The 287,120-nt window shown below is 44.2% G+C and overlaps 5 protein-coding genes and 1 pseudogene across 26 annotated transcripts in view; 3 read left to right on the forward strand and 3 right to left on the reverse strand.

The window, feature by feature from the left end:
• The first annotated feature begins 1,609 nt into the window (after positions 1–1,609).
• GIGYF2 (GRB10 interacting GYF protein 2) lies at positions 1,610–149,567 on the forward strand. Of its 12 annotated transcripts, none has more exons than XR_003518987.2 (30): positions 1,644–1,728; positions 7,628–7,693; positions 30,404–30,487; positions 41,454–41,583; positions 42,497–42,592; positions 57,964–58,075; positions 62,856–62,967; positions 63,827–63,867; positions 89,265–89,444; positions 92,793–93,010; positions 93,103–93,265; positions 93,349–93,537; positions 96,006–96,202; positions 97,178–97,337; positions 104,210–104,376; positions 107,474–107,565; positions 109,024–109,131; positions 110,165–110,265; positions 112,107–112,207; positions 114,536–114,697; positions 116,381–116,539; positions 119,587–119,823; positions 133,277–133,399; positions 136,357–136,560; positions 136,682–136,887; positions 138,048–138,202; positions 139,768–139,970; positions 142,413–142,560; positions 147,030–147,276; positions 148,375–149,567. XR_003518987.2 is itself a non-coding variant. In XM_027588410.1 (30 exons), the coding sequence occupies exons 4-30, from the start codon at positions 30,447–30,449 to the stop codon at positions 144,019–144,021; spliced, it is 3,978 nt and encodes a 1,325-aa protein (XP_027444211.1). In that variant the 5' UTR covers positions 2,423–3,148; positions 5,772–5,841; positions 7,628–7,693; positions 30,404–30,446; the 3' UTR covers positions 144,022–144,036. The 12 variants fall into 12 exon arrangements, 9 of the variants coding, with proteins under 9 accessions (XP_027444212.1, XP_027444213.1, XP_027444215.1 ...); XM_027588410.1 differs by lacking the exons at positions 1,644–1,728; positions 147,030–147,276; positions 148,375–149,567 and adding exons at positions 2,423–3,148; positions 5,772–5,841; positions 143,849–144,036; XM_027588411.2 differs by lacking the exons at positions 147,030–147,276; positions 148,375–149,567 and adding an exon at positions 143,849–144,036 and having other exon boundaries at positions 1,643–1,728; positions 136,360–136,560.
• On the reverse strand, positions 69,555–78,273 carry KCNJ13 (potassium inwardly rectifying channel subfamily J member 13). 3 transcript variants are annotated; one of them, XM_027588419.1, is made up of 3 exons: positions 78,160–78,273; positions 72,153–72,628; positions 69,555–70,379 (listed from the first exon to the last, which is right to left on the reverse strand). In XM_027588419.1, exons 2-3 carry the CDS (start codon positions 72,610–72,612, stop codon positions 69,757–69,759), a joined length of 1,083 nt encoding a protein of 360 aa, XP_027444220.1. In that variant the 5' UTR covers positions 72,613–72,628; positions 78,160–78,273; the 3' UTR covers positions 69,555–69,756. The 3 variants fall into 3 exon arrangements, with proteins under 3 accessions (XP_027444220.1, XP_027444221.1, XP_035582436.1); XM_027588420.1 differs by lacking the exon at positions 78,160–78,273 and having other exon boundaries at positions 72,153–72,647; XM_035726543.1 differs by lacking the exon at positions 78,160–78,273 and having other exon boundaries at positions 70,192–70,379; positions 72,389–72,647.
• On the reverse strand, positions 125,298–126,427 carry LOC113919413 (annotated as a pseudogene).
• Positions 149,568–160,585: 11,018 nt separating the features above from the next.
• Positions 160,586–167,387, forward strand: SNORC (secondary ossification center associated regulator of chondrocyte maturation). The gene is made up of 3 exons (XM_027590665.1): positions 160,586–160,798; positions 166,966–167,148; positions 167,237–167,387. Exons 1-3 carry the CDS (start codon positions 160,726–160,728, stop codon positions 167,344–167,346), a joined length of 366 nt encoding a protein of 121 aa, XP_027446466.1. The 5' UTR covers positions 160,586–160,725; the 3' UTR covers positions 167,347–167,387.
• Positions 167,388–169,286: 1,899 nt separating this feature from the next.
• Positions 169,287–272,253, reverse strand: NGEF (neuronal guanine nucleotide exchange factor). Of its 9 annotated transcripts, XM_027591227.2 has the most exons (16): positions 272,040–272,253; positions 239,393–239,733; positions 235,905–236,019; positions 205,179–205,321; positions 199,257–199,420; positions 199,110–199,178; positions 180,866–181,026; positions 179,427–179,579; positions 178,083–178,212; positions 175,755–175,829; positions 174,043–174,132; positions 172,824–172,987; positions 172,456–172,611; positions 171,671–171,750; positions 170,822–170,926; positions 169,299–170,263 (listed from the first exon to the last, which is right to left on the reverse strand). In XM_027591227.2, exons 2-16 carry the CDS (start codon positions 239,658–239,660, stop codon positions 170,073–170,075), a joined length of 2,064 nt encoding a protein of 687 aa, XP_027447028.1. In that variant the 5' UTR covers positions 239,661–239,733; positions 272,040–272,253; the 3' UTR covers positions 169,299–170,072. The 9 variants fall into 9 exon arrangements, with proteins under 9 accessions (XP_027447027.1, XP_027447028.1, XP_027447026.1 ...); XM_027591225.2 differs by having other exon boundaries at positions 199,110–199,420; XM_027591226.1 differs by lacking the exon at positions 272,040–272,253 and having other exon boundaries at positions 169,287–170,263; positions 199,110–199,420; positions 239,393–239,660.
• The window catches only part of NEU2 (neuraminidase 2), a 17,231-nt gene continuing 1,309 nt past the window's right edge, over positions 271,199–287,120 (forward strand). Inside the window, exons 1-2 of the mRNA XM_027591235.1 lie at positions 271,199–271,302; positions 285,995–286,199. Of these exons, the coding sequence (XP_027447036.1) occupies positions 285,999–286,199 (201 nt within the window). The 5' untranslated portion in view covers positions 271,199–271,302; positions 285,995–285,998. The remainder of the gene's footprint in view (positions 271,303–285,994; positions 286,200–287,120) is intronic.

The following is a 287,120-nucleotide window of genomic DNA, read 5'->3' on the forward strand; positions in this document are numbered from 1 at the left end:
TATTATGTTATGTTAATCACCATACATTACCTCATTAGTTTTTTTTTTAAGATTTTATTTATTTGAGAGAGAGAGAATGAGAGATAGCACGAGAGGGAAGAGGGTTAGAGGGAGAAGCAGACTCCCTGCTGAGCAAGGAGCCCGATGTGGGACTCGATCCCGGGACTCCAGGATCATGACCTGAGCCGAAGGCAGTCGCTTAACCAACTGAGCCACCCAGGCGCCCTACCTCATTACTTTTTGTTGTAGTGTTCCATGATTCATTGTTTGTGTATAACACCCAGTGCTCCATGCAGAACTTGCCCTCCTTGGGGCGCCTGGGTGGCTCAGTCGTTAAGCGTCTGCCTTCTGCTCAGGTCATGATCCCAGGGTCCTGGGATCAGGCCCCGCATCGGGCTCCCTGCTCCGCGGGAGGCCTGCTTCTCCCTCTCCCACTCCCCCTGCTTGTGTTCCCTCTCTCGCTGTGTCTCTCTCTGTCAAATGAATTAATAAAATCTTAAAAAAAAAAAAAAGAACTTGCCCTCCTTAATACCCATCACCAGGCTAACCCATCCCCCCAACCCCCTTGAGTATTTTATTTTTTTACTTTTTAAAGTAAGCTCTATATCCAATATGGAGCTTGAATTCACAACCCTGAGATCACGAGTTGCATGCTCTACCTGTTGAGCCAGTCAGCTCAACTTTTGAGTATTTTAAAAAACTGTTGAGGTGCGCCTGGGTGGCTCAGTCGGTTAAGCGAGGGACTCCATCTTAGCTCAGGTTTTGATCTCAGGGTCATGAGTTCAAGCCCCTCCTTGGGCTCCACGTTGGGTACGAGCCTACTTTAAAAAAAAAAAAACTGTTGAGAAGGATCCTATAAAAAACGGAGAGGTTGGATACACAAAGAAGAATGGGATGATCTGAGAAGGGTTGAGTTGTCAGATATAGAGATAAAAATATAGGATGCCCAGTTAAATCCGAATTTCAGAAAAACGAGTAACTTTTCAGTGGAAATATGTCCCCAATATTTCTGGGTGTCCTGTATCTTATCTGCCAACCCCCAGAAGGGAGATTTTTAGGCAAAGGGGTTATAGCCCCTGGTACGGTACCAGGAGGGGGTCGGAGTTGTGTAGTCCTCAGCTGTCACATTTCAAGACTCTAGAATGAGTTTTCCAGTTCTACCAGAACCGTTAACAAGCAGAGTTTAACTGCTTTAAATTTCAGCTTTTGTCGTTTCACCATTTTCTCTAGGATGGCAAACGGGCAGGAAAATGCTGGGTGAAAAGCTGTGGAAAAGTTCTGCTGTTGAAAATCAGCTCGTAAATGATGAAGAGCTTTTTGAACTGCGAACGGGCTCGGGATTGGGTGCCTAGGACGGTGAGTCACAGGGTGTCTGGCCGGGATCCAACTCTGGACACCAACTCTACTCAACTCAAGGGCAGGCTGGGAGTCCCATCCCAGGAACCCGCAGGCGCCTGCGCCCTGCCCCAGCCCCGCCCCCTCCTAGCCCGGCATCCGGGGCTCAGGCAGGGGCGTGTCCGGGGAAGAGGGGTGGGGGGCAGCGGAAAGGAAGGATGTCGTGGGAGGCTGGATAAGCGGGTAGGGAGGTGAGGCGGGGCGGGGGCGGAGCAAGGGGCGTGACGGAACGAGCGCGCTGTCACGTGATGTGCGTGGCGACGTGTCGGCCATCTTGTGTTGTTGAGGCTGAGGACTGACTTGGGTTCTGAGACTCCCTGTCCCGGACCGCAGGTAACCAGCGACTCCGTCTCTCTCCCCTGCCCGGCTCCGCTTCGCGCCCCGACTCCGCCGTCTCCCGCCACCCTACACGGAGCCGCCGGGGCCTCCCGCCCGCCCTCGCGTCCTCGCCGCTCCGGCCCGACCCGGCCCAGCCGCATGGACACCCACAGGCCGCCCCGGCAGCGGCTGCGGCCGGCTCGGGCGTCAGGCGAGGGGACAGGTCAGGTGCGGGGCCGGAGGGAGCCTCCTCGCCGGCGGGGAGCACGCCGGGCCCGGGCGCGTCTCGGCCGCCGAGCCCGGGAGCCCCCTGCTCCAGGGCCCGTTGACATCGCGGGGGGAGTCGGGGAAGGGAAGAGGGTGGTGGGGTGGGCAGTGTCAGGCCGATTTGCTCGGGGCCAGAGGCTTTCCCTTCTGCTGCTACCTGCTCCCCGGGCCGGCCACCCGCCCAGCAAGGGGGTGCCGGGAATAACAGCTGCTTCGGCCAGACAGCTGCTCCTGCCGGTCTTCCTCCCCACACCTGGCCTCCGGGAGGTGCGCCTTCGCCTTCCTGACCGAGCATCTGCACTGGGGAGACTCCTTCCGTCGCGAAAGGACTGGGTCTGGACCAGGCCTTAGGCAAGGTGGAGCCATGATCTGAACCTGGGACGAGGTTGGGAAAGTCAAGCCCGAGGCAGCTTTGGGACCCGAACATTCACGTCAGGTTGAAATGGGCATTAGTCTTTACGTGTCAGCAGTTTCCCACGAAGCACTTTGAATACTTCAGTTTTGTGACTGAAACATAAATCAGATTTATGTTTTCGACCAGAGAAGGGTGTATGAAAGCAGCAGCTTGTATGATCGTGTTTGGGAAGCAATAACGTTGATTTGCATTTATGTAGCATTGTGTTTTGTGTTTTTTCCTTTTCCTGAAAGTTAAAGCACTTAAGCACACCTAGTTTCTCTGTAAGGAAGGTAAGTATTCCAGTTAAACTTACAAGAAACTGAGGATGGGGCCAGAAGCTGTGAACAGTTTCTTATCCAGTGTTATATATCTTGAATTATAGGCAGTTTGGATTCCCAGTGTTGTGTGCAGGGAAGATGTTCTCTCCTGTAGTATTTCCTTTTTAGAATCTAATGACTTCGTAGATTTCAAACAATTTCCTCTTGTCAGTCCTTTCTGTACATTAACTTTCATCCATCTAATATTTGCAGTTCTAGCCTTACAGAGTTTGTCCATTTTGGTTAGAGCACAAATGTGTTCCCTCATTCATTGATGATTTTATGTTTTCCCAGTTAGTGTACCAGATTTTGGAGTGCTCAAACTGGATGGAATATGTGCTTTTCTGTTACATCAGATGTTGACATCAGTAGAGGACACCAGGAAAAAAATTTAGAAGTTGCATGTATCTGGAAAAATGTCACACAGTTCTTTACATCACCATTGAGTACACTGGTAATGGTAATGATTTATTGGGCAAGGGCTTTACACCTTTTCTATACTTGACAGAGCATTTTAAGATTTTGAGACTGAGGAAGAGGAAGGGACTATGTACTTCCATTTATTCATTCATTCGTGCATTCATTTATTTGACAACTACACTGTTGAGTGTTGGGAGCAAAACAGACCAAAAATTCCTTTCTCAGTGGAGCTCATTTCTACACAGATAAATAAAAGCTCAGGTAAAATATATAGTGTTGTGGTGAATGACGTGGAAAAAAAAAATGAGACAGGGAAATAGCATGATAGGGATTTGGGGGTTAATTTGTTGGGGGGGGCTGTTAATTTTAAGTAGAGTGCCCTGGGAAGGCTGCATAGAGAAGCTTATGTTTGAGGAAGGACCTGGCACCGGTAAAGGAGCAATTCCTGTAGGTGTGTGGAGAAGGAATGCTCCAGGCTAGGGAAGCTAGGGCAAAGATAACTGAGGCAAAAACTGAAGTGGGAGCAGGTCATACGCTGGGAAAAATATGGAGGGTAGCTTAGCCAGAGAGGCACAAGCGAGAGGGAGGCCAATAGAACATGTGTACCTTACTCATTGGTACTAAGATGGGTTATTCAGTGACTTAGAAATTTTTTCCGTGCCTCTTGTGACTATTAGAAAGGGAGATCAGATTCTGGAGATTTGGGCCAGTATGCCCAAATCCCCTTCCCTCCATATGACACGCTACACCCCAGTTTGGAAAAATTCAGGCTGCTCATATAACATATCTCAGGAAATTGCCATGAAATATCTTTCCTAAACTTTTATTTTTTATTTTTATTTTTTAAGATTTTATTTATTCATGAGAGAGAGAGAGAGAGAAGTAGGCTCCCCAAGGAGCAGGGAACCCGATGCGGGACTTGATCCCAGGACCCCAGGATCATGACCTGAGCCGAAGGCAGACGCTTAACCATCTGAGCCACTCAGGCGCCCTGTTTCTTAAATGTTTTTAAATGAGATGGGTGATAAACTGCCTCAGAGATTTCTCAAAAGGAGTTGCTTTCAAAGAAGGGGATCTTTGGAATATTTCTGAATATTTGAAAATGTAGGGAAATTAATTTGCTCTGAAGTTTAGACACATCATTAAGAAATATAACTTGAAAGAATGATTGAATCAGCACATTAATTTATATTGTTCTTTTTATTTTTATATAAAAAATTTTTTTTAAAGATTTTATTTATTTATTAGAGAATGAGAGACAGCATGAGTGGGAAGAGGGTCAGAGGGAGAAGCAGACCCTCCGCTGAGCAGGGAGCCCGATGTGGGACTTGATCCCGGGACTCCAGGATCATGATCTGAGCCGAAGGCAGTCGCTCAACCAACTGAGCCACCCAGGCGCCCTACATTGTTCTTTTTAAAAGAATTTTTTTGAAAGATTTTATTTGACAGGGATACAGCGAGAAAGGGAACACAAGCAGGGGGAGTGGGAGAGGGAGAAGCAGGCTTCCCGCGGAGCAGGGAGCCTGATGCAGGGCTCGATCCCAGGACCCTGGGATCATGACCTGAGCCGAAGGCAGAGGCTTAACCGATGGAGCCACCCAGGCGTTCCTTAATTTACGTTCTTAATCTGATTAGTAAGAATTAAGAATTTCTCTTAATTCTGTTCTGTCCAGCCTAGTTTTAAATTTCTCAAGGTTTCTTCCACTAATTTGTATTTTATAAATTTTACATGTATAGAACTTTTTGTGCTGAGTTTTTTATTTCTCCACTTTTACTTTTCGGACTAGTTCTCCAATTCTTTGATACTTAGAAGCTTTTTTCTTTGGATTTTTTTAATTTATTTATTTATTTATTTATTTGACAGAGAGATAGAGTATAGGTAGGCAGAGAGGCAGGCAGAGGGAGAGGGAGAAGCAGGCTCTCCGCTGAGCAGGGAGCCCGATGTGGGGCTCGATCCCAGGACCCTGGGATCATGACCCGAGCCGAAGGCAGACGCCCAACCGACTGAGCCACCCAGGCGCCCCTCTTTGGAATTTTTTTTTCCTGATTCCCGTCCAGCTTATCTCCATATGCTTATTACTGAGCTTTCAAAAATGTTTTCTTTCATTTTAATTCACCTGAGGAATTTAGTATCTTGGTTTTGAAATGCTCTTGCTGGTGAGTCAAGTTGCATATATGAAAAATAATTTGTCATAGCTTGCTTGAAGCTCATGAGAAGAGAGGAATTACAACTTCAGGGTGTGAGCAGAGCTCCTTGTCTAAAAGGAGACATGGCAGTGATAGGGATGAAATGGTATTTTAACGAATTGCCTTTTTCCCTCTTGTTCCTTTGTTGAATTTTTGAAATGACATTTCCATATTCTGTCTTTGATGTCATATCAGCTCATTTGTTCTCATGACTCTGCATTTTAATACTCCGTATGTTTTTTTGGTGTGTGTGTGTGTGTGGACTTTCACACTGGAAGATGACACTACTGATAAGTGATTGTTGTCTGGGAGGACTTTTTGGGTGAAAAGATTATTCCTGTCCCTTTTACCCTTGCCATTCTAAAAGATGTTTGATTTGTGCCATTTTCAAAGACTGACTTCATTTGTAGTTCTCTATTATCCCCTGCTGATTGAATTTTCAGTACTTTGTTTTATTCTATTTCTTATAGATTGTAGTGGGACCAGTCTCATTAGGTTGAATCTACAGCCTATGTTGGTGTTAATCCGGGTATCTTAGAGGCAAGTTAAATGTCCATTTTCCTTCAGCAGTTTGAATTGCCTTAACATTATTTGGTCATCATTGTAAAACTCTTGAACCCAAACCTATTTTTCCCATTTTAACCCTCCTCTAGGATTTTATGGTGATAAAGTTCTAGGATTTCCATTCATTTTTAATGTCCTGAAAAGTCACATATTTTTAAATATATAAGTAGATTTTCACTCCATAGGCAAGCTTACTTATAGAGTCCTAATATTTTTTGACCTGATAGCATTTTTTCATTTTTTATGCTCTCAGGTGACTGAGAAATATAGTAGATTAATTAATTATACAAGAATGCAGAATGATACCTTTGTTGAGTTGCGTGTGTATATATAAATATATATATATATATATATATTTTTTTTTAAAGTAGGCTCTATGCCCAACTTGGGGCTTGAATTCACGACCCCAAGATCAAGAGTCGTGTGCTCTACTGACTGAGCCAGCCAGGCACCGTGAATTGCTCATAATTTTTTGTATGAGGTTGAGGGAGAAGATGGGGGAGGTTTGAAAAACAAAAGAATATTCCCTTAAGTGACCACAATTTAAGTTTATAAAAATATTTTCAACCTATTATATACCTACCTACTTCAAGTAACTAAAGTACACAATACTATATTTTCTTTATAGTTTTGGAGTTTCATTAATTACAAAGAACTTTAACTTAATTTATACTTGTAATAGGAGATACTCTAGAGCTTGTTCTCTTGAGTTAGGCCCAGAGAAGACTTTATTACCTTGTATTCCCCTCTTTTCCTTCTGCATGCCCTTATAAAAGTAGACTTAAGTGCATAAAGTTGATTGACCTTTAGGACATTATAATTACATGGCTACTTTTTTTGCAAAATTAAATCACAGGGCAGAAGTGGCTTACGTTGCTTTTTTGCTGTTAATAAAATTATCAACTTTAATTTGTAATTATTGTTTTTTGACTCATAGCATTCAAAGCATTATTTGATTTTAGCTGAGAAACCACTTGAAGTTACTGTGTTTCAGTCCACTTCTTCTTGTCATTTGAAATATCACCATCCTGTGGATTTTTTATTTTATTTTAAAGATTTTATTTATTTGACAGAGAGAGACCAGGTAGGCAGAGAGGCAGGCAGAGGGAGAAGCAGGCTCCTCACCGAGCAGGGAGCCCGATGCGGGGCTCAATCCCAGGACCCTGGGATCATGACCTGATCTGAAGGCAGCCACTTAACCACCTGAGCCACCCAGGCGCCCCATCCGGTGGATTTTTAAGATGCTGTCTCAGTAGATCCTTAAAAGAAGTTTGTGATTTTGCATCTGAAAGGACACCTGGAGCTTTGCTACTTGGGCATTTTGGCAGTGGTTATATTTCTTGGGGTCACTAATTTGCATAGGATATATCCTGTATTACTGTGTTGCTGGCTGTCATTTTCCTATGAGGTATGCTTAAAAATTAATACTAAATCCCCGTAATGTGGTTTTGAATGAAAACCCCAAGTAATCACTCTCCTAAACCTTATATTTCCTAAACCCTCATCTGTTAGCTTCATCCGAATCACTTAGAACTTTTGTTAAAAACATGTAGTTTTTAGTCGCACTCCAGAGCTACTGAGAGTGACTCTAAATGTTAGGAAAGTGGAAGTTGGTTTATAAGCACACAACGTGATTCTAATATTTTAACCAGGTTTGGAACCATTTCCTGTTAAAACTATTCATGATAAAAAATTATATTTTTAAAGTTTCCTAAGAGATTGATTATTGGGTCAATTATTTTAATACTTTTGTTATTTACAGTGTTAAAAGGACCTGAACAAAGTCTGCTCACACCTCCTGCTGTGAACCAGCAGAACTTTTGAACAGGTGAGTGTTGAAGGGAAGCACAGAGCTGAGGGCTTATGCAAACATAATTTTTGCATTTAAGGTTTCAGGGGTTTTTGTCCTGTTTTTTTCCTGAGGTTATAGATACTTTTTGGGTACTGCTCAGATTTCTTATGAACCATAAGAATAATCATGCCCTTTCTGCATTGATCCTGGTATGGAATTTGTGTCTTAAACTGTTGTAATGATTTTCTGATGGCGTGAAACAGGAAGAGGAATGCTTTGGGGGCAGGAGTAAGGAGGTATCTTAAAGAACCCAAGGGCTGTTGGTGTTCATGAAGGACGTGAACCAGAAACTGGGAAACATCGAAGAGCCAAGACAGTCCAGATAGCACTTACCTCCCTGCTGGCTAGTCAGTGTCCTCTCTTGTCTCTTTTTAGCGTGCTTTAATTGTCTTCATAAGCTGTCGTTTTTCTGCTTTAACACATGGGAAGAAAATCACCACTTTATTCCTGGAACCACATATGAACTCAAGCTCTAGTGCCACTAGCCAACTGGTTACTAACTCATTGTCCATGCAAATTCTTCGGAGGGAAAATTTGATGGGTTGAAGTTTGTCCAAATCTCTATCATTGGTCTAGTTAGTACGGCCATAGGGTTGGAGTCTAGAAGTACAAACATAATTGAAAGATCCCACTTCCAAGAGTGGATGCAGGTTGCAGAGAATGTGTAGTGTTGGCTCTTCTAGGCAGAAACCCACAGAACCTTCTGGATGTTTTTCCTTTCCTAGAAAAATTCCCTGTAGATAGGTTGGCAGTTTCAGTTTATACGTCCTGAAGAGTTAAAATATATGCATATTTTTTGGTCAGTGAGGCCCAGTAGGTCTCATAGAGCATCTTTGTTTGAACTTCTAGTGCAATGTTTTAACAAAAGTTCTTGATTTAGGGAGATTCAGAGGAGTGTTTGTGAAAAAGGTTTAGCAAATGAACATAAGCAAGTGAGAGGCTTAGTTTGTGGAAAAATTCATTGATTATTTATTTTTCATTGACTGCTTTTATAAATTTTAATTTCTGGGTACTTTTTATAGTATTAAGCACCCTTGAGTATTAGGAAGCCATGGAGAATTTGAAGGGTGGGACTTGCTATATGTGAACATATACTCACATTATTTGAATGGTAGCAGGGATTTTTCACTGTTGAGAAAGAATCAGTGAGATAGAGTATAAACTTTTGTATTGAAATGTTTTTGTATTTTAGAATTATTAGGTAGTACTGAAGCAAGCTTTTTTTTTTAATGGAGCGTTTTGAAGCCCTGTTTATTTTTGTTTATAGCCTGTATATACTTGGTGACATCTAATTAGTTCATTTTTTTATGACTTAAATCTTGTTGGTATATTAGTATATTGAGATTTTTGATGCAAAGCCTAGGGATTACTAATAAAAGTTATGTATTGTAGAGTGATGTATCCAATGACAGGCCACAGATGAGAGTTCCTATACTTTTTTTTAGCCAGGGTTTCTTCAGCAGATTGCAGCTGAATTCATTTTTAAGGTAGAATAGCCTTCTCTTTATGTATGTTTTCTTTAATCTGGATTTTGAGGTAAGGTATATTCAGGCTTATTGAGTTAAGGCTTTGTGAGGTTTAAAAAGATTTCCATGTTATCTATATAAAACTTCCACAGGCTTTGGGGATCCCTCTCAGGAAAACATTGGCTTGTGATGAGATTATCAATGACATGGTAATGTTTATGGCATTGTAATTTTTCCTAGAATAGGTTACTGGTTGCTAATTTTGTTCTTTAACCAAAAGGGAGAAAACTAGAAATGTTTACATATTGTTCAGAAGCTGTGGGGAGAATGACAGTTACAGCCTTTCTTCTTATAGTGATATTGTGGCCAATATGTTCTTTGAGAACAAAGCTCCTCTTCAAGTTTTCCTGGGCCTGGAGGAAGTCTTGGGAACTCTGGTCTCTTCCGTATTGGTTTTTTGGTTGCAGTTACTGATAAGAATTGGCAGAGGTACTGTCCCGGTACCTTCTAATTGGTAAATCATGGCTCAGGCCTTGAAAGCATGGTCATATGCAGGGGCTCTCATGGTTAGCTCCTTGAGGACTGAGGTGATATCGCCCACACCATGGTTAATTGAGGGACTGCATATGAAACCATCCTGTAAGATCAGTGGGTCAGAGAGCCTTAGTTTATCTTTTGCAGCCTGACACTCTTCTTTAGTCTTTTTAAACTATTTCTCTGTTTTTTTTGTTTTTAAGATTTTATTTATTTATTTGGCAGAGAGAGGAGAGAGCCCGCACAAGCAGGGGGAGTGGCAGGCAGAAGGGAAGCTGGCTCCCTGCTGAGCAGGAAGCCTGATGCGGGACTCAATCCCAAGACTCTGGTGGGATCATGACTTGAAGGCGGACACTTAACCACTGAGCCACCCAGGTGTCCCTCCGCTATTGTTAATGAAGTGTCTGATAGTGTGTTGGGAGAATCTATTCTCTTCCCTACCCAGAGAGCTTACTATATTGCTTAATTTAGTGATGCAGAGGGGTAGATACAGTTGAAGGATAGTGGAACAGAGTGGGAGATTGGGAAAAGGAGAAAAAGTGACTTCCACGAAATGAATTCCTCTGAAAATTGCAAGGAAGTGGAGAAAAAAAGGTAATCAAGCAGTATTGAGCACTGTATCATTATGTAGTGATAAGTTTGTGGCTTTTTAAGGCAGTGAAATGGGGACGCCTGGGTGGCTCAGTCGGTTAAGCGTCTGCCTTCCGCTCAGGTCATGATCCCAGGGTCCTGGGATCGAGCCCTGTGTCGGGCTCCCTGTTTAGTGGGAAGCCAGCTTCTCCCTCTCCCACTCCCCCTGCTGTGTTCCCTCTCTTGCGGTCTCTTTCTGTCAAATAAATAAAATCTTAAAAAAAAAAAAGGCAGTGAAATGTAGGTTTAATTTTCTGTTAATTAATACTTGTAACTTTAGATAAATAAGTTAACCTCTTGTAGTCTTATTTCCTTTACCTGTAAAGTATATTCCATAGTGGTTGTGGGAATTAAAAATCTAAAATGCCCTGTGTAATGCCTGGCACCCAGTAAATGGGCTCTCAATAGATGGTAGCTTTTATTGTTATTGCTATGTAAATAGGTACATTTTAATTATAAAATTTCATCCTTATAATCTGAATAGAGACATCAGTGAGTTTTCTTTGTAAGTTTTTTTTGTTTTGTTCTCAAACCAACCAATATTTAAATAGCTGCTTTGTGATGAGTCCTGGGCTAGCCAGAGTGGTGAGCAAAAAACACAAGGACCTATCTTCATGGGGCTTATAGCCTAGTTACAGAGTCAATCAAAAAATCATATAAGTAAATTTCAAAATGTGAAAAGTCTCTCTGTCCTTGGAAAAGATACATTTTTAAGACCTAGATACTTTTTAAGTAAGTGTCGCATTTTGGATCTTGGTGTTCTTGTCAGTGATATTTTATGCCTCTTGATAATGCTTTTCAGGGTATGTATGTTCTAAGTTAATTTATATATTTCTTTTGTTTGTCATTTTTTTCTTTTTCTCTGAGATAGACATTCTCAACTTTTTGATCTTAGGACTCCTTTCTCCTTTTAAAAGTTAAGAGGACCCCAAAGAGCTTTTGATTTTAGTTCCACGTGTCTGTATTATTGAAAAATTTAAAACGATTTCTTCATTTAAAAATAATAGTAATCTCATTACATGTTAACATAAATATATATATGTTTTTGGGGCGCCTGGGTGGCTCAGTCGGTTAAGTGGCTGCCTTTGGCTCAGGTCATGATCCCAGGGTCCTGAGATCGAGCCCCATGTCTGGCTCCTTGCTCAGCAGAGAGCCTGCTTCTCCCTCTCCCTCTGCCTGCCACTCTGCCTACTTGTGCTCTCTATCTCTCTGTCAAATAAATAAATAAAATCTTTAAAAAAAATTTTATTTATTTATTTGACAGAGAGAGACACAGCGAGAGAGGGAACACAAGCAGAGGGAGTGGGAGAGGGAGAAGCAGGCTTGCCTGTGGAGCAGGGGGCCCGATGCGGGGCTCGATCCCAGGACTCTGGGATCATGACCTGAGCCGAAGGCAGACGCTTAACAACTGATCCACCCAGGCGCCCCAACATAAACATATTTTTAATGAAAAACACCATTTTCTAAAATATTTTTAAATTTGGTGAAAAGAGTGGCATTGTTTTACCGTTTCACAAATTGCTTTTATGTCTTACTTTATGGAAGGCAGCTGAATTCTCATATCTGCTTCTGCATTCAATCAGTTGCTGTTTATTACTTTAGTTAAGTATGGGAAGGACATTCATCCTGACAGAGATATTTATGTAGTTGGAAAAGGGAGGAATATTTTAAGATCTTTTCCAAATAATTGCAGTTATTTTTGTACACCAAAATTTGACAAATAGGTTTTAAAGGTTAGTTGTAATGTGAAATTTGAATTATATCAATGCACCTTTTTATATTTTGTTACATTAAAATCCATTGGTCTATCTCCCACCTTAAATGAATATTTTATATAACACAGTATCAAAAAATTGCATTCATATAAATCATTACCCATCAGGAAAGCCTTTAATTATTGGGAAAGTCTTAAGTACTGGAAAACCGATCAAACCCATGATGGTGAAGAGTTTTCCAAAATTCTGTTTTTTTTTTTTTTTTTAAAGATTTTATTTGACAATGAGAGACACAGCGAGAGCAGGAACACAAGCAGGGGGAGTGGGAGAGGGAGAAGCGGGCTCCCTGCTCAGGGAGCCCGATGCTGGGCTCGATCCCAGGACCTTGGGATCATGACCTGAGCTGAAGGCAGACGCTTAATGACTGAGCCACCCAGGCATCCCATAGTTTTCCAAAATTCTAATTTTGCTTGAAAGCTCAGATTTTATTTTTGGCAACAAGTACTGACAATTGCTTTTGTTTTGTGTTTTGTTTTTGAACAAGTGACAGTGTCAATTCATTCATTTTTGAAAAAATGTCTGCTAAATACCCAGGTCTTTTTGTCAGTTACTCTTTCACTGCTTTGCATGATCAGTGCAGTGCCAACACTGAAAAGTGCAAATAATATCTTAGTATTGTTATAGTAGTAGTTTTGACATCATGGATACCTTGAAAGAGTTTCAGAAGACATTACTTTGAATTGCTCTTCTGGGGAGTGGAACAGTTTTCAATGTTCTATTTACGTATGATACATAGGTGTTTTGTTTTTGTTCTTTATTTTAATTATTTTTTTAAAGATTTTATTTATTTGAGAGAGAGAGAGAAAGAAACAGCATGAGAGGGGAGAGGGTCAGAGGGAGAAGCAGACTCCCCGCTGAGCTGGGAGGTCGATGTAGGACTTGATCCCAGGACTCCGGGATCATGACCTGAGCCGAAAGCAGTCGCTTAACCAACTGAGCCACCCAGGCGCCCTGTTTTTTAAAAGCATTAAAAAAATAAGTAATGGTTTGAAATAGAAACTGGAATAAACATTGAGTTTTTTTAGATTTCAGTGAGGGTTTTTAGTGCTTGGATAGATATGTATTTGTTCGTAAGTTGTGATTAGTTATAAAATAGTCTCTAATAGTCCTATAAAATCAGTCTTCTACATCAGCGCTAACAACTTTCTGCTATGATGGCAATGTTCTATAAATCTGTACCATCAAATACTTGTAGCCATTAGCTGCTTATGACTGTTGAGCACCTGAAATGTGGTTAGTGTGATTGAGGAACGAATTGCATTTAAGTCCAAAAAACTTCAAGTTAATACAACTCAAATTCCCTTATTTTTACAGTAGTCTTTTTTTTTAATAGTAGTCTTTATTTTTTAAGTATTTAGGGATGCTTGGGTAGCTCAGTTGGTTAAGCATTTGCCTTCGGCTCAGGTCATGATCCCCCAGGGTCCTGGGATCCAGTCCCTCATCGGACTCCCTGCTCAGCAGGGAGCCTGCTTCTCCTTCTCCCTCTCCCTGTGCCCTTCCCCCTTGCTTGTCTCCCACCCCTCTCTCTCTTTTCTGACAAAATCTTAAAAAAGAATTATTTTTTTTTTTTAAGAGAGGGAGAGAGTGTGAGGAAAGGCAGAGGGAGGAGAGAATCCCAAGCAGGCTCCACCCTGGGGAGGGCTCCACCCAACCCAGAGCTCGATCCCACAACACCAAGATCACCACCTGAGCTGAATCCAAGATTAGGACGCTCAACCAACTAAGCCACCCAGGTGCCCTAGTAGTCTTTATTTTTATTTTTTTATCTTTTTAAGATTTTATTTTATTTATTTGTCAGAGAGAGTGCGCGCATGTACAAACGGGGAGTAGCAGGTAGAGGGAGCAGGGAGCTCAATGTGGGACTCGATCCCAGGACTCTGGGATCATGCCCTGAGCTGAAGACAGACGCTTAACTGACTGAGCCACCCAGGTGTCCCATAGTCTTTATTTATTTATTATTTATTTTTTTAAAGATTTTTTATTTATTTGACAGAGACACAGCAAGAGAGGGAACACAAGCATAGGGAGTGGGAGAGGGAGAAGCAGGCTTCCTGCTGAGCAAGGAGCCCGATGTGGGGCTCGATCCCAGGACCCTGGGATCATGACCTGAGCCGAAGGCAGACGCTTAACAATTGAGCCACCCAGGCGCCCCCATAGTCTTTATTTTTAAGAACAGTTTAGATATACAAAGAAACTGAGTAGTACAGATATCTCCCAAGTATATCACACCCAGTTTCCTCTATTACTAACATCTCATATTACTGTGGTATATTTGTTACAGTTAATGAATCTGTATGCTATATCATTATTAGCTAAAGTCCATAGTTTATTCAGATTTCCTTAGTTTTACTTAGTGTGTTTTTCTGTTGCAGGATCCATTTAGGATACTGCATTACATTTAGTCATGGATCCATAGGGTCCTCTTGGCTGTGATTTCTCATACTTCCGTTTTTTATAGTCTTGACAGTTTTGAGGCTTTGCTGGTTAAGTGTGTTTGTAGAATGCCTCTGTTGGAATTTAGATGTTTTTCTCATAATTAGAGTGGGGTTAAGGGTTTTGGGGAAGAAGACCATAGAGGTAAAGTGCCAGAGCACATACTATCAGTGAGATTTTATCACTGTTAATGTTACCTTGATATATGGTTGACTTCGGTTCCTTGTCAGGTTTGTCCACTGTAAAGTCATTCTTTCCTCTCCCTTGAGGACCTGAATTAAATTTTATTTAATTTTACTTCATATAGCCACATGTGGCTAAAGGGTGCTGTATAAGATAGCACAGTTCTAGACAGTGTTCCTCAGTTTTAAATCTTATCCAAGAATTTGGATAAATTTTTTTTAAGATTTTGTTTGTAATTAATCTCTACACCCAGTGTGGGGCTTGAACTCACAACCCCGGAATCAAGAGTTGCATGCTCCACTGACTGAGCCAGCCAGGTGCCCCTAACATTTATTTTAATCAATTTATTTATTTGTTTATTTTTATTTTTTTAAAGATTTTATTTATTTGAGAGAGAGAGAGAGAGAGGGAGAGCAGGAACACAAGCAGGGGCAGTGGGAAAGGGAGAATCAGGCTTCCCACCAAGCAGGGAGCCCGACGCGGGGCTCGATCCCAGGACCCTTTGATCATGACCTGAGCTGAAGGCAGACGCTTAACAACTGAGCCACCCAGGTGCCCCTTTTTTTATTTTTAAAGATTTTATTTATTTATTTGACAGAGAAAGACACAACGAGAGAGGGAACACGAGCAGGAGGAGAAGGAGAGGGAGAAGCAGGCTTCCCTCTGAGCAGGGAGCCTGACACGGGGCTTGATCCCAGGACCCTGGGATCATGACCTGAGCCAAAGGCAGATGCTTAACGACTGAGCCACCCAGGCACCGCCCCTATTTTAATCAATTTAAAGAAAGATGATTTAACATAAAAGAAATATAAAATGTTAGTCTTGGAATGCATTACTCTCTGAGGGAGGCAGTCTATTTTTAGTAAGCTTAGTCTTTTTAAACCCACCTTTTTTTGAAGTATAATTTACATAGAATAAAATGTCTTTATTTTAAGTGCACTCATTTTTTTTTTAATATTTTATTTATTTGAGAGAGAGAATGAGATAGAGAGCATGAGAGGGGGGAGGGTCAGAGGTAGAAGCAGACTCCCCGCTGAGCAGGGAGGCGGATGTGGGACTCGATCCCGGGACTCCAGGATCATGACCTGAGCCACCCAGGCGCCCTTAAGTGCACTCATATTAAATGTACATTTTGATGAGTTTTGATAAATGTATATACCTGTATAACCGTCACCACAATTAAGATATGTAACATTTTCATCACCCGTAGAAGTTTCCTTCTACTTTTTGCAGTCATTTTCCCTTCCTAACTACTGAATCTATTTTCTTTGACTGTAGATTAATTTTGCTTCTTCTAGGATTTTACATAAATGGAATTATTCAGAATGTATTCTTTTTGGGTCTGGCTTCTTTTGCTCAGCATAATGTCTGATTCATTCATGTTGCTGCATGTATCAGTAATTAGTTTTTTATTGCTGAGAATATTGGGTATGACTGTACAGTATTTGTTTATCCATTCATCTGTGGATAAACATTTGGGTTGTTTTTGCTCTGGGGCTGTTAGGAGTAAAGCTGACCTTAGTTTCATGGCATGGGTAGTGATTCAAATTGTGCTGGATTGCAGTGATTATCAGAACACTGTAAATTAGGAATTTAAATTTCTTTTATGGTGAGGAGAAAAGCCAGCAGAGCATCTATAATTTTTTTTGAAGATGTGCCATAAAAAGGGTAATTACGAGAAATAAATAGTATTTTGCAAGGTTTCATATATAATGTATGGTCCAGATAGATATAGATAATTATTTTGAGTTTTGATGATTTTTCTGGGGAAAAAATTCTTTGTTCCTTTCCTAGGGTTAACTGTATAGTAATAAAATGAATAATTGAAGTCTAGCTTTGCTTCATGAAGTTTTGCCATCAGTAAATGTTTAACAGATCATATTTTCAAAATTATTCAAAAATGTTTGCATGTTGGGGCACCTGGGTGGCTCAGTTAAGCATTTGACCTCAGCTCAGGTTATGATCTTGGGGGCCTGGCATCAGGCCAGGCGTTGGGTCTGTGCTCATTTGGGAGTCTGCTTGTCCCTCTCCCTCTCCGCCTGCTTGTGCTGTCTTGCTCTTTCTCAAATAAATAAATAAAATCCTAAAAAAAAAAAAATGTTTACGTTAGGGCACCTGGCTGGCTCAGTCAGTAGAGCATTTGACTCTTGATCTCAGGTTTATGAGTTCAAACCCATATTGGGCATGGAGCCCACCTTAAAAAAAAAAAAAAAGTTTGCATGTTTAAAAAATGAAGATCAGATGGGTGCAAAAGGAAATAGTGTTTCCTGCTGTAATAGTTGGGAGAAGAGTTTCCTTTTATTTTTGTACCTTAAAAATTTTTTTTAAGTTTTTTTTTTTTAGTCTCAACACCCAGTGTGAGGCTTGAATTCACAGCCCTGAGATCAAGAGTTGCATACTTCACTGACTGAGCTAGTCAGGGACCCCCTTAAAATAGATTTTTAAACTGAGTTAATGTTCAAAAAAATATAACTTTTGGGGTGCCTAAGTGGCTCAGTCGGTTAAGCATCTGCCCTCGGCTCAGGTCATGATCCCAGGGTCCTGGGGTTGAGCCCCTTGTTGGGCTTTCTGCTCAGCGGGGAGCCTGCTTCTCCCTCTCTCCGCCCCCCCAAATGAATAAAATCTTAAAACGCTTTTTTTTAAAGTTTTCTTTTTTTTTTAGATTTTATTTATTTGAGAGAGAGAGCGTGCATGCATGAGCATGAACAGCGGGGAGGACACAGAGGGAGAGGGAGAGAGGAGGGCTCCATCCCAGGGGCCTGGGATCATGCATGACCTGAGCCGAAGGCAGACGCTTAACAACTGAGCCACCCAGGTGCCCTGCTATTAACTCCTCTGACATTTATGTTGGGGTTGTAAAAGTATTTCGTACAAACCAGGCAAATACTTTTTGTGAGAATTAAGATCTGCTTTGTCATAAAAGTAATCGAAGAATATTGTTGCAAATTATGAAAATAGGGGTAAAATCATTAATCTCACCTCACTAATATTTCTTCATTTCTATCTTTGTGTTTTAATGACATGCGGAATTAGACTCTTGTGTGCGTACCTCATTGTACTTGTATTCTGTTGAGTGAATGTGCTGCTTTTATAAGATTGCTTCCTGTCTTTATAAAGATGAGTGATGTGGTGTATGTGGTTCTCCTTCATGGTTCCTTTTCATTGTTTTACTTAGCTTTTTTTGAAGTTTGAAAAAAAAAATGCATTTTGAGACCTACATATTTTAGCCTAGTGACTGAATCTTGCTTTATTTTATTTTATTTATTAACTTTTTTTAAAGATTTTATTTATTCATGAGAGACAGAGAGAGAGAGAGAGAGAGAGGCAGAGGGAAAGCAGGCTCCCAAGGAGCAGGGAGCCCAATGCGGGACTCAATCCCAGGACTCTGGGATCATGACCTGAGCCGAAGGCAGACGCTTAACCATCTGAGCCACCCAGGCATCCTTATTTACTAATTTTTAAAGTAATCTCTACCCCCATTATAGGACTCGAATTTATGACCCCGAGATCAACAGTTGCATGATCCAGGCACCTTGGTAGCTGAGTTGGTTAAGTGTCTGACTCCTGATATTGGCTCAGATCTTGATCGCAGGGCTGTCAGTTCGGGCCCTGTGTCGGGCTCTGTGCTGGGCATGGAGCCTACTTAAAAAAAAAAAAAAAAAAAAAAATAGGGCCACCTAGGTGGGTCAGTTGGTTGGGCTGTCGACTCTTGATTTCGCCTTGGGTTTAATCTCAGGGTTGTGAGTTCAAGCCCCATGTTGGGTTCCATGGTGGGTATGGAGCCTACTTAAAAAAAAAAAAAATTACATGCTCTACTGAGTGAGCCAGCCGGGTGCCCCTAATTTTGACCTTTTTTTTAAATTGAGGTATAAAATATAGTAAATAGGTGCACAGATCTGAAGTATGTACTTGGAAAAGTTTTACATATGTATATACTTCTGTAATCACCAATTAGATCAAGATTAGTGAACATCTCCAGCACTCCAGAAGGTTCCTTCTTCTCCTTCTTAGTACTAGTTCTACTTCCCTGATGAGCGTATTTTTGACATGTGTCACCTTTGATTACTTTATCTATCGAACATGGTATCAAAGGAATCACACGATCTATGTTTTTTGGTAGCTGGCTTCTTTTGCCAAATGTGATGTCTGCGGAGATGCATGCAATATTGTTATCAGTAGTTCTTTTTTTTTATTGCTGAGTTTTTGTTTTATGAACAGTTTAACTTTTTATTTTGAAATAATTTGAAGTTTACAGAAAAGTTGCCAAAAATTACGAAGATTTTTTTGTGTGCTCTTCATGTAGTTCAGTCAATGGTTTTTACCATTTTCTATATTTACTTTATCATTTATTTCTTTCTCTGTATGTGCATATATGTATGTATGTAATTCTTAACATAATTTATAATATATAACATTTTATATAAGTTTTTTCTTTTTCATTTGAGAGTATGATATAGACCTCATGCTTCTTTTCCCTTAAAACATTTCAGTGGATGGGGCGCCTGGGTGGCTCAGTCGTTAAGCGTCTGCCTTCGGCTCAGGTCATGATCCCAGAGTCCTGGGATCGAGCCCCGCATCGGGCTCCCTGCTCAGTGGGGAGCCTGCCTCTCCCTCTCCCCCTCCCCCTGCTTGTGTTCCCTCTCTCGCTGTGTCTCTCTCTGTCAAATAAATAAAATCTTTAAAAAAAAAAAAAGATTTCAGTGGTGTTGGTTTTGTTTTTTAATTATTTTTTTGGGGGGGAGGGTTGGAGAGGGGGAGAGAGAGGGAGCCTGATATGGTACTTGATCCCACGACCCTGAGATCGTGACCTGAGCTGAAATCAAGAGTCAGATGCTTAACTGACTGAGCCATCCAGGCGCCCCTATTACAATTTTTTAAGTAAGCTCTGTGCCCAGTGTTGGGCTTGAATTCATGACCCTGACATCAAGAGTTCCATGCTCTACCAACTGAGCCAGCCAGGCACCCCTTCGATGTTATTTTCTGTTTTTCTTTTTAAGATTTTATTTATTTATTTGAGAGAGAGAGAGCCCGTGTGCAGGTGCACACCCAAGTGGTGGGGAGGGGTAGAGGGAGTGAGAGAAGCGGACTCCCCACTGAGCAGGGAGCCCGACATGGTGCTTGATCCCGGGACCCTGCGATTGCCACCTGAGCCGAAGGTAGACACTTAACCAACTGAGCCACCCAGGTGCTCCTTCAATGTTATTTTCTAGGAATAAGAACATTTTCCTACATAATCACAGTAAAAATTTCAGAGTCATAATTAACATTGATACAATACTGTTACCTAACCCATAACTCCTATTCAAATTATTACAGTTGTCTCTTTAATGTTTCTTACAGTGTAATTTTTGTTGGTTCAAGATGAAATTAAGAATTGTACAGGCACCTGGTCTTTATATCTAAGTCTCCCTTAATCTGGGATGATTCTTCAGTTTTTGTTTGTTTTTTTGACTCTTATAACACTGATATTTTTGGAGAGTATGGTTGATTGATTTTGTGTCTATCAGTTCGGGTATATCTGATGTTTTTTCAAGATGATCTTCAGTTTCTGCATTATTGTCAGGAATGTAACAAATACTGCTGTATTCTTCTCAATGCATCACATCAGGAGGCATGTGGTGTCCATTTCTCTCAGTATTAATAATGTTACCTAACTTAGTAACAGCCAGATGGAAGCGATGCATAGGGCAAGGTATGTGGGAATGGGTACAGAGCTTCAGTGCCCTCTCTGGCATACCACCTATTCCTTGAAGCTCCACTACAGTTTGTTTATTCATTCTTCTGTTGATGATCATTTGCAGTGATGAACATAGTAGCCAAATGTCAGTTTTTGGTAATTATGAATAAAGCTACTATGACTATCCTATCTTTGTCGTTTGGTAAAAATTTCCCTTGAATATTTATCTAGCAGTGGATTATGGGATCATGGGGTAGATAAACATTTAGATTTGATAGATATTGCCAAACTACTTTCTCAAGTGGTTGAACTAATTTGCACTAATGGAGTTATTAATATTGTGTTATCTTAATCCAGATTTGGCTAAGGTAAAAATAGTTTGCTGCTGGAATGGGGACAGAACTCTTCATTTATTTGGGACTGTGTATGTGAGGAGTGCTAGAAGGGTAGCTCTTTTTTCTGTCCTTGGGAAAATGGAGGTAAGGAAGTGTGGGGGCAGATTCATGTTCCTAGGTGTTCATTCTGGTAGTCTTTGTCAGACTATGCATAGTACTGCCTGGACTTCATCCCAGATTTGCCATAGTTTTTTGGGGGCTAAGTTTTACATATCCAGGAGATGGAGATTTGCAGGAGTGGACAAGTTTTATAAGAAAGATTCAGGAGGTTTTAAGGGAGTACATGTTTTGAATTGTTGGTAGTGGTAGTTAATCAGTTTGTCATGAGTTCTAGAAGCGGTATCAGGGAACACTTTCAGGGTCGAACTGTTAGCTGCTGTGCTGGATTCTGATTCCGCTTTGGCTTCTCCTTGCTGTGTTTCTCCAGTTAGGACTTAAACTACATATATCTGCAGCTCCTTCATGTTAATAGTGATTGTGTGTGCCCAGAAGTTGTCTGGCTTCTTGACACTGCCAGGTTGTGAGAAAATGGTAGACTTAAGAGCTGAGAGGCCAAGGTCTCCCTTTTCTTTGTTGCAAACCCAACAATAAAGAGCTGGATTAATTTCTTCTCTCTCCTCTCTTAAACATGCACTCACACGCACACAGTGATAGATGAGGTCCCAAAGAGGAGCTGAGGAACCCAGGAAAACTAGAAAAATACACAGAGAAAAAGGAAGATAATTATACTAGTAATTAGAGATAAAATAATTGCTAGTAGGGGCTAATGTAACCCAGAATTGTTAAGATGTTGACAAAAAGTCCAGGTTATATCACATTCATGGTTAAGTACAGGATGCAGTTTATCAAAGAAGACCAATTTCCTGGTGTTAATCACAGAGGGAATATATTAGTTGAATTCTCTTATAAAGAATTTTGAATAATGGACAGGTCTGAAAGAGTGGTTATTTGGGAATATTTTGTCAGCTGTTTTTAAGTCAACTCTCAGAAATTTGAGGGTAGACCTATGTCTGAGGTCCTTATCCCAGAAATGGAGTAGCCAAAGGAGAGAAAAGGTCAGAGGAGGGAGGTGAGAACCTTACCTTCTGTTCTGTCATAGTTGGTTTTGGCATGAGAAAGATATGCTAATAGGGTGGTCTCTGAACTAAAGAATATTTTGCATGCATTCTGTCAGGAGCACTTTATGCCATTATGTCCACTTTATGTCCTTTTCCGACTCCTTCCTCAAAGGTTTGGGTGCTTCTATATTTCAGAGATGCTAGGACCAGGACTTGTTCTCAGAATTCTTGAGACCTGCTAACGCCGCTATGTCATGTGTGAGGTCATGAGATGAATGGAAGTCCATTGGGTTTTTCATCCTTTTTGTTGTCTCATCTCCATAACCACTGAGTTTTTTTCTCCCATTGACCCAGTCTCACGGTTTCATTCCTTTCCAAGAATTTTTATTGAGGTTTCTGAAGTGTTAATTTTTTGTGTTAAACCTTTTCTTTTTTTTTTTTTTTAAAGATTTTATTTTATTTATTTGAGAGAGAGAGAGAATGAGAGATAGAGAGCACGAGAGGGAAGAGGGTCAGAGGGAGAAGCAGACTCCCTGCTGAGCAGGGAGCCCGATGCGGGACTCGATCCCGGGACTCCAGGATCATGACCTGAGCCGAAGGCAGTCGTTTAACCAACTGAGCCACCCAGGCACCCTTGTGTTAAACATTTTCATATGTTAAACTGTTCATAGGTTGTTTTTCAGCATTATTAAGGTAACTGAAGCCCATCCTGCCTTGATAATTTTGCCTTCTCTTTGGCGCTCTGAGGTTACCAGTACATTTCCCTGCATAGTGGTAGCTGTGTCAGTAGGCAGAATCAGGAACTTTATTCTCTTACATTCATGGCCTGTTCTTTCTTTTGCTAGGGTAACCATTTAGCCTGGTTTATTCCTGTTGTCTCTGTGTAATTATTAATACCCTGCTTGCACACACATTTTCTGGTGTATATATGTACATAAACTGTACCCCTAATGTGGGACTTGAAACTCACAACCCTGACATCAAGAGTCCCACGCTTAACCGACTGAGCCACCCAGGCGCCTCCCCTTACCACATTTCTATAATTACTCTTCAAGTCACCAATGACTTCATTGTGGAAGCCAATGAAGACTTTTCAGTCTTTCTCTTTTTTGATTTCAGTGTTTGAAACTTTTGAACTCTTCTATAGAAAAAAAATTGTGCCAGTACTATCTTTGTTGTATACACAAATTAGAAACTTACTAGGAAGAGAATTATCTATAATTCTACCATTCAGAAGTAAATATTAACATCTTGGGACATACTTATATATATCCACTAAGAATATATTTTAGAATGTGTTGAATGTTACCGTATTCTCTGTACTCTGTAACCTGCCTTGAACACTTAATATGTTGTTGGCATCTTTATATGTCAGCGAATGTAGTTATTATTTGTTATTACCACCTCTCTCTATATAGGTATGTAGGTCTGGCTTCCACAATATCTGCTGAATTTTTAACACCCCTCCTTTCCTTTTAGATCTTGCTAATTCATTCTCCTCCTGGCATCTTGAATGATCTTCCTAAAGTACCAATTTCATCCTAGACATTTTCTTGCCGTAATCTTTTTATAGCCTTTCATTGCCCTTGGGATAAAATATAAAGTCTTCTATGATATGGCCACTAATTTACCAATCTTCACTTTAGTTTTTAGCTTTATTGAACAAATGGATAATCTCCCCCAAGGATCCTGGCTCTTTCTCCTATCTGTTTTATAGATTCAGTGAGTGTGGAGAAAGTGAGAGTCCATGATAGGGTGAAAGGTTAGTGCTAAAGATCTTTCATTGTGTGGTCTTTTCTCTTCTTGCCAGTATACTCCTGCATTGTGATTGCTGGGCTTTGTTCTTGTCCCTTTAGCTTGTCCCTGCTTGACTTCTGCTTTGGGGTAGTTTCATTCAATTTTTGGTTATAGTTATGTAGATTTACTTCCAAATCTGTTTTCTCATCCCCATCCTGACTCTGTCGTGGAGTTCAAAGTCTATATTAATGGTCTTTTGGGGTGTTTCTCAGGTGTGCATTCATTTTGACCAAAACCATGAGTGTCTTTCCTCCCAAATTTTATTTTTCTATTTTCTCTTTACTTTCAAGCTTTATATACAGATTGAAAAAGCACTGCACCTCAGTATTGAATTCTGTAGGTTCCATTCCATTTCTGCATTCTCTGTTTAGATTTTCCTTTGCAGAGGGACCAGTGCTGCTGCTTCTGAGGAAATGGAGTAGATACTTGAATGGACCTTGGTTTTATGCATGCCATTGTAAGGGAGGGAGGGCAAGGAGGTCCTTTCGGGGCAAAGGAATGGCATGTACAGAAGCACAGACGAAGGAGAATGCAGTGGAGAGTAGAAAGTTCTCATTTGGCCTTGAGTTAGGAGGTGAAACAGTAGGAGATTCAGTTGAGGAGCTATGGTTTATCAGATTGGTAGGGACCTGAAATACCAGGAGTTTTGCTATACATGGTAGGTTTATTTATTTATAAATAAATATTTATGTTTATTTATTTATAAATAAATAAATTTAAAAAAATATTTATTGAGAGAGAGAGAGTGAGAAAGAGAACACGAGCAGGGTGGGAGAGGGAGAAGCAGGCTCCCCACTGAGCAGGGAGCTCAATGCAGGGCTCGTTCCCAGGATCTTGGGATCATGACCTGAGCTGAAGGCAGACGCTTAACTGACTGAGCCACCCAGGCGCCCCATACATGGTAGGTTTAGTTGACTATTCTACAGAGGGGTAGGCATGACCAAAGTGGTGCTTTAGGGAGATGATCTTGTTGGTTGTGAGTAGTTAAAGAGGGTGATTCAGGAAGCAAATTAGAAATTTTATTGTAATAATCCAAACATGAGTTAACAAAGGCTTAACTATAATGAAAGGAGAGTGCAAGAGGACTCTTGAAGGAGGAACTGACCAAATTTGAGACAAAATGACAGGGTATAAGAAAGCAGGGAGGAAGGAGTTGCAGATGATTCTGTGCTTTTGAGTCTGGCTGACTACTGAACTGTGAGAACAGTGGTACCTTGATCAGTTGTTGATGAGGTAGGTATCTAGGAGGATCAGGCGGTTGGAAATGCCATCTGGGTCATGGGAGAAAAAATCAAATCTGTAATTCACAGCGGCGGGGGGGCCTTTCCAGGGTCTGGAAATTTGTAGGAGAATTTTTCATTGCTCTTGTTAATAATGACACTCCAATCCCCATGTGTTCCTCGTTACCCTGTGATTTAGTAGGCAGAGTTCTACCCTAAGTACTGGTAGAGAATACCATCGTAGATTAAAAAAGGTTCAAGACAATATCTAAACAGTTTATAGTTAAGTAAACCATGAGTATGCTGAGGGAAGTCAGAAAAGAGAAACATTTGGGGAATGGCAACTAAATAGGAAGGAAATGAAGATAGAAAAACAATACCAGTACAATGTTGGTCACGGAGGGAAAAGGAGAGTTTCAAGAGAAGGCAATGTAGAAAGGCAGAAGAGCACAGCATCCAGAGTCTGGTTCAAGTCCTGCCTTGCTGTAACAATTCCGGGCTGTTTTCTGATGGTCACAAGTCTCCTGGGGCTTTGGGTTGACAACATTTAGCTCAAGGTGGAACCTATGCATTTCAGGATCTCCTTGCATCCTTTAGAAAGGACAATTGAGAAATAGGCCCTGTTTCCATTCTAATTTATAATTCAGAGGCATTGGGTAAGACAGTCTCTCTAGTACATATATAAACACATTAGAACTGGGGTTATTTATTTATTTATTTAAAAAAGATTTTATTTATTTATTTGACAGAGACACAGCGAGAGAGGGAACACAAGCAGGGGGAGTGGGGGAGGGAGAGGCAGGCTTCCTGCTGAGCAGGGATCCGGACACAAGGCGATCCCAGGACCCTGGGATCATGACCTGAGCTGAAGGCAGACGCTTAACACTGAACAACTGAGCCACCCATGCACTCCAACTGGGGTCATTTAAATGGATGTGGAAGGAGCAGTCTGAGGTGGGGAATTCAGAATTAGAGATTACAGTACTGTTAAGCATTTAAATGAGATTTCTTCAACAGTCATGACTCTTAGATTTCCTGTTTTAATTTATAAAAGAGAACAAGTGGAACACCATTCTGTGTAAGACAGGTCTTTTTAGTGGATAATTAAATCACAGATGATTATTCTTACAGGTTCTTAAGAGTTCTTCAGAAATTTTTATGTTAGGAAGTAATCTTATGGAAACTGTGTTATAAATGGTAGTTAGGTTTCCAACTCAGGGCATTAAAAAGATAGCTTTTAATGTTTGTGTAGTATGGTAGGTAGTTTGGCACTACCTGGAAGGTTTATAGGTGGAATGGTAAACAGGACGGGAACAGGATTTCCTTACTTGTTCCTTAGATACTGCCTAAGGCTTCTCCTGTAATTCAAGACTGCTCCCCGCAGTTGGGAAGGTTAGGCATTACACAACTCTAGGGACTCCATTTGCATCCTTTCTAGTAATAGTGCCCATGGAGTTTTGTGCTTCCAAGACCTTTGTCACTTTAATAATTTAAAAGGGGGAATTTTTTTTAATTGTAAGCGATTTTAATATTTTCACAACTACCAAATAATTCGGTTTTTATTTTTTATTATTTTTTAAAGATTTTATTTACTAGCGTGAGAGAGTGTGTGAGAGAGAGAGCACAAGCGTGAGAGAGAGGGGGAGCTGCAGAGGGAGAGAGAGAAGCAGGCTCCCTGCTGAGTAGGGAGCCGGATGCGGGGCTTGATCCCAGGACCCCGGGATCATGACCTGAGCTGAATGCAGACGCTTGAAAGCAGACGCTTAACCAACTGAGCCACCCAGGCGCCCCCAAATAATTCAGTTTTTAATGGAGAGTTATTTGCCTTGTAAATTCAATCTGGTTCAAATCTTGACTTGTTTTATAAATTCAGAGCTGTTTTCCAATGGTCAAGGTCCCACAGGGGTTTGAATATAAAACATTTGGCTGGGTGGGGTTTAAAATGGTAGTAAAAACACTCCTTCAAGATGTTTTGTGTTACAATAAAGTCTTATAGTTGATGTAGTCTCTGCAGGTCTTTGTTAGCCAAGTAGGTCCACATACTTTTTAAAACCACAATTAATTTATGCCAAATATGGTCACAGGGATGATGTATAAGCAGAATACCTTTATTGATTTACAGTGGGCACCTTCTTGGGCTCTGATCATCACTACCTTGGCAAGTTATTTCAGTTGGAATGTACCATAATTTAATTGAATCTAACATGCATCAGTTATGCGATTCTTTATGTATTACTAAAGAAGAAATCATACTGTGAAGTAAGCTCTGCCACAGAGTTTTTTAATTACTTAAAATTTTTTACATTTTTTTGTTCAGTCATCTGCAATGGCTCTCTTATTTTACATTTTTAGATTCAAAAGGCATTTTTTTGAATAATTTTTGAAATTATTTTTTAAGTAATCTCTACACCCAACATGGGGCTCAAAGTCATGGCCAAGATCAAGAGTTCTATGCTTTTTTTTTTTAAAGATTTTATATATGAGAGAGTTTGCGCGTGCACACACACATGCACGCATGCACATGGGTGCGCATGAGTGAACAAGCACAAGCTGGGGGAGAGGCAGAGGGAGAGGGAGAAGCAGACTTCCCACTGAACAGGGAGCCCGACTCAGGGCTGATCCCAGGACCCTGAGATCATGACTGGAACTGAAGTCAGACGCTTCAGGGAGTGAGCCACCCAGGTGCTCCAAGAGTTGCATGCTCTTCTAACTGAGCCAGCCTGGTTGGTGCCCATTATTTTACTTTTTTATTTGCTAGCGCAAGAGAGAGACAGTGAGAGAGGGAACACAAGCAGGGGGAGTGGGAGAGGGAGAAGCAGGCTTCCCGCTGAGCAGGGAGCCTGATGCAGGGCTCTGTCCCAGGACCCCGGGATCATGACCTGAGCTGAAGGCAGACACTTAACGACTGAGCCACCCAGGCGCCCCTATTTTACATTTTTAAAAAAGTTCTTTTAAACTTATTTAGCAAATAAGTGTAATAGATTTTTATTATATGGTATATATTTTGTGTATATGTTAAAGAGAGAATAGAAATGAAATAAATTGGTTAAGGTATTCCTCAAATTTCTACATATTATGTCTGATTCTTCTAAATAATGAAAAATTTAGGATTATGGAAGTTTCCTTCCTGCCCTCTCCCCACCAATGTAGTGTCATGTTATTAAGGGTATTAATAATGAAATGTTTCAGGGCGCCTGGGTGGCTCAGATGGTTGAGCGTCTGCCTTTGGCTCAGGTCATGATCCCAGGGTCCTGGGATCGAGTCCCGCATCAGGCTCCCTGCTCCTTGGGAGCCTGCTTCTCCCTCTGCCTCTCTCTCTCTCTCTCTCTCATGAATAAATAAATAAAATATTTAAAAAAAATAAATGTTTCTTGGGGGACTGCTCCATTGTTTTCTCATCAATTTGAAATTCAGTGATTTGGTGCTTCTGAAGTTCTTAAGTCTAAGTTGTTTAATTTTCCCCCTTTAAATACTTTGGGGCTGGTGCATGTGGCCACATGTGGGTTGTGCATTGTCCAGTCTCAGTAGCAAACTGTAACAAGCTTCATCTACATGTGGTTTTTTTGGTTCTTTTCCTCAGGTTCCGTAAGGCACTCACAATCATTTCTCTGATGACAAAGTTACTTCACTAATATCCCGTTGCTGTATTTGCTTTCTTTTCTATTATATACTACATTTCGTTTCAATTTAGAATCATTTTATAATCTTTTGGGAGACATTTTAAGCAACAGTTTAAAGTTGGGTACTAGCCACAATACAGTAAAAGGATGATAGTAAACAGCTATGACCGAGTTTACCTTGGGCCGACAGTGACAGCTGTGGCACAGCTTCCTTTGGGTGAGAGCAGTGGTAACAGGACACTAAGATGTATTCCAATTTCAGAGAGGTTAAAATGTGGAAAACCATGTATCTTACATTTTTTGTTTTGTTTTGTTTTGAATTACCAGTTGCTTAAGAGGTAGGGAGGGCACTGAGTTGATCTCAGCTTGAGTCTGGTGTGCAAGCTTGCGGGGCCAGGTAGCAGGGAATCAGAGTTAAGTTAGAGAATATGGGTGTCTCCCTGGAGCCCTCAGGGTGGAACTAGGGCTAGAAATACCTTCCAGAAGGAGGGCAGATAAATTACTTTTTACTTTTATTTTGTATTTTTCCCCACCCGCTAAGCTTTCCCCCCTTTTCTTTTTTTCCCAGAAGGCAGATAAATTAATAGCTGATTATGGATGTTAACATAGTTTTACTTTGCCTTTTCTGCATTTTTGACCAATTTCTAGTTAATATTTTTAAGCAATCTCTGTACCCAACGTGGGGCTTGAACCCACAACCCCGAGATCAAGAGTTGAATGCTCTACTGACTGAGCCAGCTAGGTGCCGCGAGGCATTTTTTTCTAGTCAATCATTTTTAGATCTTCTAAACAGAAATAAAAGGGTGATGTGAATTTATCTTGGAGATATTTACAGTATATTTATAGTATTTTCAGTATTTTCCATTATTAAGCAGTGATACTCGTTTTTCCCCTGTTTTATTGAGATATAGTTGACATATAGCATTGTATAAGTTTAAAGCATGTAGTGTATTGATTTGATACATTTCTATATTGCAAAATGATTACCACCATAGCATAAAGCTAACACCTCATTCCATCACATACTTATTTCTTTTTTGTGGTGAGAACATTTAAGATCTAATCTCTTACAAACTTTCAAGTATATAATATGGTATTATTAGCTGTAATCATCTTGCTGTACATTAGATCCCCAGAAGTGGAACTTTGTACACTTTGACCACATACCTCCCTCCTTTTCCCACCTCCCAGCCCCTGGTGACCACCACTGTACTCTGTGTTTCTCTGAGTTTGTGTTTTTTTTTTTTAGATTCAATATGTAAGTAATATCCTACAGTATTTGTCTTTTCTTGTCTGACTTCACTTTAAGCTCTGATATTTTAAAATGGTTTTTGAAAGTTCACTCATGAAATTTATTAGTGAATTATTTTAACTTGATGGTTCAAGATAGTTTTTTTAAAGAATCACTAGTGTATAAAATACTAAGCAGAAAGTGGGGAGAGTTGTAGTGGAAGCTGTGCTATAGGAAGGGGGATGCTTATTTTAAGAATCTTTAATATACCTCATGGTGATGGGAGAGCAAAGGAAGTAATATATATTAAAATGTAAATCTGTTACCCTTCATTCACTCCCTTTTGCTTGGTGGCTAATGAAGAAGGTCCTTAATTTGGTCCCTGTTGCCCTGCATGGTCTGCTCCTACCTATCTCATTGGCTTCATCTTATACCATGCCTACTTTCCCCAGATAAACTTAGGAAGATGGTGACTTGAAATGTAAGGTGGCTTATGAATTTCACTTTGCCTGCTATCCTGGTATAAACAGGGATTAAAAAATCTCATTCTGTTGGTTTTGGTTAAATGGAGCCAGGGAATAAGTAAAACACCCTAGATAGACTTTGTGGGCTGGAATTTTGCATTTACTTTTGATTAACTGTATGGAGATATTTTTCTCATTAACAGGTTTCTCCACATATAAAAATCTATTGTAAAAATACGGAAAATAATGGCAGCAGAAACTCAGACACTGAACTTTGGGCCTGAATGGTGAGTTTTCCAAAATCTCATCCTATTTGATATTGGATATACTACTAGTATAGTAGTAAGGTATTTGTACAGATGTTGGGTGGTTTATAAATGTACGTTTTTGAGACGTTGATTTTTGTGCCTAGTTGAAATCAGTGTAGCTTATCTAGGAATAAATTACTGTTTGGTTAATGACTGCCTTCTGTATTTAAAAAAACTTTCTTGGTCTGGTTTTGTAATGATAATGGAATTTTCTTGGTCTGGTTTTTTACTGATAATGGTTATGTAATGATAATCGACTCCCTGCAGTCCCACCACCCTAGCAAATTACTTGCTTTTTCATTTGAGCCCTTGTCTAGGTGTATATAAAATTTTACATATAATTATAACATTTTTATCTGTGTATGTTTTCTGCTACAATGCTGTTTTGTGAGTGCTATTCATAGACTTATTTGAAAATATAGTTCTTATTGAATTATTATTTGAATTTTATATTATTGATGGGCTAGGCAGGTGGTCCAGAATTATACTGGCTATTAACTGTAGCTCATCTAAGATTGGGATAGCATTTGCCATAATAACAATTAATTGACCTTTGAGTCTCTTACAGATGTGTTTGGACCCTGAATATGGAATTCTCATGGAATTTTGAGATCCATCACATTGTAGTGTGACTTTTCCCCCCTCTTCTTCTTTTCCCCCCAATGTTGGTGATTGAAGATCCTCTCGTCAGTGGCATGAATAGTTGTTTTTTCTATTCTATTGCAGAGGCAGTATATAAAGTAGATAGGTGTCTTAAACATTCCTGATTGTTTAGGTGAAAAATGATGCAGACTTCTGTAGTAACTCTCTGTTTGAAGACACTTATTAACTTATTTTATGCATTTCTTTTTATATGTAATTCCTAAATTTTCTTGGCCCTTATAGCTAGCATTTGGAGACTGAGGAGAAATCACTACTTGAAGTTCTAAGAACTGATGCAGCTTCTCTCCTTTGAGAATTTATTTTGAAAATGTTGACCTAAGTAATGCTGTACCTGTTTTAGTTCTTAGTTTGTATTTTAAAAATAATTTTATTACCATATTAGTATATGTTTTTAAAGAAATTAGAGATTACAAGTAAGCCAGAGGAAGATATAATCACCATAATTTTATCATCCATGATATAACCACTGTAAATAGGTTAGTTTATCTCTGCAGGTAGTTTTATGTATGCTTATTTGTGTATATGTACATTTATTTTCACAAAAATGGGATCATACTGTACATTCAGCTTTGTAACCTGCTTTAAAAAATAACCACTTCAAAAGTATCTTTTTTTATCAATAAATGTTTTCTGTTATCTTAAATGGTTGCATTGTATGATGTACCATCATTTATTTAGTCTTTTAGATGTAGCATATATAGGCTGTTTTCAGTTTTTCATTATTATAAAAATATTTTTGATAAACATTCTTGTAGCTAAATCTTTATTCACATCTTACTGACTTTCTTTATAAGGTGGGTTTAAATCCTATAGCTCACTTTGTAAAGCATTTTGTGTGTAACTCTTCTGCCTTTATCTAGAATTTGTAACTGCTTCTCTTTTGTATTTACACACTTTCTTTGTAAAAACATGATTAAACTTTTCGGCTAACTTAAGGAAGTTGCCTCCCCCCCCTTTAAGAAAAAGAGACAACTAGGAATTTAACCTAAACAAAAGGAAAAACTGTTCTAGAGTCAGTACACATTAAGCTTGCTGCCCTATACCATGGATTGACAAATTATGGCCTGTGGGACTATAAATAAAGTTTTTATGAGTAAATTTTATTGGAACATAGCCACACCCATTTGTTTCCGTATTATCTGGCTGCTTTCATACTATAGTGGCAAAGTTGAGTAGTTAAAGCAGAGGCCATCCATCTGGCTTTAAAAAGCTTACATATTTACTCTCTGGTTTTCTGCGGAGAAAAGTTTTTTGGCCCCTGCCCTAAACCATGGGCTCCCAAAGTCATTTCAGTGTGTCATTGACCCAGTCTATCAGTAGCACTATACACATTTTTTCACTGGTACTCTGAAGTTTAGTTTGATCAGCCCAGGTTTTATACAGAATTTGAAGTGAAGTAACTTTAGTAGAGGACAGTTACCAGTCCCATGCTTAAACAATAGCTTTACCTAATTGTTACCCTGCAGGCATTATGAGAACTTAGGGTCCTTCCCTTAGTCATCTGAAATGCTTTTAAACCGAGGAGTGGAGGTCTAAGTGGGCACACTGCCTTTGTCGTATCTATCAAATTTTTTTCTGGCAAAGGGAATATATGAGACCCTTAAGTAACTCTGGTAACCCTGAGCTAGAAGCTGCAATATGAATAGAAGCTGCTACTGTGTTTCTCTGCATGTAATATTACATTCATTGTGGAACTTGAGGTAAGGAGCTCTGTCCAGAATACCTGAGAATCAGAATTTAGAGTGATTGCATTCCATCAGTGTGTAACTCTGAACCATACAGAAACTAATTTAGTGATGCTTTATTCTATTTACTGAGATCATTTTTATGATGTAAAACATAAATGTTCAATAAGAGTTGGATGAAATGAACAGATTTACTGGTACTTGGGAATGTAGTGAAGGTGGAAGAATGTTGAAAATTGTGATAGAGGGGCGCCTGGGTGGCTCAGTCGTTAAGCGTCTGCCTTCGGCTCAGGTCATGATCCCAGGGTCCTGGGATCGAGCCCCACATCGGGCTCCCTGCTCGGCGGGAAGCCTGCTTCTCCCTCTCCCACTCCCCCTGCTTGTGTTCCTGCTCTCTCTCTCTCTCAAATAAATAAATAAAATCCTAAAAAAGAAAATTGTGATAGAGACAGACCATGAATGACCATATACATGGACTTTTTAAGGTAGGTCTGTGGAATCATTAGGTCTTAGCTTCTCTCTATATTTAGAATAAAGATACGTATTACATAATCACCGAAGCAATTTAAAAAGGTGTGATTTAACGGAGGAGTAAATAGTTTCTAGGAATAAAACAATAGTCTCTACTCAAATGTTACTGCCTTCTATATATAATACCTACCCCTTATTTCCTATTCTCCTTCTCTGCTTAATTTTTTCTCAATGGTCTATACCCAAATAGAATATGGCAACTATTTTACTCACTTACTCTTTATTATTTATATCCCATCCTCCAGCTCCCACTAGACTGTGAGCTCCACTGAGGGCAGGTACTTTGGTCTCAATTTTTGTACAGTTCACTGCTGTATCTCTAGTGCCTGCATTATAGTAGGTGCTCAATAAATATTCAGTGAGTGAATGAGTTGTTGGAAAGTAAAGCTCATTTTAATGTTTTGCTATTATAAATATGTGTATACATCCTTGAACAGTTTTGTTAGTATTGCTGAGTATTTATTTTGGAATAATTCCTTAGAAGTGGAATTATTAAATCAAAAATTGCAGTTTTAAGGCTTTGGATGATGTATGGATAGATTGACCACCAGAAGGGTTGTGTGAATTTAATTCGCATCCCCTGCCTGTTTACTTCACCCTTGACAAAACACTAAGTACTACCTTAAGAAAAAAATTTTTTTTTGTTTTAAATATGGTAGATTTAGGTTTTTTGGAGTTTTCTTTTTTTTGGAATTTTTTGTTTGCTTTTGGCAGCAAAGTAATTCATGCTTATTCTATTTTTTTTAAAGATTTTATTTAATTGACAGAGAGAGAGACAGGGAGAGAGGGGACACAAGTGAGGGGGTGGGGTGGGAGAGGGAGAAGCAGGCTTCCTGCGGAGCAAGGAGCCCAATGCGGGGCTTGATCCCAGGACCCTGGGATCATGACCTGAGCTGAAGGCGGTCACTTAACCAACTGAGCCACCCAGGTGCCCCAATTCATGCTTATTCTAGAAAACCTTGGTGAAAACCGTAGTACAAAAAGAAAAAATATATGTTATCCTTAATCCTACCATCCAGAGAACCATCGTGAACATTTTGGTTTGTATCCTCCTATTTTCTTTTTTCCTGTAAATATTTGTATGTATACTTAAAGACATTTAAAAAACAAAACAAAACAAATTCATTATTGTTTTTATTTGGGGATTTTTTTTTTTTTTTTGAGGATTGTAAATAGATAAATGTAGGTGATAAAGGAATTTATCATACAGGAAATAATTGCAGATAGTCACCTGGCTTTATGGGGAAGGAGCCGAGGAATCTCCTTTAGGTTTTCTTCTATCTCATCTTCATGGTCTTAAGGAGGTTTTCCCAGGTCTTTCCTTGCAAGAAAGTGAGGCACTTGTTTCCCCCAAAGCACTTTGTTTATACCAGTGTGAAAATAGTTACATCATTGTGTTGTGTCTCTGTGTTTACCTTACTCAGAAAAGAACATAAGAAGGGCACTGTATTTCTCAATGTTGGTAAGCCCATTGTTTACCCTAGCATACTGAACATAGGCTAACTTAGTAAATGTTGGACAAAGGCATTCAAGTCTCATGGGAATGGGGAGAAGTGAGGGCAAAGAAGGAAAACCTGACATTGCTGGGTTAGGTATCTTGGTGGGCTTGTGGGGAAAATGAGGGAAGTTTTGGAGAATGGGATGCATAAATCATCCCAGTTTTCAAAAAGAGTGAAAGACATCCGTGCAATCTGAAGGGATAAGTAATTTGGTATTATCCAGGGGTGTATTTTTTATTAATTTTTAAATATTTTATTAGAGAGTGAGAGAAAGAGCGAGCGCATGGGCATGAGAGCAGGGGCAGATGGAGAGGGAGAAGCAGACTCCCTTGCTGCAGGGAGCCCGACATAGGGCTTGATCCCAGGACCCTGGCATCATGACCTGAGCCGAAGGCAGATGCTTAACTTACTGAGCCACCCAGGCGCCCCCTTGGGGTGTGTCTTAGAAGAGAATATTAAGATTTGTTTAGAAAACATTTCTCACGTACCTCCTACGTTCTGTGTCTTGTGTTAGGTGCTGAGGCAACAAGGTTGGAAGGACATGGTACCTACTTTTGAATTATGTGGTGGGGAAGCTGGCAGTAAATGATTTCACTATAATGTCAACATGTAAAGGAAGTGTAGTGAAGTGTAGGATATTCAGCTGCTTATTTGATGCCTATAAACATCTTAGCCTTCATACTTTTCTTTTCTTTAAAAGATTTTATTTATTTGAGAGAGCAGGAATGAGAGAGAGAGCGCACATGAGAGGGGGGAGGGTCAGAGGGAGAAGCAGACTCCCTGCCGAGCAGGGAGCCCGATGCCGGACTCGATCCCGGGACTCCAGGACCATGACCTGAGCCGAAGGCAGTCGCTTAACCAACTGAGCCACCAGGCGCTCCCCTTCATACTTTTCTGAAACTGAGCTTGAGTTTTACTGTTTTAAATTTTTTCTTTTATTTAATCTTAAATACCACAGTGTGCCCATTTGCTCAATCCCAAAGTCTTGGAGTTATCCTGGTTATTTCTTTTACTTCTGTATCTCTACATCTAGTTGATCATAGTGCCTTGTCAGTTTCATCTCCAACATATCTCTTGAATCTGTTCATTTCTCTCCACCTGCATTGCTGTCACCCTAGTATAAGTCGCCACCATCTCTGACATAAACGATTGATTGCAAGAGTGGCCTGATGTTTTCTGACTTCCATTCTTCTCATTGTTCAGCAGCCAGAGCAATCTTAAGATACAAATTGGGTCAAGTTTTTCTCCAAAATCCTTCAATATCTGTATGTCTTTTTGTATGACTGTTTATTAGCTTTTTCTTCCACTAGCCAGTTAGTTCTGTGAGGGCTGAGCAGGTACTTGTGTCTAGCCAGGGTCTTGAAGATTTTGCTCTCTCTCCTTTTCTCCTTTGCATTCTCTTTTCAACTCCTCATTCTCTTCATTCTGACTCATCTATTCCTTCTCCTCCTTCCACTTAACCTCTCTGTTCCCCCAGTAGTCGTCCCCTCCCCGCAAGTGAAAATGGTTTGAAAAAATAAAATTTTCCTGATAGCAGGAAAGGCGTGTCTAAAGACAAGGGGGTGGGAAACAGCAAGTTTAAGAGAGGAATTCTGAGACATCTTTACTATACTGTGAAGTGTGGGAGAGATGAGCTTGGAGGCAGCCTTTCTATGTTAAGAAGCTCCGGATTTTATTTGATTGTTGTGTGCCAATGAGCAGTTATTAATCAGGGAACATTTTATTCAGGTTTGCATTTGAAATATATTTGTAGTAATGTGGAGGATGAACGATGACTAGTTGTATCACTTAGGATGCTGTTGTAGCAGTCCAGGTAGGAAAGAAAAGTGTGGATAATAATGGGTTAGTCGATCCACAGGATGGTTTGAGAGATTTAGGATCTAAAACTGGTAGGATGTGGTAATTGGGTATGGGAGATGGTAGAAGGTGAGGAGTAAAGGGTGATTCCTAGATTCTTAATCCAGTGGTTGAGTAGATGGTAGTGTCCTTACCTGCCTTAAGGTGATGAAGGGGGTTGGGATGAATAAACTGATGAGTAGGCTTTGGGGCATATTAAAGCTAAAGCTGAGAGGCTCTAAGTGATTGTATATAGAAGCCTTAAACTCTAGGGAAGAGGTTAGAGCTGGAATTGAGAATCAGGAGCTTACCCAGAAATGGTTTTTGACTCCTACAGCTTCACACATCTACATTGACACTCAAAATTGCTTTCATAAGCTGAAGTTTGGATTTGGGACAATAAGTGAAGATTTTGGGGTATCATGGGGTTTTAGAAGGTCCTCTAATCCTACCCGTCAGTTATTACTACTCATATTAGAACTGGGCCTCTTGTGTTAAACACATCTCAATATGACCAGAAAGAAGGTGACAAAGATAGGAAATTGTCCCTTGGATTTGTGTGAGGTTATTGATGAACTTTACTGGAGCAGTGGAGTTGTAGGGGAGAAACCAGATTTTGCCAGTGTGTTTTTTTGTTTCTTTTTTGCGCTGGGTTTTGAAGTGCCCGAAAGTATGGATGTGGAGATGTTGCCGAAATGAAGAGGAAAGATGAGGATGCTGCATTAAAGGGGTTTTAAATCACTGTTAGATATATTTAGAGACTAAGGGGAAAGCAGATAGGGAGGGATTAAATTTTTAGAAGAAAGGGTTGTATGGAGCAAGATCCAAGAGAGGTTAAAGATCACTGGTGGGTTTTTAGGGAGGGATATTACCTAGGTATGTTTTTAGCTTTTATGAATATCTGTAGGTGGAGAGGGACTTGGAACAGGATTTGCCAATTATTGAGTAATGCACAATTCTCCTTACTCAGGCTACTATCTTAGTTTGCCTTGGTTTGTCTGTTCTCTTCACAGTAGCTGGAGGAATCTCTTGAGAATGCACTTTAGTTATGTTATTAATAGGTCTGGTGCTTATAAGAAATACTCAGTCCTCAACATTGGACATTCAATCCTTGGGTGGTGGGAGTGGGTCCATTGGAAGCGAACCAGAGTGGTGAGTGGATTTGAAACCTTGTGAGGCGCAGATAAAGAAATTAGTAATGTTGAGCCAGGAGAAGGAAAGTCTCTCAAGAGACATCTTGACTATTTGCCAGTACTGGAATGATTTTCACTTCAAAGAGCAATCTAGATGTGCCCTCTAGTGGTAGGAACTATTGGCAAGCATATTGGTTTAGTATAAGAAAAATACTTTAACATAGTTTTTTTTTTAATATTTTATTTTATTTTATTTTTTAAAGATTTTATTTATTTATTTGACAGAGACAGAGATAGCGAGAGCAGGAACACAAGCAGCGGGAGTGGGAGAGGGAGAAGCAGTCTTCCCCCCGAGGAAGGAGCCCGATGTGGGACTTGATCCCAGGACCCCGGGATCGTGACCTGAGCCGAAGGCAGATGCTTCACCAACTGAGCCACTCAGGCATCTCAAACCTTGCCTATTTTAAATAAAATTTTGGGTTTTGATCTTTTTAGTCATGAAAACCTAGGTTTGAATCTTTGTTTTGCTGGCTGTGAGTGTGGGCAAGTTGTTTAACCCTCGTCTGTTACTAGGGTTGTTGTGAAGCTGGAATTAAATGAAATGAAGTAATTCATGTGTAAAATTCCCAGCCTCAGTTCTCAGTGGGTATTAATTCTACTTTTTCAGGAAAAAGCCCAACTTTACATGAATTTGATGGAAAGTAGTTTCCTGGAAGGTCCTTCAGCAGTGGTTGGATCACTTTTTCATGTGTATGTTGTTTTCTTACCTGGTTGGTCCAACCTGTCTTACAGGAGTTGGACTAAATGACCTCTAAGTCTAAGAATAATTGGAAAGAAAACAAAAGACCAGCCTAATAGCAATAAGCACTCCTAGCACCCAGATTGCGCTTTTAATATGTATTAAACAGAATCAGGCTCCCTGGAGAAATGGTTGATTCTAGGTCTGAGGCAAGAAATAATACAAGCTATGCCTGGAACATATTGACATACCAGATAGAAAAAAAGCTGTTAAAGACTGCTAGGGTTGTGTCAGAAAGATTTAGGAGCCAACCTGAAGAGTCTCCCACTGGTCAAAGAGACAATTTGAGGGGTACCTGGCTGACTCAGTCAGTGGAACGTGTGACTCTTGATCTCAGGGTTGTGAATTCAAGCCCCTCATTAGGTGTGCAGCCTACTTAAAAGGTGAGAATTTGAATATTGTTAAGAATAATTACGGTGAAATACCTTAATTAAAAATAATTTGTTGGGGCGCCTGGGTGGCTCAGTCATTAAGCATCTGCCTTCGGCTTGGGTCATGATCCCAGGGTCCTGGGATCGAGCCCCGCATCGGGCTCCCTGCTCAGCGGGAGGCCTGCTTTTCCCTCTCCCAGTCCTATTGCTTATGTTCCCTCTCTCACTGTGTCTCTCTCTGTCAAATAAATAAATAAAATCTTAAAAAAAATTTTGTTACCATTGGAAGATGCTACTGAATTAAGTCCCTAATTTGAAAACTAAAACAATCAAGACCTTTTTTTTCTTTCATATATGAACTATACTATTGGGTAACAATACCAAATAGTGTAAGAGAGAAGTTTCTCCTTGTAGAAATACTCCAGCTAATAAATAAAGAAGGAATGATAGAATAAAGTTACTTTGTAACCTTAGTGAATGAACTTAGGGACCTACGCATTGGTTGCATTGCTCGTCAGGGACTGCTAGACTCAAAAAACCAACCAGGCAGTATGTGCTTCCTGATGGCATAACACACCACTACATGGAAGAAGTCTTTTCAAAGCTGATCAGGTCTTTACATCCTGTCACCAATGTACATGAAATGCAGAGAACAGAGCAACGTGTTAAGCTATATCACAGAGATAAAATCAGCAAAGTCCAGACTAGAAAAAATTCTTTTGGAGAGAACATTCTGAAGTATTTACTGATGAAAAACTTCCCTTCAAAACTTTCCCGCAAAAATCGTGAAAACAATTTACTTCAAAACTTTGAAAGGATATGATTTACTTCAAAATAGTATCAGAGGAGGGTTAGATGGAGTGGTAGAAGGAGCAGGATTGGCCATGGCTTATTGATTTGGGGGCTGGGTGAGTATGGTATGTGGGAGTTTGTTATGTAATTGTTGATGCTCTTATATATGTTCAAAATTGTCCATAAATGTTTAAGTAGAAAGAGAAGATCGAAACATTGAAAAAATGCCCTAACAGTCTTGAGTTTATTAATACGTCCCCCTCCTTTATTTTTGGTATTACATTGTACATGTAAACACATTTTTATATTTATGCATATATAACTTTGAATAACATGCAAGAAATGTCTGCTTTCCTTCATATTTTTTTAAATGTGTAGATCATTCCCTTTTTTGCTTTTGTGAATAAAGCTTAGCAATTTGGGGAATATATTTTAATGCTTCTGTTGAATTTTCCTTTAGGCTAAGCTACTGAAGTAAAATACCTTGGTCCCCTTTACCCTTGATACTTAATTACTTTATAGAACTTCAGACAGTCCTCAGATAATGAGCTACTGCTGATAGTAGTTTTGCTACTTGCTGTTTGACACAGTGTTTCAGTGGGATCTTATTTTTGCAATTTTTTGCTGAGGTTCCTCCAACTTTTTTTTTTCCTAAATAAAAGAATCTTATAAATGCTCCTCTTTCCCCAGTTCCATTTCTCTTGGAGTATATTTTTATTTTTTCCTAGAAGTAAATACAGCTTAAAATTTTTTTCTTGTATTTTAACCCTTCACTGCATTTTCAAATTCAGTATACTGATCATTAATTACCTTCAGTAAAAATGAACCATGAAATACTATAGGCATAAAAGTATAAAATTGTAACAAACATTTCTATACAGCATGGTTGAGAAAATAAGTCATTGCAGGTATAATTAAAACAGCCTTTATACTCTCCTTCCTTTTGCAGATAGAACCTTATCTTGAATTTTGTGTTTGTCAATTCATGTTTGTTTTTATACTTTTGCTACATTTTATATGTGTTCTTAAACAGTATAAATTTATTTGCAGGTTTACATGTATATCTTTTTTATAAGCTTCTGTGTTTCGCTTTTTCTTTTATATAAGCATACTTTCTTATTTAACAAATATTACTATTAAACGTTAGCAGGTCATTCTTTGAAGTGGTGGTTCCATTGTAATCCCACAGATACTACTTGAAAGTTTCCATTGTTTTACATCCTTCCTAACAACTGGTATTCCAGATTTATTAATTGGTATTGTCAGATTTATTAATTCTTATTAATCTAATAGGTATAAGGTGATATTTCACCTTTGTTTTAATCATGTTCCTTTTATGATTTTGAAAAAGTGTCACCTCTTCACCCCCAGACTTCTCAGGGACATGCCATGATAACCTTTTAAGTAAGAAGTTGCCACATGGTCGTCTAGTTATTTCTCAATGAACTGCTCTCTTAATGTGCTGTGACAACAGGTTATGTTAAAGCTAAAATCTTAGATACCTTGAGAAAATGGGATTTCTTTCTGTTCTTTTAAAGAACTAAAATGAACACTTTCATAGTGTATAAAAATAAAAGTTCTTAGTGCCAGAATATTTGACACTTCCATTTTATAGTTTATGTCTCTTCTATTCTAGGCTCCGAGCTCTGTCCAGTGGTGGGAGTGTCACGTCCCCTCCTCTTTCTCCAGCTTTGCCGAAGTATAAATTAGCAGACTATCGTTATGGTCGAGAAGAAATGTTAGCACTTTTCCTTAAAGATAACAAGGTAAGAGAAAAGTAAACAGTTCAGAATTATGAATGTGATTTCAGGGTATGTACAATGATGTATTGATAGTTGAAGTACCCATGGTTTTTCTCTTTTTTCCTGCTTTGAAACCGGCAGTCATTGACAGAGCATCTTGTAAGTGTAAGGAGCTCTGTAGTTTTTAGAGAAGACCTAAGATTTTGTTACGGGAGTAGAAAGCTTTATGGAAACAGGAGAATATTCAGCACTTAATACTTTAATTTCCTCTTAATGCCTCCTTCATGTCTATTTCTATCCCAATTTGATGGCTGAGAATGGAAGACTCTTTGTTGCACCTCTTACTCTTCAGTTAGAAGTTAGAAGAGGAGCTTTCTCTTCTTCATTCCCTTTTTGTATTAAATATATACAATTTTTAGTTGAGAGAACATCTTAAAATATATATTTGTGTGATTTATAAATTATCAAAACCCAAACAGTGTAAAGTACACTTACTGTCTGACTAGTGAGAGGTATTTTGTATTTTTAAAATATACTTTGTTTTTACTTTTATTAATGGATTGGGGATCTCAAATTTTAATGATGGTTGCTAAGGACAGATAAAATTGTTCATAACTCTCTTTAGTACCTTGTGCCTTTAGTTAAACGTGAGGATTTTTAATCTTCCGCTCTGTACTCTGGAATACCAGAGTTAGTGCTGTATATCAAATCTGAAAGTGGTGGTCTGATGGGAGGAAGAGGAAGGTGCCTGGGGTTTTTAATATTTGACCCTCTTAGAGTATGTAAGTACTACTAAAGGTAATTGTCGTTGAATAAGCTTTACTCCATATTTATAATAATCACCAAGATATAGACTAAGGAGTGTTTTTTCTTGGATTTTAATTTTTGTAATTGGAGGGATAGCATTAATTTCATGGTCATGTATTTGGTCATACAGATACCTTCAGACCTACTGGATAAAGAATTTCTGCCTATCCTACAGGAGGAGCCCCTGCCTCCGTTGGCTCTTGTACCCTTTACAGAAGAAGAACAGGTTTGTGCCTATCTTTGAGCCTTAGGTCAAAACCTTGTTCCTTTCCACCGAGTCATGAAAATAGGAAGTTACTACTTAGGCCCTAAGGCCCTCCATTCCCACAGGTCTGCTTTCTTCTTTCTGTTTACTTGAAAGTGTGGATGCCTGTCTTAGTTGATGAGAATCTGCTTTAGTTCTGAAGCTTTTTGAGTATTATATAGAGGTAAGGAGATGTTTCTAGATCCTTAAGGACAATGGGAACCATCTCTTATAATTTATTTGAGTAGATAGGTATTTTTGGGAGGTAGGGCCTTTTCAGAAAAATTGTTTTTTCAGAAGTAATTGGTAACCTGAATTCTCACCAATGCATTTTTTTTTTTTTTTTAAGATTTTATTGATTTATTTGACAGAGAAAGAGCACAAGCAGTGGGGGAGCGGCAGGCAGAGGGAGAGGGAGAAGCAGGCTCCCTGTTCAGCAGGGAGCCCAATGTGGGCTTGATCCCAGGACCCTGGGATCATGACCTGAGCCAAAGGCAGTTGCTTAACCAACTAAGACACCCAGGTGCTCCCATTCTTTTTTTTTTTTTAATTTAAATTGAATTAACATATGATGTATTACTAGTTTCAGAGGTAGAGTTCAGTGATTCATTAGTCATATATAATACTCAGTGCTCATTACATCATGTGTCCTCCTTAATGTCCATCACCCAGTTACCCCATTCCCCCCACCCCTGAGCAATCCTCAGTTTGTTTCCTGTGATAAAGAGTCTCATGGTTTGTTTCCCTCCCTGATTTGGTCTTGTTTTATTTTTGCCTTTCTTCCCCTATGATCCTGTTTTGTTTCTTAAATTCCACATATGAGTGAGATCATACAATTGTCTTTCTCTGAATGACTTATTTTGGTTAGCACAATACACTCTAGTTCCCCATCCACGTCATTGCAAATGCAAGATTTCTTTTTTTTTCTTTTTGATGGCTGAGTAGTATTCCATTGTGTATGTGTGTGTGTATATATATATATATATATATATATATATGTATACATACACTACATCTTCTTTATCCATCCATCTATTGATGGACGTCTGGGCTCTTTCCATACTTTGTCTGTTGTGGACTTTGCTGCTATAAACATTGGGGTGCAGGTGCCCCTTCGGATCACTACATTTGTATCTTTGAAGTAAATACCCAGTAGTGCAATTGCTGGGTCATAGGGTAGCTCTATTTTTAACTTCTTGTGGAACCTCCATACTGTTTTCCAGAGTGGCTGCACCAGCTTGCATTCCCACCAACAGTGTAGGAGGGTTCCCCTTTCTCCGCATCCTCGCCAACATCTGTCGTTTTCTTGACTTGTTAATTTTAGCCATTCTGACTGGTGTGAGGTGGTATCTCATAGAGGTTTTGATTTGGATTTCCCTGGTGCCGAGTGATGTTGAGCACTTTTTCATGTGTCTGTTGGCCATTTGGATGTCGTCTTTGCAGAAATGTCTGTTCATGTCCTCTGCCCATTTCTTGACTGGATTATTTGTTCTTTGGGTGTTGATTGCCAAGTTCTTTACAGATTTTGGATACTAGCCCTTTATCTGATATGTCATTTGCAGATATCTTGTCCCATCCTGTCGGTTGTCTTTTGGTTTTGTCGACTGTTTCCTTTGCTCTGCAAAAGCTTTTTGTCTTGACGAAGTCCCAATAGTTCATTTTTGCGTTTGTTTCCCTTGCCTTTGGAGACCTGTCTAGCAAGAATTTGCTGTGGTCGAGGTCGAAGAGGTTGCTGCCTGTGTTCTCTAGGATTTTGATGGATTCCTGTCTCACATTTAGGTCTTTTATCCATTTTGAGTCTACTTTTGTGTATGGTGTAGGGAGGTGGTCCAGTTTCATTCTTCTGCGTGAGGCTGTCCAATTGTCTCAACACCATTTGTTGAAGAGACCGCCTTTTTTCTATTGGATATGCTTTTCCTGCTTTGTCGAAGATTAGTTTACCATAGATTTGAGGGTCCATTTCTTCTGTTCCATTGATCTATGTGTCTGTTTTTGTGCCAGTACCGTACTGTCTTGATGCTTACAGCTTTTTTTAAAAATAATTTTTTATTGTTATGTTAATCACCATACATTACATCATTAGTTTTTGATGTAGTGTTCTGTGATTCATTGTTTGTGCATAACACCCAGTGCTCCACGCAGAATGTGCCCTCTTTAATACCCATCACCAGGCTAACCCATCCCCCCACCCCACAGCTTTGTAGTAGAGATTGAAGTCCAAAATTGTGATGCTACCAGTTTTGGTTTTCTTTTTCAATATTCCTTTTGCTATTCTGGGTCTTTTCTCATCCATACATAATTTTAGGATTATTTGTTCCAGTTCTGTGAAAAAAGTTGGTGGTATTTTAATATGGTTTGCATTGAATGTGTAGATTACTCTAAGTAGCATAGACATTTTCACAATATTTGTTCTTCCGATCCGTGAGCATGGAACGTTTTTCCATTTGTTTGTGTCTTCCTCAGTTTCTTTCATGAGTATTCTATAGTTTTCTGAGTACAGATCCTTTACCTCTTTGGTTAGGTTTACGCCTAGGTATCTTAACGGTTTTCAGTGCAGTTGTAAATGGGGTCGACTCCTTAATTTCTCTTTCTTCTGTCTTGTTGTATAGAAATGCTACTGATTTCTGCACATTGATTTTATATCCTGCCACTTTGCTGAATTCCTGTACGAGTTCTAACAATTTTGGGGTGGAGTTTTCGAGTTTTCCACATAAGAGTTTCATGTCATCTGTGAAGACTGAGAGTTTGACGACTTCTTTGCCGATTCAGATGCTTTTTATTTCTTTTTGTTGTTTTGATTGCTGAGGCTAGGACTTCTATACTATTTTTTTTTTAAAGATTTTATTTATTTGGCAGAGAGAGAGAGACAGCTAGAGAGGGAACACAAGCAGGGGGAGTGGGAGAGGGAGAAGCAGGCTTCCCGCAGAGCAGGGAGCCCGATGTGGGGCCTGATCCCAGGACCGTGAGATCATGACCTTAGCTGAAGGCAGACGCTTAACGACTGAGCCACCCAGGCGCCCCACTTCTATATTATGTTGAACAGCAGTGGCGATAGTGGACATCCTTGCCATGTTCCTTACCTTAGAGGAAAAGCTCTCAGTTTTTCCCCATTGAGAATGATACTTGCTGTGGGCTTTTCATATATGGCTTTTATGATATGAGTTATGTTCCCTCTTTCCCTGCACTGTTTTCATCCAGAAAGGATGCTGTATTTTGTCAAATGCTTTTTCTGCCTTTATTGAGATGATCATATGGTTCTTGTCCTTCCTTTTAGTAATGTAGTTTATCACATTGATTTGCGGATATTGAACTACCCTTGCAGCCCAGGAATAAATCCCACTTGGTCGTGCTTACCAATGCGTTCTGCCACTAAGGGAAAAAATACAGATCTTCAGCTCAAAATATGCTTAAAAATGTGCTCTTCCGTCACCAATTTTTGTTAATCATATTGTGAGAAAGTTAGATTTTCAGCTGGAAGGTAGATTTTGTGTTGTTTTTATTTATGGTGTGCTCTTTCCAAAGATAAATAGGAGTTTCTGATTTCAAGGAACTTATGGTCATTGTAGTAAGATGGAAAAATAAGAACTTTGTTGGAATGTTGGAATGCCACTTTATTGATTCATTTAAAGATTTATTTATTTATTTTAAAGAGAGAGAGAGAGTGTATGTGCATGAGAGTGGGGAGGGGTAGAAGGAGAGGGAGAGAATCCCAAGCAGACTCTGTGCTGAGCATGGAGCCTGGTGTGGGGCTTGATCCTATGACCGTGAGATCATGACCTGAGCTGTAACCAAGAGTCCAATGCTCAACCAACTGAGCCACCAGGTGCCCGTGGAATGCCATTTTAAATGAAGAATCATCATTGCTTGTTCTTGTTTTTTAAAACGAGGCATAATTCGTGTCATAAAATTCACTCTTTTAAAGTATACCGTTTGGTGGGTTGTATAACCGTGAGTTGTATAACCGTCACAGCTGTCTAATTCTAGAACATTTCGTCATTACTTTTTGTGAAAACCTTCTTGCCATATTTTGCATGAGGAAATCACTCTATTGCTTATTAGAATATCTCTATTACAACTGTGTTAAGTTCTAAGAAAGTTGTGATATTAATCTCTTGTGATTTTCATCGCCATAGTGTCATAAACAGTTTTTGTTTTGTTTATGATTTCTTCTGAACCAGGCTAGTTCTGTCTTTATTCATGAAACTCAGTATCATCTAGGATCATCAGCAGATACTTTCATTGCCAGAGGTATTTATTGGTATAAAAAGCATACAAGAAAGAAAGGGTACTGCCTCCAGTGATGGCTGAAAAGTTCCTTTTCATAATTTGCCAATTTCCTTTTCAAATAGATTTGACGTATGGCAATATTTTGGTTTAAATTTTCTTAAAAATATTTTTACTATGAAGTCTTTCAAATAGGTATAGAGAATGTTATTACCAATCCCAGTATATTTATCATTGAGATATATAAATCTTAAAATTACTACGTATTTATGGGTTTTTTTGTTTGAAGAAATAAGATTTCTCATATTGTGGGTGTACCCTTCCCTTCTTTCCTTCCCAGAGATTACTTTGAATTATATTATTTTTCTCATTTGTGTTTAATATTTTCATTACATGTTTGTGTATCCATATGCCCTAAAAGTTTCATTTTATAGGGTTATCAATTTTTTAAAAGATTTTATTTTATCATTGTTATTTTTTAAAGATTTCATTTTTTTGAGTAATCTCTACGTCCAGTGTGGGACTCGAACCTACAACCCTGGGATCGAGTCACATGCTCTAATGGCTGAGCTAGCCACGTGCCCCTAAAGATTTTATTTTATTTATTTTTTAAAGATTTTATTTATTTGACAGACATAGCGAGAGAGGGAACACAAGCAGGGGGAGTGGGAGGGGAGAAGCAGGTTTCCTGCCGAGCAGGGAGCCTGATGTGGGGCTCGATCCCAGGACCCCAGGATTATGACCTGAGCCGAAGGCAGACGCCCAATGGCTGAGCCACCCAGGTGCCCCTAAAGATTTTATTTGTAACTCTACACCCAACGTGAGGCTTGAATCTACAACCCTGAGATGGAGAGTCACTTGCTGAGCCATACAAGTGCCCTTATAGGGTTATGAATTTTATATTGAAGATGACATAACTGTAGTTTTTATTCTGCAGCTTGCTTTTTTCTTTCAATACATGATTTTTATTTTATTTTTATTTTATTTTTTTTAAAGATTTATTTATTTGTCAGAGAGAATGAGAGAGCATGTGCGTGCACACGCAGGGGGAGCGGCAGGCCAAGGGAGAAGCAGGTTCCCTGCTGAGCAAGGAGCCCGATGTAGGACTCAATCCTAGGACCCTGGGATCATGACCTGAGCTGAAGGCAGAAGCTCAACCAAGTTAGCCACCCAGGCATCCCTCAATAGTGGTTTTTAGATTTATTATGTTGATACACATAGCTTTAGTTTGTTCATTCCTGCTGTATAGTAGTCCATATGTGAGAAAATCTACAGATTTTCCAGTCTCCTCTGGTTATATATTTAGGTTGTTTTGAAATTTTGCTGTTGCAAATTATGCTGCAGTAACCATTCTTAAACCTTTGTTTTAAAATTGGAATTGTTGGATTTCGTTCTTTGTATTTTTTTTTTTAAAGATTTTATTTATTTTAGAGAGAGAATGTGCAAGTGTGGGGAGGGATAGAAGGAGAGAGAGAGAATTTTGAGCAGACCCCATACTGAGCCTGATATGGGGCTTGATCCCAGGATGCTGAGATCACAACCTGAGCTGAAACCAAGAGACAGTGGCTCAACCAACTGAGCTACCCAGGCACCTGGTTCTTTGTGTTTTTTCAAAGGCACAGATATGGGTAATGTAATGTGGGTATTGCTACATTTGTTTCTATAGTGACTTAAGCCATTTTGCACTCTTACCAGCCACGTATGAGAGGTCTTATTTTTATGCAACCCTCCAGCTCTTGGTTTTTACAGTTTGGCCAAAACAGTGGTGGTGATAGTTTTTTTTTTTTTATTTCACTAGTCACTAGCAGCTTGAGCACCTTTTCATATCCTTATTGCCATTATGGTTTTTGATTTCCTTATGTCCTTTGTCCATTGTTTTATTGGATTGTTTGACTTTCATGTTGATTTTACAATTTCTCTATATTTTCCTTAACATCAATAAAATCTTACTATTATTTTTAATGAAAGGTACTCAGGGGCACCTGGGTAACACAGTTGTTTAACTGGCTGACTCTTGATTTTGGTTCAGGTTGTCATGATCTCACGGTCCTGGGATCAAGCTCTGCATTGGGCTCCACACTCAGTGTGGAGTCTGCTTGAGATTCTCTCTCCCTCTCCCTCTGCCCCTCCCACTTATGCTCTCTCTCTCTCAAATAAATTTTTTTAAAGACTATTTATCTGACAGAGAGATCACAAACAGGCAGAGCAGCAGGCAGAAGCACGCTCCCCACTGAGCAGAGAGCTGAACATGGGGCTTGATCCCAAGTTCCTGGGATTATGACCTGAGCGGAAGGCAGATGCTTAACCACCTGAGCCACCCAGGTGAACCTCAAATAAATAAATCTTTAAAATAAATAAAAGTACTTGTATTTATTGTAGGAAATACGGAAAGGTGTATAGGAGAGAATCTCACCCATAAACTCACCATGTAGAGATAATTACTTGTTAACGTTTAGTATGTTTTATTGCAGTCTGTTTCCTTTGTGTATCTCTAGTTGTGAAAATAGAGTAATACAAACTGAATCCAATAGCGTATTAAAAGGATTATACACCATGACCAACTGGGATTTATCCCCAGAATGCAAGGGTGGTGCAACATAAGAAAGTCATTGTAATAAACCACTAAATAGAATGAAGAAAAAACCACTTTAGCATCTCAGTTGACACAGAAAAAGTATTTGACAAAATTTGTCACCTTTCTTGATGAAACTCTCAGTGAACTGAGACCTCATGGACCTCAGTGAACTGAGAACTCAGGGACCTTCATCAATATGATTAAGGGCATTTATGAAAAACCCACAGCTAAGACTATTCTCAGTTGTGGAAGACTGAAAGCTTTTCCCCCTAAATTGGGAACAAGACAAGGTTACCTGCTTTTACTACTGATAATCCAATGTTGTGTTCGAAGTTCTAGCCAGAGCAGTTAGGCGAGAAAAAGACATAAAAGGCATCCAAATAGGAAGAGAAGTAAAATTATGTGTATTTTCAGGTGACATGATCCTACATGTAGAAAATCCTAAACATAAAATCCCACACACAAAAAATAATTAGCACTGGTAGATGAATTCAGCACAGTTGTAGGATACAGCATCAACACCCCAAAATCAATTGTATTTCTATATGCTAGCAATAACAATCTTCAAAGGGAATCAAGAAAACAGTTTCATTTACAATAGCATCAAAAATAATAAATTACATAGTAATAAATTTAACCTAGGAGATGTAAGACTTTTACATAAAAACTACAGAGTACTTTTGAAAGAAATTAAAGAAGATCTAAATAACTGAGAAGCCATCAGTGTTCATGCAGCCTTGGAAGACTTAACATGGCTAATCAATCTGTTGGTGCAGTCCCCATTGAAACTCCAGTGGTTTTTGGGGTAGAAATTGACAAGCTGGTCCTAAAATTCATACGGAATTGCAAGGCACCCCAAATAGTCAAAACAGTTATGAAAAAGAACAAAGCTGGAAAACTCATACTTCTTGATTGCAGAACTACATACAAAGCTACAGTGATCAAAACTGCAGTATATAAAACAATGAGTCATGGAACACTAAAAAAAAATTAAAAACCAAAACAACAACAAAAAACCTGCAGTATATAAAAAAGAAGCAAACAAAAACCAAAAAAACTGCAGCATAAGGATAGACATTATAGGTCAGTGGAATAGAAGTCCAGAAATAAAGCAGATTGTTCCATACACTAAATTGCTTTCAAGAAGTTTTGTATGAGGATATCTCTTGTTTCACTGATGGCATAACTGTAACATTTTACTATTAACTTTCACCATGTTCAGCATTTTTATTTTTCAGATTTACTTATTGTTTGAATAAGAAATAAATTAGGTGATTTGAAAATAGAAATTCACAGAACAGTATGTAATAGGAAATTGTTTTCCCATCCATTCCCTCAGCCACCAGCGTCCCTTTCCTAAAGGCAGCAAGTGTTAGAAGTTTATCATATATTTTTCCAAGAAATATTAAATATATCTTCCCCCTTTTAAACAGGTGATGGTGTACATTAAGCTTCGTTCTGCACTTCCAACATTGAATAATTTTACTGAAAAAATTCTCTGCAAATTTGGCAAAATGTTCTTCTATTGTTTTTTTTTTTTTTTTTTAAGATTTTATTTATTTATTTGACAGAGAGAGACACAGCGAGAGAGGGAACACAAGCAGGGGGAGTGGGAGAGGGAGAAGCAAGCCTCCTGCCGAGCAGGGAGCCCGATGCGGGGCTCGATCCCAGGACCCTGAGATCATGACCTGAGCTGAAGGCAGACACTTAACGACTGAACTACTGAGCCACCCAGGCGCCCCTCTTCTGTTGTTGTAGTTTGCATTTCTTTTCCCAGTGTAGTGAAAAGTTTTCAGAATGTTTGCATTTATATTTAATTTTTGTTCTTTGTTGATTTTTCTTTGGTTAGTAGTCTTTTTCTAGTTTATGTTTGGATTTATGTGAGCTAACCCTAATCCTAGCCTGTTTTCTAAATTTTTATTTTATTTTTATTTATTTTTATTAACATAAAATGTATTATTTGTGTCAGGGGTACAGGTCTGTGATTCATGACTCTTACACAATTCACAGCGCTCACTCTAGCACATACCCTCCCCAGTGTCTATCACCCAGCCACCCCATCCCTCCCACCCCCCTCCCCTCCAGCAACCCTCAGTTTGTTTCCTGAGATTAAGAGTCTCTTATTGTTTGTCTCCCTCCCTGGTTTCGTCTTGTTTCATTTTTCCCTTCTTTCCACTATGATCCTCTGTCTTATTTCTCAAATTCCTCATATCCATGAGATCATATGATAATTGTCTTTCTCTGATTGATTTATTTTGCTTAGCATAATATCCTCTAGTTCCATCCAGGTCGTTGCAGATGGCAAGATTTCATTTTTTTTGATGGCTGCATAATATTCCATTGAATGTATATATACACCACATCTTTATCCATTCATCTGTTGATGGACATATAGGCTCTTCCCATAGTTTGACTATTGTGGACATTGCTGCTATAAACATTGGGGTGCAGGTGCCCCTTCGGATCACTACATTTGTATCTTTGAAGTAAATACCCAGTAGTGCAATTGCTGGGTCATAGGGTAGCTCTATTTTTAACTTCTTGTGGAACCTCCATACTGTTTTCCAGAGTGGCTGCACCAGCTTGCATTCCCACCAACAGTGTAGGAGGGTTCCCCTTTCTCCGCATCCTCGCCAACATCTGTCGTTTTCTTGACTTGTTAATTTTAGCCATTCTGACTGGTGTGAGGTGGTATCTCATAGAGGTTTTGATTTGGATTTCCCTGGTGCCGAGTGATGTTGAGCACTTTTTCATGTGTCTGTTGGCCATTTGGATGTCGTCTTTGCAGAAATGTCTGTTCATGTCCTCTGCCCATTTCTTGACTGGATTATTTGTTCTTTGGGTGTTGATTGCCAAGTTCTTTACAGATTTTGGATACTAGCCCTTTATCTGATATGTCATTTGCAGATATCTTGTCCCATCCTGTCGGTTGTCTTTTGGTTTTGTCGACTGTTTCCTTTGCTCTGCAAAAGCTTTTTGTCTTGACGAAGTCCCAATAGTTCATTTTTGCGTTTGTTTCCCTTGCCTTTGGAGACCTGTCTAGCAAGAATTTGCTGTGGTCGAGGTCGAAGAGTTTGCTGCCTGTGTTCTCTAGGATTTTGATGGATTCCTGTCTCACATTTAGGTCTTTTATCCATTTTGAGTCTGCTTTTGTGTATGGTGTAGGGAGGTGGTCCAGTTTCATTCTTCTGCGTGTGGCTGTGCAATTGTCTCAACACCATTTGTTGAAGAGACCGCCTTTTTTCTACTGGATATGCTTTTCCTGCTTTGTCGAAGATTAGTTTACCATAGATTTTTTTTTTTTTTTTTTTAAAGATTTTATTTATTCATTCATGAGAGACAGAGAGAGAGAGAGAGAGAGAGGCAGAGGGAGAAGCAGGCTCCCAAGGAGCAGGGAGCCTGATGCGGGACTCGATCCCAGGACCCTGGGATCATGACCCGAGCCGAAGGCAGACGCTTAACCATCTGAGCCACCCAGGCGCCCAGTTTACCATAGATTTGAGGGTCCATTTCTGGGTTCTCTCTTCTGTTCCATTGATCTATGTGTCTGTTTTTGTGCCAGTACCGTACTGTCTTGATGCTTATAGCTTTGTAGTAGAGATTGAAGTCCGAAATTATGATGCCACCAGCTTTGCTTTTCTTTTTCACATTCCTCTGGCTATTCGGGGTCTTTTCTGGTTCCATACATAATTTTAGGATTGTTTGTTCCATTTCTTTGAAAAAAGTTGATGGTATTTTGATAGGGATTGCATTAAATGTGTAGATTGTTCTAGGTAGAATAGACATTTTCACAGTATTTATTCTTCCAATCCATGAGCATGGAACATTTTTCCATTTGTGTCTTCCTCAGTTTCTTTCATGAGTATTCTATAGTTTTCTGAGTACAGGTTCTTTGGCTCTTTGGTTAGATTTATTCCTAGGTATCTTATGGTTTTCGGTGCAATTGTAAATGGGATCGACTCCTTAATTTCTCTTTCTTCTGTCTTGTTGTATAGAAAGGCTACTGATTTCTGCACATTGATTTTCTATCCTGCCACTTTACTGAATTCCTGTATGGGTTCTCACAGTTTTAGGGTGGAGTGTTTTGGGTTTTCCACATAAAGTATCATATCATCTGCAAATAATGAGAGTTTTACTTCTTTGCTGATTCAGATGCCTTTTGTTCCTTTTTGTTGTCTGATTGCTGAGGCTAGGACTTCTCGTACTATGTTGAACAACGGTTGTGATAGTGGACATCCTGCCATGTTTCTGACCATTGCCTTGGTTTACCGGTTTTAATCTTTTGTGATTATCTTGTGATTTTTAAGATATTTATATACATTTTTAATAATTTCTTTTAATTTTTCTTTTAATTATTTCCTAGGTTTCTTAGAGATTAAATGGGCCAGAAAAGCTTTTTAATGTGTAGGGAGGAGGACTTGCTTCTAGTTACCAAAACATGATAGACATTTTAATCAACAGAATGAGTAATTGATTCATCCAGTAACATCCTGTAACACCTCTAAGAAATTAGTAAGTGCCAAATAAATTTTTTGAAAAAGCAAAGATTATTCATTAATAAGTGCTGTTGGGAACCTTTGGTTAACAATTTGGAAAAGAGTCAGGTTTGGACTATACCTACACAACGAAAGTAGTTGTGGAATGACTAAGGGGGTAAATCTTCATTCTGCTTTTATAATGGAAAGATTTGTTTTAAGGTGTTAATAAGATCTGGATAGATACTATGATTGTGGTAGTTACAGGAGATCATCAGGGTCTATTTTTGGACTCATTTAAAATGTATCATTTTGAATTTCCTGACACTTTTTTGGTATCTTTTTTTTTTTTTAAAGATTTTATTTATTTATTCATGAAAAACAGAGAGAGAGAGAGAGAGAGAGGCAGAGTGAGAAGCAGGCTCCCAAGGAGCAGGGAGCCTGATGCGGGACTTGATCCCAGGACCCTGGGATCATGACCTGAGCCGAAGGCAGACGCTTAACCATCTGAGCCACCCAGGCACCCTTTTTTCTTTTTTTTTTTTTTTTTTAAGATTTTGGTATCTTTTGTTTATAAAATATGCTGGAATAGGGTCACCTGGGTGGTTTAGTTGGTTAAACCTCAGACTCTGTGATGTTGGGTCAGGTTATGATCTCATGGGAGGTGAGATTGGCTCCGTGCTCAGCAGGAAGTCCTCCTGAGATTCTCTCCCTCTCCTTCTGCCCCTCCCCCCACTTGCACGCATGTACCTGCTCTTTCTCTCAAATAAATGTTAAAAAAAACATGCTAAAGTAGAGCAGTGCTTAAAGCTGGCAAAAGATTAATGAACATTTTGATGTTTGTCCTTTGGATGACCAGGCAACCCCTTTAGGGATTGTTTAGATATTTGAAGACTAGAATTTTGCATATTTTTCACCCCATGACCCTCATCGGGGCGGTGAATATTTCTACTAACTTAAAATAGCTTCTTGTTGCATATATTAAATTTCCTGAAGGGATATTTTATCTTTGAAATGCAAGCTAATTTTGTCCTCTTTGTATATATATATATGTGTGCTTGCATGTGTGTATAAAATAGAGCTAGGAAAAAAATACATTGTTTTTAAAAAAGTTTATTTAGGTAATCTCTACACCCACCGTGAGGCTTGAACTCAACAACCCTGAGATCAAGAGTCGTTTGCTCTTCTGACTGAACTAGCCAGCTGCCCTGGAAAAAAGTTTTCTTAAAACAAAGTTGATGCTTAAACATCCAGTCACTGTTTTGGTTTGGCATTTCCCTTGAACATATTTCTCAGTTTGAGAGCCATGACTCTTTACGTAGCTGCTACCTAATTTAGATTGTTGTGTTTTATTTATTTGACATCAAAGAAAATTACTGTATGTAATTTTTGAATAGGTAGTACATGTATATATATAAAAAATTCAAAAAGCACATAGAGTGAAAAGCAATTGTGTGAATCACCCTAATTCTGCCTACCTACTGTTCCTCAGGAGTAGCCAGTTTCCATTTTCTTGTGTTTTCTCTCAGGAGTAGTTAGTAAGTGTGCAACTACTTACATATTTATTCCTAAAAACACACATAGACATAAATGGCAGCATGCTGTGCATAACGTTCTACACTTCACTCTTTTCACCTAAACATCTATTGAGATGATAGCAAATACTTGTTTAGCTTTTAATGTGTCAGACACTGTTGTAAGCACTTGTCATGTCATGTGTTAAGTGCTGGCAGCGACCCATGAAGTAGATGTAAATATTGTTCCTATCCACTTTATCTGGATGAGGAAAATTAGCACAGAGAAGTGGAATAAAGGAACAAAAATTCAGTTTCAGGCAATCTGGCCTTTCTGTGCTCCTTACTACAGCTGTGCTTTATATCTTTATACATTTGGTTGACCATACGAAATTGCAGTTTTTGTGGATCAGAATTGGTTGAATATAAGCGAGTTCATATGGTTCAACCTAATAAATAGAGTTGCCTCATTTTTTTAAACAGCTCTGTAGAATTCCACATGTAGATGGCCATGTGCCTTTTTTTTTTTTTTTTTTAAGTCAGGTCTCTGCCCAATGTGGGGCTTGAACTCATGACCCCAAGACCAGGAGAAGCATGCTCTACGGACTGACCAGCCAAGCGCCCCATGATTTTTAAATGAGCTACCATTGGTTTATACTCAGGTGGTTCCCAATTTTGATTTTACAAACAGTTCTGCAGTTTAAGATCTTTCTGCTTTTGTGATTTTTCACATTTGTTAAAGGAGAATTGTGTCAAAGGGTGTAGACATTTAAATATACTTTGAGAAATTGTGTTCCAGAGGTGATAGAAGTTTGCACTTTCAACTGCATTGTGTGAGGGTATAGGAAAGCATATGCAAGTTTCCCTGCACCCTATTGATCGGTACATTTGAGTTTTATACATGTTCAGTAATGTATTCAACTGCATGGGATCCTGGCATACATAATGCATTTAGCCCTGAGCTCTGTTTTTCCAGTGTTAGAATATATGAATCTAGATTTTGGGACTTCATACTCTTACTTATGAACCTGAGATCATGATCTGAGCTGAAATCAAGAATTGGACGCTTAACCAACTGAGCCACCCAGTTGCCCCTCCATCCAACTCTTTTTTTTTTTTTTAAATATTTTATTTATTTATTTCACAGAAAGAGACACAGCGAGAGAGAGAGCACAAGCAGGGGGAGTGGGAAAGGGAGAAGCAGGCCTCCCGTTGAGCAGAGAGCCCGACACGGGGCTCGATCCCAAGGACCCTGGGATCATGACCTGAGCCGAAGGCAGACACTTAACGACTGAGCCACCCAGGCGCCCCCCTCCATCCAACTCTTAAGCCTCACTTCTTGCCCCTCTGCCAGAAGGGCCGTTAGCTACAGCCATGCAGAAGTTGCATTTTCTTCATTATACCACAGCTCTTCATTTTTGCACAAATGTCTGTTAGGTTCTGAGGATACAGAAAGTATTCAAGTAAGCATATATTCCAACATTCTCTGAGTTTAAAATGCTATTGAAGATTTCTCCTTCAAATAGCCAGGATTTTTATATTTATTTATTTTTTTAAAGATTATTTATTTGAGAGAGAGACAGAGATAGCAACAGAGATCAAGAGCGAGTAGGGAGGAGAGGGAGAAGCAGGCTCCCCGCTGAGCAGGGAGCCCAACGTGTGGCTTTATCCCAGGACCCTGGGATCATGATCTGAGCCGAAGGCAGATGCTTAACTGACTGAGCCACCCAGGCACCCCTGGATTTTTACATTTTATGGATCATTTTCAGGATTTTAAAAATTGCTTCTTTCTTTACCTTTTCCTAAGACCTCTGTATTTCGGTTTATCCACAAATGTCAACTAAACATTTTTCACTCCCAGGCTTCCTATGTTCTTGTGTCTTCCTCTTCATGTTTGAAGGTTTCCCACTCCTATTGTACTGTATTTGACTCTATGCAGATTGGCTGTGGGTGCAGGTTCAGGCTTACGACTGAGAGATTGGGGTTTTTATTTTTTTCAAGCATTCCTTTCTCCTCCCCATTAAGGTGGTTGATTCTTATTTGGCCCTTCCTTATTTATGATTCTTGTCATTCTGTTAAATACTACTTGGAGTTGCTAATTCACACTAGTGATCAGACTGAGGCAAAATGATTCTTTTCCTCCTTATCATGCTACACTTGATTCATACTTTTTGTGACCATCTCGTTTCCACCTTTCACTAGTTAAAGAATCCTTTCAAACTGGATTTCTTTTACCAAGTTTTCTCTATTACAACACATATTTACCCCATTTGCTTTTGGATCCATACAGTGTTTAGAGGATTATTTAATATTTCCTCACAGAACCTAGTATAATATAACGCATTGGTGGTCAGTGTTGATCAGAAATGTTAATTTGAGATTTACAGGTAAAATCAGGTTTTGGATCATCTTAGGATGTGGTGTAGTTATGGTTTCCCATTGCTTGTAGTGATGAGATGCATTTTATAGTTGAAACGGGAGATGGGGAAGAGCACCATACAGTTTTATCTGTTTCATCCACTTTTTTTTCCTTTTTTCTTTCTTTCTTCTTTTTTGTTTTGGCAGAGAAACTTTTCCATGTCTGTAAATAGTGCCGCTGTCCTGCGATTGACAGGACGAGGAGGAGGAGGAACAGTGGTGGGGGCTCCTAGAGGTCGAAGTTCTTCAAGAGGGCGAGGTGAGCTTTCGTGTGGAAAACGTAATAATGGAGGGAGAGAGAAGTCACTTTGAACATATTTTAATACTTGATTTTTAAAAAACTGCTCTTTGACATTAACTGTATACTAAGTGTCCTGAACATTTGTTTGCTGAACCATCTCTCAGTGTATCTGCTCCATACCCGCTGATTTGGAGCTGAGGAGGGAATTCTTGAGTGTGAGGATTCTGGATGGCCTAGTTAACTTTGGCAAAACCTCATCCATATTCCTCATGCCCAGGGAACCTTGCACTTTGCCATAGCTCCTAGAAGTGCCTGGCGCAGCACTGAAGTCCCCTCAGGCTTCCCTGACACTGGGTTTCTGTATAAGGCGGTGTGCCAGTTCCAGCAACGGGCTTTAGTAAAAGCTGTCTCATCAGTACTAGGGCTATTTTAGAGGTAGATCAAAAATTAATAAGCAGTCACTTATTTAACCTATATTTTATAGATTTGTGTCTCCGAAGAATAATTATTTTTTGATACTGTTTTTTTTGCTGTCTGCTGTTTTATGTTCATTGATTTTCTGCACCATAAGGATGTTTGTAATATAAATATTTAGCATTTACCTCTTAAGGTGGTTAAATCATAGTAGTAGCCTAAACATATCCTGTAAGTTTTTGAAGAGGTGCTTTAGAAGTGGAAGAATTAGGTCTCTACAAAGCTAGGTGCCATTGTTCCACATACTGCACCACCTAGCTTGGCATGATCAAGAGTGTGGAATATCTAAATTATTTTTTCTTAAAGTTATGCCTTATGAATAGAGTAATTTACACCTAGTCTTTACAGAGACTGTATTAGATTATGCATTTCTGTGAAGAGGTTGCTTTCAGTCATCCGTTCAGAATGTGGGAATGCAGGTGTGGTAATTAATGAAGAGGCTAACTAAAGTTCTCCACTTGTAGGCCAGGTACTGTTACCAAGGTATACATGGTTTTTCCTTCTGAATTTGTCAGTCTCTAGAACAGCAGTTACTTCTGCAACAGAATACTGGGTGGTAAGATTTAGGCGTGTATGCCCTTCAGAAGCTCCCCAGGCTGTGCAGATTCCCCCATGTAATTAGGTTCCATTGGTCCAGAATTCATCTGATCTTTGCATCTTGGTGGTGCAGTGGTGTTTTGGAGATGGCTCTGGCCTCCTACTTGGGTGTTTCCTGTGTCTTTCTACGGCAGGCTGGCAGCAGGGAGAGGTTACACTCAGGCAGCTTTGCCTCTTACGCTCTTTAGGGTAAGTCCTACAGAGATTATTACTCAAGAAGTGTGGCCCACAAGCCAGCTGTTTTATTTTTTATTTTTTTAAAGATTTTATTTATTTATTTTTAATAATTTTTTATTATGTTACTCACCATACATTACATTTTTTAAAGATTTTATTTATTTGACAGAGAGAGAGACACAGTGAGAGAGGGAACACAAGCAGGGGGGAGTGGGAGAGGGAGCAGCCGGCTTCCCAGCGAGCAGGGAGCCCAATGCGGGGCTCGATCCCAGGACCCTGGGATCATGACCTGAGCCGAAGGCAGATGCTTAACGACTGAGCCACCCAGGCCCCCCAAACCAGCCGTTTTATGTGCCTCAAGTCATCACCAACTTTGTGTGCTGCAAATGCTAACCAGTCTCTCCAAACAGTCTTTTTTTTTTTTTTATAAAGATTTATTTATTTATTTGAGAGAGTACATGAGATGGGGGAGGGTTAGAGGGAGAAGCAGGCTCCCCGCTGAGCAGGAAGCCCGACGCAGGACTTGATCCCGGGACTCCAGGATCATGACCTGAGCCGAAGGCAGTCGCTCAACCAACTGAGCCACCCAGGCGCCCCTCTCCAGTCTTTAAAAAAATTCTGTATCGAGAAACAAAGATTGATAAATTTCTCCCTGCTTTGTGATTTCTTTGAAGTAGAGGGCTATCACGTATTATCCTACATTCAGAATTTAAACAGGGCATGTGCAAAAGATAGATACTGTGAGAAAAGTGGTGACTTAATTAAAATTGATGTGAACAAATGGCATGAAACTAGCCAAATGAATGAACTGACTTTGGGAAAAACAGTTCTAACACCATTGTCCGAACTCTGATTTCTTTTCTAATGATTTCATAAGACCATTAATCTGGTTTTGTTTTTTTCACTTAGCACTTAATTTTAACTTGTTGGTTAAGTAATGATTATTGCTTTGTTTTTCATGGGCAGGGCTAACATTAGATGATTATTTTGGCTCTTTATTTTAACTTGAGGAAACGTTGATGTGATAATTGACTGACTTCTAGACTTCTAAATATCATGAACTAGTAAAATTGAAACATGGGTGGGGAAACAGCGGTTCCCTTGTTGACAACGCCCCAACAAAGTTGTCATCTCTCTATTTTATCTGGTTAAGATGTTTAATAATATAGCAGATCTACACAGTTGTTAGCCACTTGTCTTCATCGAAGTGGGTGTGTGTGTGTGTGTGTGTGTGTGTGTGTGTGTGTGTGTGTGTGTGTGTGTGTGTGTGTGTGTGTGTGTGTGTGTATTTTTTAAAGGAAGTATATTTTATTCTCCCAAAGTAATCTGGTGAAATCTCAGGCAGTAGGGCAGTTCTTTAAATAGTTAGCTGTATGAAAGATTCATCATGTTATGTCACTTGTCTTCATCGAAGTGGGTGTGTGTGTGTGTGTGTGTGTGTGTGTGTGTGTGTGTGTGTGTGTGTGTGTGTGTGTGTGTGTGTGTATTTTTTAAAGGAAGTATATTTTATTCTCCCAAAGTAATCTGGTGAAATCTCAGGCAGTAGGGCAGTTCTTTAAATAGTTAGCTGTATGAAAGATTCATCATGTTATGTATACTTGCTTTTTCTTATATGAGAACTATATTTATAGATGATTATGGTCCCTGTACTTTGAAGATTGTTCCTTATGTTTTACTAACTGGAGAGCTCTGGAATCTGATTCTTTTTATGTGCCCATTCATAAAGCTTTAGTCTGATAAGGAGGACCAGTACTGATGCTAGATAAAACTGGCAGAAAATATTTTGTCTGTGGTTTGCTTGTTTTTCTGGCAACCTGAAGTCTACTTTTCATATTCAGATTTCAAAAATAAAACTCGTTTTCAAGATGTCATGTACTTAATGGTTTACCTGAGAAAATTGTTCTCTTTAGAAGATGGGACTTTAACCCTAAAAATCATCATTGTGGGAGATCACCACACTGTTATGTTTGTGTTATACTGTTTTAGGATTTTAGATAAAATGTATACATTTCCTAAGGAGAGAGGTACTGAAACTGGGATTCGACTTTAAGTTGATGTAAAGTTAGATTGACAAAACTGGAAGGTAACTTTAAGATTATTATAGTCAAGCCTAGTCTTCACTTCCATTTTATAGATGAAGAAATGGATTATCTGGATTAGTTAAAAGGGTGCCCATTGCTCCTAAGATTACCCACATATAGTTGTGTGCATTTCATATAAGGTTGTATAAAGTACAACTATATTCTGAGTCAGGTTGATAAATTTTAAGCAAAAAGTAAAAATCCTACTGGATATTTGCCACAATTATTTAACTCAGTTGTTTTTAGCTTTAGAATGCATTCATGCTTTTGTTTGAGATTCATCTTCATTTTTCTTTGGGTGGTTTTACACTGTTAAAGAAGTTGAGCTACGGATGATGGCTAAGATTTCATCGAAGTACAGCCCTGGACTCCCCACCCTTTCCCGGTTTTCTGACCTGTGTATTGAATACAAATGGTGCACGTTAGTCGAGAAAACCTCACATAGCACAGAAAGTATAAAGCTAAAAGTTCATATTGCTTTCTGCCCCCGGACTAGCAGTTGGATTTCCAGACTCTAACTGTGCAGTTCTATCATTTATACAGGTGGAGTTATTTTTATAAGTATTGTTATTTAGCATGCTTTTGTCATTCAGTAGGATAATGTAGATTTCTTTTAATGTCAGTGTTTTGTCTTCTGTGGCTTCATAGTGTTCTCCCAAATTGTTTTATCAGAATTAATTAATTGATTGATTAGGTCATTTCTCGTGTTTTAGATTGCAACGAACTCCATATAAATGTATTTGCATATGCATGTATTTCTGTTAGGATAAATTGTAGTTAGAATCGTTGAGTCAAATTTTGATAGATCTAACCACATTGTCTTCAGTAAAGGCCAGTTTATACTTGAACACCTAGAGCCTCTCAATCCCTGCGTTTGACACATTCTCACCAGCCCCTCTGGTTCATATTCAGTCCTGATACTTTTCTTACTTGAAGACTTGAGCAAAGTGGAAAGAGTGCCTTTGTTGCTGTGGAATATCCTTTAAGGAGTTAGTTCACAAAGTTAATAGACCCTATTAAATTATATTTTCTTTGGAGTTAGATAAATTATTTTAACATTTATGCTTGGCTTTTATACTTTATGTGCTCTCTTCCCAAGCTCTCCAAATCTCTCATTTTTGTTGAAAATAATCCAATAAAAGGTCCAATTTGTAGTAATAGTTTATTGATCTTCTTAGAATTTTACTGTTGAACCTTTATATTAAAGAACTGAATGTTGATACTATTTTTTGTTCAGGATTGGGACTGGGACTCTTACATCTGTTTCTAACGTGTTTCTTTCAACCTCCTGTGGTCTAGCCTCTTCAGTGCCATTATTGGTTTCTCAGGTAAAGATCCATCAGGCCTTGCTAAATGTTTAAATGTAGACCTCTTTGTGTAGCGACAGAACTTCAAAGATTAATCTTTGGTGTTGAATTTGTGCCACAGTTGACATCTGAGTATCATTTTTTCTGTTTTCTTATTTTCAGGCAGAGGCAGAGGTGAATGTGGTTTCTACCAAAGAAGCTTTGATGAAGTAGAGGGTGTGTTTGGTCGAGGAGGTGGCAGGGAAATGCATAGGTCACAGAGCTGGGAGGAAAGGTAACTAAAAGATCCACATCTTGTTTTAAAGGTTTCTTGGTGTAAAAAACATGTTTTTCTGCTTTCTATAGAGGAGATACTTCTGCACATAGTTATACAGTTTCATTTAAAAAAATGCTGCTAGTTGAGTATCAAGCTTTAAGAAATTTTTAAATGATCCTTATTTAAAGGAAGAAGCATTCTAGATAAATAGGTTCAAATGTTAGTGCCAGCATGGATATTTCATAGTTAATCAGATTTGCTATTTGATTAGCATTCAGTGGGAGGCATTGACAATTGACATTTTATTGTTTGTTGCTATTAGAGCATCTTCTCTGTTCTTTGTGACTTTATCTGACGTCTATTGATGAGGGAGGGCAGTTGCACAAAGTTGTGTTGTACGAAGATGGCCACTGTGATGATGTTTATAATGTACTTAGAAACAAGCCAAACAGCTTAATATCAGTGTGGTTTCTTATAGAATGGTATATCCACACAATAGAATATTATATAACCACTAGAGTTAGGATGATTTTGAAAATATTTAATGATGTGGAAAAATGCATTTTAAAAGCAGTATATAAAACTACGTATAGGGTGTATCTAAAATAAATCATGTATCTAATTAAAAAATCTAATATATAAAACAAAAAGAACAATTCTGGGTTAATAGAAGCTAGCTTTTGGTAAGTGAGATAGTGGAAATTTCTGTTTTCATCTTTGTGCTTTTCTGTATTTTCCAAATGTTAGGCAGTAAACATGCATTTGTTTTATAATTTGAAAAAGAAAGTAATGCTATTAGACAAAGGGCAGTGGGTGTCACAGATGGGAAATCTGTTACTCTCAAGTCTTGTTTGAAAACTTATTTTATCTTTTCTAGAGGTGACAGACGTTTTGAAAAACCAGGACGAAAAGATGTAGGTAAGGCTTGCTTACTGTTCTGAAGTATTTTTATCTGGATTTCCATGATAATAGTTCGTAACAAGGCTCAAGGATGCATTTATTAGAAGTTGACTCAGTTACCTGCACCTTCTCCAGTAGATGGGGTCGTAACATTACTTGCATTTATAATTCCATGGTTATTTGAGGGCTCTTTTGTATAAAACCAGGGGTGATGAACATAACCATTAGGATTTCCTTTGTTTAACTTTTAGGTTTGTGTGTTCTTTGCAAGGCATATATTCTTTATTAAGGCTATCTTGTGAACTGAAATTTCAGTCTGTTTACTCCCTGTTCCCAATGTAGATACATCTCACAGGGGGAGAAGAAATAGGGAAAATGCTAATGTTTGTTTTCATATCAGAGAGCATTGAATGTTCTTACTTTAATTTTTTTTCCTTTTTAAGATTTTATTTGTCAGAGAGCGAGAGAAAGAGAGAGAGAGTAAGCACAAGCAGGGGGAGCGGCAGGCAGAGGGAGAAGCAGCCTCCCTGCTGAGCAAGGAGCCCAATGTGGGACTCAATTCCAAGACCCTGGGATCATGACCTGAACCGAAGGCGGAGGCTCAACTGACTAGCCACCTAGGCATCCCAGTTACTTTAGTTCTTTATTCATCTGTTTTTTTTGATGTATTATCTTTGTTTTTTGTTTTTTTTTTCCCTTGTTTTGAGATGAGAGCAGTCAAATTATAGTTAAAGTAGCTACTGACTTAAAAGTTACGTCGTAAGAGAACAAGATTTCAGTGTTTGTGGTGAATTAATCAGTTTATATTAAAGAATCTAAATGTTAAGATGGGCTTTCTGACTGATTAAAGGTACTACCTTCCAAACTGCCAGTAGGTATTAATGTATGAGAGGAAAAAGAAATGCTGATTCACAGTGATGTTGAAGTTATTAAAATCACCATGCAAGTTCCAAATTCCCAGAAGTACCAGAAAAGTTCTCTAGAGCATGATTACACCTGACAAGAGTAAACATTTCTCAGAAATATGTTAAGTATGTAAATAATCACTCACAGATTGATTTGCAGATTCTTTTTTTTTTTTTTTTAAGATTTTATTATTTGAGAGAGAGAGAGAGAAAGCACATGAGAGGGGGGAGGGTCAGAGTGAGAAGCAGACTCCCTGCCGAGCAGGGAGCCCGATGCGGGACTCGATTCAGGGACTCCAGGATCATGACCTGAGCCGAAGCAGTCGCTTAACCAACTGAGCCACCCAGGCGCCCCGATTTGCAGATTCTTTTTAACACTAGTAGTTGTTAACAGTCAACTTTGCATCACTGTTTTCATATCAAATTCATTTTAGCATATCAGTAATTGAAATTTCTCATTTATTAACATGGCATCGGGAATGATCAGTTGTATTTATAATAATGAAAAGTTGTTAAATGAGTGTAGCACAAAGAAATTTGGAAGACTGGGTAGATAACCTATTGTTAGTTGCGTGGCTTTACTTGTATGGTAGACTATTGGATAAATGCTATCTTGGGATATTTTTTAGGACTTCTCCCATCCTTGTCTGATTCAGTACTTTTTCCAGTGAATATGGAGAGATAATGAGGGGTAGTTTAGAGAGTATAGGGTTTCAAGTCAGAAGATAACCAGTAATCTAAGTTCTCAGATATTCAGTAGTCTTATAATAAATGGAGGTAAGAATGCCCTACAGAATTTTTAGGATTAAATAAGAGTATATGGACTCATTTATTTGTTCAACAGTTATTGAATTCCTATTCCTGTGATAAGCCTTGTGCAAGGTGCTATATAAATATTCCTTTTCTTTAGATGACAGTGTTGGTGTGTGATCAGATTTTCAAATCGTTCAGTATGTAGAGGGATAGCTGTAGAGTGGAACACCTGGGACTTGAGAGAAGAATTAAGATGGAACAAGAGATCGCATCTAATCAAATGGAGGTTTAACAGCAGAAAATGCCAAGGAAGTCTCTCATAAACTCTAGAATTGAAGATATGTAGTAATGGTGTCATAGCATCCTGCTGGGGAAAAGCACAGCCTTCTCAGCTAACTGCGGGCTCAATGTTAAACCAGCAGCAGGACGGTGCCGAGCGCAGCATTTACTAGAACTGAAGTGTCCTCATGAGGCAAGCGCTAGGGACACCCGCTGTCTTTTTATGTTGACACAGGACAGCTTAAGTATTGCGTGCAGTACTGGGGCCACACCTGGAAGGGGTCCATATGTTGGATTAGGATGTTTGGGGCATTTGACCCCCTGTGATGGGGGATGCATGTAGGAAACGGGGCTGTTTACACAGCAGACAAGACTGTGGACAGGACAGGGTGGGGAGGAGGATTTTTAGGGTTACTCTCTGCAAATATTTACTTAACAATCATAAAAGAGGAATTAAACTTGATCTGTGTGAATCTAAAGGGCAGGTTTAAGGAGGCAGAAACTCAACACAATCTTAAAAAGGTCTGGTAGAGTTGTCTGAAAATGACTTGGGTTACCTGGGAAAGCAGTGTTTTCCCTGTTAAGACAATAGCTTGATTTGAACTGTTCAGCACATAGTCATACTTGGGTGGTTTGGATAGAATGTGAAGTTCCCTTTTCATCATTATTTTAACTGTATTAATTCAGTCTGGGTAATTTCCCCACTCTCTATTAAAAAACAGGTTTTTTTCTTTGCCCTTATATGTATATCTTTGAAAAGATGAGTTCCATAAAGCTAAATGTATGTAAAGTGGTTAAGAATATAGAGTTTTTCCTACTAAAATATCAGGGCAGGTTTCACATATATATATTCAAATCATAGTGAATTTTACTGAATGTTTTTTGACAGGATGCTTACTTTAGGTTGTATTAACTGTGCTGATAATTCTGAGCCTTTCTTTTTATAGGTAATCCACTTTCGTTGAAAATATTATAGATTAAAGAAATCTCATAATTGTATCTTGCACTCTTCAAGAATGGCAGTACTAAGTAATTTGTTGGGACAGAGTGATATATTGGTCAGTTGTGAGATGTTCTGTGATACCAAATTAAGATAATTTGAGTATTAAAGGTCCCAGAATGACTTGCTGGTTTTAAAATTAGAGTTGGTTCATATCATATATTTGCTTCTTATATGGAGAGAAATGGGTGTGTTTACAGACATCTGGGCAGGGATCCTGCATATTTCCTGTGAACACAATAAGGGAGAGTGTGGAGGTGGAAAAGGCCTGTAACACTGGAATTATAATTGCTATTCAGTAAGAATTGGTTGCTGGAGAGGGGGAGATCAGGTCCAGTGATGATCTACAGTATGATTCTGTGAGGATGAAATTGGAAGATCATTAAGAAATAAAAATTGATCCATTTGATACCAGTAGGTTCAGCCCAATGTGATACCAATTAGTCCATTTTGGTGTGAAATACTTTAAAGTAGACATAGCAGCTTTTGTTTATAAGGCTGCTGCCAGGAGTAGGTATTATGGGCTTACACATATATAAAACTAGACCTTAGGATTTTTAGTAACTACTTGTCTAGTTTGTTGGGATTGTTATGCTATCTATATTGGTTTTCTAAAGCACTTCTAAAGTTAATTCCAGTGTGGTCTTCCTAGTCATGTATCCAAGATAGCATCACTGGACTCCCAGGTACCCCAGGTTAGTGAGCTATGCAGCCAGGAATTAGAGCCGCTGTTCCCACCTCCCAGGACTTTCCCCCTCTTTCAATTTGCACTTCCTTCTCCTGAAAGGATAATGATATCTTGGTAGAAAACTTAATCTTTAATGTAGAAGCTGTGATTCTCTGAAGTAAGTGGAAGAAGAATCATGAACAGTGCTTTCAGAAGCTTTCAACCACCTAGACAGAAGTTTTTGATTGCATTTCTTAGTTGTCTACTTGTGAAACATTTATTAAGTAGCATTAGTTTACCAACAGAGTTGTTTTGGGGTGTATGTAGTTCTAGAAGTCACATCTAATTTCCAGATGCAGAGCTTATACATACATAGTGTACTTTGAGAGCTCTGCTACTTGAATGGAGAACATGCTGTGTGTCTGCAGGGAGACTCATCCCAGATCTTGCTCACTTCCTTGTGTTACTTTGAGCAGCTTCACTTAACTGGTGGAGTTGTGATCTGTGGAAATGATGTACAGCTCTTAGGAAAAAACATACCATGTAAATTTTTGATACTACTTTATTTTCACAAGTTAGGTGAATCTGGTTACTTTATTATAGAAATAAGAATTCTTGCTGTCTGTATGTATTATGACAGTCCTGGGTTGGAAAAAAAGTCTGTTGGTCTGACTAGCATTTAAGAATGCCTAAAGTTTCCAATTAGCAAACGTTTAAAATAATTAAGTTTCTGTGTCCTTGATATTTTTTTGCTGTATTGCTCTTAGACCACTCCAGAGTTCTTCATTTTCTTTTCCTTTTGGTCAAAGAGTAGAAAAATGTGACTTACTGCTCTGTCCTACTCTTCACGACTGATTGCCTATACTAGGCTCGTGTTTATTTCACGGGATGATTCCTGGCTGGATCATTACCAGTGGGAGGTTAATCTTTCACTTTTCTTATTAAACCTGAATAAGGGGAATTTCAGAAAAGAAGAGCAGCCACGAATCTACTTGAATTCTGATAGGGTGTCTTGTTTTTTTGTTTACCTTGAGGACAGTTTTTTTTTGTTTTTGTTTTTTAAATCAAAATGAAAAGTACGCAGAGAATGGTTTTAAGTTAAACTGGAGGTAAGGGTAAGGTTTCATCTAAGTATATGTAAAATAAAAATTGAAGCAGAGAGAGCATAATTTTCATGGAGTATTAGACTTGGTAAGAAATAATAGAGTTTATCTAGTCCAACCTCCTACTGGTGAATAAACACTCATTTTGTGTTTATAGAAAAAACTATTTGAAGTTGGAAACAAGAATTTGGGTTTGAAAATACTTTGTTGCCTAATTTTTTTGCTTTATCTATTGGAGATGTTTTTCCTATTTGAATGATATGTAACTAAACCTTTATATCTACAAAAACTTAAATATATTTGCATTTTTGAGTTACTTAGGGTGTCATGTTTTTTTATACCATTGAATAGATCATAGGTAAGAAGGGAATGTTTTTACTTAGGTCAGAAGCCATTCAGATGAGTCGTTGATTATAATTTTTGAATCACGATTTGATTATTATGCAAGGTAGCTTTTAGTAGATAGAATTTTGCATCTCCTTACAAAAATACCACCTCATAGGTTTAATTCAGGCTGGATCTCTTACTTGATCTGATCAAATATATGTACATGTGCATGTGTTCGGATATCATGCGCAGATGCTTTTAGAGCTATGTATAAATCTATACTTTGCTGTTTTTGTGTGTTTGTGTGAATTTTTGTTCTTAGATGTTAAAAATTAAGGGGGTAATACTTCAGTTTTGTAGTACGAAGAACCAGAGGAATGATCTTTGTTGTCTTGAAAAAATAACAGTTTTAAAAGGATGTTCATTAAATATTGTGAAATCATCATTCTACCCAGGGAGCTAGGTTTAAGACTAGATTGTTTCTTCAACTTACAGATGAAATGAGAGATTTGTGATTGATTTTAGAGTTCGGCTGTGTTAAACTTAATTGTCCTGTTTTACCTTCATTAGTGGTATCATACCACCTTATAATAAATCCACCAACATTTCTGTAATAAATATCTGTCATGTTGAGATGCATTGATTTCAGCAGTTAACCACAGATACAGACTTGTAAGGTAGAATGTTATATTTCCAGAATGTGTATTGTTAGCTCAGCCATTTTTATGGGCATAGGCTTGATTACCATGATGTAATCAGAGAGATGTAATCAGCATTTAAAAAAAGAGAAAACATGAGATATGAAAGAAAAGTAGCTGCATAACTGGCTGGGTATATTTAATACATTAAAAAATAGGGTGTAATGGAGACGTCTTATTCTGTCAGTCCTGTTTCCGAGATCTGAAAATTGTCCATGCTTTGTCCATTGATACGAATGTCCAGGTCAGTCCTGTTTGGGCTCTTGGAGACCAGAGGAGTTGGAAGTTCAGGAACAGTCTTGTCAAAATTTTCCATCTTGATTTGATATTCACCCTTGGAACCCCGGGTCAACAGAGATGCAAAACAGTGATGTAACATGATCTCGGAGGGTAGGTAGGATGTCCTCCTTTGGCATATTTCTCCAGTGCCTTCCTGCATTGCTGAGAGGAACACAACTAATTCAAAGTGGGGAGGACTTTCATGCTGGAGCAGAGTAGCCAGAGGACTTGATGGTATAATGGAGTGATAGTAGGTTAGCGGAAAGATAAAGAACGGACATTCCTCAGAACTGATGCCATCAAGGTGGAAGTCCACACTGGTCTGGTTGAGTTCACCATTTTCCCTTTCCTGATAGAGTACAGCTGAGACCCGGACACTGGTCAGAGGGCTAGGTCGAGTGTTGGCCACTTGGAAAATTAGATTAGGTTTGCCATCAATGTGAGCTACTACTGCTAAGTCTGTAAAGCGAATTGAGAAAGCTCGATTTTTTGGCCGGGCAATCTTCGCCACAAAGGCACCTAAATTAGAAATCATTGAATTTTTTTTAGAACAAACACTTGAAATATGAATACCTTTTCTGAATGAGAAGGGTGTATCAAATAGTTACACATTCTTGATGCCATGCCTTCCAAGTGAGTCAAGAATTGATGAGCACATTAATTTGGGTAGTCTCATTTGCCTGAAGAATTTTTCAAAATGTACATACATCCTTATTTAAAAACTATGATTTCAGAAGGGTTAAGCAGAATTCATTTTGTTACATAGAAATGTAACTTTGTATTCTCATTTCTTACAAAAATCAAAGAATGGTCATTTATTACATTTCTGCCCGCACTTAAAAAAAAGTAACAAAATAAATGAAATTCATTTGTAATGAGATTATTTCAAATTGAAGTAGAAATTAGATTCAGAGTAGAATGATTTGGGGTAGGGAGGGTAATACATTGAGGAGTTTTTTAACTTTGAAACTTATATAGCTCCTCCTCTCCTTTTTATTTTAGAAGGCTCTGGCTCTAAGGTGATTTCAGTGTACCTTTCAAAGTGCATCTTCTTTGTGCCCCTAAGCTGTAGGTCAGGATTTCTTAACTACTTTTGTGCCACAGATCTTGTTGGCAGGCTGGAGAGATCTGTGGACCTCTTATCAGAATTATGCTTTAAATGCATAAAAATAAAATACATAATGAAGGAATCCAAATATACTGAAATTGAGTTGAACATTTAAAAAATTATAGTACCATATGTGCTTTTTTAATGCATTAAACAAAATACAGTGGTGGGTTTAATAATGTACTTTTGAAGTACTGTAGTGTGATAGGAAAATATCTGATTTCTGTTTGTATCAAAGTTACCAATATTGCTGATACCAATAAAAACCAATATTGCTGTTTTTTGTTGTCTGTGTAAGGAAATGGCAATTTTCAGTTAGAGGCTAGTGAAGAAAGATGCAAGTTTTTCCTAAGTTCATGGATCCCCTGAATTTTATCTAATGACTGACCCAGTTTAAGAACTCCTGCAGGGAAGTTAAGTGATTTGTTACAGATTATAGAGCCAGTTGGCAGCACACTGGACTTCATTCCAGATCACCCTTCATTTGGCCCTTTACTTACCTTTTCAGATTATTATTGCATAGTGTGTTAAAGTCAGGTTTTCTTTTCGATTTGTTTTTTGATTTTTAAACTATATATATCACTTATAAAAATGACACTAGCCCTACTTACTTAGAGGAAAGTCTTATGTGTTATCAGGTTTAAAAATAAAATTTCATAATCTTTGTGGCCACATTTCCAGTAAGGATGTGTATACTTACTTGATCTCTAAATATAATGCTGACTGTTGTACTCTAGGCTCACTGATGATGAGTAAATGTTGAACAGATAAACTCAGAGGAGGAAATTCTAACCCAGTAAAGAGAAAAAAATCAAATTCCTCTGTTAGGTAAAATGATTGTCAAAATATGCATTGAGCGTATTTATCCACTTATTTGACAAAGTATTTAGCTTCTCTGAAAAATGCCTTTTAGACCTTTTGTTAATATTTTTTTGGTGTAAGATGTTATTGCAAGTTAGTGTCATAATGGTCCTTTTTTTCTTAAGGCGTTCCAACCGGTAGAATTTAAGTGTAAGTCAGGTTTCTTATAATTTCACCTCTCATTTGCCCATAGACTTTTTTTTTTCAGTCTTCGATATTACCTGCTAATGATGCAAATTAAATTAATCTACAACACAGTTGCTTATAACTGATTATCCCCTCTCCAAACCACTTGCAATTTTTTTAAGAACAAAAACAATTACCTGTGATAAAAGCCTCTAGCATGAGGCCTAGGAGCATTTGTATGGCAAGTAAGGCGATTGCGCTTGGACAGTCACCACTGGGGAACATGGTACCGTAACCAATTGTGAGTTGTGTCTCCAGGGAGAAGGAGAATGCAGCTGTGAAACTGGTAATGTACTTCACACAGATAGTGTGGTTTTCAGGTGGGGCATCATGATCTAGTTCCAGATCACCATTCATCTCAGCCAGAACATACCAGAGCACTGCAAAGACAAGCCAGTGGACAACAAAAGAAGCAGAAAAGACCAACATCATCCAGCGCCAGCGCATGTCCATTAGGATTCCCCAAGCATCTCGCAGATATGCAAGACCTCTTTGAGCACCATCCATTTGAAGTGTGCTGTGGCCATCCTTGGTGACCATCCTCCGGTATCTCTGAGTTAGGAGAGGAGCAATAACTTTGCAATTACTGCCATCCATCTCAGGCTGTAATTTTCTGAAACCAAGAATAAATTAATAAGCTCTTAACTGTTTTACAGTTAATATTAATAAATTCTGAGACCTCATTCACTTTCTCCTTTTTTTGGAATGCTTCCCTGGCTACTGGGCAGGCTTTCCTGGTCTGACAGCTCTCTTTTCTCTTCATGCAAGGGGACATTTATTGACTAAGCCATTCATTTGCTACCAAATCATGGCTTGCCTCAGGATATCTCTTATTGTTTCCTGGAATGACTGTTAAAATACTTTTTGGCATTTTAATATTTCCAAGTATATTTCAAAATCCCTTAAGTTTGGGGTTTTGGTTCATGTCTCTTTGACACCCCTGTCTCTTTCTTGCACAAATCCAGGCATAAAGTATTGATTTGACTAAACATGTGTAAATAATAACTTTTCATAATTAATAATTATGGATAATTCATAATTTAAAGAAATAAGTTAAATATATGTGTTCCTCTATGTAAATAACTAGAAATCATTTGGAAATGTAGTGTTAGGGGCGCCTGGGTGGCTCAGTTGATTAAGCAACTGCCTTTGGCTCAGGTCATGATCCCAGGGTCCTGGGATTGAGCCCCCGATCCGGCTCCTTGCTCAGTGGGGAGCCTGCTTCTCCTTCTACCTGCTACTCCGCCTGCTGTGTTCTCTCTCTCTGTCAAATAAATAAATAAAAAATCTTAAAAAAAAAAAGGGAAATGTAGTGTTAAACTGTCTGCAAATGTTTTGAAGCTAAACTCCATGCTAGGACAGAGTTAAGCTTTTAGAGATCCATAGTTTTAATATATGCTTTTTAATTAACCTATTGAAAGTTTTATGAATAGCTTTGTTTTTGTCACTTTGTGGCCATTTTCATGGATTCTTTCCTTCCCTGTCTAATGGATTGCCATCATCTGAATATTCTAGATTCTGGTTAGATTGTGGGGTGGGGAGAAAATTATTTTCTTGAAAAAAATAAATTCTAGGCAGAGATTCCTAGATAATACTAGTTTGTTTTTTTTTTTTTTTTAAGATTTTATTTATTTGAGAGAGAGATGGTGAGAGAGAGAGCACAAGCCGGGGAAGAGACAGAGGGAGCTGAGCAGGAAGTCCGATTCAGGGCTCAATCCCAGGACCCTAGGATCATGACCTGAGCTGAAGGCAGACGCTTAACCGACTGAGCCACCCAGTTATCCCGATAAATACTAGTTTTGAAAGTAAGTAAGCCAGAAAAAAAAAATTCAAGTTTAATGAACTAAAATAACCATTAAGGCAGCAAATGGCAATTTTTAAAATTTTTTAAAGATTTTATTTATTCATTGGAGAGAGCAAGAGGGAGAGCACGTCTGTGTGCGTGCACAGGAGTGGGGGGAGGGGCGGAGGGAGAGGGAGAAGCAGGCTCCCCGCTGAGCAGGGAGCCTGATGTGTGGCTTGATTCCAGGACCCTGGGATCATGACCTGAGCCAAAGGCAGCCCTTTCACTGACTGAGCCACCCAGGCACCCCCCAAATGGCAGTTTTTAAAAGATAATTAGTACAGTTTTTTATCTGTAAACAGTTAAACTATGAATCAGTGGGTATGCTTTTCTCTGTGTGGTGAGAAGAAATCTAAGGTATGCTTTCTATGTGTTGATTCTTGCTTATATCAGAAGTGTCTTAAAACTTTTATGTGGAGCCTCACAGGAACAGAATGGGAAGTGCAGCTTTGCTTTCCCTTTCTTTTTGCCACAATGCAGTGCTAGGAGTTTATATTTGACTGCCTAGCTGCTTTCCTCAGAAGTAGATGCTCTTGAGAGTATTGCATTATTCCCTTACTACCTTTCGAATGACAGTGGCACTTAAGAAGGGGACTAGAGGCATTTGGAGCTAGGTTGTTGCTTGGGTTTGCTGGGTCCTTCGCATTCTAGAGACTTTGGGGCTGTGGAGACTGCCTTCCTGTGATATTGTCATTGGACATTGGCCAGCTGAGTATATACTTTCCTTCCTCCCTGAGGCTAATTTAACATGTATTGGTGATATTAGAGACATTCTCTTGTATTTTCTTCAGATTTTAATTACTGATGGAACAGGATCCACTGAGATAATGGTTCAAATTTTTTAGAGTGGATAACCATTTTAGTTTCATATTATAAACTTAAAAAAAATCTTAGGTCATTAATGCTTCATAATTCTAACAAGTGGTCATTATCATTTAGGGTATTTTTTTTCTCAGCACAGCTATTTAATGACTCATTTTGCTAGAGTCTTTAAGTGTTTTAGGAGACCTTATCTCTGTCGTTTTGAAAGTAAACAGTAATAAAATTTTCATAGGCACTGTGCTAGGTACCTTCTATATTGCATTATCTCTAATTCTTTGGTATCTCAGCAAGATATTTTTTTTTTAAGATTTATTTGAGAGAGAAGGGAAGAGAACTTGAGTGGGGGGAGGGGCAAGGGGAGCCAGAGAGAAAGAATCCTCAAGCAGACCCCATCCCCCCACTTCCTGCTGGTCACAGAGCCCCACACCAGGGGTGGATCTCAGGATCCTGAGATCATGACCTGAGCTGAAATCAAGAGCCACTTAACTGACTGAGCTACCCAGGGGCCCCAGCAAGATAGACATTATTACCCTGTTTTTCAGATGTCGCCAAGGGATAGAGAGATGAAAGAAACAAACACTAGGCAGATGGGGGCCTTAGATTATTTGTATTATTCTCCACATCTGGCTAAATTTACAGGTTAATTTTCTTACTACAAGAAGCTATTTAGAAATTTTGGTGAAAAAGTCTTTCCCAAGATGATTGGCATTATATTCCTAAGATAGTCTTTGACAGCCATATTTTTAGCACTTCTAGTAGATATTCTTCTGGTCCCTGTAATTATCTCAGGTATCTGTCTTAAATCATTGTTAACCCCATACATGATTCTTATGACAGTAATGATTAATAATATTAGCCAGTATATATTTTTTATTATGTGGCAGGAATTATACCAAACACTTGTGTTAACTCATTTGAAGCCAGTAAGCAATGCCTTGGTGCAAAGTAACCTTTCAGTCTTGGTTGCTTAATTATTATTATTAATAATATTCCTTAACTTTCACTGTAGTAAGTACCATTATAATTCCCATTTTAGAGATAAAGAAACTGAGGCATAGTGAGTTTCCTAGGATCCCAAAGGTAGTAAGTGTTAATGAATCCCATACCAAGTCCAGAGTCAGTGCTATTTTGCTTCAAAAATAGACATTCTGATCCTGGTTAGCCTTTGTGAACAATACTACATTCCATTGGACTAGTTAATTGTTTAAGAGTCATTACAGAATATTTGGTCTTTAGGAATGTTTAGGTTTAGACCTATGATTTGTAGGCAAGAAATATATTTTCAGTTAAGACAATATTTGAAGATCAGCACAACCACAATTATTACATAGTGTAATCTTTTGTATATTATAAACCAGTACAAATTAAAACAAAATGTGGAGAGGCGACTTCTTACATAGCATTGCCAAATTCCATTTTGCCAGGTGAGAAAATAATTTTTAGAATATATCATACTAATTTTATAAAAGAAAAGGCATTTTGACACTTGAAGAGGAAGAAGGATGTAATAAGGAATGGTAGTCTGCCTTCCGAAAGGTTGTGAACCCCTGCACTATCCTTTATGGTTTCTTTTTTCTTTTTTTGAGGTGAAATTGGTATGTAACATTGTATTAGTTTCACTTTTGTTGTTCGTCGCTTCCTGCCTGTGTGAAAATGCCCATCATTTACCTTGTACCCGCGTGCTTATTGCAATTAGGGAACCACTGTCCTGGTGAATGCTACTAATTGCTGATTGTTTCACAGTAGTTTTTTGGGGGGGAAAAAACTCCCTGATTCTTGATTTTCAACCTACTTCATAATGTTCTAAAACTCATTACCCAGGGAGATAGCTTTCTGTATATATTACAGGTAACAAAAGTATTATTATTTGGGCTTTTTCAGGATTGTTACTTGTTACCTACATTGTAACAGTCACTCTAGGCTTCAACAATTTCATTCTTTTTCTCTTGCAGTTAACTAAATACATGGAAAAACCTGTGAACAGGAATGTCAAGGCTAATATCAAAACAGTGAAGCAATTTCCTTTTTATATATAAGCCATTACTCAATTTTGTTTAGATTGTGTTGGGAGGTGGAGTAGTTGAGAGAATAAGATTTCAATCTCCACTTAATGGATTACCCTGAATGAGTCCATCTTTGGATTCATGTAGAAGTATGGTTTAGTATAATGAAGACAAGGTGGGGAATCTAGCCAACCATGCTCCGGCTCTGTTGGTTACATAGCTGTGTCAGCTGGGCAAGCCACCCAATCCCCTTGGCCAGGCTTCTTATATTAAAAGAAGAGAGAGATAGAAGGGAATTAAATACACGATCTCTTAAAACTCTACAAGTTTTAAAATTTATTTCCATTTCCCTCAACTGACAGAGGTTTTTTTAGATAATTTTTTTCTTTTTTCTCTTATGTGGTTTTACATCTGCTTGTATGGTTTTTAAAAATTACATTGTTGCCTGATACATATAGATTTTCTCTCCAAGTAATTTTTATATCTTCACAGGTATACAAATATCCATTGAATGTATTTTGTCTTGGTTTGTATTTATATGATTCTCACTAACTGATCCCAACAGAAAATAGAATTGAAGCTTGGGAAGGTTTGTTTGTATCTCTGTGTGTGGGCTGTAAAGTATTTGCTCATTTACAGACTTTGGTGGAAAAAAACACTACTTTATAAAAATGATAGTTTGGCTGCTTCAGTGGCTGTCAAGGTTATGGATTCATTTTATTCATTTGATTTGTAGCACTTAAAATTATGTCTTTTCTGTTGCTGTGTTGTAAGGTAGTAGTGTAGTTCATATTAAACAGTTAATAGGCTATAAATACAAATGTTAAATGATCACAGTATTACTGTGTATTTGTTTACAAGTGGTGTTAAAAACTGTATAGAATCTTAGAATCATTTCTCTTACCTTCTATAATCGGGGCAAACAGTATGAGTTCTAACTCTCTTATATAAGGTCAGAGATTCATTTATATTTTAACTTATTTGTAGAAGCATCTACTAATTTTGTTAATAATTCTGTGCTTAAAAAGACATTTAAAATTAGGTATTCATCTTTTTTGTGGCTTAAAAATTTTTTGGGGGGGCGTCATTCGTTCTTGTACGCTCATTTTGGTTTTTTTTTTATCCCTTCCAAAAGAAAGATATCTGTATATATTTAAAAAAGCCAAGGAAGGGGGGTAAAAACAAGCCACTAAATTTTTTCTAGGGCCTTTCTACTCATTTCTATATTATAATGTGGAATTAGTATGCATTTAATAAAACAGGAAAATTTCTAGTAATGCTTTCAGTAGGGCTGTTATTCCATTTTCAGAATTTAAGGAAAAAGAATGAAGAACCTTAATGTATGACTGTAAAGGTAATATCTTTGTTTTAAAAATCTGTTGGCGATGTCTAGCTCTGTCCCCATTTGCCACTCAATTTCTTTCTCTGTTCCCCTTAAGGAAAGAAATAAGAATGAATATTATTTCATGTACTCACCAGTTCTTTTGCTGGGTCAGCCTGTGTGTGCACAGGTAGGTCTTGAGGAAACTTGCAGAGTCTGTCTTTTCAATAAGGTAACTTTAATCTACAAGTCTAGCTTGTAGGTTCTCTTCTTGGACTGGGTTTACAGTTCACATTCCTCTGTTTATAATGTCGTGGGGGCTAGTTTCAGCTGAAGCTGATGTGATTGGTCACTTAGTCTGCAGGGGGGCCAATTAGCTCTGATCATGTGGAAAAGAATGCTGGTTTGTTAGGAGGTCTTTCTTTACCCAACACAAACCTTAACAATTCTGGAGAAAGCCTCCAGAACTGACTTGGAGAAGGGGTGCATTTTTTCCCTCTAATCAGGACCGGTCTTTAGTAAGTTTGCATAATCTTACTTAAGAGTTTATTTGAAAGTTCAAAGGGATAAAATTCCCTGCAAGATTTCCTTTCAGCCGTCTTTCCTTATATAGCATGTTGAAGTGTGAGATACTGCCTTTACTATTCTTTTTTTTCCCTCCATATCTTTGGGGAAGATTTCCTTGGATAAGGACTTCTAGGCATGAATTAATTAATTGATTTTATTAGTTTTCTTTTCATATTCCATCTCACTAGGATGACTACCACTAATTCTAGAACTGGTAATATAGGTAATTTAGTTACCTGAATTTTTGGCGGGGAGGGGCAAGGAGGCAGGCTTTTTTTTTTTTAAAGGCTATATGCAGAGATCTTAAATAAGAATAAACTTAATTGTTTGGTACCTTGCACTTATCTTTCAAAAACACACCTAAGTGAAGGAGCTGAAGAATTTTCTTAAAGCATGCTTTAGTAATGTCTAGGGGATGGTTTCCTGAGAAGCATTATGGTAATGTGCAGTAAGATGTAGTGTTCAGGGTACAGAAAATTTAACTTAACGTCTAAATAGTGTTTAGCTAGAAAATGTCTGTGATCCAGCTTGTAGCAACCTTGAAATGAGCTGTGGGATGGCTTTGTGTAATGCCTTTACTGAGCAGTACTTTTCTCCACCTCTGTTAGCTGCTGATTTTAAAACTTTGATCAAATGTCACATGTAAGAGGATCTAAGAAACAAAGGCTGTGATTGTTCAAAGTAAAATCATGGAAGAAGGCCTGCTGGGAAAATTATTAATGTAGACCAATATAATGCTACTTAGAAGGTGAAATCCGCCTTTGTAGATTCCTTCCCCTCCCCCCAAATTAAAAAAAGTATTAATTCTTTCTTTGTTTTATTAATGCCAAACATCTCAATACAAGTTCAGACACAGCATTGGAAACTTTGACCTTCAGAACTAGAGAAGGTAAAAGCATAAAGTAGGGACTTGTGATGTGATGCTTATACCCTACGCACACTGGTAGGGAATTATACTTTGTATCAATTGACAATTGATGGATTGGGGGAGAGAAAGCCAGAGCAAATACAGTGTGACACTGCCTTTCGGAAAGTATGGGAGTGTATTTGCCATGTGTCTTGCATCAACATTATAATTAGCAAGATGGTGAAGGATTTTACCAAACTTAGAAGCCTCTTTCCATAATATACTCTTTCAGAATATATTAAGGCAAAAATGATTTGGCAAAATGATTGTCAAGAAAGAAATGTCTCAAGTGAAGAAGGGTCTGGTTTCTCTATTTCTACAATTTGAAAGTCTTGCTATGGTCTCTAGACAGTGATTGCTAGTTGCTAATTGTATGGACATTGTAGACCAGCTTTGGAGTGTCCACTCAGGAGCATAGTACTCCCATTTTAATAGCCTGAGCAGTTTAGTTCATTTGTGGTTGAAACCTCAACCAGGTTAGTTGAGATGAAATTGTATTGGTATAGATGGTATATAAACTTCACCCTAAACACATGGGCCCTTCTATCTAAACAGAGTTACTGCTTTCAGTTGGAGATGGCTCTAAAACATTTCTTCTGTGAATGAACATAAGTGCTAGATAACTGTTCTCTGATTTATTTTTTATTAAAAATTATGATTGAGCAACGTGCCAAGACCAGATACATTATTCTTTATTAAATTCAAATTTCTGTCCCTTAAAGGTGTTTGATTTTTCTTTTTGGCTAAAGTAATCTAGTATATAGTCCATAACTGTACCAACTTGTACTTGAGAATAACAGATGCTGTAGTTGGAGTGTAAAGTCCTACCTATGTACTTGAATAATCTCCCAGCTTTAAAACTTCAGCCCCGTCTCCTGTATTCTTTCTTACATGGTATATTTCGCATACTTTAGAAGATGCCTAGTCCCCTTCCAGTTCTGCATTCAAGCCCATCTACTGATCATCTTCTTCCCCAGAGATTTGAGGCAGCGTCTGGGTGTATACCATCAGATGACTGAACATGAGGGTTGTAGGGTATGGGCTGTATTCAAACCACAAGAGGTATTTTTTCAAGGAGATTTTGATATGCTGCAGCCCCTTCAGTCTGTCTCTTCCAGCCAGGAACTGTTGTGTTTTCAGGACCAATGTTAATGAGTGGAGCAGTTTGTAACCTCTTAGGAGTTAGGATGGGAGAAAAGTTACAAATCTCTGGATATAAGATTGAAACTTCTCCTTCCTAGCTATCCTGAGTTTTATTTACAGTTGATTGTAGGGAAAAAAAGTAAATACCAACACTTGGATGGGATTTCCTTTCATTATTTTCTCTGGTGTTAGAAAATATTTTTAGTGTTGATCAGAGACTATATATCCGAATAGAGGAATACAAAGTTTCGTACTAGAAAAATTTGCACATAAACAAGCTTCAAAGTCTGTCCCATAATTCCACTTTTGCTTTTGGAGTTTGGGCACTTGTAAGTTCCAAGTCTCACAGCTGTAGATTTTATTGGCTGAGTGCCTCTTTGCTCCATCTGAAGTTTTCCATAAACACCGTTTTTGGCTGTGAGTCAAACATGCACACAGGTGCCCTTTTACTGCTCTTTCTCCTTAGGAAGTCTACTCAATTAGACCAGACTAAAACCAATATTACATTTTAATTTAATTTTATTTTTAGAAGAATCCTATTCATACTTAATACATTAAGTCAGAAATGACCAAGTCTTTACTGCCATTGGGAAAATGTTTATGTCGTACATTTGCATTTTAGCACCTTTTACACTTTTCCAGTTACTGTTGGTATAAGAACATGTATTATATAGATAGTAGAGTTTGATTATAAAATGGTCATGTTTGCTATATTGAATAGAAGAAAATATATTTTAAATTTGTGTTTCTTTATCTTTTGGAGGTCATAGATACCTTTAAGACTCTTAAAAAACCTTAGACCCTTTTCCCTGATAAAAGAAAACATGCCAGGATAATATGTGCTTCTAGTTCAAGTATTCATAGCCCCCAAGTTCATTTATGAACTATAGGTTAGGAATATTTGGGTCAGGCATTAAATTTGTAAATTATTCAATTACATTTACTTTTCAGTCTTGCTTACAAGTTATTCTGTTAAGAATTTAAGAAGTAAACTAAAATATTTGGTTACTCAACTTTATTTGCTGGTGTTACGGAAGGAGGAGGACTTTGGTTTGAAATGCTGAGAAGGGCCTTGTGGGTATCCTTCACTAGCCACTGTGGAATTCTGGAGTTTGTAGACATGAAAGGAACTTTAGACAGCATCCTCTAAATTGCCTGGGAATGACTTTTAATATTTAGCTTTTATTTTATTTTATTTTATTTTATTTTATTTTTTTAAAGATTTTATTTATTTATTTGAGAGAGAGAGAATGAGAGAGAGAAAGCACATGAGGGGGGGAAGGGTCAGAGGGAGAAGCAGACTCCCTGCTGAGCAGGGAGCCCGATGCGGGACTCGATCCAGGGACTCCAGGATCATGACCTGAGCCGAAGGCAGTCGCTTAACCAACTGAGCCACCCAGGCGCCCAATATTTAGCTTTTATTTTAAATTATATCAGTAATACACAAATATATGTGTTTTTTTAAACAAATCATATAGATCTAATTCTCTTTGACATTTTCACTCCCCATCAAATCTATACAAATTAAATACACTGTAATCACTTAGGTGATAAAGGATTTATTTTGATGTTTTAGAACAATTCTTGCATGCGGTGTAATTTTTAGTTATGTTAGTAATAATTGGAAATGTATACTTAGATGGTGCTTGAAGTCATTTTTTCCCCCTCAAAATGATTTCTAGGATAAAATTTTTATAGTGAAGAAATTGGCCTTAACATTTTTTCCAGGGGTATATATCTTGACATCATTCCATTTATGTATGTATGTATGAGAACGCACAAGCATTCTCAGGGCAGAGGGAGAGGGAGAAGCAGACTCTCCACTGAGCAGGAGCCTGATGTGGGGCTCAGTCCCAGGACCCTGAGTTCATGACCTGAGCTGAAGGCAGACACTTAAATGACTGAGCTACCCAGGCGCCCCTTGACATAATTTCTGTTGGAAGATTAATACATTTATTTCCATCTTCCCCTTATAGAGATGTTGGTAGTCTTTGTCTATAAGCTGTACCATGCATAGTATGTCTGTTTCCCTTTTAGAGTTTCTTAGACTTTGATCCCAGAGCTTCCTCTTTCTCCATTAGTTTTTCTAGAATTTTTTTCCTTCTTCCAGTGGGTTAAATTTGTGAGTAAACCCAGGATTAGGAGTTTGAACACTTACGTTCTCTTTCTGATTTGGTCACTACTCAGCTATGTGACCTTGGGAAATTGCCCCTACAGGTATCCCTTTCCTCATAGGAACAATAGAGATGGTAATGTTTAACTTAATTTTTGTGGTTAAAATGATGATTAGATGAGATAAATGGATGCATTTGTTTACATGTGTGTGTCTGGGCTGTGGACCTGGGGGGTGGATGCTATGTCTTAAGTCTCCTCTTTATTTTTAATCCTTCGTCTTTAATTGTGTTTGTCTATATAGGAAGCACTCATGTTGATATTTGCTAGAGGTTTGAGTAAAACAGGTAAAAAATGGTAAACAATACTGTTTTTCTGGGAAAATATTTGATAGTGCTTACTAAAGTTGATTATACCTTATTTCACTCCTGGCAAATTCACTTCTAGGCATAGACCAACAGAAATACAAACATATACTAAATTTCATATCCAGGAATGCTGATAGCAGCACAATTCGTATAGCAGAAAACTAGAAACAACCTAAATCAGCAGCAGATTAATATATTGTGGTCCATCCATACAATGAGATCCTGTATAGCTGTGCAAAAGAACAAGCTGCTGTTCTCTGTAACATTGTGGATGAATCTCCCATAATGTTTAGTGAAAGAAGCCAGACATAAATGAATATTCCATTTGCATAAAAAAGTTAAAAAAAGGCAAAACTAATCTTTAGAGATGAAAGTCAGAAATAGTGCTTGCTTTGGAAAGGGTTGACTGGAGGGACATGAAGATTTTTGAGTGCTCCTGATACTTTCTTTTTTATTTTTATTTCTGTTAATTTTTTATTTTTTAAGTAGTCTCCATGCACAGTGTGGAGCCCAGTGCAGGGCTTGAACTCAACCCTGAGATTAAGACCTGAGCTGAAATCAAGAGTTGGAAGCTTAACTAACTGAGCCACCCAGGCGCCCCAGATACTTTCTTTTTTAATATCTTGGTTATGTGGACATTTTTGCTTTATGGAAACTCTTTGAATTATACATTTGTGATTTATATACTGTTTGGCAAGAATGTTCTACTTCAGGAATAAGTTTTCATAAAGGGAGGGGGGAGGAGTTGAATGAAGTCCACTTTAAAGTTCTTGAATTCGTTTCACCCTTTTGTTATGAAAATGACAGAGAGGGGCACAGGGGCACCTGGGTGGCTCAGTTGGGTGGGCGGCTGCCTATAGCTCCAGTCGTGGTCTCAGGGTCCTGGGATCGAGCCCCACGTCAGGCTCTCTGGTCAGCTCGGAGTCTGCTTCTCCCTCTCACTCTCCCTCTGTGTGCTCTCTTTCTCTCTCTTTCTCTCTCAAATAAATAAGATCTTAAAAAAAAAAAAATGACAGTGATCCCTTGAGGTGGAACTCCACCTACATTATACTTATATGTGGGGTGTTTTGCATGTTAGAATTATATTATTCTGGCTTTTCCTGGTTTACTGGAGAAGTTATCACCTTAATCTTTCTGTTGCAGTTATTAATTATGTAATATTTGACATATCAAAAAGTATATTGCAGTTGAGGAAACAAGCACTCAGTAACAAAATTTGAACTTTGTTACTGAATTTTTGAACTAAAATGGGCTGGTGTTCATGTAAATTTAGGCAGCTTTACCTCAAGACACACACACTTTTTTTTTTTTATGTTAATCGCCATACATTACATCATTAGTTTTTGCTGTAGTGTCCCATGATTCATTATTTGCCTATAACACCCAGTGCTCCATGCAAAATGTGCCCTCTTTAATACCCAACACCAGGCTAACCCATCCTTCCACCCCCCCCCCCAGAACCCTCAGTTTGTTTCTCAGAGTCAATCGTCTCTCATGGTTCGTCTCCCCCTCCGATTACACACTTTTAAATTGGGAATTGGGTCTTTTTAAAAAAAATTTTTATTGTTATGTTAATCACCTTACGTTACGTCATTAGTTTTGGATGTAGTGTTCCATGATTCATTGTTTGTGCATAACACCCAGTGCTCCATGCAGAACGTGCCCTCTTTAATACCCATCACCAGGCTAACCCATCCCCCCCACCCCCCTCCCCTCTAGAACCCTCAGTTTGTTTTTCAGAGTCCATCATCTCTCATGGTTCGTCTCCCCCTCCGATTTACTCCCCTTCATTCTTCCCCTCCTGCTATCTTCTTCTTCTTTTTTTTTTTTCTTAACATATATTACATTATTTGTTTCAGAGGTACAGATCTGTGATTCAACAGTCTTGCACAATTCACAGCGCTCACCATAAAACATACCCTCCCCAATGTCTATCACCCAGCCACCCCATCCCTCCCACCCCCCACCACTCCAGCAACCCTCAGTTTGTTTCCTGAGATTAAGAATTCCTCATATCAGTGAGGTCATATGATACATGTCTTTATCTGATTGACTCAGCATAACACCCTCCAGTTCCATCCACGTCGTTGCAAATTTTTTTTTTTTTTTTTTAAGTCATGGTGTATAGATCAAAATTGGGGCCAAAATTTAAAATCAGATGTAGTGACTTCAAGATTTTTATTCTTTGTTTAGTACTGTACTCTTCTTTATCTTCAAAATACCGGTCTCAGATCGTTTTTGGAACAAGGTATGGCGTAGTCATTCAAACATTATGAGGTATGGGTTGAAAATTACAAGATAGTTTTCAATAAGTAGGAAAGTCAGATTTTATTTCTTCCTATATTTTCCCTATTTTTGCCCTTTTCTTTCTTTTTTTTTTTTAAGACTTTATTTTTCAGTAATCTCTATGTTCAGTGAATTCAGTGTGGGGCTTGAACCTACAGTCCTGAGATCAAGAGTCACATGCTCTTCTGACTGAGCCAGCCAGGTGCCCCTGCCCCATCCTGTTTTTTATATTTTTCTTATTAGGTACTAATATGAAAAATATATGTAGGACTGATAGGTCCAAAGGTAAAGAAGCTGTTAGTTTAGAAAAAAATATAAACACTTTACACAAAGGAACATAAAGTCACTAAACAACACGAAAAGTCTTTGATATGAAAAATTCGTATTTGAGCCACATTAGTGTAGCACTTTACAACTATTAAAGTAGTAAAAGTTCTAAAAGGATAGCAGCACTTAGTGTCAATAATGTGAAATGGTATGTTGATTTGACCCTTTTTTTTTTTTTGAGGGAAAAAGGCAGTGGACGAAGTCTTGTCTTTTGACCTAGTAATTGCAGTCTTTTGAAATTTTTTTCAGAAATTGTTCAGAAAAGCAGGTATTCTTGTCTCATTATCTGTAGTTCACAAAAATTGGTTACAAAGTGAATGTCCAGTGGGGAATAATGTAGTAGATTATACTGAAGCAGTGAGGTATACCCGTATTAATCACAGAGAAGAATTTGCTATACAAAATAGTAGGCATACTGATTGCAATTATAAAAAAGTAAAGTAAAAGCTAACTACAGATAGAGTTCTGTTTCTAAGATTGAGGGATTACTAGTATTTTTATCTTTAATAATTTTAATTTTTTGCAGTGTATCATCTGTTAGAAAAAATTATAGTGACCAGTTTTTGATGAGTTAAGCATTTTGCCATTTGTGCTCTTTTGCTTGCTTTGCTATGGTCATTAGTTTTTCAAAGGCTTAGTGTAAAAGTAGGTGAAAGAAAGTGTTTTGTCTAGTTCATCCATCATGTGATTACTACTGTATTCCCAAATCGTTGCATGGTACCTGGCACATATTGCTTGTGATTGATTGGTGGATTAAAAGCCATTTCCCATCACTTATCTATGTATGTTTCTATTTATCTTTCTATGTATTAGGGATTTGTTTTTGTTTTTGTTTTCTTTTTTTTAAGATTTATTTATTTTAGAGACAGAACATGGTGTGGGGAGGGGTGGAGGGAGAGGGGAGGGGAGAGAGAGAATTTCAAACAGACTCCCTGTGGAGCATGGATCCTGATGTGGGGCTCGATCTCATGACTCTGAGATCATGACCTGAGCCAAAAATCAAGAGTTGGATGCTTGGATGCTTAACCAGCTGAGCCACCCAGGTGCCCCTGTATTAGGGATTTCCTTAAGTTTGCTTTTTTTTTGTGAGTATAGTTACATTTTTCATCAAGTCATATAATAGATGTGGTACTTTGTAAAATGGGTTGCCCTTCTTATTCTGAGCAAGAGAACCTGGAAGGCCTCTGAACCCAAGGGCAGACATGGCATATATCTGTATTTGAATTCATAAAACTTGGCACTTAATGTGCAATAAATATTTGTTGAATGAGTCAGAAGATTAACATTTGAATCCTGTCTATGCCATTTAAATAGTGTGATTTTGGACAGTTCTCTTATGTTATCCTTTTGAGCCTCAGTATTCTCAGTTTATATAAAATAGGAAAAATAACTTCAAAATTTTTTTAAAGATTATTTATTTATTTATTTGAGAGAGAGACTGAAAGAGCAGGGGGAGGGACAGAGGGAGAGGAAGAAGCAGGCTCTTCCTGAGTAGGGAGCCCCACATGGGGCTTACTCCCAGGATTCCAGGATCATGACCCGGGCTGAAGGTAGACACTTAGCCAACTGAGCCACCCAGTGCCTCCAAATACTTTCTTTTTGAAGATTTTATTTATTTATTTGACAGAGAGGGAGAGAGCACAAGCAAGGGGAGCAAGTGAAGGAGAAGCAGGCTCCCCGCTGAGCAGGGGAGCAGGGAGCCTGATGGCAGGGCTTGATCTCAGGACCCTAGGATCATGACCTGAGCTGAAGGCATACACTTAACTGAGTCATCCAGGTGCCCCAAGATAACTTCAAATATTGAGGATTGTTATGAAGAATAAACGGGATGAATGAGTGTTTTGTTTTTTTTTTTTGATGAGTGTTTTTATTATCTATGGCTGTGTAACAAAATACCTCAAAACTTAGTAGCCTCAAACATTATCTCAGTTTCTGTAGGTCAGAAGGAGTGGCCTAGTTGTTTGGCTGTGACCTGGGTCTCTCATGAGGCTGCAAGGTTGCAGTTAAGGTGTCAGCCAGGGCTGTAGTCATCTGAAGGTTTGACTGGGGTTGGATCCACTTTCATGCTTACTGATGTGACTGTTGGCAAGCCCCAGTTCTGTGCCATGTGAGCTTCTCCACAGGGCTGCGTCATGACATGGCAGTTGGATTGCCACAGAGAGAGCATCCCAGATGGAAGTCACAGTCATTTCTAACTTAATTGGCACTGACATCTTACCACTTCTGCTGTATTCCATTTGTTGGGGGCTAGCCAATAAGTGCTGTCTACACTTTAGGCAAGGGAATTTACACAATAGCCAGGAGGCAGGGCTTGTTGGGGGCTATCTTAGAGGCTGCCTGCTGTATTAAGAAAGCAGGTAGTAGTTTGCCCAGCAAATTTCCAGATATTTTATCCTTCAAAAGAATAATATGTGGTAACAACCTAGTAAGTGTTGGGGCAAACAGGATATTGAATCTTAATACATGTGAAACGGAATATAAGAGGATGACCAGAAATTAGAATTCCCTCATTTTCAGATGCGACTGTACAACTTTCTTTCATTTTCATGGTGGTTTAGTACAAAGAATTGAGGTTGTTACTGAAGTATAGGTAACTATAGGTTATAAATGGAAGATATCAATGTATGTTCTGGATTTTCAACTAATTTAATGTGAGATTTTATATAATCTGTTACGAATTGTGTATGTTAGCACACGTGGGATGGTGAGTAAAGAAATAATTTGTTTGCACAGTTTGGAATTATCTTAATCTTTTGGAAGTACCAATTTAGTCATTTGGTATACCAGGCTGTCTTTCATTGTTAATGGAACTCTTGACTGGCATTAGGTTACACATAGCTTAGTTTTGCATTCTGTTCAGAAGCAATTTTTTGTATGCCTATAATGTAATAGATGTTAGAGTAAATGAAAATGAAAAATTATAGTTCACATTGTCTACTTTTGAGTTTACAGTGTTTTTTAGGATAAAAGATAGATTGAATTTTATAGATATCCTATTTGGGCAGAAAATCACCAGTAGAAGTTAATTAAAGAAAGACATGGAGCGCCTGGGTGGCTCAGTCGTTAAGCGTCTGCCTTCGGCTCGGGTCATGATCCCAGGGTCCAGGGATTGAGCCCCACATCGGGCTCCCTGCTCCGCAGGAAGCCAGCTTTTACTCTCCCACTCCCCCTGTTTGTGTTCCCTCTCTCGCTGTCTCTCTGTCAAATAAATAAAATCTTTAAATAAATAAAGACGCATCATATAATTGAAAATTCTTGTATGACTTTAAAAACAGTAGTATGTGCTGGTAAGGTAGGTTGGTTCACTTTTCATTGCATCCCCTCTTTATAATGCACATATTATTTGTTTAAAAAAGAATTGCCCAGTCTTTGAATGTTGCACTTTAAGAAACATGTCCAGTACTAGATGAATATGTCTGCAGCAGTTCTGTTATTCACACTTCCTGAGCATTGGAGTAGGCACATCTGCACAAAAGCGTGATCTGAACCTTCCAGTCTGCTTTCAGAATCCTTATTGGCTGAGGCACGTGTTTCCTTATTTTCATTACAGGGAGACCAAATTTTGAGGAAGGTGGACCAACATCGGTGGGAAGAAAGCATGAATTTATACGATCAGAAAGTGAAAACTGGCGTATTTTTAGAGAAGAACAAAATGGAGAGGATGAAGATGGAGGTTGGCGGCTAGCTGGACCGAGACGGGATGGAGAGAGGTGGCGGCCCCACAGCCCTGGTAAGGCTCCTGCTGAGTGAGCGCAGGGACCAAAATAAGGGAGTATTTGGTCGAAATTGTTACTGATTAAGCAGAAAAGATGAACAGGTTAAAACAAAAGAGAGGACTCAATTATTTATGTTCTCACACTCAGTCTTATTACTACAAAAAAATTTCAGTATGAAGATTCCCTGTATCTCTTCAGTTATGAAAATCATTTTTATTTTTCTGGAGCAGATAGTGTGGTTTAATGGGAAGCACCTGTCTTTAACTGCAAAAAACGTGAGAGGGTCTCCATCAGGTTTTGTCTAACACTAAATCTTTGTATTTTTTTCAGCATGCTTTAAAACTTATAAATGTGTAATTATATGCTCACTAAGGAATATGTGCTCTCCCTAAAATGGGTACTTTTCCTGTATAATAAAAGATTTATTCTTTCAATTTTTTTTGTCCTGAAAAAGTGATTTATGCTTATTTGAAGGATAAACTCTAAACCCAGGTCAAAAACATAATCATAAGTTCATTCTTTTGTCCTAACTTTAGAAAAAGGAGAGAGAATAGTAGTGATTAGTGGTTTTGTAAGTTCTTCTGTTTGACTCTTAAGAATGCTTCAAACTGTTCTTCCCTGACATTAGATATGCTGGTAATTGAAGACACTGGTGCTTTGTGTCAAAGTTCATCCCCTACCAAAGTGCTGATTCCATGCCTCATGATAATCAGATGCCACTGTAGTTTGAATCGTGGGGTCATGCAGAACCGAAGTGCACAGAGAGTGTATAATACTTGCCTTACGAATTTCATGTGCATAACATTATTTTCATTATCAACCATATGCCAAAGAAGCTAACTTTTAGTAGAAGAAATCATAATTAAACTGTTTTCATTTACATTTTAAAATCAAGTTATTCGCAAAATCACTAGTCTCAGCCTGAGTAAACATTAGAAAAACATTCAGAGTGCTTTAGGTAGTTATGGATAGGTAGAAACATGGTGAAGTTAATCTTTGTATAGAGTTTTGGTGCTTTTACCCCAACTCCTCATGGTTGCCTCTTGGGTGAGTTTTCTGTCATGAGTGGGCATTGTTCACATCACACCTGTCTAGGCAATTCTCATGAGTCTGTGTGCTGGGCAACCAGATGTTATAGTTCTCTTCAAGGCATCACGGCACTTTGTGCTGAGCTTGCCTGTAAGCAAAAGGGTTTGTAGACTGTGTTCCCAACAAGCATTCAGTGAAAGAATGGACAGGGTCTGGGCTGAGCGAGAAGAGAAGTTCCAGCGGATCAAAAACAAACAAGGTGAATGTTTTAGAAGACCAACAGTGTTTGTGAGCCCAAATGTCTGATATCGATTCTATTAAAGAGAGTTAGTTAAACAAAGTAAAATTTTAGTGTATTTTCTACCACTGACCTTCCTTACCCCAACAACTTAGATTTTGGACATATGTTTTCTTTTTCTTAAATCTTTCTCTCTGATATTCAATTTCCATGTCTGATTTATTTGTTATTAACTTAACAATTTCCCCCAATTTTTTATTGATATATTTTTAAAAGACAGTTTGGGGTAATATATGGGGCTGAAGAAACAGTGGAAATAAACGTTTTTTAAAAGAACACCATCTGTTTTTTCAACCAGCATCTTAAAAGTTAAGTCTGATTATATCAGTTGTTATAAATTACTCTTTAACATTTCTTAGATTATAGTTATTCTTTTATGATTTGATTAATAAATGTTTAAATATGGTTTTACTAATTTTTATATTATAAAAATTGTAGCAGACTTTTATTCTGATATTGTAAGACGTTAAAATGCAGTGGTTAGTCTTCATAAGCTAGGGATGTGTCTTCTCCATTTGGTTTAAGTGGGGCTCAAAACTGGATATGTATGGGAGATGGGACGATTAAGGACAGCAAAGCATCCACTCTGGGAGCTGAACTTAAGAAACTCAGTAAGAGGAAAACATGAGCCAGATGCCTAGAAGGATAGATTCCTATCATGGTGCATACTTAACAGACGGTTTAGAAATGATAGTAATAGAGGGAGTGCTCTGGAATTCAGCATTTGATCATGAGTACTTCTTTTGAGTAATGATTCTAGGTTTGCATTTAAGCAATCTGGATATAAAGTTCTTTAGTTTTCATAGAAGTATATAATAGTTGTTGTAGGTAAAAGATGGGGGAGGATGGGAATAATGTTTTCTTACCTTTTTTGTGAGTGATTTATAAGTAGCTACCTCTGTTGGGCATTTTCATGTTTTGCCTTCTCATTTTCAGTTTGAGTTTTAGATTGCTGGTTTTAGCAAATTGGGCCTCAGTAGTAAGAACATTGAATTTTTTGGCTCATTTCTTTTGTGTATCTCCCACAGAGAAAGCAGTCAAAGAAAATTTTAATAGGTTAAAACCTGCCTCTTTTTAAGACTCTCTTAGACTCAGGTTTGTCAGATATTAACAAGAGTTCCCCTTTCTTGAAAAACAAAATACCTTAACTGGCATCTTTTATTCTTAGGCAGTATTTTTTCTGTTGGAAAGTAGATATAATAAACAGTATGCTGGGGTGGATTTTGGAATGTCCCTGGGGGTATTATACAGAAATAAAAACTCCCTAGGGAGAATTAAGAGATGAGAGTAAAGGGAAAGGAAAGTAAGCATGCTGTTGTGGAAAAAGCAGTAGAGGATGCAGAATTAGATTCTAGTTCTGCTTTGCTACAATGCAAGTTACTTCTGTCAGAGTTTTTGTTTCTTAAACTATAAAATTAGAATAGTGGGGCTATATAATATCTCTGACATCTGTCAGTGCTGTAATTCTATGCCTTTTTGTTGGGAATCAGAATTACAAATGGGATCTTGGCACTAGCAAATAGGCATGATGAGTTTGATATTAGGATTTGCCACAGGGAGTTGGTCTTATACATCAAGAATGATATTTTCATGAGAAGAAAGAAATGTGTTAAGGCCTGCCAGAGGGAAGGCATGGACTTCAGTGTGGAGAGATATCTAGTGTTATAAGCCTGGGCTAGGAGTATGCCATGTGAATGACTCATCGACATTCCAGTCAGATACCTAAAGCTTATTCAAAGTGTATACTTTGAATCAAGTGTCCTTTAAAAGTGATTTGTGTAAAATTATCTTTCAAAGCTTTAGAGTATGTTGTGCGGCTCAGTACTTACTGAAGATAACCACTCTTGTCACTTAGTGATGTCATACGTATGCTGAGCTCTGAATTTCAGTTAATTTGCCCAATTTTCTCTTTAGTAGGTTGATCATTTGAATTCACAGCCAGTCATACTTTTCTTCTTTATTTCGTATTCGTGATTTTTTTTTTCTCAAATACTGTCATAAAAATTTCCTAAGGTTTGTATCCTCCTCATCCCAGATGGCCCTCGTTCTGCAGGCTGGCGGGAACACATGGAGCGACGGCGAAGGTTTGAGTTTGATTTTCGAGATCGGGATGATGAACGGGGTTACCGACGGGTACGCTCTGGCAGTGGAAGCATAGACGATGACCGGGATAGTTTGCCTGAGTGGTGCTTAGAGGATGCTGAAGAAGAGATGGGCACATTTGACTCCTCTGGAGCATTCCTCTCTTTAAAGGTAAGAAATTTGTTGTAAATGTTACGACAGGCACTGACCTGCCAGCAAAGCCAAAGGTATTGTTGACCTTTGGCTTTATTTTCTTGATACAGAAAGTACAGAAAGAGCCGATTCCAGAAGAGCAGGAGATGGACTTCCGGCCTGTAGAGGAAGGTGGGGAGTGCTCTGACTCTGAGAGCAGCCATAATGAAGAAGCCAAAGAACCCGATAAGACAAATAGGAAAGAGGGAGAGAAGACAGATAGAGTAGGAGTTGGTAAGGCTCATTTTTGTCTTTTACCTTCTTCTTCAAACCAGAAGTTTCCTAAGTTGTTAATTTAAGAATACTTCACGTTACAGAAGCTAGTGAGGAAACATCCCAGACTTCCTCATCGTCTGCTAGACCAGGTACTCCTTCAGACCATCAGCCTCAGGAAGCACCACAGTTTGAGAGGAAAGAGGAACCCCAAACTGAGCAAACGGAAAAAGCTGAGGAAGAGAGTCAGACGGAAACTAGCCTACCAACCAAAGTGCCCAGCAGAGGGGATGGTATGTATTTATGAGAGTAGACAAGCTAAAACAGGATTCTGGGGGCACCTGGGTCACTCAGTCGGTTAAGCGTCTGTCTTTGGCTCAGGTCATGATCCCAGGGTCCTTGGATCGAGCCCCGCATCGGGCTCCTGCTCAGTGGGAAGCCTGCTTCTCCCTCTCCCACTCCCGCTGCTTGTGTTCCCTCTCTCGCAGTGTCTCTCTCTGTCAAGTAAATAAATTTTAAAATCTTAAAAAAAATAAAACAGGATTCTCCTCAGGCAGGCCAGTGATCACTGATAAGATGAGCTTCTGTTTATGCCTTGTAGAACCTCTCCTATTGGTAAATTATTGGATTAGATTATTTTACCAGTAAACCCCGTCAAATGGTGTTTCCCATGTATTTGTTCTTCCCAGAATTCACCAAAACAGAGTTAGAAGAAGCAAGGGTACAACTCAGGAATCTTACTTCCTATGGTGTTATGACATAGCCACCTTGGTATCAGTTGAGCAGACAGGGTTTAGGATCCTCTGCAGTAATTTGATCCCCACATCAGACAGGTATCTTCCTTTCATATAGTGGTTGATGTGTGTCCAGAAGGCATACCAAATTGCTGTTGTTCCAAAAGAGGCCAAAAAGAACATGGATGGATCTGTGGAAGTCCTACCATCTTTGCTAGAGAATAAGCTTAAAGTATATCGCCTTCTCCAATGATACTGTTTTGATTTTAATTTGCTCATATAGCTTAGTAGGCAGTTCTAATGTTTACTTCCATGTTTCTTCTTGCGCATAGTTAAAAATGACATTGTAATGCTTGATGTTGAAGGGTTAATTGGTTGAGTCACCATAGGAAATCACACCTTTAACATGGCACGTGAGCCCTTGCATGACCTGGCATCTGCCTGCTTCCGTACGGTTTCAGTGCCATCTCTGTCTCCTTTGTACTCTGTTCCCCAGCCTCACAGCCTCTTAGGTCCTGAAATGTGCCTTGTTTTTTTGTCTCGTTGCCTTAGCACATGCTGTTCTCTGTGCCTGAAACTCCATCCCACCCCAAGTTCCCAAGCTAGGTTAGCGATCTTCTCTTGTTTCTTAAACAACCAGCACCATTCCTGATATAGCAGTACGATATTATAAAGATATGCTTGTATTATCTTTTTTGCCTAATAGACTAATATTTTGAGGGCTTAAACCAGGGATATCTTTTCAGAGTTTTATGTCTAGAACAAAGCTTAGTGAGTGAATTCAAGTATTTGAATGTCTGTCAGGCACTGTGGGACTTGTCCATTTTGAGACCTGTTTGATATTAGTAGTCATTTTTCAGTTATGATGTGCCCCCAAATTACCTGTGGTTCATTCTCGTGAATGTAGATGCCTGGGACCTTACTCTAGGAGATTTTAGGATGGAGTCCAGAATGTGTATTCATAGATATGCATTAAAGATTAAAGCTCCAGATTGATAAGAATGGAAGGGAGATAAAGCATGTGTATATTTGTCATCTAGGGGAAAATTCCTTTTTTTAGAGGGTAGGTAAAGAGTAGCCAGGGAAAATCTTCAGAGGCAAGAGTGGCCTAGAGTGAAGGGATAGTAAGGAAGGGAGGTTTCAGTTTAGGATTGGGCTGCTGAGGTCAGATGAAGAGGACTAGGAAAAGCCATTGGATTTGGGGACTTTAAGGCACTGTTCTCTTTGGGAGGGTAGAAGTGGAAGTCCTAGTGTAGCAGGTGTGGGGGGTGGTGGTATATTGACTGTTCTTTTAAGAAGTTTGGCAAAGAAAGGAAAGAGTTCCGGACAGGAACAGGAATTTGGAGAAGCTGTCTGTAATTGAACGAACAAGGTTTCAAAGGGGAAACTGCATTTGTATCTAATTACTCCCATCCCCTTTCCCTTCTTTAGCCCGCATACTGAGAGGCTAGAAATAGGGACCAGCACAGAACCTCTTTTGCAGCCTGTGTTCTTATTGAGAAGAACTTCCTGCACTGTCCAGGTTGACTCCCAAATGCTCTTCATTATCCTAAAGAGTGTACTGTATTGAATTACATTAATTATCACCTGAAATAGGTATTTATTCAAGATAATTGCAGATATGTGTAATCAAAGTTTTGATGATGAGTTACGGTATTTTTGAGAAGATTTGCAGTGCTTTGTTAATGGTCTGCTATATGGAGACTTATTATAAAGAAGGGATTAGACCGATTGTTTTCAAGGGGGAGACGTATAACTGTTGGGCGGATGCTCTAGTGACACAGGCGGGCACCGTAGAAGGACCTTGTAGATATCTTTTAATCCTTAGGTTGTGTCATTCTGTAGAGGTACTTCCGTCACTGTAGGGAGAAATATTACACTTCTCCATAAGCAGTATCGGCAGTGTTCCTGACACATTCACAGTTCTGTTGAGCCCACTTAGTGAACGGCCCAACTTGATGATACATTCTTCATAGGTGTCTGTACAGTTTAAAGGGTTTTCATCTTTCTGTGTTTTCTTCCTTTAGAATTGGTTTCTGATGTCCAGCAGCCCCTGTCACAGATTCCTTCCGATACAGCCTCTCCTCTCCTCATACTTCCACCGCCTGTTCCCAATCCTAATCCTGCCCCCCGGCCAGTTGAAACGCCGGTCGTAGGTGCGCCTGGGATGGGCAGTGTTTCCACAGAGCCAGATGATGAAGAGGGTCTCAAACATTTGGAGCAGGTAAAAATCATGTACCCCTTTTTTTCTCAAACAGCCATAAAATTTGGAAGCATTAAATGAATATTCAGAAATGGAACTTCTGTTTGTTAGATTTTATGTACTGGAAAAGTTGTTTGTAAATCTAGTATTTTTTTGTATGAGTAATTGTCTTTCAAATCATTTCATGCTTATAAGTTTCTGCTATGTAGTAGTCATTGTGTCAAGTTATTTTTCTCTTCTGAGGTTGCCCTTAGCTGTTTGCTTTTCTTTTTTCTTTTTGGAAATTAATGGAATGCCAAAAATGGCAAATACAAGCAGCTGTGGATGGGCATAGCGTCTTCTGCATTTTTTGCCTAAAGTATAACTGGGAAAATAGTTAAACTCAGGATTTTAACATTTTATTTATGTCTCTAGATTTTCCTAAGATTAGATATACCTTTGTTATATGTAAAGTAAATGATAGCTTGCTTTCTATAGAAGAATTTCTCTTTCTTTTGGGGTGGGGTGGTTTTTGGTGGCAGGAAATGCTTGAAGAGAGAAAGAAAGGAGGGCAGTGTCTCAGTAAAACTTGATTTTATTTGTAACTGTATTGAGTCTTTGTTGTATTCACACCCATGTTTTGACAGGTTTAGTTTATATGCTTCAGGATTTACCAATGGCTTATTAGTTTAAAAAGTAATCTTACTAGTGTGTTGATTAGAAGCCTGGGCATTCATCCATACCAGTTTGTGTTTCAATCTCAGTTTGGTTTGCTTAATAATTTTGAGACTTGAAGCAAGATTTGACCTCCCAAGGCCTTAGTTTCCCCCTCCATAAAATGGGGACAGTACATATTATATGACCTTGTTGGAAGAAATAAATGGTTGCCTGCCATATTTCTTGCACAGTAATACCTTTCACAGGTCAAGTCATTCAAGAAAGGTAGGCATTTTTATTATGTGTTCAAGTATTAATTTGGGATCATTTGTTTCCTCAATCCTTTTTTTTCCCCATTAGCAAGCTGAGAAGATGGTGGCTTATCTTCAAGACAGTGCACTAGATGATGAGAGACTGGCATCTAAACTGCAAGAGCACAGAGCTAAGGGAGTCTCAATTCCATTGATGCATGAAGCAATGCAGAAGTGGTATTACAAAGATCCTCAGGGAGAAATTCAAGGTAGCTTGTTCCATTCTACTTGAAGCCATTACCTCTAGATTCTGTAAGATGGTCATTATTTAATGTTAATTTGCATAGTAGTTGAAAACAGTCCATTTTTACAGGTTTTCGTGTGTGTGTGTGTGTGTGTGTGTGTGTGTGTGTGTGTGTGTATGGCATTTCTATAGGTTCCTCCCATGGTACTTTACAATTTTGGAGGGGGGAGGGCAGTCCACTGGAAATCATTTGATGAATACAAGGTGGAATGTTGATTACTAATATAATAGGGATGTAAACAAAATGCTCAAGACCCCTGAGTTCTGGCTACCCAGCTGGTTAACTAGGCAGCTGAATTCTTTATCTTCTTTGTACTTCAGTTTCCCTCCCATAAAAAGGTGATGGCAGCGGTCTTGGAAGACCTTACTTGAATGTTTTGCTGAAGTGGAGTTGACATCATAAATGATAAAGACCTGTTAAAAATGTGGGAGAAAGGATTGTACATATTATAAGTTAATCTAATACAAGTTAGATTAGAATGGGGAGAAAATGCTATAAAAGACATTTGTTGATTCTTCATTTCTGCTTTTGAAATCTTCATTATAACCTGAAATTGGTTGACTGTGTTAGTGTCAGTTTCATGATACTGTTTTACCAGGTGTACCCTGTGACTTCTTTCCAGCATACTAACTCCTTTTCCACACTCAGTCCCCTTACCCTTTCCCGTTATTCTCCTTCATAGCATCTGTTACCGCCTGGCTCTGGATATATTTATTCATGATCTGTTTACATCTCTGTAGAATGTAAGGTGCATGGGATCAGGACTGTGTGTGTGTGAGTTTTTTTGTTTGTTTTGTTTTTGGTAAAACAAGCAAAAGCATTTATTTGATGTTTTAGAGATTGCAACTGGAGAGACAAAGTGTGCTTCCAAGTTGAGGACTGTTTTAATTAAAACACATGGGTGTGTGTTTTAATTAAATTTACTTTAAGATAATTGTAGCTTCACATGCAGTTGTAAGAAATAATAGAGATTTTATGTATTACTTACCCAGTTTCCCGCACTGGTAATCTCATGCAAAACTGTAGTACAGTATCCAGCCTGGATATTGACTTTGATATAGTCAAGATTCAAAACATTTCCATCTCATGTTGCCCTTGGATAGCCACATCCATTTCCTTCCCATCCGTATCTACTCCCTTAACACTTGGCAACCACTAATCTATTCCCCATTTCTATAGTTTGTCATTTCAAAAATGTTACATAAATGGAATCTATTTCCATCAAATGGAAAAATGTTTTTTTTTTTCTTTTACTCAGCATAATTCTCAGGAGATTGATACAGGTGGTTACATATATTAGTAGTGTTTTGTTTTTTGTTTTTTTAAGATTTTATTTATTTGACAGAGAGAGACATAGTGAGAGAGGGACTACAAGCAGGGGGAGTCGAAGAGGGAGAAACAGGCTTCCGGCCGAGCAGGGAGCCCGTTGCGGGGCTCGATCCCAGGACCCTGGGATCATGACCTGAGCCGAAGGCAGACGCTTAAGACTGAGCCACCCAGGTGCCCCTGTGTTTCTTTGTTTTTTTTTAACTGAGAAGTACATCACTGATATGGGTATATCATAGTTTATTTTATTTACTTATTTGACAGAGAGAGACACAGTGAGAGAGGGAACACTAGCAGGGGGAGTGGGAGAGGGAGACCTGAGCCGAAGGCAGACACTTAACGACTGAGCCATGCAGGAACCCTCTTCATGTTTTTTAACCTGTATTCTGATTAGATTGTTTACTTTTTTTACCTTTGAGTTTTGAGATTTCTATATATAGATACTAGTCCTTTATTAGATATGTAGTTTGCATATATTTTCTCCCAGTCTGTATCTTTTTATCCTCTTTAACGAGTCTTTCACAGATCAAAAGTTTTAAATATTGATGAAGTCCAGTTGATCAGTTTTTCCCTTTTATGGATTGTGTTTTTGGTATTAGGTCTGAGACAGAAGAATTCTTTTTCTAGCTTCAGATCCCAAAATTTCCTTTCCAAAATAATTTATAGTTTTTTGTTTTACATTTAAGCCTGTGATCGTTTTTTTGAAAGATTAATTAATTATTATTTATTATTTAGTTTAGAGAGAGAGAGTCTCAAGCAGACTCCACACTGAGCGGGGAGCCCGATGTGGGGCTTGATCCCGTGACCCCAAGATCATGACCTGAGCCAAAACCAAGACTGCTCAACTGACTGTGCCACCCAGGAACCGCAACTCTGTGATCTATTTTGAATTAATTTTTGTGTAATGAATGGGACTTAGATCAAAGTTTTTTTGCTGATAGATGTCCAGTTGCTCTGGAACCTTTTGTTGAAAAGCCATCTTTCCTCTTTTGAATTCCTTTTGTACCTTTGTCAAAATTCAGTTGGGCATATTTATGTTGGTCTGTTTCTGTGTTCTTTCCTCTGTTCCACTGATCTGTCTCTCTTTCCACCAATATCATAGTCTTGATTACTGTAGCTATATAATGTCTTGAAATTGGGTAGACTGGTTCCTCCCGGTTTTTTTTCTCCTAGTTTATTTTTATAAAAACAGTTTTTAGCTTTTCTATTTCCTTTGCCTTTCCATATAAATTTTAGAATAGTCTTGTCTATATTTACCATATAAATGTATTCAAAAACCTGTATTTAAATATCTTGCTGAGATTTTAATAGGAACTGTGTTAAACCTCTTTATCATTTTCAATAGAATTGACATCTTTCCCATGTTGAGTCTTCCAGTGTATGAACTTGTGTAGTTTTCAGCATAGATTCTACACATGCTTTATTAGGTTTGCATCTACTTGAGGGGCTCCTGGGTGGCTCAGTCATTAAATGTCTGCCTTTGGCTCATCCCAGCGTCCTGGGATCGAGCCCCACATTGGGCTCCCTGCTCCGCAGGAAGCCTGCTTCTCCCTCTCCCACTCCCCCTGCTTGTGTTCTCTCTCTCTCTGTCAAATAAATAAAATTAAAAAAAAATAAAGATTTATGTCTACTTGATTTTTTTTTGAGTAATTGTAAATTTTATTTCAATGTCTTTGTGTTCATTGTTACTCTATAGAATTGAATTTTGGGTGTTTGTCTTTAGTCTCTGACCTTGCTGAGCTCATTTATTAGTTTTAGGAGTGTGTTGTTGTTACATTCCATAGGATTTTCTTTGTAGACATTACTGTCATCTATAAATAGGGACAGTTTTATTTTTTCATTTCCAATCTATGCCTTTTATTTCCTTTTGCTGCCTTATATATTCCAACAATATGATGGGTGGGAGCGGACATACTTGCCTTGTTTTTCCTCTGTTCCTATCTTAAGGGGAACACATTCAGTCTTAAATAATTAAGTGTAATACTAGCTGCTGGCTTTTTATAGATGCTCTTTATGAAGTTGAGGAAGTACCTTATTTTTTGAGAGTTTGGGTATTGGTTTTTTCAAATGCTTTTTCTGCATATGTTGATAGGATCCTGTGATTTTTCTTCTTTAGCAACTTTGGTGGATTAAATTGATTGCATTTTGAATATTGAACCAGCTTTGCATCCTTGGAGTAGGCCCCGTTTGGTCATGCTGTATAACTCTTTTTATATATTGCTGGATCCTATTTGGTAATGTTAAGGATTTTTGTGTCTGTGTTCATGAGGGATGTTGCTTTGTAGTTTTTTTGGTATCCTCATTGTCTGATTTTAGTATCAGAGTAATTAGCTTCATAAAATGAACTGGGAATTAGTTCTCCTATTTTTCTGGAAGACTGTTTACAATTGGTGTTAATTCTTCTTTAAATGTTTTGTAGAATTCCCTAGTGAAACCATCTGGGGACTTCTCTTTTGGGATTTTTTTTAAAGTAGGCTCTATGCCCAACATGGGCCAGGCTTGAACTCACGACCTTGAGATCAACAGTCACATGTTCTGCCCACTGAGTCAGACAGATGCCCCGTTTTTTTGGAATTTTAAAACCACAAATTCAATATCCCTAATAGTTACAGGGGCTATTTAAATTACTGATTTAATATGGGTTGATTTGGTAGTTTGTGTTTTTTGATGAATTCATCCATTTCATCTAAGATGTCAAATCTATGTGTTAAGAGTATTCCCTTATTCTCTTTTTGATGTTTGCAGGTTCTGTAGTAATAGCCCCTGTTTTATTCCAGATGTTGGTGACTTGTTCATTTCTCTTTTGTCATTGTCAGTCTTGCTACAGATTTGTTAATTTTATTGATCTCTTTAAAGAATCAGTTTTGTTTCATTGATTTTTTTCACTGTTTTTTTGTTTTCAGTTTCATTGCGTTCTGCTCTTATTTCTTTCCTTCTTCTTAGGGTTTATTTTGCTTTTCTTTTTCTAGGGTCTTGAGGGTGCATGCTTATAGTATTGATTTGAAAGACTTTTTTTTTCTAATGTAAGCATTTGGTATCATCAATTTCTCTTTCAGCACTTAACTGTGTACCACAAATTTTGATACATGTATTTTCATTTTCATTCAGTTTAGTGTACTTTTTTTTTTTTTTAAGATTTTATTTATTTGTCAGAGGAGAGAGAGCATGCGCACAAGCAGGGGGAGTGGCCGGCAGAGAGAGAAGCAGGCTCTCCACTGAGCAAGGAGCCTGATGCGGTGCTTGATCCCAGAATCCTGGGATCATGACTTGAGCCGAAGGCAGCCCCTTAACCGACTGAGTCACCCAGGCGCCCCCCTCCTCTTTTTTTTAAAGTTAGAGAGGTGAGGGGGTTGCAGAGGGAGAGGTAAAGAGAATCTTAAGCAGGCTCCACGCACAGCATGTGATCTTGACGCGGGGATTGATCTCACAACCCTGAGATCATGACCTGAGCCAAAATCAAGAGTTGGACACTTAACTAATTGAGCCACCCAGGCACCCCCGAGTTCAGTGTATTTCTTTTTATTCTCATGAGACCTCTACTTTTGAAAAAAATACATTTAAGTAATCTCTACACCCAAGTGGGGCTCAAACTCAAGATCCTGAGATCAAGAGTTGTATGCTCGGGGCACCTGGGTGGTTCAGTCATTAAGCGTCTGCCTTCAGCTCAGGTCATGATCCCAGGGTCCTGGGATTGAGGCCCGCATCAGGCACCCTGCTCGGCGGGAAGCCTGCTGCTCCCTCTCCCACTCCCCCTGCTTGTGTTCCCTCTCTCGCTAGTGTCTCTCTCTCTCAAATAAATAAATAAATTCTTTAAAAAAAAAAAAGTTGTATGCTCTTCTGCCTGAGCTAGCCAGGCCCCCAAGAGACTTCCACTTTTACTCGTGGATAATTTGGAAGTGTGTTTAGTTTCCAAGCGTTTGGTTTCCTGTTACCTTTCTGTTAACGATTTCTGGCTTGATTTTATTGTGGTTGAAAAACACATGATATATAATTTCAGTTCTTAAAAATGTATTGAGATTTATTTATGGCCCAGGATATAGTTCTTTTTGCTGTATGTTCTTTGGGTACTTGAAAAGAATGTGTATTTTGCTGTCCTTGGAGCGTTTTATAAATATCAATTGGACCTTGTTGATTGATGGTTTTGTTGAGCTCTATAATCTTGTTGGTTTTTTGTCTAGTTCTGTCAGTTGTCATGAGACTGGTGTTGAAGTCTTCAGCTGTAATTGGGGATTTCTCTGTCTTTTCAGTTTTACTAGATTTTGCTTCATATATTTTTATAGCTTTGTTTGGTGCATACACTTTTACAATTGCTGTGTCTTCTTGTGGATTGGTGGATTGACCCTTTATTGATATATAATATCCCTCTCTGTCTGGTAATTTTCTTTGAAGTCTGCTTTATCAAATACTAATATAGCCACTCTAGTCTTCTTTTTTTGTTGTTTTTTTGTTTTGTTTTGTTTTTTTGTTTAACGCTTGCATAATATATCTTTTTCTGTTCTTTTATTTTCAGGCTGCCTATATTATATTTGAAATGACTTTCTTGTACATAGCATATAATTGTTGTACATATTGAGTCATGTTTTTTGTTACTGGCTTCTTCTCCAAATCTGAGATACATGAGGTAAAATGAAAAGTCAGGGAATTCACCACTATGTGTTTTCTTAGGCCCCAAGGTTCTAGGCAGTCTGCCTTCTCCCTACTCTTCAGAGTCTTCTTTTGTATATAATGTGTAGGGTTTTTTGTTGAATTTAGCAGGAGGAGCAGGGACAAGTACATCTATTCCATCTTCCTAGGATTGGACATTCTAGGGATTTGTTTTATTTAGTATTGTATTCTCACTGCCTAGACCCATATAATTGGTGTTCAGTAAATAGTTGCTGTATGAATGAATTAATGGTTATGGATCAGAGTGCATTTGTTAATTTTATGTATAAAATATTTGATTTTTAATTGTAAAAACATCTTGAGAGTGTCATCGCACCCCTGCCTCTGGCCAGATTTAGTCATACCTGGGTAAATCAATTGTAAATTATCTTAATTTAATAGATTATTATTTATACTTTGCTAACCTTTAATAATCTGGCAGAAAATGAAAATTAGAGGAAAGCACATTTAGCCCTACATGTTTATATTCTTTATGCCTTAGTAATGTAAAGTAACAAACATACTCTTCTCAGTTTTATTATACTTTTCTGATAACTGAATTTGTAGAGATTGAGTGAGATGTAGACAATTATGCTCCTTAAAATAAAGCCCACAGAGAATTTGGGATGTATAGACAGAAATCTTATTTCAAAACAATTTCTGTTGTGTTTTATTATTATTAGTTAGAAGCCCTATTTTTACTACCTTTGGAGATGGATTAAATTCAAATATCATACAAAATATTTGACAGGTGTCACCTGAAACAAGTTGTACCTCTGGATAAGGATCAGATTCAGGAAATATTTTTTTCCTCTTCAGTCTGAAAGAATTTTTATTGCCCTTCTGTTTAATTGGTGCTATTATAGGTCCCTTCAATAATCAGGAGATGGCGGAATGGTTTCAGGCGGGCTATTTTACTATGTCTTTATTGGTGAAGAGAGCATGTGATGAAAGCTTCCAGCCTCTTGGTGATATCATGAAAATGTGGGGAAGGGTTCCCTTCTCTCCCGGTCCAGCTCCCCCTCCTCATATGGTAAGTACCTTACAGCTCACCCAGAACACATACTAGACGAAGAAACCCTTGCTTCTCTTTGTAAACACAACCCAGATGTTGCATCTAATGAGAAAGAAACTGCACTTTTTGAAAGTAATTGAAACGGCAATGGGCAGTCTGGATTGTAGACTGCATACCTAGCTCTAACGATCTTTTCAAAACTCAAATACCTGTGTTCAACCCCACTCCCCCCACCTCCCCCCCCCCCAAATTCTAAAGAAACAAAATCCTTCAGTAGCTTCTCAGCAGGTATAGAATAAAAAACAACATCTTATCCTGTTTTGCCTATCAGGTCCTACATGTTCTGGCTCCTTATTTTTCTAAGCTCACTTCGAGCTTTTACCTTTATCTACTGTGCTTCAATTAAGTTGACTTTTTAGAGTTCCTTTTTGCCTCTAATTAGGATGCACATTCTCCTCTCCTCCCCTTCCCTTACCTCTTTTTGCCTCTTGTTTTCTGACTCATGAAGTTCCTAAATTTTAGGTTTACCTTAAAGCAAATAAATGTTACTAATAAAAAATTCTAGTGCTTTGGAATATTTTGAATTGAATACTTTTTTCTTTTCTTTTTTTTAAATATAAGTTACTGGTATTTTAACTAAAAATTGGATCATAATGTAACCTCCCTTGTACACTGACACTGGGATACCTTTGAAGGGGAAATCTTACTCCTCTGCAGCTGCGTCTGGGCTTCTCCCTATAGAGTTCCTTTTGGAGGGCTTTGGATGGGTGGATGCCTTACTTTTCCTTCTCCAGGTTGGAGTGTTGCGTGGCTGCTATAGTCAGAAGTGGCCGTAGCCAGACACCTTTAGTGTGAACACTGGGTCACTGCAGCAGCAATCACCATTGATTTATTCATTAGCTGCATAGTTAAGGCCTGTGCTAGGCCTTGTGGTAGGTTCTTATACAATCAAGGTAAATAGGACACAAACTCTCTTATGGTCATAGGGGTTCATAGGTAAGAACAGTGGGCATCAAACTTGTTTGGCCACAGCCCGTAGTAAAATAAGTGAGTTTTACATCATTACTCTGTACATTCATAACTCTATGTGTATATTTGTGAAACAAGTTTCACAAAGCATTTTGTGCCATGCACATATTTTCTTCCCTCCCTTCCTCCCTTTCGATATAAATGTTGATCTTGACCCAGCAATTGATGTCACAATCCACTGGTGGGTTGAGACCTCCTATAATTTGGAGAACAGTGATGATTCCTCAGTGAGGGGAATTATTTCTGACATTTCTGTTATAAATCCAAAGAAAAATGAATTGTGTCTTCTTGTATAAATATTTAACTTATATACCAAGTTTGAGCTCTATTTCCCTTTTCTGAAATTGGGATGAGTTATTGTGCATGTTTCAGAGCTGAAAGTTCATCCCTTGGAGCTTGTCATGTTTGTCCTAGCCCATTTCCTGACTTCTAGTTATAGGGGCTGAGCCTCAGTTATGGGAAGAACCATGGCAAGCTCTGCTTCTGTCAGCTGTTATTGCTGTTGCCCTGAATGGCACTGATAAGAAGAGAGTTCACCTTTATGATGAATGTACCTTGAAATGTAGTTGGTTTTTTTTTTTTTTGAGATTTTATTTATTTATTTGAGAGAGAGCACAAGTGGGGTGAGGGTCAGAGAGAAAAGCAAACTCCTTGCTGAGCAGGGAGCACAAAGTGGGACTCGATCCCGGGACTCCAGGGTCACGACCTGAGCCGAAGGCTTAAGGACTGAACCACGCAGGCACCCGAAATGTAGAAGTTTTAGATTAACCAAGTGTAGCTTCCATCCTCCAGTATTTAATTGGAAAGAAAAATGTCCCCGAATTTCAAATGATCTCCACCCCAAGAAATTGTATATCCATTGTTTTGTTCCAAAGCATAGTCTATGTACGATAAAGATACAGACTATTCACTAATGATTTGCCTTAATCTATGTCACCCTTATGCTTTTATTATTTCTGTTATCTTCCACTTCACATTTCATTCTTTTCCCAATTTTAACTTTTCAGAATTTAAATTCCAGCTATGTTACTTGAAACACAAACTAAAATTTATTTTTTCTAACCTCATACACACACACACACACACACACACGTACATATTTTTAAGATTTTTTTTTTATTTGACAGAGTGAGTGAGAGCACAAGTAGGCAGAGTGGCAGGCGGAGGCAGAGGGAGAGGGAGAAGCAGGCTCTCCACTGAGCAGGGAGCCCGATGCGGGGCTCAATCCCAGGACCCCGGGATCATGACCTGAGCCAAAGGCAGACACTTAACTGACTGAGCCACTCAGGCGCCCCTCTAACTCATGATACATTAATAGCAATAGAAACACCTAATTTGGGGGTGGAAAGTTATAATTTTCAAAGCTCTTTCATATTCTGTTAATGTAAAACTTCTCAGCATCTTTAACAAGACATACTTCTACGCTGCTGTCTATATTCGTTATGGGCCCTTGTCAAATTCCTACTGTAACGTTAACTTCAGATATTTTTACTCCTTTCTGAAAGCTTTGTCCCGTTTCTCTTAATTTCTGCATGATCTCCAGATTTACAGATCACTTTTTTTTTAAAATAAAGATTTTATTTATTTATTTATTTGACAGAGACACAGGGAGAGAGGGAACACAAGCAGGGGGAGTGGGAGAGGGAGAAGCAGGCTTCCCGCGGAGCAGGGAGCCCGATGTGGGGCTCGATCCCAGGACCCTGGGATCATGACCTGAGCCGAAGGCAGACGCTTAACGACTGAGCCACCCACTTTTAACACTGAGAAATAATACATTTTTTGTAGTGACTCTGGAGTACAGTACAACATTTAACTTCAAGGGTAGGAGAAGAGAACAGCCCCTGAAACAAGGATCCCTTTCCCACCCTAGGGAATCTCTTATAATGCAGACACCACCTTTTTCCACTAGATGGCATTCTTTAGTTTTTTAAGAGTTTTTGTAATAGTTGAGTGTTTTGGAGCATAAAGGGGAGGTGGGAAGTGAAGGTCTGAGATTCAGTTTGCTTTCAGATAATATGTGGTAAATGGCTTTTATGCTCTTTGCAATTTGTTCAGGGTGTTTCTTCCCCTACCCCTTCACTCCTAGGGAGAGTTGGACCAGGAACGACTGACCAGGCAGCAGGAGCTCACGGCCTTGTACCAGATGCAGCACCTTCAGTACCAGCAGTTCTTAATACAGTAAGAGCAGTAACGCAGTAGGGTGCACTGCAGTATTCAAAGTGTCTTTATTTAAAAAACATTTTTTTGAAGAGTTTATTTGAGAGAGAGTGCACAAGAGTAGGGGGAGGGGCAGAGGGAGAGGGACACACAGAATCACCCCTGAGTGCAGAGTCTGATGGGGGGCTTAATCCCAGGACTCCAAGATCATGACTTGAGCTGAAACTAAGGGTCTGATGCTCGACCGACTAAGCCTCCCAGGAATCCCTAAGTGCCTTTAGATAAAATCTCCCAAGTTTCACCTTTTACAGCAGAGAACTAAAAGTTTATAGGATACTTCAGTCACCTAGCTAGTGGCATGTTACCACTATATATTTGGAGTTTGGTCTTACCTTCTTAAATACCAGAAATTTGCAGAAAATGACACATAACTAGAATTTCACTCTTTAGCTCCTAAAGCAAGAAACAAAAGCATTTTAAGAATTAAATGCCTCCTAAATAGCTCAACTTTGAATGCCACAGTGAAAAAACATAGATGAGAGGGCAGGAAAGAAGTAAAAATTTATACTGTTAGCATTGGTGTGGAATGATGGCAGAATCACTTAGATTATGTGTCCCTTTGGTAGAAGTAGTAAGATTTGCTGTCATCTGGTGCAAAGATTGGCAAACCGGCTTGATCTCTGTTGTCACGAGCAGGGTTTTATAGGAATACAGCGACACGCTTTTGTTGGTGTGTGGTCTACGGCTACTTTTGCACGGCAGTGGCAGAATTGAATAATTGCATGTGGCCTGCAAAGCTGAAAATATTTACTGTCTGGCTCTTTACAGAAAAAAATTTTTCTACCTCTCATCCAGTTGGGGAAAGAGAAATCTTTTTTTTTTTTTCCCAAGATTTTATTTATTTATTTGACAGACACAGCGAGAGCAGGAACACAAGCAGGGGGAGTGGGAGAGGGAGAAGCAGGCTTCCCGCTGAGCAGGGAGCCCAATGCGGGGCTCGATCCCAGGACCCTGGGATCATGACCTGAGCCGAAGGCAGACGCTTAACCGAATGAGCCACCCAGGCGCCCCGTGAGAAAAAGTCTTAACCTAAAATTTTCCAAGCTGAAACATAAATTTTGAGAATTTTTATACAAGTGATTTTATTTTTGCGAAAGGTGCTTCGTGTGAAAGAAGCTATTCAAATCTCTTTTTCACTTGCTTTCTGATATTTTTGGGGAGTTTGACAGTTTTTGACATTTTGTAAATTTTTTTTTGCTGTCCTCTTTGAGCATGTTATCTAGAAGTTCAGTTCTTTTTAGAATGAAGTGGAGAATTTTCTGTGTAACTATCCTTATCATGAAGAATTTTTAAGATTTATTTGATAGCTATTTCTAATGATGTTTTTGGGGGGTGGTGGACTGACCTTTGTCTTTCAGTATCTCAGTAAAGTGTACTAAATGTGCATAGACAGGTTACACTTTATTTTATTTTTTGAAGACAACAATATGCACAGGTTTTGGCACAGCAGCAGAAAGCAGCCCTGTCTTCGCAGCAGCAGCAACAGTTGGCACTTCTTCTCCAACAGTTCCAGGCTCTGAAAATGAGGTAGGTGGTCATTCCATGATGTGTCGTATCTGTGTGTGTGTGTGTGTGTGTGTGTGTGTGTGTGTGTGTGTGTGTGTATTAAAGAGAAGAAAGGAAATTTTAGTATAATGTGTGAACTCTGGTATCAAAATACCCACACAGGACACATATGTGTGTATTGTGTGTAAAACCAGAATATAGCTTTTAAAAATAGTAATTAAGCTGGCAATAAAACATTTTTGATCTTTTTACTTATAGAGGATAAATTTCAAATCAGAACCTCAGAATAATGACAATATTGGGAAAGCAATGTATTCTTACAGAACCAGCAAAAAAAAATTATAGTCTAGATGTTTAATCTCCTTTTCACCCATGAGATCTCAAGAAAGATACACTGCCACACAGAGTAAAAATTTTTCAGAACCCAAAAGCCATTAAGATAAGTCTGAGGAAAAGGAAATTATGCTAAAAGTCTTAAATTTCTGTAGTTTCAGATTATCATTCAGGGCAGTACTTGCTGTACTTCCTTCAGAGGTATCCGTGACTGTCTTAAAACCTTTACTGTCCGATTTAACCAAAACCTTCCACATTTCTCTTTTCAGTCCTAACCCAGCGAGTGAGGTGGGCACGTTAGGCGGTAAGGTGCCAGTTTACAGATGGATAAACTGATACGCTGAAAGGCTAAAGAACTCAGTTGACATAATACACAGAGAACTTCAGAGATAGAACTAAAATGAAGACCTTTTGACTTATGGTCTATGGGTTTTTCATTATAACATGCTGCCTCTTTTACTCTTATTGACATATTCTGAGTTTTTTAAGACCATAGGTATATGCATTATCTAGAAATCAACATTTGTTAATACTTTGATTCAGAAGTATTGATGACTGGGCCTCTATCTTTGTTCCTCCTCTAAACATTTTGGTAGTGTAATGGTTTAGTTAAAACAATGAAGGAGTTTTCTGGACAAATAGCCTGGAAATGTAGAAATTCCTCTCTATCTGTTTTTGCAAATGACAAGAACAAGTTGATTTTTTTATTTCCCTTTTGCAGAATATCTGATCAGAACATCATTCCTTCAGTAACTAGGTCTGTGTCGGTGCCAGATACTGGTTCTATCTGGGAGCTTCAGCCAGCAGCCTCACAGCCTACAGGTAAGAATTGGAGCTTGGTCTTCAGTGTAGCTCCAAAGATTTAGACTCTTACTTTATAATTCAATTTTTTTAAAATGTGTCAGTTTTTGAACCGTTTTATGTTGAATAGTAACAAATAGTCTCATTTTTTAATAGACCCCAGCAAAGGATTGAAAATATTATTGAAAATATACTGTTAAGGATTTGCTAGAAGTGTTTAGTAGATAAATTTCATGAATTTGAATCAGCCTCTCTCTTTATGTTGCTCTAACCAGTGTGGAAAAGTCCTATGAATTGTTTTTTGACTCTTCTGCCAGCCAGAGTGGAAAAAGAAAAAAAAGCTTAAGTAAAAACATCTGTTCTTTTGAGTGAAGGGTTAATATATAGCTTAACACTATAGGTACCCAGAAGTTTTGGGATGAAAAAAGCCTGCTTTAAAGTGAACACCCTACCTCATTCTCTGATCGTTTTGCATCTAATTAGAAAATTTGGGTCTGGGATTTTTAAAAAGTCTTGATATTGGTGGAACACTGATGGATTTTAAGGTTTGATACCTGCAGAGGTAGGTAGTTTGAACCATGGATAGTCCTTAAAAGAGGTTATAGTTGGTGTTGACAATTCTCAGGAACCATAGGCATTGATGGGTTTTTCTTAGAGCACTTGAGCTTGTCAGGTGGTAGTCTCTTGCTAACACTGATCCTGGGGATTATAGCAGGAGAAGGACTGATTATCATCCCTCATCAACTTTCCCTGCTCTGTGTACCTTATTTTTTCTTGGTAGCCGTTTATAGTTCGGATGTTAAAATATTCTCCAATTTTGGGGGGACTATTTATAAGTACCTTATTAAACAGTGTCTTTCTTTGGGTATGATACCAAATAGTCCATTCTTTTTATACAACCAATAATTTATAGTATAGAAATACTGTAGGGAGTAGAGAATGCTGGAAAGTGGTATCAGCAAACCTTGTGCTGGCAGTAGGAAAGCAGACTCAGAAGCCTTTATCTATTTATTTACTCCTGCATCTGACTCTGTGCTGCCTTGCAGGTCAGTAGGACCTGTTGTCATTTGTGAGACCTTCCCAGCCTTTCCAGAGGCCTCCCCAGCTCCAACTGTACCTCTTTCTTTCTCTTTGAAGTAAAATTCATATAACATAACATTAACCATTTTTAGATGAGCAATTCAGTGGCATTTAATACATTCACAATATTATGCAACTACTTAGTGCTCTCTAGTTTCACAGTTACATACCTCTCTTGACCCCACTCTCTATTGGGCGTGCAGTAAGAGGTTGTATGGCTTCTGGAAATATTGTGGGCTTTGGGATCTAATACACTGGGATTTAAATCCTGTCATGGCCACGTGCTTGGTGTGTGTCCTTGGGAATGTTATGAAACTACCCCTGACCTGTAGCTTATTCATCTGTAAAGATGGGGGATATGAACATAGGGTTTGTTTGTTTTGAGAGAGAGAGAGAGAGGGAGAGCAGAGGGTGGGGGAGGGGCAGCGGGAGAGGGGGAGAGGGAATCCTAAGCAGGTTCCATGCCCAGTGTGGAACGCGACACAGGGCTCGAGTTGGATGCTCGAACGACTGAGCCACCCAGGTGCCCGTCTTATAGGGTTTTTTGAGGATGAAATTAGTTTCCCAGCAAATGCCTGGTAATTTCTTTCCTTCTAGATGTGTTGAAGGATATTGATTTAAACCAGAGCCCATTGGCAGTTTAGTCTACCTAAAAGCAGCACAGATATGTATGATGGAGCTTATTCAGGGACAGGGAAACAGCTTTTTCATTAATGCTTGTGGATATGTGATCATGTATGTAAGCTCTGATAACCTTCACTTTTCCCCTTATTGTCTTATAGTTTGGGAAGGTGGTAGTGTATGGGATCTTCCCCTTGACACCACAACTCCAGGACCTGCCCTTGAACAGCTTCAGCAAATGGAGAAGGCCAAAGCTGCAAAGGTCTGAAACTCCTTCTTCCATAGCAGTGCATGCTTTCCATCTGTAGGACATAGGCATTTGTTTACCGATGTCTCTCTCTGGCTAACTCTGCTTTTTCCTATTAGTTTACTGTTACTTAGCTGGTATAAGCACATTCATGTTCTATCCTTACTGTTCCCGCTTTTCCCAAAAAAGACCTCAAACAATGAAAATTAACAAGTTTAAATTAAATCACTTAAAATTGGTTGGTTGGTTGACACATTAATGATTATGATCAGATGTATACTTTAATTACATTATTCATGGTATAAACACTTGTTATAAATTCTAAGACCTAGGAAAATAATACACTGCATTGCTTATCAAACCCTTGATCTGTGGCTTGAGTTCCTACATTGAATCTTTTTTTTTTTTTTTGAAGATTTTATTTATTTATTTCACAGAGAGAGACACAGTGAGAGAGGGAACACAGGCAGGGGGAGGGGGAGTGGGAGAAAGTGAAAGCCTTCTCATGGAGCAGGGAGCCCGATGCGGGACTCGATCCCAGTACCCTGGGATCATGACCTGAGCAGGAGGCAGACCCTTCACTGAGCCACCCAGGCCCCCCCCACCACCACCACATTGAATCTTTATAGCGGTTTTAGTTTACATTTCTTACTATCCCCAGACATGTGGTTGAAAAGCTCAACATAACATTAGATCCCATGTTCCATTCACATCTTCTGGAGGAGCAGGGAATCTTGAATTTTGGTTTTTAGTACTTTCCAGCTGGAGATGTCTTATCAACACTTAGTGTCATTGTAATGATTCTGAATTCTCATGCCTCTGGGAGAATCTTGTTCCTATTTTATACTTAATGTATTCTTATCATCTGAGGTAGCGACAGTCTCCTTATAGTGCACAGAAAGGGTTCATGGTCTGTCTCCATAAATGAGCAAGAGACCATAATTCAGCTAATTCTTTAGAGTGTACTAGTACTGTAGTGCTTTGTGCTGGGAACACATAGATGATGAGGGAGGGTTAGGAACTTGCAATCTTTTGTGTCTGGGGGGTGTGTGTGTGTGTGTGTGTGTGTAAGTGGGTGGGGGCAATGACACACAGGCACGTAACACTTAGAGTTACAGGTTAGTCAGGAAAGCACATGGGCTAGCTATTCTCACCCAGTTGGAGAGGTGGGTGTCAGGAATTGGGTGACACTGTTGATGGACAGTAATACCTGCACTAATTTTCACTTGAAGAACAGTAGGATTAACCCAGTTGAAGGAAACAGTTCCTGTAAAGGCTCAGAAATGCATGAGAACATACTGGCTCAGGAAGCAGCTCAATAATTTGGTCTGGCCTGGAGCCATTGTGTGTCTGAGAGATAAGTGAAGAGCGAGGAGGCTAAGATGAGGCAAGCCAGTCATGAGGGCCCTTTACACATGTCCTGGTAGAGGGTTAGAATTTATTTCAGGGTGAAGGATGGTGTTATGTGTAAGCCAGGAATGATTTTTTTGGTGGAACTTAAGATGTGCTGGGGAATGTGAGCAAAACGGATGCCGGGAAACCAAGTAAGGGACTTTTAGAAATGTGGATGAGAAAGTGAAAGCCTAAACTGTACGTGTAGCAGTGAGAAAGGAGATGAGGTGCTGGATTGGACTAGTAACTAGGAATTATAAATGATAGAATTTGTTAAGTGGTTGGTCTTCAAATTTTAAAGAAGTCTGTGATTTTTCACACTAGCAGCTTTACAACATTGCTATTAAAACGTTGTAGACACACTGTTAGATCTTGAATCAGAAAATCCTTGTAGGGATGAGCAGAGTGCCACCCCAAGAGAATTCTGATGTTACTCTCCTGGTGGTCTCCTTCTCCCATGTCTAGGAGATGGGATGTGGTAGTGTGGAGTGAGGAGGTAGCTAAATGTCGGGGGAGAGCCCATTCAGTTTAGGAGAGCGTGACACTGTTCTGCCTACTGCGACATACCAGAGCTGAGTTCTCGCAGAGCTGGTTTCATCACTCGCAGTACAAGCAACTGTGAATGGTGTAGTGTCTGCATCTTCCAGCTTCTCCTGATGGTACAGGTTGGTGATGTTGGAGTGTTTCTCTGCTTGGCTACAGGTTTCTTTTTCTTCTTCCTTTTTTTTAAGATTTTACTGATTTATTTGACAGAGATGCTGCGAGAGAGGGAACACAAGCAGGGGGAGTGGGAGAGGGAGAAGCAGGCTTCCCGCCGAGCAGGGAGCCTGATGCGGGGCTTGATCCCAGGACGCGGGGATCATGACCTGAGCCGAAGGCAGACGCTTAACGACTGAGCCACCCAGGCGCCCCTGGCTTCAGGTTTTTAAGAGTATTTTCTTGCAATCACAGCTAGAGCAGGAGAGAAGAGAGGCGGAAATGAGGGCAAAACGGGAGGAGGAGGAACGGAAGAGGCAAGAAGAACTGCGGAGACAGCAGGAGGAAATCCTTCGGAGGCAGCAGGAGGAAGAAAGGAAGAGGCGGGAGGAAGAAGAGCTTGCCCGAAGGAAACAGGTACACCTCGGAGAACACGGACCCCAGAATTAGCCCTGAACCGCATTCATGGTTCTTGGGACATGGTCCCTCTGAGGTTGAGAGGGAGTTAATAGCAGGATTGGGATTAGAGCCTTAGGAGATTCACTTCCTTTAGAAGAAATATCTGTGACCCAGTAGCAGCCCCTGGCGGGTAGCTTCAGTCCTGGTAAATAACCGGAGTTGATTTCTTTGAATATTCTCAGTTAGATTTCGGAAGTAACTGAGTCTTTGCTTTATAACCAGTGATGATGAACAGTTTTTGTGGACTTTGGCTGTTTATATTTCGTTTTTGGGAATTCTCTGTTCATGTGCAGGACCCATTTTTCTGTTGGGATTTTTACAAATCCCATTTGAAACAATCCACTCTGTAATGGACCCAAAGTCCACTTTATCTCACATTTCATACCCGTTGTTAGCCGCAAGAGGTACTCTGTGGAAAACAAAAGGGTCCCTGCTGAGATTAGATTTGAACTACTAATATTTCTTAGGGTTACACTCTGCAGTAGCATGTAAGGGCTCTAAGAAGTATTGCAGTAAAGAAATCAGTTAACTTCTGTGTTGCTCAGTATTTCTTAAATTTTGACAGTGAGACACTTCCCCTTTTTTAAGATTTTACTTATTTATTTGAGAAAGAGAGATCACGAGCAGTGGGGAGGGGCAGAGGGAGAGGGAGAAGCAGACTCCCCTCCAAGCAGGGAGCCTGATGCGGGGCTCCATCCCAGGACCCTAAGATCATGATCTGAGCCAAAGGCAGATGCTTAACCGACTGAACCACCCAGGCGACAGAGACCCTTTTCTTTGTACTTGACATGGGGGATTTCGTTCTTCAGAACACATTCTAGAATACACAACTTTGCTCAGTACTTCTGACTAGAGAGCTTATTTCTACCACACCAGGCATTTTTGGTTGCTATGTTGATTTGACCTATGTTCTGGGTTCTCTGTTGATTTGGGGGGGGTGGGTAAATAAGGATTAATGGTACCAAAGAGAAGCCAAAGCCTCAGGCCTCCTGTAGCCCTTTCTGGGGTTAATTAGTAAATGCAGTAGCTAATGTAGAAACTAGGATGGACTCTCAGTGTAGTGCTATTTAACTGCTGCTGTTTTATTTTATTTATTTTTATTTGTTTATTTTTTAGAGAATAGAGCGTGTGTGTGCTTTAATGGGTGGGTGGTGGGGATAGGGGCAGAGGGAGAGGGAGAATCTTTATTATTATTTACTATTATTATTTTTTTTTTAGAGAAAGGGAGCAGGGAGGGGAAGAGGGAGAGAGAGAAAATCTCAAGTGGACTCCACACCCAGTGTGGAGCCCGATATGGGGCTTGATCCCTCAACCCTGAGATCATGACCTCTGGGCCAAAATCAAGAGTCAGACACTTAACCGACTGAACACCCAGGTGCCCCACTATTTTAAATACAAATTATTTTAATTGGTGATATGTTTACTTCCCAACTCTTTTTACTCTAGATCCTGGTTATATTCTTTTTATATTTACTGTTGACAGAGCCTTAGCAGCACATAGTCTGTTTCTTTTCAGGTTATAATGGGATATACAAATCAAGATCCAGAGTTTGTTTCTTTCTGTCTCTCTCTCTCTCTCTCTCTCTCTCTCTCTCTCTCTCTCTCTCTCTCACACACACACCTTTTTTTTTTTTAATTTAGGAAGAAGCTCTGCGACGCCAAAGGGAGCAAGAAATTGCATTAAGGCGACAGCGAGAAGAGGAAGAAAGACAACAGCAAGAAGAAGCTCTTCGGAGACTGGAAGAGAGGAGGAGAGAAGAGGAGGAAAGGCGGAAGCAGGAAGAGTTGTTACGCAAGCAGGTGACAGATGGTTTGCTCTTCTCATGGCTTCTTTGAAGCTAGGAATTTGTGATTAGAAAGTGTTTGGATAGGAGGATAGCTTATTTACTGAAAATTATTAGAAGAGACCTGACTCTTACTACTTTTGTAATGACTGTCCCAAAGGTAATTGCAGAAGCTGGACAAAATATCAAAGAACCAAAAACCCCCAGGATACCAGGGAGAAATCTAAAGAAGGCCTACCCTTTAAAAAACCAAATGAGAGATCTGCAAGTTGACCACTTTTGCCTGAGGGTACTCTCACTTTTCTGAAGTGCACTATTCAGTGCTACTTCGTATTTTCATAGGCTGTGTAACAATGGGCACTATCTAATTCTAGTCCAACCAGGTCATTCTGCCACTTACAGGCAGCCAGAACCCCTAAAGCATTTCCTTTTAATGTTTAAGAACTTAGAATTTTTTTTTTTAGTAGACTTTATTTTTAGAGCAGTATTAGATATTCAGAAAAATCTGGATGATAATAGGGTTTTCTCTCTATTATTATCTTATATTAATATGGCACCTTTGTCACATTAAACCATTATTGATATATTATTATTAACTAAAATCCATAGTTTTCACATTTCCTCAATTTTTCCCCCATGTTTTTTTTTCTGTTCCCAGATCCCAAATCCAAAATATTATATTTAGTTGTCTCCTTAGCTTCTTCGCTTGACAGTCTCTCAGGCTTTCCTTGTTTTGAGGGTCTTTGGCAGTTTTAAGGTATAATGGTCCGTATGTTATAGGGTAACTCTCTATTGGAACTCATCTGATGTTTTTCTTACAATTAAACTGGACTTACGGGGTTTGGAAAGTAAATCACACAGAGGCAAAGTGCCATTTTCATCACACTATATCAAGGATACATATTTTCAACAGGACTAATGACTGCTGGTGTAGACCCTGGTCACTTGGCTGCAGCAGTGCCTGTCAGGTTTTTCCACTGTAAATGTTACTCTTCTCCCCACGTACTGTGCTCTTTGGAAGGAAATCACTGTGGGCAGTCCATACTTACACATGTAGATTGACACAAGCTGGACATTACCTGCTTTTGCCTAAGTTCTTGATTGAAACTCTTTGAGCAACCTAAATACTATTAGAGGTAGATAGACCTCAAGGGTAGATTGTATGTCAGTTCATCATTTGGCTTATTCATTTGACAGTTAACATATTTAGTTAAGGTACTATATGCCAGTTATTGTGCTTGTTTCCTGGTGGAGTATGAAAGTTTTAAAGAAATTGTTTCTGTCCTTAAGAAGCTCACTGGCTGTGTTGTTGATGATTGTACAAGAAATAAATGCCACAGTTAGGATGCTTTCAGGTGCAAAATGAAAATATTCATTTAAAAATAGTTTAAACAACAGATCCCATATCAAGGATATAAGGCAGTAACTCAGTGCTATCATTAAGGATCCAGGTCCTTTGCAAAATTCTGCTCTAGTGTTTCTTGGTGGGTTTACTTTGACTTCAGATTTTTCACTTCATGATTAGGAGTTTGGGTACCATGCCCTTGTACAGCCTGCAAGGGAATGTTCCTTCTCTTACGCTTCTTTTGTTTCAGAGGAATACCTTCCTTAGAAGCCTCCCAGCAGACATTCCTTTGGCCTAAATCATGTCACATGGGTGCCCCTAGTTACATTGGAAGCTTTTTATTTATTTTTTTTAAGACATTTTAAAATTTATTTGTTAGAGAGAGCGTGGGCGAGAGAGAGTGAGCAAGAGTACAAGCAGGGGGAGATGCAGGCAGAGAGAGAAGCAGGCTCCCTGCTGAGCAAGGAGCCCAATGCGGGACTCAGTCCCAGGGCACTGGGATCGTGACCTGAGCCAAAGGCAGCCGCTTAACTGACTGAGCCACCCAGGCGTCCCTGGAAGCTTTTTAAAATGTGAAATCTGGCATTTTAGATGTCTGAGGTGACAGAGCCTCTGTCCCCAAGGAAGAAGCCTGAAAGGAATGGGTTTTTTTTATTTTTTTATTTTTTTATTTTTTAAAAGATTTTATTTTATTATTTATTTGAGAGAGAGAGAATGAGAGATAGAGAGCACGAGAGGGAAGAGGGTCAGAGGGAGAAGCAGACTCCCCGCAGAGCAGGGAGCCTGATGTGGGACTCGATCCCGGGACTCCAGGATCATGACCTGAGCTGAAGGCAGTTGCTTAACCAACTGAGCCACCCTGGCGCCCAAGGAATGGGTTTTGGATAGGAAATAGTTGTTGCCATGGGTGGACTAGGAGCAAACAGAGGACGAGGTATAATTGGACAAAATGAAATGGCAGAGGGGAAGTCTACCTCCTAAGGGCTAGGGAAGTCCTCGTAGAGTGGTTGATACCTGCTGAGTTCTGGAGAATGAAGGGAGGGGAATGGGCTATCTGAATAAAACACAGCATTGTAGGTACAGTAAGCAGACTCTGTGAAGGAGGGTGAGGAGAGTTCCAGAGGGCCCACTGGAATGGTTTTGTAGAAGGAAAGCAGAAGGACAATGAGCCAAGGTACAGGACAGAGTAGTAGAGGGATGGACAATGGTTCGAGGAGAGATGTTCCAAAGGACTCCTGGGCCACAAGGGGTGTGAATCAGGGATGGAATTTAAGTGGTCTTGTAAGGTTGCTCTGGTTCCAGAACTGGTTGGTGCTTTCCTGGTAATCTGTCCTTGCAAGGTCTTGTTAACTTTTCAAGTTCAGCACCCTGGAAAGCTAGCTCTGCCTCAATATAGGAACAGTCTCCAGAAGCCTTTGCTGCAGTTGGTGGTGATCTCTTAAGAGAGATCAGTGCTTACCACTGATACTTAAAGTGACATTCCTTTCATGGAGAATTTAGCAAATAAATTGAAATTTTATCCTGTAAGCAGGCCAAGCCTTTGTAGCTACTGTAAATATATTTTAAAAGAAAACTTATCTCTGCCTTTTGTCATCATAAACAGAGTTTCTGTTTTCTCTGGTACTTGTATAGTTTTTTGACAGAAACCTTCTAAAGTGATTCAGATTTTTTTTTAAAACACAATTAAATTTTATTCTTTTGTTTTTTCTTCTGGGAAGGAAGAGGAGGCTGCAAAATGGGCCCGGGAAGAAGAAGAAGCCCAGCGTCGATTAGAGGAGAACCGGCTGCGGATGGAAGAGGAGGCAGCCCGAATCCGGCACGAAGAAGAGGAGCGGAAGAGGAAGGAACTGGAGCTCCAGCGGCAGAAGGAGCTGCTGCGCCAGAGGCAGCAGCAGCAGGAGGCTCTCCGCAGGTTGCAGCAGCAGCAGCAGCAGCAGCAGCTGGCTCAGATGAAGGTAGAGCCTCGGCACAGCCGCAGGGGCTCCTTGCCTGGTAGTTTTAGGTAGATGCTGTTGGGGCAGTAGCAGTAAAGCAGTGTGCTTTCTTTAGTACTGAATGTTAGTACTTCCCCCACCCCCTGCCCCAGTAAGCTCCATGCCCAGTGTGGGGCTTGAACTCACGACCCAGACGAAGAGTCGCATGCTCTACCGACTGAGCAAGCCAAGCAGCCAGCAAGACTTAGTGACTGGATCTGAGGGACAAAGACAGAGCTGGGGTGGCTGCCAGGTAGTAAGCCTTTGGTGACCATAAAGTCGTGGCATTAGTGATGGAATGGGAGTAATTAGGAAGCTTTGTGGCAGGGTCCCTAGAACTTTACATGTGATCTGTGGTTAGCAGTATGGTTTAGTGTCCCCTATCTTCAGGGAGCTCATGGGAGAAAGACATATAAATAGGAAATGTGAATACAAAGTGGTGAGTGTAGTGAGAGAGGTGGCAGTTCTCAGGGTGTGAGCACATGGGAATTTGTTAGGAATGCAGATTCTCAGGTCCCACCCCAGACTTCCTAAATCAGAACCTTTTGGTGGTGGGACCCAGTAATCTGTGTTTGAACAAAGCCTCCAGGGCATTCTTCTGCTTGCTCTAAAATGTGAGAACACTGTCCACATGGGAAGTATGGAAAGGCTTCCTAGAAAAAGGTAACTTCTAAACTGAGTCATTAGGGAGGGAAAATGAAAAACAAGAAAAAGCTAAACAGGCGGTTTGGAGAATGGAGGGGGTTTTTGAGAGAGGAGACATGGTGTAAGCGGAGGAATGAAGTTCAGAAACACTGTGGTGTGTTTGGGGGAATTTAAAAAGTGAGTTACTACTGCTGGCGAGTGAGGTCTGAGAGAAGTGTGGGCAGGGTCTGTGTCACCATGGGTTGTATATACTCTATTAAAGAATTAGGACTTAAAGGTGTGTAAAACAGAGTGGGGCACTGAAGTGTTTTCATCTAGGAAATAGCATTGTCCGATTGCAGGAGCAAATATTTATCACTTTGAGAACTAAATGGACTTGTAAGGAACAGGACTGGAGGTGAGCAGAGTGCTTGTGAGGGGCTGGTGGGGAGTGGTCCAGGTGAAGGAGAGGAAGGTGGTAGTAGGATTGGAAAGGTGGAGTTGAAGATAGCAGTAATTATTGAGTGTTTGCTTTGTGTCAAGCACTGGACCCACAGCTTTTCATATGTTACATCATTTCATCTTTACAGCCATCGTTAAAAGCTTAAGTGTGGATACCTATGTTCTACCAAAGAGGAAAAATGTTCAGGAGCTTAGTTTTAGCTTGCTTTGGGTCCAGCTGAGAGTTCAGAGCAGAGCCATGTGTTAGAACCCATGTATCTTTGGCTCCAGGGCCCTGAAAAGGCTGTCAGAAGACTGTTCTTAGAGGCCACATCATAGAATGTGGTGACTGATAAGATTATGGGGATAAAGGGGGAAGACAAAGGCACAAGTAACTTCCAGATCTCTAACTTCTCTGGCTGTCTTTTGTGTGTCTGGTTTTGACCTGTTACCTTCCAATAAAGACTGTAGGAGATTTTTTTTTTTAAATGATTTTATTTATTTGAGAGAGAGAGCAAGAGACAGAGCACGAGCAGAGGGGAAGGGGCAAAGGGAGAAGCAGACTCCCTGCTGAGCAGGGAGCCCAGTGTGGGGCTTGATCTCAGGACCCTGGGATCATGACCTGAGCTGAAGGCAGACGCTTAATCACTGAGCCACCCAGGTGCCACAAGACTGTGGAGATATTTTACAGATAAACATTCTGAATGAAGATAAAGAACTTGAGGTGGTTATGAGGAATTGCTAAAGGTTCTCCGGGGCAGGGTGGGGGGGAGTTTTGTTTTTTTTTTTAATATTTTATTTATTTATTTGACAGAGATATAATGAGAGAGGGAACACAAGCAGGGGAAGTGGGAGAGGGAGAAGCAGGCTTCCCGCTGAGCAGGGAGCCTGATGCGGGGCTCGATCCCAGGACCCTGGGATCATGACCTGAGCCGAAGGCAGACGCTTAACGACTGAGCTACCCAGGTGCCCTGAAAAAAGTTTTTTAAAGAGGGCTTTATTGAGATAGAACTGACATACCATACAATTGGACCATTTAAAGTAGACAATTCAATAATTTCAGTATATTCAGATATGTGCAACTGTCACCATGTGGATTTTGACATTTTCAGTATCACCCTAGGCCCTGCAAAGCACCCTCTGGCTGTCACACCCTACCCCCTGTTCTCCCCAGCCCAAAGTAACTCCTAATCTATTTTCTGTCTAGATTTGCTTATTCTAGACATTTCACATAAATACAGTCATATGATATGTGGTGCTTTGTGACTGTCTTCTTTGAATTAGCATAATGGTTTCAAGGTTCACTTATACTTTATTCCTTTTTTATGGTTGAATGGTATTGCACTATATGGACATGCCAGCTTTCGTGTATCCATTCCTCAGTTGATGGACATTTGAGCTGTTTCTGTCTTTTGGCTATTATGAGTATTGCTGTTATAGATAAATATTTATGTACAAGCTTTTATGTATATGTATAAACTAGGAGTGGAATTGCTGGGCCATATGAGAACTATGTGTTTAATGGTTTGAGAAACTACCAGACTGTTTTCCAAAGTGGCTGTACCATTTTACATTACCACCAGCAATATATGGGAATTCAAATTTCTCCAGATCTTCATTAATCCTTATTATCTGATGTTTTGATTATAGCCACCCTTGTAGGTGTGAAATGTTATCTTGTGGTTTTGGTTTGCATTTCCCTGATGACAAATGATGTCGAGTATCTTTTCATGTGTTTATTGGCCATTTATGTAGCTTTGGAGAAATGTCTATCCAAATCCTTTGCCTGCTTTTAATCTAGGTTTATCTTACTGAATTATAAGAGTTCTTTTTATATTCTAGATATTATAAGTCCCTTATCAGATACATGATTTAAAAATATTTTTTCTGTTATTTGAGTTGTCTTTTTACTTCCTTGATGGTGTCCTTTGATACATAAAGTTTTTCATTTTTATGAAGTTCAATTTTTTCTTTTGTTGTTTGAGCTTTTGATGTCATATCTAAGAAACTATTGCCAAATCTGAGGTCATCAAGATTTCTTCCAATGTTTTCTTCCAATACTTTTGTAATTTTAGCTGCTATGTTTAGGTCTTTGATCCATTTTGAGTTAGTTTTTGTTAATTGTATGAGGGAAGGGTTTGACTTCCATTCTTTTGCTTGTGACTAACTATCCAGTTGTCTTACACCATTTGTTGAAAAGACTATTCTTTGTCTGCTGAATGGCCTCGACATTCTAGTTGAAAATCAGTTGACCATGGACACGTGGTTTCATTTCTGGACTCTGAATTCTATTCAAGTGGTCTATACATCTGTCATTATGCTAGTAACACACCATCTTGATATTTTATTGCTTTGTTTAACTTTTGAAATCAGAAAGTGTGAGTCCTCCAACTTTGTTCTTTTTCCATATTGTTTGGCTATTCTGGGTCTCTTTCAGTTCCATATGGATTGTAGAATGAGCTTATCAATTTCCACGAAGAAGCCAGCTGGGAGTTTGACAGAGATTGCCTTGACTCTGTAGATCAATTTGAGGAGCTTTGCCACCTTAACAATATTAAGTCTTCTGATCCATAAACATGGGATGATTTTTATTTAGATCTTCTTGAATTTCTTTCAGTATTTTACAGTTTTTAGAGTATAACTTTTGTGTTACTTCTGTTAAACTTATTAAGTATTTTGTTCTTTTTGATGTTCTTGTAAATGGAGTTTTCAAAATTTCATTTTCAGATTGTTCATTGCAAGTATATAGATACATAATTGATACATTTTTTTTAAAGATTGTATTTATTTGTTTGACAGAGAGAGATACTGCGAGAGAGGGAACACAAGCAGGTGGAGTGGCAGAGGGAAAAGCAGGCTTCCCGTGGAGCAGAGAGCCCGATGCGGGGCTTGATCCCAGGACCCTGAGATCATGATCTGAGCCAAAGGCAGATGCTTAATGACTGAGCCACCCAGGCGCCCCTACAATTGATATTTGTATATTGAGCTTGTATCCTGCAATCTTGCTGAACTGCTTTATTAATATTTCTTAATGGATTCATTAGGATTTTCTGTACACAAAATTTTGTCATCTGCAAATAGAGATGGTTTTACCTCATCCTTTCCAATCTTTTATTTCATTTTCTCCCTAGTTGTCCTGGCTCGAACCTCTAATACAATGTTGAATAGAAATAGCAAATTGAATATCTTTGTTTTGTTTCTGATCTTGGGGGAGGAAGCATTCATCAGTCTTTCACCATTAAATTTAATGTTATTTGTGGATTTTTTTTTGCAGATGTCCTTCATCAGGCTGAGGAGGTTTCCTTCTATTCCTTCTTTGTTGAGCATTTTTATCCTGAAAGGGTGTTGGATTTTGTCAGATACTTTGTGTCTGTTGAGATGATCGTGTAGTTTTTTGTTTTGTTTTGTTTCTATCAATATAGTGTAATACATTAATTGATTTTCAGATGTTGAACCACTGTTGGATTCCTGGGTTAAATCCTACTTGGCATATAATTCTATTTTTATATGTTGCTGGACTTGTTTTGCTGGTATTTGGTGAGGATTTTTGTGTTCCTATTCATAAGAGATTTTGGTCTTTCTTGTAATTTTTTTCTTTCTTGTGATGTCTTTGTCTGATTTGGTGTCACAGTAATGCTTGGCGTTGAAGAATAGTTGGGAAACGTTTCCTCTTCTATATTTTGGACTTGCTTGTGAAGAAGTGGTATTATTTCTTCTTCTTTTTTGTTTTTTTAAGATTTTATTTGGGGGAGAGAGAGAGAGAGTGAGTGAAAGCACGAGCAGGAGGAGCTGCAGAGGGAGAGGGAGAAGCAGACTCCCTGCTGAGTAGGGAGCCTGACACGGGACTTTGGGATCATGAAGGCAGACGCTTAACAGACTGAACCTCATAGGCGCCCCAAAGTGGTATTACTTCTTTAAATGATTGGTAGACTTCAGTGGTTAAACCATCTAGGCTTTTCTTTGTGGATGGTTTTTTGACTACTAATTCAGTGTCTTTACTTTTTTTTTTTAACTGCAAAGAAAATTTATTTTACAGATCACTAGCCATTAATTTTTATCATTAGTTCTTACATAAATACTGCCTGGTGCCATTATCCAGATGGCAGGACCATTTTATGTCCACACTTCACTTCTGTATTCACAAAGAGAATTTGCATGACTTAACATAAATGTAACTATAGGGGGTGCCTGGGTTGTTCAGTCAGTTGAGCATCAAACTCCTGATTTTGGCTAAGGTCATGATCTCAGAGTTACGGGATCTGCCCGCATCAGGCTCCGTGCTCATCACAGTCTGCTTGTCCTTTCCTTCCGTCTCTGCCCCTCTCCATGTGTGCATATTCATGCTTTCTAGCTCTCTCAAATAAATAAATAAAATCTTTAAAAAAAATTAATGTAACAGTGAAGGCTTAACAGTGGAGATGCAGTCTAACATCCATAATATCTAATGTTTTGCAGATAGCAGTGTAGGGGAGATGTATTTTTAATTACCTTTCATTTGAGTGACCTTATTTAAAATTAATAATTTAGAAGTTCTTAGTCTCCTAAGGAGATTTTCAAATCACTTAATAGAAATGGTTAGTGAGATTTTTTAAGAAATATCTTCCATGTCCACATGCTGTTGTGATTTCTGCACCATTTTTTCTTCCAGCTGCTTTCCTTTGCCTGCAGAAGGGGTCTGGATAAGATGATGTTTTGCTTGATTTCTTTGATGTCCTGAACTTTCTGTAATTCTTTATCTTTCTTTAATTTATTCATTATAAATTTAGCTTTTTGTTTATGGTTGATCTCTTCAACTCTCTTCGTTGCATCAGTAGTTTTATACCGTAGCTCTCACTCATATTTGGCAGGTTCATTTCTGTGTTTTTCAAATTCAAATGAATTATCCACTGTAAGCTTCTTACAAGCTGCTATATGGAATGCTTTACTCCATCTGACCTTGTAATGATTGCGCTTCTTTTTAAAGTTTTTACTGAGACTTGGATTTACAGAATCTGAGTACCTTGCAATTGTTGCAGACAAACATCATGCCATGGCTGGGGTGAAGGGGCCCTGAACAGAAATAGCACTTCTCAGTACACATGTTGAAACCGTGTGGGTTCCCACTGACCAGATGCCAGTCTTGAGTGGAATTCTCAGCGTCTTCTTAAAGGTCTATTTAGCTTGTCTGTTTCTTCTTGAGTAAGTTTTTGGTAGTTTGTCTCTTTTATAGGAGTCTGTCTTCATCTAGGTTATCTGATTGGCAAACAGTTGGTTATAGTATTCCTTTATATTCCTTTTTGTTTCTGTAAGATCAGTAGTGATGTCCTCCTTTATTTCCTAATTGTAGTAATTTGAGTCTTCTCTCTTTTTTTCTTGGACAGTCAAGCTAAGTAAATTTTGTTGATCTTAAAGAACCAGGTTTTGGTTTTATTGATCTTTTTCTATTTTATCTGTTTCATTAATTTCTTCTCTAATTTTATTATTTCTTTCTGCTTGCTTTAAGTTTACTTTGCTCTCTTTTTCTAGTATCTTAAAGTAGAAGGTTAGTCTATTGATTTGAGTTCTTTCTCAGGATAGACGTTTGCAGTTATAAATTTCCCTCTTAAGTGTTGCTTTAGCTGCCACCCATAAGTTTTGATTTGTTCTTGGACTCACTGGTTATATAGAAGTGTTTTGTTTAATTTCCACTTATTTGTGAGTTTCCAAAATTTCTTTGTTACTTTCATTTCATTGTGATCAGAGAGAACATACTTTATATTATTTTTTTTCTTTTCTTTTACTTTATTTTTTAGTATTAAGTAGGCTCCACACCCAGTGTAGGGCTTGAACTCATGACCCTGAGCTTGAGTTACATGCTCTACCAAATAAGCCAGCCAGGTGCCCCTATTTTTCCCTTTAAATGAATTATTGAAGTTGGTTTTATGTCCCGTTTTACCTTCCTTAGGTCTGTTCTGGAGAATGTTCCATGTTTCTTTGAGAAGAATGTATATTCTACTGTTATTGACTAGAGTGTTCTATATAGATGTCTTTTAGGTCCAGTTTATAGTGTTGTTCAAGTCACCTAGATCCTTGTTGATCTCTACCTTATTGTTTTGTCCATTATTGAAAGTGGAGTATTAAAGCAATGAAGTCTTTAAGTATTACTGTCTAAATATTGTCAAGCTACTGAATTGTCTACATCTCCTTTAATTTTTGCCATTTCTTGCTTCATGTATTTTCGTGCTCTATTGTATGGCACATATATATTTACAGTTGTTCTGTCTTCCTGCTGGATTGGTTATTATACTTAAATGTCTCTCCTTATGTCTAATAACATTTTTTTAAAGTAGGCTCCATGCCCACTGTGAGCCCAACATGGGGCTTGAACTCAACGACCGTGAGATCAAGACCTGAGCTAAGAAGAAGAGTCAGCTGCCACTTAACTGAGTCACCCAAGCGCCCCCAACATTTTTTTGTTTTAAAGTATATTTTGTCTGATAATGATTTAGAAACTCCAACTCTCTTGTTTTTTCTGTGTGCCTGATACATCTTTATCCATCCTTTCACTTTCAACCTGTTTGTACCTTTGAATGTGAAGTGTCTCTTTGAGACAATATAGTTGCATCTTATTTTTGTATCCAGTCTGATAATCACTGCCTTTTGATTGGATTCTTTAATCCTTTTACATTTAGTGATATTATTGATATAATTGGATTTATGTCTGCCATTTTACTTTGTTTTTTATGCCTTTTTTGTTCCTCTATTCTTTCTTTACTGCTGCTGCTTTTTTTTACATTAATATTTCCTGTTGCAGCATTTTAGTTCTTTAATGATTTAAATCACTATATATTTATTAAATAACCTTATTTATCATCTCTTCTTTTCTTCATTTGTACCTGTGAATTCATGTTACCATATGGAGTCATTTACTTAGCCCAATACAGCTTCTTTCCCACTCACCTCCTTTGTGCTGTTTTTGACAAACATGTTAGATTTCTGTTACAAACCCAACTGTCTTCTGGCCTATCTACTTATTTAGACACACACACAAGTTTTATATTTACACACACACACACACACACACACACACACACACACACACACACTCTACACACACCACACATTTGTTTTTGTGCATTTTCTTTGTTTTTTTATTGGATTCGGATTACTTTCTGGGGTCACTTGCTTTCAGCCTGAAGAACTCTCATTAATATTTTTTGTAAGGCAGGTCTGCTAGCAACAAATTCTCTGAATTTATCTGGGAATGTCTTTATTTCAACTTTATTTTTGAAAGAGTTTTAGTGGATATAGAATTCCTTGTTGATCATTTCATTCTATGAGGACTTTGGATATCTTATCCCACTCTTTTCTGGCTTCCATTGTTTCTGATGAGAAGTCAGCTGTTAATTTTATGCTGATTCCCTTGTAAGTGACAATTTGTTTTTCTTCTTGCTGCTTTCAAGATTTTCTCTTTTTTGGCTTTCAGCATTTTTATCATGGTAATGTCTGTGGATCTCTGTGTTTATCTTATTATAGTTAAGCTTCCTGGATGTATAAATTAATGTTTTTAAATAAATATCAGCCTTGGTTTCTTCATATATTTTTTCTGTTCCTTTCTCTCCTCTCCTTCTGGTACTTGCAGTGTGCGCATATCGGTGCACTCAGTGGTATTTCACATTTCTCTAAGGTTCTTTTTGTTTCTCTTCATTCTTTCTCTCTGTTTTTTGAATTGTGTAATCTCTGTTGATCTGCAAGTTTCATTAATTTCTTTGGCTAGTCCAGATATACATTGAGCTCCTCTCGTGATTTTTCATTTTAGTTATTGGGCTTTTAAACTCCAGGATTTCCTTCTGGTCTAAAAATAATCTCTGTCTCTTTATTGATATTTTTTATTTGATGTGACATTGTCATCATGCCTTCCTTTACTACTTTAATTATGGTTTTATTTAGTTCTCTGAACATATTTATAAAACTTGGACGTTTTTGTTAAATCTGACATCTGGTCACTCTCATAGGTGGATGCCAACTTTTTTCCTGGTATATAGGCCATTCTTTCTTGTTACTTTACATGTTTCATAATATTTTGTTGGAAACTGGAATTTTTTGATAACATATTGTAGTGCACGCCCCAGCATTGTTTTGTGACTGATTGGATTAATTCGGTAGAGTCCCCCTCTCTCCCTACCTCCCTAACAGGGAGGCCTCTGCTGCTTCTGCTCCTTTGCGAGGTACGTCATTGGGTTTGCCCACAGTCACTCTCAGATCACTGTTTTTGGCAGGACTGTCTTTGATTATCTTTTTCTACATGTAGCTGTTAACCTCCACTAATTGCTACCTGACTTGCTCTACTGTTCTCAGAAGTGCCCTGGAGCACAGATTGCTTCACAGACCGATAGAGTCAAATTCAAGCTTCTTTGAAGAGATACTTCCTGAGGTCTGTTTTTGGGATTGTTTCTGACCCTAGGAGAACTTCTTTCAGTTCTTTCCTTGGTTCTCTGAGACCAAGTTGCGGCCTGCAGTTTAACCTGTATCTCCAGTGAATCTACCAATCTCCTAATTGCCTTTCACCCAGCCTCTGCTGTTTTTTAAAAGTGCCCTTTGGCTTGGACTCCTCATTGTCCACACACTGTTACAAATAAAGTCAGATCCTTTAGGGACCATACTCCAATCTGTTTCCCTCACTTCCATCCCAAGGCAAAAATCTCTTGAGTCACAGCTCTGGCTCTGGCAACAGTGGTTTGCTTTTCTGAGTGGTACTCCTGCTTAGGAATTGAGCCCTTGGGGAAGGGGCAGTAGCCTCAGGTTTTCTTGGCTTACCTCTCCTTTTGAGCCAGGGCAGTGGCACTAAGGGCCCTAGTAGTCCCAGTAGTACTGTGCTCGGGGTAGTTTCCATCCCACAAGTTGGGGGCTAGGCATAAGAAGGGAGCCCCCATCTGTCAGCCTTACTTGCCTGTAACTTAGTCTTTGCAACAGTTAGCTGTGGCCTGGATGGGAAATGCTGATGTTGTGCTCTTTGTGGGAAGCCAGCCCACTGACTGGTAGCTGCTGGGGAGAGGGAGACCTGTGTTCTTAGCTACGGTCATCTGGAGTGGAGTTTTGGTCTGGTTGAACTGGGAATTGAGAGAGAAGATCTTTTTTTAAGATTTTTATTTATTTATTTGACAGAGATCTTAAGTAGGCAGACAGGCAGGCGGAGGGAGAGGGAGAAGCAGGCTGCTTAGCAGGGAGCCTGACGTGGGGCTCCATCTCAGCACGCTGGGATCATGACCTGAGCCTAAGGCAGATGCTTAGCCGACTGAGCCACCCAGGCGCCCCAAGAGAGTAGATCTTGGTACAAGTACCACAGACTCTCAGTTCTTATGGAGTTTTAGCAGGTTGTCTTGAAGAAATGTTTCTTCATTGCTATATTCCCTTATGTTCATTTCCAGAGGCTTTAAAGAATTTTTTTTAAAGATTTTATTTATTTATTTGAGAGAGAGAGAGAAACAGCATGAGAGGGGAGAGGGTCAGAGGGAGAAGCAGTCTCCCCGCCGAGCCGGGAACCTGATGCGGGACTCGATCCCAGGACTCTGGGATCATGACCCAAGCCGAAGGCAGTCGCCCAACCAACTGAGCCACCCAGGCGCCCTAAATAATTTTTTTATAGATTTTTTTTTTTTATTTATTCATTCAAGACACAGAGAGAGAGAGAGAGAGAGCATGAGCAGGGGGAGAAGCAGAGGGAGGGGGAGAAGCAGACTGCCCGCTGAGCAGGGAGCCCAATGTGGGGCTTGATCCCAGGACCCCGGGATCATGACCCGAGCCGAAGGCAGACGCTTAACCATCTGAGCCACCCAGGCGCCCCTAAATAATTTTTTGAAAAATAATTTTCACCAGTTTTGCTGGGGAGAGGGGGTGTACAGTGCACCTCGTGCTGCCATACTAGAAGTACAACAGTTGTTTTTCAAAATAAAAAATAGTGCTGAAAATACGGTAGCAATATGAGGGCAGAAGAAAATAGTAAATTTTCTTAAATCACTGAAGGATATTAGGCATTCAGGGGATACAGAATGTGCCAAACTCCCTATTTGTTTCTGATTTGGGAGTGAGTTGTTCTGAAAAGTATGATTGATAAACTGCAGTTCTCTGGGCAGTACAGGATGTTGGTTGAATTGGAAAATGTTCTGAGGCAGTGTTTATGGAACAATGGGATATTGTTTGCTATGTTCAAACAAGACTTAAGGAAAATGATAGCTATCTGCAAACATTTGTCTGTCACGTGAGGAAGACAGATTTGTTCTGCATTATTCCAAAGAGCAGACCTGTGAGTCATGAGGGGAGAAGACAGTGAAGTATATTTTGGCATAGCAGTGGGAAGGATCTCAGAGGTACCTGAAAGGGGAAGGGGCCATTTTTGGGGGGGGAGGTGCATCTCTTTCTGCTGCTGGCTGAGGTTCTGAAGAGGACTGCAGATTGTTTCCTGGGGTAGGCTAGGGTGACACATCTGCTGGGCTTTTAGACAACATTGGGAGCTCCTGGCTGAATGTCTGCATCAGAATGATAAAATATACAAATTATCTGGCCTCACCTTTGGATCTTCTGATTCATTGAGTGTGGGACCAACCCATCTGCATTTTTACAGGTCCTGCCAGATGATGCTGCCAGGTTTGAGATCTGCCTTACTTGATTTTTTTTTTTTTAAGATTTTTAAAAAAATTTATTTGCCAGAGAGAGATAGCAAGAGCAGGAACACAAGCAGGGGGAGTGGGAGAGGGAGAAGCAGGCTTCCCACTGAGCAGGGAGCCTGATGCGGGGCTCCATCCCAGGACCCTGGGATCATGACCTGAGCCGAAGGCAGACACTCAACGACTGAGCCACCCAGGTGCCCCTGCCTTATTTGATTTTGATAGTGCCTTCCAGTGTGTCATTTCCTGTGGATAATAGGGGTTCATTTATGCTCGACTTTGCTTACCTAGTCCCCAGTCTTTCTCAGCTTCCCTCCTCACCTCTCCCCCATTACAGCAGGGGTGCATTTTGAGAGACATGCACCTACTCTCTATTGTATTAGCCCCCAAATGTTAAGGATCGATGATGTTCTGTAGTGCTGAAGATAATATCAGTACTTATTTGGTAATATTAGTGACAGTTTAAACTGTGCCCTTATCTGATTAGCTCTAGGTTTAAGAGATTTCTGCTGTAGAGCCATTCTTCTTTGGGCTTCTTGGGCATTTTGTTCAATCCATGTTCGTATTTTTTTTATTAAACATATTTCAAGTCTTATTAGATTTGGTTTTTGTTAGTTTTGTTTGTTTGTTAAGAGCCACTGGATATTTCAAAATTAAAGTGTATCTTTTTCTGGCCTAGAAGACCAAGAGATTCCCTTAGAATAATCAGGGATTTGAGAACATTAAAGTATTCAGGACCCAAATATTTATACTCTGTTTTAGTCAGTAATTTTAAAGGATAGGAAAAATAGAATTATTGATTAAAAACAGCTCAGTGCTCATGACTAGAAGCTACAGCCTGGTTAACAGTGATTCTTTTTCATAAAAGACTGATTAAGAACTATGCTCAGCATCTTCCATTAGCTCCCCACCTTGGCTTTCCCTTCAGAAATCTTGTCCTTCAACCTTTCAGTAGAAAGTAGCATATAATGTTTATTGCCTCCTCAGATTAAGAATTTAATGATTCTTTTGTTTACTTCTTTCTCTTTATATCTGTATATTGCTGTATGTGTCAATGCCGGATGTAACAAATTTGTAATCCCAAAATGGTAGGATCAAATAAAAGTGTATTGTGTATATTTTAAGTTCTAAAATAATCTTAGGTTTGGGATAGTGACCAAAAAAAATTTATTTATTCATAAAAAAAGATTTATTTATTTGAGAGAGAGAGAGCAAGCACAAGCAGTGGGGAGGGGCAGAGGGAGAAGCAGACTCCCCGCTGGGCAGGGAGCCCAATGCATGATTTGATCTCAGGACCCTGGGATCATGATCTGAGCCAAAGGCAGACGCTTAACTGACTGAGCCACCTAGGTGCCCTAAAAAATCCTATTTTTTTTTTTAAAGATTTTATTTATTAGAGAGAGTGAGAGCATGAGTGGGTGGGAGGAGCGGAGGGAGAGGGAGAAGCAGACTCCCTGTTAAGCAGGGAGCCCGATGTGGGGCTCAATCCCAGGACCCTGGGATCATGACCTGAGCCAAAGGCAGACACTTAACTGACTGAGCCACCCAGGTGCCTCTCGTGACAAAAAAAATTTAAAAAGCAAACTGGGAGAATTCTAAAATGCAAAAGGATTGTAGGAGGAAATTTGAATTGTTGTAAAAGGAGTTGAAGGAAATATGAATATTCTGCCTATACATAAATGTGCAATATTGCCTCTGTTTCCTGAGTACATTTCCTCACAAACTCTTCTGCCTTCCTTTTTTGTTAGCTTCCCTCTTCTTCCACGTGGGGCCAGCAGTCCAATACAACAGCGTGTCAGTCCCAGGCAACGCTGTCATTGGCTGAAATCCAAAAACTAGAAGAGGAACGAGAACGACAGCTTCGAGAAGAGGTAAATTTTAAAAGTAAAAGTGGTCTCGTCAAACAGTCTTCCAGAATAGTTGGTGTGCATCATGGGTGAGTGGTTAGTAAAGCTCATGTTATTGTCAGAATTGCTGTGTGTCTGAATTGGATGTTCATTATTAAACTCTTGAGCCTGTAATAGGAATAACATTAAGATTAGGTAACATGAATGTTCCTTTACCTTAAACATTTTGTTGAAGCTCTTGAGGAAGTAGCTCATAAATAAAAGGACATGGGTTTTTCAGATTTATGGTTTTTATGCAGATACCCTTCTTGTAAATTTGACTTTTAGAATGCAGAATACATTTTTTTTCCCTCTGAGGATATTGGGTTTTCTGACTAGCTAGAAAAACTTAAATATGACAGAAATAAAGTCTTTTTGCTTGTAAGTCTATATCCTGTAGCTTATCATTAGGATAAGAAGGATATAGAAGAGTGAAATAAAGGGGGAAAAAGGAAGAATACAGTTCTTGACAAAAGAAAATGAATAAGTAAAATGGTTTGGTTCAGCACGCCATTGAGGTACCATATTAATTCATCTGTCCATCTATCCATCACATACTTGCTGACACCGGCTCAGTTATAGTCAGAGGATATGGCTGAGTCCTAAGACAGACAAAATTCTCTGAAGCCTGCCCTTGGGTTGAGGGGAGATGGATAAAAATTGGTGGTAGTGATTGATTGTCTAGTTTCAGGTAGTGTGATCTGGGAAGGTCTCTGAAAAGGTGGCATGGGGTAGCAGAGTCTTGCAGAAAGTGTGTTATGTGGCTATGACTCGCGGCAGAGCAGTCAGTTTGTTTGAGAATGCAAGTTTTCATTTTTGGATCTGAGTGGTGTGGTTCACTGAAGGCCATGGCTACACAAAGAGAAGGGGGAGTTGTCTGTACATGTTCACCGTGTAGTATGCGTGACCTTACCAATGGGTGATACTGTTTCTTCACCTTAATTACCTTATTTCCCACCCTCTAAAAAAAGAGACCACTTTCTCTGAAATCGTTTCTTTTCTAAAAGGTTATCTATCAACAAGTAGATGCAGAGCAGGGTATAACCACTCCCTTCAAGACTAGAAACTGTTCCAATATTTCTGGTCTCCGCTGAATGAAAAAATACTAGTGATGATCAGAGTTGGAATCCCAGGTCTTGGCTTGTTCATCTTTGTCAGAAGTGAATGATCACCTTGGGTGCCGGGGTGGGTCAGTCGGTTAAGTGTGTGCCCTCAGCTCAGGTCATGATCCCAGGGTCCTGGGATAGAGCCCTGCGCTGGGCTCCCTGCTCAGCGGGGAGTCTGCTCCTTCTCCCTCTGCTGCTCCCCCCTGCTTGTGCTCGCTCTCTCTCTAATAAATAAAATCTTAAAAAAAAAAAGAGGGGCGCCTGGGTAGCTCAGTCGTTAAGCATCTGCCTTCGGCTCAGGTCCTGGTCCCAGGGTCCTGGGATTGAGCCCCACGTCAGGGTCCCTGCTCGGTGGGAAGCCTGCTTCTCCCTCTCCCATTCCCCCTGCTTGTGTTCCCTCTCTCGCTGTGTCTGTCAATAAATAAAATCTTAAAAAAAAAAAAAAAAGTGAATAATCACCTCTGTATTTTCATTTGATTAATTCTCTTTCAGCTGTTAAGTTTTTCCTATACTCTTCAAGAGGTAGAAAATGCTACTCAGTAGATATTTCTTAGGTAGGGAAACCTAAGTTAATTGTATTTCATTCTTTTCCTGGAGGTAATCTTTGCATGAGCCCCTAACCTGTTCAAATCTGGATGGTCTTAGTTTGCTGCACAGCTGTTCTGTTTTCTCAAATTCTTGCCATATGCATGTTGCCTGTTGGACTGATTTTTATTTTTCCATACTTTCTCTCCTGTTTTTAATCTCTGTCTTTTTACCTTTTTTGATGGGAGTATTTCCTCGATCTTATGTTTTAATTCTTCTCTTGAACTGTAATGTATGTGATCTTACTTGGAATTTCTCTGAGTCTTTAGTTTGTTCTCCTAGTGTTTCATTTTATAGCCTCTTACTCTTTCATTGAATTCACGTCTTACCTCTCTAAAATTACTAATATTTTTTTTTAAAGCTAGTCCCCATTTTTCCTTCTCTTGTTTCTTTTTCCATCGAATTTCATTTTTTTGATTTGGTCTTTGGCTTTCATCATAGAAGTTCAGGTCAAATGTTTGTTGATCCTGAGCTCTTTGTTCATATATAGGATTAGAGGTTCTGTATATCCAACACCTTGATGGGCTCCGCTGTAATGATCTCTGGCAGAGCTGTTCTGTTGGGGGAGTCCTCCCATCTCTTCGTATCTATAGGTGTATTCTTTTGTGCTGGGGGGTCACGTTCCCCACACAGTAATCACCGATCTGGCTCAGTCTCTCTAAAGAGTAATGTTCAGTTTTCTGCTAGGGAGAGGAATAGATAGCATCCCAACTGCATCAGGTTACGGAGCCAGTCTGGGGCCTTCCTGCTACTTTTTATAGACTTTCAGGCAGTTTTCCCTCTATTACCCACACTTCTAATTACTGAGTTTTGTAGATGAATTGGCCTATTTCTGAGCTTCCTTTACTTAGATTTCAACTTACTGGGTCTATTCCCTTGCGTACCGTTATTTTTCTGCTTTTCAGCCTTTAGGATCTATTCTGTTCTTTTTGTCCTTATGGGTTTATACTTTATAACAGTATATTTTTTCCTGTCATTTTGGTAAGGCTTTAGGAAGTTCATATGTATTTCATTTCTGTGCCTAACCAACAATACTACTTAATTTTTGAGACGTAATTCTGCATTTGATCTTTTTATTCTCCTTAGTACCTCTGGCAGTTTACATCTTTATTTGCAGCAAAGTAGCTAACCCTTTCGCGTGTTTAACTTCATATAGCTCTTACGTATTTGCATTCCATTTACCATACCGGACAGTAGTAACTAGTATTTTTGAAAACCAGAATGTTAAGCTAGCTTACTGTTGTGCAACAGCAGAGGCGCCAGCAGAGGGAACTGATGAAAGCTCTCCAGCAGCAGCAGCAGCAGCAGCAGCAGAAGCTGTCTGGCTGGGGGACTGTCAGCAAACCCGCAGGCACTGCCAAGTCGCTCCTGGAGATACAGCAGGAAGAAGCCAGGCAGATGCAGAAGCAGCAGCAGCAGCAGCACCAGCAGCCAAACAGAGCCCGGAACAATACGGTGGGTTCTTCTTCCTAAGCACTCATTGTATGGGTTGGTGTTAGAAGTTCTCTTTTCTGACTTTGGTGGACTCTCTTTTTAGTATTGTTAACCGCATCATTTGTCTCTTCTTCTTTAACAGCATTCCAACCTGCACACCAGCATTGGGAATTCTGTTTGGGGCTCTATAAATACTGGTCCGCCTAACCAGTGGGCATCTGACCTAGTCAGTAGTATCTGGAGTAATGCTGACACTAAAAACTCCAACATGGGATTCTGGGATGATGCAGTGAAAGAGGTGGGACCTAGGAATCCTACAAATAAAAATAAAAACAACGCCAGTCTCAGGTAGGGCTCAAAATGATCAAACCTACGCTTCTTGGAGGGTTGGGGGATGGGGCATGTGGGGAGTGGGGTACTGGGTGGGCATGGAAAGATAGTTCTTTAGTTTTTGCTTATTTTCATCTGTGTCCAAGCATGGGAGATTGTAGTTTGGTGATTGCTTTCTTCCCCATGGAAACACATCTGTATTATTACTAGGGGCTCTCTGTACTGCTGGGCACTTAGTCCATTGCCTGTCACATGGTAACCACTTAATAAATATTAGGAATAGTGTATTTTTGTTGTTGAACATTTCTCCAAGATCCTCTCTAGATCTTAGCATTTTTCTCTAAATTTATATTTTTTTAAGTTAGCTAGACTACAGTATTATAAACACCTCTCTAATGACCTTAAACCTGTATATTTTTATGACAGATTAGTTACACTTTTACCTTTGTCTTTCTGTCCTCAGTATGCAGTGTTAATGAATGAGCATGGGTTTTAATGATAAATATGTGAACTCAGTTCCCAGCACTGCCACTTATTAGCTGTGTGACCTGTGTGACCTTGGGCAAGAGGGAAACTCTTTGAGCCTCAGTTCCCTCATCTGTAAAATGAAGATAATAACGATGACTTCATGGGTGTAGTTGGACAGATTGAATGCACACGAAGTGGTTAGTGAAGTGCCTGGCACATAGTAACTACTTAATAAATGGTAGTGTTGTCAGATTGTTTCTTCTTGTTTGACGGTCTAAAGTATTAAGAATAGGACTCTAAACAACTGTCAGCTTATTGAGCATCTTTGCCAGGCCTTTGCATACAGTATCTTGATTCCTTATGAGAAGTATTAGTACCATTTTACAGATGGGTAAACTGAGGCTTAGCAAAATTTAAAAACTCACCAAAGGGCACATTGGAAGAATTGAATCATTTCTCTGGCAAGAAGCCCTATCTTCACAAATGAGAATGTATTAGCTGAGGCTAGTTTGTAAGAGGGTATTAAGTTCCCCCATCCCCAATCCAAATATTTGAAGTTTTTTTTTTTTTTAATTCGTTTTTGGACCCAAGCATTGGATTACTGGACAGCCATCCAGTGTTGCCAAGACATTATCTGTTTATGGTGTTGTAGTATAATCATATAGTAACAGTTTCTGGGAATATAATATCGCCCTATTGTTTTGCTTTAGTAAATCTGTAGGTGTGTCTAACCGGCAGAATAAGAAAGTAGAAGAAGAAGAAAAGTTGCTGAAGCTCTTTCAGGGAGTAAATAAAGCCCAAGATGGATTTACCCAGTGGTGTGAACAGATGCTTCATGCCCTTAATACGGCAAATAACTTGGATGGTAAGAATTGGGGAGGGAAACCCAGCATGTGGAATGGCAGAGCAGGACCCACAAAGAGGTTGACAGATTGGAATGATGGGCCAAAACTCAGGAGGTGAAAGCTAATGGAGATCCAATCCTATATCTACCATAAGAACTTGACTCTTTAACGGTATTATAAGTACTACTTGTGAGAAAAGTCCTGTAATACTGTACTCAAATAGGTTCTCAGTGGTTGCCAAAAAGTAAATGGTATCTCAGGCTGTCTTAATAAATGTGCAGGACAGAGGAGGTCATAGTTCCATATAGGTCATTTTATGGGGGACATTGCCAGCCAGGCCAAGTCCAAAGAAAGGTAACTCATGGTGGAGACAAAGGTCATCCTGGGCAAGAGAAGGCTGAGGTGATCTTTCCCTTCCTGCCTTTGGGGGTGGGGGTGGGAATCATGTGCCAGAAGAGCAAGTAGACTTATTTTGTGCACAGTGAAACTAGGACCAGTGAGTGGAGAAGGTTTCAGTGCAATTTGAAGAAAAACTTGCTAATTGTTACTTGATCACAAAGAATTCTCTGCCTTAGATGGAAGTGAGTCCCTGCCCTGACCCCAGATGTTTGAACCAGAGACCAGTCAGCTTGGTGTGGAAGATTTGGATTCCTGTAACTGATTGGCTGATTTGAAGTTACCACTTCCAATGTCTTAACTAAAACCAAGAATCTTATAAAAACAGAATAGTAAAGGAATGGAAGAATTCCTTTGCAGCATTGTAACAATATCTTACAGTCTGAAAGAGCCAGGGGGAAAATAATAAATAATAAATAATGGCCAGCTACCATTCATTAAGCACCTATCATGTGCTAGGCACTTTCTAGCAGTTAGCATAGGTTATTCCAGTTACTTAATTTTTGCGGTAATTTCATAAGATACCTCTACAGTGTAGGTGATATTATCCCCATTTTATAAATTAGGAAACAGAGGCTCAGATTGGTTAAATAACTCATCAAGGTCACACAGCGAGCAAATTTCACAGTCAGGATTTTAACCCATGTCTGTCTAACTCTGATACTTGTGCTTTTTCTGCTGTACCACACTACTTGCATATTCCATTTAATCCCTCTCTAAACATATGATATCTCAGTAAAGTGAAAGTTCCCGGAGGGTACGGCTGTATTTTTAGCATCTGTCATGGTGCCTGACACACATCATAGCACTTAATAAATATTGATTGAATTTAAAGAAAGAAAGAATGACTTTCCAGATGACTTCTGTCGTAGGCAAGCAGTTGTTTTTAGTCAACGTAACATGCAGTTTTTACCAACATAACATTTAGTGAAACTAAACATGCGTGATGTGTCTTTGTTTGACTGTGCTATTTGAGATAATTTGGGGCATTGCAATGACAGTGGGCTTTTTTTTTTTCTGTCCTCTGCAGAGTAGGTTAAAGAATATTTAACACAGTAGCTGCATACCTTTCAAGTTTGCATCATTAGAGTCGGCAGTAGGTGTGACAGTATAATAAAAACTGAAGCTGAGTCTTTGCATGTGATATTTCATTGTTACTCTTCATGTCTTCTCCCCTCTCATGTTGCAGTTCCCACTTTTGTTTCTTTCCTGAAAGAAGTAGAATCTCCTTATGAAGTCCATGATTATATTAGGGCCTATTTAGGAGATACCTCTGAGGCCAAGGAGTTTGCGAAGCAGTTCCTCGAGCGCCGCGCCAAACAGAAAGCCACCCAGCGGCAGCAGCAGCAGCAGCAGGTACGAGGCAGTGGCGTTGGCGCTGTAGCCCTGCGAGTGAGTAGTAATACCTTGAAGTACTGAGCAGCCAGAGAAATGAAAATTAAAAGATACTGTTTTTATACATCAGATGACCATAGCTTCTTAAAATGTGGTAGATTTCAAATGATATGTCCAGAGACTTCTGCGAATTTCCCAAATAGCAAATGAAATCATTCTCTGTTAAGGCATACTAGTTGCATTTTCCTTGGTTCGTATATGTGCTTCAAATTGCAAATTCCAACTTGTCACAGACCCATACGTTTTTTTGGATAGTTAAAACCTACAAATGTTAAATCTCCAGTGCTCAGGATGCACTGTACCCATTATTGATAATACCATAGCATGCCAGACATGTCAAATGTTGTTGATGGGGATGTAAAAGGTACAGTCAGTTCTCATTATTTGTGGTAGTTATGTTTTGTAAAGTCGCTGCTAAAGCTGAATTAGCGAATACTGAACTGTTGGTCCAGGGAAAACATCCAGTTAGATTTTTGGAAACTCTGATCACAACATTTTTGTCAGCTGGTCAATATGTTATTTTGTTTTATGTGTGTTTCTGTTTAAGATGCCTTATTTAATATATTGTTGATTCCTTAACATTGAACTCATGGCCAGCAGCACTAGAACTGACGCCTGAGTGAAGCTCATCATTTTCTCCATAAGGCATGTCACAGCCTTTTTGGAACACCAGACAGTACTTAATACTTGGGGGCCATTTTGTTTTATTTTATTTTTTAGATTTTGTTTATTTATTAGAGAGAGTGTACACACGAGAGAGAGAGAGTGAGCGGGGGCAGAGGCAGAAGGAGAGGGAGAAGCAGACTCCCTGCTGAGCAGGGAGCCCAACCTGGGGCTTGATCTCAGGACCCTAGGATCATGACCTGAGCTGAAGACAGATGCTTATAACTGACTGAGCCACCCAGGTGCTCCTCTTGGGGGCCATTTTAAACAGTGACAGCACTAACAAGCATAAAATGTGAACATCAGTACACTATGGAGACTGAAAAAGATGCTCGTTTACTATATGAGAACCGAAACAAGAGGGCAGAATACTGCCCTGTTCCACCTCAACTGGGAATGTGTTCCTCAGGCAACTCAGATTTTTCACTGCTCTGGACATTTGCGTGTTCAGGAAAACCATAAAAGCACTGCAAGTTTTGATTTTGGGGTTAACAAATAAATTACAGCCAGTAAGTGAATTTGCAAATATGGAATCTGTGAATAATGAGGATCAGTTGTACAAGTTTTCTGACAGATGAGGTGGCAAAGCTCATGAAGAGCTGAAGAATATTCATATCCTTTAATTCTATAATTCTGCTAGAGATAATGTTTGTTATATCGGTCATTTCTGGGGATATAAAAGATATAGTGAAGTACATGGCATTTAAAATCCATTTGGGGCACTTGGGTGACTCAGTCGTTAAGCGTCTGCCTTCGGCTCAGGTCATGATCCCGGGGTCCTGGGATCGAGCCCCGCATCGGGCTCCCTGCTCCGCGGGAAGCCTGCTTCTCCCTCTCCCACCCCCCCCGCTTGTGTTCTCTCTCTCGCTGTGTCTCTGTCAAATAAATAAACAAAATCTTTAAAAAAAATAAATAAAATTCATTTGAGTAGATGGGCTAACAGGGATTAAGTGAAAAATGTCAATATAAACAGCACTAGGAAAAATAATCAGAAGGGAAGACATCGTAGAGCAATACAGAAAGTTTTTACGTTTGTGAAATAGCTGCCCCTGTGTGCTGAAATTGGAAGTTGGGGCCCACTATGCGTGCGCATGTGCCTGCAGCCAGGCTTGTCCTTCCACAGTGCTTTCTCCACTCCTCCTCCTCACACTGCCACTACCTGTGCCTGCAACTAGCTCATTGAATCTGATCCCAGTTTAAAATGAATTGCTCTAATAAGAGCAACAGGTAAGTGTGAATGGCTGGTAGACTGTTTCATAGTTGAACCAGTTGGTAGCAAGTGTATGGATATTTGGGGACCAGATTTCTTCTAGGATTGCCCATAGGAATAAAGCACATGATGCTAGTTTTGTTTGGTAACGTGCTGCCAGCTCGTGTGCAGGCTGTCCTGTTCTAGGGCTCAGAGACAGGAACCTTATGCTGGAGTACAGAGGTCTGTTGTGATTATTTGCAGTATATTTAATCTCCTAGTGGATGTCACGGACTCCGTGTATACCAGAGAGGTTTCGACAGCTGTGCTGTCACAATGGGACGAAAACCTGGAGCAACCAGGTTGGGCCTTTTGGAGGCCCAGCGCTTAAGTGGGGTGTCTGACTCTAAATGAAGGGAAAGGGTGGCTCAGTGGACTCCCCTTGGTTTCATTATTACCAGAATCCATGATAAGACTTCTGTTTTTAATCTTATACTTGATAAAGTGAGGGCCAATCAACCATTTTCTTAGAGTGGGCCACACTTGCATCCACTGTGTAACCTCAGTTGTGACATCTTATCCCACAGGACTCTGTGTGGGGAATGAACCATAGTGCACTCCATTCAGTATTTCAGACCAATCAAAGCAACAACCAACAATCCAATTTTGAGGCCGTACAAAGTGGCAAGAAGAAGAAAAAGCAGAAGATGGTCCGAGCAGATCCCAGTTTATTAGGTGAGCAAAGCCTAAAGTCTCAGGTGGCTGTTGGAGGTGTGCAGGTTATAGCAGTATTATATGTGAGTCTCCTCGTGGAATGTTTTTCATAAAGGGAAATATTTCTTATATAAAATTAATTTTTTAAACCACTTTGAAATAGGTAATATTTACTGGGCCCATCAGTACAAGAGCGATGCCTCATTGCTATAGGGAACAAGAAAAGTAATTACTTATACTGTGTGGTGCTTTAAACTTTGAAGCCTTATTTCATATATAATATGAATTTCCCTAGAAGGCCTTTCAGTTTAGTTGGAAAATAATGCTAATGGAGAAAAGGAAAAGTTGTAAAAATTTAAATGCTGATTTGTATAGAAGCTGACCATAAATCCAATCAGGTTTTCAAACAACTAATATTTGTTGATAACCCATTACATATGTGTATATATATATACCTGTGATTTTCAGAGTCACTCTGCATTATGAGATCATGTTCTAGTTTACCAATGAGTAAACCAAGGCCCTGAGGGTTTAGAACATTTTCCAAAGTCACCCAGCTGTTCAGCAGTGGGGCTGGGATTTCAGAGAAGGCCTGTTTTCTTTCCACTCTTCTGTTAGCCACAGCTATTCTCGTCTAGCGTTGAGAACCAGAGTCTTCACACAAGACAGCTTCATGGAAATGGTGACAACAGAATTGGGGCTTTGAAAGACTGGCGGGAAGGACAGACAGTGGTGTTTCTGGAATAATAAACAGTCTAGGCAAAGCAGATGCAGGCTGTTTGAGTTTCTTAAATTGGCCCAACAGCCTCACAGACAATGATGAAATTAAAATGATTTTCTGTTTATGAATGTAGAGTATTAAAAACCATGCTGTCTGGAGTAGAATGATTATATTGGCAAAGATGGCAGGTTGGGATGTTGGCCCAGGCAGGAGGCAGAGTGGTTAGGAGGCTGCAATGTAGACCAGGTGAAAGATCCTGGTGGCCTGGAGAATAGGGTTTTGGTATTAGAGATGGGGAGGAATTAGATGGGTTTTAGAAACTTAGGGGACTGAATTGGCAAGACAAGAGGAATGGAAGGGTTTGGGCAGCAGGATGGGTAGTGTTGCCACTTGCTGAAAGGATGAGCCCTGGAAGATGGAGCAGGCTTATGGGGTAATGATACGGAGTTGAAGTATGTTGGGTGGGTCCAGTGTGAAATGCCTATGAGACTTCAAGTGGAGATGCCCTTGTGAAAGAGAAGAGAGCACAGCAGGAGGGGGATTGCCATCCTACCCTGCCCTCCATAGGGTCCCTGCCTTCTCTCATAGGTTTCCTACTCTGGAGAAAACAAAATGTCAGTAACAGAAACCTAACGTTGAGGATTGCCCCTTGGAACTGGGGCCTGAAAGCTGGCTTGGGAACAGAGAGAGATCTGGTGAAATTCTGTTTTCTTCTGCCTCAGAATTGTAATTTATTTATTTATTTATTTTGCCTGTCTTAGAAATTTATGTTAAGAGTAGATGGAACCAGCCTAACATTTTATCCAGTTTTGACAGAAGTGGGTAAATATAGATTTACAAGTGTCCCTGAAATTCTGGGTGTGGGTTCTAGCCAAGAAGCTCCTTGTTGCTCTTAAGCTGTGGCACTGAAAGGGTAGGCTGCAGGGAAAAGGTTCCTCTGAAAATGAGGTGTAAAGCTCTGTGAGCTGAATATTCAATCTGACTCCATCCCTATTACAGACACCAGAAAGAAAGGGACTTTCTTTTAAAACACTCTTCAGGGGAATGAGAGGTTTTTTAAGGAATAGAGTTTAAGGAATGTATATATGTTGAAGGAACAGAAAAAATATATATATATAAGAGAAAGGGAAGTAAAAGTTCAACAGAATATTGAGAAAACTCACTTGTGTAGGCTTGGACCGTTTTTTTTTTTTTTTAAAGATTTTATTTATTTGAGAGAAAGAGAGAGAGAGCACATGGGGAGGGAAGGGTCAGAGGGAGAAGCAGACTCCCCGCTGAGCAGGGAGCCCGATGCGGGACTTGATCCTGGACTCCAGGATCATGACCTGAGCCGAAGGCAGTCGCTTAACCAACTGAGCCACCCAGGCGCCCTAGGCTTGGACCTTTTTATGAAAATTTCTGCTCAACTAGATCTCTCTCTGATAATTACTAATTTCTGCCCCTTGCCTACTCATTTCTACCTATTACTATTTTTAATTGATTTACAGATTGAGGAAAAATTAATAAATGTCCACCAGTCACAGTTTGCCAACCATAGAATGAGACAGTTCTAATTTGATCTGAAAGCATCCATTGAGAAAGTAGTCACTGATCGAAAGAGAACTTTGCTTTTAAAACAGACCATCAGAGAGGCCCAGCCTCATTTTAATGATCCATCACCTCCATTGTGTCTTCTCTGTAGTTTTTAGAGCTACCAGATTCCAGTGTGAACCAGCGTCCATTACTTGGATATGATAAATAGTCCACACACAATGGCATTTTCCTCCTGTCATACTTTACAGCCCCTCAGACCTTAAGAAATCATGCGAGTGAGACGTAGTCAGTTCTGATCCTAACAGAATGTAGTGTTTAGAGCCAGGCAAAGTGGGCTTAAATCCTCCTTTGTATTGCCTTGTACTTCGTGGATCCCAGAGCTTTCCTGTCTGTCAGATGTGGAGTAGACATGCTTTTATGACCGGTCAGTGAGACTGTGTCTGCTAAAAGCTTAGCCCAGTAAGCAACATACTGTCGTCATGAACAAGTAACTTTTTTTGGCGGGGGGGCCCAGGCTGCTGCTTTTTTCCTGTCTTTGCATGATTAAAATTTAAGTTTGTTTGTGTATTTTTAAGTTTTTTTTTAAATTTATTTGAGAGGGCACAAGCAGGGGGGAGGGGCAGAGGGAGAGGGACAGAGAGAAGCAGACCCTCTGCTGAGCAGGGAGTCCCATGCGGGGCTCCATCCCAGGACCCTGAGATCATGACCTGAGCGGAAGGCAGATTCTTAACCAACTGAGCCACCTAGGCGCCCCGTTTGTGTTTTTATTACATTTCTGCTTTTATCACATGTAGCTCGTTTTTATCACAGTTCATCTGTTCCTGAGATACATGTGAAGTCAAAACCTTGCTTCAGAATAGAGTAATAGCTCATTTCATAGGCTGTTTGGTTTTTAAGTTTTAATACTTACCTAATTAAACTGTTATTTCCAAATAGGGATACTAAGCCTTTCATTATTTTCAAGGGAAAAGGTCTTGTGGGTTGTGGCAATGTTGTTTATGGGTAGAGCTGAGGCTGGGGTTAGGAGCCCTGGCCTCTCCTAGTCTTAGGCCTGCTAAGCAGCTTGTACCATAGCTTCCTTGGTTAATAGTCACGTTTATGTTTTCAAATCATGATATTTTGAGTCAAGAATATAATATAAATAAGCTATTTTTATTATATAGGATTTTATTATTGGTACATTTAAAATGTGTCTTTGTTTGAAAACTTGAACATTTAAAGAGCAAAAAGGAGGGGGCAGAACACAAGTAATATTAACTGCTTTTAGATAGGAGAGCATTGCCTGTTTACTTTTTGATATTCAAATAGCAGCTGAAACAGTTTGAGATTTCATTTACAGTGGATGAACTGAAAGCTCTTTGGGAGTCATTCATTCCAAGGAAGCCCTGTTAATGCTTTTTATCAATCTTTGATTATGGAGTTATAGAAAAATTACATACATGTGGCTGATGGGATTAGGTTTTCAACTTTAGTAGTGTTTGTGATTACTGTTCTTGCCTTCAGTGGTGGTGCTTATACTGCTTTCTCTAAACCAGATTCCATTTTGGTTAATCAATATGGCTAACTGAAATCCTTTCCTTTGCAAGCCTACCTGTAATAGGTTGAGTTGAACAAAGTACTTTAATCTTTTTGTGCTGTCTACCCTGTGACAAAACATCTGAGGGCTATAAGGATCTGGTAGTGGATCTTCCCTGAAGCCTCCTACCCTCGAATAGCAAAAGCCAAAACTTTGAAAAGGTTTTTGACCCAATGAGGGGGGAAAAATGTATTCCCAGTAGTTAGTGGGACTGAAGTAGTATTACTCCCACTTAGATTTCACAGTCATATGGTCAGGTAGTTATAAAGTGCTTGGTATGTGTTATTCCTGTCCTTCCCCTGCCCCCACCTCTGTTAAGATTCACCTCCCGAATGAACTTTCCCCACTGGCCAGCCTCAGTTGGCTTTAACATGTGCTCACAGCCCAGATTCTTCTCAGGAATCCCTAACGCACTCGTTTGGAATTCTTTTTTTCCCCTCCCTACTTAATTATACCAGAACCCTAAGAAATACATAAAAACGAAGAATCTCTCATTAGAAGAGCAGAACACCACTCTCTGACCTTTATCCTTCCTTCTTCTTCCTTCCTTTAGTATCTGTATGGCTAAAGCAGGAGAGACTTCTATCCCAGCCCACTGCCTGGAATTTGAGCCCCGTGGTTGTCTGGATGTGGTCACTCATTGCCAATTTTTTCCGGCAGGGTTTTCAGTCAATGCTTCATCAGAGCGACTCAATATGGGTGAAATCGAGACTTTGGATGACTACTGAGCACCTGCCAGTGGACTGGCCTTCCTTCTCCTCTCTGCTGACCATGGATTCTCCACCTTTGGACACAACACTTACTCACCATTTACTCTATATCACTCTGCAACAAATCACAGAACCGATCATCTCAGGCTTTTTCTTCTAGCCCTTTGTGTCCAAGATTCTTTAAACTGTTTTTGTTGGTGAGCATCTCAGACTGTAGATAAGTGGACCGGACCCTGTGTCTTGGGGGTGGCAGTTGGGATTACTCCCCAACAAGGCTGATTTTGGGCAGCACCTGTTTACTGTGCCGTGATTTCATCTACTGTGTCCCAGAAAGTGTGTTGGGATCTGCCAATAGCTATTTACTTTCTTATGTCACCTTTTTCCTTTCTATATTCTTTTTCTTCTTCTTTTTAACCCCCCGTAAGGGCAAGGGGTCTAACTGGTGCAGTCATGAAGAGAGTTAATGGTAACAGACATTGACCAGCAACACCATGCCACGGACTGTGACTTGAGTGTCTGACAAGACAGAGCGCCCCCAGTCTGAAGGTTGCATTGCCACTGCTAACTTTGGGATTGCATCAATGAGGCCCTGAGTGGGGTGGAGTTTAGATTGGATTGGTTTGATGTTGCACACCCCTCGCCTGTTCTTTCTGAGCATCCTTTTGGAGAAAGGATTCATGTTTTTCTTCATTAGATAGTGACTTCCAAGCAAGCTGACTTCTCCCTTGGCATTCTCCAACCTGATTGGACAGAGGAAACCCTATGGCCTGGGAGAAGGACTTATTCTTAATTTTTCCTTTCTTACAAAAACTGATTTTTCCCATAAATATTTTTACTTCAGAGGACTAGGACCAGTTTGTTTTGGGCCTTTCTGCTGAAAATTTGTCTCGTTTAAGAGGCAGCTAGGATCTTTACCATATGTATGAATTTGTATAATTTCATTTTGGATAGGGATAAACTTTTGCTTCTGATAAAAGCCCGGAATTTCATCTGGTTCCTCAGAGCATTACGTGTGTGTCTTGCTGTGGCCCCAAAAGGTTTTGTTTAAAGATTCTGGAATGGCAAGTTGCTTGCCTTTTCTGAAAAGAAAGCATACAAAACCTAACCATCTTTAAGACCTTCATCCATGGAAACCACTACACAGGAGAATGCAGTGGGATGGAGGGGATGGGAGAGAGTGGGAGAGGAGAAGCCTGCTTCCGGCTTCTGATCATGGCCTCCTAATACCCCTTCACTTCAGTTATACGTGTATTCAAGTCCTATTTATAAACCAGTACTCTTCCTGCCTCTCCCAGCCCCCTGCAGAACATCACTCTGGAATTGCCAATCACACTTTGGTCTGGAGCCATTGGACCATCCGTCCCTGTGTGAGAAGTGCTGTGGTCCGGGTGGCTCCTGGTAGAGCACCTTCTCTCTCTGTCATCATTGCCTGAAGAAGGCTGGAGTTGCTCTGAGAGCATTTTGGTTTTGGCTGATTATATTTGGTTTCTATTTTTATTCTTTGGATCACCATTCTCCCTATCCCTTCTTGCCTCCCTCCCACCCTCCCTCCCAAACATGTACAATAACTATACAGAGACTGCTACAAACTTGTATATAGTTTTTGGATCAAATAGCATGAGGAGATGGGGAACCATTAAAAGTTGGGACTCCTGCTCTCCTTTGCTTTGTAAATTCAAAAGTGGGGGGTGGGGAAGAGGGATAGTTAAAATGTTTACAAAACTTTAAGCTCCCTCGGAACTTTTGCCAGTGTGGAGGAAAATAAAAAAGAACTTAAATAAAACGTGGTATCCTGTCTGAGCGCACCTCTTCTACTCACCTTTGTCAAGGCTAAGTCTTGTACTAAACCGTTCTCTTGGCACCATGAAGAGGCTCCAAACACGTGAGCACCTGAGACATAGAGGCAGCCATGGCTTTTCCTGCCAGCCTATGGAACACTGGCTGGTTCTGTATTTGGGAATGTGGAGGTCAAGATAAACAACGGGTAAGTTTGACCAAATGTCTTTACTCCTTTCACTGTCCCTTTCTGCTGACTCGTGGATCGTCTCCTGCCCTCATACCACAGACACACCCTCTGAATGTGCCTTCCAGAGCCTTCCCACACCTTCCAAACTAGACTCCACTGTGTGCTTGTGCCGGAAAAATAAAAACAAATACAAAATTAAAACACAAACATTTGGGGTGGGGTAAGTGGATTTGGGGTAGCAAAGTCATCTTTATCACGGAACATTCCATTTACTTAACCAAGAACCTTGCTTCTACTTGAGGAATTTCCCACTTAGTGGAAAGAAACCACTCTTCCCCAGGAATGTTCTGTCTCAGTCCTGCTCTTTTTCACAGTCTCATCTGTTCACTGACTTCAACCACCACGTTATGTCCCTTTCTGTAAACTTACTTGCAAATTATCTTAACTCTTTCTGAGTTTTAAAGTACTTGTTTTGTACGTGGTTTGCTTTTACTTATTTTAATGTGGAGGCTTAAACATACCCAAACAAGATAGCTTGATTATGGAGACGTTCCCCTAGATAGTTGGTGTTCTGGTTACTCTTGCTGCCACTCCAAACTTACTTAAAGCAACCCCTTAATTTTGTTGGTAATTTTATGAGTCATGATTTTGGGGAAGGGCTCAGCTGGGCAGTTCTCCTGTGGGGCCTCCTCTGATTGTGGTCAGATAATCTTGGGAAGGTTCGATAATGTTGGCTGGCCAAGATGGATCACTCATATGACTGGCAGTTGATTCTGACTGTTGGCTAGGAGCTCAGCTGGGTTCATGGCTGGAGGAACTATATATCCCTCTTCAGCATGATATTTTCAGAGTAGGTGGGCTTCTTAGGTGGCAGTTGGCTCCCCGCCAGAGGAGAACCAAGCAGAAGTTGCATCACCATCTCTGACCTAAACTCAGAAGTTACATAGTGTCACTTCTGTGATACTTTTATTCTGTCAAAGTCCCCACACACCCACTGAGACTCAGGAGGCTGGGAACATGGGACCCTCTCCATCCTTGATGAAAGAAATAAGGTCACATTGTAGGAAGAGCATGTGGGGTGGGGGAATGTCGTTGCCAGCCACTTTGGGGAATTACCTGCATAAGATGAGTTTATGCATATACATCAAGGAGTTTTCAGTCTCCATTGGTTATAAGTTGAGGGATTATTTTTTAATTTCAGGATAGATAATAGTACTCTGGCTTTATCTTAGTTAATTTCTCTTAGGCAACCATTTTATGAAGAGGTATTAGTGTGTCCTTTCATAAACTTTTTTTTATAAATAAGTCTTAATAAGATTTTATTTATTTATTTGACACAGAACAAGTAGGCAGAGAGGCAGGCAGAGGGAGAGGGAGAAGCAGGCTCCCCGCTGAGCAGGGAACCTGATGCTGGGCTTGATCCCAGGACTCTGGGATCGTGACCTGAGCCGAAGGCAGCGGCTTAACCGACTGAGCCACCCAGGGGCCCAGTAAACACTATTTTTTAAATTGATCAGATAAAGAATTTGGAATTTGTTTTATGCAAAATGCCCTCTGCATTATTAATAAGAATAAAAAGTCTCTGTATGACAGAAATGCTACCGTGGAGTGAAGCGGTCTCTCCTGTGCTTCTAGTGTGGGAAGTAGAACTCCCTCTGCCTCATGGGAGCATTAGGCATGCGCATTCCAAAGAGTGTGTTACAGCCAGGAGCACGTTCCATATGGAAGTTGGGCTCCTAGTTGATAGGTTTCATGGAGAAAAAGAAATAGCCCAGCTCTGGAGATGGCTTTGACCCTGCTTGAGTGCAGGCAATTCTAATGAGGAAGCTGCACTGCTTGCTGGGACAGTAGGGAGCCTGGGAACCTGGAAGCAGCCAGATGTGTGATGTTTACTTTAGGGATGTCATTGGATGTCCTGGGAATGAAGAACCTATACAGCTCTTGGTAGTGCCAGTTCCAGACCAGGAACCTTTGAGAGGAGGGTTTCCCTCCAGAGATTAATTAGTGGGAATGTTTTGCAACTAAAACAGTATAGCCATGCTTCACTGTATGGGAGGAACAGCACATAGATGCCGGGAAGCAAGGGAAGAGAAGTGGGCTCTTTCCCTCGTTGTTGCTCTGTAGCCTAAAATCTATCACTGCCCCCATTTCGTTGCTGGCAAAGGGATGACATCACGAGGATGAAACTCAGAATAGCTTCAATACTCAGTTCAGTCCAGCTGGTCTTAAGCAGAGCCATCGTTTATTTCTTAAAGATTGTATACTTGTCCCCTCAGGTGTAGGAGTGGTAGATTAGTGTCCCTTGACCAAAAATAATTTTTTCCTTTGAATTCCTCTTTTAGTGTGAGAAATGGTCCTGAAAATTGTCAGTGGGTCAGTATTAGGCTTGGTTGCATGTAAGACAAAAAGCAAACAAAGGGATTTAAACAAGATGGTTTATTTCTCAAGTAAAATCCGAATTGCTGGCATATTGCTCCGGGGCCTGGGTTCTTTTTTTTAAATCCTTGATTGTGGCTTCCATACTCACGGTCATTCATGGTCCAAGGTGACTGTTAGAGCACCAGTCATCAAACCCTGTATTCCAGGGAGGAGGAAGGAGTGGGGTGGGGCCAAAGGAGCACTCCTCCCTGCTTACTCAGCCCTCTCTAAGGGGCTTTTTTGGGAGCCCCATCCAACATCTTAAGTCTTATTGGTCCGAACGTAAATATGTAACTATAGTTCATTGCAAGAAAGACTGGAAATTTCAGGATTTTAGTTGACTGCTTTACCACCCCAGATACCATTGGGGTGCTGTTTCTAAGAACTGGGGAGAATGGATATTGGTGGTTAGCAGTCTCTAATGCTAATTTTCTCTAGTCTTATGTTTTGAAGTTGCAAAGATTTGGGATAGTTTGTGCACGTTGACCATGGGAAAGGAATCCTGACAACTACCCCAATTTGGCCTGTGGACTGAGAATCTCAGCCTTTCCAATGAGGAGGCTCCCAGAACAGGTTCTGTTTCCATTCTTGTGCAGAGCTGGGAACCCAGAGCAGTTTTGAAAGGCCCAGCCTTGCTGTGTCTGGCAGGACAGTCTGAGTGGGGAAGCATCGCCTACCTGATGATCTGTGAGGTTTCATTCAGCTCTGACCTCCGGGGTATGTAAGTGTGATCTGCAGCATACCGCTGACCCAGTGTGTTTTCAGATTTAGCACTTGTGTTCCAGCGAGGGTTCTGGATGAGGCATGATAATCATCCTTCGCACTTTACTGAAGAAGACTGAAGCTGAATTGCAAGTATGGTGAGACTCATAGGGCACAGTCACTTACCTGATTTTCTTTTTTTTTTTTTTTAAGATTTTATTTATTCGACAGAGGGAACACAAGCAGGGGGAGTGGGAGAGGGAGAAGCAGGCTTCCCGCTGAGCAGGGAGCCCAACGTGGGACTCGATCCCAGGACCTTGAGATCATGACCTGAGCCGAAGGCAGACACTTAACAACTGAGCCCTCACCTGATTTTCTGACTCTCTTTGGTAACATGAAATTAAGCCTTAAGCGGAGCAGGGTCCCGTCATGAAATAGAAACCGCCCTAAATATTCAGTCAAAAGAAATGAAAAAAAAAGTTGGTATTGAAAAGGTTGGTAGCAAAATGGGAAAAGATAAAGTTACTGAAGGATCGATCAGTAATTGGAGGGAAACCATTAATACCATATCCGGTGATCCCATCAGTCATTCCGTCCATTTCTAGGTTGATCCTAATGTCTCTCCAGTTCACTTACTTACACAGTCTCACCTGGATACTCTGTGTGTGTGTATGAATATGAATATGGAAAAATAGAAAAATTGGTTTATATCTACAAATATATATATAAAGGAAGCAAGGAGAGGGGCCCCTGGCTGGCTCAGTTGGTGGAGAGTGCAACTCTTAATCTCGGGGTTGTGAGTTTGAACTCCATGTCGGGTGTAGACATTACTTAAAGTCTTAAAAAAGTAAACCCTCTTGAGGGTAATACCACCTAAAATAAGCGGTGAATAAAATATACATATACATACAGTGAATAAAATATACATAAAATAAGCAGTGAATAAAACATACAGAATATACATACAAAATAAAATATATACAGTTCTTGTTTTGGACAGCTCACAGGGCTGTGGGTGGTATTTGTACAACTTCTTTCCATACTACCCATTCCATGTTCTCCCGTGGGGTGACCTGAACCTTCATTCCTGAGGGGTCTGAGTCCTTAATGGTCCTGAGGTTATTGCAACTTTTGTTTTTAATTAGCTTTTCCCCCCAAGTTTAGTTTAGTTTTTTTTTTCTTTTTTAAGATTTTATTTATTTGACAGCCAGCACAAGTAGGGGGAGCAGCAGGCAGAGGGAGAAGCAGGCTTCCCGCGGAGCAGGGAACCCAACGCGGAGCTCAAACCCAGGACCCTGGGATCAAGACCTGAGCTGACAGCATACGCATAACGACTGAGCTACCCAGGAGCCCCTAGGTTATTTTTTAATGAAAAATTTCAAACGTACGCAGTAGACTAGTGTCTTTAGAAGTGTCTGGGAAGTCCCATGATCTAAGTGCCAGCAGAATCTGTGTCTAGTGAGGGCCCTCTTACTGGTTTGCAGACAGGCATCTTCTTGCTACGTCCTTGGGTGGCAGAGAGCTCTCATGTCTCTTTCTGTCTATCCACCTTTTGATTTTATTTATAAAAAAATTTATTTTTTATTAAGATTTTTATTTTAATTACAGTAGAGTTAACATGCAGTGTTATATTAGTTTCAGGTGTACAATATAGTGATTCAGCAATTCTGTATATTACTCAGTGTTCAGAATAAGTGTACTCTTAATCCCCTTCACCGATTTCTCCCATGCCCCCACCCACCTCCCCTCTGGTAACCATCAGTTCTCTCTAGGTAAGAGTCTGTTTCTTAGTTTGTCTCTCTCTTTTTTTCCCTTTTCTCATTTGTTTCTTAAATTCTCCATGAGTGAAATCATACGGCATTTGTCTTTCTCTGACATCACTTAGCATTATTCTCCAGCTCCATCCATGTTGTTGTGAATGGCAATATTTCATTTTTTATGGCTGCATAATATTCCATTGTGTATACACACACCCACATCTTTATCCATTCATGTATTGATGGCTGCTTGGACTGCTTTCATAATTTGGCTATTGTAGATAATGCTGTAAACAGATGTGCATGTATCCCTTTGAATTAGTGCTTTTGTATTTTTTGGGTAAATACCCAGCAGTGCGATTATTGGATCATAGGGTAGTTCTAGTTTTAATTTTTGGAGGACCCCCCTATACTGTTCTCCACAGTGGCTGCACCAGTTTGTATCCCCACCAACAGTGCAAGAGGGTTCCTTTTTCTTTGCCTTCTCACCAACACCTGTTGTTTTTCTTGTGTTGTTGATTCTAGCCATTCTGACAGGTGTGAGGTGTGATATTTCATTGTGGTTTTGATTTGCATTTCCTTGATGAGTGATTTTGAGCATTTTTTCATGTGTCTCTTGGCGATCTTGTCATCTTTGGAGAAATGTCTGCTCATGTCTTCTGCCCATTTGTTGGATTGTATCTGCCTTTGGCTCGGGTCATGATCCTGGAGTCCCGGGATCGAGTCCCGCATCGGGCTCCCTGTTCAGCGGGGAGTCTGCTTCTCCCTCTGACCCTCCCCCCTCTCGTGTTCTCTCTCTCTATCTCATTCTCTCTCTCAAAGAAATAAATCTTTAAAAAAAAATTCTTTGTACCTTTTGTATATTAATCCTTTATTATCTTTTGATCTTTTTAAAAATCATCTTTCCCTTTGTGAGGGCTCCACACTCATGACCTAATCTAACCCTAATTACCTCCCAAAGACCCCATTTCTAAGCACCATCACTGGAGGGTGAGTGCTTCAACATACGAACTTTGGGGGACACAAATAGGTAAAGCAACTAGTGTAACAAACTCCTACCTAACCTAGCTTCAGCAATTGACATTTTACCAGTTTTTATTTCACCTTTTTCTTCTTAGACTTTTTTTTTTTTTTTTTAAGAGAGGGAGGGTGGGGAAGGGCAGGGGGAGAGGAGAGAGAGAATCTTAAGCAGGCTGCATGCCCAGTGTGGACCCTGACATGGGGCTTGATCTCACAACCCTGAGATCATGACCTGAGCCAAAAATCAAGAGTCAGACACTTAACTGAGTCACCCAGGTGCCCCTTTCAGTAGACTATTGTAAGAAATCCTAGATATGTCACATATTTTAATGTGCATGGTAACAGATAAGGATGCCTTTTTTTTTTTTTTTTAAGTTTCATTTAGGTAAGCTCTACATCCAACATGGGGCTTGAACTCACAACCCCAAGATCAAGAGATGCATGCTGTTCTGACTGAGCCAGCCAGGCACCCGGATAAGGATGCCTTTTAAAAAAAGAAGAGAGTAGGGGCACCTGGGTGGCTCAGTGGGTTAAGCTGCTGCCTTCAGCTCGGGTCATGATCCCAGGGTCCTGGGATCGAGCCCCACATCAGGATCCTTAGCGGGGAGCCTGCTTCTCCCTCTGCCTGCTGGTCCCCCCTGCTTGTGCTCACTCTCTCTCTCTCTGTCAAATAAAATCTTAGAATAAAAAGACTACATACAATTTTCACATTAACAGTGTTGATAATATCTTAACCCAGTCCATATGATTTTCTCAGATTGTCTTAAAGGTGTCTTTTTTTTTTAAGATTTTTATTTATTTATTGAGAGAGATAATGATAGAGAGCATGAGAGGGGGGAGAGTCAGAGGGAGAAGCAGACTCCCCGCTGAGCAGGGAGCCCAATGCGGGACTCGATCCTGGGACTCCAGGATTATGACCTGAGCCGAAGGCAGTCGCTCAAACAACTGAGCCACCCAGGCGCCCTTAAAGGTGTCTTTTTACAAAAGTTTGAATCAAAATCAAAATGAAGGTCATGGATTGCATTGGTGCAATCTAGTTCCTCCTCAAAAACAAAGTTGAAAAAATGGGTCATTTATCCATGGAACATCCTGTATTTTGGGTTAGCAAGGAGCATCTTTATAGTGTCCATTTGTTCATCTCTCTCATGTTTTCTGTAAATTTGGAGTCAGATCTAGAGGCTTGACTACATTCAGATTCTCCCCTCCCCCTCCAGGAATACTTAGCTGCTTGCACGGTGTACATCCTGTTGTGTCCTGATGGTCACGTCACATCAGCAGGCGGTATTGCCTGGCTGTCCATTTTGACTTACCCATTATAACCATTCTGTTGACCATTCATGTAGCAGTTTTAACATTCCTCAGTGGTCACTGTCTAGGTCCTATTATTGCATTTGTCATTGAAAAATAGTGACTTTTGAGGGGAAGAGGGGACCTTATTTTGAATAATTCAAGACTTAGAACTTGCAAGAACAGTAGAAAGAATTCCAACATGACTTTCACTCCCATCTGCTGACATCTTACCACATCTGCTTTATCTGCTTTTTTGGATAATCCGTTTTTCTCAATAATGACTCTCCGTAACTATTTTTTTATGAACTGTTTGGAAGCAAGCTGCAGGCATTATATCCCTTACCCCTTTTCAGGGTGTGTTTCGTTGAAACAAGGACATTCTCTTACATAACCACAGTGTAATTATTAAAACTGGAAATACATGATATAATACTAAATAATCAGGTTTCATTAATATTTCACCAATTGTTCCGCTAATATTTTTTAAAAGGAGAAAACAAGATGCAGGATGCCATCCATGATTATTTTTTGTATTTAGTTGTCATGTTCTTGAGTCTCCTCTAATCTGGAACAGTTCCTCTGTCTTTGTCTTTTATATCTTGACACTTAAGGGTGCAGGACAGTTGTTTTGTAGAATGCCCTCAATTTGGGGTTGTCTGGTGTTTTCTCAGGATTTGGTTGAGATTATGCAATTGGGCAGGAATAATACAGAAGTGATGTTATGTCCTTGATGTACCATATCATGATGATGTTGGTTTGAACCATTACTGGTGATGTTAATTTTAATCACTTGATTAAGGTGGTGTCTTCCAGGTTTCTCCACTGTAATGATTTTTTTTTTTAAATGGGAGATACTTTGAGACTTTGTAAATATCCTTCATCAGACTTTTTTTTTAAAGATTTTATTTATTTAAATAAAGAGCATGAGGGGCGCCTGGGTGGCTCAGTCGTTAAGCATCTGCCTTCGGCTCAAGTCATGATCCCAGGGTCCTGGGATCGAGCCCCACATCGGGCTCCCTGCTCAGCGGGAAGCCTGCTTCTCCCTCTCTCTCACCCTGCTTGTGTTCACTCTCTCACTGTCAAATAAATAAATAAAATCTTAAAAAAAAATAAAGAGCATGAGTCGGGAGGAGGGGCAGAGGGAGAGGGAGCGGTTAGAAGCAGGCTCCTGGCTGATCAGGAGCCCATCGTGGGGCTTGATCCTAGGACCTTGTGACCATGACCTTAGCCGAAGACAGACACTGAACCGACTGAGCCGCTCAAGTGCCCCTCCTCATCAGACTTTTATCCACTAGTTTTAGCAGCCATTGATTCTTGCTTGAACAATTAATACTTGCCAAACTTTCCTTTTATATTTATTAGCACTCTAAGGAAGAGCTTTCCATACACACACACACACACACACACTATAGGTTACAATTTGGTAATATTTTTCATGCACAGATTGTTCATTAGGTGCCCCTCCAAGTTGTCTTTTGTGTCCTTTCGCTATGTCCCCATCATTTTTTTGAGCACTTCCTTTCTTTGGCATGAGATGTTCTACGCTCATCATCTACTTTTCCTTTCCCAGATTTGGCATTAGCCATTTCTCTAAGGAGTCTGCTGCTTTTGCAGGGGAGGCCTGAGGATTTGTGAGTGGAAGAGTCAGATTTGTTTGAGTCTACCCAAATACCCCCATTCCACATCTCAAGGTTTCACTCCTTTCCAATCAGTGTCATAGGTTTCACCTAAGAGAATTGGCACAGCTGTGAATTCAAGACTGTAGTTCTGCAACTCACACAAACTTGGAGCCTGGTTTGCAGCCAGTTATGCCCTGTATCCACAAGAAATAAGATATCTTTTTTTTAAGACTGCCACAGTCTAGTATTCTGATCATGACTTGGCTTTCAAATTTAAAGCCTGCACTTACCGTTTTCTGTGAGCACCCAGTGAAGTAAAAAGTAGCCAGTTCATTTCACTATCCTGTTGATCATCATCACCACTAAAAACATCAAATGCATTATCTACTTGGTCTCTTAAGCCTTGTCTTCAATAGGCATTTCATACAAAAACAACCACAAGTCTTAACATAGGGTGTGCCATACGTTTCCAGATCAGATTTTCCACTGGCAATGAGGTTTTTCCTGCAGTTCAAGCTCAAACATGGTTGTGAACCAAACTCAGAAACACATCTTTGAGGGCCTGTTTCTCAGGACTATTCCAGGTGCAAAGCTCAGTATTGGTCAGGGTGGGGATAGGTAATCTATGAACACTTCATCTAACGGCACCATTACCTATATCTGACAAAGGATGTTTATCTTGGATACACACACCAAACAAAATAAATGTAAAAGACCACTCTAATAAATGGGCAAAGAAAACTGAGCAGACCATTCACAAAAGAGGATATCCTTTGGTCACTAAATATGAAAAGGTGCTCAACTGTGTCAGTCATGGAAATGCATCTGCAATGAGACACCATTACATACCTATCAGGATGACTAGAAAACCAAAGGCTAGCAATGCCCGGTGTGGGTGGGGATGTGGAGCCCCTGGAACGCTCACACTGCTTATAAAGTATAAACTTTATAAACGAACACTTGGGCAGACAGCTCGGCAGCATCTACAGAAGCTAAACACTCTGCCTCCCCTCTGACCTAGCAATTCTGTCATTAGATTTATAACCAAGAGAAGCTAATGGATATGTTCATCAAAGGACATGTTCAAGAATATCCACAGTAGCTGGATTCATAGAAGTTCTAGGAAGAACCCATATGGACACAGATAAATGGCAAAATGGATAGAAGAATGGTTAATTCATATAATTGAATACTATTCAGCAATAAAAACAAATGAGCAGCTACATGCAGCAATGTGGATGAATCTCACAGGATGTTGAACAACAACAACAACAAAAAGCCAGAAACGAGTTCATAGCCTATGATTCTATGTATTTGAAGTTCAGGAGTAGACCAAACTCCTCCATGGTGACAGAAGACAGAATCATGCTTTGGAGTCACTGACGGGGTTGGGGGGCAGGAAGGACCCGGCTGGTGTGCTGCAGATGTTCCATATTGATTCGGGTGATATTTGCCCTGGTGTATACACGCATAAAAGTTCCTCAAGCTGTAAACATAAGATCTGTGCTTTTCACAGTATATATGTTATTCCTCAGAAAATTCACCAAAAAAAAAAGAAAGAAAGAAAGAAATGAGAGTTTTACGTAAATATAAGTACTAAGAAGAAAGTACGTGATGTGATGGGTAGATGGGAAGCTGGCTGATCAGAGCTGAGACCTGAATGGTGATGAGGAGATAGCCACGTAATGAGCTGAGGAACTGCTTTCTGGGAAATGGGACAGCAAGTGCAAAGGCCCTGAGACAGGACCACGTTTGGTGTGTTGGGGGAACTTATTCAAGACCAGTGGACTGGAACACTGAGCAGGGCCAAGGCAAGCCTTTAAGGTGGCTTTTCTAAGAATGGGGGTGGGGGGTTGGGCACAAAGTGTGTGAGGTAAGGGGTGCTGGCAGTACTTTCTGAGAGATTAGACAAGTGAGGGAGAGAGAAACCTTTGATAACTTTTAATTATGTGGCTAGGACATGTGGAAGGTCAGGGGCTGGGGTTCCACTGACCGAGCAGGACTAGGGAGGCATGGAGTCAAGGTCGGTTTGGACACATTAAATTGGACATACTTTTTAGATACTCATGGAGCTGTTGAGGAGGCCGTGGGTGGTAGGGCTGAAGTTCTGCACCAGACCCGGGCTGGACACAGATGCCAGGAGGACACAGGTGGTGTTTCAAGTCTCAGGCATCTGGGAGAACAGAGAGCAAGAAGAAGAAACAGGGCATTTAATGACATGAGCTTTTCTGGAAATAGAGCTGCTGAGGGTTTGGATTGAAACTGCTTTAAAAGTGCTTCTGTTATTAACAAGGTCTGTTGAGTATTGTCTCCCCACCAGGCATCGGGAGCCCCAAAGTGAGCAGACTGTGCAGTGCTGACTGCCTGGGCTTCAGTCTCTTGAGCCAGGGCCATAGGTACTAAAATGCAGATCCCTGGGCCTACCCATGACCCTCGGATACAGAGTGCTGGAGGCATCTGTATTTTCCAAGTTCCCTGAGTGAGTCTTTTTGCACATTGAAGTTTGAGAATCTTACTTCCAGTGGCTGAGGAGTGTGTGTTTGCGGGGGGCGGGGTAGAGACAGAGAGAGAGAGTGAGAGGGCTGGGGGCAGGGAGAGAGGGAAAGAGAGCAATTTCCTCTTTCTTTCCCTCTCTGAGGGTGGGGCTACTTTGGAGTTAGGAAAGCAGTCTGTTCTGTAAGCTCTACTGTGTGTGTGTGTGCGCGCGCGCGCGTGCTTATGTGTGGGGGGCGGGCACGGTGTCCCAGGAGGACAGAGTTTGCATTGATGAAAACCCTTCCCAGCCCTTTGATACCTCTTTCCCACCGCTCTGAAGTTAACTAGCTCAGTCCTCGGTGCATCCCGCTCTCCAGCCGCGCTCCCTCACTGGCCAGGATGGCATTCCGTGTGGCCCTGCGCATGGCACTGCTGCTCCTTTCCGGGGCCCTGGCCCCTGCAGTGCTCACAGGTAAGCGTGCTCCCTTGACTGCTGCCACCAGCCGCCCAGGGCCAGGAAGCACCTTGTGGCCCACTGGGTAGAAGCCCTTCCCAGGAGACGGCCGCCGTTTGGGGTGATTCTGCGGAGGGCTCCTATGAGATCAGCTGCCAGGAGCCGAGTCGATGTCCTGGGAAATGCTAGCCGTGGGGACGATGGCCCCTGAAGCAGGGGGGCGATCTAGGGAGCAGGGCCAGGGACGTTAGCTGCCTGGGGGACACGGGGCTTACCCCAGCATGCTAAAATCTGAAGGCTTCCAGATCTGGGAGTCAGGAGGGGGCACTAGGCCTAGGGCTAACAGCTGAGGGACCAGAGGCCCTGGGCTCCTAGACAGAAAGCCCCAGAGCCCTGCTGTTTCACTTTTTAACCCTGTAAGCCCTTCTGTGCTGGCTTTCTGAAATGACCTTCCAGAGTGAGGACCCAAGTACTATGTTCCCAGCCCAGGAAGAATTCCAGAAAGAGCAGCACAGGGCCTGAGACTCCTTAGCAAAACCGTGATGAGGACACTGGACTTAGCCTCAGTACTGATGTCGAAATGGCTGGGTCTGGGGTCCAGTGAGATGGAAGGTCCAATTGGCTCAGGATGGCAGGCTGCCTGGACCTCAGCCCCAGGCCTGGGCATAGCTCTAGGGCCCTCTGCTGGGAGGGGTTGGCCCAGGCCAGCTTCAAAGCCTGAGAGAGAAAAAGCACAGACAGGTCGTGGATGGTCTTTCTCCAGAAGAAAGCAGTCTCTGTTGGCTGTGAGGTGGGCCGTAGGAGAAGTATTTCAGGGCCCCTGTGTGTGTGTGCGGGGGGGGGGGGGTCCTGGGGCTGGAGAGAGGTGTGGGTGGGGAGACCCCTGGAGACCTTCTCTGCAGCATGGGCTTTGGGGGAATGTCTGTGGATCTGTAGGGGTGGCAACTGGATGCCAGCCACCTGAGCATGGCCCTGGGGAGAGTTGCTGGGGGTGTGAGGCCTGGTGGGACAGCCACACAGGCACAAACACCAGGAAGAAACGGGGGGCGGTGAGTTGCTTGCGGGTGTGCAGGCCCCTCTAGGCGCCCTGGGAAGAAGGCTGGCTTTGCTCCTGACTTTGTCTGCTAACCGCGTCTCAGCCTCTCTGTACCTCTCCTCATCTGTATCATGGTGATAACCACAGTCAGTAGCTCTGCCTCCCTTGTGGGGGACTGTGGGCCTACCAAATTCAGACACATGAGCTTTCAGGGTGGGGCGGGCATCCTGGAGCGCTCAGTAAATGTTGGGGGAACGTGAATAAATGTCCCCAGCCCCTCTGGGTGCAGGGTGGTCTTGGGACAGAACCACCTCTCCATATAGGCTGGGAAAGTGCCCAGCCTCCCTTTAGGTGGGAGATGTGCCAGCTGGGCAAGACGAGGGGCTGATGGGATGCCCCAGGAATTGGGAAAGTGACCTGAGTATCGGGTGGCATCTTCTATGGACTAGATCTTGGGACTGTGGTCCTTGCAGATCCCCCACACCCCACCCCACGCCCCACTCTACCCCTGCCTGGTGGTCAAAGTGGGTAGAGGTGAAGGTGCTGGCGCCTGGCTGCCCAGGTTCTGGGGCCGCCTGGAGAGCTCTGTCCAGTTTCTCGTTCCCTGAGTAGCCAGCTCGTCCAGCCCAGGATGCTGGCCAGAGGCCCTGGATCAGACTGTGCATACACAGCCTGGGTGGGTGGGCTTTGTCCGCTGCCACAGGAATGTTTGGGGACGTGTTTGGCGTCTCTAGGACCTCACCTGGCCTCACCTCCCTCCATGTGTCCTACCGAGAACAGGCAGGTCAACTCCACCCCGGAGTCTTTGGGGTTTTGGCTGGCTGTGGTTCTTCCTGCCGTTCTGGGAGGGAGGATGTTTGGGAGGCTCTCAGCCACCCCACTCTGGGCTAGAAGCTCTGAGCAGGTGTGTAGAAGGTCTAGCAGGCCCCCTGCCCTTTGCTTGGTGGGCTGGGGTCCTGTAGCAGGCAGGCAGGCAGGCAGGCAGGGAAGGAGTGGCCCCGTGGCTGAGGTCCAGGCCTGGCCTGCTGCCCTCCCTGTCGGTTGCCTGTGGCTGCAGCTACTGGGGTAGGGGGAGCAGGCCAGGTTGAGCAGGCGGGAGGCCAGGGCAGGGATAAAAAGGCCCTTCATGGCTGGCACAAAGGCAGTCTGTGAGCACGGGTGCCTGGCCTCGGGGCCCCGCGGTCAGAGGGAGTGTTAAACAAACCTATTTACCAAAAGGCAGGGTGGCTGGAGGCGGCGGGGCTAGGGAAGAGCCCACTGTGCCTGGGCCTGTGGCAGTGTCACGGGCCCTCCACTTCTCCTGGTTTGCTTGGTCAGAGTCGCAGGATGTTGCTAACTCTGGTCCTTGAAGTTTAGGTCTATCACAGGCCCTCCTTGGTCCTACCCGCCTCTCTGTCCGCACCTAACATCCCCCTTGGGGCTCACAGCTCACCGTCCATGCCCGTGGGCTCCATCCTCCCTGACTTTGCTTGTGCTGCTCCCTCTGCCTGGCTTTCTTTCCTTCCCTCATCTTCACTCCTGCTCAGACGGGCCCTCCTGCTGGCAAATTCCCTGACAACTGCTTCTGTTTAGGGCTCCCCAAGGCAGATTTTGGGGGGAAAGTGGGTTATTGCCTTTAAACTTTGTTTTCCCCTTTTATTACAGCAAATTGAGAAAATACAGAGACATGTAGATGAGGATAAGAAAAGGCTTTGGCCTCTTCCCGGCACCTGCACCTCCTTTGCTGGAAGGCTGGTGGCTGAGTCCAGGCTGCAGTTCGGGGCTGCATAAGCTGCAGGGAGCTGGCAGGCCTTTGGGGCCCTGGCTGTTTGGGTGCAGATGAGGCCTTGGGGGTCTCCCGTGATGGTCAGCTGCAGCAGATTGCACAGCACACAGATCCAGCTGGCCTGTGTCCGGCTGGAGAGGCCCTGGGGCCGAGGCAGCAGCTCACGATGGCAGTGACAGCACAGTTACTACTTGTGGGCCGAGAGAGACATGGGCCAACTTCCATTTCACAGGTTGGGAAATGAAGTCGGGGAGGGTGGGAGCGAAGTCAGTCTGCTGGGGTCCCAGGGTGACAGCGTGACAGAGCCAGGCTTTGGACCCAGCTGTGTTGATTTGGAAGCCTGTAGGTTCGGCCCCTCAAGCTTTAGGGACTGGTTGAGTGTTGGAGGGTTAGAGGTGGGCACACACAGCAGGGATGAGGTGGCCTGAGCCACTGTGTCTGGCAGGGACGATCCAGGCTTCTGTGGGGAGCAGCAGAGTAAGGCTGGGTCACGAGGGGGGAGAAGGAGAGAAGGCCTGGGTGCGCCCCCAATTGCCCTGCTCAGAGGGCGGCCCACTCTCCCCGAGAGATGGCTCCTGGGCTCTGGCAAAGGGCAGAGGTAGATGCTTACCTGGGCCCTGCTTGCTGCAGGCAGCTGATTCCCCAAATGCTACCCAGGTTGGCTGGCTCTGGTACCCAGTAGCCCTGTGGTGGCCTCCCTGCCGTGGGTGTATGGGGAGCAAGTGGGGGGCCAGTGGCGTGTCCATTTATCTGGGAAGACAGGCGGCAGTCTGTGAGCCCCAGACCGCAGGGCCCAGTAGTGGACATACTCAGGCTTTTTCTCTGGCTCAGCCCCTGGGCGCCTGAGGCAGGCATGTCTGGGGCCTGGCACTTTCCATAGCAGCTATGAGGCTTGCAGACCCCTGCCTTCCCAGGCAGGGACAACAGAGGACAGGGTGGTCTTCGCAGTTGGTTGGGGGGCCAGGGTGGCCCCCAGACACCAACCTTTTGGTTCAGCTTCAGGCCCTACGAGCGGAAAGCTTCCCCCACACTGTGTGCCAGGGACCTTTTGCCCGTGGGAGGCCTCCTTGCCAGGGCTGTTTTCTGAAAAGGGATGCCAGCTGGGGTAACCCTTGGGAAATAGGACAGGGGTCCCTGCCTGCAAGCTGAGCCTCAGAACTGATCCAGCCCAGGCCTGGGAGAGGCTGCAGGGGCAGGGCCTGGGGAGTCCTGGAGAGTTTGATTGGGAAGAGATTCTAAGTTTACATCGAAGTTGCAAAAATAATCCGGTAACTCCAGCAGGCTCTTAGATTCACCTTTGCCATATTTGCTCTTCTTCCTCTCTCTGTCTCCCCATTTGACCCATCTGAATGTTGACCACTTGAGAGTAAGTTGTAGACCTCATGCCTTTTGGCCCCTAAGTGCTTCTAAGAACAAGGATATTTACATAACCATTCAGTTATCCAAATGAGGACATGGACATCGATATAGTACTGTTATCTAAGCTACATATTCATACTTCCCCAGTAAACCCCGTAGCGCCCCCCATCCCCCATCCAGGAATACATGCTGCCTTCAACCTCCTCGGTCTCTAATCCGAAACAGTTCCTCAGCGTTTCTTTGTCTTTCTTGACCTGGATGTTTTTGAAAGCACAGAGTTATTTTAAGACTGACCCTGAATTTGGGTTTAGCTGATGTTTCCTCGTGATTTGCCCCAGGTGGGCGCTGTTAGCAGGAAAGACCAGAAGTCCCTTTGTGTCTTCCCAGAACAGCCCCTCTCTGGAAGCCGGCAAGTCCGAAAGCAGCTTGGCTCTGGCTTGTCTGGGCCAGAGGGAGCTCTCAGGGGTGAAGCCTGTGGAGGGAAATGTGCCCCAGGGACCTGTAGGCAGGCTGGCTAGAGCTGCAGGAACGACACAACTTCCCTGGCGGTTTCTGGGCAAGTGTATCCTGCTACTTCATCATGTGCGTGTGCGTGTGTGTGTGTGTCCCGCTACTTCATCGTGTGTGTGTGTGTGTGTGTGTGTGTGTGTGTGATCCTGCTACTTCATCGTGTGCGTGTGCGTGTGTGTGTGTGTCCCGCTACTTCATCGTGTGTGTGTGTGTGTGTGTGTGTGTGTGTGTGTGTGTGTGTGTGTCCCGCCTTGGTTTTCTCAACTCTGAGGCAGGAATACAAGAGTTCCTAGCAGCTGGAGTCAACAAGATGGTGTGTCGTGATGCCCGCTGAGCCCATTCTAGGGACTGCGTGGGGCCTGAGCATCCTCGGATCACAACTGAGATTAGGCACTGGGGAGCCCTGACCCTGCTAAAGCCAATGGCCAGGGCCGGGGGCGGTGAGGGGTAGCCTGGAGACTGTCTGCCATTCTGGTCTTGAACTTTAACTGGGTGGCTGGGACCTCCTGTCTGGGAAGGATGAATGGGTCCAGGGTTGGGGTAGTACTGTGGGGCTCCTCAGACCAGGATCCTTGGTGGGGAGGGCAGCGGTATGGGGCTGGGGTTATCAACACACAGTCCTCTCAGTCTTAGCCTGCCCCCATTCCCTGAGGCCCCTGGGTACTCCAAACCTTGCTAACTCCCAACCCATGAGCAGAAATGCAGAAAATGCTGCACAGGGATTGATGTGCTCATTGAGCCCCAGCTTGTGGCAGCGGGGTGGGGGGGGGGGCATCGTCCCTTTCTTGGGGCTTCCCTTAGCACTGACCGCAGACACCCTTGCCCATCCCTCTGGCCCTGTTCCGTCTGGAAGCAGCAATATGCTGGCATCACAGTTTCTTAGGATATAGAGTCCTCTTGGGGTTTAAGCCTCAGAACATGGATTATGTGTGGGTGCTGGACCCCATGTCCTGGGGGCTGTGTGGCTCTGCCCAGATTAAGCCAAAGGAGGGGGGGCAAAGGAGGAGTTTGCCTCTCCTCCCCTCCTCCTTCATGGGAGTAGCCCCTTCATGGGGCTCTGGGTAGGCAGGGACCCTGGTTCCCGAAGGGAGAGTTTGCCTCACCTTCCTGGCCTCTTCTGCAGGGTGAAGGCTGACCTGCCTGCCTTGCAGGGGGAGGGGTCTCTGACAGGCGTCAGGCATCTCACCCAGGCCTGCAGAGCCCAGCAGTTCAGATGAGGGACGGCGGGCCGGGCCGGAGTGAAGTGCCCTGCCCCTGCAGTCCCGAAGCTCTGTCGCCAGCGCAGGGTCCTCACAGCTGTTTTCTAGGAGAACCTGTTGGTCTCCACCCGCCCCCCATCAGTCTGTCTTCACCGGGCTCGGGAGCAGCCTGGCCACAGTAGATACCCTGGAGCGCCTGGGAAACGGGAGGCCTGGTACAGTGCTGACCCCATAGTCCCGCAGCCGGTTAACCGCGGGGCCCACGTCCCTGTCGGCCCTGCGGCCTGCGCCCCAGCGCCTGTCCTTGGCCTTGCAGCCGAGGGCCCGCAGGAGCCCGCGCCCACCCTGTGGAACGAGCCCGCCGAGCTGCCGTCGGGAGAGGGCCCCGTGGAGAGCACCAGCCCCGCCCGGGAGCCCGCGGCCACCGGCCCCCCGGCCCCCACCGCCGCGCCGAGCCCCGAGGACAGCACGGCGCGGGAGCGTCTGGACCAGGGCGGCGGTACGAGCGGGCCGGCCGGGCGGGGGGGGGGGGGCGCGGGGCGGGCGGGCGGGGGTCGCGGGGCTGACCGGCCCTCCGTCCTCCGCAGGCTCGCTGGGGCCCGGCGCCATCGCGGCCATCGTCATCGCCGCCCTGCTGGCCACCTGCGTGGTGCTGGCGCTCGTGGTCGTCGCGCTGAGAAAGTTTTCCGCCTCCTGAAGCGAATAAAGGGGCCGCGCCCCCACCGCGGCGCGACTCGGCTGCACCCACGGTGGCGCCCCCGTGTCTCGAGTGTGTCCGCGCGTGCGTGTGTGGGCGAGCGGGGCGGGCGACAACTCGCAACACGTGCGCGCGGGGGCGCCAGCGGGAGCCGCGAGCGCGCGCAGGGTCCCCCCGCACGGCAGCCCTCGGCCCCGTCCCCGAAGTGCCCAGGGCCCGCCCCCTGCGCTCGGGCGCAGACTAACGCGCGGCCGCGCGAGCGCAGGAGAGGCGGGCCGAGCCGTGGGGGCTCCCAACGAGAGCCTGCGTTATTTGCGGCGCGGGGGAGGTTTAGGGGGGCGGAGGCGTCTTTGACTTGGTCAGCCAGGCCCCATCTGCGGGCTCGCAGCGCCAGACCCGTCTCTCCAGCAACTCCGGGAACCCCTCCACCCCAGGGAGCCCCAGGAGCAACCGGACCACAGTCCCAGGCAGCCTCCCTTCAACCCCGCGTTTGGCCCTGGCTCTCCTTTCTAGGTCATGTCGTTTTGCACACTTCCCGGGAAGCCTAGCTTTTATGATTGAGAGAGAGAGAGATTTAAAATAGTGGCTGAGCTGCTCAGGGCATGGCAGGGAAGAAGCCTGAACTGCGTACCTTTGGAGTGGAAAAGAAGACTGGAGACCTGGAGGAGGGACTGTCTGCACACCCCGTGATGGTTTGATACCCTGGGCCTAGGTGTGGGTGCCGGTGGAGGGAAGCTGTTCTTCTTTCACTGTTTCTAGCAACTCTTTTGGCCTCCTTAGCGTCCCTGAGCGCCTGACCACTCCTGCTCCAGCTAAGACCAGTTCTCTTCTCCTGCATTCTCCAGATGAGCCGCAAACACATGAGCTTTATAAGTTTCCACTTAGGAAGGACTGTTCTAAAACTGACCAGTTCTCATGAAGCTGTTTAAATTATTTCATTCCACATAACCTCTGCTAACCAAAGCCCTAGTTAGAGCAGGTGATCCAAATCAGCATGCTGTTTACCAGCTTCAAAAAGATAAACTGGACAAGGGCCAGGACCAATGGTCACCCCCTCCCCTTTGTCCCAGGGTCGTTCCCCCCAACCCCCCAAGAGCAGCTTAGGGCTCAGGAATGGCCCCTCTCCCCCTGCCCCCACTGCTGGGGGACTTAAGTATGGGTACTCCCCGGGGGGTGTATCACAGAGGCCCCATGAGCATCAGCCCCTCACTGTTGAGCCAGAGTGTTGCACATGTATGCATCTTCCAGAAATCCATCCAATTCTCACAGGGTCTCAGGTCTCAAGGATGCCAGGAGTCATGTTGCCTGTGGGAAGACGCTACAAAGTCCCACTTGACCCAAATCCTGGGCTTCTAACGAAAGGCCTGTTCTGGCATGGAGGAAAGAGTGTCCTGGCAGAAAGAGTGTGGTCCCAAGCATGTAAGGCTGGGCAGGGTCAGATTCCAGACCCTCCACACTCCAGGACAGAATCAAGGGTGGGGGTGGGGTATCTGTGAGGGTTACCTGGGCTGGGCGAGGAGCTGCAGTCTTTGGGTAACTTGCTAGCACCAGAAGTGGGATGAAGTGTCCAAGGTAGGAAGGCAGCCCTGGCCCCATGCCTGGTCTTAGATCTCCTGTGGGATCACTGCCCCCCCCCGTGACAACCTCTGTTGCACTGTGGTCTCCCAAACCTGCATTCTCACTTCCACTGCAGCAGAAGGGTGTCCCCAGCTCCCTCAAAGAGCATCTTCTGTTTCTGGAATCCTTCCACAAGTTGAGGTCCAAATCTTCCACCCTGAGGTCCTAACCCTGGCTTTTTCCTGTCTTGGAAGCCACCTCAACCTCCTCCTTCAGGACATGCTACTCCCTTGGCCTTGCAAGGAGTTCCTCTTTCCCTGCCCAGAACCAAAAGCCTCATTCCTGTGTGCAGCAGAGCAATAAAGAACAGAGCTTCATCTCCGTTATTTTATATATGATGCTTCTTTTAATGCAGCCAAAAATGATATTTGCTTTTCTCGGAACCAAAACCGATACAGGATGCAGTGGCCAATTCATTCCTCACAACACCTGGGCTCCTGAAGGGGCCAGAAGACACAAGTTACATCCAGCTTGTCAGGGAGCCAGAGGTGGCACGGGCCCTCGGCCAAGCTCTGGTAGGCCTGCCATGAAGCAGGGCCTGGCCGTGCAGCCAGAGGCTGGCAGAGGCTTGGGGAGGGGGGAGGACAGAGGCATTTGGTCTCTCGGTCCTTTGAATCGGAGACCAAGGGCTGCTCAACAAGCTCAGGCAAAGGCGGTCCATCTGCACGCCTGGTGGATTCTAATGGCTTCCAGGGTAGAGAAGGACATGTGCAGGGGGTCATGACAATCCTTCCAGCCTGTCCTTGGCCAGGGACACCCCGGGGTGTGGGGCCTCTTCCAGTGCCTGGGAAGGCCCCTGGAGCATGCCAGTCCACTTCCACCCCCTCTAAGAGACAAGAGGAACAGGTGGGAGAATACTGTTTAAAATACCCTTTCTCGTTTATAAATGCAGCAAAGACGTAGGCACCCTTTCTCCAGTTGTCTGCAAGCGAGGGGGCCAAGACACATGAGCACTCAGCACGCGGCAGGGAGGGGGTGGGGGTGGCTCCTGCACAAGGCGCCTGCCTCCCCCCAGAGCCCCTCCACCGTTCCTTGGGGTTTGCCTGCCCGGAGCTGCTCCGGCCCGCCCACCCGCGTCTTTCCGCCAGGCTGGTGACCCGGGCCGGGGGTCATTGCCGATTTCGGCTGCCCAGCTTCCTGCGATCCTTGTTCTGGCTGCGCTGAGGGTCGTCCATCTTGTGGACTCGGAAACATTCCTTGAGGTTCTGGGACCGGATCTTGGGATTCAAGATCTCCTCAGTCATGGAGCTGGGGAACCAGCCTCTCTCCTGGTCATGCAGACGCTCGCCAAAGATCCACCCTGTGTAGGGACGGGTCGGGAAGGGTCAGGCCGTGGGGGTGAGGGCTGAGGGCTGAGCCTCTGTCCTGGCCAGGGCTCCCATCTGTGCGGGGAGTAGCGGTGAGGGAGATGCAGGAACCCCGCTGGCCTTTCCAGAGGGCACCTGCTCAAAGAACTGCTGCTGGAGACGCTTGGATTTTTTTCTCCCCAGGAGCTGGGAAAGCACTGCCCGGACCCCCTCCTGGGGAACGCGGTCCTGGGGCGCCACGGTGTGTCCCAAACATATTGGCTTTGGAACCCATTCCTGAGCCCCTGGCAACTGTCTGCCTCTCAGCATGAAGCCAGGAGACTTGCCCAAGGCCGCCCCCAAAAGGGAGAGATATCCAAGCTGACCACTTGGGAGTCTGGAATGCCACCATCACCCTCTTGCCGGGCAGCCTGTCTCTGAGCCTCAGCCTCGTGATGTCTGCTTCTGCCCATGGGGCTCAGGCACCCCCCCCATCCCTCAGACTGGTGCAGAGTCCTGGGGGTGGGGAAGGGGTGGCACGAGTGGGAGAGGCACCCAGCCCCAGGCCTCACCGTCTTCGGTCTTTTCCAGGATGTTCAGGATGTCGGCCAGGTCCAGTGTCAGCTCATCCGGCTGCTGGGCCACATACGGGTGCACACACTGGACCTGGGGGCAGTCTGAAGGCAGGAGAGAGGGAGGTGGCACGTCCTCATCCCCCTGTCGCCCGTCCTGCTCCGGACCCGGCAAGCCCTGGACAGCCCCGGGGTTAGCAGGGCAGGCACGCCTAACAGAGCAGTGCAGATTCCCCCAGCAACTGGAAAGGGTCTGTCCGAGGGAGAAGGGGGTGTGGCTCCAGAGCGAACGTGGTTAAAAAACAGCCAGGGGCTCTGAAGAAACACGATCTATGCATAAAGGGATGAAGAGGCCAGGAGGGGCTTATTTCGGACTTCAGAGGGCACTTCTCCGAGGGGGATGTGGTGCTGGGAGCAGCTGTGGGAGGGCCAGGACTTGGAAAGCACAGTCAAGCCTAGCAGCCTCTCTCGGAGGCAGGTGGGCCGGCACCCTTTAATAGTTTGTAAGGTTCTCAGACAGCTGGCAACCCCAAAGGAACACTGGCGTTTGCCTTCTGGGCCCAAATTCCTCTTGGTTTCCTTGTGGGACCTGTCACTTAAGACCCAGTGACTTATTTCATTATTAAGCATCCACGTGTTTGTGAAGCGCAGTTACACCGATGTTGTCCCTCTGGGTTGGTTCAAGGCCCCTCCGGCAGGGGAAGCCACGTGGCCTCCGGGACGGCCAGCTCGTAGGCACTGCCCCATCAGAACGCAGAGCCCCGCCCCGCCCCCGCCCCGCCCCACCCCCGCCGCGCCCCGCCCCGCCCCGCCCCCGCAGACGGCCTCCTCCTCTCTGAGGGCACTTACCCAGCAGCCGGGAAGTGAAGGAAACAAACTTGGTTCTCCGGTTGGGGGCCAGTGAGGTCATCCAACGCTTCATCTCACTCCTGGGACGTGGAGGAGGACACTGCCGAAACCACAGAGCAACCCCCCCCCCCCGCCCCCCGCCCCGGCGTGGTGCCAGGCATCCCACAAGGCCACAGCAGGACAGCTGGGGGGGGGGTGCCCAGAATCCAGGGGAGAGGCATGGGGAACCCTACAGAATCTCCCTGACACGCGTGAAGGTCAGCTGGTGAGGGAGAGCCCCTCGCCCCCGCCAGACACCCCCAACAGCCCTGAAGCCGCAGGCTCTCAGACATGGAACCGGGGAAGGCTGTCGTTGTCCTCATCTGGGTGGTAGGAACTGGACCTAGATGGGGGGGCGTGACCTTTGAGCTCCGTCCAGTGGGGACAAGTGCAGGGCATCACACGGGGCTCACAGAACCTCTGTCCACACTGACCTTGGCTGTCCCTCCCAGAGCCCTGGGGCTGCAGGGCAGGTGGCCTGGCTGCTCAGAGGGGTGATAAGATGGCCCTGGGACCACCCAGGGATGTGGGGCACTGGTCAGCGTGGCCCCAAGGGCTCTACATCTCATCAGGAAAGAGAGGCCCTTCCAAAGCCCGAGACCCAGAGGGGACACATGCAGACACACACACCCCAGTTGACGGCAGCCCCAGGCGTGTGCCGAGCCCCGGAGCCTTGCTCCACCTGGGAAGGAGACTCGGAGGTACCTTGGGCGTCAGGGGCAGGGCCGGCGGTGCGGGGCACTCACTGAGAAGACGCTTTCAGCATGTAGGTGGCCTCCCGGTCGTCCGCGTTCTCCAGCAGCCGCAGGATGAACACGTTCGCCAGCGTCTGGCCCTGGTCCTCCAGTTCCTCCACGCGGAGGAGTCCCCGTGGGGCCGAGTCAAACACTTGGTACTTGTCTCTGGGGGGACCCGGGATGGCAGGGTGGGTGTGTTGGTCCCAAGGAGGCCCCAGGGTCTCCCAGTCTTGCTGGCCCTCCTGTTCTGGCCACTCCTCACCTCCTCCTGGAAGCCCCCCACCTGAACACCGGTCCCCCCGGCCCCTCAGACTGCCGCCTCCCACGGTGACCAAGGGGTTAGACTGACGCAAGCCCCCAGGGCAGCCCCCGCTCACCCGGGGATCTGCCGGCAGATCACCAGCAGGTCGTTGAAGAGGAAGAGGTAAATTTCCCGGAAGAGCTTCTTGGTCCGCAGGGTTCGGGATGTCTTGGGGCCTGACATCTGCTGCAGCTCACCCTGCTTCAGCAGCCAGCGGGAGTGGGAGATGATCGGCACCGACTGGCCGGGCGGGGGGGGGGGGGGTGGGGGGGGGACGGCGTCAGGCCGGTGGCGTCCCTCCACGCCCCTGCCTCCCTCCCGAGGCTCCCCTGGCCTCACTGGAGTGCTAACTGGAGGAACAGCATTGGGGGGCCGCACGGGGGGATGGAGCAGTGCCAGGCGAATGCGGAAGGGCGTGCGTGCGCGCGCGCGTGCGCGTGCATGAGGGTGCACACTCCCATGTACACGGGCATGTGTGTGGCTGGGTGGATTTGTGCCTGGGTGCAGCTGTGTGTTTGTCTGCCGTGTATGAGCTTGTTTCTAAGCGTGTCTATGTGGACTTGTGTCTACACGGGTGTGTGTGTGTGTGTGTGTGTGTGTGTGTGTGTGTGTGTGTGTATGTGGGGGCACCTGAAGAATCAGAGGGGGAGCCAAGTTCACAGGGGAGAGGAGAAAACCTGGCGCCATGGGAGAAGCAAGCCAAGTCTGCAGGCACCCGCTGCGTGGCTCAGGGGGAGGCTCCTGGCACCCAGCGGTTGGCGCAGCGGGTGGAGACATGGGGGGAGCCCAGAAGGCCACAGCTGGGGGCTCAGTTCCTAAACACAGCAGGACCTCAGGGACCCTCAGTGGGCCCAGTGTGCTCATGTCACCAGAAACCAGGCCCCAGGGACCCTTCAGGCTCATTGATGCCTGAAGCTTGACATAAAGTCGGGGGAGGTTGGTCAGTGCTGTCAGATTTTCAGTCCCCCCCGCCCCCCATGTAAGAATCCCTGGAACGGTCCTTGTCACAAGCTTCACGTCAACTGCTCAAGGTCACACAGCCAAGAAATGAGAGCAGGCAGCTCCAGGGTCCTTGCACACTCAGAAGATAAGCAGAGGCCAATGTGATGGCGTGGTCACGGCAGCAGGGGTGGGGGGGGCACAGGCAGGGGCAGCGAGGGGTGCCCGGAGAGATGTCAATGAAGGTGCCACTGCACTGAGACGCAAGGGTGGCCGATCACGGAACTCGACCAGGGACAGAGATGCCCCCGGCCAGCCCAGCTGGGCTGGGGACACATGGATGGGCACAGGCTCACCTTGATCTTAAACTCCATCTTCTTCTGAATGCTGATCATCTGCTCTGTGCGGCTCATCTTCCTGACACCCTCGTTGCACGCTTTTACCACCTGGCATAAGAGGGGGGGACACGTGAGGCCAGAGGCACCCAGCTGTTCCCGGCCACCGCCTCCGTCCACTCAGGCCCCAGAGTGCGCGGACACCGTCTGCAGGGAGACTGGCTGGCCCGCTTCGCCACGGCCCTCCATTCTGGGGGAGATCATTAAAAATTGCAATAATTTTACATGCACTAAACTGGAGAGCAAAGCAGCTTGGAAACCACAATCGCTTTTTGCAAAGATTACAGTGGGATGAGCAGGTGTGCGAGGGCGGCACCTGCGTACGCCACCAGCGAGGTGCACACGACTGGGTGTCTTCACCCTCTGCCTTTTACTTCTGAGCACTTGCTCAGTTCTTTTTTTTTTTGTATTGAACATCAATTACTTTTATAAACTAAAAAAAATCCACCTTTATTTTTTATGGATTTTATTTTTTAAGTAATCTCTACACCCAAGAAGGGGCTCAAACCCACAACCCCGAGATCAAGAATCGCATGCTCTACCGACTGAGCTGGCCAGGTGCCCCTAAAAATCCACCTCTGTTAAGAAAAAAGTAAGCTATGAGAAGCGCAAGTGTAGCTTTCATTAGACAAGAAAGAAAGGGAGGTGACAGCAGAGAAGAACTTAAGAAACAGAGCCTGGCCCCCCGCACACGGGCCTCTTGTGGGTGGAGGCGTTTCCCACGCAGCGGTCACTGGACTCACCCTCTGGGGCCCAGTGGGGGCTGGGATGAACCCCCGCCTGATCAGGTGGCCAACTGGTAAGGGACAGGGGGGCGGGCCAGCCGGGGAGACAACTGTGAGGAGGAGCCCTCATGGCTCCAAGTGGCTTAGAACTGGCATCCGATGGCCGCTGAGGCCCGTCCTTTCACTGAGCTGCCGCCTCTGGTACAAGAAGTGGAAAGGGCCCCCTAACCCCAGGCTCTCGCCCGGCACAGTCACGGGCACGACAGAGCGGCCCCTGCCCCTCTGCCAAGAGCTGGCTCGCAGTGAGGACGGACACACATGCCGACCCCTGCACATCCCCTACTCTGCTGGTGACCCCCAGGAGGAACCGCCTCTCCAAGGGTGAGCCATGGACATGGCGTCTTCCATCTTGGGCAGGAAAAGCCCAGGGCAGACAGGAGGGGAGCAGCCTGGGGCTGGGGAGAGGCGTGGGGAGGAAAGCACAGGGCGGGGCTATGTCGCGGCACAGGAAGAGCCAGATCCAGCCCCCTCCGGCGTCACAGGGGGGAAGACGCTGGAAGCAGGCAAGGGCAAGAGAGGGGCCGCCGGTGGGGGGCAGTAGAGGTCACCACGGCTGCGGCCTGGGCCGGCCCTGGCACAGTGACATCTGCTCAGGCCACACCTGACCTGTCTTGGGAACTCAGTGATTTTTCTTTTCTCTTTTTTTAAAGTAATCTTTACGCCCAACATGGGGCTTGAACTCGTGACCCTGAGCTCAAGAGTCACCTGCTCTCCTGACCAAGCCAGCCAGGCGCCCCTCAATGACCTTTTTCAGTTGCAAAAGCAGATATTAAAAATGAATTTGCAATTTCCAAAGACACAGCGACAGAGGAGGCGGGGGCAGAAGGCAGGTGTCCGGACAAGGAGAACCATTCATTGGGAAGAAAGGAAGGAGGAAGCACAGCTCACCATTTCCAGTTCTTTGTGGGCATCCAAGGCAGTGCACTCACGCTCAGACCTTTCTTCCACTCTTTTCAGAATGTTCTGAGCACAGGAAAATCTGCATTAATTGGATCCTGTGTGGCGTTTCCTCCCCGCCCCGCCCCCACGCGGCAGTGGCACAACGAAGAGCCCAATGGGGCGCAGGAGAACCCACAGGAGGCCCAGGACCGAGCATCCTGACCCACACGGGGGGGTGGGGGGCCGGCTCTAAAACCGTGACCACAAGTCAGGCTCCTGCAGAGAGTTAACCATGAAGGCTAAGCTGCAGCCCGAGATCCCCCCGCCCTCCGGGGGCTCAACAAGGAGACCAGAGAGAAGCCAGTGGCCCCATGCTGGCGGGGTGGCCCGCCAGTGAGGTGGCCCCAGAGAGGCGACGGGCATGCTCAGGCCAGCCCTGGCCCCAGGGGGCGCACAACACTCACGGCAGGCATGGGGCGGGGGCGGGCTTCCCTGCCCGGCCCCTAGGACTACAGTTTGTAGCCGAGTCTCAGTGACCCTGAGACTTTGTTAATTCTGGTCTTACTGATGAAAATGCTTTTTTCCCAACTGTTTGATTTTCGTGAATTAACAAAATGAGGCTTTTGATCACCTTTGCCTCAGACTCGCTTCCTCGGAACACTTCCCTGCCGGCCCCAGGCCGCCACCGGCCTCCCCTCGCCCCCATGCTTCCTCAACACATTAAGCTAGGTCTTGATCTTACTTTTGTTGGTTTTCATTGTATAAAAATTAAGATTTTTATATATCCATATATGCACTTTTCCTATGATTTCTTAAATGCTCCCCCCTGTCTTCTGTTTCAGTTTTTCCAAGTTAAAAAAAAACAAAACACACATCCCTTCATTGACCGGTGTCCTGTGACTTGGGTTCGTGCTCCCTGAGTTCTCGAAGAGCGCCCTCCCGGGCTGTCCAGGGGGTGGGGGTTGCTTCCTCTGACGCCCGTCTCTTTGGTCTCAGGCCTCTGGGCCCGGTACCCCCCTCCCCTACTGGGACCTCTCCTCCTTACTCTGCTGCCAGGGATTAGCTAGCTGCCCCAGGACTTTGGCCTCCCCCGCCCCCCGTGACCTCTGAGCTCCCCTGACTGTGGCTCCCAGGTCACCCTGTCAGCTCATCGCCCAAAGAGCCACGGCCAGATCCACACCATCCACTCCCTCTGCCAGGTGGACCCAACCCCCCGCCCCTTAGCCTGTGGCAGGCACGAGATCCCCTTTCAGGAAATGTCCCCCTCTCCAGGCTTCCCTGGCCCCAGCCCTCCTGGGCTTCCTCCTTCCCCCTACCCCTCCTTGGGCACTGTGTCCCAGGGCTGGGTCTTGGGCGCCCTTTCTCTCCTTCCTTGATGGTCTCTTTCACTAAACGCCACTTGGATGCCGAGAGGCCCCGCGCTGACTTCTCCCTTTAACTCTGCACGTGGAGATTCGCTGGCTCATCATCTCAAGCTCAGCGAGGTCACACGGAACCCTGATGCTCCCCAGCCTGTTTCCCCGCCTCGGTAGGGGCTGCGTCATCCCTCACGCTGCTCCAGCTCAGACTCTTTCTCCCTCTTCCCCGGAGCAGCAAGTGGGCATCTCAATTCTGATTTCCCTCCAGGATCTCCCCTCCTCCCCACCTCCCACCCTCCCCGCCTCTCCCCCAGCCCAAACTGCCTTTCTCCCATAGCTTCCTGACCGGTTCTCCCACTTGCCCTCCTGCTTTCCTGCCCGTCACTGCACAGGCAGCGTTGTGTGCGCTCACCGAAGGCAGTGCGATCAGGCGACTCCCCATCCTGCTGAAGAATGAAGCCAGCATCTCACCTGGTCCCTCGGGGCCTCAACTGGCCTCACCACGTCTCTGCACTCACTCCTGTCAAATTCTCTCAGCTCACCACTGGCCCTCCTGCCTGTGAGCCTGGCTGCCCCAGGGCCTTTGCATAAGCAGTTGCCTGTCACCCGAATGGCTCCTCTCTGTCAGCCAAGTGCTCAGCTCAGATGTCACTTGTCTAAGAATCTTTCTTGACTGCCCCCAACTGGCGGTGGCCAGGCAGTGCCCCCACCTCCCCCCACCCCCGGTTTCACTGTCCTCACAGCCATGACCACTTCTCACTTGTGTGTGCTTGTCGATCTCTCTCCCAGACTATGGCTCACCGGGAGTAGGGACTGAGTCCCCCACTGCCTGGCACACAGTAGGAGCTTCATTAGGGTTTGTGGAACAAATGGACTTCCTAGAAAGCTAGCAGAGAGCTGGAACGACCAAAGGAAACGGTCTGCAGCGGGAGAAGCATACGTGAGCCCGGTCTGCACGTCGGGCGGGAGAAGCTGGTACCTGGACCAACAGCTTGAGGCGCGTGATCCTCTGGAAAGGCAGGATGAGGAAGGAAGACAGGGGCAGCCCCCGGCACTTGGGGTCCAGCTCCAGCTGCGCAATCAGCTCCCGAAAGGCTGCCTTCTCCTGGCTGGGGGACACAGACATGAGAGTGGGTCTCTGGCTCACAGGCGGCGTGAATCGGAAGGAACCAGACAGCCCACGGGCACGGAACACACGTTGAGTTCTTGTCTTTTAATGGAATATCAACTGTTCATGTGCAAGCCAGATAACAATAGTGACTTCACATGCCCGGCCCGTGAAAACTTAGCAAAAATATGTTGTGTGTAGGAAGGTAAGAATTCCTCGTGTGGCCAAGTCTATGACTCAGACGTGGCATTTGGTGATCTACCCAGCAGGGAACCGTGGCAAGGTGAACCCACGTAGTGACAGAAGCGGCAGCAGGCTGGGGACAATGGCCGCAGGGCCCGGCGCCGCTCCTGCCAGCAGACCTACGAGCCGGTGGCTCGGCAGTGGGGAGCGGGGGCCGCCCTGACACAGACTCCAGGCACGTCAGCAGGGACACCGGCTCGCCGCCGTCCCCTGGGGCCCAGACACCCTGAGCTCGAGAGGCGCACCATGTACCCTCGGCCCTGCAACGCCGGCATCCTGTTCTCCTGTCTGCTTGCTTGTCCTCAGAGCTAGCGTCCTGATTCCCTCAAGTCCCAGTTTTCAACCCCTGGACGGAAAACACCAAACCCCCGAATGCTCAAGTTTTAAAACCTCCACAATTAGCGACGAGGCTGGACGGCAAGGCCCGGGGGAGTGGAACGTTCAGATGTCACTTCTCAGGGAGGCCTCTGGTGCTCCCGAGCGCAGCTAAGAACACATCCCGGGTTCAGCTGTCACCGGAGCGTGGCACGCACGCGTGAGGCAGTCAGAAGAGGCCAACTGACTGGAAAATCACTTCATCTACCCGAACCCCAGGGAGGCGGACAAGTGGGCAGATGAGTAATGAAGTCAAGGGTGTGGCTGCACCGCCACAAACACGCCCCCCGGCCCCACCCTTGCCTTTGGCTCTAGTTCAAACCGTCCTCCTGACCTCCTGGGCCACGAGGGGCCCTCCCGGCCTCAAACTCTCTTTTCTAAGCCTCACAGAGCTCAGCCCAGACATTCCGGCCACGGGTCTGGTGGGCGCCGTGGCTGGTGGTCTTGGGGTCAACATTCCTCTCGTGACCCTGCAGCCCCTGGAACGTGCCAGGCGTGGAGACTCTCCCGGGAAAGCAGGGGTCCCAGGATGGCGGCTCGGTGTCCGGGAGGGAGAAGCGACAGCCCGCAGCCGGAGGGGGGGGGGGGTGCACTCACAGCAGCTGTTTGTAGGTCCTCTCCTGGTAGGTCTGGTTGCTGACGTAGGTGATGTACACCGAGAAGTGGTTGGCCGCATAATGGTACACGATGTCACACACGTCCGAGATGACAATGTTCTCCTCCATCCGGCGCTCCAGCTCCAGGAGAAACCTGCGGCGGGACAGGGGCGGGGGGCGGGGGCAGCGGCTCAGGTTAAGGACGCCTGGGCAGGGACGCTCAGGACACGTCGCCGCCCCCGGGCCAGGCTCGGGCAAAGCCACAGACGCGGCAGGACGTGATGCCCACACTGAGGGCGCGCTTGGTCACATCAGGGAATTATTCGTCCAGTGTTTTTAGGTGCGTAACAGCATTAGGAGTGTTTGTCAGAGAGAAAGGGGCCTTATGTTTGACGCACATACTGATGTGCTCACGGAGGAGGTGACGATGGGAATTCGCTTCAGCGGGATCCCCTGGGTGGTGGGGAGGGTGGGGACGCAGGCAGACCCAGATGCCGGGCTGGCGGTGGGCTCGCCACACTGGTGTCTCCGCTTCTGCGTGTCTGGAATTCTCCACGATAAAGTATGAATAAACGCATAAATAAAAAGACTCCCGTTCCCCAGCAGGGTGAAGTGGCAGAGGCCCCGAGGGATCTCTCGGCAACCGTGCGCCCGAGCCCACTGCGTGGGGCTGCCAGGAGGAGGTGGGTGTCCGTGAGGAGGAGGAGGGACTCATGGGGGGCCCACAGAGTGCCCGGGGCGCCCCAGGGGTGGAGGGACCCCTCCTGCCACACCGCGGCTTCACATCTGAACGTGCGCGGCTGGCCCAGCGCACCCAAAGGCTGAATTTTGCGCTTTGAGCCGCAGACTCCGTGGCCCAGCGGGAAATGGTCAGTGTAAGTTCTATCCTAAGAGTATGACTGGCGTCCCTTTCTTCTTTGCAAGAATCGATGAATGGTTGTTTATTCCTCCGTCAGTTAAGCTCCTCCCATCCTTCACAGGCAAAACCTAAGCATGGTTCCAAAGCCACTGCCACAAATTATTGCAAACACCATCTCATTGGAGGGAGAAGGCGTAAGTCCAGTCTTGGGGCCCTGCACGCGCCAAGCCAGGGTTTTAGGACACCGGGATAAAGAGCAGCTCACACGGACTCCCCTGGACCTGGTCAGGACGCCCGCCACACACCTGTCTGACGGTGGGGGACACGTGGAGCACTTGTGCTGATGGGAAGGGGTCTGCAGGTAGCAGGCCTGTCCAGGGGCACATGATCTGCCGCCCTGCTGGGAGGGGTGGCAGATGGCTGGGTTCACGTGTTTGTTTGTGTCTTACTACAGATACTTCCAGACACACACAAGCAGAGAAGCCAGTGTAAGGAGCTCTCGCCACCAGCTTCTGCCGTGCCCCAGGTGAGGAGAAGCTTCTGGAAGCCAGGCCCCACAAAGCCCAGAGCAGGTGGCTCACCGCTCACTGACGGCCATGACGTCCAGGACGTTGGAGAAGAGGATGTGAGCCTCGGACGGGTGCAGGATCTTCTTCAGACGCTCATTCTCCATGAAGTGAGACACGAGCAGGCTCAGGCTTTTGTAGTAGGAGGCCTCGGAAGTGACCAGTTCGAACATGGCCTGTGTCGGGGGCAAGAGGAGGGCCAGGGGTCACCTTGCAGGGGGTGTCTACCGCGCTCCCAGTTAAGAGACACAGAGAGAGGCAGGCCCGTGTGCGCGAGGGCGCGTGGCATGCGGGCGCTTCCACACACTGGCAGTGAGTCCCCGTCTGCACAAAAGGTAGAGACAATGTGCTCACGGCTCCCCGTATCAAACACTGGAGACCACCTAACGCCCGAAACACAGAGCAGGTGAAAACCCAAGAGGTCAGTCATCTATCAGAGCCCCAGCAACTGCTAAGGGTGATGCAGATGGCCTTCTGGTGCAGAATGGCTGTGAAAATCCTTATGGGGGGACGCCCACCCTTACACGCCCCCAAGGCCGGCTGGAGGGCCACGGGCCACGATGTCAACCACACATATCAGCAGGGGGAGCAACTTGTATCTTTAACTTGTCTGAAAATTGAAAAATGAGCATCTATCATTTCTTTCACGGTCTAATTTTATAATGTAATTGATAAAACAATTTTCGTTTTGAAAAAGAAAAAGAAATCCAGAATTAATAAGCCTTTTGGAGGCACCCTTATTCTGTATCATGACTGCTACCTGATCATTGAGCCTCCGTGCTCTCCGGTGAGGAGCTTCTCTGGAGTGAGGGCGCTAGCTTCCGGCTCACCTTCCTCCCTTGCTCACAAGCAAAGCAACGACCCTTCCTGAGGGCGGGTTCGGGTCCCACAGTGGTTGCCCAGAAGGGACCGTGTAGTGGGGTGAACCGTGGACACCCCCCCCCAAAAGCTCTGGCACCTATGAATGTGAACTTATTTGGAAACAAGTACTTTACAGAAGGATGTCAAGGACACCGCCGGGGATCGAGAGTCTAAATCCAATAACAGGTATCTAACGTGCCCGGCTAGCTCAGTCGGTAGAGCATGAGACTCTTAAATTCAATGACAGGTATCTTTAGAAGAGAGCTATCTGACGCGTGAGGGACATCTGACGCGGAGGCATGGGGAGGCGGCCATGTGAAGACAAGGCATAGCTGGATACGCTGCCCCATGCCGAGGGCCACCTGCAGCTAGAAGGGGCAAGCGGCCCCCCGGAGCCCTCGGGGGCAGTGAGGCTCCCGCCATGAATTTGTTACAGCGGCCGCAGGAAACGATCACAGACAGCGGACGAGGGGTGGAAGCAGGAGGGGGAGGAGCACCGGGTCTCTGGTCCTCCCCGTGCCCCAACCACCCCACATCTCACTGCAGCCCTCCCGCCACTGGCCAGAGCCCTGATGCAGGGCTCGAGGCTCTGGCAATGAAAGCTGGAACTCCAGGGCTCTGGAAGGCCGGGCAGAAGGAGACAGGGAGGGACTAGCATTTGTTCCAAACTCAATAGGAATCCTCCCAGGTCCCCCAGGAAGGGCATATAGGAGCTCCCGTTTCACCACAGGAACCAGATGCAGGGGCGATGTAATGCCCCCCAAGTCACCCATGGATGATGGAAGAGCAGAGACTCAGCCCAAGGGTCTCCCGAGCACCACGCTGCCCCGTGAGAAAGAAGGGACATGTTTGTAAGTTGGGGACACGCGGTAGCATAAGCCTGCCCAGCAACGGTGACAAAGTTCACAGGGAAGTTACTCCAGGGGTCGTCCACCCATCAAAGAGCCTGGGCCACCGCAGCAGAGAGTCTCCCAGGTGCCCAAGGGTCTGCACCTGACCTGGGCTGACGGGAGACGCAGCCCCAAGTCACGGCGGCCTGGTCCACTTAGCGGACAAAGCCACAGAAAGCACGTCCCACCGGCCTCGCTGGCGGCCCCAGCGCTCGGCCTGCCGACGGCTACCCACTGGGATGGGGTTGACATCAAACCGCGTCCCCGCTGCTAAATTTAAGTTTCCTAAGAAAACGTCAAGCCATTGCAGCTTGCAAGTTCTAAGCAAATATAACTAAACCCCCCCTAAACTGAGTGCTGCAGAGAGGACACAACATCGTGTCCAACCCGTGGCCCCGTCTCGCCGAGTGATGTGCGTTAGGCCCGCCCGGGGTTGCATCTGCATCCCCGGGCCCACGGCATTTTGTCTGCGGGGGCTCAGGGGGCCGGGGGCAGCGGGGCCAAGGCAGGAGGGCCTTTCAGCGGCTGGGCCTGACTCGCTGCTCACGGACACTGGCTGAGCCCACCGCCCGCTCCCCCTCCTCCACTGACAGGCCATCAGTCATCCGCGAATTTGGCTGTTTGTCTTATGCTATGTCACGTTATTTGCTATGTCACTATGGTTGCGTTTTCCTTGTCAATACCCTTTTTACTCTCATTCAAGCCTCGTGGTGGCAGCGCGGGGCCAGTGGGCATCTGGGCCCCGTCTGCTCTCCAGACTCTCACTCACTCACTCACTCATTCATCCACTCACTCATTCGTTCACTCATTCACTCACTCACTCATTCATTCACTCTTTCACTTATTCACTCACTCGCTCACTCACTAACTCACTAATTCATTCACTCATTCATTCCCTTATTCACTCACTCATTCATTCACTCACTCACTCATTCATTCACTCACTCACTCACTCACTCTCCCATCTGCTCCCATGTTTACTGAGTGCCTGTTTAGGCCCCGGGCATTCAGTGGCGAGCGTGGCCAACTCCCTGCCACCACGGAGCTTGTGTCCCAGGAGTGGGGACAGAGCAGACAGGAGTGCAACACTTCCGGTCAGGCGGTGAGAAAGGGCACGGAGCAAACGGGGACAGGTGTGTGTGTGTGTGTGTGTGTGTGTGTGTGTGTGTGTGTGTGTGTGTGTGTGTGTGTGAGACTGTGTATATATGGATGAGTGTAAGAACGTGTACGTGTGTGTATGCGAGTATGCGTGTATGAATGAGCATAAGAATGTGCATGTGAGTGTGTGTGTGTGTGTGAGAACGTGCGTGTGTTGCTTACTGCAGGGCACTCCTTCCTGATAAAACCACTGCTCTGTGGCGGGGCTGGTTGAGGCCCCCCTTGTCCACCACCCGGCTGAGACCCGTGGCCTCGGGGAACACTCAGCTAGACTGACCCGAATTTTAGGGATCACGGCTCGTCTCTCAATGGTGCTCTTAGTGCTCAGTTTGATTAGTATTCTGTTTGATTTCTGCCAATACTCCTGATACACTTCCAGTTTTTTCCAGCCTGTCACTACCAAGCCCGCTCCCGCCTGGGTTCTTTTCAAGGGGTAAGAGCCGCTCAACTCTGGACGCTGCGTGGGAGGGGCCGGGCCAGGTGCTTCTGCAGTTGGCGGGGATGGTGGTGGGCCTGGCGCCCGCCCAGGGCAGCTGAGCAGTGGAACGGTCAAGGCTTCTGCCTTGGAGTTAGCCAGACCTTGGCCATGAATGAGAATTGTTTTATCCAGCTAAGCCTGTTTCCATGCGCACAAAATGGGAACAACAGTCCCCAGAGGTCCTCAGCCTGGAGCCCGACCATCGCAAAGCACCTGCTGGATGCCCAGGGTCATTACCAAGCTGACATCAGGGCACTGCCCTCACAGCCTGAGCTTCATGGGATGGAGCTCCAGCCAGAGGGGTTAAGAGGGGCTTGTACTAGGAGGTGACACGGGATGTGACAGCAAGCACATTCCCAGGGGCGCAAATGCTCATGTGGAGAAGGATGTGGGCACCTGGTGGGACAGTGGAGCTGGTGGCCAGGCCACAAGAGAGGGCCATGGAGGGAAGAACAGGCTCCTGTGTGTATTTTTGAGTCTGTCCCCCTGCCCGCTGTATAGGCCAGAACCACACAGCCCCGTTTTCCAGAGTCTGGGAGGGCTGCTCCTGAGCTCTGAATGTGTTCACACCATTTCCCAAGCTGGCCTGTGGATGAGAAGCCATGTCCGGCTCCCTCCAGGCTACCCACTGTGCTTGGAAGGCACTGGAGCCTCTCTTTTTCAGTAAATTCAGATTGTTCTCCAAAGAAAGGAAACGACAGAGAGAAATCACTGGTGTCCCAGCTGGGACCATCACGGTTCCATCCTACACGAGCCGGCCAGATTTAGCTTCAGCCGGCAACATCTCCCCTCCCTGGGGCCGTCCAGAGACGTATGAGACTGCGGACCCCAGAGCAGCAATGCATCCCTCAGATACAAGACACTCCAGAGACGCACAAAGCCGGGACCCCTCGCCAATGCAGTGTGGGCCACGGGGTCTGCTTGGGGGCAGCTGTGTGCCACAGGCCGTCCCAGCACGGGCCGGGGGGGCCCAGAGTTAGCACCACCTGGCCATGCTGTCCGAGCAATGCATTTGAAGAAACAAATGAGACCCCAGCCCATCAGCAAGGGGGATGAAAGGGGAGGCATGGATACCAAGAAAACCTGGGTGATTCCCTACCTTGGTCTTCACCTACACCGTCTCCTTGTAACTCAGGATGCTCGGTGGAACCCCCCACGTGGTGCATTCTGTACGGCTCTGGATTGTTTTCAGCATCCCCTGACCTCAGTGTTCATGAATCACAGCTGTCTGAGGCCCTCACCTTCCCTTTATCACGATGTGGTCATGGGACCTGAGTCACCAGGGTGACCTCTCTGGAGGTCAGAGACTAAGGCCGCGAGCCTCCACTGCCATAGTTGTCTGGTGGGGCATCGGCACAGCCAGGAAGCAGAAGCACCCCCCTCCCCCACAGTCCGGGCTCGGGGTGGGGCTCGCCTCTTCCCAAAGTCCCTCTTCCCAGGACAGGCTGTCCACAGCGACCGGGTCTGAGCTCCCATCGGAGTAGGTGAAGGGAACAAAATGGATCTTCTTAGGTAGCCTGCGTTTTCCCCCCTGTTATGGACGGAATTGTGTGCCCCAAAACTCATATGTTGAAGCCCTAGCCCCCAGTATGACTGCATTTGGAGATGGGGCCTAGGAAGAAGTCATTAAGGTTAAATGTGGTCATAAGGGTGGGACCCTGATCCAATATGACTGGTGACCTTACGAGAAGAGACAGACCCCAGGGATGCAAGCCAAGGACGGGGTCCCACCAGACACCAATGTGGCTTAATCATGGACTTCCAGCCCTGGAGCTGTGAGAACTCCATGCCTGCTGTCCAGCCACCCGGTCTGGGGCAGTCAGTGAAGGCAGCCCAAGCTGGCCAACGCACCACCTGATTTCCCATCCAGCTCTGGGAACTCTGGTGCTCTCCATCCTCCAGGCCACCCTTGCTCGCCATCTGACCCGACCTGGACTGGAGGCTGAGGCCAGGAGCCCCCTCCCGACACAGACACACACCTCTCAGGGAACCAGGGAAAGTCGGGCGTTATTCCAAATCACCGGAGCGAGGCCTGGGACCAGAGTCAAGAGAAAGGAGACGACCTCTGCGTCACCGGGGCCACTGAGACCCGACAGATGACTCTTCACCGATATTCTGTAACACAGCCCGTGCTGCTTCCCAAAAATCACACGGGAGAGACAGTTCATTTTGCAAGAACTCAGGACCATTCCTGCTGCCCCTCCCTAGCCAGAATGAGGCATCTTTCTCTCTCTAAATCCAGGAAATGCTTGGCCACGCTTCTCTCTTAGTCACTACGCTCCTGCTCAGACACACAGGCGGGTGCAGCCCTCACCCGGTGAACGGAGGTCACGGATGTCCTTGTTCCCTGTGCAGGGATTAGCAGAGACAAATGGCCCCAGGGTGCTCGTCCAACACCCAACAGGTGCCTGTCACCTCACTCGGTCCTCACTAAAGCCCTGGAGGTCTCCCAGACTGTCCCCACCGGGCAGAGGCGGGTGCTAAGGTCACACGGCCTGTGAGCGGCGATACTGAGGTTTGTCGTTTTGACTCCAGGGCCCCGTGCCCCCACCGCTCTGCTATGGGCCAAGGCGGCCTTCCGCACAGACACCGAGGTTTCCCCACGAGCCCAGAAGCCAGCGGTGCCCGGCCAGTGCCCTGTCTCCTTGGAGGTGGGCCTGCTGTGATTCATACAGAGGCCCCCTCCCTCCGACACTGGACTGCAGACTCCCTCCAGGTCCTTAATCATCTGCTTATTACGTGCGGCTTTCAAGTAGGTGCTTCCTAAGTGTGTTAAAGGAAAAAACCTCCAAACTACAACTCAAGCGTGAGCCAGCGCTGGTTTACAGGTGATACGGGTGGGTTAGGAATGCCTGCCCACTGGTAACTTCCACCCAAAGGTTCTGCTCCCCAGGCTCCTTGCTTCCCATGTTCGGGGCAGCCTGCCCGTCTGTTTACAAGGACACCATTAGCCACATCTGACGTTCATCCTTCTTGCTTGGCTCCTGCTGGCCTGGACGTCCAATGTTCATCTCCTTTCCTGGAGAGCTTCCTAAAGTGGCTCGTACAGAAAACTCAATGCTCCAGAAGTGTACTGACCACCTGCTATGAGCTGGGGGCCGCCAGACACTGGGGACCTCGAGATGACCAAGACCTGCCCCCTGCCCCCTTGGAGACCCTCGGCCCAGGAGACCTCAACCGCAGGGGTCCCAGCGCCTCAGCTCACTCATTCCACAAACATGTACCAAGAGCCACCTCCAGGATGTGCCTGGGCTCGGTGCTGGGGACATAGAGGGACAGGGGCATGCTGTCACCAAGGATGCAGCCAGGGCACGGCCAATGACAGCTCAGCAGCGATCCTGACAGTGAAGTGGGAACACAGGGGAGGGGGCCTTGCCCCAGCGTTGGGGAGGGTTCCGGAAGGGCCTGAGTCAGAGAAGTAATAGAGTTAGCCAGGCAAAAGGGGGGAAAAGCCAACATTTTTCCACCTGGTCCCCCGACCACAGGTGTTTGTGAAAATGCAGATCCCCAGGCCTCACTCCAGACCCACACATAACCTGTCCTTTAACAAGATGCCCAGGTCCAGGGGCGCCTGGGTGGCTCAGTCGTTAAGCGTCTGCCTTCGGCTCAGGTCATGATCCCAGGGTCCTGGGATGGAGCCCCACGTCGGGCTCCCTGCTCAGCAGGGAGCCTGCTTCTCCCTCGACCCCCGCCCCCAGGCTCATGTGCTCTCTCTCTCTCAAGTAAATAAATAAAATCTTTTTTTTTTAAATTTACACAAAAGTAGGTAAAAACTTAAAACTTGAAACGATGTTCAGCCTCACTCACAGTAAGAGAAATGCAAATTAAAACCACAAGATATTACTTATGATCTAGCACATTGGTCAAGACAAAATGATCAACGAATGTACAGTGGTGATGCCGAGCCAGCACCCTTATGCCAAAGTGTGAAGACAGTATCCTCCCCAAATTTAAAAAACAGGTAACTTTTAACTCCACAATTCCACTTGGCAAATCCCATGGTACTCCACTGCGAGGGTTTCAGTCTTAAATAATGCTGCACTGAATGTCCTTGATCCACATTTCTTTTTTTCTTTTTTAAGATTTTATTTATGTATTTGAGAGAGAGAGGGAGAGGGAGAGGGAACACAAGCAGGGGGAGTGGGAGAGGGAGAAGCAGGCTTCCCGCCGAGCAGGAGCCCGATGCGGGGCTCGATCCCAGGACCCTGGGACCATGACCTGAGCCGAAGGCAGACGCTTAACGACTGAGCCACCCAGGTGCCCCCATCCACAACATTTCTAATTGCAAATGCCCATCAATAGGGGGTTGGTTAAATAAATTATGGAACATCAAAGACAAGAGAGATCCATAAAGCTAACAAACAAACAAAAAAAAGAATGGGTGCTCCATTTGGGCTGATGTAGAAAGATTTTCAAAATGTTTTACCAAGTAAAAAAAGAAAGCACAGCACATAACAATCAAATAATAGGTTCACCATTTGTGTGACACATGGACGCCGGTCCCGGGGGCCAGGCGTGGAGGAGACGTTTTTTACTGTAAATCCATTTACTCTTTTTGCACTTTATATCAGGTACATAAATTATTTATTTTTAAAGATTTTATTTATTTGACAGAGAGAGACACAGCGAGAGAGGGAACACAAGCAGGGGAAGGGGGAGAGGGGGAAGCAGGCTTCCCACGGAGCAGGGAGCCCGATGAGGGGCTCGATCCCAGGACCCTGGGATCATGACCTGAGCCGAAGGCAGACACCTAATGACTGAGCCACCCAGGCGCCCCTCAGGTACATAAATTATTTATCCAAAAGATTCCTTTTAAAAACGACAAATGCTAACGTCTCTCTGTTGGAAAAGTTACAGGTGTTTGTCATAGCACAGGAGTTATCTGAAGTTCTGTGATGGCTACTGTCCATCTCAAACCGCAGGCAAGGCGCCCCGCCCCGCCCCCCGACTGGAGACTCATTTGCTGAATGGTTAAGCTTTATCCTAAAGAGACAAGTATGTGGTTCAGTGCGGGTCAGTGAGCAGAATAACAATCACGATTTAATTTCTTGATAGAAGTACATCATATTAAAATCCCATAATTTTCTTCTAAAATGGATAGTTTTCTTAAAAAAAAAGTACATTAAAATTCGAAGTTGTGAAAACAGGTTGAAAACAAAGAAAAAACCTGTCCTGTTTCAGAGTCGGAGCAGACTCAGATTGAGGTAGATCCTGATAGATCCCCTGGATGGCCCGCAATGGAGAACACTGGGTCCCCCGCCTTCTTGTTCCTGGCAGGACGGAGCTGAAAGTCCTGTCTGGGCACGTCGGGGCTGTCCTGTCGCTGGTAAGGACCAGCCTGCGCAGGCCGCCCCACAGGAGTGTCTGTGTGACCCTATCTCCTTGGAGACACTCCAAGTATCCTTCCCTGCTCATTTTTCAAGCACACCCAGCTCACCAGAATCAGGGACCAGAGCAAGTCTGTCTTTTCTATTCCCTTTGCCTTGACAGGTTCCTGATACTCATTGGGGACACAAGCCATGCCAGTCACAGGAGTGACAGCTTCAGGTGGCATGCTGGGGACAGCCCCTGCAGGTTCTCCATTATTTCTCAGGACCCCGGCATCAGCCTGGTGAGAATCAAGTACTATCTGATGCTTCCTCCAGGGAGGTACCTGTCCCCCTCCCCAGTCCTGGTCCCTCCTCTTTGCTTTTGAGTCTCTTTTCAGGATCCACTGCGTTGGGGGGGGGGGAGGCCCTGCCCTTCCCCCATTGAACGCCCTACCGCCTCACAGCCGCCTCCCGCCCAACCTTGTAATTTGAATGTATGTCTGGTTATTTTCTCAAACTGTTGTGTTCTCGGACAGTAACTCCAACACCGTTCCCAATAGGAGGGTGGAAACCAAGAGCTTCAGATAAGTTTAAAAAACAAAATCGAAACCAAGAAAATCCTACCCGACGTCTAAGACAACGTGTTCCAATTTCAGCTACCTAATTTTTACTTAGAAAAGGAGGGAAACATACAATTTTATTCTTAAATCCTGATTCTTCAATGATTAAGACTTGGGCCTACCAAAAGGCCATCATTTGGGGGTATTTTCCTTGTGTGAACAGTAGTTCATTGCAACCTGCTGCTTTTGTGGCTAAGGAGAAAAAGATGTTGCAACAACAGATTGAGCTGGTGGTACAAGTTGCCTGACTTGCTTTGATAAACGAGATCTAATGCAGAAGTCACTGACTTGGAAAAAAAATCTGAAGATCTCACTGTTGTGTCCCTTGCCAAATATTAACAAAATTAAGACACATTAAGCTTTTTAAAAATAAATACGAAAAGTCAGACCAGGGTCATCTGGGTGGCTCAGTCGGTTAAACGTCTGACTCTTGGTTTCGGCTCACGTCATGGTCTCGGCTCACGTCATGGTCTCAGGGTCCTGGGATTGAGCCCTGGGACGGGCTATGCACTCAGCAGGGAGTCTGTTTGAAATTCTCTCTCTCTCCCTCTGCTTCTTCCTCCTCCTTCCCCAAGAGCTCTTATATGCACGGCAGGGGCATGTGTGCGCAGTCTCTCTCAAATAAATAAATAAGTAAGTAAATAAACCCTAAAGACCCAGCAAGACCCATGGAAGCCTGTGTGCCCATGTGATTTGCTATTGTATGTGACCATAGTATTTATTGTTAGGTCACCCTAGTTATTTAAATATCTCTATCAGATCCATTGGAAATGACAAAAATGTAATTTATTATGTCTCTTTATTTCCCATGCCAGTTCTACTATAGATGGAATGTTCTATCCTGCCTTCTATTTTTTTAAAAAAATATTTTGTTTATTTTAGAGAAAGAGAGTAAGCACAAGCAGGGGGAGGGGTAGAGGAGTGGGGACAGGGACAAGCAGACTCTGGGTAGCCCAGAGCCCGCCACCACGGAGCTCGAGCCTACGACGCAGAAATCATAACCTGAGCAGAAACCAAGAGTCAGACGCCCAACCAACTGCGCATCCAGGCGCCCCTCAAAACTCAATGTGTCGTACATAGTCACCCAGTTTATTCTCTGAAAACATGTTTTTTACATGTTTTGCCTTTGTACACTGTCTTACTAAATAATTCCCCTATCATGGCACATTTCAGGTTCTTCCCGCCATTCTTCCCCTAATTTCTGCTGGAATGAACATCCTAATAAATAAGTATTTGTGCACATTTCTGATTATTTTTCAAGATAAATTTCTAGGAATAGTAACACTAGACAGTACGCAAACATCCCCTTGTAAGTGTTTGGTGCAAATATTGCTATTTTCTTCCTATCAGCTGTGTTTGAGAGTATTCATTGAAAAATCCCCCAACACCAGATTCTAATTATATTTATATTTAAAAGTCTCTACCACTTGAAATGCTTGTAGCTCAATGTTGCTTTAATTTGGACCTCTGATTAAACCAGTGAGTTTGATTCCCAACACCCCCGACCTTTTTTTAATTTAATCACTGGCCACTTGCAGTGTTCCTGAGAATTGTTTTGTCCATTTTTCTTTGGGATCATCATCTTTTTCTTATTGATAGAGCTCACTAATTGACTGAGGCCTGGGTTTTGCTGATACATACAAAAACAACTAAGCTTTACATGTTTATCTTAGAATCAGCCACCTCCCTGAAATGCCTAATAAAAATCCAGTACTTTTGACTCCCTCAAGATTTTTAAGTAGGCCGTCATCGTTGGCAGGTAAGGGTGTCTCTCTGACTGCCCTTCTTTACGGTTAGCTCATTTCTTTCCTTGTTTTGCAGGACTGGCTAGAACTTCCAGACCAACATCAGCGTTTAGCAAGCTTCACTGTCTTGCCTTTATTGTCACCAACAGTTCATGAAATGTGATCTTGAACATAGACCTAAGATATTCCTTATAAATTTCAGAAAGTATCCTGAGTTTTGTATAAATGGAAATAAATGTGCTACTTCCCTTTTCAATGTCTTTGACTTTCAGGGTATTCTTCTCCTCTGGCCTATTGATATGATAAATTTTGGCCCCAAACTTTACACCATCTTTGCATTCATGCATAGGTCCTCAATGTATGTTATTCTTTTTTAAAGATTTTATTTATTTATTTGAGAGAGAGCACACGTGCGTGAGCACGAGTGTGGCGGAAGGGGAGGAAGGGCAGAGGGAGAGGGAGAAGCAGACTCCGGGATGAGCCAGGAGCCCAACACAGGGCGGGAGCCTAGGACCCTGGGATCATGACCTGAGCCGAAGGCAGACGCTTAAAGACTGAGCTGCCCAGGGGCCCCTCAATGTATGCTACTCTTTTAATGTATCTCCAGATTTGATTTTCTTGTGTTTTATATAAATTTTTGCCTTACGTCACAGTGAGACAGATCTAGGTTTTATTTTTTGGGGAGTGTGGGAAAGAGTGCTTATTTGATTGGGTTGAACAGAATGAGGACAGTCAACCTGTTTCTTTTCCTTTTTCCCCCCCTTTTATAAAAATGTTTTAGTTTTTAAATTAAAATGCAGTAAAACTGACTTTTGGATGCACAATTCTATGAATTTTAACACAGGTATAGATTCTTATAATCAACACTGTCACCAGGACACACAACGGTTCTATCACTCCGAAAAAGTCCCCTGTAGTCTCCTGTTCCAGGCACACCCTCCCAGCCCTCATCCCTGGTGACCACTGATCTGGTCTCTGTCACTGTAACTTTGTCTTGTTCAGAAGGTCCTACAGATGCGATCACACAGTGTGAAACCTTTCTGATTTCTTTCGCTCAGCAACGTGCCTTTGATATTGACCTCAGCTGTGTACATCAATAGATCTTCCTTCTAGTACTAAGTCATGTGCCATTGTACAGAGCTTCCAGAGTCTGCTTGTCTGTCTGTTCAAGGATATGTTGGCTGTTCCCAGTTTTTGGCTATGATGAATAGAGCTACTATAAACATTCATGTGCAGATTTTTGTATAAATTCTAAGTTTTTATTTCTATAGGACAGGGGTTCTCAACCAGGAACTACTTTTGCTCCCCAGGGGACATTCTTCAGCTAGGTCTAGAGACCTTTGTGGTTGTCACAACCGTGGGTAGGAGTCTGCTGCAATCTCGCAGCAGGGATGCTGCTAAACCTCTTACAATGCACAGGAGGAAACTCCCCCTCCCCCCAACAAAGAATGATCCAGCTCTAGACGTCATAATGTCACTCTTGAGACACTGTGCTAGGTAAACACCTACAATTGGGACCGCTGTGCTGTATGGCGTCTGGTCACTTACGAGAAACTGCCAACTCTTCTCCAGAGCAGCCAGACCATTTTGCAATCCCACCAGCAATGTACGTGAATTCAAGCTATCCCATATCCACACCAGCATTTGGTATTGTATTTTAATTTTTTTAAGCTAGCGTGTATTACCATTATTAGTTTGAAGGCTTTTTTTTTTTGTAGATTTCTTGATTTTTCTATATAGACAATCATCATATCATCCGTGAATAGGGACAGTTTATTTCTAACTTCCCTGCAGACTTTCTCTTCAACTCAGGGATTATTTAGAAATGTGCCCCTCGACTTCTAAGTGTTTGGAGATTTTCCTGTTATCTTTATGTCACTGATTTTCATTTTAATTCCATTATGACCAGAGAACATACTTTGTGTGATTTGAATTCTTCTAAATTTGTTGAAGCGTGGTAAGGTCTACCTTGGTGAATGTTCTGTGTGCACTTGAAAAACAACGTGTATTCTGCTAGTGTCAAGTGGAGCATCTTAGAATGTTATTAGTCCCAGTTGGTTGATGACACCCAACTCTTCTATATCTGACTGATTTCACGCCTCCTGGTTCCACTGATTTACGAAGAGAGGAATGCTGAAGTCTATGAACTATGTGGATTTTGTTTTAATGTGTGCGTGCACTACTGATCAGATTTGGTTGGTAATATTTTCACTTGATTTGTGTATTTCCCTCTTTTCCATGCTCTAGATCGCAGGACAGCAAACCAGAGCCCACGGGATGGCCAACTGTAAGCATAAAGAAAGTTTAATACTATTTGCAGCTATGACATTATAGTGGCGAGCCAAGTGGTTTTGAAAGAGGCTATAGGGCCCACAAAGCCTAACATATTTACTCTCTGGTCCTCTAAGAAGGGATGACACCCCCCCCCCCCCCCCCGCTCTAGATATTTCCTGACCAACACAGTAGCCACCTGTGGCTTTTGAAAGGGAAGTTAGTTTACATTATGCAGAATTAAACGTTCAGCTCCTCGGTTGCACCAACCATACTGCAAACGCTCAGTCGTCACATTTGGCTGGTGACTCTGGGGGATGCAGCAATGTTCTAGACTAGCCCAAGGGACAAGGAACTTCTCTGTGCTTTGACCACTTGGCACAACTCAGCCATCTGGGTGCAACATCTCTTTTGTAGACTTTTTTGGTTACCTGGTACATTTTGGTGTTTAAAAAATTTTTAGTTTTGAGTCAGTTTTTGGTAGCTTCTATTTTCCTAGGAAGGCATGCATCTCATTGCAACTTTACACGGTATCGTTTGGTCTCCACTCCATCTGCTTGCCTTCGGACTGTGTTGGTGTGTATATTTCCCCCCGAATGTCTCAAAGCTGACCTCTGAGTTCAGTTAATTCTGTATTTATTCCTTATTTAATAATTAAAACATGTAAGGTTGTGAATTTATATCCAAATGCAGCTTTGGCAGCATTCCACCTGTTCTTAAAATGTAGCATCCTCCTCATTATCTTTGAAATAATCTCTCAATATAAGATTTACTTTCTTATCTCAAAGGTTAGGAGCATTTTAAACATTTCTGATTTGAGGTTTTTACATTGTTTACATTTATTTTCTTGTTTCACTGCACTATGGCGAGTGATTCTGACCAATACAATTTTAATATTTATTGAACTTCTTCTAATGGCTTAATATACGACCACTTTCTGGTGGTATTTACGGGCGCTGGAAAATAAAAGATTGCTTCTCTTCAGAGCACTGCTGTCCAAGAGAAGTAGAAGCCTCATACCCAGTTTTAAATTTCTTAGTAACCACTTAGTAACCATTAAAGAAGGTAAAAAGAAACAGGAAAATTTTAACATATTTTATTTAATCTACTCTATTCAGAATATTATATCAGCATGTAATAGAAAAATTATTAATAAGGTACTTTGCTTTCTTTTAATTTGTGCTAAGTCCTCAAAATTTGGTGTGTATTTTATACACACGCCACGTTTCCATGAGGATCAGCCACGTTAAGAGTTCAGTAGCTACCAATGGCCTGTGGCCACTGCAGTGGGCCACACATCTTCAGTGACTACAAAGTTCCGTAAAAATATTTTAATCCACCTCATTACTTTTTGCAGATTGCTAATATCCGTGGATGTTCTACTCCTACAGAAAATCCTATAGTGTGGACGGCAACGTCTGCTCACGGTTCTACCAGAGTCCACACTATCTGGCTGCCAGTTCATAACCGTTTGTAATATTACCTTTTCATTGTAAAGTGTATCTCTTAGGAATGGCTTTCCTAGTCACAGGCATAACGTCCAGGAGCCTAGGTTTCAAAAAAATAAAAAGCCTGGCAGATTTTCTATAAAGGTGACCAAATGTTTTTATGTGGAAAAAAGATACCACAAAGCAAGAAGCCACTTAAGTGCTCGATTGAGGTCAGTCTGTCCAGCTCTTCATCTTGTTAACTCATTTATCTTCACAACCCTGGGATGCAGGTACTAAGATGATCCCAGTTTTACAGATAAGGAAACAAAAGCAAAGAGAGGTTCAGTAACTGGCCCAAGGTCCCAACAGCTAAGAAGTAGCTGAACTGAGACTCAAACCCATACTACATCACTTCTTCTATACTACAGGATGGAAGAAAACATTTTAAACATATTAAAAGAATGTAAAAGCCAGAATGTATAAAAAGCCGCCCTCCATCATGAAGAAAAATACAAACAACCCAAGAGAAAAAAGGGCAAAGGATAAGAACAGGCAATTCACAGACAAGTGGAAACAGCATATGAAAAGATGCTCAATTTACAAGTCAGCAAGGACAGGCAGGTTAAAATGAGATAGGATTCTTCATCCAACAGACGGGCTGATGGGAGCAAACATCATGAAGTCTGCTAACAGGGCTGGGAGGCTGGGTGAAAATGGCGTCTCTCCCACCCCGTAGTAGCACGACATTTGTCCTGCCTTTTTGAATGGCAACTTGGCAGTGTCCACCAGTTCTTATTTATTTATATTTTAAAGACTTATTTATTTGAGAGAGCGCATGCACAAGTGGGAAGGGCAGAGGGAGAGAATCTCAAGCTGACTCCACACTGAGCGCGGAGCCCTAAGTGGGGCTTGATCTCATGACCCTGAGATCATGACCTGAGCCGAAACCAAGAGTCGGACGCCCAACCGACGGCACCACCCAGGCGTCCCTGTCCACCACTTAAACTGCACTTCCCTCTTGACCAGCCACAGTTTCCCTGCTTTACAAATCCCAGCTCACAAGTCCCTAGGGATGTCAAGTGGGTGCACTGAAGCTCCCCCTAATCAGGCTCCCCACATAGCCACTTGCTGAGTCAATGGCACGGTTTCCCTGCAAAGATGAGCGGGATCTGCTGAGTGCTCTGGGCAGCAGGCTACTCTCCAGGTCACCTGCACCCTTTTTCCCTCCCCCCACCGCCCCGGGAGCCCCCTGTGTTCGTCCTTGCTCTCATTCAAGCCCGCGGCACTCAGGACACAGGGAGTTCTCACGAAAACTAAGCTGAGGCTCTACGTTGCTAAAAACCAAAATCAAAATCAAACTGCTGTTGAACAGAACAACTGTAAATATGGGGGGAAGCCTCATAAAGATCTGTAAGGATTTTGCACCTTCCTAAATGTATGAACCCCAAAACCAGATGGTGCATTATGACTATGCTTTATCAGGAGAGATAAGCCAGACACAGCCCGTCCTCCAGTGAGAAGCCAGGAGCCAAGAGAAGGCCAGCACATGTTTGTGCTGCATTTTTTTAAACAATGAAAATCCATTAATGAGTAGCTTAATTTTAAAACATTTAAAAATAAAGCAATACCTTTATCAACGTGAAGGATACCTTTAATAACACAAAATGACCCGTTTCCTTCGTTAACTTATCCCAGATTCCACGCTGTGCCACAATATAATGGGTCTAGATTTCCAATCAATTGGAGGATTTGTCTTTCCATGGAGGATGTAAGCAACTTACACTCATTGTAACTGATACGTTTGCTACTGACTCTGCTCCCTTATTTTATGCTATTTTGGGGGGCTTTTTTTTTACTGTTTGCTTTTACTACAAAGGCCCCCTTCTCTGCTTTTAGCTTTGCTTATGTCACAGAAGGCTTATATCATGTTTTAAGTTCTACTAAGGTTTATCTCCAAGCTTTCTAAAGGACCTAGAATCTTTACTTCTCTAATTATCAAGGTAAAAAAGAAGTATTCCCCCAGAAACTGGTCTTTTTTCCTTGTTCTGGGGGCAAAAAAAAAGGCCCCGTGGCGGTGATACTGTGTGGAGGAAGCCAAATACAAAACACTATTGCATAATTCCTTTTATATGGAAGTCAAAGTTAGGGACGGTTGCCCTATCAGTGGCTGGGGGAGCCCCAAGGTAGGAGGGATGGACAACTGCAGGGGGATTTCTCCACGTGTTCTGGCACCTTCCACGTGCTTGCTTTTCTCAGTTCAGCTCCCCCTGCCTCAGGGGAGATATCCCCCACATGTGTCTTCATTTCTGATTGGGGGCAAGGGGCTTCTTTATGTCTCCTCCAGTGTTTTTGTAGAAGCCGCATTGGGAACAGGTGACTACACGTTGTTTACATCAGATGTTTCATTAGAAACTCCTGACACAGCCATTTACAAATCCCTGCTCACAAGTCCCCAGGGATGTCAAGTTGCAACCGATCCCTCCTGATCCTCCCAGACACAAATCCAGCCTCCCCCAGCCGCCAGCGAGCGCACCGTGGTCAGCAGTACCCTCAGTGCTGGTCATGAGCGGTGCGCAGGTTGCTTTGCCTTTTAAATACACGAGAGGAGCAAATGTTTCTCCAGACTCCAGGGCGGGAGGGAGGGGCAGGGGTTAAAGTGAGGCAGACATCTGGGGCCAGACAGGTCTGAAGGGGCGTGTGAGTATGGGGGGCAGGACACAGATGATGACACTGCACCGAACCGAATCTCTTCCTTTCCCGCTCTATCTCCACTTTTGAAATTTCACGGTGAACACACATGTGCACAATCACCATTCCTCCCCACCGTTCTCTCCCCTTGCCCTTGATCGGCCGCGCTCCCGTCTCTCTAGACCGCGGGCTTTCGCTCTCCACCCAAGTATCCTTTGCTCCACTGAAATGCACACGCAGATTTCTTAGCTCCGTGTTTCCGCATTTCCGTTACCGTAACTTTCTCATAGGATCACTTCTCCCGCGAGCAATATGCCGTTTAGGCAACCCAGTGCCCTTGCCTCGGCCTAGCTGACGGGCAAGATCTGCCTGGACCATCAAGAGGAGCCGGGAAGGCACAGCCCTCCGCTTTGGCACCGTTTCGTCAGGGTTCATGGGACTCCGGAATAAAGCGGTGGACGTGAACCTCGGGGGGCTGACCTTCTTCACAGGCTCAGCGAGCTGGGTGTCATGGAGGGCACCAGGCTCACGTGTGCCCCGGGGATACCCGACAGTCGCCCTCTCCTGACAGCGACGCCCAAACACTCACGATTGGGCTGAGCTCTCCTACAAGGTAATGAGCTACTTTTGGTTGCCTGTGAAATAATGTGAATTTCCCTGCGTGTTCTGGATGGCTAAACCGTGCCAGGGATTCTGGCGAGCCGGCGGGGGTGCCTCCCCTCACGGAGGAAGCCTCAGCGGAGCACGTTAAAAGACCTGTACATTCTGAATGGAGCCCCCCCCCGCCCCCCCGCAGGGCGGCCCTTTACCTCCTGCAGTTTGATCTCCTCCGGCTGGAGGATTTCCAGCACCCCGCTGCTCTGGATCTCCGGGAGGTCCTGCCAGAGGTTAAATCTCGAGTGGGGGTTACTGAGCAGGCAGATCTGGGGCAGAGCCTTCCTCTCGGGTGGGCTTACTTCCTCTTCCTCTTCCTCTTCCTCCTCCTCCTCCTCCTCCTCCTCCGGAGTCTCCTCGCTGACCGGGGAGCCGTGGGCATTGGCGTGTATCTCTGCATCCTGCTGCCTCCTGGTTTCAATTTCTTGGAGAGTTGATTTATCTCGGTATTCCTGATACAGGAGCCCTGAAATCAAATAGAGTTGTAATGAAGAAAAGGGAAAGATTTCAGAGGAAGATCTTTTCCGATCACTAGGTCAAGACTTGGTCCTCTCATCAAGGGCAGATGCTGTGCCCGTGAGAACAGCAAAGCAAGCCAGCCCGCCCGCGCCTGTCCCGCAAAGGGCTCTACCCAGCCCAATGAACTGCCACTGTCTTCATTCCTTGGGAATGATCAGCATATGGAAGTTCTTTCCAACAAATAAAGAAATCCCTGAACACATTCAGAATCCAGTCACACAAATACACGCTTTCCCCACACACACTTGGCAAACAAGTCTAGAACTTGATGTGTTAATAACCAGTGTGCACAGTTGATGGAAATGCCCTGATTATGTTTCAATATCCCAACAGTATACCTTCCCTAGCCTTAAATGCTTCAATATTAAAACTCAAGTATGTTCATTTGTGAAATGGGAGTAGTTGTAAATTCTCATTTTGAAGGAAAAACCAATAGTTCATCAACCTTATGATTCAAAAGGGAAACATTCCTTTTTTGCTTTTAGTTTCAAACTTACTTCCCTGACCAATTGTACTTAAAATCAATGCATTCCAAGTCTCCAAGGAGACTTGGGGGTACATATGAATCAGCACAAATGTAGCATCTGGGGGGGCCCATTTCAGACATCCTGGTTTCAGGGTGGAGGGACTGTCTTTTCACAGCAGGAAAGCCTCAGGGGAAAGGGGGGGTCCTGGCCCCAGGCAGTGGGGGTGGGGAGGGGGGGAGGGGTGTGGAGGGGGTCAGACCACTAAGGTCTTGTCTGCCTGCCATGCCATGGAGGTGGCAGTCTATGCCGTGGGCAAGAGGGAGGCCCCGAGAGACCTTAGGCAAGCAACTCTGGTCTCCATCTTTGGGTGGGTGTGGATAGGAAGAGAGAGGCTGTGTTAATTTCCCAAGGGGGTGATGATGGAGGCCTGAACTGCATGTAGGCGGGGGGAGGGATGGAGCCACGTGCCTGGTTCAGGGAACAGGGTTAAGGTAGAAGATGGGTCCTGGGGACTGCCTGGTGCTGGGGGGCGGGGGTAGCAGAGAAATCCAGGTGCTCCAGAGAGGCCCCCAGCTGGAGAGGTCCAGCAGGCAGCTAGCTGAACATACTGGTCTGGACAGCAGCCGGGGCCCCTGGACATGTCTACTTATAAAACAAAGATAATTTTCCCAGGAAAATTCTAACTGGGATAAATGCACCACTTGTAAAGCACTTTCTCTTACAATGCAGACAAACATTAGCAATTGTTCCTTTCTTATCTCATTGTTGAATATATCTAAACAGGAGATTTAAGGAAAGGAAAGATAGAAAACCTGAATGTGGCCGGATCAAGTATATTCATGAATGGGAGCCCCATAAATCTGCCCTGTGGAACTAACTAGTTGGCTTCCTATGCCCCATAACGCGAGATTATAAAGCCTTTATGGTAAGTACAGCATTTACTTTAAAAAATTAAGATCCTGTGATTTTGCAATGTTCCAACCCAGCAGAATACAACATGAAGGCAATCTGACAAAGGAACGAGAAAGAGAAAAGGGAAGTCTCTGTTAAATGCAACCCGGACTGAATATCTATAAAGACAGAGGTTTAATGCCACTGCATCCACCACATCCAGTCATGAGCATAAGACATAACTGTTGTGCTGACCTTGAACCAACTGTTCTCCTGTGATTCTGATGCACAGTGTTTACAGAGGTTTAAATAAACCAACTTTCCATGAGTTGACTTGGATTCACTTTTCAATGCGAATGAGCCTCCCACCCAGCAGGTACTCAGATACTTGTTGAATTGAACCCCTTTTAAAAATGCAGCTTTGGGGCACCTGGGTGGCTCAGTCTGTAGAGCTTCAGACTCTTGATCTTAGGGTTCTGTGTTCAAGTCCCACATTGGGTGTGGAGCTTACTTTAGAAAAAAAATGCAGTGTCGAAGCTTCACCAAAAGTGTCTAATTTGGCATCTTTCTGACAGTTCAAAAATATGTCTTATACATGCTATCGTGGGCACATCATGGGTAAATACTATCTCCAGCATCTCAGTGTGATACATATGGTGAAAAGAGACGGAAATATCAGCGTTGTGGGTAGCCGGGTTGAAAATATTAATTCTGAAATCACACTGTGGCAGACACTGTTGGCTGTCTCTCCTCTATCCCCTGACACTCCGGGTTCCCAGCGACCAGGGGAGGGGTTTTCTCTGGGGGCTGACCCACTCGGTGCTCAGGGAAGTGGGTGAATGTTGACTGATCAAAACCCACTGTGACCCTCTAAAGTACACGTGAAACTAATATTACACTGTATGTTAACTCACTGGAATTAAAATAAAAAATTAAAAAAAAAAAAACTTTCTCCAGAGGAAAAACAAAAAGCAACAAAACAAAACAACGAACAAAAAAGAAACTATTCTTTAGAGAGCTCTCAATTGTCTCAGTGGTATAATGGCTTAGCCTTAGGGACTCCCTTGACAAGAGAAAAAAATCACAGAAATTAGGCTCAAGACTTAGAAAATAAATGTCCACATCCAATGTAAATTTCCCTTAAAATCTGGCCTCATATGCCCTATGAGATTTACAGAGAGCACTCAGTCCTAACCTCTAGGTTCAAAGTGTACAGGTTGCTCATATATATGCTGAAAGCCAGGAAATAAATTTAACAGAAGCACTTGGGGAAAAAAAACCATACCTCCCTCCCTCTTGCCAGTGGTGGGTTCAGACATGAGCATGACACAACCTGGCCAAGGAGAGTAAGGGGACATTTTACATCCTTGAGAAGGGCTTCCCAGGGCGCCTGGGTGGCTCAGGAGGTTAAGCATCTGACTCTTAGCTCAGGTCTTGAGGGGTTGTGAGCTCAAGCCCCACACTGGGCTCCATGCTGGGCGTGGAGCCTACTTAGAAAAAAAAAAAAGAGAGTGAAGGGCTTCCCAAAAAGATGTCCCTCCTCAGCAGACACCTGAAGAAAAATTTTTCTTTTTTGCATTTACATGTGGCTGCTTGGGGATGCCATGCCTGGAGCTGTGGCAGCCATTTTGTGACATGAAGAGCAAACGCTGAGAATGGGGGAGGGAAAGGAGCTGGGTAACTGCCTGGCTGAATGAACCAAACTCCAGAATTTTCTACCTCTCAACGAGAAAAAATACCATTGTTTACTGTCATTTTTTGCTGGATATTCTGTTACTTTTAGCCAAAGACTCCCAAAACAAGTAACTTTAGAATTTTCTTAAAACTCTTACTTCTTTCTGAAGTGTTTAGAATATGAATTTAAATACCAGTTTTCCTGGAATTACTGTGACTACAAAAGTTATTTGACACACTGCGTAACCATTTTTCAATGCCTATTTATTTTTATTGGTCTTAAAGTCAGACTAATAGCATAGCTTTACCTGAGCAGCTACATGTTAGCTGATTAAATTTCTGTATTCATTGTTTTCTTAATATGTTTTCCTATCTTGTATTTTATACAGTCAGCAAGCACAACTTTATATGAAAATGAACTCTACTGGTAGAATCTTGCACCTGGCATAGTATATTCATGCAGATATACAAGACCCAGTTCCCATCTTCCCTACCTAAAATGTTTTGTACCAGGTTGGGTGTGCTGCCCTACAAAAGAGGGTAAGTCCCCAGCTCCTCTTGCCAAAGCCCCTGGAGTCATTCAAAAATCTCACTTTCTCAGGAGAATCATTTTTTTTTCTTTGAAGCACTCAAATACAAACTTCTAAAGGGCGGGGGATTCATTTATTTTTTAGCGAGCACCTTCTATGTGCCAAGCATTTGTCAGGTCAGAGGCAGCAACAGTGGGCACAGGCACGTGACACCAACGGCAGGGGCTCAGGGGCTGTGATCTGTAAGGACAGTTGTGCTCCGTATCGTGCACAATCCCGGAGGAATTCTGTTCCGCCCTCTGTGGGAGACACTGCAGACTCGAACACGGGGTCTGCAAATGTGCCCATACGCGTTTTCCACTTTCTTCCCCACTTCATTTTACTGTGGTTGTAGGAATTGGTCCTTTCCGGATAACCTGGCAGAGGATTCACTTCCTTCCTAGAGCTAAAAGCAGAGAGGGCTATTGTAGGACTCTGCTTAGCACAGTCCCCAAGTCCGTGATGAGGGAAGTGAGAAGGTGCTGACAGCTCTGGGCTGTCATCCGTCCATCACAGCTGGTGAGCAACTACTATGGATCCAGCCCAGGAGCCAGGAAAAGATATTCACCAATTATACCAGCAGCGCCTGGAAGGGGGCAGTGGGAGAAAAGACTCAGAATGTCAGTTTCTACACTTTGCCAGATGAGGGATGGGAGGGCCAGAAGGGGTGCGGGCCAGGGCCCAGCTTCAAGCCTGTGCCACTTGCCTAACAGGACCAGCTGCCTCCAGGAGAGGTGTCTCCACATGCCCCGATGCAGAGGAGAGCCTCTCTCTCTGGGCAAGGAGGCCTGGAGCTCTCCACCCCCACTCTATGTCCTTCCTAGTTACGACACGGATGTGAGCCGTGGGAGATCCCTTCCAAGAGGGTGGAAGTCAAGGTTTTCAGCGTCTGCCAAGGCAGAGGGGGTTGTCCTCACCACAAAGGACAGCGTGGCAGAAAGGTGGGAGAAAAAGGTTTTGAGGAGTCTTTGTCTTCAGCTCAGCCCCTCTCCGTTCCCCCAGCAAATAAAGGGCAAATCTGCCACCGTCACCGCCACCAGCCAGCCTGACACCAACCAAATTCCCGGAGTCAGCGCTTCCATCCCCTCAGCTGTGCCCGGCCCGGCTCCTCTCTGGCTTCAGTCTGGAAAAACCCTCCCAGGGGAGACGGGGCTGGCCCCAGAAGTCTCCGGAAGGCAGGGTCTCCTGGGGCAACAGAAGCTCTACTTCCACTTCGCGTCTACCTGAACGTCTGGGATGGAGGACGATGGCGATGTGTTTAGGGAAGCGAATTTCCGAACCTAGAATTTTCATTTAATGAATAAACTGCTTCGCTGACAACACTTTAGAACGAAAAGCTTTTCTCAGCAGCCGGTACCATTTCCCAGAGAATGGAACCCACATGGGAACTAGTTGGATGTCATTAGCAATTTTTGACTTTTAAATCTAAGTGCTCTTTTAAATCTAAGTGCTCGAGTTCTTGGGACACCTTCTCAATCCACTGTCTGCGTTCACCCAGTACATGAGCCGCAGCTGCGGGGAAGGTGCGCACACAGGCTGTGCCCCACACCTCCGGCCACGTTCCTGGAAAGGCAGGGGAAACCAGGCTTGCCTTCCTAACCCAGGGGCCTCTGGGGCGCCCACTTTCTCTCCACTTTCCCCTGAGCCAAGTCCCCCATGCCTCTTCTTGCTGAGCCTGGGTCTCTGCAGAAGCCATTCTCAGGCTTTGCTGTCTCTCCAGGTCTTCCCCCGGCCCCTGGGGGAGGGGGGCAGGCGCTCAGGCAGCACCCCCTCCTGCAAGGCCCAGCAGCACCTCACCCCTGGTCTTTTCGGCAAAAATGACAAGGGGACAAAGGGCCCTTCCCCAGGAAGGGGCTGGGCAGGTACACCTCTTCGGAGAGGACAGAAATCCATTTGCTGAAGCCCAATTATACAGCACTATTGAAATGTGGTGGTTTTGCCTATAGAACCATTTAGAGCCAAATATGTCAATAACGTTCCTTAGTCACATCAGATACCTTTGCTCACCGAAATGCAACGACATCTCAGGAGCAGGGGGACCCTCGGAGTCCGCCAGGAACCCGCGTTTCCCCAGCGAAGCCCGGCTGCCGCCAGGGACACCCACCTATTTGTTCGATGAGGTTTCTCCAGGAGTCGGCGGGAATGGGGTGGATCATCTGCAGGGCCTCGGTGAGCGTGGTGGGGCTGTCGGCGAGCGCCGGGCACTCCTCGGGTGTGGCCCCATTTCCCGGGGTGGAGGACGACTCGCTGCCAGAGAGAAGGAGGGGCAGGGCCGGTTATTTTTAAGCAGCGACACACCTTGGCCAGCTCGCGAGTGGCGTCCGCACGAGGGGCCCTGGCCAACTGGACCCTACCCCGGCCGGTCCAGGCCGAATGGCCGTCGCCCCTCCGGGCCAGGCGGGCCCCACAGGCCCTTTTTGTCACCGCACCAGGGCGCGACCGGGTGATTCATTCCCACACCAGCCCGCCCAAAACCTTCATGTTTTCGGAGCTCGCGGGCAGGCGTCGGAAACTTGGCGCGCCCTGCCTGCTCCGCGGCGCCGACCGGCCGCCCCGACGGGTCCGGCGGCCGGGATCCCAGCCGGCGCTGCTCACCCCGCGCCGTTCGCGGTCACACGACCTCCGGCCCCCGACTCCCTTCGGGCTCCGATCCTCGCGTCCCAGGGCCACGCGGCGCGGGAAGGGGGGCGCCGAGCAGGACGCGCGCGCCCAGAGCGCTTTGGGAGGGAGCACGGGAGGAGGCCGGGGCAGGGGTCCCGCAGTCGGCGGTCGGAGCCGGGGCGCACCCCGAGCCCCGGGCGCGAAGGCTGCACGACCCACGCAGCGCGTGGGAGTGGGGGGGCGGCGGAGCCTGAGGAGCCGGGGGCGGGCGCTAGGCCGCTGGGGTCGGCGTCTCCCGCCGGTGGCGGGGGGGGAGGCGCGCGGGGGTCGCGACGGCCGCTCGTCCTCACCTGCCCGGCAGGTGTCCCGACGCCGAGTCGCGCGCGTCGCTCTCCGAGGTGGAGCTGTCGTGGTCCACGGCGCAGGCAGCACTGAAGGCTGCGGCCAGCAGCTCCATGGGGGCCGGCGGCCGGGCGGGCGCTGGGGCCGGGTCGCGGGCCGTGCCGGGGGCTCGGAGCCGGGCCGCGGGCGACGAGTGGGCTCCAGAACCGGGTCGCAGAGCGCGCCGCCCGAGCCGGAGCTGCCGCCGCCGCCGCCGCCGCCGCCGCCGCCGCTGCCGAGCGCTCCCGCAGGCGGGCGGACCGGCGGGCGCGCGCCTGGAGGCTCCGGGTTGCCACGGCAACGGAGGAGGCGGGAGGGGAGCGCGCGGCGGGGGCGAGGCCAGGCGGCGGCGGAGTGGGGGAGCCCGGACTGGGCGCGACCCGGGCCCCGCGGGCGCCAAGTGCAGCCCGCGCCTCCCTCCCGGCCCGCGCCTCCCTCCCCTGCCGCGGCCCCGCCCCGCCCAGGGAGAGGGGCAGGCAGGATGGGTGGGGGCCGGCGACCAGCGCCTTCACCTCCCGCCCCTCCTCGTTGTCTGGCGGCACCCCCCAACTCACACCGCGCACGGGTGCGGGTCACGTGACCCTCTGCCCCACGCCCCCTGGAACCTCCGCCCGGCTCACGCGGCGCATCCTCTGCTGCCCCCCACAGGCACCGGCCCGGGGACCCCCGCCCCTATGCCCGGGACCCAGCTTTAGTGGAGTGCGTCCTCACTCTGTGTGAGGGAGCCCGAGGTAGAGACTGGGGTCTTAGAGCAACCTTGCACCCCTGTTCCTGACAGAGACTATGGAAAGGGGGCCGGCTGGAGGCCTCTTCCTGCGGGTCTGGCCGCGCTCGGAGACCCGGAGGACCTGGTGGCCGGGGTTGGGCATGGGGGAGCGAGAAGAGGAGAAACAAAGTGCCCTCAAACTTCCACCCGGTTTCCCTGCCTGCTCACATTGACCCTTGCAATCTGCTCCTTCGGGATAACTAGTTCAATCCACTTCTGGATACACAAAACCAGCAAAAAGGGGTAACTGGAGTCGAGTGGAATGTGAGTGACCCGGTGTGACGGGGCAATCTAGAGGGATTTTCATCCAGCGAGACGACTGGCCTGGTTCTCGGTGTCCTTTTCTGAGGCCAGCCTGCCCGCTCCCCCCCGGATGGGCCCTCGGTGGCGGCGGCCGGCCTCCGCAGGCCAGGGCGGGTTTCTGGGGATGCCTGGGGCGTGGGGAGTGGCCTGCAGAGCAAAGTGGAGAATCTTCCTCTGCACAGTAACCCGTACCTTCCACCCACTGGGCATTTGTTTAAGTTAACCAATTCCTCCTTTTGGGTTGCAAATACTGCTGGTGGGAGGGCTTTAGTTACTGGTTAGTAGGTTGGCTCTGCTGGGTTCCTTAGCCAGCCATCTTGAACACTGAGGTTGTGGTAAAAGGGAGCGTTTGGGGCGGGACGAAAGAAAGCAGCTTGAGGTGGGGCTTGTTGCCTGGAAGGGAACTCCCCTCCCCAGACGCTAGCAGGAGAACCCCCATGGGCCTTCCCCCAGTTCTCACTCTGAGAAAAGGACTCAGGTTGACTGAATCCCAATCCCTAAAGCTGCCACTTCGCTCTTGGTCACCTCGAGGGGCCACCACGGAGGGGTCTGACCTCTTGCTCTTAAGGCTGCAAATTATTTGCATGACAACCACCTGGTCTTTTTCCAAGCCAAACCCCTTCCTTCTTCGACTCATTCCACAGATCCCAGACAACCGTCTCCTGAACTCCACATTTTCATCTGCTCTCTGGCCATATTTGCCCCAACGCCTCCTATACATTCCACTAGGGCACACGCATGTCGCCACTGCTCTCAGCAGCCAAGCAGGAGACCAGGCAGAACCCCAGAGCTGGCCTCCACCTTCTTCCTGTCACCCCACGCCTCAGGGCCTTACTGAGCCCCCCGGATCCCTAAAGTCCTTCAAAGCAGTACTGCCCACCCCCAACCCCTGCATTTGGACCTCTCCCCAGTCCATCCTTCTCTCTGCCCCTTTTCTAAATTATGGGTCTGCTTTGGTCCCTTTCCTGCTCAACAACCTGCATTGCAGTCCCATCGCCACCAGCCCCCTGGCACAGTACCAGGCTCTTCACCAGCATGCCACTCCTTTTCTGTTTCTTTGGGGCCACTGCCCTTGCCGGCTCCTCTGGGGCTTTAGCTTCACCACGTACTTTTCCAGGTTCTGAGCTTTGCAAGTGCTGTTCCCTCTGCTAGAACTCTGCTCCCCTGGTCAGGTCCTCACTCCTGCAGGTTGAGGCACACGGGGGCATCCCCACCAGGCCCCTTCCCGTGAATAACCAGCGGCATTACCTGGCACCGTAATTCTCTGTGAATAGGGCCATCCTTACATTAAGCCATGGTTCCCTCCATGGCTCATTTTTCATCAGGGCCCAAGGAAGAGCACTGTGTGGACAGTCCCTAGGACCTACCTCTTAGGATGGTTTCACCAGCCCTTAAATTTGATGTAACACTAAGCTGGAAGCTGTTACTTTCACACTTTGCTTCACCAAGGGGAAAAGATTCATTTTTTTTTTAAATCAGAAAATACTCAGGCGAAATTACATATATTAAGATGAGCATAACAAAACCTTCCAATTGAAAAAGAAGCTAAAAATATCCTCCTAATTATAAAATCGGTTTAGAAAGTCACTGAGTTCTGAAGGCATATAACTTTAAGCTAAATCCTGCACATTCTCTCTCCTGTCAGATTTAGTGCTCATCAGGCTATTACTAAAATCTCCATTTAACCAATATTTGTTCAGGATCATTCACAAAATATAGATCAATATTTCAAATATTTATACCTGATTAGCACATGGTGGGTGCTCCATACGATTTGCTAAGATATTAATGGTATGTTTTTCAAAAATATTCAGTTATTTTATATGTGTAGCCTAAACATTGTTTAGTTCTTCCTTTGGGTTATAAAAGGTAAATATTGAAAACAAAGGGGATTCTTATTTATGTAGCAATCTCTGCTTTGAGGAACCCTCATTTAGATTTACAAATGTTACTTTATTCTGAGGAAGAATAGGGAAAACCAGAGGAAATTTAGAAACGATCTCATCCAACACTTGCATTTTACAGAAAAAGCAGCTGAACCCGAGGGTTAAAATGACAAGCCCAGGATCACACAGCTGGCTAATGGCAGAGTTTTGAAGTATATCCTAGTAAGTATGCTATATTGTGTGGGACAAAGGAACTGCACATTTCTATTTACTTATTCTAAGTGTTTTATAGGGTCACACGGCATGTCACCAGGCTCTCAAATGTTAAGACACATTTGCATTTTTAAACCTAGTAGGAAAACGACTTGGAATTTTTTTTTTTTTGGTAGTAAGAGGATAATCCTTACATATACATTGGAAACGTCTAGAAACAGGTGCTTGATAGCTTTTAATTAAGTTACCCGTATCTTCTAAAGCCATAAAGACAGTAGTTTATTTTTGTCACCCTCTGAAGGCTTTTCACTTGCTTTGAAAATCAACACTTTTAAACCACATAGGCAGCAGCCCCAACAGTCAATCTGCAAGGGGTTACTGCCTCGAGGTTAACTGAACCCCCAAAATTCAGGGAGAGAGTTAGGAAAAGGACAAGATGTACCTCTCTCACTGTAGTGCAACTCCGAGAAACCTGGAAATCCACACCTGTTGGATAGAAAGATTTCTCTGCGAGGAGACTTCGAGAAGTCGATTGTTCTGTTGCGTGGTTGGAAGTATTTTACTGGTGAGGTGGAGTTCTTCCCTTACTTTTGATCATGAAGATAAATCGCAAATGTGGGGTTGTAAATGTTACGGAAATAAGTTAAAAGCAATCAATTTAGCTCTCTGTAGTGAAGAATTAATCTTACCCAAAGAGAGATTTAGCCTTTGCCTTGGGCTCCTGGGAGGTGATCTCTAAGCCACGGGGATGGCTTATCTGATAAGAAGGGTGTCTTTGCTTTCCTGGAGACCTGGGAGCAGATAAGGTGGGGGCTTTGGGCCAGGTGATAATAGCTCAACCTCCGGAGGGGCTGAAGACTGAGTGGCCAAACGGTTCTAGGTGACTGAGCCCCAATGAAAACTCTGGACACCAAGACTCAGGTGAGCTTTCCTGGCTGTCACACGTGTGAGTCCTGGTCAGAACTCCACTGGGAGAAGACAACTGGAATTCCAAGTGGACCTTTTCTGGACTTTTCTGTCCATGCATCTCTTCCCTTGGCTGACTGAAATCCATAGCCTTTCGTGGACTAAGCCATAACTGAGTATTATAGCTCTTAGTGACTTCTGAGTCCTTCTACCGTATTTTTGAACTTGAGTAAGGGACCCTCAAACTCTGCAGTTGGTGTCAGAAGTGAGGGTGGACAGGTAAGCTGTCCCCAAACATCACCAGCCTCTCCTCTGTGTTCCCTAAACAGCCTGCATGGATGTATCCTTGGTTCCAGTCCTCCTTCTACAGTTATTGAGTGTAGCATTGGCGTTCCCTGGTGGTACATCTTGTCCTTTGGCCAACAAAGATATTTCTTTAACTGACCTCTTTGGGAACTAGTGGGCTTCTGGGGTTGCTGCCTCAAGCTTGGGGGAGGTCGCTGTGACCTGTTTTGGTGAGGGGAAAAAAAAGAAAAAAAAAGAAAAAACCACTTAGGCTGGATTCGCTGTTTTGGTAAAGTGAGGAGTATTTTGTGTTTGTTCTTTTTCTTTGATATGGTTGCTATGGTGGACAGTTACAGTTTTAGTTAAATAGGGAAAAGCTCAGAGGGACGAAGAGATGCATATGAACCTTGGGCTGGTTTAAGGAGCTAGGCCAACGCTGGATAGGTTTCAGCGATCCTGGGAAGCAGGCTTACTTGCTGGAGATTGGTATTGCTGTGCTGAAATACATTTTCAGAATCAAAAAATAGGTGGCCAAGCTTTGCTCCACGTCCAGATGTGGGAGGCAGCCTGGATGCTGTTGCTTGGCTCATGAAATGTTGGAATTTCCAAAGCATTTTGATGGTTGGTGTGTCCTTATAGCGTCCTTAAGAGACTGGGACAAATGCTGGCCCTGTCTTCAGTTATGACATGCAGACAATCATATGGCCTTGATGGAAATGTATTTCTCAAAGCTGGCTCCCTAAAATAACTCATGGGGATAAGAAGCTGTAATGCTTGTGTCTTTATCTGGAGCTGTGGGAAATGAGAGGGGACCTGGGCTGTGACTTTCTTTGGAATATTCCTAACCGAGGAGCCTGGGACATATAGGGTCCAAGAATTTTGGCTGTGGGTGATGTCATGGGCTTTTGACCAATAGGAACATCCTGAATAAGGGGGAATCAAAAATACTGTGATTTTCAAGGTATGTGGAGGCTGAAATTTAGAGTAAATAGGGAGTTGCCCCAGTACACATAATTTACATTTTAGGTTGCGGCCATGGGGGTTTATACGCTCTTCGCTGAAACTCAAACTGTAAAGGGATGACTAGCCCACCTCCTTCCACTTAAATTTATTCATTTTAAATTATCTTATAAACTATATAGTTAGATCTAATTTAGTCCTATATATAGTAAGTATAGTGTACTATACAAATAGGAATTAGTATCAGTATTATTAGTGCTTAGGAAGCCTACATATAGCACTAAAATACATTCACTGTTGTAATGGAGAATTTATTGCCTTAACCATTAACCAAATGTAGCAAAATCGTGTAGGTACAAAATGAGAAAGAAAAAGATGTCCATTCATAAACAAAGTAGCTTTGAAGGAATGGCACATAGTTAACAAAATTAATAACGAGAAATTGTTCACAGACTGTTCCTTGAAAATTGCACATAACTGGATTTCAGAGAAGTATTTTCCATAACAAGAAGTAAGGAGCACGGTAACTTTTCATTTTCTGCTGGAATCAGTCACCTCAGCCTTAACACCCAGAAGAGAGAATGTTCTTTGTTAAGTCACCAGGAGTAAGGATAAGGATTTAGAGTCTCATGAAAAGGCCAATACGTGTTTGGTGGGGATCGATCACTTTGCAAAAGCTGTTTTATGGACGAGAACAAGATATGCTGTCAGACCAAGTGCCCGGTCCTCCACTGCCCATCATCACGTTCACAGCCAAGCCTTTTCCCCCAGAAATTCAAAGGTTTTGACTACTTTTGATATTTCTATTTTGAGGACTCTTCATAAGGGAACTGGTGACCACAGTGTACAAATTAGCACCAAATAAATGGATGCGAGCATAAAGAGAAAGCAGCTATTTCAAGAACCTATCAGATACACAGCAATCAAATCATTTTAAAAATGAACAGCTAGCGTTCGCCGAGGCTTGGAGACTGTCGTTTGCCTCTGGGGGTGGGAGTGTGAATTGGTACGACTCTTCTGGAGGGCAACCTGGCAACCCAGAGCATAAACCTGCAAATGTTCATACTCTCTAGCGAAGAGATTCTATTTCTAGGAATATATCCTAATAAGCTATAAGAATCTGTGTGGAAAAAATGGGCTATAAGAATGTTTATTGTCATGTTATTTTTAATAGTGAAACATTTGGAGCAACCTAAATGTCCAACGATAGGAGACTGACTATTCAAATTAGAACCTATCTCTAAAACGGAGTATCATGAAAAACGATTTAGAAAATATTTAACAATCTGGACAGATGTCCATAATATACTGAATGGAAAAGCAGATTCCCAAACTGGATGGTAGTATGATCTTATTTTGTTTATAAATAGACTTCTGGACATGGAACTTTAGGCATCCATATATATTTGAAGAAGGACTGCGAGAATGATCGCAAAAACATTTCACAGTACTTGTAGTTGATTGGATTCTCAGGGAATTTTCCTGTTTTTCTATTCGCGTGCTTAAAATTGTTTCTACAATAAATGTGTCACTTATGTAACAAGGGGAAAAAAAGTTACTTTCAAAAACAACATCAGTCCCTTAATGTGCATAAATTTAGAGCATGGGTTTAAGGCGTTCACATAACCGTGGAGAATCCTGATGAACTTGAAAAGAGGGCTGAGCTGTTGTGTGTTCTCTAGATTTACATGATGTGGGGGGGTGGGGTGGGGAGGAGACACCTCAATTCATTACATAAATCTTGTAAAAAGCTCTTCGGTTTCCAAGGAATCATGAATTCAAATTTTACAGTAGATCACTTCCTGGCATCTCTAAAACTAAAGCACTTACCTGATAGTCTAATCGGCCTGGTTATAAAAATAGTCCCTTTCCCAGAAATTCCCCTCTCCTTCTATAATTCCACAAGCATGACTTCTAATCAGGATGCTTTTCTGCCTTTTCAACTGAAGTCACAGTGTCATAAAGAAGTCATCAAAGAAATCACTGCCTCCCATCAAAGGCAGGTCTCCCTAAGGCCCCGAGCCCTTCCCTGCCCCTGCTGTGTGGCTACATCCCACCTGTGCTAATTCAAATGCCACCTCCTCCATGAAGCCCACCCCCTATTCCATCCCATAGCTGGCTGTATTCACTCAGTCCTAGGCTCTCCTGGAGCACTTCACCAGAGCTTCTCTTAAAGCTTGATTACTTTCTTGGAGAATTAATTCTCTGTCCTTTGGGACCATGCAAGGAGACAGGAGTCAGCCTGATTGATGTCACCTCCCTTGCTGCGTGGGCAGAGACCTTGTATACATCCTGGAGGCTCTGGACATCCACAAGCACACAGGCACGCTTTGGTATCATCCCAGTGCCTCAGGGTAAGTCACAGTCTTGGAAACGTCTCATGGATCCTTGCCCTTTACCCACGAACCACAGACCTTCCCTTGCTACTCTCTAGAAAGTTAAGTGCACCTTCAGCTGGAGGGACCATTATTACCTGGGGGGAGCATCCGTTTACCAACAAAGAAATGAAATTTCACTTTTGTTTCTTTCCCTGTTTACTGTTTACCCTTCCCCTGAGCTGACCAGTTGATGCTTCGTTTCCTAATTTTAAACCCATGTCTCATTTTTTCCATGCAGTGAAGATTGCATGCTAAATTATCGCTGTTGCTAAAATGTTACTCAGCCCTTGGAGTGGCTTTTATTTCTCACAGAGTCAGCAGGATCTCTAGGCCTGTTGCTCTATTAGGCTCAGGATAAAATACAGTCTTTAATAGTCTCTCTTTTCTTCTTAACCATGAGGATCTTTTGTAGGGGTCTCAGAGGAGGGTCTTAAGCTTGCCAGAAAGACATTCTTCCATTTGAAATTAGCATTCATTCTTAAAAAAGAAAGAGACTCTAACCTGTCATCAGTTGAGTATTTTGTCTTAGAAGTGATGGATTCTTACCAAGCCTCCTCGACACAGTGAGTCAGAAATGACAGAACAGAATGGAAAAATTCCTTCCCCTTGAGAACACCTTCAAATATACGATGTCCCTTCCTTAACCCAAGGCCCTCGTTTTCAGCACTCTACCTCCTGTGTCTCCATCAATGGTGCACTTGTCTTAAGGATGGAGCACTCTAAGTTTTCTGGATTGAAATCCAGTTATTATCAAACTGAAAATCTTCAGGGGAAACGGGCTTTCATATACATTGCTGATGAGAGAGCAAATTTGCCCAACCTCATATGGAAGGGAATTTGCCTGTAACTGACAGAAGCACAGACGGGCAGTGGACTGAATGTTTTTGTCCCCCCCAATTCAGATGCTGAGATCCCAACCCTAAGGTGATGGCATTTGGAGTGGGGGGTGGGGGCTTTGAGAGGTGATTAGGTCATAAGGATGTAGTCCACGTGAATGGGATTGGTGTCTTTATAAAAGAGACTCCAGAGAGATCCTTTGCCTTGGGTTTGGATTTCCCAGCTTCCAGAACTGTGGAAACTAAATTTTTTTTTAAAGATTTTATTTATTTATTTCACAGAGAGAGACATAGCGAGAGAGAGAACACAAACAGCGGGAGTGGGAGAGAGAGAAGCAGTCTCCCCGCTGAGCAGGGAGCCGGATGCGGGGCTCGATCCCAGGACCCTGGGATCATGACCTGAGTTGACGGCAGACGCTTAACGACTGAGCCACCTAGGCGCCCCCTAAATGTTCTTTATAAGGCTCCGAGGCTTTGGTATTCTGTCACGTCAGCCTGATGGCACGGAGACAGTTTGCCCTTTGCCCCAGCAATTGCATTTCTAAGAATTTACCCTGTACTATGAAACAAGATATGCACAAGGTTATTTGCTGTGTCATTATTTTTTTCTAGCAAAATATCAGGAAGAACCTACATACCCAGGAGACTGGATAAATATGTTATGAGGAAGGCACACAATGGAGTACTATGCAGCTGGAGACATGAGCACGGGGAGGCATTCCTGACCCGACAGTGGCTGATTTCCAGCTTTGTGTAAAAGGAGCATGCTGTGAACAAGCCTACGAAGTATGTGAACTAAACAAGGGGAAGTTACACAGGTCCATACACGATTTTCTTGTTCTTATCTCAAGTAAGAAGTGCAGGAAGGAAAACAGAGAAACTAGGAAAGTTGGTTACTTCCAGAGGTGGGGCAGAGGGTAAGACTTTTCTGGGTATACCTTTTCATAGAGTTTTGACTTGTAAACCATGTAGATGTTTTACATATTCAATGAATAAAGAAAAATCTGCAAGTCTGCAGGGAAAACCAGACTCTGGAATTGAAAATACACTGACATAAATGAACCTAAGTACTTATCAAATTGATAACATACCCACACAGAAAAAAAAATTAATTCAAGGAATTTTTGAATTTCATATTCTATACCATGACTGAGAGCTATCTCTTCTGGGACTAAAAAAAGCAAAGAAATTCTAAACTTCACTCAGTAAGTGGTGTGGGTTGAATTGTGTCCCCTGAAAAGATGTGCGGAAGTCCCAGGCTCTGGTACCTGTGAAGGTGACGTGACTTGGAAAGAGGGTCTTTGCAGATACAACGAAGCTAAGATCGTGTCATACCGGATTAAGGTGGGCTCTGATCCAATAATGGGGTCTTTATAAGGAGAGAGAAATTTGGACACAGAGACACAGAAACACAGGAGAACGCCATGTGAATACGTTGGCAGAGACTGGAAGGATGCATCTCTTAAGCTAAGGAAAGTCAAGGGTTGCCAACAGCCTGCAGACCCTAGGAAAGATGCACACAGACCCTCCCCTGCCGCCCTCAGAGGGAGCATGGCCCTGCCAATGCTCTGATTTTGGACTTCTGCTCTCCAGAACTGGGAGAGAACACATGTCTATTATTTTGAAGCCACTCAGGTTGTGGTACTTTGAAACAGCAGCCCTAGGGGCGCCTGGGTGGCTCAGATGGTTAAGCATCTGCCTTCGGCTCAGGTCATGATCCCAGGGTCCTGGGATCGAGTCCCGCATCGGGCTCCCTGCTCCTTGGGAGCCTGCTTCTCCCTCTGCCTCTGTCTCTCATGAATAAATAAATAAAATCTTTAAAAAATATATTTGAAACAGCAGCCCTAGGAAAAGAATATGGTAGATTTGTTGTCGGTGATGGCACAGAGTCACTGTGAAATTCTGTAATTGGAGAGTAGAGAAATATCCTACAATGTACTGATGTTGACGGCCAGGGTCCTCACTTTTAGGAAGGGGAGATGCCAACACAATGCGGAGAGTAAAGAGGAACGCCCTGTGTAGGATTGCAATCAAAGGCATCCATTTGAGCAGGTGTGCACACCCACACACGTTTCCTAGCTGTGTGTCCTGCAAAGTCCTAGAGGCATTGACCTGCCGAGAGTAATGACCACACAGAGCCACCAGATGTTGGTTTCTAAATACTGTTCTGCACTAACAGGAACCAGGGCTCTTTGGAGAAGTGGCTGACTGCAGGTCTAGGATATAGAAAGTATAAGAAAGTATATAAAGGATCTTGCTCTGTCAGAAGGGAAGGAAATGCTCAATGATGGGAAGAGATATATCAAAGAGACATAGTAGCCAGCTTAAAGGGGCTCCTATTGGTTACATTTGTGACAGTTTGAGCATCAGAAGACTATGACAGTAATGGATTAAAAAGCACATTGAACTAAAAAAAACAGACCGAAAACAAAATCATTATGAATCCATACTGATACTCAAAAACAGAACAAAACAAATCAAAGAACAAAGGAGGAGTCCTCTTCATAGAAAATATCACCTAATATAAGTAGAAGAAACACTAGAACATTCCCATTTTGCAATTCCCGATGTAATGGTTAATTCAGGAAGGATCATTAACGGATGTTAAAAGCCACGGAGTTAATAGGTTATTAGGAAAGAGGATGTTTACATGGTTCCAAACTATCTCTCTACAGATGACTTAATAGTTGCTGAAGGAAAAATCATACTTTCTCTTCAGAACAATCTGGCAGCTTCCACATTAACTAAACGGTCAAACTTAGCATCAGGAGTAGTGGGTCAGCTGACACAAATACCTCCTGATGGGATGCAATTTGAAGCACACATCACCTGGATGGCATTCTTGCTAAAAATGGTTAAGCTGCATCTAATGAAGCGTCTAGCCCTGACTTCCCCTTGAAAGATCATACAGGCAGAAAAGGAACAAGTTAAAACAGCACGTAAGGAGGCAGTCACACAAATCCACAGTGGGGGCCACGCTGCATTCAACAAGGCTGGATTCTCAAAAGGTCAGTCAGAAAAACAAAGTGGGGAGATATTTTAGTTTATAGGAGTCTGAAGAGAACAAACTGACGAATGCAGTGCTTGAAACTTGGTGAGATCTTGGTTCACAAATCCCAGCCATGAAAGCCATTTTGGGGGGCCATCAGGAGAAATTTGAATAGAGACTGGATTTTAGATAGCTTATGGAACGGTTGTGAATTTTCTTAGGTGTGATAATGGCATTCTGATTACGTAGAGGGACACCCCTATTCTTAGAAGCTGTACTCTGGATTTTTTAAATGTGAAGTGCTATAATGCCTGCAGTTTACTTTCATATGGTTTAGAGGAAATGGAGGAGGGGAGAGAGAAAGGGCAGGTATGCAGGCTGTTAAGTTTTTTGAATCTAGGCTGAGGGTATATGGGAGTTCATTGTACTATTCTTTCATTTATTCTGGGTGTTTAAATTTTTTCTTTATGAAAAGTTGGGGGAAAGAAAAAATATTTAGAGAAACAGCACATTTGGTTTAAAGAAATGTACAAACGATCAAGTTTAAGTGTGGTCGGTTGTAAGGTGTAGAATATTGAGTTTGGGATGGTACAAAGGCCAAGGGAATGAAGGGGCATTTGCCAGTCACCTTGCCAAACTCGGGAGCTCTGGGGTGCCAGGACCCACTGGAATGTGAGCCCCATGAAGGCAGAGCTCTTGGTCCCTTGTTCACTGCTAGACCCCCAGTTCCTAGAGCAAAGCCTGGATCATGGTAAATGCCCAAAAAACACCCACCTGATGAAATGAAATGTAAATAGCTCAGTGAGAAACATCTTTGTCTAATTCAGATAGACTCTTGGTCAAAGATTAGAACATTTTTAGTGCCTTTCACATATATTATGAAATCCCAAATGTTTATACTGGTTTACACCCGAGTGTCTCCCTCTGCATTCTTTCTAATAGCCAGTATTAGAATTTTAAACAGTTTGACAATTTGATACATGAAAAACAGTATATTGTTCTATTTTACATTTCTTTCTTTCCTAGTGAAGTTTTTGGTTTGTGATTGTTTAGCATTGTTCTTTTGTGAATAATCTTTGTGTGTTTTTTGCTTGTTTGAATTTTAGGATGTATATGTTTTTCTAATGGATTTTAAATACAGTGTGCCATATTGTTTATATGAGCTTAAAAAAATGGCCCATTTTGTAGGAAAGATCAAAGAATCAGTGAGAATCAAAGAATCAGTGAGAACTGATGGATGCTGAATGTAGGGTGGTGGCGTCCCCTGCAGCCACCCTCCCCGGCCCCCCTGGGAATCCTCACTCTACTCTCCCACAGGAGATGAGGGGCTGGGGGCCAGAGAGAAGCCTCACAGGGTCTTCTGGGCCAGCCCCTGCCTTGAGGCAGGCAAGATAATTGTTTCATGATTTTATAGAAAAGATGTAGAAAAGACAACCAAGGGGGCACGACCCCTCTCAGGACCACGTGGGTGGGGTGGGTCTCAGCGGAGGCCCCTTAGTCCTGAACAGTTGCTGACACCTCCAGTCACTTGCAGGAAGTCCCCTGACCACTGCCAGTGTCCCCCTACCTCTGTCTGAGGCAGTTTGATCTGAAACTGTCACCATCAAAACCAGACTTGCCTTGTCTGTCGGTTCAGTCTTTTTCTCACTAGCATATGATCAATTTCACCACATGCTTCCGAAAAAAATGCAAGGAAGAATAGCTGACAAATTTATATCAACTGCCAACTGTTCAGTAATTTATTTATTCCACAAGTGACTGTTGAGCATCCACTATCTACAAAGCCCTATAGACAGTCAGACCTCAGCACCTGCTGTGACACCCAACCCGCACATCGCTGGCTGTTACCAACTTTAATGATCACTGTGTGAAATCCCAAAACCTCACGCGAGAAAATACTGAGAATGTGACACCAACACATTATTTCATCTTTATGGTCTCCAAAGGATTTATTTCATTGTCTTGCACAGAATAGAGGCCTTGTAAATAATTTTTGAAAAATTGCTGGGTAAATGACATATTTAACGCTGTAAACTTATAGTTTCTTTGTTTAAGTTATCTTAATGAATTATGGGCACAGAAGAATGTCTCTAAGGGTCTGATCACTTTAAGGGAAATTTCAGTAAGATGCGATGTCTTTAATTTTCTTTTTTCGAGGAGGCTAGGTTTTCACAAGGGGTATCTTAGGTCAGGTTTCTTGGAGGCAAAGACTGGTGCAGATGATTCATTATGGTAGAGCTTCCGGGGAAAGTGCGCAGGAGCAGGGAAGCAAACCAGGGAGAGGAGAATGCCAAGCAAGGAAGTGCTTTCAGACAGGGCCCGGGTCCCAGCTGCCCCACAGGGGCTCTGGAGCATAAACTGCCCCTCGGGGTTTGTCCTCACTGTGACAAGGAAGCTGGAGTTTTATACTTTGGCAGAGTCATTGCCTAAGGGCTGTGTGTATGTGTGTGTGTGTGTGTGTGTGTGTGTGTTGGGGGGCAGGTAAACCCTCAGGCTTAAAGTCAGGTGGGCTTAGAATGACTTGATGCCAAGCATTTTGCCCGGCATCTGATGTGTTTACATAGAATTTACCTTCTATCACAGTTTATAGAATGTTCCCAGGGAAGTAGTTATCTATTGCTGTGTGACAAACAGCCCCAAGACTTTGCAGCTTACAGCGATGTTTATTCTCTCGTGTAGCTTCTGAGGATCAGGAAGCCCGGGGCTCTGGCTCAGGGTCTCTTATGAGGCTGTGATGCAGCTGCTGGCCAGGCCGGGAGGCTCCACGTCCAAGCTCATTCACGTGCTGTTGGCAGGAAGCCTCAGTTTCTTGCCACGTGGGCTCTTCCCCGGGCTGCCTTCTGAGTGTTCTCACAACATGGAGTGAGTGATCCCTGAGAGGGAGAAACTGATGCCCACTGCCCTTTGTGACCTTGACTTCAGTTCACAGCCATTATGTCCACCTGTCAGGTAGAAATGGCCACTCGGCGGGAGGGTGTGAATACTGGGTGCTGGGCCTTGGGGGCCATCTTGGAGGTGGGCTCCCACACACTCCTTCAGCTTTTTGCCAGAAGAGTTCCAAGGACAACCAGGGTTGCCGCCCCGTCTCTTGAGTTTGACACTTGCCAGAGCAGAAACTCCAAAGTGGACAGACAACTGGGTCCTCCCTGCCTCCCCAGTGGGCCAGCCATGTAGGACTGTCCATTTGTGCATCATCCCAGCTACTTCCTGTGGCCCTCGTCAGGTTGAGCAGTCTCTGTGCAAGGAGCCACCTGGGATTTGCTCTTCTTCCTTGACCCCCCCCACCCCCATCCAGCCATCTCATCTCTTTTGCCTACACACAGGGCCTTAGCTCTCTGTCCCCAGTCCAGGGGTGACGGCCTTCTCTTGGCAGACTTGTGACTTTGCAACCTGGGAAGATCTGACTCCTGGCATAATAATTAAACCTGGCCAAAATCGAGCTTGCTTTTATTCTACGGTGCAGAGTCAAGATCTTAATTTGGAGGTTTTATACTTGCCTGACTGGCAATGTCAGGACTGAAGAGGCCCACAGTGCCAATTATACTCGTTGGAGAGAAGAAAGGGAATGGGTGGTGTAAGGCTCCTGTTCGGGGCACGCAGACCCACAGGGTGCCGAGGGCCACATCCCTCGCTCTTTGCTCTCTCTGTAGCCCGCACCCACCCCCTCCAATTCCCTGTGTGCAGTGGAAATCCCAGCAAATCATTTCTGGGCAGAACAAGCCATCTCTCCCATGGATTCTCACGCTGTGTGAAGGATGGAATGCTCAGTGGTATTGCTAGTCAGTGTAACAGGAAATTTTGAGCACAGTTTTTTTTTATAGCATCTCTTAAAGTGAGCCCGAGGCATGTTACTGAAAAAAGTGTCCATGGAGGTTTTGCTGTGAGAGGAGAAGGGTGGAAGGAAGGCACGAAACGATCGGGTCCACACACTGTGGGTGAGGGTGCAGCCCGGGCATCCAGCCTGGATCACCAACAAAGCAGCCGAGCCTTCATCCTCCAGAAGGCCTTCACCCGCACCCCAGAAGGGCTCTGCTGGAGACAGCACAGGGCTCAAGCCGAGGCCAGGGACCTGGGCTCTGTGTGCTGTGTGTGGTGATTAAAGCAGACCTTGAACAATAAAGCTGAGTGAATGTTCTCAAAACCGGAAATATGAATGTGAAGTCCAAGGACGATGCACAGGAATCATGCTGAAGTTGGAATTGCCGAGGGACCTCAAGCTCTCCAAACTCCCACAGGCGTTTATTTACCAAGTGCCTACTGCAGCAAGCACTGCTTCAAGTGTTATCTGTACCTTTTCCCGTGTATTTCTCACAATGCTGCGGACAGAGCATACTTCTAAATTTCAGAAACTTTTTTGATCAGTGGCATTCACTGTGTTGTTTGGAACGCCGCTTTCTCCATCAGTCGGTATAAGTTCTAGGACTTTTGGAAGATGATCTGTCAGAGCATCTAGTACATTTTAATGGAGATATTGATTGCTCTCACAGGGATCACTATGTTTTTCTGATTGTAAATTACAAGAAATAGTGTAATTTGCCAGATAACATCTCGGGAGTTTGTGTTTTCTTACTTTGGCATCTTTTTGTTGGGAAGTCTTAGAAATGTGATCAATTGCTTTGCTCACTCTGTCTTTGAAAAGGGATTAGTGTATTTGCCTTTTGATATCGATAGTTTAAATTTGAGACAGCTACTCCTACACAACCAACATGCTTAACATGAATGAACAAATGAATGAATGAATAAGTCCAGAGGATGGCTGACATATACCCTTTCATGAAAATTAGGAAGTGGGACAAAATTCTCAGTATCCCTGTCCTCTGCTGAGGATGATCTGCCCAGAGCCAGCAGCTTCCCTAAAAGAGCAGTTCCGGGTTCACTCCAGGACATATGCTGTCAAGGCCACGGTCTCCTCCATGGAGCGTGACTGAGGGGGTTGCGGCCTGGAAGCCTTTCCAAGCAAGAATGCATCAGGGCTACACGACTAAGGCCCAACAATGGGCTCCTGGACCATGGGTTTCAGGATGTTGGGGTTTTCTGGGAAGCTGCCAGGGGAAGTACTCGCTAGATGTCCCCCTGAGTCACCAGAGAAGTTTTCTGATAGAAATCAGCACTCAGAACAGTGAAGGTCCTCGGTAAATATGCATTGAATGAACGTATAAATGAATGGGTTCCTGCAGTTTGCATGGGTGAAACATCTACCGAAATGAGTGATTTTCGTTTTAGAGCAGCTAACGACAAAAACAATTCATTCTTCCTATTGATATATGGATAACGGAACAGATCATCTATGAAGGCAACTGTGTTCATTTGTGGTCGGGGCTGTTGTGTACAGTAGCTCAGGCTGTGCATTGCTCAACTCCAGGCTACCTTTTACATAGATGACAGTGGGAATGGTGCTTTCTAGAAGTGGGCCCTGGAATAACATCCACAACTTAAAAATGGGTACTTCATTCTGTATTCTCTGATCAGGGAGGCATGCATCTGAGTCATTCATTCCTTTATTTATTCAACTGTCTTTGGCCTGGGGATATGACAGTGAACAAAGAGATCAGCCCAGCTTTCAAACTAGTCATCATCTAAAAGAATAGACAAATAAGTCGTGGGGAAATTATAAATTAGGATATATGATGGGGATATTATATGGTGCTATGAGAGCTCAAGAGAGGAGTTTCTAATACAGCCTAAAGCAGGAAGCTTGAGGGAGGGGTGGTGGGTGAGGGGAGGCTTTCTGGAAGAAGCTGAGACCTGAAGGATGAATAGAACTATCCAGGGAACATTGTGCAGCGTGGAGGGGAGGGGTTGGAGTGCAGCAAGTACAAATCATTGAGAAGTAATAACAGGTAACATGTGTGTTGGGTAACAATCATTGTTCTTGGCACTTAGATATTAATATAGATATTAACTTGTTTTATTCATAATACTTATAATGAGTTAAGCATTATTATTATCCCCAATTTAAAGATGAGTAAACTGAGGGAAAGCATGACTAAGTAACTTGCCTTGTAAATGATGGAGCAAGAGTCAAGCCTGGGTGTCTAGACGTAGAACCTGGGAATCTTTTATTTTCCCTTAAGATATTTAAATTATTATCTTTTTTATATTTTGAAAGAATCTCAAAAGTTACAAACCCTTGAACAACATGGGTTTGAACCCGTGTAGGTCTGCTTCTCTGTGGATTTTTTTTTATTACAGTATAACAATGTAAATGTATTTTCTCTTCCTTACGATTTTTAATAACATTTTCTTTTCTCTATTTTATTGTGAGAATACAGTATATAGTATGTATACAAAATATGTGATAATCAACTACATTATTGATAAGGCGTCTGGCCAACGGTAGACTATTCGAAGTTAACATGGGGGGAGTCAGAAGTTAGATGCGAATTTTTAACTGCATGGGGGTTGGTGTCCCTAACTCCTGTCTTTTTCAAGGACCATTGATTGGTACAGTACAAAGAACTTTTTTTGTGCTTTTCCTGAACCATTAGAGAGTCAGGTGCTGACCTAATGTGTCATTGTCCTTAAACGCTTTTAGTGTGTGTTTTCCATAACCAAAGACTAGTTCCTCTATAATCAAAATGCAAACACCAAAATCAGGAAGTCAGCTTTGATACATTATTGGCAACTGATGCTCAGATTCCATTTGGATTTTGCCTGTTGTCTCAATAATGTCCTTTATGGCAAGAAGATCCAATCTAGTGTTACTCATTGCATTTAGGTGTCTGTCCTCCTTGGGTTCCATCCGTCTGGAAGTCTTTGCTCAGTTTTTATCACCCTGACACAGAAGATTTCAGGCCAGGCCAGTTCTTTCGTAGAATGTTTTCTTGATTTGGATTTTTCTGATGTTTTCTATGATTAGACTCAGATTTTGCATTTTGGGCAGCCTACCTTGTTTGGTTTGGCAGGTTCTGAATTTTACAAAAACAAAATCACGTTGTCTGTGCTCTTCTAAGACCCTCTCTGACCTCTCCCAGGTTCAGAGGCAGTTGGTCACATGCTTGTATGTGCTCGGACTGTCCTGCGTTTTTCTCCTTGATGGTAGGAGGTGACTGAGGTGTGGGGAAAGGAAGGATTTATGTACCCAACACCACATGCTGGTATGAGGGTGACCCAGGACTCAAATTCTCTGAGTTTTTCCTGATCTTGCCTATATGGGGACCCCCCCTGGGCCTCTGAGGTTTAGAGAAGTCAAGTCTTGAAGCTCAGAGAAACAGACTTCCTGGGTCCCATCCCCCAGGCTTCCACATCCTCCCTAGAGCCAGCCCTTAAGGTAAAAAATTTTAAATTAAGAATTCAAAAGAATTAGAAGAAAATCCACAAACAGTAAGATACAAGATCATGACTAACAAAAGAAACAGAATAATTAACATTATGCATGAAGGATAGATTGAACCAATAAAATAATTTAAGAACCAAAATTAGGTTGCTGAAAAGTTAAGGTTATAATCAGTCAAGCGAACAAAAGAAAAGGGCAAATGAAGGATTATAGTTAAAAAGAAATTGGAAATAAAACAATAAGTTAAAGCTAAGAAGCCCCGAGGGGCTTAGGGATTTAAATAGTAATATAAAAACAAAATAAAGGGAACAAAAGGGATTTGGCATTAAAGCAAATCCAGAAGCCTTGAATCTGAATAGTGGTAATAATTTTAAAAGTAAAATGTCAAAGGAAAACATTTAAAGGTGATTAAAAGAGGGGGGAAATTAGAAGGAAGACAAAAAGGCAAAGTAAGGAAGTTTAAAAATGAAAAGAATCATAGCTAAGATAAACCAGAATAACCAAAATAAGGCAAAATTAACCCAAGTGGGCAATTTAAGAAGTGGGAAGGTGTCCGCAGTTTAAAACACTAAAGATGTAATTATGAGTGGGTAAAACCCATGCTCCAAGCACAGCCCAAAGGCCATTATTATTATTGTTGTTATTCTTATTTTAAATGTTAAGGGAATCAAGTCCAAAAGACGGTCTGCTTGACCCCTTAAGATCTGAGCTCCTCGCTGCACCCTGAGCTTGTCCGTCACCTCTGGGCGGGGCGGGAGGAGGGACGACAGGGGCCACGCCCACCCTAGCCCCGCCCCCCGCCCTTCGCCCCTAGCCCCACAGCCCACACCGAGAAGGCCTTGTGGGTAGGTGGAGGAGTATACCCTTTCCACTTCCCCATGGGGAAAAAAGTTTGGAACTGCTGAAAATAAGACATAGCTGTCAGAAGTATATGAAATTAGCTGCATAAACTGTGAAACATAAGCCACAGTTATATTTGTTCTGAGACAGTGTAAAAATAGAAACAACTTCAGAGATAGAAAATTCAAACTTCTTCAGTCACCACGTCCAAGTGGCCTGAGATCCTTCAAAGGCTATCCTGCCCTTTGTTTATGGGCCGCGGACTGGGTGGGCAATTCCAGGGCCTCAGGCAGTGCCCAGGCTGGGGCAAGCCAGAGAGAAAATTAGCTGCGAAGCTCTATTTGCATTTTTCGTACTGAGGGCGCTGGGCCTCCGCTCTTACTGAGGAAGGTGGAAAAGTGGGTTATTTCCAAATGGCAGCTGGGCAGAAAAACCCCTCTGCGCTTTGCAAGAGCCTTAGTCTGCACGTTCTTGGGCCACTGCTGGACCCGTCTGCACAGATGTGTCTTCAAGTTCCTGGTAGAAACCTCTGCCCAGAGCATCTGCATTCATTCGTTCATTCATTCATCAATCTCATCAGTCATTTGCAAATATCGAGTGCTTCTGGTATGTCAGATTTGTGCTAGGTACTCAGGAGGGAACAAAACTTGGCATGTCCTGCCTGCAAGGACCCTACAGTTAATGCCCCCCCCCCACCCCCGGCCACTGTGACCAGCAGTGAGAGCTGATGATTCTGCCCAACCTTCTGGAAGAGGGGACCTGGGTAGGGGGTGGGGTGGGGCTGAAGGGTCTCTTTACTTCAGCTCCTTTTTATTTAAAAAACAAATAAGCTTTCAAAAAATTAACGTAATAAAAATTAAACTTTTTATTATGGGAAATTTCAAGCATACACTAAAGTAGACAGAAAGTTTAATGACCTCCCCCAAGGCAGGCTCAGCAGGGGAGTCTGCTTCTCCCTCTCCCTCTGCCCCTGCTCGAGTGCTCTTTCTCTCTAATAAATAAATAAAATCTTAAAAAAAGATCTAAAAAAATAACCTCAATACCATTAACACACCTTTAAAAATTAACAGTAATTTCTTAGCATCACCAAATATCTGATCCGTGTTCAAATTTGCCTGATTGTTTTTGAAACTTTCCCTCCCAGAGTGTTGGTTTGAAACTGGGTTCGAATAAGGTCTACATGTTGCAGTTGGTTAATATCCCTTTGTTGTTTTCTCCTTGCACCTTTGTTGAGAAATTGGGCCATTTGTCCCATTTTCCTGCTTGGATTTTGCTGAAGGTGTCTGCACTGTGTTCTTGTACCTGTTTCTCTCTTTCCTGCGTTTCTCGTAATTCGGTACTCTAGAGGCTGATTCCAGTGAGGCTGCTTCTCTTCAGCTCCTATATTGCCTCAAATGACTGACTAATGGCAAAACTCGAAAAGAGTTTCCTTGAATAAAGGAAGCAGCCCCAAACCTGCAGTGACTCAATATTTATTTCTTGCATTTATAGATTTTGTAAAGACTATGAGACTCTCCTAGTAACAACCCAAACTAGCATTTATGAACATCTGACAAACTGCTCCCAGGGTTATGGTACATGGAACTTCCATGGAAATTCCATGGAAACATGTACAGTTTCCGATATGGAAACTGTTCCCTGCCCTATGTCGGCATTCAAAGACTCACAGTGCCAGGCCTGAGTCTTTGGGGTCAATGAAGGATTTCGTGGCAATGACCATTTTGGAGATGGATCCAGGAATAATAATCACAATATTTAATAATCAGGAGGGTCCGGCTGAACCAGCTGGAGCAGAGTTGTTAACACTTAGTGAGGCTGTCCCTGTCTGCTCCCTGAGTGTCAACCCCTGGGGTATTCCAGGGTTTAATGCAGGTTGACCCTCTGTGGAATAATGAACTCCTGCAATTCCCCCCAGCATTGTCAGGAAAAGCAAAGGTATTTTCAGTTGGACAGTCAGTGGACAAATATTTTAAGCCTCAGCCTGTTTAGTTCATGCAGAGAAATTGTCCAACATGAAATTTTATAATGCAGTTTAATTTTATGTAGAAATGTCCATTTATAAAAGCACATGTTTGAGTTCTGTTCTTTTTTTTTCATATATATACATATTTATCATTTTGGGTTTTTTTTTTAAAGATTTTATTTATTTATTAGAGAGAGAGAAAGAGAGCACACAAGCAGGGGGAGCGGCAGGCAGAGGGAGAGGGAGAAGCAGGCTCCCTGCTGAGCAAGGAGCCCGATGCGGGGCTCGATCCCAGGACCCTGAGATCATGACCTGAGCCAAAGGCAGACGCTTAACCACCTGAGCCACCCAGGTGACCCTCAGTTTGTTTTTTTGTGATATGAAATGGTTTCTGGGACTAGACCCCTGACTTAATGACACTGCATCTATAGTAAAGACCCAATGTGCAACACCTTGACTTGAGGTGACCCCTAAGGGACCGATCTGACAACGGACTACGGTTAGGAGGCTCCCTGTGCCTCTGGGCTCTGCCTTCTGTGAGCAGCTTAACAGGAACACCCTTCTTCTCACAGCCAAGTTTACCTTAGGAATACCTTCAACTGGGGCAGCCTGGGAATGATCATGGGGTGTGGAGTCAGAGCCCCTGTATTCATGGTCTAGTTGTCTCACTACTGTGCAACCTCAGGTAACCTAGTTACCAACTTTGGTTGAGTCTTAGTTTTCTTGTCTGTGAAATAGGGATAACCCTAAGAGAATTTAAAGAGATAGTGCACGTAAAGGCACTCAACAGTTATGGTTCCCTTCTTGTACCCCTCTTTGTAGCACATCTGTCTGTAGTAATTGTACTTCCCTCTTGTCCAGCAGCACTGTGACACCCCTGTTGCTGGCATATGGAAGAAGACTTTGCAGAACACCCTTGGGTGTGTTGTGGACAATTCTAGAAACCTTTGGGGGCAGGTACTGACTGCTAAGAAGAACATTACAAACTCCAAAGCAGCACCACTCAAGCTTCTTATAAACTGGAGGACTGGTTCCTGGGTCATTATGGGTTTTGGGGAACCTCAATCTTCTACTCCAGTCCCTATTGCTCCTACTTGCATTCTGCTGGTTCTTACCTCACCCTTGGCATTCTAGACTCCGAGTAGAGTAGAGTAGAGTAGTCTACTAGAGTAGACTCAGACTCTACTAGGTATGTTTTGAGTGCCTGGCTATCCTCCGCATATCCTCCACATACATCTCAAGGATAGTCCCAAACATGGCTCCCACTGATGAAGTGGGAATGGTCCCATTAATCCTACTTTCTGTTCTTTAGACTAATTGGCCGAGAGATAAACACCCGGCCAGCCAGATTCTTTTCTTTAGAAATTCTTTCTAAGAGACACAAAAGGAAGTATCCATTGGCTGTGGGAAACCCACCTGAAAGGTCATACTGTCTATGGCTGCCATTTGGGTCATGCACAAGCTGATAGGCAGTGAGAAGGAGCTGGTCTGAGGAGAGCGCAGGAGAATAGAACAGTCCATAGAGAGAAGTAGAGAGGAATACAGCCCACAGCCTTTAAGAAGATGAGAAAATGCTCTGGTTCCTGATGGGGTTTTTCCATCCCTGTCAAGCTGGGCTTCATCTCTTATTCTTGGATTCTTTGGGATTTCAGCATCCTTACAATAGCCCTCTTTCACTTGAACAAGTTGAAGTAGGCTTCTGATCTTTGTAATCAAAGCATTCTTGGCCAGGAACTAAAACAAGGTTATCTATTCACGGCACTATTCAACCTTGTAATGGAAGTCTTTGCCAGTGCAATAAGGCAAGAAAAAAACAAGTAGAAGGCATGAAGACTGGGGAAAAAAGAACTAAAACTATCTTTATTTACAGATGGCAGGATTGTGTACATAGAAAAATCAAAGAAATATACAAGTAATTAGAACTAATAAGTGACTGTATCAAGGTCACAGGATACTAGGTGGCCATGCAAAAATTGTGTTTAAACATTATACCAATGAACAATTGAAAAGTGAAATTACAAAGCAGTGGCATTTAAAATGGGATCAAAAGCATGAAATACTGAGGCACAAATGTAATTAAAATACGTGTAAATCCTCTGTACTGAAAACTACAGATCATTGCTGGGCTAATTTAAGGAATATCTAAATACAGAGAAGGTTAGGGCATATTCATAGATTGAACAATTTATTTTTTTTTAATGTCCAAGCCTTTTTTTTTTTTAAGATTTTATTTATTTATTTGACACAGAGAGAGAGCACAAGCACGGGGAGCAGCAGGGAGAGAGGGAGAAGCAGGCTCTCTGCTGAGCAGGGAGCCCGATGTGGGGCTCGATCCCAGGACCGTGGGATCATGACCTGAGTCAAAGGCAGACACTTAACCAACTGAGCCACCCAGGTGCACCTACATTGAACAATTTAATATGCTAATGTTAAACTGTCAGTGATATCCAAATTTACCTATAGAGAAGATGCGATCTTAACCAAAATCCTAGCAGACATTTTTTGGAGTAGAAATTGACAAACTGATTCTAAAATTTATATGGAAATGCAAAGGACTTAAAATAGCCAAGACAATCTTTAAAAAGACCAAAGTGGGAGAGCTTGCATTACCAGATTTTAAGACTTAGCATAAAGCTGCAGTATTTAAGTCAGTGTGATATTGGCATAAGGAAAGACACTCAGATCAATGAAACAGGATAAAAGTCCAGAGAAGACCCACATGTCAGCAGTCAGTGGATTTGGGGGGAGGGGAAAGACCAAGGTAATTCACTGGGGGAAGAGAAGATCTTTTAATAAATGATGATGGAGCAGCTTGTATGCATATAGACCATAGACCTAAATGGGAAAGCTAAAAGTATAAAGTTCTTATAAGAAAAACATAGGAGAATATCTTTATGACTTTGAAGTAGTCAACTATTTCTTAGGATGGAAAAGGAAGAGCAAAGAAAATGATAGTCTTCATCAAAATAAACATTTCTGATCATTAAAAGACAGGAAGATTAAGAGAAGCCACACTGGCAGGAGATATTTGCAACATATATATTTGACCATGGACTTGTATTCAAGATATGTAAAGAACTCCTACAAATTCAAAAAAAATTAAAAATGGGCAAAAGACTTGAACAGGAACTTCACAAGAGAAGATACATGAAGGGCCAATAAGTATATGAAAAGGTGCTCAACGTGATTGGTCTTCAGGGAAATACAAATGAAAACCACAGTGAGAAACCACAGTATGTTAGAACAGATGCAGGTACAAAGACTGACATTTCCCAGCATTGGCCAGGACCTGGAGTGACTGGCACTTTGATATCTTGCTGGTAGGAGTGTGGAATAGTACAACTGTCTGGAGAAATTATTTGGCCCTTCCTAATACTATCAAGCATCTACCTGTCATAAGACTCAGCACTTCCACTCCTGGGCTCCTGGGAACACACTCGGAGAAATAAGTGCATACGCCCACAGGAAGACTGTCTTAGAATGCTCATAGTGACTTATTTATAATGGTCAAAAACTGGAAACAGTCCAAATATCCAACAGAAAGATGGATAAACAAATTGTGGTACTTTTCTTAGTAATAAAAAGAGCAATCTGATATACATACATTGATGAACCTCAAAAATATTATGTTCAGAAAAATAAGTCAGATAGAATTAGAGTGCACACTGTGTGATCGATCCCACTTAACACAAAGTTCAACAACCAGCAACACTAAGCTAATGGTGATGGAAGCAGAAGACGATTATGTCTGAGAGGGTTAGGTATTGACCAGAAAAAAGGGGTCTTAGGGAGCCTCATGGGGCAATGGAAATGTTCTGTTTCTTGGTCTGTTTAATGGTGTTAAAAAGTAAACCTGGTTAATGGTGTTAAAAAGTAAACCAGTTCTCAACACCTCACCTAAGTACTGTTTCAACACCCCAGGAGTATAACCTATACCTGGTCAGTCAGGAATGTTCGGATCAGCACAGATAAGGTGATCTGTCACAGGGGCCCTCTTTATCCCCTAATGGAAGATGAGGTCATCCGCCAACTAAAACCTTTTTGTCGCCAAATGAAGGTGACCTCCCCTGAAATAATCCTTTTTTTTCTGTTTATAATATTCTCACGTTGCCTTGAAAAACCTTTCCCTTTGTGTAGCCCTTCAGAGCTCCCCTCTACCTGCTAGAGGGGATGCTGCCCAGTTCATGAATGGATCAATAAAACCAGTTAGATCTTTAAAATCACTCAGTTAAAATTTTTGTTATGTAACAATGATCAGGTGGGTGTATATGAATATACAAATTTATGGCTGCGGACTGATTTGTGCCCCCCCTCAAATTCACATGTTGGAGTCCTAACCCCCATGTGATGGTATTTGGAGGTGGGACCTTTGGGAGAGAATTAGGTTTAGATATGGTTGTGAGGGACAGGCCCCTGTGAGGAGAAAAAGGCCAGAGCTTGCTTTCTCTCTCCGTCCACCATATGAGGACGCATGAGAAGGAGGCTGTCTGTAAGCCAAGCAGGGAGCCCTCCCAGAACCTGACTGTGCTGGCGCCCTGATCTCCAATGTCCAACTTCCAGAATGAGGAGAAAATAAAGGTCTGCTGCTTAAGCACCCAGTCTGTGGTGTTCGTTATGGCCGCTGAGCTGACTAATACATTCATCATGCCCAAAGTGTGTACATTTTGTTGTCATGTAAAATTTCTGTCTATGAATCCTTTTCAAATTACCTTGATGAAAACACTAACTACAGTGACAATGACAAAAAAGTGGGAGAGGCTATTTGGGGCCCTGCATGAGATGGACACTCTACATCATCCTCAGTTGCTCCCAGTCCCTTCCCTTCCCTTCCCTTCCCTTCCCTTCCCTTCCCTTCCCTTTTTTCTGTTCTCTGTTAAATTTGAATCATGGAGCCTGCATTTCCATGCACAAATATAGCAGACAGAATTATTTTCCTGACTTAGAGCAAAAGGGCCTCTAGCAGGAATGGAGAGCTATGGGCCCTGGGAAAGTGACGACGGAAACTTAGCAAGAGATGCTTGGACTCAACCATGGCCCTCTGAATGAGGGACACAGCCCACGGAGATGGGGACACAGGATGTGGGCTGGAGCAGGGATTGCATTTCTTTACACAAATAGAGGTCTGAATACCGTGGTGCTAGCAAAAGGAGGCGTGAGCAGAGGAAGAGAAGAGAATGGATGCTCCATGTGCATGGGATACACTAATGGTACCCCAGGCGTGTCACGTCAAACACACCCCGATGTACCGTGGCTCCTGCGTTCCCAGGAGAAACTCATATTTTGGTTTTTACCTTAAAAAGCAATAGCTCGAAGCCCTGGGAGCCCAACAGCCCATCGGGAGGTTTTTTCCTTGAGAAAACTTTTCCATAGCAGGTGTGTTGTGACTTAGCCTGCCATGGAAAACCAGTCCAGAAGACATAATAGAAACAATGATCACAGTGCGGATCCTAAGATTGACTTAAAGAAGCTCTCCAGAACTTCTGTCCTCACTGGGCCACAAGAGCAAAACAAGCCCAGGGCCAGCTGGTCCGGGTGGTGTGCAGACAGGAAGGGGATCCGGCCTTCCTGCCCCCTCCCCACTTGCACCTGCCTGCCTCTGGCACCACCTGCCCAGGCCGTGCGTGGGATCTCAGGCAGAACACACGCAGAGCTTTTCTGGTGACTCCTAGGTTACAAACAGACGGTCTCTTTTGCTAGGTATTCAGAAGAGCGCCCCGAACTTGCTACAGAGTACCAGCACTCCTCACCCAGTGCGGGCCTGCACCGCTGGAAAGCCTCCACTTCCTGCTCCATCACCTCCTGCCCCGCCCCCCGAGCTGTTTGGGCCCTCAGAGTGGGGCACCTGTGGGGGCTCCTCAGAGATACCGCGCGGCGGGGGGGGGTCTCTGGCCACATCTAGAGATGAGATGGCTGACAGCCTCATAGAAGGGGAGAGGAGAGCGCTGAGCAGGGGGTGAGGGGCATCCACACCAAAGGCAAGGCAGAGGCACGCCACAGTTCTGTGGCGTGTGCAAAGCTCTCAAGCCGGCCACTTTATGACTCCCCAAGTTTCTCAGCCACTTTCTGCCGAGGTCCACCTGGCCCCTAGCAGGAAGCTGTCTTGGGTGGTTCATGCTGGTTCCCTTCCTTGAGGTCCACCCTTGGATCCAAGAAAACACGTGCCCCCCCCCCACCCTGGCTCCATGTCCTGCTGGTTCTGTCTCTCTGGGGAACCCCCAGGGGAAGGAGTGGGCAGCTCACAGCACCCTGACAGTCACCCCCAAACTAAAACAAAACCTGGTGGCCAGTCTCCATCTCATTCTCTTTTTTATTGATTGTGAAAATACGGAAGCATTTGTGTACTGGTTGGGAAATAGCCACTGTCCTGAGCAGTTTTCCCTTCCCTGCTTCCAGAGCCCTTCCTCTGCCCCTCTGGGACTCTCTCGAGAGTGTTGGGTCCTGCTTGTCAAATATTCGTACTGTCACTCCTGCTGACGCCTGGATGTGAGGGATGAGCTGAGGGCCACTTCACCCACTGTCTCTTGGAGTGTCCTGTGTAGGTGGGCAGACTACAGTGTTGTTCTTTGGCTCTTTTTTTTTTTTTTTTAAGATTTATTTATTTATTTATTTTGAGAGAGTGAGAATGAGAGAGAGAGAGAGAGAGAGTACATGAGAGGGGGGAGGGTTAGAGGGAGAAGCAGGCTCCTCGCTGAGCAGGGAGCCCGATGCGGGACTCGATCCCAGGACTCCAGGATCATGACCTGAGCCGAAGGCAGTCGCTTAACCAACTGAGCCACCCAGGCGCCCTGTTCTTTGGCTCTTAAGCCAGAACAGAGGCAACAGGAAGCAACTGTCTTTAATATATAATTCCATGTAAGTGAACTAAGTCCTCGTTTATTTATATACATAAATGCATTTTATTATATTATTTATTTAAATTCTATTGTATTACATATTTTATTAAGTTATATATATACATATATATAAGATGTATAAAAATTATATATATAAATATATAAAATCAAGGGCCTATGGTCAAAGTAGTATTAGGAGGCGATAGAATGCCTACCACCTGGTTCTGGGATGGGATGCCTAAGCCCGTATATCCCCCAATACAAATATAGGAATACTATCTCCCTGCAAACATCCAGGGGTTTGTAGAAAGTGTGAAGTTTCTAGGAACTTAAGGAAATAATGAGAGACAGGTGTCAGGATTTTGTCACAATGATACTTATCATGGTGTGGCTTACAAACCAGCAAAAAAATCGAAACTCCTTGGGGTCAGAGATTGCTGTTGCCTCCCTGTATCCATTCTCCTTTATTCCTTAGTGTGGAACCAATTTACCAGGGGTGGAAGCAGACCTGGTTTGAAAGAGACATACATTTTCCAGCTTCCCTTGCAAGCGCCAGTGGCCACGTGACTCAGTCAGTTTGGGCCAATGAGATTTAAGCACCCAGTTATTGAGTGGGCTTCAGGGAAGCTCCCTAAAAGAAGAGCAGAATAGGCTGGTGTGTGCCCTCACCACCCTCTGCTTTCCTCCTTCCCACCACCTGAATGGTGGCTGTGATGGCCGGAGCTCTGGCAATCACCTTCACAGCCGAGTAGAAGGAGACTGGGTTCCTGGAGCTGCCCTCGCAACTCCCCAAGCTTTTTTCACTCAAGAGCCAAATAGATCTCTGTCTCATTAAGCTGTGTCATTTGGGTTTTTCGGCTACAAGCAGCTAAATTTAGTCCTAGCTGAAACAATAACCAAACGTCCAACAACAGTAGCATGATTAACGAATTACAGTCCTATCATACTATAGATTATTTTATAGCCATTGAACAATCGCGTAGAAAAATATTTGGTAACATGCAGAAGTGTTTGTGACATACTATTAAGTAAGTCTGAAGACAGGATATATAGTAAGATCCCATTTTATGAAGAGAAAATAGGCATAAACTGTATAAGAAAAAAAGCTTTGCAACAGTTGTATTAAAACCTCTCTGGTGGTGGCGCAATACAGTGATTTTCCTTTTCTACTTGAAATCTGTAATAGCCACAATTTCCTAGTTTTGTGACAGAAGAGTAACAATGGGTTATTTTTTTTAAAAAGGAGATTGTGGAGTGTTTCGTGGTTTGTTTTGTTTTGTTTTAACATGGGCAACAAAAAGTGACTTTTTTAAAGACCCACGAGACACGCTTGCAGCCGTGTCAAGATTTGCCACAATGGTCCCCGCCACCTCTGGTCGTAAACCGCCCCTCCTGCAGGGAGGCTTCCTCTCACCTTGTTCTCTTGGCTCCTGGGTCTGGCTGTATCGGGGTTCTCCACCGAGACATCCTGCTCTGGGGGGAATTCAAGGTCAGGGACTCATTTACAGACTGTCCATTTTCCAGTGAATCTGTGACATTTAAGAAAGGCAGAGAGTTAGAAAGTATGCATTTCCCCCCTTTCAGGCAGTTCTCTCTGTGACAGGGACAGTAGCAAGTTCACCTGGGAGGGAAGGAAGAGGAATGAAGAGGGGTGTTGTTCCTCTCACGCCCCTGAAGGGGAAGTTGCCATGGCTTGCACGTGTTTGGTGACCTGGGATGCCATCTGTACAAAGATTATAATTACGATGCAAGAAGCTGCATGTGTATACAGACACAGTGGGAAAAGAATATTGGAAATGAGATTGCAACTTAGATATAAACCTGATGAATAGCTTAGAGCCCGATAAAACCAGAACTACCAGTGTTATTGTTCCTAATGGGCTAAAATCATTTGCAATTTATCCAGTCTTTTAACATCTAACTTTACAATGTCCTAGTCCTAAGCGCTATGAAATAATAAGTCAAGCTCCCTCCCCTGGGCATCAGGCTCCCTGTAGGTGGGCCGTCAATCCCCGATCTACGTGACTTTGAAAAGGCAGCCCTTTAGCAGAGTGAAGCCAGAGCACAAATCTTTTGTTGTTTGAGAGAGGGCCAGAGCCGCCCGACACCAGCTGATCCGTTTTGTCTGCTCCTCCGAGGCAGAGCAGGGGGAGAGTTTTCTCCTTGGACTCTGGATCAGGAGGCTCTGGGCTGTCTTGGGAGTTAACTCCAGGGAAGTGCAACAGAGAGTCACTTTAAAAATAAAACTCTGGGTCTGATGAAAATATTTATGGTCTGGACATCACTGACATCTTTGAGGGTGGCAAGAAGTGAAGTGACCCTTGTTCTAGTCTACACCGGCGTCGGCGTTCTCGGCTCGGCTCGGGAAGCCACACACTCTTTCCCCCTTGATGCTGTTTTCCTCTCCAGGCTCATCTCCAACCCAGCCCCACACCTGCCTTTGCTCCTGCTCAGAAAGACCCCCCCCCCCGCCCCCCGCCAGGCGCCGACCCTGGGCAGCTGTATCTGCTTTTCTGTCTGCTTTGCAATGCTCGAACCCTGCGAGATCCGGTAGGGCCCCTGCTAGCCACGTGCGGCTAGTATGCGCTTGAAATGTGGCTAGTGTGACTCAGGAAGTGAATTCTTCATTTCTTTTCAACTTAATTTAAATTTAAATGTAAAAACCAATACTCAATTTAGTTACTGGAAAACTTTTAAGGCTATATGGAATGGTCTGGGTATGCAAATCTGCTTTTCTGATTGTACATTTTATGAAACCTAAATCCATATCAAATATTTCCAACAAAAATATTCCATGGATTTCAAAGACATACTGCAAAAAAAAAAAAAAAACCAAAAGAAACAAATGCAGAATGTCTCATTACTAACTTTTTATATTCATTCTTGACTACGTGATGGAACGATGATATTTTGGATGCATTGTGCTCAATACATGCATTGTTAGAATGAATTTTACCCATTTCTTTTTACTTTTGTTAATGTGGCTACTGGGAAATTTAAAATGACATATGTGGCTTGCATCATATTTCCGTTAGAGAGCGCCTCTCTAACCCCCTTCTCCATCTGCACAGGCTTTGGGACTAGAACGATCTGAACTCCCGTTCACGCCAGGTCACTCGCTAGCTGTGCAGTCTGGGCTAAGTGATTCAGTCTCTCTTTGCTGCAGTTGTTGTTGTTTAATCTGTAAAATGGGTGTAGTAAGGACACCCATAACACTGAGTACCTCCAAGTGCTCAGCCAAGTTAGCTCCTGCTGTCTCTCTGGCCATGTCCTCATGCATCCCTCAAGACTCATCTAAAGTATCATCTTATTTGGGGAATCGTTCCTAACCTCACCGGAAGGGTCTTGTTTTCTGCCTTTACCTTCCCTGTAAACTTTGAGGTATTGCTTGCAGGGGAATGACATCATTACAATATTGCGGGCTCAAGGGCAGAGACTCCAGCTTTCTTTGTGTGGGAGTGTGTTTCTAACTTTCCATTTCCTAAGATTTTCAAACATACACAAAAGTTGAGAGGGTCATATAATAAAAATATAATACATTCACCCAGCTTCCACCGTATAGCATTTCCATCGTATTTCTCTTGCTCTTAATTCGGTACTTGATGCATAATTTTGTTAGTGTTTGTAGATAGCAAACACCTGCAGATTGCAACCCCTCCCATCAAGCAGTGGGGTTGGGTTGTCCATCTGCTTCTATCTGGGCTGGTGTGTGAGCTGCTTGGACCAATAGAATGTGGTAGAAGTGGCTCTACAGGTCTGAGCCCAGGCCTCTTGAGAGTGGTTTCTGCTCTTGACCTCTGGGAACCCTGCTGCCTTGTGAACAAGCCCGAGCCAGCCTGCTGGAGGATGAGCAGTCACAGAGAACAGAGACCGGCAGTCTCAGCTGTGGCCCACCTTGGCCAACCTGCTCACTAGCCACCAAGCGAGTCCAGTGGGGCTTCCTTGACCTTGCAATCCCAGATGAGCCACCAGCGGACTGCAGAGGTCAGACAAAGTGGTCCAGACAGAGCAACCACCCAATCAACCCCCAGAATCACAAGATATAATAAATATTGTTGTTTTGTCTCTATATATTGAGGGTGGTTTACCATGTGGCAAAAGGCTCCCTGATACAGAGTTCAGTGAGTGTCTCAAATGATTCATGAAGTCCCTGGATCTGAAGCAGGGGGTTGCCACGTCCAGCACACGTAGGGTGGCAGACCGGTGGCATCAGCCGTACCCCAGGGGCCAAGAAACTAGCACCTACTCCACAGCCCCGGCATGCTGCCCACTCAGGCATGTGGGCAAGTCACAAAGAAAGGAATTTGCAACTCCGACCCAGAGTTGCACCCACCCCCCGCCCCCCGCCAATTGTAAAACTTTCTGAACCTTATTCTGCTCAAGAAATATACTTGGAGCAGATAAGATGTGCTAGGGACTCATTGAAAAGATTAGTGGATCCAGCTGCAAAGCTCTTCCCGAGATATTCCTCTCAGATATTTCCAGTGTGGCAGAAACACTGGCCATCACAGCAACCATGAGAGGGCAAAGATAGGACCTCGCGGCTCGGGAAACTCATGTTCCCAGACATCCCTAAACGTGGACAGCTCCGAGCCTCCCTGCTAGAAGGCGTGGATGCCTAGGGGTGTTTTGTTGAATCCTAGAACAGGATGTTTCTTTTAAATAGAAGCCAGTCTTCTTGTACAATTTGGGTCAACACTTTTCTCCTGAAGTACCCACATCATCATATTGCGGGAATTGAATCCTTTAGATAACAGCTTCAAAGTGTGTCATTTTGTTGGACCTGACCTTGATAATTTCCAAGGCCTTCTATTCTTCTCTCATTTAATTAGGGCCGTTCAGCCCTGATGACGCCACCTGGCTAGCAAGGGAACAGCGGTAGCAGCTGTCCCTGGTACTGACCTGCTGGGTCAGGGGTGTTCTGTTCAGGAGCATCCCTGGGTTTGCCTTTGCTTTTGCGTCTCACGGTGCGGTTGAAGATGGAGTTTCTCTGAATTGGGATGGAGCGGCGGGGTTCTCTGTCTTGCGTCTCTTGGTTGGCGTGGCGTGTTTTCTCATCTTCTGAGAGTAACTCAGGTCTCACCTTGCCCTGTACATCATCAGTCTCCCGTGACCCACTCACCAATTTCTTCCAGGGCTTTTCCAAACCTTCAGATCCCCTGGTCTCCATGGAAATTGGGCCAGTTGTTTCTCAGCAGAGCGACTGGAAATGGGTAACCTCTCCAGCTTCACCAGTTTGAGCGCTTTGGAATAGAAAGAGAACAATTTTCAGTGAGGGTCATCAGGCTAAATGTTCCATTCAGAGTGTGGTCTTCCACTCCCTTTCAGATTTGGTGGAATTTGGAAGAGTCTGCACATCTGGGCGACCGCATCTTTGTCAATGAAAATTACAGTTTAACCACTGCAATTTGGATGCATTCATGTATTATTTTATAATTGAAGTTTGTTTATTCTATTCATAGGATGTGCTTTGGGGAAAATGCTTTAAGTGCCTTGTATAACTAGCTTTCAAGTAAACATCTTCTGAGTCATTCAAGAGAAAGAGTAGCAAAAACAGTGAGGAGAACTTCATGAAACCAAAGTGAAGAAAGGGAAGATGTATGGACAGACACAAAAGTAAAGTCTGGGGGAGACTCAAAAGGACTATCAGCGAATGACGGTCACACAACAGTAAATTCAGAAGAGGGAAGACTTGAATCCTGTGGGGACAAACCTCTTGCCATCCACTGGTGGCTAGGTTGTAGTTGGTAGATAGTGGCCTGTCTGATAAGATGATGAATGGCAGCTGTGGGAACAAGCCCTCCCCCACCCCACAAGGTGGCGTAACAGAATGGTTACCTCCCTCTGGGGTGACCATGGTGGATATCATTTGGACCAGGGCACTCTTCACAGGAAAAGGGCTGTAATCGAATTATACCAGGACTATCCAGGCAAACCCCATTTTCTTCCCAACATGTGCCTTCCAGGGTACAGGCTCTTGGAGTGATGAGGGACATGGCGGATCCTTGAGTAGAATGTAAGCTGGGTAGGACAGCGTGCTAGACAGGAGAGCCATGCTAGGGTTCTCTGTGGCTTCCCATCCATCTGAGGGCTCAGAACCTGGGCTCCCATGGGCTCTATGTAAGGGACACATAAATTGTAGGCAGAGGCTGCGTTTATGCAGATACATCTTTCTTGATTACAGGTGTAGAACTTCTATCACGTTTTCAAAGAGTTTAAAGACTCAGGAAAGCTTTTCTTTTCTGCTTCTGTCTTCTGTAAAAAAAAAATGTAAAGAATGGGGGTCTGGACTTGAAGCACCCCTCCCCCTTTCCCACCACACCCCTCTGCTTATAGCAGGTGTCCTGGCGACCCCAGGCATCACCCTCAGGTCCTCATAGGTGAGTTCCCAACCCCCTCCTCTTCCCCTTACCCCCGGCCAAACATATTTCAGGGCAGTTGGTCAGGTGACCTTAGAATATTCAGGAAGGGTGACGTCCCTTGCTCTAGGCAGAGCATATCTTTGTTTATCTAAGGCAGGAATTAGGACTTTCTGGTCAGGGAGATTTGAGGACTAAAGACCGCTCTGGTTCCTGGAACCAGCTACCTAATGACACAGATGCAGAAAGTTTGTCCTGGGATGTTGCTTCCTTTCCTACCTGCCTGCATGTCTGCTGGTATTCCATTGATGACCCTGCCTATAAATAATCAGCCAAGCAGAAACAAGTGTTAAGGTGTTAGAGGTCAGGGAGCACTAAGACAAGGGCCTACCTTGGGGCAGCTTGGCCGGGCTTGTTGAGGACCTGGGGAGCTCCTTCAGCACCATGGCCGGCTGTGGGACCCCATCAAGCCCCTGGTAGTCCCAGCGTCTATGTCCTGGTCCACAAATGCTAGGGGGTGCCCTGTGAGATCTGTTGGAGAGACCCTGTCCTGCTGGCTAATGCTTTGCCTCAGAGAGTAAAGCTGTGATTTCAGGGGGCCAGAGACGACCATGTAGAGGCAAATAGGTCACACTTGGGGGGGCATCCCTCCCAGGAGTACCTGGCAGGGCAGAGTTTATCATAAATGTGGCAAGGAACCCACAGCTCACAGGCAAGAGGGGTGATTTCCATTCACATCAAGTTGAACCCTAGTCAGCAAGGGGATGAGAGCGAGAGAGAGTGAGAGGTTTCTATCCTGGCCAGATGGAGGGGGGGCCCTCTGCCCCGCGCTCTGGTTGGGAATGGGGAGAGAAGACCCAGGAGGGCCAAGGTCAAGGTCATCACAAATCTGTTCTCTGGGGCCTGGGGCATGGAGGGGGTAGATTGAGGCCACAGGCAAGGACAGACTTCATCTTTGGAGTTGAGAGCTGGCCAAAGGCGGGGCAGCTGCTGGGGGGCGGGGGCGGGCAGTGAATTTCCTATTCCTGACAGTGTCCAGGCAGAAGCTGTTGATTTTAGGATTCAGTGACTCTGGCCTACCCACCAACATCCCCTCGTCTTCTCTTTCACTTGCCTTTATGCCTCCTAAGAGTACCGAGGCTGTTCTCAGCTTGATCTCGGGGCAGAGGGCAAGTGGGCAGAGGTCCCGTGGCCGCAGGGTGGGGCAGCTAATGCAGGAGTTAATTGTATGTTGGGGCCATTCTGTGGAGGTCTCTGAACCGGGTCAGGGAGTCCCTGCGGCATCCTTGATGACCGTGGGTGAGGAGGCAGCAGGATCCCGGAAGCTCTGGGCGGGCTGGGCTGGGGGCCCGAGGCCAGAGGGCAGGTGTCATCCAGGTATCACCCAGGTGTGGCAAGTAGAGGCTGGGGCGGGGAAGATGTGCAAGAGAAATGACAGGATCAGTGACACATGGTGGTTTGAGGTGGAGCACGGAGGGGCCGTCCCCGTGGTGGGCCAGGGCGACAGGGCAGGCCAACGCCACTCACGGCGGGTCAGGGAGCCTGCTCAGGGTTGGAGCATGCTGATTTGAGGATGTGCAGTTGACAAACCTCCCAGGAGGAGTGTGTGCAGCTGGACATCCTTGACTGAAGCTGACTCTTCATCTCCCTGCTCTGACCAAGGGCATCTCCAAGGACTCCGTGTCATGGCCCTGAACACAGACGGGGTTTTGGCATTGAAGGTGATTATTACTATCATCACCATGTATTATTTTAGGTTGCTTTTTTTTTTTTAAACAGTTTTTTTAATATTTTATTTATTTATTCATGAGAGACAGAGGGAGAGAGAGAGGGAGAGAGGAAGAGAGAGAAGCAGAGGGAGAAGCAGGCTCCCAAGGAGCAGGGAGCCTGATGCGGGACTCGATCCCAGGACCCTGGGATCATGACCTGAGCCGAAGGCAGACGCTTAACCATCTGAGCCACCCAGGCACCCTTTAGGTTGCTTTTTAAAAAATTGAGGTATAATTCACATGCAGTGCAATTTGCTCTTGTTGGCATATGGTTCTGAGGTTTGACAAATGCAGTTGGCATAACCACCACCCTAATCGACATACAGCATATTCCAACACCCCAAAAGTTCCCTGTGCCCTGCTGCAGCCAGCCCCTCCCACACTGTCTGGTGACCACCAATCTGTATACGTTCCTCGTTTGCCTTTTCCTGGCTGTCCTGCAGATGGAACGATGCAGGCTTCGGCATCTGGCTCCCTTTGGTTGGTGGGATCCACTTGAGATTCAGCCTGGTTGGGTCAGTGCTGATCGCCAGCGTTGATTGGGCATTGTTGTGAGCTCATGGAAGCCTGCATGATGTATGGTGAAGGGTATTCGGCCGGGAGGCAGGGGACTTGGGTTTGAATATCCATTTTCTGCCACCTGTAATCACCTACTCACACTGGGCAAGTACGGGCCTCAGTGTCTCATGTAGAAAACATGGCGGTAGGCGGGTGTTCGTGGGGCACCTAGCTAACTCTCAAAATCTGAGATCTAGGGCAGCCCAGGGACCTGTCAGAAGGAAGCTCAGGGCATGACAAGAGCCCTGAGGTTGCTCTCAAACCATCCCTATCATTTTCTTTAAATGACGGGCCTCTGAAACCCTGAGAAAATATATTCCATCTTTAAGACAGCGTGCACACACACACACACACACACACACACACACAATTTGTGAAACTCTCTGAAAAACAACTCTAATTCCACCTCAGTTATTGCCTATTTCAGGCACCTGTGCTCTACATCTGAAATATTTTTGTAATCACTTCAGTTCTTCTACATCCATTAACTGTTGGAGATCCCGGGAGCCCTCCTCCCATCGCCTCATGTTTTTCTCAAACTCCTCGGTAGCTTAAAGCCCACGTCTGTCTGTCGCTGGTGTGCTCTCCACGCCTGGCCCCTGTGGGCATGGCATACACGTTTCTGTTCCACATCTGCCCCCAGCTCCTCCTCCGAAAGCTCCCGAAGGGCAGGACTGGGTCTCTCTTGTTCGGTGCTGTCTCTGCTGCTGGGCACACAATGGCACTCTGTAGACATTGGCCGTTTGCAACAATGTACGAAGAGATGAATGATCTCCCTGAAGTCCGTGTGAAAATCACCACTATTTTCTAGATAAAGAAGCTGCAAGTCAGAGAGCTCTGTCAGCTTGCCTGGGATCACACAGCTGGTAGATGGTTTGGTGAGGATCACACCCCATCTGTCGGATTTGTTTGTTGGGGGAAACCTGAAATCCATGTGATGTGGTTAAAAGATGCCATTGTTGATTGGTTGAAGACTGGCAAGGATGAATCAGAGGCAGGATCCAGTGGTGGGGGGGCGGTTCTAGGCTGTTCTCTGTGCTAGCTCTGTGGGTGACTGTTAAACCTCCCAGCATTGGGCTGAGGGCCAGGGGGCGTCCCTGCATGAGTCAGTGGCCTGGGAGGTCAGGGCACATGGGAGAGGGTGGTGGGGAGGGGAGGGGAAAGCTGACTGCAAGCGCAGCTGTGGTGGCCCAAGCCAGCTGCTGGGGGCCTGGGCACGGGGAGGTGCTTCCCCTAGACCAGGGCTTTTCAGATGTGCACGCGAGGAGTCACCTGGGGCTCTTGTTAAGACACAGATGCTGACTCAAGACATCCAGGTCACGTGAGGCCCGAGATGCCAACCCTATGAGTCTGTGGACCAGCCTTGAGCCAGATCCTTAGGGAGCAGAACCACAGCATCTTCGGCAGCTGTGGGAGCAGGGGCCACAGGGAGCTCAGCCCCATGCTGCCCCTTGCTTTGGCCAGGTTGGGTCATGTCTGCTGCTGGTCCGAGACAGAGTCTTGATGGAGAGCAGAGCTGTAGCAGGCAGGAGGAGGGGATGTCAGGAGACAGGCCGGTGGGGGGGTTGAAGCAAGTGCTGTAGGGAAGAATCTTCCACAGGGTCTGAGGGCATGTAGTAAATCTAGATGAGCCGTCTGGGCACCTGCTCTGAAGCAGACCCCTGGGGGCTCCGGGGACAGTCTGTAAGACCAGGCCTGGCCTTCACATGGCTAATAGGACCACAGGAGGAAGCAAGTACTACAAAGCAGAGAGGCAAATGGTGAACAGGGAGGTCAGTGGAGGGTATTTGCAGGGAAGGGTTGGGGTGAGCAGCAGATCATGGGGAGCCCTGGGTGGGAGAGCTTTACTCCCTGGTCAGTCAGAACATCCCAGAGGGCAGTTCAAGGTCACTGCCTGGCGCTGGGAGCAGAGCATGGGTTATCCAGCAGAAGGCCCTGGCGACTCCAGGCAGGAACACTTGGGGGGGATTCTTAAGAGGACCACACCGAAGACTCCACCTTGTCTTCAGGGAGGAGCCCAGTACGCTGGTGACCGGGGGGTGTGTTAGCTGTCCAGACAGAGGGCAGGAGGATGTGGCCCCAAGGGAACAATGTAGGTGCCTTAGCTGTGACCTAACAACAGGAACGGCTGTCACCAGGGGCAGGTGGGGCCTCTGTGAGAGGATGGGGCCCCGAGGAGGGAGGCAGGGCTGGCCTGTCCCAGGTCACCTGTGTTATGTCAGCTGTCATTCCTGGATCCTCGAACCGGTCCCTTAGACTCCCAGATACATGGCGATGTTTGCCTTGATCAATAAACATGCCCCAAGCCCCCGCCCTTCGCTCCCCAGCAAAGTGGGAAAGCTGGAGAGGAAAGTTTTAGGTAGTAGAGGGAAAACGATGAAATTTCTGGTTTGGCAGAAAAGCCCCAGCAAGGGAAGGACCTTGTAAAGCTGCCTGGGAAGATGCTCTACAGTCGGCATGGTCTGCGAACACGTGCTTCTTGGAGAAAATGTAGAAAAAGCAGATGACCACACGGAAGACAGCTGCGGCCCTGCCCTGAACATTTTGGTGTTCTCAGCGGGAGCAGAGGACAAAGGAGAGGAAAGGAATGGAATAGCCAAACAGGAGAGAAGGGTCCTAGGAAGTTTTAAAGTGGAAATTCAGATATTGGAGAGTGAGTGGTATGAAGGGCAGGATTAGAGAGGTGGCAGGAGAAGGAGAATTCAGGGCAAGACATGGGCACCAGCTGGCTCTGCACACAGGGTGAAGCCCCAGTGCATCATGGCCACATGGGGAAGCGCTAGCTCCAGGAGGTGGCATGGACGGGGGGTTCCCTGGGGAAGGAAGGGGGCTGTGGTCCTCGTGGAACCCAGACCATGGCTGAATAGGAAATATAACTGTATAAAAGTAACTGAGGGGGAGGGGGGTTTAAGCAACTGAGGGGGGAGGGGGATAGAAGTAACTGAAGGGGAGGGGGACAGAAGTAACTGAGGGGGGAGGGGGTAGAAGTTACTGAGGGGGGAGGGGGTAGAAGTAACTAAAGGGGAGGGGGATAGAAGTAACTGAAGGGGGAGGGGGTAGAAGTAACTGAGGGGGGAGGGGGTAGAAGTAACTAAAGGGGAGGGGGATAGAAGTAACTGAAGGGGGAGGGGGTAGAAGTAACTGAGGGGGGAGGGGGTAGAAGTAACTAAAGGGGAGGGGGATAGAAGTAACTGAAGGGGGAGGGGGTAGAAGTAACTGAGGGGGAAGGGGACAGAAGTAACTGAGCAGGGGAGGGATAGAAGTAGCTGAGGGGGAGGGGGATAGAAGTAACTTAAGGGGAGGGGGTAGAAGTAACTGAGGGGGGAGGGGGTAGAAGTAACTGAGGGGGGAGGGCGTAGAAGTAACTGAGGGGGGAGGGGATAGAAGTAACTGAAGGGGAAGGGGGTGGAAGTAACTAAAAGGGAGGGGGATAGAAGTAACTGAAGGGGGGAGGGGGTAGAAGTAACTGAGGGGGAGGGGGATAGAAGTAACTGAAGGGGGAGGGGGTGGAAGTAACTGAGGGGGGAGGGGGTAGAAGTAACTGAGGGGGGAGGGGACAGAAGTAACTGAGCGGGGGAGGGATAGAAGTAACTGAGGGGGAGGGGGATAGAAGTAACTGAAGGGGAGAGGGATAGAAGTAACTGAGGGGGAGGGGGTAGAAGTAACTAAAGGGGAGGGGGAGAGAAGTAACTGAAGGGGGAGGGGACAGAAGTGACTGAGGGGGGAGGGGGTAGAAGTAACTGAAGGAGAGGGATAGAAGTAACTGAGGGGGGAGGGGGTAGAAGTAACTGAAGGGGAGAGGGATAGAAGTAACTGAGGGGGGAGGGGGTAGAAGTAACTGAGGGGGGAGGGGGTAGAAGTAACTGAAGGGGAGAGGGATAGAAGTAACTGAGGGGGGAGGGGGTAGAAGTAACTAAAGGGGAGGGGGAGAGAAGTAACTGAAGGGGGAGGGGACAGAAGTGACTGAGGGGGGAGGGGGTAGAAGTAACTGAAGGGGAGAGGGATAGAAGTAACTGAGGGGGAAGGGGGTAGAAGTAACTGAAGGGGAGAGGGATAGAAGTAACTGAGGGGGGAGGGGGTAGAAGTAACTGAGGGGGGAGGGGGTAGAAGTAACTGAGGGGGGAGGGGGTAGAAGTAACTGAAGGGGAGAGGGATAGAAGTAACTGAGGGGGAAGGGGGTAGAAGTAACTAAAGGGGAGGGGGAGAGAAGTAACTGAAGGGGGAGGGGACAGAAGTGACTGAGGGGGGAGGGGGTAGAAGTAACTGAAGGGGAGAGGGATAGAAGTAACTGAGGGGGAAGGGGGTAGAAGTAACTAAAGGGGAGGGGGAGAGAAGTAACTGAAGGGGGAGGGGACAGAAGTAACTGAGGGGGGAGGGGGTAGGAGTAACTGAAGGGGAGAGGGATAGAAGTAACTGAGGGGGAAGGGGGTAGAAGTAACTAAAGGGGAGGGGGAGAGAAGTAACTGAAGGGGGAGGGGACAGAAGTAACTGAGGGGGGAGGGGGTAGAAGTAACTGAAGGGGAGAGGGATAGAAGTAACTGAGGGGGAAGGGGGTAGAAGTAACTAAAGGGGAGGGGGAGAGAAGTAACTGAAGGGGGAGGGGACAGAAGTGACTGAGGGGGGAGGGGGTAGAAGTAACTAAAAGGGAGGGGGAGAGAAGTAACTGAAGGGGGAGGGGGTAGAAGTAACTGAGGGAGGAGGGGGATAGAAGTAACTGAGGGGGAACCAAAACAGTCTGGTACTGGCACAAAAACAGACACATAGATCAATGAAACAGAGTAGACAGCCCAGAAATAAACCCATGCTTATATGGTAAATTAATCTTCGACAAAGGAGACAAGAACATACAATGGGGAAAAGACCATCTCTTCAACAAATGGTGCTGGGAAAACTGGACAGCTCCATGCAAAAGGATGAAGCTGGACCACTTCCTTTCACCACACACAAAAATAAACTCAAAATGAATTAAGGACCTAAATATGAGACCTGAAACCATAAAACTCCTAGAAAAAAACATAAGCAGTAATTTCTTTGACATTGGCCATATAAACATTTTTCTAGATTTGTCTCCTGAGGCAAGGGAAATAAAAGCAAAAATAAACTATTGGGACTACACCAAAATAAAAAGCTTTTGCATAGCAAAGTAAAATGTCAACATTTTACTGAATGAAAGAAGATATTTGCAAGTGATATACCCGAAAAAGGGTTAGTATCCAAAATATTTAAAGAACTTATAAACAACTCAACACCAAAAAAACCAAATAATCTGATTAACATGGGCAGAAGACGAACAGACATTTCTCCAAAGAAGACATCCCAATGGCCAACAGACACATGAAAAGATGCTCAACATTGCTTATCATCAGGGAAATACAAATCAAAACCACAATGTGATATCACCTCACACCTCTCAGAATGGCGAGAAACAAGTCTTGGTGAGGACATGGAGGAAAAGGCACCTTCATGCACCGTTGGTGAGAATGCACACTGGTGCAGCCTCTATGGAGAACAGAATGGAGGTTCCTTAAAAAATTAAAAATAGAACTACCCTATGATCCAGTAATTCCATGACTGGGTATTTACCCAAAGAAAATGAAAGCACTGCTTTGAAAAGATGTAAGCACTTCTGTGTCTAATGCAGCATGATTTACAAGAGCCAAGATATGGAAGCAGCTCAGGTGTGTAAGCTCTGTGACCCCCAGCAAGCCCCCGCCCCTCTAGCAAGCGGGCATAGGGCTGGGGGGTCTCGGGAACCTTCTCAACCCTCCCCACCCACTCTCCCTGACTTTCACGTCCTGATTCCTTGCTGCCTGCTTACACTGACCACCTACTATGTGCAGAAATGGGGAGGCCCTCCAAATGATTCACTGATGGGGAGGGGCCAGAAAGCACTGAGGGGGATGGGGCCGGGGGAAGGGTGCTTGACTCCTGTTGCTCTCTCTGAGAGGAAAGCCAGCGAACAGGGCCCTGAGGATGACAGGAGGCAGAACTTCCAAACTGGACTTGCTGGCTTGTTTTGTCAGGTGGGCGAAAAGTAAAGATGAACCCTGGTTTTCCTTTAGGGCTGTTGTACTGATACAGTGGAAAAGGAAGCAGGAATGTGAGGGAGAAGTTGGGCCTGAGGTTGGGGGGGGGGACATTTGGCAGGAGGCTGGATTTGAACACAGTCTGATGCAGCAGGGTCTGACCCACCCGAACTCGGAAGGTTAGCTCCTGGTTACAGCAACAGCTCACTGAGCATCAGCTGGCCAATAAGTTTCTAATCCAAGCAGCATCTCTTCAGAGACCAGAACATGGCGAGACAAGGAACATTCTCTAGGGCACGTAACTGCTGAGTGCCAGCCAGGCCCTGAGTCCTCTGGAGCTACCATGAGAGGTACAGCCTGGTGGCCAGGGACACTCATGCAGAAGACAGGGACGGGGGTAAACAGTGACAAAACTCACGCACAAGACAGAATCGACTGTGGTAGATCCAGTGTGAACAGCACCCCTTTCCTGATGAGGCAACAGAAATTAGTGAAATTCATTTTAAACCTGGGAACTAGACAGTGACATAGAGGGGTTGAGCATGTTTCTTTTTCACAGGAAGGTGTTCAAATGCCAGCAAGTGTGGGATACATCTATCTATGTACCTGTCATCCATCTGTCTATCCATCTATGTATCTGTCCACCTGTCCTCTATCCACCTGCATAATCTGCAACATGAAGAAAGCCCATAAAAGAAGAAGAAAGCCAGGGCACCTGGGTGGCTCAGATGGTTAAGTGTCTGCCTTCGGCTCAGGTCATGATCCCAGGGTCCTGGGATCGAGTCCCGCGTCGGGCTCCCTGCTCCTTGGGAGCCTGCTTCTCCCTCTGCCTCTCTCTCTCTCTCTCTCTCTCTGTCTCTCATGAATAAATAAATTTAAAAAAAAAGTTAAAAAAAAAAAAAGAAGAAGAAAGCCAGAGTCCAAAAGGACTAACTAGACATTCCTATTGGGGAAAAAAAAAAAATCCCACAAACAAACAGCTCAGGACAAGTATCAGGCAGAAGCAGGACCATGAGTGGAGCCCCGACGGCAGAGACCGCAGCATGACTGAGCTTTGGCGGTGGAGGTGATGGGGGATGGAGGAGGTCGTCTGTAAGGACCCCAGATGAAGGAGGCTGCGGGTGACGGCAGGCACCAGGGAAGGTGTAAAAGCCTCGGATACCGGAAATTTAAAAACAATAAATAAACCTTTGACTTTAGATTTCTGGGAAAGTTGCAGGTGATGGAATTTTTAAAGCAGCTCTTCAAGGAACCAAAGGGCTCTGAGAACAAGAGTAAGTATTCAGTCATTTGGAGGGCCTCCCCATTTCTGCACGTAGCAGGTGTTCGCTGTGAGCAAGCAGCAAGGAATCAGGACATGAAAGTCAGAGAGAGTGAGTGGGGAGGGTTGAGAAGGCATCTGGGACCCCCCAGCCTGGCCCCAATTGCTGGGGGGCAGGGGCTTGCTGGGGTCACAGAGCTTACATGGCCCTGGTCATGTAACCTTCCCCCTGGTCCTTGATGTCCACCCCCTGTGCTCTTTCCTGCTCTCTGGCTGGCCCATGTGGGGAGTTTGGGCATTTGTCCTTTATCAGCTGAAGACCAGAGTGAACTCCTGGGTGAGGTGCCCTCAGCTTTCCACTTCCCACTAAAATACCAGGGACAGCCCACCCTGCCCCAGAAGCCGAAATTAAGAATTGAGCTCACGGCAATACAAGCAGGCTCATCTGCTAAATATACTAAAGAAGATGAAGAAGCATCACCAATGACTGACTTGTACTTTAAAGTTCTTGAAAAACCATGCACACCGTTTCTAAATCAAGAGGCAAAATGAAAAGGGAAATATATAAAGGGAAAAGCACAGAACAGGGAGTTGAAAGCATGGTAGGATGCAGAGCAGGGTTTTTCCTGTTATTCTGGAATTGCTGCAGAGGCGGCTTAGTTCTCTTCGAATTTCTGCTGTAGCTGGCGGTCAGCCGGCAACTGTGAGGGGTTACCGAGGGAGGTGTGCCCCTCCCTGCACCCCGCCTGGATAAAAGAAGAGGAGGAAGTGGGGAGGGGCGTGGCTTTGCCGGGGCAGCGGGGTGGGGGGGCAAAGAAGGCGGTGGGTCCCAGTGAGCCTTGGAGAAACCCTGGGTTCCTGCAAGGACAGGAGGCTCTGAGCCAGGAGGCACAGAGCTGTGGAACCCGTAGGCCCACTCCCAGGTCTCCTGGGAGAGAGTTCTGAGAGCAGAGGGTTATGGTGCCTTGTCCTTTTTATTGCTCCCCGCCCCCATGTTTCCTGAGGCTGGGGGATACACTGAGCATGGGACCAGCGCTGGCTTCGGGGTGGGGGGATTTCTGAAGGCAGGGGCCTGCTGGGGGGACTTCATGCTGTGGGCACGTTGACCTCATCTTTGTTCTCTGTGGCCTTCAGAGCAGCCCTTGCAAAGGAGACCCCAGAATCCCCTGGGGCTCAGAGGTAACAAGTGTTAGGGGTAGGGGGCCGCCCAGGCGGCCACTTGGTCAAGCCAAGGGCCGCCCAAGCTGGAGAAAGGGTTGGGAGCATGTATGTACCTCTAGGAGCAGAGGGAGATGTGGTGCCCTCTCTGGGAGGGATGGTCTAGAGCAGGCGATGGAGGGAAAGGAGAAGAGGTGCAGATGAACACTAGCCCAGGACAACCTGAAATACCCATCAGAGAAGGCAGCCGAGCCAGGCTGAGCCAGAGGGATGCCTCCTACCATGGACACAGAGCCAGCCATGGAAGGACAGCTCCGCTTTCTGCTCCCTGCTCCCTCCCCCACCCTGAGGAAAGGGAGGAGGGGGAGACTTCTCCAGGCCAAGCCTCCCACCCCCGAAATATTCTATCCGGTGCTAGAGGGAGGGGAGAGGAACTTTGATTAGTGTGAGGTTGAACTTTGGAAAATTTAAACCTGACAAATGGGCAAAGGCTAAGAACAGTTCACAGAAAATGAAATACAGATCACTCTCAACACCTGCGAAAGATGTTCAACCTCATGTCTCATAAGAGGAAGGGAAATCCAAACCACACTGGGGTCCTTTTTTTTTTTTTTTTACTTATTGCATTGGTAAAAAATCAGAAGTTTGCTAAGTGATTGGTGAAGCTGAGAGGCAGGCCCCCCATCATTGCTGGCAATGTCTATCAAAGTAAAACGCAAATATACTCTAGCTCAGCAATCCCACCTGCAGGAACCTGGTCCACAGATCTGCTTGCAGGGGTGAGGAGTGGTCTGTGTGTCTGAGAGCAAGCAGTTGAAGACCCTACAATGTTTCTCTGTTAGGAACAGGTCAGACCAACTAGAAACTCCTAAACATTTGGGGCACCTGGGTGGCTCAGTCGGTTGAGCATCCAGCTCTTGATTTCAGCTCAGCTCATGATCTCAGGGTCATGAGATCGAGCCCCTCTTCGGGCTCTGCACTGAGCTTGGAGCCTGCTTGGGATTCACTCTCTCCCTCTGCCACCTCCCCACTTGCATACATGTGTGCGTGTTCTCTCCCTCTAAAAAAAAATTTCCTAAACATTTCCATCAATAGAATAAGATCCAGTTATAAAAGCAAGAAAAAGACCGCTCTAAATTCTGATCAAGAAAGAATCCTAGGATAGCTCAAGAAAACAAAAACAAGGGCAGAAGAGTACGTATGATGTTTCCATCAGTGTAAAAGGGGGAAACAGATTCAAATTTATTTGGACATGCCTAAAACCTTCTGGAAGGTGTTATGAGAAATGAGTATCAATAATCAGAGGGGGGGACCTGGGGCAGATGGAGAACGGGAGTGGGAGGGAAGGAGACTTTAGTGTACCTAACTTTTCATATATTTAAAAAAATTTTTTTAAAGCTATGTCAATGTACTAACTTCTTCAAAAATTAAATAGATAAGTCTTTTGAGAAAAAAAATGAATAGGCTATATCTTAAGTGCTTCCAAGAGCCCTTCTATACGGCAGGGTAGTGAGTGTGGAGAGAGGTAACCATGTTGCAGAAGAAAAAGATGTTTATGTTTATACCTTCAAAAAAATCCAGATTTTCCACCCAATAAGTCAAGTACAGAAGAAGAATGAATTGTTAAATGAGATGTTTTAATTCTCTAATTAAAATGTTCTTGAAGAGAAATGCTCTTGGAGTGATTTAAAGGCAATCTCATAATCATTAAGCAATCTTTAAACAACATAGCACATCAGTGGGTTAGTGACAAAATTAAATCTCCAGAAAAAACCTTTAAAAGTGAGATGAAAAGGAAAACTTGTCATGATAAAGAGTACTGTGCACATCAAAAATACAGTGATGTTGGAAAATCAGGCAGGATCCTGCTCTCCTCATTATTAACATGTTTCGTGGGGGTTGGCCAATGAAATGATACTTAATCATAATTTGCAGGTGATACGATTTGTCTGCCTAGAAAACCCCAAAAAACCAGTTGAAACTATTGGAATTACAGAGAATTCAGCATAGGGCCAAAACTGGAGAAATTCACCACATGTCAACAATAGCAATAAAGTAGAAAATTTTCAATCATAGGAGTAACAAAACCAGAAAACAAAGGATAACCATATTAAACACAAACAACTTACATAAAAGAAAAACTTGAGAGATGAAAGGAGACTCACATCTTTAGAGAAGCATGGGTTTTTCTTGGATTGGAAAATTTTAAATATCTCAATTCTCATCAACTTAATGTATAGTTTTAGTGACATTCCAGTTAAAAACTATCAATGTAGAGAAAGGGGAACCCTCCTGCACTGTTGGTAGGAATGCAAGCTGGTGCAGCCACTCTGGGAAACAGTATGGAGGTTCCTCAAAAAGTTGAAAATAGAGCTACCCTACGACCTAGCAATTGCACTACTGGGTATTTACCCCAAAGATACAAATGTAGTGATCTGAAGGGGTATGTGCACCCCAATGTTTATAGCGGCAGTGTCCACAATAGTCAAACTATGGAAAGAGCCAAGATGTCCATCAAAAGATGAATGGATAAAGAAGATGTGATACACACACACACACACACACACACACACACACACACACACACACACACAATGGAATATTATGCAGCCATCAAAAACCCCCAAAATCTTGCTATTTGCAATGACGTGGATGGAACTAGAGGGTATTATGCTAAGCGAAATAAATTAATCAGAGAAAGACAAGTATATGATCTCACTGATATGAGGAATTCTTAATCTCAGGAAACAAACTGAGGGTTGCTAGAGTGGTGGGGGGTGGGAGGGATGGGGTGGCTGGGTGATAGACATTGGGGAGGGTATGTGCTATGGTGAGCGCTGTGAATTGTGTAAGACTGTTGAATCACAGATCTGTACCTCTGAAACAAATAATACATTATATGTTAAAAAAAAAAAAAAGATAGTAGGAAGGGAAAAATGAAGGGGGCAGAATCGGAGGGGGAGACGAGCCATGAGAGACTATGGACTCTGAGAAAAAAACTGAGGGTTTTAAAGGGAAGGGGGGAGGGGGGAAGGGTTAGCCCAGTGATGGGTATTAAGGAGGGCACGTATTGAATGGAGCACGGGGTGTTACACACAAACAATGAATCATGGAACACTACATCAAAAACTAATGATGTAATGCATGGTGATTAACATGACATAAAATTAAAAAAAAAATCCCTATCAAAAAACTCGTCAGAATGTTTTGATAAAATGATTATGAGGTTCATCTGTAGGATAGACAGGGGAGATTAGCTCAGACTTTTTGTGTAATATATGTAATGAAGAGTTTACTTCTTCTAAAAATCATGAAGTACTATAATAATACAAGGAATGTGATACTACCCCAAGGTAGTCAATCTGTGAGATAGAATGGCCAGCCCAGAAATGGATTCTTATCTATAAAAATGTTATGTTCTGGAAGAGGCATCACAAACATAAAAAATGGAGGGATAACAAAACCAGACAAAAACATCACAAGAAAACTATGTGCCAATATCTCTTATTAATATAGATGAAAAAGACCTTAACAAAATGCCAGGAAACTGATCTATAAAAAGAATTATACACCATGACCAAGTAGATTTATCTCAGGAATGCAAGGTTGGTTTAACATTGAAAAGTCAATTGGGACACCTGGGTGGCTCAGTCAGTTAAGCGTCTGCCTTCAGCTCAGGTCATGATCCCAGGGTCCTGGGCCCGAGTCCCACATCAGGCTCTTTGCTCAGCGGGGATCCTGCTTCTCCCTCTGCCTGCCCCTCCCCCTGCTTGTGCTCTCTCTCTGACAAATAAATAAAACCTTTAAAAAGAAAAAAAAAACATTCAAAAGTCAATTAATATGGGGTGCCTGGGTAGCTCAGTCAGTTGTGTCCAGCTTTTGATTTTGGCTGAGGCCATGATCTCGGGGTGGTGGGATTGAGCCCTGAGTCAGGCTCTGCACCGTGAGGAGCCTGCTTGGGATTCTCTCTCTCCCTCTGCCCCTCCTCACCTATCCCCCCTTGCATGCATGTGTTCTCTCTCTAAAAAAAAATTAATATAATGCACCCTACCAATGAAATAAAGGAGAAAATTATGTGATCGTCTCAATAGACATTTGACATCAAATAGCATTTGGCAAAATTCAACACTCCTTCATGATAAAAGTACTCAACAAGCCAGGTATAGAAGAAAACTTCAACTAAATAAAGGACATCTATGAAAACTCCACAGCTGATATCATAATTATGAAAGACTGGATGTTTTCCTATAAAATCAGGACGATGATAAGGATGCTTACTCTCACCAGTACTATTCAACACTGTAATGGAGGCTCTAGCCGGGGCAATTAATAAAGAAAAAGAAATAAAAGATTGGAAAGGAAGGAGTTAAACTCTATTTGCAGATGACATGATCTTGGTATTTAGAAAATCCTAGGGAATCCCCTAAACTGTTGGAAATAAACAAGTTCAGCAAGGCTTCAGGATATAAGATCAATATACAGAAATCAATTGTATTTCTACATGGTAAGAATGAGCATAGGAGTGAAATTGAGAAAAGAATTCCATTTATGATGTCAAAAATATTTAGGAATATATTTTAACCAAAAAAAAGCACAAAACTTATATTCTGAAAACTATAAAATAGTATTGAAAGAAATTTAAGAAGACCTAAATAAATGGGGAGATATTCCATTTTCATGGATCAGAAGAGTTAATATTGTTAAGATGGTATTATTTCTCAAATGATCTACATAATGAACACCATCCAAATCAAGATCCCAGCTGGCTTCTTTGCAGGAATTAATAAACTGATCATAAAATTCATATGGAAATTCCAGGGACCCATGCCAAAACAACCCTGAAAAAGAATAAAGTTAGACTCGCATTTCCTGACTTCAAAACTCACTACAAAGCAACAGTAATCAAGACTGACACAAGGTTAGACATATAGGTCAATGGAATAGAACTGAGAATCCATAAATCAACCCATACATCTATGGTCAATTGATTTTTGATAATAGATGCCAAGGGTGCCAAGGCCATTCATTGGGATAAGAATAGTCTTTTCAACAAATGGTACTGGGGCAACTGAGTATTCACATGTGAAAGAATGCATTTGGATCTCTGCCTCACACTGTACACAAAAATTAACTCAACATGGATCAAAGACCTAACTATAAGAGCTAAAACTATAAAACTCGCAGCAGAAAACATAGGTGTAAATGTTCTTGACATCAGATTAGATGATGATTTTTTAGATGACACCGAGGTACGGCAAAGGAGCTGAGGAGACATTTCTCCGAAGAAGTTATACAAATGGCACATGAGAATTTGCTCAACACCACTACTAATTAAAACAATGAGATACTGTTTCATATCCACTAGGATGGTGGTAATAATAAAGACAGATAATAACAAGCATTGGTGAAGATGTAGAGAAATTGGAACCCTCATATACTGCTGATGGGAATGTAAAAGGGTGCAGACATTTTTTACCAGATTTTATTTATTTATTTGAGAGAGAGTGAGAGTAAGAGAGATCATGGAGAGGGAGAAGCAGACCTGCCACTGAGTGGACAGCCCAATGTGGGGCTCGATCCCAGGACCCGGAGATCATGACCTGAACCAAAGGCAGATGCTTAACCGACTGAGCCACTCAGGCGCCCGATGCAGGCATCTTGGAAAATAGTGTGGCAGTTCCTGAAAAGGCTAAACATGGAATTACCAAATGACCTAGCAATTCCATTCCTGAGTGTATTCCCAAGAGAAATGCAAACATATGTCCACACAAAAAGTTGTACACAAATGTTCACAGCAACATTATTCATAATTGACAAAAGGTGAAAACAGTCCAAATGTCTACCAACTGATGAACAGATAAATAAAGTGTGGTATAGCCCTACAATGGAACGTTACTCAGCCCTAGAAAGAAAGCAAATATCGATACATGCTATAACATGAACGAACCGTGAAGTAATTTTGCTAAGTGAAAAAAGCCAGTCATGAAAGACCATACATTGTCTGATTTCATGCATAAGAACTATTCAGAACGGGCAAATGCATAGAGGTGGAAAAAAGATCAGTGATTTCCTAAGCCTGGAAGTACTGAGGCATGGGGGGTGAGGAACTGCTAATGGGGACCGGATTTCTTTTGGGGAAGATGATGTAAATGTTCTAAAATTGTTTGTGGTGATGGTTGCACGACTCTGTGAGTATACTGAAAACCACTGAACTACATACTCTAAAAGAGGTGAATTGGGTGGAAGGCGAATTATATCTCAATAAAATTGTTATTAAAAAAAGGAGGGGCATCAATAAAAGTTTGGAATGCTGGTAAGCAGCTTGGGAAAAATATTTGAGTTCAGAGCCACAGAATAAATCCCCTAAATAAACAACGAAAGAATTAAAGCATTAAGTATTTTCTTCAAACTCTAGAACAATAACAAAAAAAATCCTTACATATGGTTTTATTACTTTTTCCTCCCCTTAAAAAATGTGTTTTGGAAAATGTTGTATTTCGATGAACTAGGCATATACACCCCACTTAAATATTTGCATAATATTCTCTAATGCATCATTTATATTTCCTATATTTTATTATTATTTAATTTGTTTTCATCATTTTCTCTTAACGTTTAAGTTAGGCTCTTTTTTGGTTAGAGAAAGACATGATCATTCAGGTTACTTGAAGAGAAGGATACCAAGGTGGAAACCGGGCCAAGGTGTTGTGGGGACATGCCCCTCCACCTCTGTCAGGGGTCAGAAAATAGAATATTTAGAGAAGGAATGCCATGGTTCCCACATCTTGCTGTAGCATGCTGGGGAAAGCAGTATAGCTGTAGGGAGCCTTGGTTGAGTGGCGCCAGCCAGGCATGGGGTGTCAACCCTGTTCAGCTTCTCGCTGGTTGCATGAGCTGAACGTGTGGCCTTCCTCAGGCCTCCTGTTGTTCTAGTGTCGTGTAGGCAGGACAGATGTTAGTTAAGTACTGGGACTAAGGTGAGGATGCCCAGTGTTGGCCCACAACACGTGGTAGCTGTTGTCTTTATGCATTCTGATGCAAATCACCACAGGCAATATTTCCATCTATAAATAGAATAATATTTCTACTTATTTCTCACTCATCCAACGTAGCATAAATTAAAAAGAGGGCACCAGAAAGAAGAACAAAAAGGTGGGGACATAAAACTTAATGGGGGACAAGGTGAAAAAATTCCCATGACAAAGGCTTTTGCTATGGATGTGGTCAAATTATGCCTGAGCTTCCTAGTAGCCAACGTGGAAAGGGGAAATGTGTCAGTGACTCATTCGACTGCAGTCAGGGATAAAAACTGACCAAGTGCTCAGGAGAATTTGCATTAGGACTAAGACTAGCTAAGTGCTTTCTCTCAAGGGCTTTTGTGGAAGAAGGAGCTTTAGCGCAGTGGTTTTTAAACTTTTAAGAGCTTGTTAAATATATGAATTGCCCAGATTCTGGACTGAGTAAGGCTGAAGTGGATCCCAGGAACGTGCATGGTAGAGAGAGTTCCAGGTGATGCCTGGACTCCAGTCTATTCAGTCCAGTAGGGTGGTCTTTCTCCTTTACCCACAAGGCTCGCGTGCGCACACACAAACACGCGTGTGTGAACAGATTTCTTGTGGCTTCACACAAAAAAACAGCCAAGCACAGGTCATTCTGCAGGGTGACGTGGTGTAGGCTTCTGCCTGATCAGGGGAGGTCCTAGAGGGGTTTTGGAAGGAGATGTGGACTCTCCATCTTCTTCTTGGTGGAGCGTTTGGTGATGTTTTGGTGGGATCATCTTGAGATGGAGCTCCTAGCTACGCACATAGGGGCGGCTTGTCTGTGTTGCCTGTTAGCTACCCACTCGGAGTCGACTGGCGGTTGGGGAGAATTGATGTACTGAAGGAAAATGAGCCCACAGTATTCCTCCAGGCAGGCCAAGATTTTCCTCATAGGGAACACTGTTGTGGATCTGCTCTAGCGCATAGGAAGATAGGCAAGGAGCCATAAGGCTCCGTTCTGTGGTGTCAAGGCCTTGAAACATCTGGCCTGGAAAATTCCTTGGCAGGTGAAGTGAGATTCTTCATTTGCCTCCCCGCCCATCCCCAGCACTGGAATCAAACATCCACAGAATGTCTTCCCCTTGTGCAACATTACTTCCTGATATCCCCTCCAACATAAACTTTTTGTGAAATACCCACCAAGGTAATTGAAAGAGGTGGCTTCTTCTCTGGGCACGTTACCTCTAAACCCGAGACAAGGTGGGAGGAGCAGCGTTTACCAAAACTGGCAGCGTTCGTTTGGAGGTGTTCTTTCTGGTTTTAATTAGCCTGCTTGTCCTGACGTCTGTTGAATTCATAAAAGTTGAATTAATAAAACCTTTTTGGCCAAGGGTCAAAGAATGTCCGACTTTTTACTCTCTGGAGCAAAGGGACAGACCTCCCGGCCATCCCCAAGTGATTCTAACCAAGGATTAGGCTAGACAATGAGGAGGAAGGTGGCATTTCTATTTTGCCCTTTCATTTGGTTAAAAACAAATTTTTTTTAATGTAAGTATAGCAGGAGGCGGATAGCGCCCATATCGTAAGCGTACGGATTGCCCAAAGTTTACACCTTGTGGGAGCAGCGCCCAGACCCGGAAGGAGAAGGTCACCACCACTCGGGAGAGTCTCTCCACCCCTTCCCCTGCCTTGCCTCTGAGGGTAACCTCTGACCTCAGAGCATGGATGACTCTTGGCCTGTTTTGGTACTTTATGGAAGAGTTCAGAATGTTCTCTTTTGTGTCTGACTTCTTCCTGTGACATCGGCTTGTGAGAGGCGGCTCTGCTGTTCCACATTGTTCCACGTTGTTCCATGTCCTTGTTGGAGCGTTTCTTCTCTAGGCTGTGAAGCAGTGGTCCTCACACAGGTGCGGGCCTCAGGGGGTTAAAGCACAGACTGCTGGGCCCCACTCTCAGAGCTTCTGTTGCAGGAGGGTGGGGGATGGGGCAAGAGCTTGTATTTCTAGCAGGTTCTCAGCCACTGCTGCCACTTCCAGTGGTCTGAAGAGCATGCCTTGAGAACCACGTCTTTGGCCAGTCCCCTTTCCTGCTTCCAGAAATCGCTGAGGGGCAACACTGCCCCGCAGGCGGGGTGGGGGGTGGGGCAGTGTGGAGGCCAGAGCCGGCCTTTCCAGGACCGGCGTGGAACCCAGGCCAGTGTCCTGAGCTGACGCTGGCCTCTGTGGTTAGTTGGCCACTGGGGTCGGAGAGGATTTAGCTTCTCTGCTCTCCTGTTACCGACAGGGGCTGCTGCGACTGGGGCCCCTGTGGCCTGACCAGGGCTTCCTGGCTCCCTCAGGCGTGGGCAGGAGACGGTAGGGATTTCTGGAACATAAACTGGTCAGACACCAGCCAGAGGCCCCAGCGTCCAGCGCCCAGCTGTACACGGCACCAGGGGCTCACTTTCTTCCCCTTCTTTCCAGTGTCTGCCACCCTTCCGGCTTCAGACCCATGTGGGCGAGGCCCCAGCACCCTGCCCCTGCGTTGTCCCCCAGTCCCCAACCATGCATCACACCCACTGGTCTTTCAGCCTGGGTCCTCCGCCAGGCCTTCCCGCCCCCTCTCTTGGGGCCTCGTCTGCTTCGGGTTGCCCTGGTTGCCCTTCCCGGCCATGCCCTCCTCAGAGAAACTCAGGCACTTGCCTAAGATCGTACAGCTATATAGCTGGTAAGTGGCTGAGGCAGAATTCGAACCCGGGTCTTACAGGCCCCAGGGCCCTGCCCTGCTGCTGAGAGAAAAGGAATGGCTTCAGTGGACCCAGGGGAAGGCCAAGCACGTGCTTACGAAGCAGTGAGCAAAGATCAGACAGAGCACGTAGCAGGGGACAAAACCAGAAGCAAGGCCAGACCAGCCCTGTTTCTCTGGGGGCTGAGCCTTTTCGGCGAGCCCCTCCTTCCCCCTTCATGGGGTCCCCGGGGCAGTTAGGGGGCAGGGGCTCAAGCCAGGGGCAGGGGCCCTCCCCACAGTGGCTGTGGCCCTCGGTTACCCTGGTGAGAAGGATGGCCAGGCCCAGGCATCTCAGCGAGTGGGGGTGCGTGGCCTCCTAGCAGCTCACTTCCTGTGCAGCCCAGCAAATATTGGGTGGCCTTCTTCCTTCCCTGAAGTCCAAGTCAGGCTGAAGCCGTGGGACCTGGGGGCGGAGGGGATGACAGCGTGTGCCCTCCCAGCTCGCCCTTTCGGGGCTCTTGGGATAGGTCTCCCTGGGCCCCTGACACAGCCTCGATCCTCAGCCTCCCATCTGCAGGGGGCTGCGCCATACCTAGCTGACACAGGGTAGAGCTGGTCGGTCATGGCCTCGGTGGGTTTCCTTTATTCACTCGTTGAGGGTGGTTCTGACTCTGAACGGGCCCTAGGGTCTGGAGACAGACGTGCTCCTTTGCTCGGAGTCCCAGCAGAGCAAGCAAGGTCCATTTCTGACATCTCCCATCATCCCAGACCTGAGAGTACCCCTCCTCAGGCTTCTCTTTCCCTCCGGAAACCTCTCTCGTTTGTGCAGTCCTAGGGCAAGGATTAAATGAGATTAGGGTGCCCGGCACCACGTCAGCAAGTGATACTCCCTACTCTTTTTACTCTTTGCAAGTAAGTAAATGATCCATTTGTTTAAATTGTTTCTACTTTTTATTTTTTAGTTTTGTTTAAAAGATTTTATTTGAGAGAGAGAGAGAGAGAGAGAGCACAAGTGGGGGAGAAGCAGAGGGAGAGGGAGAAGCAGACTCCCCGCTGAGCACGGAGCCTAACTCTGGGCTCCATCCCACAACCCCGAGATCATGACCTGAGCTGAAATCAAGAGTCGGAGCCACCCAGGTGCCCCTGTTTTTACTTTTTAATGTAACAAGAACTCAAGATTGTAAAATGTGTATAATTCTCAATATAAAAAAGCAGGTATAAGGTTTGAAACAAAGGAATCAAGGGTCATCAGAGAACCTTGGCTCTGTCCCAGTGAGTGAAATCTATGCCTTGTCCACGGGGACTGGCTGGTGGCAGTTCCTGAGAGTCCCGTCCCCTCTGGGCATGTTGGTGACAGCCGTCACTCTCAGCTGGATGGGGGAGGCGAGGGCTCAACCTACTTTCTCAAAGTGAAGCCTGAACTAGCTCCTGCAGTGTTTTCCCGTCATTAAGAAAACTTTTACCTAATTAATGGAAGCTGACCCCCTTTCAGGTTTTCCAAATCCAGGCATCAGACAGGCTGTGAGCAGTAGGAGGGAGTGAGCTGGGGACAAGGACCACTCCTTCTGGGTGAGCGGCCTCCCCTGGCCACCGCCCGTGGCAAGCTCCCGCCTGCCTGTGGGCCAAGGTCTGCTGGACCCAGGCCGAGGGAGGCCGGCCAGGGCAGCCCGGCTCCCAGTCACAGCGCAAAACAGACACTACCTAAAAGTGGGCATGTTGTCTCCAGAGCCAAACAGGGATATTTATATGCAGGGAGTTGCACACTCAACACTGGGTCTTTGTGGAGTTCTAGTTGTGGGGCCATTTGCATGTCGGAGTTGCTGTGAACTCATCTATCAACCCACATTCTAGAGCGTTTATAAAAAGGCCTGCTAAAAATGACAAGACCGGTATTGGTGTCTTAGTCAGCTCGGGCTGCCTTCACAAAATACCACAGAGCGGGTGGCTTCAACAACTGAGATTTATTCTCCCACAGCTCCGGAGGCTGGAAGTGTGAGATCGGGGAGCAGTATGGCAGGGCTCTGGGGAGGGCCCACTTCCTGGCCCACAGACAGCAGCCACCTTCTACGCATGTCCTCACATGGCCTCCCCTGGGGTGTGTGCAGGAGAGCGAGTGGGGGGGGGGGAGGAGACAGGGAGAGGTCACTAGAAGGTCAGTTATCCCATCATAAGGACACCAGCCTCTTGATCTCATCTGCCCTTACTCACCTCCCAGAGGCCCCATCTCCAGATACCATTACACTGGGGGTTTGAGCTTTAACATTTGAATGGCGGGGGTGGGGGGGGTGGGACGTGAATATTCAGTTCGTAACAACTGGCGAAGGAATGAAAAGGGTACTTGTATCGCTGGTTGGGAATATCTCAATCCCAACCCAATTTCTCAAAATGGCTCTGGGGAACCAGTCCTTTTATCAGAAAGTGGCCATCCTTCCCTCCAGTTCTGGAGTGCCTTTCTGGGAGGTTCGCTCCATCCTCAGTCCTGGAAGGGGAAGGACCCAGAGTGCCCTTGGCCCCCGCCCCCTAGCCACAGCTGGCTGGAAGGGAGTGGACCTTTGACCCAGGAGGAATCCAAGCTGGAGGCTGCGCTGAGCCAGTCGGATTCACTCTCCCAGAGATGACTTGAGATGGGGATCGGGCCAGTTAGCAGGGGGATCTGGACTGGATGGCTATGGGGGTGGGAGAGGCCTTTTTTTTTTTTTAAAGATTTGATTTATTTATTTGAGAGAGGGAGCACGAGCAGAGGGAACGGCAGGGGGAGAGGGAGAAGCAGGCTCCCCGCTGAGCAGGGAGCCCGATGAGAGGCTCCATCCCAGGACCCTGGGATCATGACCTGCGCCAAAGGCAGACGCTTAACTGAGAAACCCAGGCGCCCAGGTGGAAGAGGCATTTTTAATTGGCCAGGACAATCCATGTGTAGGTGTAGCTGTGCAGCCAGTGTGGAGAGACAGACAGAGAGATAGACAGCACACAGGCAGAAGAAGAAAGCCCAGGGAGGGAGAGAGGAAGAGAGAGAGAGAGAGAGAGAGATGTAGCTTTCCCGTCTCCCATTTCTGGTTCTCTGTCCTCCGCAGGCTGCTTGTATTTTTCCAATAATATTTCTTAAAACCTTTTTCTTATCCTAGCTTGAAGGGATTCCTGGGCATCACTTCCCAGTGGTCCAACACTGGCTTCCCTTATTTGTGGTGTCTCTAGGCTGTCAACTCTCTGGGTTAGGACATGAAGTTGACCTTGTCAGTTGTGGCCTTGTGTTCTGGGTGGCTACTGTCCACCCACACGTTGAACACAGGTGCGTCTGCTCTGGGCTGGGCCCCAGGGTCCCCATAGAGCAGGCAGGAGGGAATTCCCTGATGTGGCTCATCATCCCAAAGATGACTCCTCTGGCTTCTCTTGTCCTTCTGGAAACTTCTCTTGTCTGTGCAGCGCTAGAAGCATTCCAGTGCCTCTGCATGCCTCCTGGTGAGATCCTGTGATCTCTCCAGAGGCCTGCAGGTGGGAGGGAGGTGACTCAGGCCCTGAGGAGGGTTCACCAAAATATCCAGAGAATTGGGATGAATCTGGATAGTCCCCTGTTCTCCTTCCAGCTGCCTGGGATTTAAACCAGTGGCTGCAAACCAATTTTTAGAAGCACTTCAAACATCAAAAAGTTAATAGTTACATAGTTTATGTACTTTAGAAAAATTCCAATTCGCACATCAAACCTGCGATTTCATAGGTATTAATGCTTGGGGTGAAAATAAGTAGAGGATTTAATTTAAAGCCAATCTGTAGAAACTGTTAATAGCACCAGTGGTACATGGAAATGTCAAAAATTGTAAACGTGCAAAGTCAATGATCGACAAATCCGGAAACGCTGAGTTGGAATCACCTGGATGAACCAGATAGCACAGAGTTCATTCCTCTTCCGAACTCAGGCTTTTTTCCGTCCCTATATGCCCAGGGTTCCCAGACGGTGGCTCACTTTGAGAAGCAACAATATCTGGGGGCTTTGAAGAAGTGCAGAATCCTGGGCTCTCCCCCAGAGCCACTCAGCCAGCAGCCCTGGGCAGGCAGGGGTGGGGACGGCGTCATGTTGTAACCAGCCCTCCAGGGGTTCTGACAAATCCTGCTTCAGCTCAGCCTTCTGAGCCTGAACCTCGGCGAGGCGGAAAGTCTGCTGAAACCTTGTGCAGGAGTGTGGGTTTGCACGTTTCCGGGGGGGAGGGGGCGGGGTGGGGGCAGGGCCATCCACGGCTGGCATCAGGCCCTGAGAGGGTGAAGACCACTGCTGTCTGAGGTTCCTGCCACCATGATTCTCTGCCATTTATTGCCGTGTTCATGAATCCGTGTGCTTTAACTATAAATAACCCAAACCTTGCTGGGCCATCAGCAGGGCACATCCAGTATGTACGAAACGGCTGGTGGGTGTCTGGGACCTCCCCACACCAACAAGACCCTCGAGGACCCAGCTGCGGGCTGCCCAGCCCCCAGATCACAGCAGCTGTCTCCCCAGAGCCTGGATCTCTTAGTGTTTCTGACTCTTCCTGAGTCTGTGCTCTCTACCCAACTTGGTTTCTCCTTTCATTCCTCCTGACAGGGCTCCAGCCATGGCTTCCAGCTTAGACTGATGCTTGGGTCCATGCTGGTGTCCCACCTGTGCCACCTCCCTGCTCCTTAGATCTCTGTCCTCCAGGGCTCGTCCCTGGAGGGCGGGGCCCACTCTGTCCACAGTGAAGTCCAGAGACTTCTGTTCATCCATTGACCCCTTCCTCTGCCCAGCAAATACTGAGAACCCACATGCCTTCGGCCAGGGCGGGGATGGACGAGCGGGTCCGATGATCACAGCACCGGACTACATGACAAGTTGAGAAGTCCTCCGGCTGCAGCTGGCCAGCCACCACACTCCAAGCCCCGCCTGGTGGGGTTCTCTGATCCTGCAGAACCTGGCGCTCATCACAGACGCTCAAATCACATGGTCAGGCCAGGGTTCCCAGTGTAATCACCAGGGTCCTCATAGGAAGGAGGCAGGAGGGTTCACGCTCTGTGCTCCAGCCGAGGGGGCAGTGGCGGCTTCATGTGTCCTCCTGCACACTGGGCAGAAGATGCCCCTGATTGGGCTGGGCACCTGGAAGAGCGATCCGGGCCAGGTGGAATGTCACCCGTACTTGGCTCAGAAGGAGCTGATTGCCCACTGCCAAGCTCGCGGCCTGGAGGTGACCGGTTATAGCCCTCTGGGCTCCTCTGATCGAGCTTGGCGTGATCCTGATGAACTGGTCCTACCTGAGGAGCCAGTGGTCCTGGCCCTGGCTGAAAAGTATGGCCGGTCTCCAGCTCAGATCCTGCTCAGGTGGCAGGTCCAGTGGAAAGTGATCTGCATCCCCAAGAGTATCACCCCTTCACGTATCCTCCAGAATATCCGGGTGTTTGACTTTACCTTTAGCCCAGATGAGATGAAGCAACTAGATGCTCTGAATAAAAATTGGCGATACATTGTGCCCATGCTCACAGTGGATGGGAAGAGGGTCCCGAGAGATGCAGGGCACCCTCTGTACCCCTTTAATGACCCATACTGAGACCACCGCTTCCTGGTTCCTTCCCAGCTCTCTAGCTACAAGGTCCTGCCACCCGCAGAAAGGAGTTAATAAAGCCATTGGAGCATCCACACTAAAAAAAAAAAAAAAAAAAAAAAAAAAGAGGCAGGAGGGTCAGGGAGATTTGCAGGTGCTACCATTGCTGGCTTTGAAGATGGAAGAGGAAGCCACGAGGCAAGGAAAGTGGGTGGCCTCTGGAAGTTGGAAAAGACAAGGAAATGTTTTCCCCCAGAGACTCCAGAAGAAAAGTGGCCCAGCTAACACCTTGGTTTTAGCGCAGGGAGACCCATTTTGGACTCTTGTCTTCCAGAACTGGAAGATGGTGCATCTGTGCCGTTTGAAGTCGCTAAGTACGTGCTCACATGTTGCGGCAGCAACGAGAAGCTAATACGCTCTCCTTACAGATGGAGCCCTACGTCTAGGAGGTTCATCCATCGTTGATTTCCTCAAATTCTTTCCATGCCAACAGTGATCAGACTCGTTTTTAAAGATTGGAGCCCTGTGGTTGTGCCAGGAAAAAAAATGCCTTCTCTTACCGAGAAATATTCACTGGAGGGAAATCATCATCGGGTCCAATGTGCAGACACCTTGGGCGGGTGTGCAGTCTCCCCAGCTGACCCGAATGGCACATGCAGGGAAGGGAGACCCGAATGGCACGTGCAGGGAAGGGAGTTTCCCAAAGCTGGCCAGGCTCAGAGCGCTTGGAGCAGGTTGGACGAACTGGCCAGCGGAAGCCAGTTCTCTTTACACTTGAGGGTTCTATGTACACTTTCATGCTTAGTGCTCAATTTTCAATGTGAGCTGATAAATTCTCTACTCCTTAAGGTCAATGTTTATCCTGGGAAAGAGGATCTATTTTTTATCCTCTAGGCCGACTGGGATAACAACAGTGAAAGCCAAGCCCTTTATGTTCATCATCTCATGGAACACCCAGGACAATCCTAATGATCGTTACCGTCCTTGTGCCATTTCCCCCATTTGTACAATGGAGGATGTAGAGGCTCAGAGAGGTTCACTGACTCAGCTCAGGTCACACAGCCAGCATGCGGTAGAGGCAGCCTGGCCCTGGCAGAGAGCATGATTTCTAAACTAGGGGTGAGGACCACCTTAAATTTAGGACATTCTGACTTAAAGCAAACAGCCTTAGAAGATTATAGACAATTCGGAGAGAGAGGAAAAAGTAGACAGTGACTGAGCCTGGGGCCCAAGGTTAGATGTGGTCACATCTACCCATGCTCCTTTATTTTGACAATTTCTGTGATATTTCTCCAATGAATACACAAATCAGCCGTAATAATATTTTCCCAAACATAGCCTAGGTGGGTCTGTTTATCTTAGATTGAACATCATGATGGCTTCATCGTGACCCCGAGCTAGAATCTCTCCATGTCTCACCCTTGACTTGGAACCCAAGTTCACCAACTGCGAATGACTTTGATCTTGACTCTGAACGGGTTCCAAAGAGGCCAGAACCCCGTGGAAAGCATGGGCTTTCCAGAGACCGGCTCTGATATCTCAGGCACCAGGAAAAATTGTCCCTGTGCCAAATGCTTTTTTACTCCGGAAACAGAAAACCTTACAATCGTTTTAAAGTTCAAAGCTAACTTCCTAAAGAGGAACTTAGAGAAAAGAAGGCTTTCCTCCAGCATTCAAGAATCTACCAAGGAATGTTTTTATCACTCAGATGAGAGAAAAAAAAAATATATCTTTATAGATATACTCACTTTCATGAGTGGATTTTAGCTCATTGTGTCAGGGTTTTATAAAGTTAAAATACTTGGAAGTTTTTTTGTTCCATTAGTGGGATTTAATGGGAATCTGTTTGGGCTCAGGGACGCCCAAACAGTGAATCAGCTGTGAGGGAGAAATTGCGTTTTCCTAACCTACCTATTTGGACAGCAGTATGGGGGATGGAGGGAGCTGAGGGGCCTTGGGAAAGGGACGGGGTGGGTGGGAGGTTGTCCATCTCATCACATCTTACCACTGCCCCGGGCGGGCGTGCTGCGAACACTGACTGGCTGGACAAGGTGAGAAGAAGTCAGCGTGCCAGGAGCTCAGTGCCGTGATGGAATGACCTCCCTGACACAGGGAGGTCATATAAACTTGACTCAGGATTGAGCAAGGCTTCCCGAGTCAACCCCAGGGAGCCACTTCCAGACAGGACCTGGGGGTCAAGGTCCTCAGACCAGCTTGCCTTCCTCCCTTCTCCCAGCTGATCCCTACCCCAGAGGCTCCCAAGCGTTTCTGAGCCTTTGAAGGCATCATCCAAGCTGCTTGTTCTCTGGAGAGCCTGTTCTCTCTGGAGGAAACATACTCATTAAATAATAATGAATCAGCGCCCCATTTTTAAACTCATCAAAGATCTGGATAATAAATGGGCAGAGCTTCTAGCCATGGGAGACGCTGGTGCTGGTGCATGAGCCTCCAGTCAAAAGTGAAGGTGACTGAGGCAAAGCCAGCTAGTGCTGGAGTACAGGAGTGCAGGGTGAGTTCCCCGTGAGGTGGGTTGGCCATACAGACCCCCACTGGGATCTCCAGGAGGCTTTGGGGTCCAGGCATCTTGGGTTGCAGGCCACCTCCCTCCCCCTTCCTTTCTGCTCCAGCAAACCCATCCCATCAGCAGGCTTTATACGGGCCTCATGCTTCCCCTCATGGTCCATGTCTCTGCCTCTTCCGTCCCCATGCCCTTGCAGGGTTCCCACTCCACCTGCGAATACGCTCTCTGTGAAAGTGTGCTCTTTGAAGGACTTGGATCATTCAAATAGGGTAAGCATGAAAATATTACCTTATTTTCAAGTTAGAGAGCCTTACTTTATAATACATAAAACCATACCCATTAGTTCTTCTCCTCTTGTAAACAATTAAGAAGTGATGTAAGATTGTTTAATGATGCTCAGCTCAGAGGCCACTTCCTCCATGCAGGCTTCCCTGATACCCCTTTGATAATCGCCCGAACCTTCATTCTAACACGGGATTTTCCCCCCATCCCGAAGACAAGGCCAGTGGAGGTAGAAAGATTGAGAGGTGGCCTGACTCAGGTTCCCAGACACCCAGGTTCTTAATTAGCCACCTGAGCTCTTCTCCCAAAGAAACCCACTAAGGAACGTTCCAGGCAGACGCCCCCTCTATAGTGCTCCGTCTTTTGCCCTGACCCAGTGGGGTCTCCCAGGGACACTCAAGGACTGCTACCAACCAGGGAGAGGAGTGCAGGCTGTCATCTTCTGTGGGCATTTCCTCTATGTCCAGAAGACCACAGCTCCAAAAGTGGGGGAAGGTGAACCCAAGGTGATGAGAACAGTAATTCCTCCTGAGGCCCAGGCTGCTCTGGCCCAGCAGCTCCCTGAGACACCAGGGGGAGCTCTGGAAAGCAACGGGCCGCAAGGCTCAGAGATATAACCCCATGGCTCACAGCCCCGCTGAAATGCCTCTAGGTCCCACAGTCCGTAACCATCCTTGGAGGGAGGAGGGGATTCTGTGCCCCCCTCATGGAGGGAGGGCCCCTAACCCGGCCTTGGGGTTCTGGTTCTCCTCTGCCACCCTGGTCCCATCTGTGCCCCCAGCCCTTCTGCCAAGCCTCACTTGCCCAAGCTGCTCACAATTATTTGATGAAGGAATACAGGCAGGAATTGTGCCATTCTGTGGTGGTGCTGGGAGTATCCTTACTTGGGGAGGCAACGCGCTCGTGGAGCTGGAGAAAGGGCCCTGAGTAGGCGATGTTTGGTGTCAGGCTGGCAGGCTCGCGTGGGCTCTTAGAACTCGCCTCCGCTGAGCCTCTGGGCTGGTCTGTGCACTGGTGGAAGCCCCCTGGGCTGCCCCGCTGAGGCCAGAGAGGCCTCCCACAGGCAAGGGGGAGTTCTTTAAGCAACTGTCTTCCTCCATCTCTGGCCACGGGGAGAAAGGTGTGGCCCCTGACTCCCACCACCTTGCTGTCACCCTGCCTTTCCCGTGGGGGTCCTCTGTAAGGGAGGGGTTTGCCAGACACAACACTTTGGACTCCAGGAAGGGGTGGGGTTGAGAGTGGGGTTGGGGAGATGGTCTGTTGTCTGATTTCCCAGAAAGCTTAAGACACCCCTGGAGACGCTGGTTCCTACCGCTTCCACGCTGTGCAATGCCAAGGGCACCAGAGAACGGGCAGCACTGAACACGGAAGAGAAAGTCAGAGTGGCACACGGAGAGGGGAGGGGAGGACAGAGGTGTGACAGGGGCTCGGGCCATTCCCATCAACGGTCTTACTGCCTTAACCTGAGTATTGTTCCAAAAGACAAAACCGGGTGGGTCATCGGCAGAACACGGCAGAACGGTCACAAATCCGGGAGCCCCAAGTCTACTTCTGCTTTGCCAGTGACTATGCGAACATCCCAGATTTTAAATCAAGATAGAAAAGAAGAGCCCACCCACCACCTCCAAGAGCAGCGCGTCCCCCGACATGTGAGTCACACCATGCTTTGGCTTGATGCCAGGCAGGTGTATGCGTCTGGAAGGTTCAGAGGGGTTGGGCCTTTTGTCCTTTCGAGATGGGACCCTGAGGCGCAGGGGCAGTAGAAGGGGGCAGCAATGCGGGCGACTGTTACTCCAGGGTGGAGACGTCCGGTCCCCCGGTGTGCTTCCTGACCCTGAGGTTTGAGCCGTGGCACATAGTAATCACAGTTTGTCTGGCACTTTACAGTTTACATATATACGGTTTTTATTATGGCTGGAGCCATGGGCACACAGGCCTCTGCGCTCAGAAGGGCCCTTCACTTGGTTTAGCGCTCTGCTGTTGCCATTCTTAATACTTTTAAAATTCTTCATTCTTGAAATTCTTAACCAATTTCGAACAAAGGACCTCACGTGTTCAGTTTGCACGGGACCCTGCCAATGATGTAGCCAGTCCTGTGTGTTATCTCACTGGTTCCCATAGCCTTGACGGGAGAGGGGCCTGGAAGGGATCATTACCCCACTTCACAGATGGGCAAACTGAGTCCCGGCAGGGAATGGTGAAGCCAAGACTAGACTCAGGTCTCCACAGTGAAATTCTCTCTCGGGGCTCTTTCTCAATGAGTGGATGCGTGGTGGTCTCCTTTTCCATCACACACCTGCCTGGGGTCTTTCCAATCCGGCCACAACCCCCATTCCCTCTCTTATTTCATCTTGTTTCATTAAGAATACCAAAACTGTTTGCTCACCTGCCAGTGAGGTGCTCCTGGGGGATGGGGCCCCCCTGGACGATGTTTCTTCTCCTGTCCTCCGTCCTGTCCGGGCCCCCCCCCCCCCCCGAGCAGGTTGCCGTGTCCCCAGCAAGATCTGCGCGCCCTCCACCCCGTCCCAGACAGCCTGCAGCCAAGTGCTTTGTCCTCTCCTAGAAAAGGCTCCCGGGGAAGCATTCCTGACCTTCAGACCTGACTCGGCCCAGAGCTGGCCCCATGCCCGTGACAATCACTTCCTGCCTGGGTGTTTACCTTCCTGGGCCCTATGGGCTCAGCCAGGGTGGAGGCTGCACACACCTGACCCAGAGGCCATGCAGGAGTGAAAGAGCCACCCATGGTCAGGGCGGGAAATAGTTGTTACCAAACCCTGGTGCAAGGTAACCCCGATGGTCCCTTGGCACACCCGACCCCTCACCCCTCGGCACTGGCCAGGCAGCCACACAGCACTCGACTCTGAGGCTTGGGAACGGGCTTGGGGTCCTCTAGGGTTCCATGCACTTCTTGCACCTTGCCATCATGCCTCAGCTTGGTCACCTCCAGCTGTGGGACACCCGCTGCTTTGTGAGGGTGCTTGCCCTGTTACTATGATTATCATTATTGCTAACAGCTACCTTCTATTGGGCGACGGGTACCGGGCTAAGAACTTTATTTAAGCACTTTATGTAATCCTTGTGTAATCTCTGTGAGCAGAGAATTGTACCCATTTTAAGAATACAGGAACAGAGGCTTAGAGAAGTTGATCGTCCTGCCCAAGTTCACATAGCTAGTAAGTTGGGGACCCAGGATTCAAACTAGGCCAATTGGTATTAGAAGCTGGGTTCTTAACACTACCATCATTTGCCAAGCCTAATTGCCAGAATGTTCATTTTTATAAACTCAAATTGGCCGTTATGTTGGCTCTCTCTTGCTGGCCACAAATTAACCCCAGACATGGTGGCTTGAAACAGCACACATTTGTCATCTCACAGTTTCTGTGGGTCAGGAATTGGGGCACAGCTTAGGTGGGTTCTCCTACTCAGGGTCTCACACGGGCTGTAATCCAGGTCTCCTTCCAGGCTTACGAGATTGTTGGCAGCATTCAGTTCCTTATGGGCTGTTGAACTGAGGGCCTCAGCCCCTCACTGACTGTTGGCCTGAGGCCACCTCATGGGCCTCTCTACCGTGACACCTCGTCACCAGGAAGATAGAAGTCACTGTCTTTTGTAGTCTACTCACAGAAGTAACAGCCCATCACTTTTGCTGCCCTCTACTTGCTAGGAGAAAGTCATCAGGTACAGCCTACACTCAAAGGTAGGGGATTACACAAAGGCACGAATGCCAGGAGGTAGGGATTGCTGAGGGCCATCTTTGAAGAGCTGTCTACCACAGCCACCTGATGGCCACAAAACACTGGTTTCAGTTTTGCCTCTAAAAGCCGGGTAGAAGTAGTCTCTTATCCATCTGTCATCCATCCAACCATCCATCCAACCATCCATCCATCCAAACATCCCTTCATTTATTTAACAAACATTTGAGCAGGATATTATAAGCCAGACCCCACATTAGGCTCAGAAGATACCAGAATAAATACAGTTATTCCCACTCACCCACCTTGTCCCCCACCACAAAGGCTCCCCAACTGAGCTTCCATAGATACTGGTGTTGCAGGGAGGGTCTGCCAAGGACTTGTTCTTCGGGATCATCTTCCCTTCAACTGCTACACTTCTGCAACTCCTTCTCCTCTGCTCACTCTCCTTTCATTGTTGCACTTGTTTAAAACCCGTGTTTTAAGCAAGTCCTAAATGCAAAGTGTTATGGTAGCTGGGGCCTGTGTGCATGTGCGTGCGTGAGTGTGTGTGTGTGTGTGTGTGTGTGTGTAGGGTTATATCTGATTTTCTTGGCATGCTTTCCCCCTTCCTCATTAGCAGTTTTCTTGTGGGCCCGAAGCTTTTTGGAGACATCTCTCTTGCCACATATACCCCCAGCGCCCAGCTCAGAGCCCTGCCTGCAGTAAAGCAGACTGTTGGTGAGGTGCCTGGTGGAGTGAGAGCAGGAGCTGAGCCGGAACAGGTTCCCCGCTCCTGGATGGGCAGGGCCGGAGGAAAACAAGGGAAACTTGGGCCGCAGCCTTACCTGCCTATGGACCCCATCTCCTGACCCTGCTCCCCAGAGCCCAGGGCTGCGTGAAGAGAGTTGACGGGGTCTGTGGGATTTACATCTTGAGGTGGCCAGTGGATGTCTTGGGAGAGGAATGGTCAAATCTTTCATATGGGAGACCATTTATTTCATATCTTTGGGGAGCACCTAGTAGGTAGAGATACCGTGCTAGGCCCTGGGGGTGCCACTGGGAGCATCTCGAAGGTGAATCTAATTTCTTTTTTTCTCCTCCACTCCTTCTCACTGCCTTGGAATAGCCCTCCAGCAGTTCTTACCCTGACTAGAGCAACGGCCTCTAAACAGGTCTCCTGGCTCAATTGCTTCCAGTCCTTCCCACTCCATCCCACTCAGTATGCCATGTGAGTCTGCTCACAGCCCTGATCTTGTCACTTTCTTGCTCAAAAACATTTTACATAACCTCCACGAACAGTTTCGTGAGTATTGGTCTAGAAATGTTCTCTCTGTACCCAACCTCTCTCTCTCTCTCAACCTCTCTCTCTCTCTCAATCTCTCTCTCTGTCTCACACACACCCCCCACCCACACACACCTGTGTATTTTCCTTAGGTGGGGCCACAGCATGTATACACTGTTCTATGTTGTCTTGATGGTTTTCCAATTCTGCACACCTTGGAGCCCTGCACTCTTTAATGACCATCTACTGCTCTGTTGTAAGAATATTCTGGGATGATACTGACGGCCATGGACTGAATGTCTGTGTCCCCAAGATTCATATGTTGAAAACTAACCCCTAAAGTGATGGTCTTAGGAGCTGGGGTCTGTGGAAGGTGATTAGGTCACAAGGATTCTGCCTATGAGGGACCTATAGAGTCTTACGAAAGAGACCCCGGAGACCTCCCTTGCCCTTCCACTATGGCCATCTATGAACGGTAGAGGGCTCTCAACAGACAGTGAATCTGCCAGCGCCTTGATCTTGGACTTCCCAGCCTCCCCAACTGTGAGAAATAGATTTCCGTTGTTTATAAGCCTCCCAGCCTCTGATATTTTGTTATAGGAGCCCAAATGGACTAAGACACAGAGAAATCCCTTTCAAGACCTGGGATGTCCTTGACCAGAAGCTTTTGTGATGTTTTCTGGGTGATAATTTTTGATAGCTCATTAACAGACTTAATAATCATAAAACAAGCATTTTAAAGTGAGGATTATAAATGTGCATTGGCAGGAATTGAACACTGAAGTGTAGTAAGTTTAATTCCTTACAAGAGAATTTCTTTTAAGATTATCTAATGACTTCCTTTGTTGAGCTTGCTGTTGGGAGTGGGGAGAGGAGAAGAATTTCAATGTTTTAAATTTAAAAAAATTATCATTGTTATTTTAAAAATACATTTGATTTTTGTTTTAAGTAGACTTCATGCCCAGCATGGAGCCCAATATGGGGCTTGAACTCATGACCCTGAGATCAAAACCTGAGCTGAGATCAAGAGTCAGACCCTTAACCGAGTGAGCCACCAGGCACCCAAACAAACATTTGAAATATATAAAGGCCTGATCAAGAAAAAGACTGATCAGAAGCATGAATAATTACCATGATATCTATTGGCTGCCTCTGGGCCAGGCTCAGTTCTAAGCACTTTACACAAATTAGCTTGTTTAATCATCACTATGGTCTTATGATGAGAGAGCCAGGTCATATAGAGATTCAGTAGCTTGCCCAAGGTCACGTGAAATTTCCTGAACACACAGAAATGCTTAAAAGGGTGTATATATATTACATATATCATCCGTGTAATGTAAATATATATTTGATCTCAAAAGTAAGGCAGGTAAATCTCTAGGGTGCCATAATTCTATATCTACCCCAGTGAGCTAGTTTATTAGGGTTTATACACATGTGGCCAGAAGATATGTTTAAGTTCACAGCTATGGGGGAACAAGAATAAAAACTCTGGACCTGAACACAGCAGGAAATTTGGAGAGGAATTATTTGCGTTATTATAAATAATAAAGCAAATGTCCCAGGCCATAAGTAGAAAGAGAATCACCAATAAGAAAATAGAGAACAAGCTGGGTTTGTACATGGGGTCCAAAGTTTTGCTGCTCATGAAGCACAGAAACTCTAAAATAGAAATTGAGGGAAAAAGTTGAGAAACTGTGAACCATTAAGATTGAGGTAGAAATGACTATGGGGAGGTGTCCACCATCTGGGGCGCTACCGGGGGCACCTCCATCACCACACCCGAAAGATTATTCCCGGTGAGGGTGAGCTCACACACAAAAATTATAAAACATTTGGGGAAGACCAATATGAAGGATATAAATTATTAAAACATTGGTATAACATATCAAAACATTTGAGTAAGTCCAATATGAAGAAAAGCATCCCACAAAAATGGGAGGGTTGACATATGAAGAGATAGAAACAACAGAATAATATAAAAAGACACATTTAAAAACTAAGTCTGTTTCGGGGCGCCTGGGTGGCTCAGTCTTTAAGCGTCTGCCTTCGGCTCAGGTCATGGTCCCAGGGTCCTGGGATCGAGTCCCGTGTCGGGCTCCCTGCTCGGCAGGAGGCCTGCTTCTCCCTCTCCCACTCCCCCTGCTTGTGTTCCCTCTCGCGCTGTGTCTCTCTCTGTCAAATAAATAAATAAAATCTTAAAAAAAAAGCCTGTTTCAAGTGCTTTAAGAGGTAAAGTAGTAAAATATATGAAACAGGAATAAGAAATTAATTTTTTAAATTAAGACTTTATTTTTTAGAGCTGTTTTAGATTCATAGCAAAACTGAGAGGAAGGTACAGAGGTTTCTCATTTACCCCCTGCCCCAACCCATGCACAGCCTCCCCCACTATCAACATCCCCCACCAGGGTGGTATGCTTGTTACAATAAATGAATCTACATTGACACATCATTATTATCCAAAGTCCATAGTTTACATTGGGGTTCACTCCTGGTGGGTTTGGATGAAGATATCGTGATATATATCCATTATTATGGTACATTACAGAGTATTTTCACTGTACTAAAAATCATTTGTGTTTTCCCTACTCACTCACCCTACCTCTATATCCCCTGGCAACCACTGATCTTTGTACTGTCTCCATTGTTCTGCCTTTACCAGAAAGTCACAGAGTTGGAATCATACAGTATGAAGCCTTTTCAGATTGGTTCCTTTCACTTGGTAATGTGCCACAAGTCTTTTCATGGCTTGATAGCTCATTTGTTTTTAGGGCTGAGGAAAATAATTTTTTTTTAAAAAGTAGTTTCAAAGAAGAACTAAATAGAAATTGTAGAAATAAAAAAATATTACATAAAAAAAAACTTAGCTACAGGGTGACTGGCTGGTTCAGTCAGTTGAGTGTGCAACTCTTGATTTTGGGGTCATGAGTTTGAGCCCCATGTTGGGTGCAGAGATTACTTAAAAATAAAATCTTAGACTGTTGAATCACAGACCTATACCTCTGAAACAAATAATACATTATATGTTAAAAAAAAAAAAAGATAGTAGGAAGGGAAAAATGAAGGGGGGGAATCAGAGGGGGAGACGAACCATGAGAGACTATGGACTCTGAGAAACAAACTGAGGGTTCTAGAGGGGAGGGGGGTGGGGGGATGGGTCTAACCCATGGTGATGGGTATTAATTAAAGAGGGCACGTACTGAATGAAGCGCTGGGTGTTATATGCAAACAATGAATCATGGAACACTACATCAAAAACTAATGATGTAATGTATGGTGATTAATATAATAAAAAAAAGAGATGCGAAAAAATAAAATCTTGAAGAAGAAAAAAGCTTAGCTAAACACAACTTTCAATTTGGTCATTTGGGCAATGTATTTGCCTTCTCTGGCCTCTGTAGCTTGTGTGCTTGTCTTTCTCCTCCACAGAAATAATCAGATCTGGGACCTCATCCATGATCTCTCTCCATCTCCTCCCCAAGTTAGTATGGCTATTCAGTAAGTACGCTGGAAGAGTTAACCAGTTGGTCCCTTGGAGTCAAATATAAGCTAAATTTGTAAGGTAAGTCAAGCCCATTTTAATAAGCTCTTTAGGCCCTTTTGAAACCATTATTTCCCCACTTAGTATTCTGGCCAGGATAGAGTTAATAGGTACCCTTAAGCCACATTTTAAAGCCTTTCATTGTATTACCATTATTTTAAAAATAACACCCTTTTAAACTAATATTATTCATGTGCACCTAGAAAAATACAAAGGAATCAGTAAATATCACTTGTAATCACACTAGTTAAAATTAATTAAAATTTGGGACATCTGGATGGCACGGTCGATGGTTAAGCCTCTGACTCTTGGTCTTAGCCTGGGTAGTGATCTCAGGGTCATGAGGTTGAGCCCTGTGTTGGGCTCCGCACTCAGTGTGGAGTCTGCTCAAGACTCTCTCTCCCTGGGGAACCTGGGTAGTGCAGTCGGTTGAGGCTCTTGACTCGTAGTTCCCACTTGGGTCCTGATCCCGGCGTGGTGGGATAGAGCCCCCGAGTCAGGCTCCTTGTTCAGCGCTGAGTCTGCTTGAGACTCTCTCTCCCTTGCCCTTCTCCACCCCGGAATAAATAAATAAATCCTGAAAAAAATTTTTTTCTCTCTCCTGGGACATTTGGGTGGCTCAGTTGGTCAAGTGTCAGACTCCTGATTTCAGCTCAGGTCATGATCGGAGGGTTGTGAGGTCGAGCCCTGCACTGAGCGTGGAGCCTGCTTGGGATTCTCTCTCCCTCGCCCTCTGCCCCACCCCACCTCGCGTGCTCTCTCTCTCTAAAATAACATAACTAAGTTAATTAAAAGTAATTAATTTTGTTCCATACACTGTGCTAAGTTTTGGGGGTGTAGCAATGCATATTTTCATATAATTTTTGTTTATTTTTTATTTTTAAAGATTTTACTTATTTATTTGACACAGAGAGAGAGAGCACACAAGCAGGGGGAGGGGCAGGCTCCCCGCGGAGCAGGGAACCCGATGCGGGGCTCGATCCCAGGACCCCGGGATCATGACCTGAGCCTGTTTATTTTTATATAGATTTTTGAGTGTATAAGATACACATTTATAAAAGTGGGATCCTGCCATGAATGCCATCATGTGTCCTCCTTTTTAAACTTCAAACCATCCCAGCATTTTCTTGTGCATTATCTAGTCTTTGAAACATGATTTTAATGAATTGCTGCCTAATATTCCATTTTATGGATGAGTCACAATTTCCTTAATCAGCCACTTTATTTTTTAAATATTTATTTATTTGAGAGAGAGAGCAAGAGCATGGGGGGAGGGGCCGAAGGAGAGGGAGAGTCTCAAGCTGACGCCACACAAGTGCAGAACCTGATGCGGGGCTCAGTCTCATGACCCTGAGACCCCGACCTGAGCCAAAACCAAGAGTTGGACGCCTAACCAACTGCACCACCCAGGAGCCTCTAGTCTGCTTTTGGAAACCTCTTCTGTGACCCAGTGAGTTAGCTGGAAGACAAGAATTTAGTAAAGGTGTCAGCTTCAAGGTGATTTCCCAGACCTCGCACCATAGGGTGTGGGTCAGAGCCAGGGGGCTGGGTTTACTGGGCCCCTCACATGGGAAGGCCTTCGGGTGGGGCTTTCAAAGAAAAATTCAAGGTCCATGGCGGTCTCTCCGAGGACAGTGAGAGGGCTCTAGACCAGAGCAGGACAGGGAACCTAGGGGACACTCCACTGTGAGGCAGCCAGAGAGATCTGCCCCCTGCCAAGGTGGGTCTATACCTGCCTCTGAGCTACTGGATCCATCTGGAGCTGACGGTCCTTTGAGAGGACTTTGTCCAGTAGAAGGAAAGGGAATGGATGAGGAAGACCTCCCTCACCCCGTGGTCCTAGACAATGAGATAATCAACAGTTTATTATAAAATAGGCTTTGTGTTAGAGGATTAGCCCAACCTGCAGGCTAATGTGAGTGTCCTGAGCACATTTAAGGGGGGCTAGGCCAAGCTATGATGTGCGGTAGGTTAGAGATATTAAACGCATTTTCAACTTCCGATATTTCCAACTTATGATGGGTTTGTCGGGATATAACCCCATGATAAGTCAAGGAAGCTCTGTATCTTCTGGTTGTGTGCTAGCCAATGTCTCATCCTCCTGGGAACAAACTCTGGCCTGTGGAGTCTTAGGCTTTGTCCTGGTGGGTGCAGAAGAAAAGGGCTCTTTGTCAGGTACAAGCATCTAGTGAGTCCCTGCCACGTGCCAGATGCTGGATTAAGAGATTTAGATGGGTTTGGGGCGCCTGGGTGGCTCAGTCGTTAAGCGTCTGCCTTCGGCTCAGGTCACGATCCCGGGGTCCTGGGATCGAGCCCTGTGTCGGGCTCCCTGCTCGCTGGGAAGCCTGCTTCTCCTTCTCCCACTCCCCTTGCTTGTGTTCCCTCTCTCGCTGTCTCTCTCTCTGTCAAATAAATAAATAAAATCTTTAAAAAAAGAGAGAGAGAGAGAGAGAGAGATTTACACCAGTTTATCTTGCAAGATCTTCACGGCATTGGCCCTGCCTGGAAAGACAGGCTTTATCCATTCACTCAATTGATGAGCACTGATGGAGCACCAATGATGTACCAGAAAGTGCTCTTGATATTGGGTTGTAGTAGCAGATGAGGCATAGGGTCTCTCTTCTCATGCTGCTTGGAGTCTACTGTGATATTTTTTCTCCCATTTTTTTCAGAGGAGGAAACTGGGACCTAAGAGGTCAAGAGAGTTGCCCTCCTTCTCCAGCTGGCCCTGGCAGAGCCAGGAAAGGAGCCGAATCCAGCATGGCTCTTGCCCTTGCCCTCGCCCTCCCTCCCTCCCTCCACTTCTGGATTGTCCCTGGGAAGTTTGTTCCCTGCCATGCACACATTTTGCTCGCTGCATCCATTTGAGAAGCAAGCTTGACTCAGGCTTCCCATGGCTCATTCTGATTCACTATGACTGTAGAGAGAGCTGGACAGACTTCCTGTTGGTTAATGAGTACCAGCGTCCTAACTGAGCCGAAGCTGGGCTTGTATACTGGCATTGCCCTGGAGCATGTTGGCAGATGAGTGGGTGGCAGAAGTCGGGGCCTCCCTGAGACGTATATAGGCACTGGCACAATAGAGGAGGGCCCTGAGACTTGCGGCTAGCCTGGAGGAATGTGGGAGCCCCACTGTTGTTCTAGAAGCTGGGTTCCCACTGCCTCTGCCACACACCCCGACTTCCCACCCAGGCACCAGGATCCCACTTGGAACACTCTCCCTGATGAACGGCTTCTCTTGGAATTGACCCACTTGTTCATTTGTTAACAGAAATGAACTCTTCTGTACAAGGTAATTATGAAGTGATGGAGCGATATTGAGAATGTCTTAGATATGGAGGTTCTAAAGAGCGTGACAGCTCATCACCCTCAGCCCCCCATCAGGGCACCCACTCTCTTCTTGGGGTGCCCAGAGTACCTGCCGGATGGGGAAGGATGTGGAGAAGGCTCCGGTCGGTCAGCTCAGGAAAACTGCTCATTCCGCCCTCACGTTATTGCTGGTCTGAACTTCCAGGAGGCGGCTCCGTGGTCCCGGACTGGCATGGGGATCAAGAAGCTCCTGGGCTAGGAATCCCCGCAAAGCACTGGGCCCGTGCCGAGTTGTTGAGCCCACTGGAAATAGGGTTTTCTTGGGAAAAGAAGCTGCCCAAGCTTCAGGCTTGTTGCCCCACATGCTTGCTTTTGCTGCTCTTCGGAGAGGCATTTCAACATGGTAGCCAGCAGGCAAACGTTCCACCCAAAACTAACCCCAAGAACAAGGGCTGTTTCTCTCAGAAAAGCTGTGACGTGTGCCTCTTTCTCCCTCCGCCCCTCCATGATTGGTTCTCACTTATTATTATGGGCTGCTGGAGGGCAGGGACCAGCGCTTATCTGTTTATCTGTTTATCTTTTTTCTGGCACGTAGCAGGTGCTTAATGCAAATCTGTGAATTGCCAAAGCATTTTCCTGAAGTGGGCACATGGAAGCCTCTGGGTTTGCAAGGTGCCCATAAGGTTGTGCTCCCAACAGGAGAGAGAGAGAAGGCAGGCAGGACCGCTTGCCTTTTCTGAGAAAGCCATTCTGATCCGATCTCGCCTCTGAGTCCTGTGGCGGGAGAGCCCAGTGGTTAGGGGTGTGGGTTCTGGAATTTGGCAGCTCTGAGCTCACACCTACCCACCTCCGCCACCCACTCAAGGCAGTCACCTCCTGTCTCCCTGACCCACTTCTCAGTTTCCCCACATCTGAGTTGGCAGTACTACAGCCAGCCTCATGGGCTGGGCGGGGAGAAGTGAGCTTCCTTGGGCAAGTTGCTTCGCTCTGGGCCTGGGCCCCACAAGACCACAAGCCGTGCCACCTGCTGGTCGCCTTAGGTGGGACCATCTGAAACTGCTGCTATTCAACCATTTCTGACCTACAAAATGGTGGTTTCTCATGGTTCAACCCGACATTGTCACCCCACTGACCACCTGGATGCTGGCGCTGGAGGTGGGCTTGTGCTGAGGACCCTGCCCACCCCTCCCCCAAGGAGGAGAGAGGAGCCCCCATTGGAGACAGAGGCACCTGCATGGTCACCCCCTACAGCTCCCTTCTTGCTAGGTGGGGAGACGGAAACCAGGGACATAGGTTCTTGCCCAAAGATACACAAAGAGGGGACCTAGGACTGGAATCTGATTTTTTGACTCCTAACTCAGTTCTCTTCCCGCTGTGTTGTGGTCTCAAGCCGCTGCCATGGTGGGAGGCAGGGCTGGGTGCAGATGGGTCGGCCACCTACACGAGGTGCTAAAGCACCCCCAGAAATGTAACGAGGCGCGGGAAGATGGCATGTTCCAGAACTCCTTCCAGAGGCAGTACGGCAGGGAGTTAGAAGTGTCTTGAGTCCCAGCTCTGACACTTAGGGGTTAGTGAGCTCAGTTTCCTCAGTGTACCATGGGATTAAAAATAGTGTCTATTTCATGGGGGTGTTGTGGGTATTAAATGAATACATATTTGTAATTTATATTGTAAACATTAAAATGTATAAATACAATTTACAAAAAAACTTTTAGAAATATAGTGGAGTGCCTAAAATAAGTGTGCTGGCCCTTCGTAGAGGCCATGTAAATGTCGGTGATGATGATTGTGAAGACATTTGGGGATGGTATTGTCAGTGCGTGCGCCAGTCTGGGCCAGTGCTAAGTTGCTGACAATAGAGAGGAACCCTCGAATTCACACAGTGGTCCCTTTTCCTCTGCACCTGCCCTCCTGTGCCCGCTTTGGCTCAACGTTCACATGGGACAAATAACTTAGACAAGTAGCCCATGTGGGACTGGGTTACACGTGTCCACAGCCCCCCTCCCCCTGCATGCCAGCCTCTCTTCCACAGGGACATGGCTCTCAGCCAGGTTTTCAGAGGGCAGGGCACTTGTGAGGTCAAATAAGGCCATCCCTGTCGAGTGCTCAGACAGGTCCTGGTCCTAGTGAGCACTATTTGGTATTTGGCCATAAACTTAACTTCCCATCCCCATGTCCAGGGATCTTTCTTTTATTCACAAACTCCCCAAGTCCAGGGATCTTTCTTTTATGCACAAAGCATCCCGAGCATCTAGAACAATGCAGGGCACAAGGTAGGAACACAATAAACATTTGCTAAGTGAATGACTACATTTGCCCCCACCCTAAAGGAGAACAGCGTCTCAGGAGGGAATCTGGAAAACAACGACAGACACTATGGAAATCAATTCAGAATACTTGAAGCTGGGCATTCCCAGCTCCTCCCTAATTTGCCCTCCAAATTTAATTAATTTTGCTGTTTCCCCGTTTCTAAGAACCTGGCTCCTCTTTCAAGTATTCTGACTCTGCTTCATCCAGGCCTTTATTTTGTCTCACCTGGGAGCTTGCAACAGATTCATCTTTTGCCCATGCCGCCCCCCCCCCCCACCCCTTCCCTGGAGCCAAAAGAGGGACTTCCTAAAAAATAAATCAGGTTAGATCACTCCCTTGCCTAAACAAATTTGAAACCTTCCCATTGCCTCCAGGCTAACATCCAACTCTGATGGTCACCAGCATTGGTCATCTGGAAATGCAAATCAAAACCCCAGCCGGATGCCACTTCACACCCGGTAGGATGGCTGTTATCAAGAAGACACAATAGGCAGTGTTGACGCGGAAGGATTGGAACCTTTCTACAGGGCTGGCGAGAATGTAAAATGTTGCAGCTGATGTAGAAAACAGTCTGGCAGCTCCTCAAAAAGTTAAACATGGAAGTACCATATGACCCAGCAACTCGGCTCCTAGATAAATACCCAAGAGCTTAAATAAACTGTTGATCAGTTTTCTCGGGAACACTGTTAAACTGCCTCTTTCTCCCCCATTTCATTTTTATTTGTAATCATACTTGATTATTTCCCACTACATTTCATAACAAAGTTTCAGCCTCGTTGCCACTATGTCTATTAACCTCCCGCGTTCTTGAATTCCAGTTATCAGGTCTAGATCTTGCCATGAAGACTTAGTCCTTCCATCCAATTTGAGGCAAACACACATTTTTACCTTGTGCAGCATTTGCCCTTCTTGGTTGTATTTTGTCAGATTGGCCTAACAATAACCATTATGGATTGAATAAAATACTGATAGATTGCACTAATTTCTCCAAAATGTTAAGTTTTAAATAGATAATACATGTCCACGGTAGGAAAAGAGGCAAGCAGGAGGAAGGGCATACGGAGGAGTGTGCTTCTTACTGCTCACCCCACTCTCCACTTCCCCTCCCCCAAAGCTAGTTGCTGGCGGGGCTCCCCAGGAAGCAGGCTCTGGAACCAGGACAGAAGGTTGATGGGGGCACCTCCTGGGGTCAGCTCAGTGGGAGGGAGGGGAGGGCAGTAGGAATGGGCAGAGGGAGTCTCTGGGAAGCCTCAGCTGAGCCCACGGGAGCCCTGGAGCTGGGCCAGCCCTTGAGAACGTCCCAGGCAGCACAAGGGAGCCAGGTCTTTATGTTCTGGGCAGGCTCATCCTCGGAGGCAGCCCTTCCTGGGGTATGGCCTCGGTGCTTTTCAGATGGCAGTCCTGCCCCCCCTCCTGTCCGTCGTCCTCTGCAGCCGGCACTCCCTGAAGTGGGAACCAGCTGGCCCAGCATGGAGACCACTGTCATCCACCGTCCCCAAGTCATCTCCAGCTCTCCCTACCCTTTTCGGTCAAATGCTTATTTTTAATTTTTATTTTCTTATACGTCCAGAAGACCCTTCCAGCCCACGTGAGCTGTCAGGAGACCCTCTCTTCTAGCCCCGGCACCCCCTCCCTGCCCCAGGGGTGGAGCCCACATGGTGGGTGTAGCTGGGCCTTAGTTCAGAGCCTTGAGAATCAAGGCTTCCCCCCCCCCACCTTTTTTCCTTTTTTTCTAAGGCAACTTTCTAGGGCTCTGCAGTTATAAAAAAAAAAAAAAAAAAAAACCTCCCATGTGTCATTTTCTGGCAGTTGGACAGATGCAGAGCATCACTCCAGCAAGCACTCCTTTCCTACCCAAGGTTTAGCATTTGATTAATGAGTTGGGTTTGGAAAAGGCAGTTGAAGGTGATCACAAATCTGTTGTAAGAAGGTTTATTAATTTATAATAAGAATATAGCACAAAATACTCTTTTCCAAATACCTTCTCTCCGATGTCTCACGGACAGATTGCTGCCAAACTCCCTGGGAGGCATGTGCACAATTGGTAGACAGGCTCTTGGAATGTCATAAAAGGGGATGAACCCCATGCAGTGAGAGGACAGGCCACCCCAACATTGGGTGGCTTGCCTGTGGGGTGAGCAGCACTTGCCTGGGAGGATGGCTGTGGCCCCATCTCAGGATGTGACTGCAAGAGACTCATCTTCTTATCCTGTGCCCACCCCCAAGCCCCATGGCATCCTGCCCTGTCCTGCAGAAGGAGAGAGTGTTCCAGTCAGGAGCCCATGCCTACAGAATCCCCGCTCTGCTCTACCTGCCTCAGGAGAAGACACTGCTGGCCTTTGCAGAAAAGCGGATGAGCAAGAAGGACGAGCACGCAGAGCTGATTGTCCTGCGCAGAGGAAGCTATGATGCGTCCACCCACCACGTCCAGGTAAGGTAGGGTGAGGCTACAAGTGCTCCTCTGGGAGTACAGGGCCCATTCCATCCTTAGATGGCTGAGGTCTGGAGAACAGAGGGACCCGGAAACCTATCAGGGATGGGGCAGAGAGGGTGTCTCCAGGTGATCACCTAGATCTCACATGGGATCACCGTGAACAAGTCAGGTTGTCGTGGCTGCATCTGCTTTATTGCGTGACGGGACAAGTCAGTCAGGAGACTGATGTTTGGGAAGCTTCCTACATCCCTGAAAACCTAAGGGAGGAGGAGTTTAGTAGCACATAACTGGGGGTGGATTATATCCTTTTAGTAAAATTAACCTGGGGAGCAGGGTGAAGGTTGGAGTAATTTGCTTGTGTCTTAAGATTCCAGCATGTAGACCAAATAGTTAATTTTGATTAACTACATCCAAGGCTGGCTTATCACATCTGAAGGGCTTAATATTATTATTATCATTACCCTGTGGTCATTATTACACAGTAGCTATCCGGAGCATGGGGTTTGAAGCAGATGGACTTGGGATCAAGTCCTGGTTCTATCACTTACCAGAGGTGTGGTGTTGGGCAACTTATCTACCGCATCTAAGCCTCTCCTTCTCCAGATGTGAGGTAGAGCTAGTAACACCCGTGCCCCAGGCGTTAGGGATTAGCTTTAGATGAGACGACAGACGTCAGGCTCTTGGCACAGTATCTATCCCTAGAATCGTCCATCGGTGGAGAGCTATTAATGGATGGGGATAGACTACAGAACTGCAGTATGTATAGACTCAGGGACTGTGGAGGCTCAGTGTGAGTCCTTGGTGTTGTGGTGCTGCCCCTCCTCGGCTGCATCAACAGACTATGATGTGTAGAAATGGGAGGTGATTGTCTTCTTCTGCCCCACACTGGTCAGACTGTTGTAGTTACTCCAGGGCTTT

This window comes from Zalophus californianus, chromosome 3 (genome assembly GCF_009762305.2).
Source record: "Zalophus californianus isolate mZalCal1 chromosome 3, mZalCal1.pri.v2, whole genome shotgun sequence".
Classification (NCBI taxonomy): Eukaryota; Metazoa; Chordata; class Mammalia; order Carnivora; family Otariidae; genus Zalophus; species Zalophus californianus.

Excerpts from the sequence above, each read along its gene's own strand:
- GIGYF2 (XM_027588409.1), top strand. The coding sequence starts at position 30,447 with ATGGCAGCAGAAACTCAGACACTGAACTTTGGGCCTGAATG. Across the intron at positions 93,266-93,348 it reads GACAGATAGAGTAGGAGTTG|AAGCTAGTGAGGAAACATCC; the intron begins GTAAGGCTCATT and ends TTCACGTTACAG. Across the intron at positions 112,208-114,535 it reads AGAAGGCCAAAGCTGCAAAG|CTAGAGCAGGAGAGAAGAGA; the intron begins GTCTGAAACTCC and ends TTGCAATCACAG.
- NGEF (XM_027591226.1), bottom strand. The coding sequence starts at position 239,660 with ATGGAGACCAGGGGATCTGAAGGTTTGGAAAAGCCCTGGAAGAAATTG. Across the intron at positions 174,133-175,754 it reads CCCACAAAGAACTGGAAATG|GTGGTAAAAGCGTGCAACGA; the intron begins GTGAGCTGTGCT and ends CTCTTATGCCAG. Across the intron at positions 171,751-172,455 it reads ATGCTGAAAGCGTCTTCTCA|GAGTGAGATGAAGCGTTGGA; the intron begins GTGAGTGCCCCG and ends TCCACGTCCCAG.
- SNORC (XM_027590665.1), top strand. The coding sequence starts at position 160,726 with ATGGCATTCCGTGTGGCCCTGCGCATGGCACTGCTGCTCCTTTCCGGG. Across the intron at positions 160,799-166,965 it reads GGCCCCTGCAGTGCTCACAG|CCGAGGGCCCGCAGGAGCCC; the intron begins GTAAGCGTGCTC and ends TTGGCCTTGCAG. Across the intron at positions 167,149-167,236 it reads GCGTCTGGACCAGGGCGGCG|GCTCGCTGGGGCCCGGCGCC; the intron begins GTACGAGCGGGC and ends CGTCCTCCGCAG.
- KCNJ13 (XM_027588419.1), bottom strand. The coding sequence starts at position 72,612 with ATGGATGGCAGTAATTGCAAAGTTATTGCTCCTCTCCTAACTCAGAGA. Across the intron at positions 70,380-72,152 it reads GCTAGAGGCTTTTATCACAG|GTGCCTTTGTGGCGAAGATT; the intron begins GTAATTGTTTTT and ends TTTCTAATTTAG.